Source organism: Chlorocebus sabaeus, chromosome 6 (genome assembly GCF_047675955.1).
Source record: "Chlorocebus sabaeus isolate Y175 chromosome 6, mChlSab1.0.hap1, whole genome shotgun sequence".
NCBI lineage: Eukaryota > Metazoa > Chordata > Mammalia > Primates > Cercopithecidae > Chlorocebus > Chlorocebus sabaeus.
In genome coordinates, this window is record NC_132909.1 from 6,650,577 (window position 1) to 6,930,880 (window position 280,304).

Here is a 280,304-nt window from a genome sequence, read left to right on the forward strand (position 1 = left end):
CAGCTTCAAGAGGACCCTCTGCTATTCATGCTATGGAGAGTAACCAGCCAGAAACTGTGGTGAGAACATGACCCTCAATTTCTCTTGAATGACACCTATCCTCTCCACCTGGGGGCCTGAGGTGCCCTGTACTTTGATGCTCACCTTCACTTTGGTTCTCCAGGAGACCAGAAACAGCCTAACTGTTCAGGTGCCATTTCCTGGAGCTGAGGCAACCGCAGAGAGAACCACACTGTTGAGCATGGCCTGTGAGTCACTGTCGTCGCAGGACCTCCAAGCCCTGGGAGAGGCAAAACCTGTTGGCTGCGGAATGGACATGTCACTAAGCAGCAGAGTCCTCGGTTTTCAGCTTAGGTCAGGGCAGCAGGAAAAGGCCGGAAGGATCTGGTTAAGTTCATTTAGACCAGAACATCCTGGAGCTGCCCCATGCTGGAAGCACATCCCCCGCTCTCAGGGCGGGGTAGATGTTAGGAGCTGGTTGCAGATCACCTGGGTCCTGGGTGGGCTTTGAGTAATGTGGGTGGAGATTTGATCTTGGCACCAGTTCCTCCCTGTCCCTCCCCTACTTCCACATCTTTACTCTGTCTCTGAGGGGGCAGCAGCAGGGCTCCTGACCTTGGGTACTAACTTTGCTGGGGTGAGAAATCTCTTTGGGAGTCAACTTTCTTCTAATCTATAGCCTTCCCTTGTTCTACACCAGCTGGCATAGCTCTTTCATTCCTAGGGAGTCCAGACCCTCCCCTACAACCACAGCTCTGTGTTCACTGCAGATGCTGAGACTCTCCAAGATGGGAAGAGCTTTGGAGGCCAGGATAAACTCCTGTCTTCCTCAGGACACAGGGAGTCAACTGGGGATGTTACCAAGAGGATTTCCCAGCCTCACTGACTCACTGCCCCAAATGCCCTCAGGCTCAGATTTCTTTACCATCCCGATCCACTGCTTGTCCTGCCACTTCTCACATCCTAGGCCTCCAATCCCCTCTCCCAGGACTCAGACAATAAATATCTTCTTTGCTCTGAGATTCTGTCTATGAATCTGGCTCCAGAAGGAAGAGAAGCTAGGGACCTCTAGAGTTGCACAGGAATTACCCTTAACCCAGAACCAGTTCCTTCCTCTCCCACAGGCAGCCTACTTGCCAAGAGGATCAGACATCAGGTCTGATGAGCAGCATCCTCATTGCACATGAATATCTTCAATTTCTTAGATGGTGATGGGAACAATTTTTGTCTTTCAGTGTTCCACTCTTTACCAGCACCTGACATCTTCAGACATCTAAAAGTTTTCCAATTTGGAGGGTGTGTAATAGTATTTTACTAGTGTTTTGAACTTAAGTTTACCCACTTACTAATGAGACTGAGTACTTCTTCATCCATTTTGTCGGGGCTGGATATTACTTTTATGAGGGATTGCTTTAAATCTTTGGTTTCTTTCATGTCTCTACCAAATTTAGGATGTTTTGGACATTTTATTCAAATATTTTTGTCTGTTCCATTCTGTCTTTCCTCTTCATTCAGGACTCCAATTACAAATAGTTAGACGTATTTGTATTGTCTCACATGTCCCTGAGTCTCTGTTTCCTATTAGTTTTAATATTTTTTCTCTTTTTTTTCAGGTTGAATAATTTTCATTGATCTATCTTCACATTCACTAGATCTTTCTTCAGTTATCCATTTCCTTTAAAATTTGAGATACTGTATTGCAGTTTTCAGTTTCAAAATTTTCATTTGCTCTTTTAAAACAAATATGTTCTATATCACCGCTTAGATTTCCTATGTCTTTATTCGTCATGACTGTTTTCCTTTATCTCCTTGAGCATAGTTATAGTAGCTGCTTTAAAGTCCTGGTCTGTTGTTTCTATCACTTGGTCATCTCAGCATTGGCCTCTGTGTATTGCCTTTCACTTTTCCCCTTTTCTGTGTGTTGTTACATTCAGGTAGGTCCTATGTTCCCGTGTTTTCATATGTAGAGTAGCTTTGGATTGGATCCTAAATGTTTTTAAGGTTACATTGTGGAGACTCTGCAACAAGTTACATTACTTTAAAGAGTATTTTTTAAAGCAGGCAAATAATTTGGTTCAAGTCAAATTGCAGACTATTCCTTGCCTGTGATGGGTGACAGCTCAAGTCTCATAGCAATTCTGTCATCTTTACCTGCAGTGCTTGTGGTATGCCCTACACATACATGGTTCTTAGGTCAGTCAGAGACATGGGAGCATTTATACTCAGAAGCGGGAGTTCCTTTCCCCTAGCTCTCTCCTTTCCAGAATTCTCACCTCATGTTTCAGTGTTCCTAATTGCCCTGGCTTCATCCCTTGTTTCTCAGTCCAGAAAGATGGAAGTTCTATTAGAATTTTAGCAGCCCATTTCTACATTGTAGCTCTGGCCTAACATTGGAATAGAGCTATTTATTCCTTGTTGGTCCCCTTCCCCAAATTTTGACTCCCATCCAGCATCTATTTTCTTTTATCCCATTTTCCAAGTAGATTTTTTTTTTCCCATTCAAAGCTTATAACTTGTAAGGATTGTTTTTTGTTTGTTTTGTTTTGTTGTGGTGGGTTTACTCTGCTAGGAGCTTACTCCTTCATAATAAAAGCACTACTCCTTCTCTTTCATTTTGAAGGATAATTTTCCAAAATGTAGAATTCTAGCTTTGCATTTTTCTTTTAACCTTTTGGAGATGTCATTCCACTTTGGAGGGCGGTGAGTTTCTCATGACAGTTCAGTCATCAGTTTCTTATTGTGGTTCCATCTAAGAGAATATCTGCTTATGTGTTGCTGCTTTTATAATTTCTTCATTCTTTTTCATGAATATAAATTTTATACACCTCAGGTATTTTTCTTTTAAGTTCTCTAAGTGCACGTAGCAGAGAGTGCAATATTTACTTCTTTTCTTTATGCTTTCACTCTTGATATACTCTATTTATGCCACAATAGAAATGTGTGTCTTCCCAAAATTTGTATGTTGAAATCTTAAACCTCAAGATGGTGGTATTAAGGGAGGTTGGGGCCTTTTGGGAAGTGATTGACCCATAAAGGTGCCATCCTCATGAATGGGACTAGTGTCCTCATAAAAGAAATAGAAGGAAGTGTGTTTTCCTCTTCTGCCATGGGAGGATACCACAAAAAGATACTATATGGGAAGCAGAGAATTCTCTCCAGACACTGAATCCACTGGCACCTTGATCTTGGACTTCCCAGCCTCCGGAACTATGAAAAATAAATTTCTGTTGTTTATAAATCACCCAGCCTAAGGTATTTTGTTATAGCAGCCCAAATGGACCAAAACAATTTATCTTTTCCATCCTATGTCTTCCCCCTCTTTATTGTTTGGGTAACTTTGTTGGAAGAGACAGCTTGGACCACCACAGTACATAATAGAAAGTGTGGCAAAGTAAAAGAGGCAGTTCCTGTTCATCTCCAGTTAATCACTGTCATAAGGAGAGTGCCAGATCTCCCAATTTTGAAAGGTAAGTTGAGTAAGTTCATATTATTTTAATACTTCTCAATATTGAAATATTGAAAATAAATTTATAATTTCCAACGCATAAAGACTTATACAATTCTATAAACAGTAATAATTACAGGAATGCAAATCAAAACCATTAGGAGATACCACTTCATACACGTTAGAATGACCACTATTAAAAAACAAAACAAAACCAGATAATAACAAATATTGGTGAAGATTTGGAGAAATTGAAACCCTTGTGCATTGCTGGTGGGATGTAAAATGGTGCAGTCACTATGGAAGATGTTATGAAAATTCCTCAAAAAACAAAGCATATAATTGCTATGTAATTCAGCAATTCCACAACTCCACTTCTGAGTAGACACCCCCAAGAATTGAAAGCAGGGGGTCTGATATTTGTACACCCAGGTTCACAGCAGCATTATTGATAATAGCCAAAACATGGAAGCAACATAAATGTTTATCAGTGGATACATGGATAAATGAAACGTAGCATGCATCAGATAAAATCTTACTCAGCTTTAGAACAGAATGCAGTTCTAACAAACGTTTTAACATGGATGACTTTGAAGACATTATGCTAGGTGAAATACACCAGACAGAAAAGGACAAATGTCATATGAGTCTACTTATATGAGATACCTAGAGTAGTCAAATGCGTAGATACAGAAAGTAGAATGACACTTGCCAAGGGCTGGGGTGAGAAGGAAACGGAGAGTCAGTGTTTAGTGAGTACACAGATTCAGTTTGGAAAGACGAAAAAGTTCCGGAGATGGAGGGTTGTGATAGTTGTACAACAAGATGGATATATTCAATGCCACTGAGCCATACACTTAAAAATGGTTACAATATTAAAATTTGTGTGATGCATTATTTTACCAAAATAAAACATTTTCTGGTCAACACTTTCAGTCAAACATAATAGAAATGCAAGCTAAATATATCTATCCAGTGGATGCCCAATCAAAAGTAAAGACTTCATAGCTACCAGAGTGTTCTCTCAGTCCACACCTCTCCTAATTGGAGTCCTTCATAATTGCCTCCACATAATTCCTGCCTCACTTTATCATACCATCAACTCAGTCTCAGGTTGTAACTTTATCCTCAGCTCCTCCTCTCCTGCTTTGAATTTGTTAAAATTGTACTGTACCAGGCTGATATCTTCCAAGAGTTTAACAGCAGATTTAAGTTTTGATGGTATGAACCAGTAGTTCCCAAATCTTGCATCCTGTTCAGATTTTAAGATCCCCAGAAAGTAACTGGATCTCTCATGCTTAATAATCACAGAGAATCCAAAGCTGCCAACTTAACCACAATATGTGGGAGAGTTCCTGAGGGTGATGGGTGATTGACATATGCAAGCTGGTATCCCTTCCCCAAACATGAGAACAAAGACTTCTTTCCTGGCTTTCCCAGCACTTTGTACACATATATTTTGGGTAGCACTTTTCATTCAAGGTTTGGGAGCAGCAGAAAGGAATGGCCCTTCAGGATAAGAAGTAGGTTAAATTGGATGCTAGACATCGTGTTGCAGAAATTCACCATTCATCCCCACCACAGAAAGTCTTTCACTGGATTTTGTGTCCTATCACCACGTTGTTGAGTCCAAGAGGTCATCCCCCAAATCCTCGTCTCATTGCCACTGAATCCAGAACTTTAAAAAATGCTTTCTCTATCCTCCATAAGGGGGAGCCTTAATGTTCATGTTCCTTTTTTTATCCAGCACCATTTTAACTTCCTCTTCACCTCATCCTTCAGAAATGTATACATCCAAAATTACCACTAGTAATTTTGTCGTCTGAATTTCACCTCAGTAAAGATACTATCACCAGTTTGATTTGAAAACAAAGTAGTGATAAACTATATACACACTCCTATCTCAAGGCAAATTCTGTAGCCCTTCTTGAATGGGAAAATGGTTATTTCTTTACCCCAATTCTTTTTTTCCTTCTTTCACCCAATTCTGTATTTTGTGTTACTTTACTTTTATTAGGATGGGCATTGTGCCCCTGAGGTGGGCCAGCCTGGCCTCTTCCTTGCCCTTGGGGCCCAGCTTTGCTGGTAGAGTTTGTGAGGAAATTTCCTTTTCTGCCCTTCTGTCTATATCTTGTGGCTTCTGGTTGCAATTTCCTCTTCCCTCACCCCAACTGTTTCTTGCTCTTAATAGACAGCACAGAGGATGGGGGTTGGGGGAATGAAGCTGTCCCTGGGCAAGATCTGGAATCTCCAGCTTGAGAGATGCCTCTAGTGTTAGTGGGACAAATGCCAGAGAGGATCAGGTGGGGTTTGGGGCTGGCACTGCAGGTATCTCTGTCTCTCACCCAAGGAAACAAGTGACCTAATGTTCTGTACATTCTCCTACACCTGGGATCCTGGACTCCTAAAACTCACTGTAGCCAGGCACGTGGAAACTGTGCTCTAGTGATCACAAAGGAGAGAGTGAAAATAAAAAATATAATTCCCAAGATCAATGTCACCTCCTCAGTTGCTCCCAGGACAATAACTCTTCTCTGAGTACTGGGGGATTCCAGATGGGAGTTAGTGGGAGATATATCTTAAGAGGATGTGGTATAACAGATACCTTTTACCTAAGGAGTCACCGTGAGAGTGACAGGGGCACAAATTCTCCAAGAGTGAGCAACAAGAGGTGGACACCAGGGTGAGGCCACACCCTGGAGTTAGGATGAAATCTCTTGTTTCTCATCACTCAGAAGGGACCCTGGAGCCCAGTGGAGAGGAACCACCCATTACCTTCTCTCAAAAAGGTGCTGCCTTCCCCTCTCAGGGACCTGAGACCCATCACTGCTACCTCACTCCTTGTCTCAGTGGTCACCTTTACTTCTGGCCTTCAGGTGCTCTGCAGGTGCCCTTCAGTTTTCCCTTTTGGAAGCTAGAGAAGCATGGAGAGAAACAGCCTCCTTAGCATGGCTTGTGGGAGCTGGGGTAGGATGTCAGGGTCCTGGGGAGACAAGACCTTTGGATGTGCAGGTCTTGTGGAGGCAAGACCTCAGAGAGGTAGAGCTCAGGGTCTGGGCCAGGGGTCAAGTTTTCAATCTTTCTTTTTATAAATAGTGTTATTGGCCGGGCATGGTGGCTCACATCTGTAATCCCAGCAATTTGGGAGGCTGAGGTGGGCAGATCACAAGGTCAGGAGATCAAGACCATCCTGACCAACATGGTGAAACCCCATCTCTACTAAAAATTCAAAAATTAGCTGAGCGTGGTGGCGCGTACTTGTAGTCCCAGCTACTCGGGAGGCTGAGGCAGGAGAATCGCTTGAACCCAGGAGGCGGAGGTTGCAGTGAGCCGAAATCGCGCCACTGCACTCCAGCCTGGGTGACAGAGCAAGACTCCATCTCAAAAATAATAAATAAATAAATAAATGATAAAAATAAATAAATAGTGTTATTTATGTTTTGCTCAGAAATCCTTTCCTACCTCAAGTTCATAGTGATTTCCTGCTATATTATTTTCTAACAGCCCTATTGTTTTCTCTGTCATATTTAGGTCTTCAAGCTACCTGTACTTGACTTTTATGCATGAGCTGGGGGTCAAATTTCATTGCAAACTTATTGCAAACTTGATTGCATTAAGTTTTGCCCACGCATTTTTTGAAAAGTTGGCCAGGCACAGTGGCTCGTGCCTGTAATCCCAACACTTTGGGAGGTCAAGGTGGGAGGACTGCTTGAGCCCAGAGGTTCGAGACCAGCCTGGGCAACATAGTGAGACCTTGTCTCTACAAAAAATTAAAAAATTAGCCAAGAGTAGTGGTGCATTCCTGTAGTCCCAGCTACTCGGGAGGCTGAGATGGGAGGATTGCCTGAACCCAGAGAAATTCAGACTGTGGTGAGCTCTGATCACACCATTGTACTCCTTCCTGCGTGACAGAGACACTGTCTCAAAAAAAAAAAATCAAATAAATAAAACCCAAAATAAATAAAAAGAAAAATTCATCATTTGCCACTTCCTCTATCACACATGATGTTTCTTGTGGTTAAGGTCTATTTCCAGGTACTCAGTTTTGTTCTACTTGGTCAATACATAATGGTCTTCTTTTTTTTTTTTTTTTTTTCAGACAAGGTCTCACTCTGTCAGTCTGTCACCTTCGATGGAGTGCAGTGGTGCAATCTTGGCTTACTGCAACCTCCACCTCCTGGGCTCAAGTGATCCTCCTGCCTCAGCCTCCCAAGTAGCTGAGACTACAGGCATGAGCCACCATGCCCAGCTAATTTTTATGTGTTTTGTACAGATGAGGTGTCACCATGTTGCCCAGGCTGGTCTTGAATTCCTGGACTCAAGTAATCCTCCTGCCTCGGTCTCCCATAGTGCTGGTATTACAAGTGTGAACTATTGAAATGGGCCTATTTTCTCAGCTTTTTAAAATTTGAGACAGTCTCACTCTGTCACCCTGGGTGGAATGCAGTAGCACAATCTCAGCTCACTGCAACCTCCACCTCCTGGGTTCAAGCAATTCTTGTGCCTCAGCCTCCCAAGCAGCTGAAATTACAGGCACATGCCACAATGCCCAGCTAATGTTTGTTATTTTTTAGAAAAGGAAACAGGGTTTCACCATGTTGGTCAGGCTGCTCTCAAACTCCTGACCTTAAGTGATCCATCTGCCTCACCTTCTAAAGTGCTGGGATTACAGACGTGAGCCACTGTGCCCAGCCTGAAATGGTCATATTTTCTATAATGTTATAATACATCTTTTTATCTTGCAAAACCATTCATTGTTCTTCATGGTTGTCTTGATCATACTCGAACAATTCTACTTCAGTGTAAATTTTACAATAGAGTTATCAAGTTGCACAAAAATCACTGGGGAGATTGTATGACATATTCCTTTGACGCTGTAGATTGTTGGGTAAAATTGACATTTGTACAGTATTTGAGAAGAATATTGTTCTCAAACTCATCAACACGGCCTCTTTTTCAATTTATTTACCTTTTTTTTTTTTTTTTTTTTTTTGAGATGGGGTCTCACTCTGTCGCCCAGGCTGGAGTGCAATAGTGCAATCTTGACTCACTGCAACCTCCATCTCCCAGGTTCAAGTGATTCTCCTACCTTGGCCTCTCGAGTAGCTAGGACTGCAGGCACTTGCCACCACGCCCAGCTAATTTTTGTATTTTTAGTAGAGACGGGGTTTCACCAGGTTGGCCAGGCTGGTCTTGAACTCCTGACCTCAGGTGATCCACATGCCTCGGCCTCCCAAAGTGTTGGCATTACAGGCGTGAGCCACTGTGCCCAGCCTATTTACATCTTTAATGTCCTTCAATACAGATTTATAATTTCCTCCATAGAGGGAACATATATATATTTTTGTTAGATACATCTCTAATAGTTAGATATATTCTATATATTCAAAAATTATATCATTCTTTTTGATATTGATAAATTATATCATAATTTTTGAAGCTTTTGTCAAAGGCATCTTTTATAAAATTCAATTTTTGTTTATTACTGTGATGTGGAAAGACAACTGATTTTGTAATTTGATTAATCTCTGGCAGTCTTGTAAATATTTTATTAAGGCTTCAAATGTATCTGTATATATTTTTGGATTTTTCTATATATGCAATCATGTCATTGATAAAGACCTCTGTTAAAATTTCATTGTAATTGCTGTACCTTTTACTTATTTTTATTGCCTTCTTATGCTAGGACCTGAAGCTACTTCATTAGGTGTATGACGTTTGCTGAAGACGCCTTTTATCTTGTTTGGGAAATTCTTTAAAGAGAATTTCTAGTTGGCTATGAATTATATCATAAAGGGATTTGAAATCACCCAATGCTCATTCATTCATCTCTTGAGATTTAATTAGTTAAGGGCTGATGTGAAAACAGAAACCATACTATGTATTTTAGCAGAGGGAATTTAATATAAAGATTTTAATATAAAGATAAAAATGCCATGTTCCTACATAATCGAGTCTTTATCTTTAGATCCTACTAGCCGGTATGATGAATTACTTTCACAGTTCAAATGAGAAATAAGGTTCAGAATTTGCAATAAGAAAAAGAAAAAAGAAAAAAATTATTCTGACACCTGTTAACATTGGCTATTCAGGATGACTGAGACAGGTATCAAAACTAGTGCAGGCCAGGCATGGTGGCTTATGCCTGTAATCCCAGCACTCTGGGAGGCAAACTGGGCAGATTACCTGAGATCAGGCATTCGAGACCAGCCTGACCAACATCGTGAAACCCCCATCTTTACTAAAAATACAAAATAAGCAGGGCATGGTGGCATGCACCTGTACTCCCAGCTACTCAGGAAGCTGAGATAGGAGAATCGCTTGTACCTGGGAAGGGGAGGTTGCAGTGAGCCAAGGTTGCACCACTGTACTCCAGCCTGGACAACACAGTGAGACCCTGTCAAAAAAAAAAAAAACCAAACAGAAATCAATTTAAAAAAAAAAAGACTAGTGCAATAATGTAGAGAGATCAGGTTCAACTCGGAATACAGCAAAGGCAAGGGGGTTTTATAGCCAAGAAACATAGTGCAGCAGGTGAGGGAGGCTGGGTGTGTATGTCAGTGGATGGAAAACTACTAAGAGGAGACGCTGAAGATACCGGGATTCTTTCTAAACTGACTTAACAGGATTCTTGCTGAAAGCAGGCCAGCATGATCAGATAGCAAGGGTGAGGGCTAGGGAATTTGATCAGATAGTGAAGGTGATCAGATATCAAGAGTCTTGCAAAACCGACTTAGCAGGATTCTTGCTACAGCTAGACAAGGCAGTCCCAAGGACAAGGCCTAGTTGAAAAAAGGGCTCAGAAGAGCTTTCATAAGTATAGTTAAGAAGAGAGTCTTTGTGACTCTTTAGGAAAAAAATACAAAAATACAAAATTTGGCACACATGGGATGATTTTTGGACTGAGAAAACACATCAAATCACAAAATCTAAAATGCCAAAATATGAGACAACTCAGAAAAATGGCATACTACTTTTATTAATAGTATAGTCTACCTGTCTGCTATACCTGCATGCTTTTTTCCTATATTTTTGGCTGATATTCTTTGATTGCCTTCATAATGGAGATTTTTTTTTTTTTTTTTTTTTTTTGAGACAGAGTCTTGCTCAGTCACCCAGGCTGGAGTGCTGTGCCGTGATCTTGGCTCACTTCAATCTCTGCCTCCTGGGTTCAAGTGATTCTCCTGCCTCAGCCTCTGGAGTAGCTGGGACTAGAGGTGTGCACCACCACGCCTGGCTAATTTTTGTACTTTTAGTAGAGATGAGGTTTCACCATGTTGACCAGGCTGGTCTTGAACTCCTGATCTCAGGTGATCCACCGCTTCAACCTCCCAAAGTGCTTGAGATTACAGATGTGAACCACCATACCCGGCCAATATTGGAGAATAATTTTATAATATAATTTTTATAGATAGACTAGAAAGAGAAGTCGGTATTTCTTTGGGCATGGGAGGTTGACATTTGTTTTGATCATTGATAGCTTAAGAAACTGTCTTTATTCTCACAACACATTATGTCTCACAACACAGAATGTGACCATTTGTTAAGGTCATTGTTAAATTTTGGGGAACGATTACGAAATTTCTTTCATAAAAGAGCAGTAACAATGCAGGTTATTTCCACACATTGCTTGGACCCCTTCTGGGCATCTGAAAAGTGGACCGTGGAAGGGAGGGCATTGAAGACTGAGCTTCATTAGCCTGATGGTGGCAAATTTGCTTCTGTAGCTCCTTAATAAGATGAGGCTTTAGCAGGGGCTTGTGTTTCACCGCCATCCTACAAGACCCTCAGGTCCATCAAGACCCAAACTGGACTGTGCTGTGTGCCAAGAATCTTCTTAACATAAGAGTGCTTCAGCTCTCTCATGTTCTGACCCTCCACTCAATTTGGGTCAAAGAAAAATTTTTTTCCAGGACTTTTGAACTTTTTTTTTTTTTTTTTTGCAAGGTTTCACTCTGTTGCCCAGGTTGGAATGCTGTGGTGCAATCATGGCTCACAGCAACCTCAAACTCCTGGGCTCAAGGAATCCTCCTATTTCAGTGCTCCAGAGGAGCTGAGACTATAGGTGTGTCACCACACCAGCTAATAGCTCTTATTTTTTTCTAGGTATGGGGTCTTGCTATGTTGCCCAGGCTGGTCTCAGACTCCTGGGCTCAAACAATCCTTCCACCTCAGCATCCCAAAGTGTTGGGATTAGAGGCATGAGTTACCGTGCCTGGTCACTTTGAACATTTAAAATCGAATTTAAAATTATGTATTTCCAGAATGTTTCATGGTTTTTGGGTGGAGGGTGGTTCTGACATCTCACCTCATCACCAGGACAAGCCCTCGTTTCTCTTTTCTTTCTGCATTCACTCCCCTGAGGATCTCAGTCATGACTGAAACATCATTTGAGGGTGATCACCTCCAGATCCCCAGCTGGACAAGCCTCGCACCGTCTGGGGGCCTCAGTATCTTCACCTGCGGCGTCCAGTGCGGGTGGGAGCAGGATGGCTTCCCAGCCCGGGCCTCACCCCGACAGCACGTGATGCCCAAGTTCTCCTTCTCTCTATAGCCGCAGCTCTCACTCACCCACTGGCTTCCTGTTGGGGCTTCTTCAGCCCCACCCCACATTTGGGGCGTTTCCTTCCCTGACAGAGGGACCTGGGACCGGGCTGGGGCCCTGGCGGATGGAGACATGCTGCCCCTGCTGCTGCTGCCCCTGCTGTGGGGGGGTGAGTGAGCTGAGGGAGGAGGGACAGGTACGGGGGTGAGAAGGTGGGGCTGGAACTGCAGCTGAGCCTCTGTGCCCGCCCCAGGGTCCCTGCAGGAGAAGCCAGGGTACGAGCTGCAAGTGCAGAAGTCGGTGACGGTGCAGGAGGGTCTGTGCGTCCTCGTGCCCTGCTCCTTCTCTTACCCCTGGAATTCCCGGTACTCCTCTCCCCCACTCTACGGCTACTGGTTCCGGGACGGGGAGAGCCCATACTATGCTAAGCCTGTGGCCACAAACGACCCAGACAGAAGAGTGAAGCCAGAGACCAAGGGCCGTTTCCGCCTCCTTGGGGATGTCAGGAACAAGAACTGCTCCTTGAGCATCGGAGATGCCAGAATGGGGGACACGGGAAGCTACGTCTTCCGCGTGGAGGGAGGAACGGTTATAAAACATACCTACCTTCAGAATAAGCTGAACTTGGAGGTGACAGGTATGGCGGGGGCCCTTGGAGAGGACCCTGGGACGTGGAGACCCCCGTGTGAGAACAGGGACAGGACCTGGGCAGGGGAGGTTGGAGGAGGTGTAGGACTTGGGGCAGGTCGGGGCCTGAGGCCTGGCCACTCTCGGGGTCACACCGTACGTCTTCAAGCCCCTGGGGCCCAGGTATCTCCCTGTCTCCTCCTCAGCCCTGACAGAGAAACCCGACGTCCACTTTCTGGAGCCTCTGGAGTCCGGCCGCCTCACAAGGCTGAGCTGCAGCCTTCCAGGATCCTGTGAAGTGGGACCACCTCTCACATTCTCCTGGACGGGGGATGCCCTCAGTCCCCTGGACCCCAAAACCACCGGCTCCTCGGAGCTCACCCTCACCCCGAGGCCCGAGGACCATGGCACCAACCTCACCTGTCATGTGAAACACCAAGGAGCTCAGGTGACCACGGAGAGAACTGTCCAGCTCAATGTCTCCTGTGAGTGGTGCTGGGGACACAGCTGGGTCCCCAAGGGCAGTGGGAGTGTGTGTGTGTGTGTGTGTGTGCGCGCGTGCGCGTGCGCGTGTGTGTAAGAGAGAAAGAAAACAATAACTTGAGAAGCCTTGTGCGTGGATCTGAGCCTTGGGATCTGGGAGGGAGTGAGCCAGGACAGCCTTCCCCACTTGGTGGGTTTCTGTGGCTCCTCTTTGGGTACCTCCTGGGCCCATGCCCATCTCACTCCTCACTGCTGAAGCCAAGGTTATATCTTTTTATCCCAGATGCTCCACAGAACATCACCATCTTCTGGAATGGCACAGGTAGGAAAGACCTTCTCCTCTCTGAAGCTGGGACCTGCCTCTGGGTCTGTCTCTGAGCAGATGTAGAGAATCAGAGCTTGAATGGAATCAGATTTGGGAAGAGCAAGAATGAGAATTACTGTCTTCTGGCTTCCACCTTCTGTGAGCCCCATGTGCAGGCACACATCCACACACGCACACGCACACACTCACATGCACACACGCACATACACATGCACACGCTCACATGCACACACACCACCCACGCACACACACACACACACGCACATACACCACACACGCACACATGCACATACACCCTCACATGCACACACGCACATACACATGCACATGCACACATGCACATACACCATACATGCACACATGCACATACACACTCACATGCACATGCACACGCACACATGCACATACACTCGCACATGCACACATGCACATACACCATGCACACACACGCACATACACACTCACATACACATGCACACGCACACATGCACATATATATGCACACGCACACATGCACATACACATGCACACGCACACATGCTCATACACCATGCACGCACACATGCACATACACTCGCACATGCACACATGCACATACACACGCACATACACAAGCACACACACACATGCACATACACCATGCACGCACACATGCACATACACCCGCACTCGCACACATGCACATACACATGCACACGCACACAGGTGCACACTCATGCACTCTGCTCAAAGCGGTGAACAGACTTTAGACCCCTCCCATCTCCCATCCCTCCTGTGGTCTGGTTCTTCCCACAGTCACCATGGACCAATCCATGTCCCTCTCATCTCAGTCAGCCTAGCTCTATGGTTCTTCTCCTCTCACCCTTCCACTCCTGCGTTCTCAGTCTTATGTCCTGCCACACTATGGGACTGTATTTCCCAATGCCACAGGGGGCTCTCTGTCCTCTTTCCACCACAGTCCAGGCATGTACCAGTGAGATATTGAGCCTCCTCTGGAGACATGAGACTCAGACAGTTTTGGTCAGTTTCCTGAGTGTGCAAAGGCCCAGCGTTTGAACCGGGATGGAACCAAGCCAGCATGGCCAGGGGAGGAGAGGGAGATGTCATCTGGATCCTGGGAAGGAGGGAAGAATAGGGACTGTCAGCCTCCCTGACCCCATCTCTCTCTCCCCAAAGCCCTAGAGATCCTGCAAAACACCTCGACGCTTCTGGTTCTGGAGGGCCAGGCTCTGCGGCTGCTCTGTGAAGCTCCCAGCAACCCCCCTGCACACCTGAGCTGGTTCCAGGCATCCTCTGCCCCGAACGCCACCCCCATCGCCAATACTGGGATCTTGGAGCTTCCTCGAGTAGAGTTTGCAAAAGAAGGAGTCTTTACCTGCCACGCTGAGCACCCGCTGGGCTCCCTGCACATTTTTCTGAATCTCTCAGTTTACTGTGAGTGTGGGGGCAGCTGGAGCAGGAACTGTATGGTATTAAAGAGGGAAGAGGCTCCCTGCTGAGTCCTGTCCTCCCTCCCCACAGCCCTCCCACAGCTGCTGGGCCCCTCCTGCTCCTGGGAGGCTGAGAGTCTGCACTGCAGCTGCTCCTTTCGAGCCTGGCCGGCTCCCTCCCTGTGCTGGTGGCTTGGGGAGAAGCCACTGGAGGGGAACAGCAGCCAGGGCTCATTCAAGGTCAACTTCAGCTCAGCCAGGCCCTGGGCCAACAGCTCCCTGATCCTCCACGGTGGGCTCACCTCTGGCCTCAAAGTCAGCTGCAAGGGCTGGAACACCTATGGGTCCCAGAGCAGCTCTGTCGTGCTGCTGCAAGGTCAGGGGGCGTATTGCAGAGGGCAAGGGACTGAGGGGAGGGGCATGGATCCCAGAGTGATGGATGGTAGGAGAGAGAGGCTGGACTGGCGGTGGGGAGGACAGGGTTTTACATCTCCTGTCTGAGCAGGGCCCTGGAGCAAGTTGCCCAGTAGGTGGGAGGAGAAGAGTCTGAGTGCTGAGAGTGAGTTATTGCATGCCGCTCTTTTCTGCAGGGAGACTGAACCTCAGGACAGGAGTGGTTCCTGCAGCCCTTGGTGGTGCTGGTGTCATGGCCCTGCTCTGTATCTGTCTGTGCCTCATCTTCTTTTTAATGTAAGTCTTGGTCCCAGGGAAGGTACAGGTTGGTGTTTGTAGGGAGTAGGAGAGACTGAATGTCAGAAATGCAGAGCTAAGGCCAGAGGTGGTAATGTGTGCTTATAGTTTCATATGCTCAGGAGTCCGAGGCAGGAGGATAGCTTGATCATAGAGGTCGAGGCTGCAGTGAGCCGGGATTGTGCCACTGCACTCCATCCTGGGCCACAGAGCGAAAGACTCTGTCTTAAAAGAAAAACCAAACCAAACTAAAAGCAGAACTGAGTAGATCCAGAGAGGTGTTCTTTCTTTCTTTTCCTTTCTTTCTTTCTTTCTTTCTTTCTTTCTTTCTTTCTTTCTTTCTTTCTTTCTTTCTTTCTTTCTTCTTCTTCCTTCCTTCCTTCCTTCCTTCCTTCCTTCCTTCCTTCCTTCCTTCCTCCCTCCCTCCCTCCCTCCCTCCCTCCTTTCTTCCTTCCTTCCTCCCTCCCTCCCTCCCTCCTTTCTTCCTTCCTTCCTCCCTCCCTCCCTCCTTCCTTCCTCCCTCCCTCCCTCCCTCCCTCCTTCTTCCTTCCTTCCTTCCTTCCTTTCTTTCTTTCTTTCTTTCTTTCTTTCTTTCTTTCTTTCTTTCTTCCTTCCTTCCTTCCTTCCTTCCTTCCTTCCTTCCTTCCAATAGCTTTATTGAGATACACACTTTGTACAATTCATCCACCGAAAGTGTACGAGTCAATGGCTTTAAGTATATTGACAGAGTTGTGCATCTGTCACCAAAATCAATTATAGAACTGTTTCATTAGCCTAAAGTGAAAAACGAAGACCTAAAGAAACCTTGCACCCCTTAGCTATCACTCCAGCTTCTTTCCCCCAGCCCTAACCTATTCTCTGTCTCTGTGGATTTGTCTGCCCTGAAGCTGCAGCTGTACTTCGTGTGAATGGAATCATGCGATATGTGGTCCTTTGTGGCTGACTTCTTTCACTCAGCATAATGTTTTCAAGGTTCATCCATGTTGTAGCATGCATCGATACTTTATTCCATTTTGTTTCCAAATAATATTCCATTGTATAAATGAAACACATTTGATTTGTCTGTTCAGCCATTGATGGGCATTTGGGTTGCCTCTGCTTCTTGGCTATGATGCATAACACTGCTATGACCATTCCTGCCATGGTTTTGTGTGTAAGAGGGGGTCTATATGATGGAAATTCAGTCCATGGCACCCTGACCAAATCCCTGGTTATCCAGGAGGATGGAGCCCTCATTCCCATGTCAGGAAGGTCTCCGAGTGCAGTTCCAGGGCCTGGATGACTTCACTGTCATTTTCACCATCTTAACACGGGATGGGGCAGCCTGCGAACCTGTACCTGGGTGGTCCCAGCTGCACTGTTCTGGTTTCTTTCCTTAGAGTGAAAGTCTGCAGGAAGCAAGCAGCTGGGAGACCAGGAAAAATGGATGATGAAGACCCCATTATGGGTACCGTCTCCTGGGTGAGTGGCTTGGGAATCTCCTTTTGTGCATGTCCACTCAGAAAGTGCAGGCTGAGCTCCTCGGCATTCCACCAAACCCACTCCTTCCTCGTCTCCTGGGAGTTCTCTTCTCTCCTGTTCTCCCCCTTCATATCCCAGATCCAGGAAATCATTATGTCCCATTCAACCTTCTTTGTTTGTCTGTTTTGTTTGTTTTTGAGATGGAGTTTCACTTTTGTTACCCAGGCTGGAGTGCAATGGTGCAGTCTTGGCTCACTGCAACCTCCTCCTCCCAGGTTGAAGCGATTCTCCTGCCTCAGCCTCCCAAGTAGCTGGGATTACAGGTGCACACCACGACCTGCAGCTAATTTTTGTATTTTTAGTAGAGACTGGATTGTGCCATGTTAGTCAGGCAGGTCTTGAACTCCTGACCTCAGGTGATCTGCCTGCCTCGGCCTCCCAAAGTGCTGGGATTATAGGCGTGAGCCACCGCGCTCGGCCACCAACCTTCTTTCTAAAAGTAAAACTAACTTGTCCTCTGCTCATCTTCCCTCCCCACCTCTACTGGCCACAGAGCCTGCCTCACCTCCTCCCTGCCTCCATTGCTCATCCCAAACTTCAGGCTGCCAGAACCATCGCCCCAAAACTATTACTTCCCAGGCAGCCTAGAGTTGTTGTTGTTTGTTCCTGTCTCTTAGAGAATCAGGCCCGTGTTCCTTGCCCCACACCAGGTGGCCACTGCAGCCTGTTTCCTGACCTCTGATCCTGCCCCATGGCCTGGCCACGCTGGCCTTCTGTCTCCATACAGACCTGCTGTCCTACAACTTAGAGCCCTTGCAAGTACAGTTTCTTCCACCCTTCCTTCCCCATTTCCACCAGACTACCTCATCCAATCCTTCCAGCTCTAATCTCAGTATCTGTTACTCTAATCATTTCCCCTCCCGTTGACATCCACCCCTTCTCTTCTGTGTTTACAGCCCTATACGCATCGCTGTCCCCATCACACATCACCACTGCCTTTACCTGTCTCCACCCCCTCATCATATCTGTGGAATTCTTTTTTATTTTTATTTTTTGGAGACGGAGTCTTGCTCTGTCACCCAGGCTGGAGTGCAGTGGTGCGATCTCGGCTCACTGCAACCTCCGCCTCCCAGGCTCAAGCAATTCTCCTGCTTCAGCCTCCCAAGTAGCTGGGATTACAGGCATGTGCCACCACACCCGGCTAATTTTTGTATTTTTAGTAGAAACGGGGTTTCACCGTGTTGGCCAGGCTGGTCTTGAACTCCTGACTTCAGGTGATCTGCCTGCCTCAGCCTCCCAAAGTGCTGGGATTACAGGTGTGAACTACCACGCCCGGCCAATATCTGTGGAATTCTTGAAGGACAGGGGCTGGGGCTTCTTTAGCCCCTGCAGTTTTTTCTCACACTATTTCTGTCCAGCATGTCTCCTCTCCTCCTTTATAAAATTCATCTAGTGTTGCCCCAAATGGAATTATCCAGAATGCTTAGTTCGTGACCAAGCTATAATCACTGAAACAAGCATCAATTACTTTTACTTTTTCATTTTTGTTCATAATATGATAAATAACTGCGAACCCACCATCCAACCTAAGACCTAACACCCTGGTGATAACTTATATCCGCCCGTGTTGCTCCCTGATCCATTCCCAGTAACCACTGTTGTGAATCTTGTCTTCCTACTGTTGTCACATATATGTAGACTTTGTAGACTTAACATATGCCACTATTTCGTTTTAATTGTTTATGAATCTACAGAGGGTATCATGTTCCATGCACACTTCTCGGACTTGCTTTGTAGACTCAACATTGTATTGTGATTCATCCATGCCGTATGAAGTTGCAGTTGTATTCATTTTTCCTGCTTATAATATCTATATTTTTTGAGACAGGGTCTGACTCCATTGCCCAGGCTGGAGTGCAGTGGTGCGATCTCGGTTCATTGCAACCTTTGCCTCCCGGGTTCAAGCAACTCTCCTGCCTCAGCCTCCTGAGTAGCTGGGATTACAGGCGCGTACCACCACACAAGGCTCATTTTTGTATTTTTAGTAGCGATGGGGTTTCACCATGTTGGCCAGGCTGGTCTTGATCCACCTGCCTTGACCTCCCAAAGTGCTGGGATTATAGGTGTGACCACTTATAATATTATATTTTATGATTCTATCTATCACCTAAGCTCATATTGATGCACACTTGGGTTTTTCCATTTGAGCCGTTCTGAACATTCTTATCCCTGTCTCATTGTATTAACACGCGAGAGCTTTTCTTTAGCATTACCTAAAGATTGAGTTGCCACATCGCTGGACGTGTGAATGGGCATCTTTACAAGGTCATGAAAAACGGCTTTCCAAAGCAATTACATCCATTTATACTCTCATCTATGCCTAGGGAAGTCTTGTTGTTCTGTAATCTCTTCAGCACTTGCTTTTCTCAGTTTTCTCAATTTTGGAGGCTATTTTACTATCTGACTATGGTACTGATTTGCATTTCCTTGGTTACCAATGAAGATGAAAAATCTCTCTCTGTTTTCGTCCTCTATAAAACGCCTGGTCACATCTGGATCCCATTTTCCTATTGGGTGTTTGACTTTTTCTTATTGAATTTGCTTTATACATCTTTACACTATTTTTCTCATTATATGTGTCATAAATATAAATATATTCTCCCAATGTGTAGCTTGTCTTCACTTCTTAAAGTGATCTTCAATGAACATAAGTTCCTAGTTGTAATATAATCATATTCACAAATCCTCTCTTTTCTATTGAGTAACTTTTGGATCTCATTAAAAAAAATTTCACCCATCCTAAGATTAGAAAGATATTCAAATATAGTTTCTACTAAAAGTTTTATGCTTTTCTTTTTAGTTTTTTTATTTTTAATTTTGTGGATACATATTAGGTGTATGTATTTATGGGGTACATGAAGTGTTTGAATACAAGCATGCAGTGTGAAATAAACACATCATGAAGAATGGGGTACCCATCCCCTCAAGCATTGATCCACTGAGTTGCAAACAATCCAGAAGTCACCTAAGTGTCCATCAATAGATGAGCGGATAAAGAAAATGTGGTGCATATACACAATGGAGTACTATTCAGCCAAAAAAGGAATGAGATCCAGTCATTTGCAATGACATGGATGGAACTGGAGATCATTATGTTAAGTGACGTAAGCCAGGCACACAAAGACAAACATTGCATGTTCTCACATATTTGTGGGATCTAAGAATAAAAAAAAAATTGAAGTGATGGACATAGAGAGTATGCTTTTCTTTTGACATTTAAATGCTCACCCTATCTGGGGTTGACTTTTGTGTGTGGTGTATAGTGTTGATCCAGATATGTTTCTCTTTCATTTCTGAATAGTCCTTCTCCCTTCTCCATTGAGCTACATGCCAATTCTGCCACGTATTAAAATTCTGTATTTTGTGGGTCTCTTTCTGTGGCCTCTGTTCTATTCCAATAGTCAATTTTACTGTCCCTGAGTCATCACTGTCTATAAATTCAAAAATAAGTCCTGATATCGAGTACATCAAAACCCCTTCCTTAATCTCCTTCAATAGTATCTTGACCATTCTTGATCCTTTTTTTTCCACTTAAATATTAGAATCAGGTTGTCAAGGCTGGGCACGGTGGCTCACGCCTGTAATCCCAGTACTTTGGGAGGCCAGGGCAGGTGGATCACGAGGTCAGGAGATCAAGACCATCCTGGTTAACATGGTGAAACCCGGTCTCTACTAAAGATACAAAAAATAATTAGCCGGGCATGGTGGCGGCGCCTGTAGTCCCAGCTACTCAGGAGGCTGAGGCAGGAGAATGGTGTGAACCCGGGAGGCGGAACTTGCAGTGAGCCAAGATTGCGCCGCTGCACTCCAGCCTGGGTGACAGAGTGAGATTCCGCCTCAAAAAAAAAAAAAAAAAAAAAAAAAAAAAAAAAAAAAAAAATCAGGTTGTCAAATTCCAAAAAATGCATTGAATCTATAGCTCAATCTGGAAAAATTTTACTTTTTTAGAAATTCATGCCTTCTTATCCTTGAGAGTAGGTCTTTCTCTCTCTATTCCTTTAAATCTTTTTCAGTGTTTTTAAGAGATAATGTAGAGTTTCTTCACACAGGTCTTACACATCTTTTGTTATTTTTCTTCCTAAATACCAGTTTTTGTTGTTATTGTAAATGCTATCTTTCTAAAAGTGCATTTTCTGATTCCTTATCACAATGCAGAATGAAAGTATTTTAAAAATATAAGAGGGGTTGATTTTTTTGTAATTAAAAAAAATCACAAGTTGGTCTTGCATGTGTCCTTTAGAATCTTTTTGCTTTGGTAGCTGGAGAATTCTTAGATCTTATTTATAAGCCTGCTGATCTCTTCTTTTTCAGAAATATAGATACCATCTGAAAAATTAGTGATATTCCTGTTTTTAGCTGTCATGGCTTGCTGAATCAAAGCAGCTGGGTTTGATGCAAGTGTAATGCTATTTTCTTCAGGAATCAACTCATCCTTTTGGGCTTCAGGTACTGAGCAAGAAATGCCTGTCCTCATGTATACTCTGCAGATGTGTTTTTCTTCTAAGGGATGTCAGATTTCAACAACTGACCCACTGCCCTGAACAATCACTTTGATGAGGAAGTGAGGACACGCAAACCTCCTCTGGCCACGGAAGTCCACGTAACACCTCAGACTGTGGGCAGTTCATGACTATGGATGGTTTGAATAGTAGCCAGTTACTTTTCATTTCCTCACCATTTGGCAACACCGAACTTCTCCTTTTTCTTTCCCGCATTGATGGGGTTGAATTTCTCGGCTGGGTTCCTCGAGGGGCTTCACTATAACTGTGCATCTCTTCATAGTGACACCCACCGCTTCTGGGGTGTCAGCTCTCTGGATTTAGAGAATTGTCTTAATTCTCTCGGTAAATGCAGCAAGTAAAACTCAATTACATTTTTAATTGATTTCATTTCCTTCCAACTTGCTAAGCTCCCTTATTAGTTCAAATAACTTGTTATAGAAATTGAAGTATTTAAAATAAATTTTTTTCAATAAAAAAAAAATCACAAATTAGGCCAGGTTTAGTAGCTCATGCCTGTAATCCCAGAACTTCGGGAGGCTGAGGCAGGAGGATCTCTTGAGACCAGGAGTTCAAGGCCGGGGAATAACATAGTGAGACCTCCATCTCTACAAAAAGAAAAAAATCACACATTGGTCTTGGGTATTATTTAGAATCTTTTGGGATTTCAAATTAGATGATTATATCATCTGCAAAGTAATAACATCTTATTTCTTCCTTTTGTCCTAAGCACTTCTCTCCCTTTTCTTGCTTCAATATGCTGGGTGAGATTACAGTCGAAGTTGAGTAGACATAGTGACCATGGGCATTTTTGCTACTGCTGATTTTGAAGGAAATGCACCCAGTATCCAGCCACTTGGTTTTGTGAACTTTCGTCAGGTTAAGGAAGCTCCTTTCTATCATCTGTTGTATTTTTTGAATGCATCTACTAATAGGATTTTTTCCTACTTAATTTCTTACCATGGGGAATGACAAAGATTTTTCTAATATGAAACTACTCCTGCATTCCCGGGAGAAAAGCATATTGTACATAGCATTTTATTTTTTTTAATACTCCAGTAGGTTCAATTTGATCATCTTTTGCTCAGCACTTTTGCATCTATATGCATGGGTCAAATACACTTGTCATTTTCCTTTTTCCTCCTGTTTCTTTTGTTTGGGCATCAAGATAAGATTGAGAAACTGGGGACTAGTCTCTCTTTTTCTATTGTCTGGAACAGTGTGTGTAAAACTGAAATGACTTGTTTCCTCGATGATTGATAGATGTCACCTATCAAACTACGTGGGCCTGGTGGTGTCACTATGTGCAATTTTCCTAATTTAATCATTTTATGTATTCTTCAGCGAGTTTTATTCTAGAGACATGTTCATTTCATCTAAGTTTTACATATTTTTTTTTGACAAAAGGATATAGGTGGCATTCTCTTGTCTTTATGTTATTTGTTTTTGTCGAGATTACTTCCCCTTTTGGAAATATTCCTGACATTGGTTATTTGTGACTTCTTTCTTTTTTTTCCAGCTAAATCTTGTTCATTGCTTTCCCTATTTTATTATCAGTTTCATGGAACCAACTTTTGGGATTGTGGAATTTTCTCACTGTATCTTTGTTTTCTATTTTATTGATTTTTACTCTCATTTTCTCAGCACCTTCCTCCTACTTGTTTTGGTTTATTCTGATGATCTTTGATAAATTTTTAAGCTGGATACTTACCTTCTTAGTGTATATATTTTCATTCTCTATAAAACATAGTTAGGGATAAATTTCTCTCAGAATTTCATTTTTATTCCCTTCTACAAATTTTGATATATATTATTTGAATATCATTCAGTTGTGGATACTGTTAAAACAACATTGTGATTTTTTCTTTGAATCTTAAATTATTTGGGATTAAAAATTCCAAAGGTACGAAGATTTTAAACATCTTTCATAATTAAATTCTAAGTAGATGCTTTTTGGTCAGAATACATGGTTTTATGATATTTATTTTTAAAATTTGTTGAGACTTGATCGGTGGCCTGTATACAATGAATTTTTGTAAATGTTTTCTGTGTGCTTAAGAATAATGTATATTTTTAGCACAGTGGCTCATGCCTGTAATCCCAGCACTTTGGGAGGCCGAGGTGGGTGGATCACAAGGTCAAGAGTTCAAGACCAGCCTGGCCAATATGGTGAAACCCCGTCTCTACTAAAAATATAAAAATTACCTGGGCATGGGGGCGGTGGCAGGTACCTGTAGTCCCAGTTACTCAGGAGACTGAGGCAGGAGGATCACTTGAACCCAGGAGGCAGAGGTTGCAGTGAGCCGAGATCGCACGTGCCACTGCACTCCAACCTGGGCGACAATGTATATTTTTTATTTCTTAAACAGGCCAGTATGTTAATTGTAATGTTCAAACCCAAATCTTTAGACATAGATAGATCTTCCCAACCTGTCAATACTTGAGAGAGGTGTGTTGAAATCTGACATTATGATAATGTATTTGTCAATTTCTTACTGTACTTATATCAATTGTGTTTCTTATATTTGATGTACTTTTAAATTAAAAGCATATATTTTAGAAAAGCATTATATCTTCTCAGTGAACTGAACATTTTATCAAACATAGTAATTCTTTCTCTTCTTTCTCTTCATAGTGGTGCTTTTTGTTTTCTTTTTTTTCTTTCTTCTTCTTTTTTTTTAGACAGAGTCTCACTCTGTTACCCAGGCTGCAGTGCAGTGGCATGATCTTGGCTCACTGCAACTTCCACCTCCTGGGTTCAAGCAATTCTCCTGCTTCAGCCTCCCGAGTAGCTGGGATTACAGGTGCCCACCATCACGCCCAGGTAATTTTTGTATTTTTAGTGGAGACAGGGTTTCATTATGTTGACCAGGCTGGTCTTGAACTCCTGGGCTCAAGTGATCTACCCACCTCATCGTCCCAAAGTGCTGGGATTACAGACATGAGCCACCGTGTCCGGCTCATAATGATGCTTTTTGCTTTTGACTGGATTTTTTTTTTTTTTTTTTTTTGAGCCAGGGTCTCATTCTTTCATGAAGACTGGAATGAACTGGCATATGGATCTTAATATAGCTACTCTAGTTTCTTATTGATTTGTTAGATGCCTGATACTTTTTCATTTTCTCCCATCCTCCCAACATTTTATGTATTTATGCTCTAGCAGTGATTTTTGTAAACAGTATATAACCAGGTTTTTAAAAATCCAATTTGACATCCCTTGTTGAGTTTACTGGCATTTATTGTGGTTACTGACATATGTGAATTTCTTTCTACTATTTTACCTTTTACTTTCACTTAGTTCCACTTTTTCAATATTTAATTTTTCTCCTTTCTTACTTAGAAGCTTAATATCTTGCCGGGCACGGTGATGCACATCTGTAATTCCAGCTACTTGGGAGGGTGAGGTAGGAGGATCGCTTGAGCCCAGGAGTTTGAATCTAGCCTGAGCAACATAGCAAGACTCTCGTCTCAAAAAAAAAAAAAAATTAATATCTCTGTCTTACATCTAACAAAAAGAACTTTGGTGTGCTTTTATATCTCTTGGCCTCTCTTCCTTCAACTTCTTACAATGTTGGTATTTTTTATAGATGTGCAGTTTTTGTTCTGTGTTACTATGAACATACTTAGCATTTTTCTATTATTTGATTTGTAAAAAAAAATACACAACTACACATTTTGCTGAGGAACTTTGTTACCTTTCTATCTCATACTTACCATAGATTTTCTGTTTTTCTTTCTCTTTATCTCTTTGTATTTGAATTCTTCCTCCCAATGGGTTTTCAATTTCAGTTCCTCAAGGCCTCTGAAGACTTATATGCCTGGAAATATATTTTATCCCCTTACATTTTAATTTTATTTGGCAGGATATACATTCTAAAATTAGCGTGATTTTCCTTCTGTGCTTTAAACTTCACCCCACTGTTTCTTGCATTTAGTATTGCTGTCAAGAAATCTTACGTTGGCCAGGTCCGGTGGTTCACGCCTGTAATCCCAGCACTTTGGGAGGCCAAGGTGGGTGGACCTCTTGAGGTCAGGAGTTCCAGACCAGCCTGGCCAACATGGTGAAACCCCATCTCTACTAAAAATAAAAAATAGCCGGGTGTGGTGGTGGGCACCTTTAAGTCCAGCTACTCAGGAGGCTGAGGCAGGAGAATCACTTGAACCCAGGAGGCAGAGGCTGTAGTGAGCCAAGATCACGCCACTGCACTCCAGCCTGGGCGACAGAGCTAGACTCTGTCTCAGAAAAAAAAAAAAAAAAAAAAAAATGACATCTTACATCATTCTTAATCTCACATATTTGTAGGTAATCCACTCATTTTCCCTGCAAACTTTTATAATTTTCTCTTTGGTTCTGATATTCTTAAGATTCACTATCCTGTATCTAGGCATGGGATGCCCTGCATCTTTTTTTCTTGCACTTCTGGGGCTCTTTCAGCTGAGATGTTTCATCTTTCTTCAACTCTGGAAATTTTATTTCCACTATTGTTTTTCAAATATTTCTTCCTTTTCTATTTCTTTTCTTTCTTATTTGAAAACTATTATTATCTAAATGTTAAAGTGTTCTTTTTTTTTTTTTTTTTTTTTTTTTGACAGTCTCACTCTGTTGCCCAGGCTGGAGTGCAGTGGCACAATCTCGGCTCACTGCAATCTCTGCCTCCTGGGTTCAAGTGAATCTCGTGCCTCCGCCTCGAGAAATGGTGCATGAAATCACACCACTGCACTCCAGCCTGGATGACAGAGTGAAACGCTGTCTCAAAAAGAAAATTTCTGAGCTACTGTTTGAAGACTCATATTGCTTTCAACATACTTTTCCACAGTGTGATGGGTAGGGATATGGGTGAAGGTGGGAGAGGAAAGAAATTGCTTCTTGTGTCTGGGTACCATCTTTGCTGGGGACTTAGGATCGGCTCCATTTTGTTTCTGTTTCTTGGAACCTGGGTCCAGGATCAGAATTGCCGTCTCTTTTCTGGTTTGCACATAAGATACCTTGTAACATATGCTGAAGGTATACATTTGCTTCATCTATAATCTACTCCTCCTGCCTAGGTCAGGGTCTATGTCTGATTTCTCACACGGTACGTGCCCAGAACCTGAAAGAGAGGAGACAGGGCTGGGTTCGAATCCTGGCCTCACCATGTATTAGATGAATAACCTTGGGCAAGTTACTTAACCTCTCTCTACCTCAGTTTCCCTGTGTGTAAGGTGGGGATAATTAGGATATCTTTTATACTGTTGTGGGTTTTTTGTGATGATTCAGTGTGATTAGTAAGTCCTCAATATGGTCTAATCAATCATAGTATTACAAAATTTTGAAAGAATGAGTGAATAGTTGAGTTCACAGGAAATGTATATGGACAGGTGGGGCCGGGATTTGAACCCAGCCCTGTCTGCCCTGTGCCAGGTCCTGGGTACGTACAGTGTGAGAAATCAGACATAGACCCTGACCTAAGCAGCCTATGGCCTGCTAGGAGGAGTGGATTATAAAAGGATGCATTGATAAATGTTACATCAGCCCAACTTCCCCGTGGGAACCATTTATTGTATTTTGCTCTTATTTTGGTGTTGAGGCCTCTTTCTGGGGATTGGCCATAAACTCTAGCCCTGCCTTGAATGGGAACCCCAGGGATTTGGCCATATGTTCACAGTGTAACTTTCACAGAATACTCTTTTATCCCAGCACACCACCTACTGCCTAAGTGCCCGGCCTGTGACCAGCAGTCCCTCTCATAGCAAACTTGTTTATCCTGGCAGATGTCCTTGCAGCTCTCATATGACCTGTGTCCAGTTTATTCCTACCAAGACAGCTATTCTCTAGGAGAGCCCTGACCAGAAAAGAAGTCAGGTTCAGGTCTGTCGGGTGGGTGGGGCACAGAGGAGACAGCACAACAAAACACATGAAATAACAGAGGCAGTTTATTACTCACAGGTCCCAGAGAGAAGTCAGCACAACAAGCCTTGAAGGGCGAATGGAAAGAAGGGAACTGACCAGGACACAAGTACTCATCCAGTGGGTAGGGAGCAAGAGAGAGACAGAGAGAGAGAGAGAGAGAGAGAGAGAGAGAGAAGGATCCATGAGCCAAAGCCTTAATTAGAATCCAGGGCATAACCCAAGCAGGCTTCCCACAGGGAGTTCTAACTAGGGGTTTAGAGCTAGCAGGCGGGAGTTCTGTGGAGCCACACTGTGACTGAGATGTGGCTGCCGCAGTATATCTGTGCAGCCTATGAGGGACACAGGAGTCAGGAGGTAAGTCAAGAAGGTTGTAGCTGTAAGTCCCATAGGGAGCTGGTCACAAGGAGGTGGTTGTATCGGGCAGACATCTGGATTAACCACCTTGGGGAACTGGGAGGAGGTGGAGAATTGGTAATTGTGTCCAGGTGACTAAGCCCTGCTTCTGGCATGAGACGGTCCAACTTAGGTTCAAAATACATCCCAAGGCAACATATAAATACAAGAACTCATTATTCGATGCTGCCTCTTTATTCCTACTGTGACACCTTTCCTTCCCCTTTACTCAGGATTCCAGGAAGAAGCCCTGGCCAGACAGCCCCGGAGACCAAGCATCTCCTGCTGGGGATACCCCTCCCTTGGGAGAACAACAGGAGCTCCATTATGCCTCCCTCAGCTTTTCTGAGATGAAGTCGAGGGAGCCTAAGGACCAGGAGGCCCCAAGCACCACGGAGTACTCAGAGGTCAAGACAAGCAAGTGAGGACTCACCCAGAGCTCAGTGCTGGCCAGAGGAACCACAGCCTGTCTGGAGGGAAGGACGAGTCAGGGACCACTTGCTGAAGCATGAAGAGCCCTTGTGACAATGTTAACATTAACTGATGTGTAAGTGCTCCAAGCAGAGCAGAAAGAAGATAGATGATGGAATTGGAGAAGTGGGCTCAAACCTAGGCCCTGGCACTGTCATCAAGCAATTCACTGCATCCCTCTGTGCCTCAGTTTCCCATTCTGTAAATCAGAGATCATGCATGTTACCTCAAAGGTTGTTGTGACCATTAAAGAAAGCAACACATGGAAATCAACCAACACAGGTCCTGGCACAGGGCATGTGCTCAGTGCTTGCTGGTCTCTCTTCCTTGAATAGGAAGGTCCTGTTGGCAAATTCTCTCAAGGCTGGGGATGACTGGGTACAAAAAACAGGGCAGCAATATGTTGGTGTCACTCCCCTTCCCAGAACTCTTCAAAGACTCCCTAGGAGAGACCAGCCCCTCAGCCTGGCACTTGGTTCATGATGTGGGATCTTACATTCTTGCCAGGGTCATATCTTTGCCCACTTTTACCTGCAATCTTTGCATCATATTCCATCAGCTCCAGTCCTTCATTTATGAGACCCACAGGAATCCTTCCAACAGCCAAAGAGTTGAGTCTAACTCTTTCCTGCCCAAACCCGTTCATGGCCCCCTGGCCTTAGACAATACATCACAAGCACCTCTCCCGTCACTTAAGGTCCTTCATGACCTCCCTGCTATCTATTTATTTATACTTTCCTCTTGGCCAACCCTTTCTTAAGCCTTTCATGCTTGTTCATACAACATTTTCTTTGCAATTTGAAATTTCTCCTCCTGGAAGTCATGCCTCTTTGCTTTAATCTGGCTTACACTATCTTTTCCTCCAAAAGTGAGTTCATGGGTGGTCTTGGGTTGGAAGAGTGGACTGGAGAAAGAAATTATACTCTCCCTTCTCTAAAACTGAACTAATTAATTTTTTTAAATGCTAAACCAAAAGCAGCTAAAAATTCGCCGGTTACTTATCTAGGTTTCTCCAAACCCAGATAAATGATGATGTTAGAAACTTTAGCAAGTGGCCATGAGGAAATGAATGGATAATTCCAGTGGAATACTGGGAGGACACTGATTCTCAATATCTACCACCCAAACCTCGTTTTCATCACTGTAAAGAAGTTGAATTGTGACTACTGTTTTGGTTATGACAGGTTAGATAATTTTGATCAAGTCTTGTGTTGAAAATAATAAAATCTTTTGGGGAAAAAATGAGAGTAGAAAAAGAATACTTCCCTTAAATAGTATAGAATGCCTGAAAATAAAATGGGAACTTAGTAAGCCAAAATTCTGGGGAAAGCCTGAACCCAGAGAAGTAAGCAGAATCACTAAGCCAAAATTCCCAAGGGCATTTGCTCATATTGAAAAAGGGAGCTTTGGTTCCCATGGTCTTGCATGTGGCTCTGGAAATGAAGGTCAAATCTATGGCCCAGTGAAAGGTTGGGAATGTCAAAAGAGACCATCTCCACATTGGGTTTGTGTCAAGGTAAGGCCGAATCAAAGAAAACTGAAGACAAGGAAAAAAATCTGAACAGCTACCAGAGAAAAAGGATCGCCTTCAAAAGAAAAGTCATTTAATTGACAGCTGAATTATCAGTAGCAACCTGGAGAGTAGAAGAAGGCAAATACTATTTCTAACATCAATTTGTAATCTATACTCAGTAAAGTCAACTCAAAAATGAGAGCAATAATGATCTTTCAGAGCAAGTAAATGGGGGAACTTTAATAAAAACAAAAGATAATTTAGAATTCCTGACAAACACGATGGCTAAGTACCAAGGTAAGTGTATTTTACATGTCCTAATATCCATATATTATCCAGGAGGAGAGAGAGGTTTTCATTTACTAAAGACTTTGATAGGTTAATTACGCATGCTGTAAATTTGTATCATGATGGCTAAAAGAACAGAATCATAATATATAACTTTCAACCTAGTGATGATTAAAGGTATACTATTAAAACCTTAGTAAACCAGCCAGGTGCAGTGGCTCACATCTGTTAATCCCAGCACTTTGAGAGGGCGAGGTGGGGAGAATCACTTGAGCCCAGGAGTTCGAGATGGGCAGCATGGCAAAACACACCTCTACAAAAAAAATACAAAAAAATTAGCCAGGCATGGTAGCATATGCCTGTAGTCCCACCTACTTGGGAGGCTGAGACAGGAGGATCACCTGAGCCCGGAAGGTGGAGACTGCAGTAAGCCGAGTGATAGAGTGAGACCTGTCTCAAGAAAACAAACAAAAAACCAAACAAAAACAAAAAACTTAGTAAACAAACAAAAAAATGGAGAAATAAAGTAATGTAGAATTGATAACACATACAGAAAACAAAATATAACATGGGACATTTATGTTAAATATGATTGGATAAATGCTTCAGTTAAAAACAGAGTCCACTTGGATGGATTCCAAGTATATGATCTTTACAACATATACATGTAAAGTACAAGGATAGAGAAGGCTAAAAGGGAAAGTATACTATGCCGACATTAATACAAGGAAAGCTGGTGCAGTCCTATTGGGCTATACAAAATACACATTACCACATTATTCCATTTGTGTGAATGTTTAAAGCAATTATTCTTGCTTAAGAATGTATACACAGGTATTATGCTTATGGGCAAAGGCAGGGAAAAGATAATTCCAAATATCAGCAAGGTGGTAACTCACAGAGAAGGTCAGGGAGGGTGGGAAACAAAGAGAGTTTCTAAGATTCCCGGGGTGCCCACATGTTCTATTTCTCAGCATAACAGATGATTACACAATGTGAATGGTAAGTATATTTTTGATAACACAAACATGGAAAAATATTGCAAGCTAGAAAATGTCTGATCTTCTGCTAGTCATCTTTTCTTAAAATTTTTGAAGAAAAAAATAATTTTCCTTATGGAGATTATGATAAAAAGTTAAGAAAAACTCATCCTTCTTATCAAAAATCTTGATAGATTTGACAACATCACAATGGAAAGTATCACTAGGCTCAGTGGCTCATGCCTGTAATCCCAGCACTTTGGGAGAGTGAGGTGGGAGGATCACTTGAGCCCAGGTGTTTGGAACGAGCCTGGCAACATAGTGAGACCCTGTCTCTATAAAAAGAAAAGAAAAAGTTAGTGGGCATGGAGGCACACGCTTGTGGACCTAACTACTTGGAAGGCTGAGATGGGAGGATCGCTTGAGTCCAGCAGTTCAAGAACAGCCTGGGCAACATAGTAAGATCCCATCTCCATGAAAAATAAACAAAAATGAGTTGGGCATGGTGGCAGGTGCCTGTGGTCTCAGCTACTCGGGAGGCTGAGATGGGAAGATCACTTGTGCCCTGGAGGTTGAGATTGCAGTAAACTGAGATCATGACACTGCAGTCCAGCATGGGTGACAGAGTGAGACTTTGTCTCTCTCTATATATATATTTATATATATAAACACACACACATATATACATGCACCAACAATGTGAGACCCCATGAAGTCGCTTTTATGTCCAGTCTCTATTTCCCACTCTGTCAAATGAGAATTATTAACCAAACCTCTCTTAGGTTGGTTATGAAGATTAAATGAGGTATATATAGAAAAGCACAGCCCTGAGTCTGGAACTTGGGGAGCTTCAGTGAAAGTCCGTCTCTTTCCTAAACCCTTATCCGAGAGGAGATCCAGGCAGGGACTTGCTACTTAAAGCGTAGTCCAAGAGCCAGCAACATTAGCATAATCTGGAACGTCAGAAAAATACCTTGTTCTTCCCTGTCCTTTAGCCAGGCCGGCACTACAATTCAAAAGAATGATCCTTAGGTCAACAAGAGGAGCGAGAGGAAAAGCACAGCGATAAGTCCCTTTCCCTGGCCTCTCCTTCCCAAAAGGGACCCAGCCTTTTCGAAGCCTTTCTGACTTAGGTGCCCCGCTGGCCTACAGCTCAGAACCGTGAGCTTGTGAATTTGTGTCCACGGCGGGGTTGGGAGTTTCCTGAACTCAGAACACAGTTATGGTGCAGAACCGTGGACAGCGCCAACCCTGGCTAGTAGTTCCCCAAATCCGGCATGGCGGATGGAGCGCCCCCTGGGGGCAGAACTCTGGCCTGTCTCAAATGCAGAGGTAAGAAGGTTGGAAAGGTAATGCAGAGGTAAGAAGGTTGGTTACATTCTAGGCTGCAGGACAGAGGTGCTGGTCAGAGGACATCCAAACTCCTCTTCAGGTTTCTTCTGAAGTCCCCCTCATTTTAGAGAAGAGAAGACTTAACTTTAGAGAGACGGTGCATTTCTCACAGGCCACTGGGATACTTGCCCCTCTAGGCTGACTCTGTCCTCACTCCTTCCAGGAAACCTTCTCTGTGGCAGGCTCCATCTCTTCCTCCCTTCCTTTTCCAGTGGGTCGATAATTTGGTCTTGCCTTGAATCCCTTATTTGTCCTGTCGTGGTGTTCTGAACAACAGAACATGATATGTGATCCTTTTCCATACCTGACTCTGTGCCAAAACCCGAATCAGCTCAAATGAAGGAATGAAGTATCTATCAGAAGTCTGGTTGTGAAGTTATATTTGGAGCTGAGGGGTCACAGAAACAAATTCTAAGTTTTCCTTCATTCTACATGAATGGTAAGTATTTATACCGGGAAAAGGGTCCTGGGACCTCAGTGGACCACAGGATGCAGAGAGTTGTCATGAAGGGCAGAACAGGCAAGGCAATGTCAGGCTAAAATGGATGTTGGTAAAGGAGGGAGAGATCTGATAATTACTGTGAAGATGGGAGGCCCATAGGGCTGGAGGAACTGTTAAGAAGTCAAAACTCAACACTGAAGGTGTGAGTGAAGGGCTTATCAGAAACCTGAGAATAAGCAAGGAGACATACAAAAATTCAGTGACTTTTTGAACTCAAATTGACACCAGAAAAACCACAAATGTCACAGCCAAGTGTGAGGCTGGAGCCAGGCCCTCAGTTCTGAGTCACAGTCTCTGACAATAAAGGGCCCCCTTGCAGGTGAGTTTCAGTTCCACCTTCTTGTGACTTCTTGTGTGACTACGACTGGGTGGAGGGGCAGAAGATTCAGTTTCAGGGCTCCTAGACTCTTCTGCTCTGAGAGAGATCTCCAAGAGTTCCAAGTGAACAGAGAAGAGGTGGGGCATGCCCCACTAATTTTCTGAGGAGAGGTAGGAATGGATGCCTGGAGGAGGCCACATCTGAGTGAGGAATGAGATGGCAGGGGCCACTGAACAGGTTATCAGTAGGCCTGGGGTGAAAGGAGGTCAACTTTCACTTCCCTGGTAGTTGTTTGAGGGAAGAGGACTCCTAATAGAGAGAGGAACTTGAAGCAGCCCAATCCAGGAAAAGTCTCTAGCTGTCCTCTTTCTGTAGCTGCCTTGATCTGCAGATAGAAGAAACTCATCAGGTGATGTCAGGAGTCCCAGACTCCCCCCGCTCCAAACCCAAGATGCGGCTGTTACCCCTGCTGTGCGTGTGCAGGGGCAAGAGTACTGCAGGAAATATGACTTCAGAGAAGGTTCTTAGTCTTCATTTTGGGGTACAGCTTGGAGAAATATGCAGGATAGAAGCTGCAGGTCTGAGATTTGAAGATGTAGTACAGGACAAAGTACCTCTGTATCCTCATGCTTTGACCTTCTCTCATCTTGAAATTTTTGTGCTTACTCCAGAAGAGCCTATGCCTTTTGGTTTGTGGAAGAGGTCAACATTTCTATTTCCATGATCCTCCTATTTCCACAAATAGAACAGGTCAAAAGCTGCAGAGGAGGCACCAAGAACCGTAGGCTGATTCCACCTCCTTGGGGACCTTCACTGAGCAACATAGATGCCAAGAAGGAGAGGAGCATGACATGTTTCCCTCGTGAAGAGAAGACTTTTGTGAGATAATGTCACAAATAGAAAACATAACCTCTAGGCCGGGCGCGGTGGCTCAAGCCTGTAATCCTAGCACTTTGGGAGGCCGAGACAGGCGGATCACGAGGTCAGGAGATCGAGACCATCCTGGCTAACATGGTGAAACCCCGTCTCTACTAAAAAATACAAAAAACTAGCCGGGCGCGGTGGCGGGCGCCTGTAGTCCCAGCTACTCGGGAGGCTGAGGCAGGAGAATGGCGTGAACCCGGGAGGCGGAGCTTGCAGTGAGCTGAGATCGGCCACTGCACTCCAGCCTGGGCGACAGAGCGAGACTCCGTCTCAAAAAAAAAAAAAAAAAAAAAAAAAAAAAAGAAAACATAACCTCTAAATGTGAAAGGTAGAGTACTGCTCTACTCACAGAGAGCTTACGTGTTCCTGTGTCCCACATCTGGGCACCTCTCATGCTTGGGGGCCAGTTGCAAGTTTGGAGGCCTTAGAGAAGGTAGATTTGCCATTGCCTTCTTCTTTCACATTTTAGACTCTGTTATGTTTGGTACTGGAACATCCAGGTGAGGATGGCCCCTTTCCAGAACCAACAGCCACGAACTGGATCTGAGACCATCTGGGGATCCTGGAGTGAGGAAAGTGTAAAGTGCAAGCTCTTCTGATCATCACAACCACAATAAGTGTGGGTGGGTGAGTGGGTGGAGTGAGGTGTGTCTCAGGGTGACCCATTGCCAGTAACAGTTCTTGGGTGTCCTATATCCTCAGCAGGCTCTGACATGGTGAAGTCAGAGCCCCCTTGCACCCAGATTCCAGGATACCTAGGATGTGAATGTCAGGTGTCTGCATCAGCACTTTTGGGGAGAGGGAGGACCTGGGGCACAGACTGGGAGGGTATGGTATCACGAGTGGCCTCTGCATCAGCCCCTGAGCTGGGTCCTCTGCTCTCAGCTCAGGGTCCTTCATGCCTTCCACAACCAAACCCTTCAGATGAAGTAGGTTGCTGATTCCAAACAGAGTCTGAAAAGCGAAGTAGAACGTTTGAGTCTCACGGAGATAGAATGATAAAAGTTATGGCTGAGGGCTTGCCAAGGAAAAAGGGCTGTGGCAAACACTGCAGTGCTCTGGTTGGGACCTTGTAGAGTAAGGATGAGCTGGAACTAGATGATACCTCACAAGGATTAAAGCCAGACCAAATTTCCTCAATATCTGATCAAATCGAAGTGGTCTGCTTGCCACAAGCAAGAGTAAATATGCCCTGAAGAATGATAAAGTGACTCAGAGTTTAAAATTATCTCTATAGATTTTCATCACTGCACCAGACAAGAGTGTGGCCAGGGAAACAGCCACCAAGAGTTTTATGAGAATAAAGGGCTTGCTAGAGGACCTAGAACTTAACGCAAATGTGGTAGAGCTGGAAAGTGATGCTTTGGAGAAGGCAGGATGATCATGAGAGCATCATTAAGCAGCTCAATTGAAGAACATGTATGGGTGGGCAAGATAGGGCTTGCAGGGATGTATGAAAAGCCAAGTATGTCCACTGTTACCATGGGACCCCTAAGGGGGATCTCAGAAAGTTCTATGGAAAACTGTTGCCTATGTAGCTACTGCCTCTGTAAGCACACAGGCAAGCAGGTGGTGGTATACTTGAGGCAGGTGTGGGTCATCTCCAGGGCTGGCAATTGGGAAGCCGGCCTGCATGTGGAGCAAAGCAGGGAAAATTGTCTAATACATTATGCTATTTTATAGTTGTTTACAGCAGGAGGGTAAGTCTGCTACTAGCTACTCCATTCTGCCTGGTTCTTTATTATTATTCATCACATTCACAGTTTTAATGGTTCTTTTTAAAATGTAATCCAATACAATGCTGAAACTCTCCATTTTAGCATCTATTTTCACGTGATGACAATTAAAGTCCATACCTAAAACTCATATCATACCTCTGTGCTTGATGTCCAGCCTCTCGGTATTCAACTATTTTGTCATATCTCCTGGTATTCTTGTAAACTTTTTCATTTTTAGTTGAATTTCCAGTATTTTGTTTGAAAAACTGCAGAGATTTTTTGGAACTCTGACTGAAATTTTCCTCCTCTGGATTCTAGGACAGTCTAGAACAGCACTGTGCAAAGGAACTTTCGTGACGATGGAAGTATTGTGTCTGCATTGTTCAATATGGTGGTCCTGAGCACTTGACAGGTATTTAGAGTGACTGAGGATTTAATCCCTAATTTTATTTTAATTAATTTAAAGGTAAATCGGCTCATGTGGCTAGGGCTACCCTACTTTTGCTTTCTAGCAAGTAAAATAGAGACAGATCCCTTAAGCCAGCCCCAGGTTGAGTGAGTTTGAAGATGGGTTTTGGTCTTTTTGTGGGCAGGTCTACTCCCAGTTGACCCTTCCTTTTTTTTTTTTTTTTTTTTTTTTTTTTTTTTGAGACGGAGTCTCACTCTATTGCCCAGGCTGGAATGCAGTGGTGAGATCTCTGTTCACTGCAAGCTCCGCCCCCTGGGTTCACGCCATTCTCTGGCCTGAGCCTCCTGAGTAGCTGGAACTACAGGTGCCTGCCACCATGCCCGGATACTTTTTTGTATTTTTAGTAGAGACGGGGTTTCACCATGTCAACCAGGATGGTCTCAATCTCCTGACCTCGTGATCCACCCACCTTGGCCTCCCAAAGTGCTGGGATTACAGGTGTGAGCCACTGCGCCTGGCCAACCCTTACTTTTAATCTGTAACCCTTCTTGAGTCCTAACAGAAGGTTTGGGGTGTTTACTGGGCCTCTCCTTATCAGACCTGGAACATCAAATTTGGTTTCCCAGTTCCATCAGACTCCTAAGAGGAGAGTTTAGGTATGTTGGGCTCACCTCAATGATCTTCCCTTCCTTCCAGGGTTTTGGTCCCTCAAGTCTGGTAGCACCAGGCTCCATGATCTATTTGTATTTATTTAATTTTATTAATCTTTTTTTTTTTGTAGAGACAGGGTCTCTGTATGTTGCCCCGGCTGGCCTCAAATTCCTGGGCTCAAGTGATCCTCTCATATTGACCCCCCTAAAGTGCTGGGATTATAGGCATAAAGCACTGCACCTGGCCACCATGATTTCTTTCTCCACCCCCAGCCATAACACTACTGAAAGCTCAATTCAGATTCCCATCCTCTTAAGCCTCTGCTTTCTGCTTGCTTCCTTAGCCTTTTGGCCACTCCAGGAGAATAAGCTTCCCTTTTCTCTTGGATCCTGGCCAACTTGGTAGCTCTCCAATGTCTTCAGATTGTTTTGTGTGTGTGTGTGTGTGTGTGTGTCCTGTTTTTCCAGTTGGTCTCAGTCTCAGTGTGGGTGTTTTTCTGACATTAGCTACTCTATCATGGCCAGAAACCTCACTTGCTTTATTTGATCTCTGCCCCCAAAGTCACCTTCTCAAAGAGGTCTTGGCCTTTCAAACTAAAATAACAACTAAAATAACACCTCTTTACACCTTTTCCCTTTATGTGATTTCGTATCCACAGCACTAATTATCTGACATTATATAGGTGTCTTTCCCACAAGGCTGTAAGCTCCATGAAAGATTCGGTCTTTTTTCTCTCACCAGTGCCTAGAACAGCCCCTGCACACATTATGTGCTCAATAAATGTTTCTTGGATGAATAATGCTGTATTGTCCAGTGGGGAGACAGGTCTGGTCTTTGCCCTTAATGATCAGTCTAGTTAGGGAGAGCATAACCCAAAACGGTTGGAAGGCCACAGAATCAGGATAGGACCTATGGGTGGAGGACCTACGTGGTAGGGTTTCGGAGAGCCGTATGCCCTGGACTGGGTGGGAGGGGAGAATCAGGAAGGTCCTCTTTCTACAAGGACCCTGGAGGGTTTGAGCAGGCAGATGGGAAAGGGAAGGCATTCCTGACTAGGGAGGCAAGTCAGCAAAGCTCGGAGGTGGGACTGAGAACACCAAATCTCCCACAGGTCAGGCAGGAAGTTTCTGGGCCTCACTCCTTCCAGGACCAGTTGAGCAGCAATCCTGAAAGCAAAAGCCCCCTGGTGGCCAAACCTTAATATGAACGACCAAGTTACTGAATCCTCCCAAGAGTACCCTGATGTCGGGGGAGTGTAGAGGGAGGGTTGCTTCTATTTTCAGAGGAGGAAATGGAAGGTCAGAAAAGTTAAGACGCGACTCAGGCTCACGCAGCTCTGCCTTCAGAACTTGAGAGGTCTGCAAAGCCCACCAGCCCCTCCTTACCTATGACAAGAGAGGGCAAGAGAGATTCGGGTGGTGATGGATGAGGATAGGATAGCATGGGGGAAAGGCAATCCCAAAATCTCTGAGAGCTCTGGAGCCAGGCCAACCTGGTGGGAGCCCCCAGGTCAGTTACTGAGGCTCAGGCTACAGCCAGTGAGGCCGTGGTGGAGACGAAATGAGAGGGTGCAGCGCGTCCTGTACACGAAGCGCTGGAAGGGAGGCATCGTGACGGGGGCTGTGAATGGCGTGTGTCCATCAGGTAATGTCACTCCGCTTACCCCACTGCGGGCAAACAGGAAACATCAGGAATCTGGTGCTCAAGGAGGGTCAGGACCATGCTGAGCGCACCCAGAACCAGCAGAGGCACTGGGCAGGAGGTCCCCAACCAACCCCCACTCGCTCAGGAATCACAAGGTGTTCAGCCCCCTCCTCCCTGACACCCAGGAGTCCACGACCCCAGGCCCTCCTTCTTCAGCCACAGATGCCTGGGGTCTCCAGTCCCACTTCCTCTAGCCCTAGTCCTGGCCCTTTCCTCTCTCAGACCCAGGATGGTCCCCCAGCCCCCTCCTCCCTCAGAGTCAGAAGCCCAGCTCAAGACCCTTCCTCCCTGAAACCCCGAAGTCTGGGGTCCTAGCTTCTTCAGGGTTTCAGGTTACTAGGCCCCCATCCCCCTCCCACCTCACATGGAAGGCCCGGTAAGGTAACAGGTTTATTCACAGTGTCATTTACAGGTAGCCCCCACCCGGGGGCGTCGGATTCCGGCGGGAGGCCCGGAGTCGCTAGAAGGTGGGGACAGTCTCGGAGGTGGGGGCCCGGGCCGGATCCCCGGGTGTCCCCGGCGTCGCCTCCTTGTCCAGCCCCCGGCGGCCCTTGCCGATGGCCGGGAGCGCGCAGGCCTGGCAGAGCGCGCAACTGGCCAGGGCCCCACAGCGGGAGCAGGCGCCAGGGCGCGGGGGCCGCGCGGCCGGGGCCAGCGCCAGGCGCTCGGCCGAGTGCACGAGGTCCAGCACCGCCGACGGCCGCGCAGCCTCCAGGCGCTTGAGCGGGTCCCGGGAGTGGCCGCGGAAGGCCTCAGGCGCGTAAACGCACTCCTCGGAGAAGTAGTCAAGGCGGCGAAGTGCGCGTACAGCACCACCTCCTTCTGCGAGGCGAACTGCAGCTGGCGGCAGCGCGGCAGGGCGCCCCCCTAGTCCGGAGAGCCCAGGCCCCCGCCCGGGGCCAGCCGCCCCGCGTCGCCTCTCAGGAAATTCATGAGCAAGGTCTCCGCCATGTCGTCGGCGTTGTGACCTGCTGGGGAGAGACGGGAGCCGGTGAGGTGGGGCGCGGAGGGCGCTGCTGGCCAGGGAGCCCCCCGAGGAACCAAGGGTCCACCAGGACCCAGAAAGAGACTGGGAGGAGAGACCCACGGAGACCCAGAGCATAGTGGGGCCTCCAGGTCCCAGAGAGAGACGGCGACGGGGAGAGCGAGCCATGGAGACCCCCGAACAACGTGCAACAGCCAGGATCCAGAGACAGGGAGGGGGAGACAGAGCCATGGAGACCCCTGGGGCACTGTGGGCAACCAGGACCCAGAGAGAGACGGGGAGGGGAGACCCAGGGCACAGTGGGGCCGCCAGGACCCGGAGAGAGACGGAGAGAGGAGCGCGGACCATAGAAACCCAGGGCACAGCGGGGCCGCCAGGACTCAAGACAGAGAGGGGCAGGGGGAGGGGGAAGAGACACTGATGGGGAAACCGGACCATGGAGACTCCCGGGCACCATGGAGCAGCCAGATGGAGACTAGAGTTGGACAGAAAACCTGAAGGGAACACAAACAAGTTCCTTGGGGGAGCCCTCATTTGCCATCCACCTACTGTACACCAGGCCCTTCACTAGCTCTCCTTCCACATAGCGGGTAAAAATGCTTTAAGCTGCAAACCATTTCAGCCTCACTTAAAACTGTATTTCAGACTACACAGGAGAAAAAAGGACCATCTAATGGGGATTCTCAAGAGAGCTGTAGACACAAGTGCCTCTGGGAATACAGATCACGAGGTTTAGAAAGACCGGAAAGAAAGTGCATACAAACACACCAGTCGCCATACAATGTAAATGGAAACCATGTTTATTCTGCATCTCGTCATCTTATACTTGACTCTGTATATTAAAATGCTGTTCTTCTTAGGGCTTCTCAAGTTGGTCATACTTCCCCTCCTCAAGGCCTTTGCCTCTCTGTGTCCTCAGCTCAGAACACCGCTCCCCCAAACTCCAACTCATCCTTCACCTGGTTATTCACTGAGCCTTCTGGTCTTGGTTCACGCAGGAAAGATTTCTTTAATCCCCACCTTTTCCCCGTCACTAGGATCCCCTGACATAAATTCACATGTTCTGTGTAATTTTCCGTCGTAGCACTTGTCAGGTGATAATTACATACGTGAAAATGAGGCAGGAGTACAGACTGTATTGTGCTCTTGTGCATCGTCGTAACAGTAAACATTTACATCATGTTTACTGTTTTTCAGCCTCTAGTCTAAGTGCCTTATATGTAACTCAAGTACTTTCCAACTCAAGGACCCAGATATTATTAACATCCCCATTTTAAAAAAGATGAAATGGAGGTTAGGTAATCTGCTCTAGGCTACACAGCTTGTATCTGGTATTTAGTCAATGGACGATAATTACTTATTAAAGTAATCATTAGGAAAAAATAAGAGTTGTCGGAGAGAAACCTATAAAGAAAAGGAGTGAAGAGACACCGTAGCGTTTCAGACTGTATGGCTTACGATGGGAGACGCCTCTTCACATCTCTCTCTTTGTAAAGGGAGATACAAAGAAAGTCATTTCCCTCTACTAAAAATACAAAAATTACCCAGGCGTAGTGGCAGGCACCTGTAATCCCAGCTACTTAGGAGACTGAGGCAGGAGAATCGCTTGAATCCGGGGGGGCCTAGGTTGCAGTGAGCCTAGATTGCACCACTGCACTCCAGCCTGGGCAACAGAGCGAGACTCTATCTCAAAATAATAACAATAATAATAATAGCAGAGTACTCTAGCCTTAGCTCCTACAGGGTAGCCTCTCTACCCCTCTATTTGCCCATGTGTGTACTAAGATGATGGCAGAGACCCAGAGGCTTGAAAAACCTGCCTTACTCCATCCTAGGGAGGCACACGTACTACCCACATGAGCCTTCAGCAGGCTCCGGCCCCAAATAGGCACATGTGTATTTCCCCAGCGCCTCACTGAGATCCTCCCGCTAAGCCATTCCCAGGGTCTCCTCGCCCACTTCTGGAGCATGCGCACCAGTCCCCTTTCAGGAACCGCCCATTGCCTGCGCATGCTCCCCACTCCCTCTATCACGCAGAACTGCGGCCGCCCTTGTTCTCAACGGTCAGTGTGTGAGTGGCTCCCACGTGGCGCCCCCCTTCCTCCAGCGCCCGGCGCTGCAGTACCCCACAGAAGGTGCAGCAGGAGCGGCTGCGGCTGGAGTTGGTTGTGCTGCGGCCTACGGGGTCCACCGTCCAGCTCCGAAGAGGTCTTCGTAGGCCACAACGGTGAGCGACAGCTCCCAGCGCGCCGCCTGGCGCCGCACGGCCGTCAGCGCCGCTTCCCGGTAGCCGCCGATGCCCTCGTCGAAGGCCACGAGCTGCAGTGAGATGCCCAGGCGCGGCGCCAGCGCGCAGCACGTGCGCCACCACTGTGGAGTCCTTGCCATACGAGGCGCCCACGGCCACCACCGCGCCGGGCGGCAGCAGGCGGCCCGCGAGCACCGTGTGCAGCACCTCGACCTAGAAGGCGGCGCAGAAGGAGGCACTGCACCGCGCTCGTCCCGAGGAGGGCTGCGCGTGCCGCGTGGCAGGAGGTACATGAAGGGGCGGGCGTTGCAGGAAGGGCCAGCTTCTCCGGGACCGGGAGAGGAGGCGGGTTACACGTGTGTCATTGCCTTTGAGGAGTTCCCTAGATAGCACCCCTGCCTGAATAGACTAGGGGCAGCTGTGCGCAGGCTGCTCCTATATACATGGGTTATAAACGGGTTCTGGCGTAAGGCCACTGCCTCCAGGAAGCCTTCCTGGAGTGCACCCATTATGCACCAAGAAGAATAGGAACTTAAGCTCATTTCAGGGGGAAGAGAGGGAGTAGCAAACAGGTTATACCCAGAATTAGATTGTGTGCTATCCAAAGGGGTGAGGGTGTCTATTAAGGACCAGTTGTAACAACTTCCAGGGAGGCCACCCATGTTACAGCCCTGATCAGAAGGTAAATATTATTGACTATTCAGAGAGGTTGTGAGGGGAGGGGTCAGAGACTCTTAAGGACAGAGGGAGGCCATGCTCTGTTCAAGGGAAGGGGGCTACACAGAAAAGACCAACTGGGGCCGGGCACGGTGGCTCACGCCTGTAATCCTAGCACTTTGGGAGGCGGAGGCGGGTGGATCACGAGTTCAGGAGATCGAGACCATCCTGGCTAACACGTTGAAACCCCGTCTCTACTAAAAATAAAAAAAATTAGCCGGGCGTGGTGGCGGGCGCCTGTAGTCCCAGCTACTCGGGAGGTTGAGGCAGGAAAATGGTGTGAACCCGGGAGGCGGAGCTTGCAGTGAGCCGAGACCGCGCCAGTGCACTCCAGTCTGGGCGACAGAGCGAGACTCCGTCTCAAAAGAAGAAAAGAACAACTGGATTTCACTTTCGGGGGTAGGGGGTGGGCACACTGTCTCCAGGAATGGGTCCTGATTGTGTCTTACAAGGACACACACAGGCAGGCTGGGTCACACCTCTAGGGAGACTAGCAGGGGTTGCACCTATTTTGGAGGTGAGGGTGTGTGGGCCTCCAGTTCTGAACTTAACCCTGCTCTGGTATCAGAATCCACCTAAGCTTCTGTGGCCCCATAAAGACACAGGTTGGGAGGGGAGGGGTCAGCGATGGGGTTGACTCATCCTTGGCCCCCATCTGTTCTCTTTCCTACTTCATCCCTCCCCAGCCAGCCAAGACTTTAACTGTCCAGTCAAACCTCCTTGGTCCCACTTGTCTGGTGAAACCATATAAACTTCCCAGGCTCAGTCTCCATCCTCAAGCCATCACCACCTCCAGCCTGGACTACTGCTGTCACCTCCTGCCATTCAGAGCAGGTCACGCTGCTTCTAGGATTTACCACAATGTGTGGAATTATTTCATGTGACTGTGTATTTACCATCTCTAACTTCCATGAAAGTAGAGACCAGTGCCGCTCAGATGTCTAATAGGCATGTCAAAACCCAACTTCCTCATTCCTCTAACCTAACGGGCTTCTCCTGGAGTACAGGGCAGCTCCATCCCTTCCAGCTGCTCAGGCCAGAAGCTTTGGGGTCCAGGACTGCTCTTTCTCTCACTACAGTTGTCACTCACCCAGTGGGTGGAGCCAAATTGCAATGATAAGTCCGGACCTTTTCACATTCCCAGTCCCCTTCTCCGCCCCCTCAAACTCTTGCCATACTCCCACAACAGCAGAAAATCTGAAGAAGAAAAAAAGCCCATCCTATCTTTGCACTGACAGCAGTGCACGGCAGCAGGCAGAGAACTTGGGCACAGCCCTTGTGATTGCGCAGGCGCAGGCGCAGGCGCAGATGGGGAGTGGGCTGGACCCGCCTAATGCATTCTGGGAGCCGTACGCCGCAGAGAAAGTATAAAGAACGAACAGTGGGCGCAGGGGACCGGCACTCAGCATATGGAGGACCCGCGCGGGCACTGGTCTCTGAGTTCCCTCAGTATTGATCACTATCTCAGAGAGGAGGATGTGGCAGGACTACAGGGTAATGGTGGGGAGAGGGTCAGCAGGAAAACATATGAGCAAAGGACTCTGCGTCATAAATAAGTTTAAGGAAGGGTGCTGGATGTGCACGTAGGCCAGATTTATGTTTGACTTGACACAAACATCTCAGTGCGGTAAAGAGCAGTATTGCCGCCAGCACCTGGCCACAAGCAGAGGCCCTGGAGGTCAGTGTGGGAAGTGGGGTGGCTGGTTCTGGGTCCTCCCTGAGGCCTGGGCTCACACGGCTGCCCCTCCCCATCCTCCAGACCTCGCCTTCTGTCCCGGATCCACCTAAGGTGGTGACATGATGGCATCAACTCTGGGCTACAGGCTGCTCTCCAAGGAGCGGCAGCCCCTCTACACCAACCTCACTGTGGATATCAACTTCCAAGGCCCAGGAGACCCAGTGCCAAGCTAAGGGGTATCTTATCTGGAAGCCAAAACAGAGCCCCTGAGACCAAGGTCACAGGGAGGCCTTCCCACTCACCCCACCTGGTTTCTTATTAGAGTTTATTTTATCTTCTTTCTGCCATCCCTAATTCCATCCATTCCTCCATCCATCCATTTTCTTTCCCCTCCCTCCTTTCCTTCTCCTCATCCTCCTCCCCATCCCTGCTTTTTTCTTTCAACTATGTCCAGAAGGTCCTTCTTAACAGACATTAATTAGTACAGGGAAAGGTCTCTTTAAGTGAATGCACTTAAAATAGGGACTACAATTTTATGGTAAATAGTGTGCACGAGGTGAGTCTGGATCAGGACTTCACACTGAATAACAGAATTCAATTCCTCAACATACCTTTATATCAGATTTAATGAAATTCCATGTTTGTTGAATCGTTAAGAACAAGCATTTGTGTTGTACTCACGGTGGACAGCCCACTTTACATAATTAATGCATGTCATCTGCAAAGGATCCACAAGGTGAGATCTATTATTATTCCCACTGTCCCGCTGAAGAAATTAAGGCAGAGAGGTTAAGTCGCTTGCCACCAAACTAGCGAGAGGCAGAGCTGAGATGTGCAGCATCCAGGCAGGCTGGCTCCAGAGCCAGTGAGCCTAACTGCTACTGTGCCCAACCTTTGTGCTAATCCCCACAACAGTCAAAGGATGGACCAAGTACTGGTTTGGGGGGTGCGAGGAGGGGACTCCGGGCGGCATGTTTTCTGATCACATCACGTGACAGTATGACATTCTTCATTTCACCACGGCTTTCACTGCCCAACAATAAAAAGGTCGTGGGTACTTTGGGAGGCTGAGGCGGGTGGATCACGAGGTCAGGAGATCGAGACCATCCTGGCTAATAAAAATACAAAATATTAGCCAGGCGTGGTGGCGGGCGCCTGTATTCCCAGCTACACAGGAGGCTGAGGCAGGAGACTGGCATGAACCCGGGAGGCAGAGCTTGCTGTGAGCCCGAGATCTTGCCACTGCAGCTTGGATAACAGAGCCAGACTCCGTCTCGGGGGAAAAAAAAAAAAAAAAAAAAAAAAAAAAAGGTCATGGGGAGGTAAGGTAGTACAATGGTTAAGAGTTAAGATGCCAGCATCAGATAGCTTGGTTCAAATCCTGGCTTTTCTCATTACTAGATTTTCGGTCTTGAGTTTACATCAGAAGCCTCAGTTTCTCTAGGCCTCAGTTTCCTCGTCTCAAAAATGCGGCTTTTGAGGGTAGATTATATCCAACAATGGCTGTGAGGAAAAACGAGTTCATATAAGCTGCCTAGAATAGTAGCTTCTCCCTCTGGAAATTCAAAACTCTCGACCCCTCATCTCACGATGAGGCCGTTGGACTAACATTCATCTCTTAGTTCTCTGAGCCAACGGATCTTTTCACAGATCTGTGAGCATGCCCTCATGTGACTGAAAACTTTAGACGGCTCCCTGGGACCCATCAGTTTCAAAGCTGATCACCCAACCAAACTCCAGATTCCTCCGTCTGTTACCCAACAGGCATTGAGTACTGACTGACTAGCTTGTCCCAGTGCTTGGTACTGAGAGGAAAGGAAAAATGATATGAGACAGAGGCTGGGAGGGAGGTGAGCACTCTAGACAGAGGGGGTTGGGGATAGGGAGGAAACAAAGGTGTTAAAGACAGTGGGCCCTGGAAGAGGCACGAGGTCAGAGGTGCAGGATGGCCAGGAAAGGAACAGCTTTCTGGAAGTGGGGAGGAAGGGCTTGCCCTGAGGGGAATAGGGAGTGCCATGTGAGGAGTGAATATGTACCTGGAGATTAGGCTCCCAGAGTGGTCCCCCCAGGTGATGCTTAGGAACAGGGAAAGCCCAGATCTGAGAAGGGAGGCACATCCTGAGGGTCTTTGGAACCAGTGTATCTACACTGTGGGCTCAAGTTTTTAGCACACCTGTCCTAGGGCCCTGCCACCTTCCTCCCTGAAACTGAATAGGGTGCCACTCCCAGGACCCAGGTGTACACTATATCCCCTCTCACCACCATGGAGAGCCCTCTGAGGCCTTTCCACCCCACACCAGTCATATCTACGGCTGGCCAGCCCTTGTGCCTGGACTCCCCAGGTGAGACTCTTCCACCTTTCTCAGGAGGTGGGACATGGTCACTGATAGTACGCCCCTGGACAGGGAGAGGCCAGTGAGACACAGAACAGATTTGCTCTCCAGGGCCCAGCACAGGCTCCTGCATGTGAAATCACCTTGTTCTAGACACAGCCTCAGGCCTGTGCCGGCTCCTGACCAGCTGTGTGGGCCCCTATCAACCTTGAAGGAGTATGGAGACTAAAGCCATGGGTGCCCATCTCTAACACCCTTCTGGAAAAGACTTCCAGCTGACTGCAATCTCCCACCACAGTCCCACACCCAGCACAAGGGAGCCAGGCAGGCTCAGTGATACTTGGTCTGTCCATGCAGTTCCAAGGGTTTAACACACACCCACTTCTCACACCAAATGCATGGGTGTAGGGTACTAGCATAATCTCCCTTTTGTAGATGAGAAAACGAGAATAGATGATACCAAATAACTTGCTCAGCAGATGCAGAGGGTAGAGAGTGGAGCCAGGAATCAAATGCAGGAACCTGGCTCCTGGGCCTGTGCACTTAAAAGATTATGCTGGTCTGCGTCTCAGAAGTATTTATAACAGTCCCCTCTCCCTTTTTTAGCAAAAAACGTGTGTGTGGGGGAAATAAGTAATCAAAACTGTGGGAATGGCTCAATAAATTATGACAGGTCAACCTCATAGAATACATGTGTGTGCAACCCATCATGGATTGTAGAATGAAAAAAATACCATCCACACACGTAAGAGATCTGAGTTTTATAAATCAAGGAAAGGGTCCTTACACGGGTATATGATTATGAGCATAGTAATGTGTGTGTGTGTGTGTGTGTGTGTGTGATGTGTTGGCAAACATTTTCTGTAAAGAGCCAGAGAGTAAATATTTTCAGTTTCCAGCTTGGGGGCCATTTGATCTCCACCAAAACTACTCAACTCTGCCAGTGGAGCATGAAAGAAGCCCAGACAATACATGTCTAAATGAACATGGCTGTGTTCCAATAAAACTTTATTTTAAAAAAACAGCTGGGAGGCCATATTTGGCCATTGGCCACAGTTTGTTGACTCCTGGTGTGTATGTTTAGGGGCCTGTGTAAAAATATGAACGAGACTAATGGTTGGCACTGATTATCTATGCAGAAACTTGAACCAGACTAATGGTTGGCACTGATTATGGAGAGGCTCACTATAGATGGTGGAGATGGAAAGGGAGGGGCAAGCTGAGCTAATCCTGAAAGAAGAGAAAAGCTATAATATAAAGATCAGTAAACATTATAGAATCTCATTTATGCATTTACTAAAAATGTACATTCATGTGTATGTATAATAAAGGAGTTAATCATTGTTGATACAACCTCATGACATATTCAACAGGGAATAATTTTTATAAAAACAATTAAATTAGATTCTCTTAAAAAATAACTGTAATCTACCTACACCTAATGCTGTGCAGTGAATTCTGCTGCAAACCCATTGCACTGAGGGCATACATACCTACGTACGCATACATACACATATGCTGACCAGACCATATACATATGTCTGCATATGCATACATATACATACATAGATACCTAAATATATGTACATACAGGTTGGGTATCCCTAGTCTGAAAACCCAAAATCTGAAACTTTCTGAACTCTAACATGACGCTCAAAGGAAATGCTAACTGGAGCATTTCACCTTGGATTTTCAGATTAGGGATGCTCAACCAATAAATATAATGCAAATATTCCAAAATCTGTTAAGTATCTGAAATCCAAAATGCTTCTGATCCCAGGCACTTTGGGGAAGGGATATTAAACCTGCATATAATACATATGCTTATATACATAAGGCACACACACATACACATAATATTGTCCTATCATTACTGTATTGGCACTTTAGAAATATATCCCAAAACAAACAGGGTTATCATTGATATAATTTCCCACAAACTTTACTATAAATAATTGGGTAACAACCTGTCTTGTACCATTCTTTACAGAAAGGCTTTTCTCAATGCATTAGTCAGGGTTTCTTCCCAGGGTGAAAATTTATAATCCTTAATGAGGCCAGTACTAAGGGAAGGATATTTCTGCTTACTCTTTTCTCAGTAATTGCCCTCACATAAAATAAAGCATGACTTTGCCATGTGTTCACACATGCAGTGTGGGGAAAAGAAAGAGAGATCAGACTGTTACTGTGTCTATGTAGAAAGAAGTAGACATAAGAAACTCCATTTTGTTCTATACTAAGAGAAATTCTTCTGCCTTGAGATGCTGTTAATCTGTAATCCTAGCCCCAACCCTGTGCTTGCACAGACATGTGCTGTGTTGACTCAAGGTTTAATGGATTTAGGGCTGTGCAGGATGAGCTTTGTTAAAAGTGTGTTTGAAGGCAGTATGCTTGGTAAAACTCATCGCCATTCTCTATCCTTGAGTACCCAGGGACACAATGCACTGTGGAAAGCGGCAGGGACCTCTGCCCAGGAAAGTCGGGTATTGTCCAAGGTTTCTCCCCATGTGATAGCCTGAGATATGGCCTCTTGGGAAGGGAAAGACCTGCCCGTCCCCCAGCACGACACCCGTAAAGGGTCTGTGCTCAGGAGAATTAGTAAAAGAGGAAGGCATCTGTCTCCTGCTTGTACCTGGGAATAGAATGTCTCGGTGTAAATCCCGATCATACGTTCTATTTACTGAGATAGGAGAAAACTGCCTTATGGCTGGAGGTGAGACATCCTGGCGGCAATACTGCTCTTCAGTGCACTGAGATGTTTGTGTCAAGTCAAATATAAATCTGGCCTACGTGCACATCAAGGCACAGCACCTTTCCTTAAATGTATTTATAACAGAGATCTTTGCTCACATGTTTTCCTGCTGACCCTCTCCCCACCATTACCCTATAGTCCTGCCACATCCCCATCTCCGAGATGGTAAAGATAGTGATCAGTAAATACTGAGGGAACTCAGAGACCAGCGCCGGCGCGGGTCCTCCGTATGCTGAGCGCCGGTCCCCTGGGCCCATCTTTCTTTCTCTATACTTTGTCTCTGTGTCTTATTTCTTTTCTCAGTCTCTCGTCCCATCTGATGAGAAATACCCACAGGTGTGGAGGGGCCGGCCCCCTTCATGCAGTGCATCCCTAGAGTATTGAAGCATGAATTCAATAACATACAATTAGACCTGATTCTGAGATTTTCTCTTCTTCAAGAAACTCAGGGAGTGTATTTCATTTATGAATATGCTGATGCACTAGGATTTCATTGCTTGGTAAAGCCTTTCACAGAATAACTGCATTTGTAAGATTTGTCTCTGGTATGAGTTGTTTGGTGTTTATTGAAGTTTGACCTGTTGTTGAAGGCCTTTCCACATTCAGAACACACATAAGGTCTTTCTCCCGTGTGAATTCGCTGATGCACCTTGAGTTGTGGTTTCTTACTGAACGATTTCCCACAGTCGAGGCATTCATAAGGTTTCTCTCCCATGTGAGTTCTTTGATGGGTAATCAACTCTGATTTCTGGACAAAAGCCTTCCCACATTTGGAACAGACAAAAGGCCTCTCTCTAGTGTGTGTCACCTGATGTTTATGGAAATTTGACCTGCCGTTGAAGGCCTTCCCACATTCAGTGCACACATAGGGTTTCTCACCCGTGTGAATTCGCTGATGCTCTTTGAATTGAGACTTCGAAGTGAAGGCTTTCCCACATTCACTGCATTTGTAAGGCTTCTCTCCGGTGTGGATTCTCTGATGCATGCTGAGTATTGACTTCTGGTTGAAGGCTTTCCCACATTCACCGCATACATGGTGTCTTTCTCCAGTATGAATTTTCTGGTGTATATTCAGGTGTGACTTTTGGGTGAAGGTTTTTCCACAGTCACTGCATTCATAAGGTTTCTCCCCTGTATGAATTCGATGATGTATATCAAGCTGTGACTTGGAAATGAAGGATTTCCCACAGTTGTGGCACTGATAAGGTTTTTCTCCTGTGTGGCTTCTTTGATGGACAATCAGGTGTGCCTTCTGGATGAAGGCCTGCCCGCATTCGATACACACATAGGACTTCTGCCCTGAGTGGATTCTCTGGTGCAAGCTGAGTGTTGACTTCTGGGTAAAGGCTTTCCCACATTCGCTGCATGCATACTGTCTCTCACCAGTATGAATTTTCTGATGTATAATGAGGGTTGAGTTTTGGGAGAAGCCTTTGCCACATTCACTGCATTCATAGAGTTTTTCTCTACTGTGAGTTCTCTGATGTCTGAAGAGAGATAACATCTGGAAAAAGGCTTTTCCACAGTCATGGCATTCATAGGGCTTCTTTCTAGTGTGTGTTTTCTGGTGCGTAACCAATTCTGATCTCTGAATAAAGACCTTCCCACATTCCTTGCATATATAGGGTATATCACCTGTATGATCTGTCAGATATACACTGAGTTTTAGTTGTGGCGTGAAGGCTTTTCCACGTCTGCCACATTCATGGAGGTTTCCTACACTATGAATTCTCTGTTGGGCAAAGAGGTGTGATTTTGGGGTGAAGTCCCTCCCACATTCAGAACATCCATCTGGTTTCTTCTGAGTATGAATTTGATGTTGCGTGAGTGACTGTTTATGGCCACAGACTTTTCTACACTGATTACCTTTGCAAAATGTCTCTCCTGTATGGATATTCTTGCTGCAAGCATGGGAGGAGCTATGGTTGAACAGCTGACCAGACCCAACAACGTCATCAAGCTGTTTTGTGTCATTGTTTTCATTCTGACCACTCACTTCTAGGTTCAGCTTCAAACTTTTTGTAAATAAGCAACATTTCTGAGGTTGTTCCTGTGAAGAAGCAAGGTGGGGCCTCGTGTGAATCATTTTCCCAGGGTCCTTATATTCACAATTGCTTTCTGTGTTCAATGTTTTCTTGTTGAAGAAAGCACTGTGACTCATGGGCTGAATTTGATTTTGCTTATCTTTCTTTGTACGGTCTGTATCCAGCCTCACTTCTTCTAAAATGGAACACCATGAACCATCTCTTGTGAACTCACCTACCATATCCTTTTGAAATGAAGCTTTCTTAGAAATCTCCTTTTGTGGGATTTCAAGCCCAAACTCCTCTTCTAAAAGGAGAAAGAGAAGATGAAATAGACACAATGAACAGGAAAGAGGAGAAACTGTATGAAGCTGATTGACAATGAACACAAGGAAATTGCTGAGTCATGTAATAATGATGCTAATGATGCGGACAATGAGCAGAAACACAGAGCCCTTATTATATGATGAGCACTTATCTACATAGCACTTAGCATGTGCCAGGCAATGGCCTACATACTCATTTAATCTGCATAATAACCTCGGGAGGTAGCCATGATGCCTGTTTCTGTTTTACAAAGAAAAGGAAGCACATAATGGTTATGTAATTGGCTAAGATCACTTTGCTAATCTGTGGGGATTAGATTTCAACCACCTGAGGCCACTTATGCAAGTGGTCTGGACACCCAGATCTAGTAGGATGAGTAGGGGATAAAACAGACAAGAGCGCTGTAGGGCAACATCTGTGGACAGCCAAGGCTTGAAGGAGGGGGCTCAGTGTGTAGGTCTTCGTTAACTTTCAGAGATGAATCCTCACCAATCTGCCTGCTTTATCTTACTTGTTAGAAACAATGCCAAGTACATTGGCCCTGTATGTCCTTCTGAAAACTATTAAAGCTTCACCTATCTTGACATGGCCAACCAGTGAAAAAATGACTATGCCCCAACTCTCCATGAAGCTACAATTATTTTTTCTTCTTGAACTTAGGAATATACCCATATCCCCAGAAAGATATTCTAAAAGACTGGGTAAGCAAGCTGTTCCCCAGAATTTGTTTCACCCTTGTTCCATTGAAATTAATTCTTCTCTGTTAGAACTTTTGGCTTTATGCTATCAAATATGCCTTTTTTTAGTTTAGTTTTTTGTTTTGTTTTTTGCCAAGAATAAGAGTCCCTTGATCATCTTGTGCACTTTACTAGTATAGTGAACAGAACACAGCAGGTTCTCAATAAAAATAATAGTTACTAAATTTTACTATTACTTTTTCTACCAGATTGTAATACTGAGTATGACCATCACATGTAGTTTCTTTTCGCTTTCAGTCACTTAAACTGTATCCCAGACTCTTGTCCTATCAAAAAAAAATCATCTTTCATTCTTTCTTTTTAAGAAAAGGACACTTAATCTTTATTGTTAACTTTTTCTTATTGTAGCAGAAGTGCATAATATTAAATTTACCATCTTACCCATTTTGTATTGTACAGTTCAGTAGTGCTACCTGTATTCACCCTGTTGTGCAATGGATCTCCAAAACTTTTACATCTTGCAAAACTGAAATGCTGTACCCATTAGACAATTTCCCTTTTCCCCTGTCCCTCATGCTCTGGCAGCCACAGTCTTACTCTGTCTCTATGAATTGAGAACTCAAGGTACCTCATATAGGTAGAATGATACATTTGGATTTTTTGTGTCTGGCTTATTTCACTTAGCATCATGATAAGATTCATCCACACTGCAACATGTTTCATAATTCCTCTTCCTTTTTAAGGTTGAATAATATTTCATCGTATGTATGGACCACATTTTGTTTACCAATTCATTGGCCAATGGACAATTCCACTTTTTGGATATTGTGAATAGTGCTGCGATGAACAAGAGTGTACAAACAGCTGTTTGGGTTCTTGCTTTCAATTCTTCTGGGTGTCTACCCAGAAGTGGAGTTGCTGGATCATATAGTAATTTTATGTTTAATTTTTGAGAAATCACCATCCTGTTTTCCATAGGACTACACCGTGTTACATTCCCACTAGCAATACACAAGATTCCAGTTTCTCTATATCCTTGCCAACACTTGTTATTCTGTTTTTTTATTAGTAGCCATTCTAATGGATGTAAAGGGATATCACACAGTGGTTTTGATTTGCATTTCCCACATAATGAGTGAGGTTGAGCATTTTTTCCTGTTACTGGCCACTTGTATATCATCTTTGAAGAAATGTCTATTCACATCCTTTTCACACTTATTAAAACAGGTTGTTTTTTATTTCATTTTTCACTCTTAAATAGCAATTTTACCCATATAGAGGTGGTCATTTATTCTGGCAATCTTCCTCTGTGTCCCCAGGCAGGGATTTGAAACATTTTTAACTTCTCACTTTATTCAGATCATAAAAATCTTGCTGAACCTGGTAACACTTAAATTATTGCCCAAAATGTTCAATGTAAACTATCAGAACTGTACTGAAAAGCTCTTCCACAACTCTCCAATGCAGCCTAACAATGCTGATTGCAAAAAAGAAGTCCAATTTATTCTCAAATCCAAGCACACTCTCATGTCCTCTATTCCCATTAAGCTTGCTTCATCTGCTTCTTTGTTTCAATTCAAAATGGCTTTGTGGACCAGTTACAGGTACTGTGTCCTTAAAATTAATTCCCAATGTCACTCCACCTCTAGGCTGACAACACTTTTTCTGAACTTCACAAGCATTTACTATCTATGCTTCCCATGTTGATATACTTACTTTTTGAGTAACCTTTCATGAAATAGACATGATTGATGCACAAAGGCTAATGCTTTTAACATTTAATGCCATTGTCTTCTCCATCCAAACACAATCTGTTCTTTTGAATTTATCTCAGCAAATATTTAAAGCATCCTTTTAAAATAGTGTGAAATATTCTTTCCTGACCATTTTCAGAAAATCAATAATTTCTGTATCCTAAATACAAAAATCCTAATCCTGTATCTTAAATACAATGGTTTCCTCATGCTGAACATTGACATAATGAAGATTAAGTAAAGAAAGTACAAAGTAATCAGCAGACTGTATGCAAAGTGATACAGTCTATGGAGAAAACATTAAACAACATATAAAAACAATGGAGCAAAGCATGAGTGATGAAAACTATTCAGGTGTATTTTTACATTGGAAATATGTGGCCATGAGGACAATGTCACTGAAAAGAGTTTATTAATTCTACACAGTAGGAAATAACTGCATGTTTTTATCATATCTACTGAGGAAAAAAGAAAATAGCCATGTTTGGGGTAATAAAATCTGTCAGTATCTTGACTGAACTCAAAAAACTGAAATCAACATACCTCATTAGGAACATTGTCTAAATATGAGAAAATGGGGATCTAGTTTGTTTTAATACCACTGGGCTTAAGAAAAAGGGTCACCTTCTTCTTAATTTAAAAAAAAAAAAAAAAAAACTGGTAAGAATTCCAAAATAATAAATTAGAGGACTGTGTTTCTGAGCCCAGAAACACAGAAAAATCTGACAAAATTTGTCAGGTAAGAATTTCTTATTTGGATGATGATGATTCCAATTTCTGATCTCCCAAAATTAAGAAAGTGAGTCATCTCACGGGAACTGTCCTCCATGGAGCTAAGCAGGTAGCAGAACACAGTTTAAGCACAGAGACTAGAAGTACTGACATAGAAATCATTAGAATAAAAATATGAGGACTGAGAATTCAGAATGGATAGGTCCTTTAAGTCAATTCCTGTATGAAAAGATGCCCATAGCCAGGCGCGGTGGCTCATGCCTGGAATCCCAGCACTTTGGGAGGCCGAGGCAGGTGGAACACCTGAGGTCGGGAGTTCGAGACCAGCCTAACCAATAAGGAGAAACCTCGTCTCTACTAGAAATACAAAATTAGTCAGGCATGGTGGTGCATGCCTGTAATCCCAGCTACTCAGCAGGCTGAGGCAGGAGAATCACTCAAACCCGGGAGGCGGAGGTTGCAGTGAGCCAAGATTGTGCCATTGCACTCCAGCCTGGGCAACAAGAGTGAAACTCTGTCGAGAAGAGGGGAGGGAAGGGGAGGGGAGGGGAGGGGAGGGGAGAAAGAGGCCCATATGGAAGAACAGGGCCCCAAGCTAGAGGTATCACAATTGGGAGGAAAAGAAGACCAATATTGATTTTCTGATAGAAAATCAATAAAATTAGGGGCAAAAAAATAGAAAAAAAAAAGGCAGAAAACTCCATGGACACAAATAGATAAATGATAAGAAAATGTAACGAACAAATGAAAAAGCCAATCAGATAACAGATGAGAGGCTCTCATTCAGTTATTAGAAAAATAACACTTCAACAACGAAACAGGCTGGGCGTGGTGGCTCACGCCTGTAATTCCAGCACTTTGGGAGGCGGATCATGAGGTCAGGAGATCGAGACCATCCTGGCTAACATGGTGAAACCCTGTCTCTACTAAAAATACAAAAAATTAGCTGAGTGTGAGCCTGTAGTCCCAGCTACTCAGGAGTCTGAGGCAGGAGAATTGCTTGAACCCAGGAGGCAGAGGTTGCAGTGAGCCAAGATCACACCACTGCACTCCAGCCTAGGTGACAGAGCGAGACTCTGTCTCAAAAAACCCAAAACCAAAAACAAAAACCAATAAAACAGCCCTTTCACCCATCAGTAGGGCTATAAATTCACCAATTTTGTTAATGCCAAGTGTTAGCAAGCAAGATGTGCAAATGCAAATCCTTGTGCACTGCACATGGGAGCGTGAACTGGTGCAGCCCATCAGCCCATCAGAAGAGCAATATGGTTGACTTAGTCAAGTATACTTATCTCCAGAACCAGGCAATCCCATTCCTATTTACCACTGGGAAATTCTTAAGGCAGCCCCTATAGGACATTCAGAATTTATAGAATATTTACAGTGTTTGATGTAGAAACTGGGAGTAGGAGGCAACCTATGGGCCATCACTGGGGGAATGGAGGGAATGGAGTAGTATGGTAGACTGGTAGTGGTTCCCTGCAAAGATATCTACATTTGCCGGGGTACAACTTACTCACCTTGATACCTCTGATGTGAGAGTTCAGCCTCCTCCACACATGGCTCCTTTTCTTTTAGCATTCTGAAGATGACGTCTGGGTTGGGAATGTGATACCCTGTTAATTAGAAAGGATACTGGATTTGGGTGTAGCTTCTTCAGTTTTAGAGGCCATTCAGTGAAGCTTTACACTGGCTCATTAGAAAAGTCAACATGGACACAAAGTAATACTGAAAGATGCCCAAAAGAAACAAACAATCCAGGACAAACCAAGGAAAGAGTCATGACATACTTTGATATCCCACTGTGTCCTGCAAAGAGGAGGAAGGAAATCTCCTCAACAGGATCCAGCCAAGATTCCCAGGTCAGTTGTGCTCACCCACTGAGAAGAGGTGGCTATAGAGCTCCAACGTCACATCCTGGTACAGGCGTCTCTGGGCAGGGTCCAGTTGCTGCCACTCCTCCCTGCTGAAGTCCACGGTCACGTCCTCAAACGACAGTGATGCCTGTAACAGTGTACCCCAGCTCACTGTGAATTAGGTCATCATTGGTGAGTGGGGATGGCACATATAGGAGGAACATGCTTTTAATGATTTTCACCATGATCCATCACAGAGGCTTCCCACCAAACACCTATTTCACATTTTTAGGGATTTTAAAAAATTAGAGAAATATCCTCCATCCACTGTATACCTACATTGATTAATTCATATTTTTTTTTTCAAAAATGAGGCCAGAAATGGGTTCCCTCTAAGTCCTCTAGCTAATTTAGGAATAACCAGCATGATGTTGATGAAGCAACTACACGTGAGGCTGTACTTAAGCTGGGTCCTGGTGCTCAACATAGAATTACATAAGCTTCTACTCTTGCAGCAACTCAGAGACTTGGAAGACATGTAAATACAAAAGCTCAACTATGGGGTTAAAAAGGGAACATGGTAGAAATATATGAGAGGACACCGTTGGGGAGGGGCAAATTAGGGAAAGGCAAATTCTACCCAGCAGTAGAAGGTAATGCTACTTAGAGTTGGCGCAGCTTACACTGGAAGTAAGAACTTTGATGCAGGATGTGCGAAGGAAATCATTTTCCAGAAAAGAGCATGAATAAAAGTAGAGAGGTAGGAAAATACTGTGACTTCAGGGAGAAGCAGACACCTCTGTGTAAGATAAGAGGCAACTATGTCATGTTTGGAAAGTGGTTACCATCCAAACTCCAAGGAAGTGGGCTGGTGTCTGAATATATAATGGGTACGGATTATTTATTTTAATGAATGGATTGCCATTTCAGGATTTTAAGTGCAGGGAAGAGATGTGATCATATAATATTTCAACAAGATGATCTTTCCTATAAGAACCAATATTAGGTTCATGAAAGGACTGATGATGGAAAGGTCTTCATTACAGAAGTATCACAGATGATAAATGCAGCCTGAAGGACAAAACAAAAATATCACTTTTACTGATCACCAATGACTGCTAAAACCATATGAAAGACTGATGGGATCTTTATAATGGAGGAGTGGGCTGACAATATCTGAACCCAATCGTCAATTTTATCACAAGGAGAGAGATAACCAGATACTAAAGTGCACCTAATATGATGTAACAGCTACTCAGGAGAGTGAGGCAGGAGAATCGCTTGAACCCGGGAGGTGGAGGTTGCAGTGAGCTGAGATCATGCCATTGCACTCCAACCTGGGAGACAAGAGCGAAACTCTGTCTCAAAACACACACACACACACACACACACACACACACACAAAACTGTCCCTGAAATAGCGAGTGTCTGCTGCCATTACCTAGTAACAAATTCAATTTATGAAGAGAGTGTGTACACACTTGGAGAAAATTGTATAATACATTAACATGTATATAGGCAAGTAAATAATCCATAAAATTGTGTGCTCCAGGGAAAACCCTTAAGTTATGCAGGCAACAAGTTAGCACAGTCTATATAGGCAGTTCTGAATATAGATTGACACAGTCATAATAATAAACAAGGAATATTGACCTGATCAGAATCTGAACCAGTTCTTAGAGGAGGATGGGCAAGGAAAGCAGGTGTTGGGGGTGAAAGTATGAGGAAGTAAAAGCAAACCTTTTAATGACATGTTTCTTAATTAATTAACATGTTAATTAACAATCCAAGAGGCAGCAATATAGGCATGTCACTAAAAGATTAGGAGGTAAATGCCGAAATAATTAGCTAAAAATGTAAAATGTGATTGCCTGGGAGGAGCTGGAACTTGGGTAAAAATACAGCAAGTAACAGCTCTTTTAAAAGATTACAGGCTTCACAAAACCATCTGATCCTCTTTTCTATGTTCAAATAAAACTAAAACCTACTTTCAAAGGAAAAAGTAACAAAAAGTATTACAAACATATGCAAAAAGGACCCTAGGTTATTACTATGTAAGAACTCTCTTGGGATGCTGAGGCGGGCAGATTACAAGGTCAGGAGATCAAGACCATCTTGGCTAACATGAGGAAACCTCGTCTCTATTAAAAATACCAAAAAATTAGCCGGGGGTAGTGGTGGGCTCCTGTAGTCCCAGCTACTCGGGAGGCTGAGGCAGGAGAATGGTGTTAACCCGGGAGGTGGAGCCTGCAGTGAGCAGAGATTGCACCACTGTACTCCATTGTGGGCTTCAGAGCAAGATTCCGTCTCAAAAAAGAAAAAAGAACTCTCTTAAAAATCCAAACCAAAATATAAATCAAAAAGTGAGAAAAAGTAACTCACTAAAGACAACTGACCAATAAAATTATGAAAAAAATGCTGTTTGTAAACAAAGTAATGCAAATTAAAACACTATAATATCTTTATTTCCATCGAATTAGAAAAGATAAAAACAACAACATAAAAGTAGTACTGTCCAGAGCAGAAGGAAATACGCACCACAAAGAGAAGACAACATGAATGGTACTGGGATATATTCTGACATGAATTCAGACACTGGTGGAAAATCTGAATTAGCGACAGCAGTATTGATTTAAATGACAAACTGGAAATCAGGTCAAGCAGGAAAAAAAATTTCATTGTTAAAGAAAAAAGCTTATATTGAACATGTGTCCTAAAACACTAAACTTGAAGAGGTTCTGAACATACAGGTTGACCAACATCAATGCAAATGAGAGAAACGTTTGTGCATTTGCACTGCTGTCACAAAGACTTAGACAATTTCATGTTTTAAACGTGTTTTGTTTTGTTTTGAGACAGGGTCTCACTCTGCTGTCTGGGCTGGAGTGTAGTATCACGATTGCAGCTCACTGCAAACTCGACCTCCCCAAGCTCAGGTGATCCTCCCACGTCAGCCTTCTGAGTAGCTGGGACTACAGGTGCATGCCACCACACCTGGCTAATTTTTATATTTTTGTAGAGTCTCACCGTGTTGCCCAGGCTGGTCTCCAACTCCTGGGCTCAAGTGATCTGCCCGCCTTGGCCTCCCAAAGTGCTGGGATTACAGGCATGAGCCACCATACCCCACCTAAACTTGCATGTTTCAATTTTTCTTTTAAGAATGACTTGTAAATATCTAGGGTATTTACAATTTTGAAAATGATTTATATGTGCAATTTATTTTGTGTTAATGTTCCCTTTTTTTTAATACTTTCTATTATCAAATGTTTCTAGCAGGTTGAGATGATTTTAAAAGGTTACTGAAATATATAATCGTCTCACGATACTGGTTCAGGATAATAACACGCATTTATTATACTTTTTTAAAAAACAACATCTCTGTAAATTTGGGTATAAATCTATCACAGAACAATGGTGCACTGTTTACTACTATAGTAATATGCTATTTAAAGACTTGTAAATAAAGCATCAAGAGATACACAGAATAATTTAGGATTTCAGGAAATCTTGACTACACCAATAATGCTGATTTCTTGTTACTAAATCCTGACTATTTCTTGTTACTAAATCCTGACTATCTGTGGGCAATCTCGAGACACTATTTTCCAGCATTTTTTATTCACCTTTTTAAACAGGAAAAACAACATGGTCCTTAAAGGCCTGTTCTCGCTCTACCTCCCTGTGACTATTTAAACTACAAAGGAAGCTTTTTCTGCACCTTATGAGAAGAGAGGTAAAATGGGCCAATCTCCATGGACCAAGCAAGGAATTTGGGTGGGGACCACTTGAAATTCTTCAAAGACCCAACGGTGGATGAAGGAGCGGACCAAGTGCTTAGAGGGAAAGCGTCAGCTTTTCCGTCCTATGACTGGGGCTGTTGATCAGACCAAGGACTACAGTTTCTTCTTTCTTGACCCAAGGCCAACCCTCTACTATCCTCTTTTATTAGCCAATTCATGGTTTCCTCTAGAATACAGATAGCCTATGAATGTGGAAACATCAGCCTTTGTGGTCCTCACTTGACAGGAGGCTCAAGACTGACTCAGGAGCAGGGAGCCCAGAGCCTGCTGCATCCTGTGTCTGCCCTCACGTTCTGGAGAACTGTCCCCAGGGCTGCCCCTGCTTACCTCGCAAGATCCATCCTGCTCCTCTGGACCCAGGACCTGAGGCTTCTGGGATAAATTCACATCAGCAGGCATCTCCGCTCTGGACTTCTACTCTTGGTCTCTCTTGCTGACAACTCCACTTTTCCCAGGAGCCAGAAGCTGGATAGCTGTTTGGATTCTCCAACCAGGGACACTTCGGAGAGGCGTGCTGGGCTATGAAGAGAGATCCTGCAGCCTCAATGAGGTGGCCTGACCCGGGGATTCTGCAGAAGCCTCGGAAAAGCAATGAGTACATGGTCACTCATTCAACATTCACTCCACAAATATTTCCTGAGGGCACTGAGGTGAAGTCACTGTGTCAGACCCTGGAGTAGGCAAAGTTCAGAAAGCCCAACTCTAGTTATTAGGGTTAAAAATAAAGACTGAGTCTGGACTAAATGATGAATTCATTGCAGCTTTGCCAACTTTTCACTGAGAGAATGTGAAAATATTACTTTAGTTATAGTTTCCAAAATGAAAATGCAGGTATTTAATCACAAGTGTTGGGAAACTCAAGCAAGATGAAGCTTGTCAAGTCCTCAGTGCCTGCCTGGCAAGTGGTAAATATGAATAAAAAAGAGAAATTTGTCAATTTAATTGTCAGCTAAATATCATGGGCATTATTACACCCATTTTGGGGATGAAGATAATGAGGCTGTTACATAATTTGCCTGAAGATTACTCAGTCTGTAAACGGAAAAACAGGGAATCAGCCCACATCTGCCTTGTTCTAAACTGTACACTGTCCCCACTATCTCATGCACCCTTACATAGCCAGCTTCCGGAAACACCATTTCCTCTTCCTGTTGCCTTCATAGAGCTCAGGCTGGGAGGTGGCTTTGTCTGGTGTACCTATTCTGAGCTTCTGGACTTTTCAGTCCCCATCCATAACACACCACACAGACCAGCCTCTTCTGACTAGAGCTAAAACTTAAAATCACTGTCCCAATCCCCACCTTGACGCAGAAAATTTGCAGACATGCATCAGGGCCACCAATTACCATTTCTTGCCTGTCCACAATAAGTTGCCCCCACGGCACCTGAATGCAATCACTGACAGCAGTGACTTTCAGAAATCCCCAATGAGTGGACTACAGGGCTGCCAGAAAGTTTCATAATGCCTCCCAGTCACTGACATGGCCCAGGCTTCTGAAATCATTACTGCCCTGATAGCCAAGAAATGTTTCCCAGCGAGTACAATTTTCTGGTTTCCATAAAACGACAAATAATCTCCAACATAGGGGTCCAAATGAAATGCTCCAATAGGAGACCATCGTCGATCTGCTCAACTGTCAATTACCGATCCTTACCATATCGAAGGACCCAAGAAGAGGCCAACACTACCCCACTCACCAATCCCTGAAGGACCCCAACACTCACTGCCTAGAAAGCAATGCAGTCACCCTCACAAATCCCCATCATTAACCCCCTATGCCTCCAGTCAACTGGCTGCCATAGGCTACTCCTGGGAATCCCACTCTACTGATTACTATAGGTCGCCCATCACTGGTCCCCTGAGTGTTACAATGTGATCCTCAAAGGCCTCCAACCTCTGAAGCTCTTGGGTGCCAATCAATCACTGATTTCTTGAGTCCCACGGAGAGTGAATCCCTTCCCTGAACGTCCTCCAGCACCATCTGCAAAGGCGCTCTTAAGACGCACGTTCGCTGTCCTCAAGTTAGCAAGTTTCGTGGACCAATATAATATCCGGTATTAAAGTACACTTGTAATTTAAGTCACAAAAATACTTATTACAAGCAGAAAATAAGCAAGAAAAGAGAGAAAATTAACCAGCTAATTATCCAACTAAAATTAGCAAAAGCCACTTACCCCACAGCACCCCTCACCCACTCCAGAAACCCCCCATCGCTCAGCCAAAACAGGCCTGTCACCTCACAGCCCCCTCTTCAGCCAAGAAATCCCTTTATCACGCACCTCCCCGCCGCAACAAGCCCCTCATCACTCACTCAAAGCTGGCTTCCCCTCCCTGACCCTACAGAACCCCCACTGCTAATATTCCCAACCACTTCAGCATCCCGTAAGCCGCACAGGCTTAGATCCGTTTAACAACGGAAGCGAAATGGCCGCTCTAGGCCACTTCCGGTTTGTGTTACATTCCCTTTAGGGTTTCTGCGCCCGCTACCGAACCGCGCGCATGCCCACTAACACTTTTGAAGCTACGCTCCGCCAACAGTCATCATGGCGTAAAACGGCGTACCTTTATTCCGTGGTTCATTCAACTTCAGAAACTTCGTCGGGAGGACTGCATGGCCGTACCCATACGGATTATGATATTGGAGGTCGCCATCGTCAAAAGAGTTTTTATTCCGTACAGCCAAGAAGGGCAAACGGAATGTCACAGAGTAAAAGTCTTGGGTCCCACATTGGCAGGGGACCTATTCAATACTGTGTATATATATTTCTAGAAGAAACTGACATTCTGTATTCTGAAAAATACTTTTTCTCTGTATTTTCGCCTCTGATTTTTTTTTTCCTGAATTGCTAAACAACTCACTGTCTTTAATAGCACTTTTGAAAATGTTATCTTTCTGAGAAATTGTTATCTTTGTTATCCTTACACCACTGCTCTCTATATCTGGATGAACCTATTGATGAAGTTACCTACCAAGAGACCACCTGAAGAGAGAATTTAGGGCTCTCGGGACACTTCATTCAAGAGAGGAGAATGAAAAAAAATACAATCAAGTTAAAGGAAAAAAACACAATTACTGAGAACAATGTCAGCCAGTCCAACTGCACAGAATTTTCAGGAAGAGGCTGTTCAATCAAATAAACAAAAATATATTCTAGAAGGTGGGAGATAGCAATCGTAAAATTTTAAAAAATGACTGATTAGTGGGAAATAGGAGGCAGGGCTGAGTGAGGATCTGAAGGTGAAGATCTGAAATGATCCTTCCTTTTTTTTTTTTTTTTTTTTTTTTTTGAGACAGAGTCTCGCTCTGTCGCCCAGGCTGGAGTGCGGTGGCACGATCTCACTGCAAGCTCCGCCTCCCGGGTTCACGCCGTTCTCCTGCCTCAGCCTCCCGTGAGAGGCGCCCGCCACCGCGCCCGGCTAATTTTTGTATTTTTAGTAGAGACGGGGTTTCACCGTGTTAGTCAGGATGGTCTCGATCTCCTGACCTCGTGATCCGCCCATCTCGGCCTCCCAAAGTGCTGGGATTACAGGCGTGAGCCACCGCGCCCGGCCTTCTTTTTTAAAAGAAAATTTAAATATATTGCTTTAGCTGTTTCTGCCATTTTGTAGTTACCGATTTTACATTCTGTATTCACAGCTTCTGCCACTGCTTCTCTACACTTAAAGTCACCATATTACTTTTAATTACTTTATACCTCATTTTTAGTCCATTGGAATCATAAAATAAGACTGTTTAGCCAATGAAGCATGTTTTTGAACATCGTTCCCCAGGAATAGTTCAGTCTTCACAATTAGTACCTGAACCTGACTTTGTTACATGAAGCATGAAACCTGCTTTTATTTGAAAAAATCAATTATATATTTACTGTAAGCAAATAGTGTAAAAGCAATAAAAATCCTTCTCTTTACTGTGTGAGAAAGTGTAACATTATACTTGAGTTACTAAAAAATTCCCCGGATTTAGAACTTTTGAATTTTCTCCACTTATAAATCTGAGACTATTCTTTACTGTGTGATAGGTTTTACCCTACAGTCTTGGTACATTTTATTTTTAAAAAAGGAAAATGCAAAGAGTGAAAATTGAGATAGAAGTAGGAAACTTTAAATACAATAGCCCAGCATGTGTATATTCAAGGCAAGTGAAGGAGTCCCTCTACTGGGACATCTGTATGTCTGCAGGAAGAAGGGTAACTGCTCATAATACTCTTAGTGGGGCAGGCATACCCTAAGGTGACCCCTACTGAGTCACACCTTGTGTAAATCCATCCCTTTGAGTGCAAACAGAACCTAAGATTTTGCTTCTTACCAACAGAATATGGCAAAAGTTATGGGTCTCATTTCTATTATTAGATTATGATGTTAAAATCTATGGGAACCTGAACATCATCTACAAATACTGGAAATATTTCTCAGTTTCTAATTTTTACATTTCTTGCTTATTTTTCTGGTTTTACCTTGTTGGCTATAACCTCTTTAATAATGTCAAGTAATAATGGTGACAGTGGGCATCCTTGTCTTGTTGCTGATTCAAATGAGAATGCTCCTCAATTTTCCTTATTTATAGTGTGAGTTGGTATAGGTTTTAATAGATATCTTTTATCATATGCATGATAATTCTAGTTGCTCCACTGCCTTATCAATACTTAGTATTATTAGTCTTTTTAATTTCATATGTTTTAGTGAGTATCTCATAGTGGTATCTTTTAGTAGTTTTAATTTGCATTTCCCAGATCAAGCATTTTTTCAAGTGCTGAATGTCCACTCATTTGTCCTCTTTGCTGAAGCACCTCCTCAAATCTTCCACCCATTTTTCATTGTGTTTTAAAATTATTGTGTTGTGAGAATTTTTTATATATTCTAAAAATAAGTCTTTGAGAGATATACATATCACAAACATTTTTCTTCCAGTCTGTGGTTGCTTTTTTTTATTTCATCTAATCTTTAGAAGTTAAAAAATTTGATTAGGACATTCTAGAAGAGTTTTTTAAGATTGGAGTTGGCTATTCCTCAAGAAGACAGACAAAACTTTCTGACTATGAATCTTCATATATCTTCTGTAGATAAAAGTCAAAAAAGAAAAAGAAAGAGAATTCTGTCTCTTGAAACTTAAATAAAGTGCTCCAAAATTAAAATGCTTCAAAAAATAAAGACAAAAAATCTTGTGTAGATGAAAGTCAAAAAAGAAAAAGAAAAACAATTCTGGTTCTTGAAACTTAAAGTGCTTCAAAATTAAAGTGCTTCAAAAAATAAAGACAACTGATTGCAACTTATGAGGACTTCAGAATTTCAAATGCTTCGCTTTAAACTATGCCAAGAACTCTCATCCTGACCAACTTCAAACCAATCTACTGCCTGCATGACTCAACGCCTTGTTAAATAATGATCTCAACAAGATGCCTGCACTCAAAATCTCTGATACCAATTGTGCCCGTTTTTTTTCTTTTCCTGGAAATCAAAGAAAGTAAACAACCAAGAACATTAAAAGAAACTTCACCCCAAAAATACAGTATTGAACAGAACATTCTATATACAGAAATGAAACTGTTTATCACCTTCATTTATAGCTAAGGATAAATGCTCACCCACTGACTAAAATGACCCTTTTCTTTCATATATCTCATTTTAAGCAAACCTATTCTAAGATATCTGGTAAAAAGAGGCTTCATCATTCTGAGATACACGATTAGAAAACAAAATGCAAATTAATAGTTATGATTTGCATCACAAGAAATTGGATGCTAAGGAAATGTGCTGAAGTTTTCCCAAAGTTCAATTATTGATCTGTTCAAATGGATCCAATATTAAGTTTCTAAGAATATCATTCTCATTCATTCATATTCTGATATTACATCTTCCTCAGAAGCAGAGGAAGAGGAGCCCTTGGAAATTGCATGTGGCCTGAAGACAAACTTTGGGCAAGTCTATGAAAGTGAGATTCTTAGTCTGCTTAGGGTTTATGTGGGAAAATGGTTGAGGGCTTTGCCTGGAGGAATGAAGGTCACTGACAGGTTTTAATCAGGGATGTGATCTCCTTTATTCTGGTGTCTGGAATGACTATCCAAACTGCCGATTAACAAAACTGAAAAAATTAATAATTCCTGAAGCTAGAGAGGCAATGGTTACTCTCATTCAAGACTGGGGAAAGGGACTGTTTCAGCCATTTTCTCAAACTCCTGGCCTCAAGCAATCCTTCCATCTCGGCCTCCCAAAGTGCTAGGATTACAGGTGTGAGCCACTGTGCATGGCCTGTTACAGCCATTTTTGAAAGCAGTTTGTAAATACTCATCATTGTCTTGCAAACATATTACTTTCCCTTGAAAAGGTGATCCAGTTTCTGCTAAAAATATCTTCTAAGGAAATAATCAGAAATTATATTTTTACACAACTCACATTTGTAGCTTGAAGTCAGTCATGATAGAAGTGTTTACACTGCAGAAATTGGCAAATACCATCCATCAAGTCTTCATTTATCATTTTATTGATTGTCTACACTTGATATAGTGATGGATAAAATGTTAATAATGCAACTTAGAGAATGTTAATATCTGCAGTCATTACATTATAAATAGCATAAAAATTCAGGAAATATTCTTCTAATGTAGATATTCCAAACCTCTTATCTGATTCAGCAAAGAGTTTACTCCTGTCATTGACAGAACAATAAAATCCCACCATACATCTCATTATTTCTGTTTCATCTTACTCCTTAAAGTAAATGAAAATATCAACCAACATTCATAACTACACAGTGTACTGTTCATCAATTGCCATTATAAGTTAGCTAAAGTTGCAAAAGTTCAGAAAAATCACTGAAAGCATTCTGTAAGAATCAGTTGACTATGTGGAATTTACAATAAAAAGTATAGTACATTTTATTATCCTTTAAAAGTTATGTGCTGCAGGGAGACGAAGCCCCGTGGGATGTGACCAACTCAGCATTCCACTGGAGGCTATATGATCAAACAGCAAACTGTTTATCATGAATGCAGGATGTGGGCAAACTCACGAATACTCCCGCTGCCAGAAGGTTTGCTGAGGGCAATCACTTCCTGGCGCCGAGCTCCTTGAAGTTATCTACTGGGACATCTAAAGAACGCAGTCTTGCAAGCCTACTCTGGACCAAGCAGCTGACCTCTTCTTCCACCCCACTTCTCGCTATCTCTTTTGCCTAATAAATACGGAGGGCTGTGTAAAGCTCAGGGCCCTTGTCCACTAGAGGCAAGGTGCCCCCAACGCCTTCTTCCAAATATACTCTTCTGTCTCTTGTCTTTTATTCCCACGTTGGCCCCACTTTGTTCAGTCCCCCTAGGTCCATGAGGGTTACGTAGTGGCACCCCAAATAGCGACAGAATTGGGTGCTCAACAGTGTGCTACACATACTTTATATCAGTAAAATTTATCATGAATATGTATTTTTTGGAAATCCAGTTGTTAAATATTTCTTAGCACACTTCTGCCCCAATTTCATGTCTCTCTTGAATAAAGAATAGCCTTCATGGGTGGAGGAAGAAGGAGTGGGGAGGAGAAAGGCTATTCTACTGGGATCTTTCTCACTCACTCCCACACCAGGTGTTATCCACCAACATAGGCTGAGGGGTGCTCTTGGGAACATCAGCTCCGTGGGACTGCTAGTCTGCCCTTAAGCCAGTTGAGTGTGGAATGCCAAGTTGCCTATGTTCACAGTGAAGAGTTAATTTGCACATATGGGAATAGTACATGCGAATTACATTATGAGTGGGGAATTAATATTTTCTATAGTTTTTAACATCCTGAGCCCCAAATATCAGAAGTGCCAGTCAGACTCCTCAGGGGTTGAGGGAGGAATTTGTACATTCACCCCTTAGGGCCAGCCCCTTTACTGGATCCTGTTATAGCAGCCAGCAAACCTCTTCATCTACTCTCGTCCTAGAAACCATAGCTCCACTGTCACTAGCAGGATTGGTTCTCTGTTATCCCATGTCTTCTTGGGTAGGAGGGGTCTTGATGTGGTCATTTTTACCCTTGATGCCTTGATCATCTTTACCCTTGATGCCATTTCTGAAACAGGTCAATGTGAGGCCATTTCTGGGACAGGTCAAAGGTGCTCATACGTGTCAAATGGATGGGTAGCTGACATTCAGACTCAGGTAGGAGAGGGCAGATGACGGTGTTAGGTTGAAACTCATTTAGGATCAAGCTAAACACACATTATCTGGCCCAGAAAGATCATGTGCTCATAACCAGAAGTGGACTCTGGCTTCATGTAACCACAAGCCAGATAGTTTTCTGGAAGGCAGCCCATAGGCCAGATGTCTACTGGGAGGAGGCAGGATGAGGAAGGGAGATGTTGCGGTCTTAGTGGAGTGGGAACTGGGTAAAGCACGAAGGAGGGGTGTCAGGAGCTGCTGAAACAGCCTGCAAAGAGAAAGAAGAAATCCAAGGGATAGGAGAGCAGGGGTTCAGGGCAGTGAGAGCAGTAAATGGCAATGCTTCCTGGGTTCTTTCTGGAAGAAAAAACGCCCCACAGCAAAGGCAGAGCTCACACAGAAACCCAAGAAAGGTCTGTGAGGCAAGCCCAGGCTCCTCCCTGAACCCAAACAAGCATCAGAAAGCAGCAAATATCCCACCTAAGTCAGGGACTCCATTCATGGCCCCCAAGCTTCAACCCCAGCACCACGGGTTTTCCTGCTCAGAGAACTTCGAGAGCTCAGCCAGGGCTTCTCAGGGCTCCCAGCATGCCCAGATCTGAGGATGAGCATGGAATAGGAGGAATCAGTCCCAGGTGGGACCCAGCTTCCAACATCTCCTTTCCTGCACGGTGGGAGAATGTCCCCAAATCCACAGCTCTCCTGAGGGAAGGTGAAGAATTGGCTTCAGGGGACATAATCTGAGGTCTGAGTGGGGAAGCAAAAGGAAGAAAGTTCCCTGCTAGGGTGTGCTTGGCCCTGCGGTGAATAGGCCTCAGCCTTCACTTCCCCAAACGTGGTTTGGGTGTTTCTGTTGGAGGGAAGGGTTTGAGGCGAAAACTCAAAATAGATACCAGGTGTGTGCTGGGAAGGGCTCCTCAGGTGGTCTGAAAGGGGCTGTAAACAGCCCCTCCAGTCTCAGAGATGCCATCCCTGCTGCTACTGCTGTCACTGCTGTGGGGAAGTGAGGGGGCTGGGCAGAGTCGAGAGGGTTGGCTGGAGCTCAATGTTACAAACCTAAATGCTGTGCTCTCCACAGGGTCCCTGGAGGACCACATGGGGTATGAGCTGCAGATTCCAGAGCTGGTGACAGTGCAGGAGGGCCTGTGTGTCCTGGTGCCCTGCTCCTTCTCCTACCCCAGTGACGGATGGAGTCACTCAGACCCACTCTACATCTTCTGGTTCCAGAAAGGGGACAATGAACACTGGGATCCTCCCGTGGCCACAAACAAACCCGGCCAGAAGCTGCAAGAGAGAAGCCAGGACCATTTCCATTTCCTTGGGGACCCCCAGACCAACAACTGTTCCCTGAGCGTCAGAGACACCAGGAGGAAAGATGACAGAGTGTATTTCTTTCGGTTGGAGAGGGGTCCAGCTTCAAGCAAAAGACACTGTCTTTGAACGTGACAGGTAGGGGTGCCTGTGTCCAGGAGCCTAGGGCTCAGATGGGGGAGCCATCCCTGGGGCCAGGACAGAGGCCACTTCTGAGGTCGCACCCTGGAAGTCCCCTCTCTGTGTCCAGGTCTCTGCCTCTCTCCCTCCCAGCCCTCACCCAGACACCTGACATCCAAGTCCCAGCAACTCTGGAATCTGGCCATCCTGTGAACCTGACCTGCTACGTGTCAGCAGCCTGTAAAAGCAGGAAGCCTCTCACCTTTTCCTGGACATGGGGAACCGTCATTTCCTTGGGCCCTGGGACACCTCACTTCTCAGAGATCACCATCATCCCACATCCCTGGAGCCACGGCTCCAATACCACCTGCCAAGTGACTTTCCCAAGGTTTAATGTGACCGCAGAGATGACCGTCCAACTCAAAGTCTCCTGTGAGTCTGAGTTATTTTGGGCAGTGGCCGTGGGAAGAGAGTCAGGGCATGGGATACTTGGAGTGGAGTCCTGGATTCTGGGCAGGGGAAGGGACCAAAAGGACGCTCCCCTAACCCTCAAAACTGAAGAGGGACGTGTCATCTTTTGAATTCAGATGCTCCACAGAACCTCACCATGTGTCTTCCATGGAAATAACACAGGTAGGAGACAAACTGTCCTTTCCAAGACTGTGATTAGGGTGGGAGGGCACCTCCAACACCTCAGAATAGAGTCTAAGTCTCAGAGCTTGCACGACAGGAGGGCTGAGACCAGGAATTCCAGCACAGGTCAGGTGGCAGAAGACTTCCTAAATCTAAATCCTCTGTCCCCTGTTTCAGTGCCAGGGAACACTCCCTCATCTCACCACGACGACAAAGACTTTCTTATCGTCAAATCTTTTTTTTTTTTTTTTCTTTGAGATGGAGTCCTGCTCCGTCACCAGGCTGGAGTGCAGTGGTGCGAACTTGGCTCGCTGCAACCTTCGCCTCCTGGGTTCAAGCAATTCTCCTGCCTAAGCCTTCCAAGTAGCTGGCACTACTGGTGCAAGCCACCAACACCTGGCTAATTTTTGTATTTTTTTGTAGAGACGAGGAATCACCATGTTGCCCAGGTTGGTCTCAAACTCCTGAGCTCAAAGCGATCTGCTGGCCTCAGCCTCCCAAAGTGATGGGATTACAAGCATGAGCCACTGTGTCCGGCCTGGCAGCTTTCTGGAACTTCTCAGCTCTTTCACCAACACTAACAGAACCAAATCTGAGAATCAGATGTTGCCTTCCTGCCTCTTCATTCAGCCTCTCCTCTCTACTTTTCAACAATTTTAATTTAATAATTTTTCCCAGGCAATATATTCACATGATCTCACAAAGAAAAGACGTAAGTGGGCATGTATAGAATGCACCTGTCTCACCTCCGCCCTCCAGATTCCTAGTTTGCTTCCTCTGAGGCCTCCATTGTAAACTGTTTTGGATACATTCATCCAGAGATGCCTTATGCATGTGTATCTTCATCTAGAAGTAAATATAAAAATTTCATGTGAGCATGCTTTTTTACACACAAAACATCCTTGATACACTGTGCTGCACCCTTTTTTAAAATTTATTTTATTTAATTTATTTATTTATTTATTTTTTTGAGATGGAGTCTCACTGTGACACCCAGGCTGGAGGGCAATGGCACTATCTCGGCTCACTGCAACCTCCACCTCCCAGGTTCAAGTGATTCTCCTGCCTCAGCCTCCCGAGCAGCTGGAATTACAGGCACCCGTGACTACACCTGGATAATTTCTGTATTTTTAGTAGAGATCCCAGATCGGGATCCTATCTAGTCAGACTCCTCTGCACAGCCCAGTCATTCCTAAACCAGGGACACAGCCCTGCTTCAGCACCAGGGACAGCGCCACCTCCGATGCCTGGGGCTCGCCAGGATCAAAATGTATCTGGATGTGCAGCGAGAGCTGCCTGCCTCTTTAGGCAGGCCCTGATGGGAGACTTGGGAGAAGACGCGGCAGGATAGGAAAACCTCCCAGTCTGGGTCTGCCCTTCTCGGGCTCTCGGTGATGCCCAGGAGATGGGGCTTTAGATCACTCAGAAAGGGACTCTGTACATATCCTGGGTTTCTTGCCTCTCAGGACAGACTCCAGCCCCAGGAGATGGGGCTTTAGATCACTCAGAAAGGGACTCTGCGCATATCCTTGGTTTCTTGCCTCTCAGGACAGACTCCACCCCCAGGGCCTTCAGGAATCCCTGTCTAATTGTGATAAACTCCCATCGCCTCCCCTCCTTCCTTCTCCTCCTTTTCTTCCTCCTCCTCCTCTTCCTCCTCCTTATCCTTCTCTCTCTCTCTCTCTCCTGCCCCTTTCTCTCCCTCTTCCCTGCTTCTTCCTCTCTATCTCAATCTATGTCTCTTTTCGCCTTCTTCCCCTTTCCCCTCTTCTGTCTCTCTCTCCCCGCCTCCCTCTTTCCTGCCTCTCCCTCTCTTTATGTCTCAACCTGTTTCTATTCCCTTTCTTTCCCCCTTTGCTTTGTCTGAGGGCAAAGGGAGTGTTCCTGTTGAAGGAAAACTTTCTCTCTCTCTCTCTTCCCCTCTCCCTCTCTTCCTCTTCTCTCTTTTACTCTCTCCCTCCTTCTCTCTCTGTCTCAATCTGTTTCTCTTCCCCTCCCCCTCTCCTCCCCTACTCCTCTCACCTCCCTCTTCGACTGGTACTGGTACCCAAATGGAGCTCTGAAGGACAAAGAACAAGACTCATGGTCCTTTACAGTCTTTAGCTCTGTACCCAATCCTGAAAGATTTTACATATACACACACACACATATAATATATGTCATACATCATATATTATATATGATATAAGTCATATATCATATATAATATATACATATATTATATATGTCATATATCACATATAAAATACATATTGTGTATATATACTTCAGGATCTGTAGGCTAAATGGATGAACAGAATATTAGGAGGCTGATGGAAGCATGGTCTTTGGAAGCGATGGAAGACATTCAAAGTGTTTAGGCACACAAGGGATCTTAGATTGAAAAAAGAATCCTATGAGCTTAGAGATGGGGAGCTGTCCATGGGAGACCTAGCAGGCTATTCAATTCAAGAGCGAGAGAGGCCAGGAAAGGCAAATTTGGTGGTCACCCCAAAGAAGGGAGGAGTTGTAGAGGTTGGAGAACTGTGGAAAAGTCAAAGGGAAGAGACTGTGTATGTACATGTGGAGGCAGGGCCCACAGGAAGTGGGAGGAGGAACAGAGACCCAGGGCAAGTTCGGTCTGCCTCACCCTGAACCCAAAGAGCTCACCTAAGTCTGGAACTGGAGCTGGAGCCAGGGCTGAAACTGAGGACAGAGAGGGTTCCATTTTAGGAGAGTCTCAGTCTCGCCCTCCTACGACCCTATGCAAGGGGCTCCAAGAAAAGCACCTGGGGAAAATAGACCCACAAACTTCACATCTCTCTTGAGGGAAGTGGGGGTTGGTCTTCAGGTGGTGAGGAAGAGGCAGAAGGAAGGTCCCACCCTGCTGTGGTCAGGGGAGAGGAGAGCTCAGCTTTCATTTCCCCTGCAGTGCTCTGAGGGCAAAGGTAGTGTTCCTGCTGAAGGCAGAAATTTGGGAGAGGAACTATGGCATTCAATCCAGGAAGAGAATCTGTCACTCTATGGTTGTGCCCACTTCCAAGTAGGAGAGGCTAATCAGTGTAGAGAGCCCGGTTCTCTCACTGTTTGGGGCGCCACTTGTGGAGCGCCCAATCCTGTTGCTGTTCAGGGCGCCACTTGTAACCCGCACGGACCTTGGTGGACTGAACAAAGGGGGACGAAAGCGGGAATAAAGACAAGAGAACAAAAAAATATGTTTGGAAGAAGGAGTCGGGGGCACCTTGCCTCTAGTGGACAAGGGCCCTGAGCTTTACACAGCCTTCCGTATTTATTAGGCAAAAGAGATAGCGAGAAGGTGGGGTGGGGAGGTGGTGGAAGAAGAGGTCAGTTGCTTGGTCCAGAGTAGGCTTGCAAGACTGCACTCCTTGAACAGCAGGCTCTAGATGTCCCAGAAGATAACCTCAAGGAGCCAGGGCCAGGGAGTGATGGTCCTCAGCAACCTTCTGGTGGCAGGTGCAGTCGTGAGTTTGCTCACATCCTTCATTCATGATAAACAGTTTGCTGTTTGATCATATAGCCTCCAGTGGAATGCTGAGTTGGTCACGATCCCTTTGGCCTTTTCGGCTCCCCAAAAAATCAGATGGTGTCAGCGGAATGTAGAACATCCCTTTTCTGCTGCTGCCATTGCCCCCGCTGTGGGGGCAGCAGAGGCCTGAGGAAGAGGTTGCTCAGTCAGGCTGCAGCCACAGCTTGCTTCCATGAGAATCACCTGGCTGCACTCTCACCTTTCAGTCAGTGATGGTGAAGGGGGAACCTTTGCATCCTGTGCCCAACCTCATTCTCTAGTGCAATCTGTGGGTTTTCTGGACTGACTTTAACCCAGTTCACACCCACCTTTGGATCCCAGAGGGGGCCCACAGACACCATAATCCCCCTGTGGCCACAAACAAGAAGGCCAGGCGCAGTGGCTCATGCCTGTAATCCTAGCACTTTGGGAGGTTGAGGGGGGTGGATCACCTGAGGTCAGAAGTTCGAGACCAGCCTCACCAAGATGGTGAAACTCTGTCTCTACTGAAAATACCAAAAGTAGGCAGGTGTGGTGGCAGGTGCCTGTAATCCCAGCTACTCAGGAGGCCGAGGCAGGAGAATAGCTTGAACCTGGGAGGCAGATGTTGCAGTGAGCTGAGATTGTGCCACTCCACTCCAGCCTGGGCAACAGAGCAAGACTCCATCTCAAAAAAAAAAAAAAAAAAAAAAAAGAAAGAAAGAAAGAAAAAAGAAAAGAAAAGAAAAATCTGGAACAGAAGACTTGGGGCAAAGCCAACCTCCTTAGAGACCCAAAGGCCCACAGTTGCTCTCTAAGCATCAGATGTTCAAGATGCAGGAAAGTAGGAACACATCTCTAGGTCAGAGATATCACATGAAATATAGCTCCCAATGAATGACACTGCCTCTGACTGTGACCAGCAGAGAAGGGTCCCCAGGGGAGAGCCCCAGAGGCAGGAACATACCTGTTTCTTATCTGGAGGGTAAGGGAGAGGTGCAGGATCCCAGGGCTGAGGGCAGGAGAGGCCACCCCTAGGTTGACACTCTGGGGTCTCCTCTCTGAGTTTTCTTCTCCTCTCTATCTTGTATCAGATACCCCTAATTTATATCCCTTTAAGCTTAAGTCCGGCCATCTTGGAGTCTAAACAGCATCATGCTAGGGGCTTGTGAAGGAGGATGCACCTCTCTTCCTGGGGTTCTGAAACCCCCCCCCCAAGTCCTCAGTGTACCTCTGTATCCTAGGGTCCAAGAACGTGGCATCAGGCCTCCATGCCAGGTGACCTTCCTAGGAAGCGGTAGATCCATGGATAGAACTATCTGAGGAGTCCAGCATCTGGTTAAAAACATAGCTGTGACTTTTCAGGTTTGACTACAGGCAGTTACAAAGCCTTTTCCTGGAAGGCCTCACTGGGGGACTCCACCCTCTTCACACTGGGTTGTGGTCAAGGACTGCACCTCTCCGGCCAGTCATGCACCGTGCATATTTGCATTTCTATCGCAGTTACATTTATTTCTAGGCCTCTTTGTCTGAGGCCTTGGACAGAGGTCTTCCACAGATGCCTCTGCTGAGCCCACGTTGCTGGGGGCAGGAGGAACCTTGAAGACACGTTTCCCCACTCTGACTCAGTACTCAGTTATTTTCCACTCATAGCCCTTCTCATGCCCCCACCCCTCCCAGGGTCTGTGGAACTGCCTGAGCCTTTTGTTCAGGGCTCCCTCCTCAGTGAGAGGACCCTGACCCCTATGTCTGTGTTGATCCATGAGCCACCTGACCCTCCAGCAGTGTGCACTGTTCAGAGAGGAGGCAGGAAATGAAACAAGAAGAGTTGGTGCATTCTCTGGTTTAGACTCTTGCCTCTATCACTGCCATCTGTGATTAAATGCTTGATTTGTCCTATCAGTTTGGTATATCATTGCTTTAATCGGTGACCCTGCCACCTTGCAGCTCAGCTCTCTCTCACAGCCCAGCTGAGCTCCTTGTACCACCAGGCTCAGCATCCCCCTTGGATGTGGGCCAGGACACCTGGGTGGCTGAGGGCTGCCAGGATGGACAGGGAGGGTTCAGGACCTGAGAGATTCGACACCTGGTCAGGAGCTCTGCTGGAGAAGGGAGAAGAAATCACCCAGTCCCCACCTCAGCAGCTTTTCGTGGATTCAGCCAAAGAGGCAGAGCAGCCATACTCCTCCCCATGGTAGTAGAAAATGGTGCCTTTCTCCATTCCAGAAGCCAGATGCTCCACAGAACCTGGCTATTGGCCCCACCCGAAGAAATGGTACAGGTAGGAAAAAACCCCTCCTCTGGGGTGGTGATGAAGGTGGGCTTCCTGCTTGCTCAAGACAGAAGTGGAGGGCCAGAGCTCTGATGGGAGAGGGCTGAAGACATCCCAATGAGTCCCACTCCCCCTCACCCCACTGCTCCCTGCAGTCTGCCCCTCCCACCCATCCCTGATAAAATTCTCACCACTGATGTCACCAATGCACAGCTCCTTCTCCTCCTACCTCCCTGGCCAGGCCATCTCAGTCATTCCCCAACCCACAGTTAAGCTTAAGACTGTGAGTTCCCCACCCCTCCCCCCAGGGCCTTCCGTTTCCCCCTTGGTGAACACATCCACCTCCCCTGAGTCCAACTCCCATAGGATTTGTGAAGCTCCCTACTCCTCCCTCTCCAGACCAGACCTGCCCCCAAGCCCTGACTGCTCATCTCACCAGCTCTCTGCCATGACACCCCTAGGCCCCTGCTGCTTGAGTCTGGGCTCTGGGAGCCATTGCAGATGCTCCCCTCCCTCAGGCACTATAAAAATTAAAGAAAAAGGAAAGAAACACAAAAAGTGGCTTAACGGTTAAAGACAGGCTTATTTTGGAGATGAAACCTGAGAGGGGCTTCTGGCTGAGTTAGGTCAGAGGCACTCTCTTTTACAGACTAAGAGTTTTTAAGGGTTCAGGGTGGGAGAGCTTATCACAGGCTCAGAATGTTTCTGTCTCTCTGTCTTGCTTTTCTGGAAGGGAGAGTTGTGTGTCTGTTCCCACACATCTTCCTGAAGCTGCAGGCATACCCCCTGAGTCTGCTTTTAGCTTCCCTATCTTACTATACCTAAAGGGAAAGGAATGTATTTATTAAGGCTCACTGTTTTACTGGGGACCTTGTATGAGTGTGAAGTTTGGTGGTTACCCAAGAGACTTTGCCCCCTGACATCCCTCTGTGCCTGAGCTGTCTTATCTGTGTTTCACTTTCTGCTCTTTCTGGCTGCTTGCTGTTAGAAGAGAAGGGATTTCTTTGAAATGCATGAGGCTAGAAAGGGAGCCAGAACTTAAAGTGGCAGTGTTTGTCTGAGATGGCTGTGCTCCTGCTCTGTCGTGCACCACTGCCAACTCTGCAAAGTCCACTTTCTGAAAATGTCTCAAATTGCTTCTTTCTTCAATTACCAAGGTGACTTGTTTTGAGAGTCCTCAGCTAAACTGGGGCTCCAGTGCCAGAGTGGCTGATGACCCTGCCCTAATGGGAAATGAAGGAGAGTTGGATGTGGTGTCTACAGCCTACCTTTCACAGGATCTTTCTCTTACGTGGAAGATGATCTAATGCCTGGTTGTCTGGCCCATGACCATGGGTGCCTCACATGGGCAACTTGTCTAAGCTACAGATGCCCTTGTTGTTCTTTTCTGACCCATGTTCACTTTATGTCTGCCTGACCATTGCCCTGGCACTGGAAGTCCACACTTGTAACCTCCCAGGTGTCCTAGGGGGAAACCCAGCCTAGGGTAGCCCCAGTTCTTCAGCTGGAGGGTGCAAGTTCAATGCACCACCAAGCTAGGAAATATGTTTAAAGATTTTTACTTATAAACTCCAGGCAATGAGAGTGTAATGAGAGAAGGAGGGGCAGTAATGAGTGGGGGGACCCAGTCCATCCCTGGGTCACCCAAGGCAGGAATGAAGAGTCAGGCAGAGAGAGAAAGAAAAGCAATGGCATCTGGCAGTACCTCTCAGGGAATCAGGTGTGGTTACTTTAAGTTAATGGGCAAATATCTGAATGGTTCCCTTAAAGGTAGCACCAGAAAAAGCAGGAAGGCCAATCTGCTTTTACAGGAGAGATGAAGCTGGTTCTTTTGTTTATCTATTGTTTTTTTGTAGAGATGAGTTCCCTCTATATTGCCCAGGGTGTCTTGAACTCTGCTCAAGAGATCCACCCCACTCAGCCTCCCAAAGTGCTGGGGTTGGTTGAAGGCATGAGTCACTGTGCCCATCTAAGTTCTTATCTCTGGCCACTGGTTTGAGCCGTTTGAATGTGGTTTAGAACTGGAAATTGTTAAGGGTGACTGAGCCCTGCTTCTGGTATTTAAAAAGGACACTAGGTCACATGCAATTCTAAGAATTCACTACATGACTCTCTCCTTGAAAGCATGGTTCTTCCTTACCGAACAATCACAACAGCTTTCTCTCTCAGACTGGGCCCTTAGCCTCCAGTCTGGCATTGGAGGGATCTCTCTGACATGTATATATTACGCTGACAGTTTCCTGCACGAGAACCTTCCATGATTCCCTATTGTCCTTGGAGAAAACTCAAGCCCATGATTGCGTCTGTCTTCCAGGACTACTTGAGCTAGTTGAGGGTCAGGAATGATGCAAATCTGTCTCTTTTACTTTTGTTTGAGAATGAATGCACAGGTGGAATGAATGAAGTGTTGCTGCTTTTACCTCACCTGGACCCTTTCACGCCTCTGGCACTCATCCCTAGGAGACTGACCTCCATGGGGGTCCCACGCCTGTGATTCACGGGGAACTGGCCAGGTGGCACCTGTTTCTCCAGTCACTTGTGCACAAGTCCAGGAGGCAGGACTTGGGGACCCTGGTCCTTCATTGCTGCCTTACTTAGGACAAGCCTCTTGCCTTGTCTGAGCAACATGCAAAAATGGAACTCAGTTTTCTTAAAGAGTTACTTACAAGGGACTCTGTGTGTCTGAAGTTCCCTTTTCTGGGCTGGTCACCTGTTGTTCTCACCACAAACTTCCTCTGCTTTCCCACATCTGTAGCTTTCCCTTCCCTTTCAGAGGTCTGCCCCTGGGTATGAGGCAGAGATGCCACTGCTGCTGACCCTGCACAGGCTGCGGACACAGCAGTCCCCACTTAGGAGGCTCTAGAGCCCACGGCTTAGTCTCTTCCTCTCTCCAGAGCCCGTGGCTTAGGTTCTGGGATTCCAGCTGCAGCTCCAGGAACCCGTGATGGTGCAGGAGGGCCTGTCTGTCCTTGGGCTGTGCAAATTTCCTTACCCCTGGACTTGCTATGGAACCCTTCACCTATGCTGGTTCCAGAAAGGGGTGGATGTAGACCACAATCCTCCAGTGACCAGGACAAACGCTTCATGGCAGGACCCAGGGCCAATTCCTCCTGCCCAGGGACCTCGAGACCAACAACTTCTCCCTGAGCATCAGAGGCGCACACGGGGACTCTTTTTTTTTCTTCCTTTGTTTTTGAGATGGATTCTCACTTTGTCACCAGGCTGGAGTGTAGTGGCACAATCTCGGATCACTGCAACCTCAGTCTCCCGGGTTCAAGAGATTCTCCTGCCTCAGCCTCCTGAGTAGCTGGAATTACAGGTGCCTGCCACCATGCCCAGCTAATTTTTGTATTTTTAGTACAGACAGGGTTTCACCATGTTGGCCAGGATAGTCTCGATCTCTTGACCTCATGATCTGCCCGCCTCGGCCTCCCAAAGTGCTGAGATTGCAGGCGTAAGACATGGCGCCCAGCCCATGGGGACTCTTCAGAAAGGAGAAACCCTTCAGGAAACATTCATATCTTGTAGGATGCTCTCTTGGAATATGACAAGTATGTTAAGAGCCCAGACATCAGAAATAATACAACGAAGGTTCTGCTCCTTCTACAGGTGGTGGCATGAGGACAGCCGTGAAAGGACACTGGGGTGGGCTGACAACATTCAGATGGTCCCCAAGCTCCTCTCTCTCCTCACCAGCCCTGACACACAAGCCCAGCATTTTCATCCCGGAGATCCTGGGGTACCAGTCACACCAGGAATCTCACCTGCTATGTGTTTTGAGCCTGTGAATGGGAGGAGCTCCCTCCACATTCTTCCGAATGGGGGTCTCCCTGTTGCATCTGGGCTCCAGGAACTTCGGCTCCTCAGTGCTTACGATCACCCCACAGCCCCAGGACCACAGCACCAAGCTCACCTGGCTGGTGAAGTTCCCTGGAGCTGGTGTGACCACAGAGAGAACCATCCAGCTCCGTGTCTCCTGTGAGTGCTGGGGCCAAGATGCCTGGGTTCCTGAGGGTGTAGGGGGCAGAGGAGGATCAGGGTAGGGGACATTTTGTGGCTATGTCCTGGAGGCCTGGCTGAGCAGGGGAACTAGAAGGATAGAAGCTCTGTCTTTTGACATTCCTGTGGCTTCTGGGGTAGGGAAGGAGTGCCTACTTTTACCTCATCTCAACCCCAATGAAAAGGAAATTCTCTCTTCCTGTTCTAGATGCTCCAAGGAACCCAAGGATCAGTGTCTCTCTAGGAGATGGCACAGGTAGGACAGAGCCCCCTCCCTGGGGCTGAGGGAATAGGGCCTGCAGCTCTGGGCAGGGCTGGGCTACTGTTTCTTCCTGGACTCACCTTGGTAAACTGAGACCCCCTTGTAAGTGAAACAGGGGTCTTCCCCATCCTTAGTCTCCGAAGCCACCTGAGCACCTGTCCCCATCCTCCCCTCACTACCCTTGGCCTCTTCCACATACAACTCCCACAGGCCCCATAACAAGGGCAGGGCGCCATTCACATAGCAGATCCAGGCTTTGAGTCCCCACCTCCTGAATACTCCTCCTCCCTCATCTTCTTATTCTCCCCAGTAGTCCTGATCCAAGTTCTTCTGGACAGACGATACAGTCACATGGGTGAAAATTCAGAATGCACAGTAGAATCTGCCCTCAGTCACCCATGCCCTTCCCCAGAATCCACCAGTGTCTGTCCTGTCTGCACTGCACCTTGATTTGCTTGCCCGAAGGAGCTCAGTGATGGTTTAACATCAGTAGTGACATCAGAGTGATATTACTCTCCTTCAGTACTGTGTGTGATTCCACTGTGTGGATGCACTCCAATTTTGTGGCATCAAAAATGTGGACTCTGATTTTGTGCCTAATGGAATATCATGGCACAAATTTTATCCTGCCAACAGTAACACTGCAATAAATAATCTTGTATCTACTGCCACAAGTGTACATCTATGCCTGTGAAATCAGTTCTTAAATGCCAAACAGTTGGATCATATGTTCTTTCCAATTTTGAAAAATATGGCCAAGTGGTTCTCCATGAAGGTGAACAAGGTTACATGCCCAACAGGGAGGGGTAAAAGTGTGTGTATTCACCTACCCAGTGTGGGGCAAAACTTTTTTTTTTTTAATTTTTTGAGACAGAGTCTCGCTCTGTTGCCCAGGCTGGAGTACAGTGGTGTGATCTTGGCTCACTGCAACCTTTGCCTCCCAGGTTCAAGCAATTCTCATGCCTCAGTCTCCCTACCAGCTGGGATGACAGGCATGTGCCACCACACCCAGGTAATTTCTTTTGTATTTTTAGTACAGACAGGATTTTGCTATGTTGGCCAAGCTGGTCTTGAACTCCTGGCCTCAAGTGATCCGCCCACCTCAGCCTCCCAAAGTGCTGGGATTATAGGCCACTGCTCCCATCTGGGGAAAAACTTTTCAAAATCAGGACCTGTGGTGGAGGTGGTCCTGGTGGCTGCTGGGGAGGCAGCTGTGAAGATCCTGGCTATCTGCCTCTGCCTCCTCTTCCTCAGGTAAGCGCTGCCCCAGGGACCAAGGAGAGATGTGGGGAGTACAGGGGACACAACGCTGAATCCCAGGTCCTAGTGCTGGAGGGACCTGAAGGCTCAAGAGGGCCAGGCAGTAGGCTGAGTTGTGGATTTTTCAACGCAATATTTCCAGCCTTATTGAGGTGGAATTGAAAGATAAATATTGTATTTATTTACAGCATATAATGTGATGTTTTGTGGACATTTCCTTTGAATTTTCATTGTTCTATTTTAATAGACAAATAAAATTGTGTATATTTATGATATGCAACCTAATGTTTTAAAATAAGTGTGCATTGTATAATGAAGAAATAAGCTAACTAATATATGCATTACATCTCACACTTATCAACCCCTTTGCACTTTAAAGTAACACCTTATACTCATCAAAAGGATTGCTTTTTATCCAGCAATATTTGTTTTGTTTTGTGATAAGAACATTGGAAATGTACTGTCTTAGCAGTATTGAAATATATGATACAGTATTATTAGCTATAGTCACCATGCAGTACAGGAGATTTCCAGATTCCTCTTGTCTACCTGAAACTTTGTACCCTCTGACTAATATCTCTTTATTGTCTCCAACCCCCACTCCTGATCACCAGGGTTCTAGCCTCTGCTTTTATGAAATTGACTTCTACAGATTCCTCATATAAGCAGAATCATGAAGTATTTGCCTTTCTGTGCCTAGCTTATTTCACTTGGCATATTTTCCTCCGGGTTCATCCATGTTGTTGCAAGTGACAAAATTTTCTTTCTTTTTAAAGCTGAATAATATTCTCTTGCATATACATACCACATTTTCTTTATTCATCCATTGCTGGGCACTTAGGTTGATTCCATATCTTGACTGTTGCGGATAGTACTTCGGTAAATATGGGAGTACAGATGTCTCTTCAATATACTAATTTTGTTTTCTTTCAATAGATACTCATAAATGGGATTTCTGGATCATATGGTAGTTCTATTTTTAATTTCGGGAGGACCAGCATTCTGCTTTCCCTAATGGGTGTACTAATGTACATTCCCATTAATAGCATACAAAGTTATCCACAGCGTTTTTAATGAAATTATGAGATTTACTAGCTGGCTGGCACAAGAACCTGTTTTTCTGTTAACAATGTGAACCTTTCCTTAAATAAGGGAGTAAACAGAAAGTATGAGCATATGAAATGACTTTTGTATATTGTTGAAATCTCAATAATTTAGTTTCTGAGTATATGCAGCCTATCTTTGTATGTTGGACAAACACTGGTTGGCAAACTAGCGTAGGTCAGGAAAAGTGCCCAGATGCAACATTAAATATTCATGTAGGATCTGTCTTCTGCTCTAAATCAAAACCTAATTGAAGGCAGTGTCTTAACCCATTAAATTATTTTTATTAAACTGAACAATTTAAATAAAGATATTAATTAGAAATTAAAATTAGGCTGATAGATCTAATAATAGTAGTATATATACCTGCCTTTCCTTTTATTGATAATTATTGGAAGGAAGGAAATATCTTCAGGTATATTAAAAATATGTGTTGCTAATTTTAAAAATTCACATCTCTAGTATAAAAATAATGCATGCAAAACTTTGTTGAGGAGGTTGAACACGGATCAAAGTTATGACTAAGAGTTTTGTTTGTTTTCCTCATGAAAAGGACCTCATTTATTCTTGATGAGAAATCTCTAGTAGAAATGACGCTTCTTATAGACCAGATATGCTTATGATACAAATATCCAAAAATTTTAATTGTAAGGTATGAGGATTTTGTTTTCACTGTTATGTCAAAATTTTTCTCTCATTGGAACTCTTTTAGGCAAAATAAATTCCAAATTTGACTATAAAAATTATACCTAATAAAGTTCATTAAAGAAACATAATGAGAAATCACAACTTCATATTTAACCTCCCAGTCTATGAACATGATATAACTTTATTTACTGTTAAAACAAATTTCATCGAATTTTCTATTATGTGCCACATTTTTACTTAAAAAATAATCTAGAACAAGTATTATACTTATTGGTGGCTCAATTACTTATATATCAAATAAAGGTAAAACTAGCTCTCTTATTTTAGTAAGGATGAATGAACATTTATCTAGATACTATTGTGTTTAAAAATTGTTTAAATAAGGGTAGCGCGAGACGACTAACTAGAAGCATTTCATGCCTGCCTCCTCCACTTAGAAGAACCAGAGTAGTGTATATACAGTCACACTTGAATTACATTATCCAAGGGAAAATCCTGGAATCCACCAGAGAAGTGACAGGGGGCACCAAAAACAGGGAAGGAGAAAGAAAAGAGGTAGCCTCCCTGACTGGGATTGACCTGAAGCAGGGAGTGACTTCCCAATGCACAAAGGACTGAGTTAGAGACTTCCAGTCACCCACATCTCCGTGGCAGAATTCAGCAATCCTGGTCAAGAGAGAAGCCCTCAACCCTTCCAACACCTGAAACTTAACATGGAGAGTCAGGACACCATTGGACAGAACTACTCCAGGAAGGGAGCTCCTGCTGGGTTCCACACCTTTCTGACACTTAAGCATTTTCAAGTTTATCCTCTGGAAACCATATGCTGTTCAGGACCCAGAGACACTGAAACTGGGGCATTACAGAAACTCAAGCTGTTGCTGCTGGGACAGGGGATTGAAGCCAGGAGTGCTCCTGCAGCTGGGGCTAGAAAGTGAGCAAGGTTTGGGCAGCAGTGGCTGTGAAGCGAGCACTGCCAGGATCTGAGACAAGGATGCAAGAGGGGCATAAGTTGCCACTGGAACTTGTTTGCAAGCCAGATGGGGGCTCCAGCAACCAGGGTGGGGGTTGAGCCCCACCAGGACTTGAGTGTGAAAGGGACATATGTTCTTCTGCTACCTTCAACTGACCCAGGCTGTGACCACACAAGATGGCCCTACCTTCTTCAGTAGCAGGGCCTCAGTGAGGCTGCCACTGCCCCTCACCCAAATACTCTGCCTGGGACCCAGTGATTGCCCTGACCCTGCCCACAATAGCTAGTGCCTGCTCTCACCATTGAGGACCTGAGCATAAGCCCATCTAGCTCAGCTTCACCTCAACTCTCCTGCTCTGAGACAGAGCATATAGCTCAGGGTCCTGTGGACTGCTTGACCCAATTCATTTGGGCACCTGAGCACTTCTCCTGAGGGTTTGAGTTTGGACCTAAACTTCTGGCTGCTACCACCTTGCCTGGCACCTACCTGCAAGTGCCACCTGTGGGTCCAAAGACTATCTTGTCCAGCCCATTGCAGCCACCACCAACATTAATACACATCACTTGGGACTCATAGAATCATCTCGCCCATGCTATTGCTATTGCCAATGCCATGTTAGCTGCCCAGGGGCCTAAGAACCCACACAATTGTTTGATCCATTGATGCTACTATAGGCATCCAACTGAGCAACCTGAAGGCCCAAGAATCAACCCACTGGTAACTGCCAACAGAGAAGCCAGTATATACCACCCTGGGGCACAAAGATAGATGCTCAGCCCACTGATGCCAATGCTGGGGACCTGAAGACTCTCCCACTGAGCAACCCTGTCCCTAGCACAACTTTACCATATGCTCCACTAATAACCATGTCTAACTGGCCAAAGAAATCACACATATCACTAATACTATTTACAGTCAAATAAAAACACAGAAAGTATACTACTACTGCACGTAACCAGAATCAAAGCCAAAGCACCCCACCAAACAAGCAACATAGATACATTTTCAAGAAAATGTCTTCTTTGAGAGTAAATTAAAAAATAGGAGGAAGCCGCCGTTATACCAGATGCACAGATTTTAACATAAGGACACAGGAAACATGAAAGAGCAAGGAAAGGAACACAAGAATTCTGCAGAAATAGATCTTAATCAAAAAGAAATTTTTGAAATTCCAGGCAAAGAATTCAAAATATTGATGTTAAAGAAGCTCAGTGAGATGCAACAGAATTCTGAGAATCAATACTATGGAAACCAGAAAAACAATTCAGGGCATAAATGAGAAATTTATCAAAGAGATGTATATTTTTTAAAATAATCAAATATAAATTCTGGAACTGAATAATTAATTGAAGGAAATACAAAACACATTTGAAAAGTTCAACAATAGACTAAATCTGGCAGAAGAATCTCAGAACTTCAAGACAGGTTTTTTGAAATAATCTAGTCAGACAAAAATAAAGGGAAAAGTACAAAAAAGAATGAGCACAGCCTTCATAACATTTAGGACAACATAAAGCAATGGAATTTATAAATTATTGGTATCTATAAGGGTGAAAAAAACAAAGAAATATTGGAAAATCTACTCAACAAAATAATACATGAAAATATCCCAAGTCTAACAAAAGATTTAGACACAGAGATACAGAAGATCCAATGATCCCCAGGCAGATCCCCAGTGCAAAAGGTCTTCTCCTTGGCACATTAGAGTCAGATTGTGTGAAGTCAAAGTTAAAGAGCAAATTCTACAAACAGCAAGAGAAAAGCATCTAGCTACCTCTAAAGGAAATACCATTTGACTAAGAGCAGATTTCTCAGCAGAAACCTTACAGGCAAGAAAAGAAGGAACTGATATATTCTAAGTACTAAAAGAAAAAATAACTGCCACCACAGAATATGCAAAGAAACTATTCTTCATAAATAAAAGAGAAATAAAGTAATCCCAAGACAAACAAATGCTGATGGAATTTATTACCACTAGACCAGCCCTGCAAAAAATACTCAAAGGAGTCCTAAACCTGGAAGCAAAAGGATGATTTTATCATCATGAAAACACATGAAAGTAAAAAATTCACTGGTAAAGCAATCATACAAATGAGAACTAGAAAGGACTCAAATGGTACCACTACAGAAATCCACCAAATCACAAGGACAAACAATAAGATAAAAGGAAAGAAACAAGGAGTGTTTAAAACAAGAAAATGGTTAATAACCTGACAGAAAGGAAGCCTCACAAATCAATAATAACCATCTATGTAAATAGATTAAAGTATCCTCTTAAGAGATATAGAAGGGCTGAATGGATTTTAAAAATGACTCAAATATATGCAGCTTAAAGAAACACACCTTAAGAAAAGACACATATAGACCAAAAGTCAAAGGATGGAGGAAGATACTCCACACAAATGGAAACCAGTAGTAAGCAGCAGTAACTATACTTAGATAAAACAGACCTCAGGTCAAGAGCAGTAGAAAAAGACAAAGAAGGTCATTATATAATGATGAAGGGATCAACCCAGCAAGAGGATCTAACAATTCTAAACATATATGCACCCAGCACTGGAGCAGCCATATCTATAAAGAAAATATTGCTAGATCTAAAGAGAGAGATAGAATGCAATACAATAAGGTAAGAAGCTTCACCACCCTATTCTCAGTATTAGACAGAACATCTAGACAGAAAATCAACAAACAAACATCACATTTAAACTACACTATAGACCAAATGGAACTAACAGACTCTTACAGAACTTCTACCCAACAACTGTAGAATACATATTCTTTTCATCAGTACGTGAAACATTCTCCAGGATACACCATATATTCGACCACAAAATAAGTCTCTATAAATTTAAAAAAATCAATATTATACTAAAAATATACTCAGACCACAATGGAACAAAACAACAAGTCAGCACCAAGAGGAACTCTGGAAACAAGACAAATGCATGGAAATTAAACAATATCCTCTTAATGACCTACCAGGTGAAAATCTGTACAAGAAAAACTAAAAAACACTGATGAAAGAAATTGAAGATGACACAAACAAATGGAAAAACATCCCATGCTCATGCACTGGAATAATTAAGATCATTAAGAAGACCACATTGGTCTATAGCAATATAAAGATGCAATGCAATCCATGTCAAAATACCAATGTCAGTCTTCACAGAATTGTAAAAAACAATTCTAAAAGTCATATGGATCCAAAAAGAGCCTGAATACCCAAAGCTATCCTAAGGAAAAAGAACAAAACTAGTGGCATCACATTACCTGACTTCAAACTATATTACAAGGCTATAATAACCAAAACAGCATGATATGGCATAAAAATACATGCATAGACCAATGGAATATAACCCAGAAATAAGGCCACATGTATACAGCCAATTGATTGTCAACAAAACTGACAAGAACTTATATTGAGGAAAGGACACCTTCTTCAACAAATGGTGCTGGGAAAATCATATACCCCCACACAAAAGAATGAAACTGGATTCTTCTCTCTCATCATATAAAAAAAATCTCAAAATGAACCATACACTTAAATATAAGACCCAAAACTATATTTTAAAAAAGCTAGAAGAAAACCTAGGGAAAACTCTTCTGAACATTGACCAGAAGAGTCAGAAATTATGACTAAGTTCTGAAAAGCACAGGCAACAAAAACAAAAACAAACACATGGGACTTAATAAACAAAAAGCTTCTGTCAGCAAAAGAAATATCAGAGTGAAGAAACAACCTGTTGAATTGCAGAAAATATTCGCAAACTATTCTTCTGACAGGCAACTAATATCCAGACTATATAAGGAACTCAAACAACTCAACAGGAAAAAGCAAATAATCCAAGTAAAAAGTGGGCAAAGGACAGGAACAGACAGTTCTCAAAGAAGACATAAGAACAGCCAATACGAAAAAATGGTCAGCGTCACTAATTATCAGAGAAGTGCACATCGAAACCACAATGAGATACCATCTTACCCAGTCAGAATGACTATCACTAAAATAAATAAATAAATAACAGATGTTGGCAAGGATGAGGAGAAAGATAACTCTTCTGTACTGTTGGTGGGAATTTAAACTAGTACAGCCACTTTGGAAAACACTACGGACATTTCTCAGGAACTAAAAATAGAATTACTATTCAATCACACAAGCAATCCCACTACTGGGTATCTACCCGAAGAGAAAGAAATAAATACATCAAAGAGACCCCTGCATTCACATGTTTTTTGCTGCACTATTCGCAATATCAGAGATATGGAATCAACCTAAGTGTCAATTAACAGATGAATGGATACAGAAAATATGGTATATATACTATTTGGCCATAAAAAAGAACGAAATCGTGTCATTTGCGGCAGCATGGATGGAACTGGAATTCATTATCTAAATTGAAATAAGCCATACACAAAAAGACAAATATTGCATGTTCTCACTTACATGTGGGAGCTAGAAAAATATTATTACATGGAGGTAGACAGTAGAAAGACAGACAACGAGACTGGAAAGGGTCAGATAAGGGGAGGAGGGAAGATGAAGAGAAGTGAGTGAAGTGGTACAAACATAGAGTTAGAAGGAACAAATTCAGTGTTAGGGAGCAGAGTAGTGTGATTTTAGTTAACAAGAATGTATTGCACTCAGGTGACGGACACTCTAAATATCCTGACATAATCACTATGCATTATATACATGCAACAAAAATTTACATTTACTCCTTAAGTTTGTAGAAATAAAAAACATTACAAATATATGGTGGCAAATTCTAATACCTCATAGGTATTAAAGATTTGCCAGATGCATACTGCACAGAGGAAAATGGAAAACCCTGTGACCTAGACCTAAAATTTTAATTTTCTCTGGATATTCCACTCCTGTTGCCCAGAAATATGTCTTTTGTGCCACCTTTAACCGTGAGAAGCAGATTTTTTACAGGAAAGAAATTGCTAATCTCTATGATGAGGACCTAAAAAAAAAACTTCTCCAGTCCACACTGCACTGAGTGGCGACATTAATTCCAAAGAAGTTTCTTCTGCACTGCAATTCACAAAATATGTGTCCTCCCTTTTGGTTTACATGAAGTGCTGCATGGTTCTTATTTTGGAGATGTCATTGAAATTTTGTAAGCATACTAGCTGTCAAGGAAAAACCTCCATACTCACGTTTTTAAAAATATCCAGCATTCTACTGTGACACATGGCAAACTCACCAGTCCACAGCTCCAAAGCCAGACGATGTGTGTGTGCTGAGGATGGGAGGCTATGCATGGGGATCATCTCAAGGGTAGAGACCAGGTCCCTGGCATCTCTTCTCCAGCCCCGTCTACATACAGATGTTCACTATGTGAATGAATGAATGAGTGAATGAATGAGTGGCTACCACCCACACTGCACCTGGGACCCTTCTTCCTTTCACTGCCCCAAACACTCCCACAGACCCTACAGAATCCTATATCCTGCAGGACTGACTTTCTCATGGCTTGTGATGAGGCTGTGACTCTCTGAGGCCAGCAGTGACCAGCTCCCAGGTGTAAACAGTGGGGCACAGAAAAGCACCTCAGAGTAGGAGGGCCTTAGACACGGGTGTCCCATTCCTCAGATGCCCCCGGAGGCCCTGGTCCAGGCTCTGGTGCTCGCAGGAAGCCCTGAGGTGGGAGGCGGGACACAGTCTCTGCTCCTCTGCTCTCATTTGAGCAGGTCTCTGAGGTCTCTGGGTTGCAAGGTTTCCGTCTGCTCTGTGCAGAGGGAGTGGAGCTCCGACGGCCTGTGGCTTTGCAGTTCCTCTTCTGTGAATCGCCAACATCACGCGCTCCTCCCTAGCCACCCATTCCTCCCCGCAGTCCTTCCCCTCCACTCCCTTCCCATTCTCTGCTCACGCAGGGAGCCCAGGAAGCCTCCGCCTCAGAGATGCTACCGCTGCTGCTGCTCCTGCTGTGGGCAGGTGAGTGGGCCAGGGGAGAGGGGCCGTGGGGCTGGGCCGAGCTGACCCTCATGTCTCCACAGGGGCCCTGGCTCGGGAGTGGACATTCCAGCTGGAGGGACCAGAGTCGTTGACGGTGCAGGAGGGTCTGTGCGTCCTCCTACCCTGCAGATTGCCCACTATCTATTCACCCTGGTACGATTATTATGGCTACTGGTACTTGGAAGGGGCTGATGTTCCAGTGGCCACAAATGACCCACATAAAGAAGTGCAGGAGGAGACCCGGGACCGATTCCACCTCCTCTGGGATCTCAGCAGTAAGAACTGCTCCCTGAGCATCAGAGATGCCCGGAGGAGGGACAATGCTGCATACGTCCTTCGGTTGAAGCCGAAATGGCCAAATTTTGGTTATCCATCTTATAAATCTTCCAAGCTCTCTGTGTGTGTGATGGGTAAGGAACCAGCTCCAGGACTGGCCATCAGGGGAAGATCATGGGGGCTGTAGGGCAGGGCTGGGACAGGACTCCTGTCCTGGGAGGTGGGTAGAATTAAGCCTGTTGGGCTCAGGGGAGGAGCTGAAGCAGAGACTGGGCTTCCCTCTGGGTGAAACCTCATACCCCAGTCCTGATCCTGTGTCCCCATCTCCTCACCAGCCCTGAGCCACAGGCCCAGCATCTCCATCCCAGGGACCCTGGAGTCCGGCTGTTCCAGGACCCTGAACTGCTCTGTGCCCTGGGCCTGTGAGCAGGGGACGCCCCCCATCTTCTCCTGGATGTCAGCTGCCCCCACCTCCCTGGGCCTCAGGACCACCCAGTCCTCGGTGCTCACGATCACCCCACGGCCCCAGGACCACAGCACCAACCTCACCTGTCAGGTGACGTTCCCTGGAGTCGGTGTAACCATGGAGAGAACCATCCAGCTCAATGTCTCCTGTGAGTGCTGGGCCAGGACCCCCGGGTCCCTGAGGGTAGGAGGGGGACAGGGCAGGGCTGAGCCAGAGCTTAAAGTTGGGGACCTGGTCGCCAAAGAGGATAGCTCCCTTCCCTGTTTTCATGGCTCCTGAGGGGAAGGCCCCATGCCTACCGTTCCTCTTCAGGGATGTTGAGGCTGCCACCTCTTTCCACCCCAGATGCTCCACAGAAAGTGACCATCAGCATCTTCCAAGGAAACAGCACAGGTAGGAACCAGCCTGTCCTGTTCTCTCCAGGGCTGGATGGAAGCAGAGTGGGGACTAACGGGGATCAATATGAGAAGCCAGGACTAAGGCCTCCATAGACTTCAAAGCCCTGAACGGAATCTTTCCTCACCCCCAGCCTTTGTCACCTCACCCACAGGAGCTGCCGCACCCCTCACACTCCCGCTTCTCTCTGACGCTGCTTGTCTTCCTACTGCTGCAGGCATCTCCATGGTCCAGGAATGGCACTTGTTTGCCACGACGCTGTCCCCAGCCCCTGCTCCACTCTCTGCAGGGCAACCTGGGCTGCTCCAGGGAAATGGTCTGGGCTCTTCTGAAGACCTGAGGCCCCCACTTTACTAGTCTCCTCCTCAGAGCTAGTGTGGACCCCACAGGAGGAGAGGGACACCAGTGCCTTGCCCCTATACCCCATCTCTCACTCTCTGCACCTCTCTCCCCAAAGCCCTCAAAATCCTGCAAAACACCTCGTCCCTCCCCGTCCTGGAGGGCCAGGCTCTGCGGCTGCTCTGTGATGCTGACGGCAACCCCCCTGCGCACCTGAGCTGGTTCCAGGGCTTCCCTGCCCTGAACGCCACACCCATCTCCAATACCGGGGTCCTGGAGCTGTCGCAAGTAGGGTCTGCAGAAGAAGGAGGTTTCACCTGCCGCGCTCAGCACCCTCTGGGCTCCCTGCAAATCTCTCTGAGTCTCTTTGTGCAATGTGAGTGTGGGGAGGTGCGCGAGAGTGTGGGCAGCTGGGCGAGAACTCCATAGTATTCAGAGAAGAGGCCCCTGCTAAGTCCTGTCCTCCCTCCCCAGACCCCTCACAACTGCTGGGACCCTCCTGCCTCTGGGAGGCTTAGAGTCCACACTGCAGCAGCTCCTCCCTGCACCGGCAGCTTGGGGAGGGGATGCTGGAGGAATGGGAACAGCAGCCATGGCTCCTTCACAGTCACCCCCAGCCAGCCGGTCCCTTGGCCAACAGCTCCCTTAGCCTCTGCCAGGGATTCAGCTCAAGTCTCAGGCTCAGCTTCGAGGCCCAGAACATCCCAGAGCAGCTCTGTCCCAGTTGCTACCAGGTCAGGAGTCTGCTAAGAGGTGACAGCTGGGGGAAGAGAAGCCTGGGTTCTTGTATGAGTTTGCTAGGGCTGCCATAACAAAGTATTTCAAAGTGCATGACTTAAACAATAGGGATGTATTGTCTCACAGTTCTCAAGGTCAGAAGTCCAAGATCATGCGTGGTGTTAGAGTTGGTTCCTTCTGAGGCTGTGAGGGAGAATCTCTTCCATGCTCCTTCCCTGGCTTCTGGTGGTTTCCTGGGAGTCTTTGGCGTTCCTTGGTTTGAAGGAGCATTGCCTTGACCTCTGACTTAATCTTCACATGGTGGTGTCTGTGTCCTCATGTGCGTCTGTGTCCACATTTTCCTTTTTTTTTTTTTTTTGAGAGGAAGTCTCACTCTGTTGCTAGGCTGGAATGCAATGGTGTGATCTTGGCTCACTGCAATGTGATAATCTGACATATGCAACCTCCACCTCCCGGGTTCAAGCGATTCTCCTGCCTCAGCCGCTTGAGTAGCTGGGACTACAGGCGCTCACCACCATGCCCAGCTAATTTTTATATTTTGAGTAGAGACGGGTTTCACCATGTTGGCCAGGATGGTCTCAATCTCCTGACCTCGTGATCTGCCCGCCTCGGCCTCCCAAAGTGATGGAATTACAGGTGTGAACCACCGCAACCAACCCACATTTTCCCCTTTTTATAAGGACAGTAGTCATATTGGATTAGGGCTCACCCTGATCCAGGATGACCTCATTATAACTAATTACATCAGCTATGACCCTTCTCCAAATCAGGTCACGCTTTCAGGTGCTGGGGGTTAGGACTTCAAAATAGGAATTGTGGGGAGACATAATTTAACCCTAACTGCTCCAGAGAAATGAAGCTTGGAGAAGACGTTTCCAAGGCCCAGACCAGAGTGGCTGGGGACGCAACGTCCTCAGTCTTGCAGTTGGGGGAAGGGGGAGTCATGGAGAGAGAAGAGGCTGGTTCCGGGTTCACAGGGCAGTGAAATGGTGAGTGACTGAGTCCTGGATTGGGGGTGGTCACATTAGTGGAAGGTGGAGAGGAATGGCTGTTGGGAGGATGTACTGGAAGTGGAACTGGAGTTCACTCAAAATTCCAATTATAGGGAAACCAGAAGGCGGGGTTGGTGGTGTCCTGGGAGCAGTCTGGGGAGCTGGCACCACAGCCCTGGTTTTCCTCTGTGTTGGCTTCATCTTCAGGTGAGAGTGGGCTCCAGGGAGGCACAGAAAGACGTGATGTGGGAAGGGCACACAGGTGGCAGAATCTCAGAAACCCAAGTGGAGGAAAATGGGGTGCTTGGGAAAGTCGAGAGTGAGGAAAGGGAGGGTAGTGGTGGTGTGAATTACCCCGTTGACCAGCTGAGCCAAGCATGAGGTCTCTTTGAAACCATGGTTCAACTCTTGGGCTTGTGGGATCACCTGGACCTCTTCATTACTTCTGTACTCTCCACAGGGAGTGGGGAGATGGTTCTTTTTTGGGGAAAGAGGCTCCAAATAACCTGGCTGAAAGGTTTGGTGCTGTTCCCTCAGAGTGAAGACCAGAAGGAAGAAAGCAGCCGAGCCAGTGCAAAACATGGACGATGTGAACCCCATCATGGTCTCAGGCTCCAGGGTGAGTGATAGAGGCCTTAATTTCCACTCAGCATTGCCCCTTTTGAATGCTGCCCTACGTAAGGACCCTAAGGCATTTCTTCATTAACACCTGACATTCCCTGCAGTTCCACATGTGACTATTTTAAAGTTTTGATTCAGTAATAATTTTAAAAGTATTGATGTCAATAATTTAAAATAGTCACATGTGGAACTGAATCTAATAGTTCTGATGAAATATGTACTCCAGTTAATTTGTTGGAGGTATTTATGCTCCTCATATATCAGATTATCATATTTCCTGGAATATTGGCCTTTTCTTATGGCATTGATTATTGAGAAAAAGAAATGAACAAAACTTAGTCTGTGTCAGGTGCATTAAGTACAAGGAATGTGGTAGATATAAGCCCTATAGTAGACAGTCCAAATCAACCCGAAGTCATTACTGCTCATCACCATTATATTGCATTTTTCACATCAACTACAGTGTTTACTTAATGTCAACTTTATGACATTATGGAGGAGGCATACTTTATAATAGAAAGCACGCATTTTAAGTGTCCAGTTAAATTAGTTTGGGCAAATGTACACACACTGTAACCATGTCCCCACTTAAGATAGGGAATCTTTTCATCATCCTTCCAAGTTGTCTCATTTTCTTTCCCAGTCAATGTCTCATTTCCAGCAATCACTTTTATGACCCCTATCACTATCTATTAGTTTCGTCCATTCTGGAACTTCATGAAAATGGAATCACACAATACTTACTCCATGTAACTGGCTTCTATCACTTCATTAAATATATAAATATATTAAATGTATATGCACTCAATAACAGAGCATTATTTATCAAAATAAATGAACAAAAACCAACAGAGCTGCAAGGGGAAATAGATACATCCACGGTTATAGTTGATTTGTATGTTATGGGAGTTTGCTGTACAGATAATTTTGTCACCCAGGTAATCAGCATAACACCCAATAGGTTGTTTTTCAATTCTCACCCTCCTCCCACTCTCCACCCTCAAGTAGGTCCTAGTGTCTATTGTTCCTTTCTTTGTGTCTATGTGTGCTCAATGTTTAACTCCCACATTTAAATGAGAACATACAGTATTTGGTTTTCTGTTCCTGTGTTAATTTGCTTAGGATAATGGTCTCCAGCTCCATCCATGTTGCTGCAAAGGACATGATCTCATTCTTTTTTATGGCTGCATAGTATTCCATGGTGTCTATGTACCACATTCTCTTTATCCAGCCCACCATCGATGGGTATCTAGGTTGATTCTATGTCTTTGCTATTGTGAATAGTGCTGCAATGAACAAATGCATGCATATATTTTTAAGATAGAATAATTAATATTCCTTTGGGTATATACCCAGTAATGGGATTGCTGGGTTGAAGGGTAATTCTACTTTAAGGTCTTTGAGAAATCTCCAGACTGTTTTCCACAGTAGCTCAACTAACATACATTCCCACTAGCAGCGTATAAGTGTTCCTTTTTCTCTACAACCTTGCCAACATCTGTTATTTTTTCACTTTTTTTAGTAATAGCCATTCTGACTTGCGTGAGGTGGTATTTCACTGTGGTTTTGATTTGCATTTCCCTAATGATTAGTGATATTGAACATTTCTTTTTTTACTTGTTGGCCATATAAAAGTCTTCTTTTGAGAAGTGTCTATTCATATCCTTTGCCACTTTTTAAAGGAGTTGTTTGGTTTTTGCTCGTTAATTTGTTTAAACTCCTTATAGACTCCGGATATTAGAAGTTTGTTAGATGTTTGTAGTTTGTAAATATTTTCTCCCATTCTGTAGGTTGTCTGTTTACTCTGCTGATAATTTCTTTTGCTGCGCAGAAGAAGCTTTCCTCTTAACCCTGATCTTTAGTTTAATTAGGTCCCACTTGTCAATTTTTGTTTTTGTGGAAACTGCTTTTGGAGTCTTGGCCATGAAATCTTTCCCAGGGCCAATGTTCAGAATGGTGTTTCCTTGGTTTTCTTCTAGAGTTTTTAATATTTTACATGTTACATCTAAGGTTTTAATTCATCTTGAGTTTTTTTTTTTTTTTTACATGGTGAAAGCTGGAAGTACAGTTTTGATCTTCTGCATATGACCAGCTAATTATCCCAGCACCATTTATTGAATAGGAAGTCCTTTCTTCACTGCTTGTTATTGTCAGCTTTGTCAAAGATCAGATAGTTGTAAGTTTGCAGCATTATTTCTGGGTTCTCTAAACTGTTCCATTGTTCTACGTGTCTTTCTGTACAAGTATCTTGCTGTTTGATATACTATAGCCTTGTAGCATTGTAGCCTTGTAGCATTGTTTGATGCTATATAGCCTTGTAGCATTGTTTGAAATCAGGTAATATGATGCTTCCTGGTTTGTTCTTTTTGTTTGGGGTTGCTTTGGCTATTCATGTTCTTTTTTTATTCCAAATGAATTTTAGAGTGGTTTTTATTAGTTCTGTGAAAAATGTCATTGATAGTTTAATAGGAATAGCATTGAATCTGTAAATTGCTTTGGACAGTATGGTCATTTTAATAATATCAATTCTTCCTATCCATGAGCATGGAATATTTTTCCATTTGTGTTGTCTCTGACTTCTTTCAGCAGTGTTTTGTACTTCTCTTTTTAGAGATCTTTCACCTCTGTGGTTGGTTAGCTCTATTTCTAGGCATTTTATTCTTTTGTAGCTATTGTGATGGGATTGCATTCTTGATGTGGTTCTCATCTTTGATGTTACTGGTGTATAGAAATGCTGCTGGGTTTTGTACATTGATTTTGTATCCTGAAACTTTCTGAAGTTGTTTATCAGATCTAGGAACCTTTGAGCAAAGACTATGGAATTTTCTAGATATAGAATCACATCTTCTGCAGAGATAATTTGACTTCCTCTCTTCCCATTTGGATGTCTTTTCTTTCTCTCACATTATTGCTCTGGCTAGGACTTCCAGTACTGTGTTCAAGAGGAATGGTGAGAGAGGGCATCTTGTATTGTTCTAGTTCTTCCAGCTTTTGCCCATTTAGTATGATGTTGGCTGTGGTTTTGTCATAGATGGCTCTTACCATTTTGAGGTATGTACCTTTGATGCTTAGCTTGTTCAAGGTTTTTAACATGGAGGGATATTGAATTCTATCAAAAGCCTTCTCTGCATCTATTGAGATGATCATGCGGTTTTTATTTTAGTTCTGTTTATGTGATACATCATATTTATTGATTTGCAAATGTTGAACCAATCTTTAATCCCAGGAATAAAACCTACTTGATTGTAGTGGATTAGCTTTTTGATGTGCTGCTGGAATTGGTTTGCTAGTATTTTATTGAGGATTTTTGCATGTATGTTCATTAGGGCTATTGTCCTGAAGTTTTCTTTTTTCATTGTGTCTCTGCCAGATTTTTAGTATCAGAATGATGCTGGCCTCATAAAATTAGTTAGGGAGGAGTCTTTCCTTCTTGATTTTTTGAAATAGTTTTAGTAGGACTGGTACCAGCTCTTCTTTATACATCTGGTAGCATTCAGCTGTGAATCCATATGGTTCAGGACTTCTTCTGATTGGTGGGTTTTCCTACCACTGATTCAATTTCAGTACTCATTACTTAACTGTTTGGGGTTTCAATTTCTTCCTGGTTTAATCTTGGGAGGTTTTATAAAATGTTTCCAGGAATTTGTTCATTTCTTCTAGGTTTTCTAGTTTGTGGGCATAGAGGTGTTCATAATAGTCTCTGAGGGTTTTTTCTTCTTTTGTATTTTTGTGAGGTTGGTGGTAATGTCCCCTTCGTCATTTCTGATTCCAGATAGTGGTCTATCAGTCTTATTTATTCTTTCAGAAAACCAACTTTTGGTTTTGAAAAAGTCTTTTGTATGTTTTTTCTCACCTCCATTTTGTTCAGTTCAGCTCTAATTTTGGTTACTTCTTTACTTCTGCTAGCGTTGGGGTTGGTTTGCGCTTGTTTTTCAAGTTCCTCTAGATGTGGTGTTAGGTTGCTAATTGGTTAGATATATGTAACCATTTCACTTGGGCATTTAGTGCTGAAAACTTTCCTCTTGACACTGCTTTAGTTGTGTTCCAAAGATTCTGATATGCTGTATCTTTGTTTTCATTTATTTCAAACAATTTCTTGATTTCTGCCTTAATTTCATTGTTTACTCAAAAGTCATTCAGTGGCAGATTATTTCATTTCCATTTAGTCGTATGGTTTTGAGAGGTCTTCTTGGTATTGATTTCCATTTTTATTGTGCTGTGGGCTGAGAGTGTAGTTGGTATGATTTGTTTTCTTCTTTTTTTAAAATGTGTTGAGACTTGCTTTACGGTCAAGCATGTGGTCAATTTTATAGTATGTGCCATGTGCTGATGAGGAGAATGTGTATTCTGACTTTGTTTAGTGGAAGGTTGTACAGATGTCTGTTAGATCCATTTGCTCAAGTGTCAAGTTTAGGTCCTGAATATCTTTGTTAGTATTATGCCTGGATGATCTGTTCAATACATCAGGGGTGTCTTGAAGTTTCCCACTGTTATTGTGTGGTTATCTGAATTTCTTTGTAAGTCTCTAAGAACTTGCTTTATGAATCTGGGTGCTCCAGTGTTGATCCATATATACTTATGAGAGAGTTGAGTCTTCTTCTTGAATTGAACCCTCTATCATTATGTAATTCCCTTCTTTGTCCTTTTTGATCATTGTTGTTTTAAAATATGTTTTGTATGAAATAAGAATAGCAACCCCTGCTTTCCATTTGCTTGATAGATCTATCTCCATCTCTCTGCTTTGAAACTATAGGTGTAATTGCATGTGAGATGGGTCTGTTGAAGATAAAATACAGTTGGGTCTTGTTTCTTTATCCAACTTGCCACTCTATGCCTTTTAATTTGGGTATTTAGCTCACTTATGTTCAAGGTTAATATTGATATGTGAGGATTAGGTCCTGACATCATGTTGTTAGCTTGTTGTTATGCAGACTTGATTTCTGTATTTGCTCTATAGTGTCAATGATCTGTGTACTTAAGTGTGTTTTTGTGGTGGTAGGTAAATGTTTTTGTGTTCATGTTTGGCACTATCTTAAGGACCTCTTGTAAAGCACATATGGTGGTAATTAATTCCCTTCGCATTTGCTTGGGACGAAAAGGATTTTATTTCCCTTCTCTTATGAAACTTAGTTTGGTTGGGTATGAAATTCTTGATAGGAATTTCTTTTATTTAAGGATCCTGAATATAGGCCCCCCAATCTCTTCTGGCTTGCAATCTTTCTGCTAAAAGGTCCTTTATTAGCCTGATGGGATAATCTTTGTACGTGACTCGTCTCTCCTCTCTAGCTGCCTGTAATATTTTTTCTTTGGCATTGATCTTGGAGAACCTGATGACTGTGTGTCTTGGGGATGATTGTCTTATATATTATCTTAACGAGGTTCTCTGAATTTCCTGAATGTGCATGCTGACCTCTCTAGAGAGGCTGGGGAAATTTTTGTGGACAATATCCTCCAATATGTTGTTCAAGTTGCTTGCTCTCTCTCCTCTTTCAGGGATGCCAATGAGTTGTAGATTTGGTCTCTTTACATAATCCCACATTTTTTAGAGGTTTTGTCATTTTTAAAATTCTTTGTTCTTTATTTTTGTCTGCCTGAGTTAATTTGAAGAATCAGTCTTTGGGCTCTGATATTCTTTCCTCAGCTTGGTTTATTCTGCTGTTAATACTTCTGATTGTGTATGAAATTTTTATAGTGTGTTATTCAGCTCTATCAGCTCAGTTTGGTTCTTTCTTAAGATGGCTATTTCATCTTTTATCTCTTCAGTTGTTTAACTGGATTCCTTTGATTCCCTGGAATGGGTTTCTACTTTCTCCTGAATCTCAATAATCTTGATTGTCATCCAGATTCTGAATTTTTTGTCTATTATTTTAGCCATTTCATCCTGGTTAAGAACTTTTGCTGGGGAACTAGTGTGGTCATTATGAGGTAAGAAGACACTCTGGGTTTTAGATTTGCCACAGTTCTTGCACTGGTTCTTTCTCATTTATGTGAGCTCATGTTTCCTTAATTGTGCTGTAATTTGAATACAGTCAGTTGTCTTTGTTTCTGGATGTTTTCAGAAGGCCAAAGCTTTGCGCAGGGTCTTTATTTGTTGCTAAATTCTTGTCCTTAGTTTCACAGTGGGGTATATTAGCAAAGTATTTCTGATGTTGAAGTTTGGATGTGATCCAACACATGGTGCTTAAGCATAATGGCTGGCAGGTAGGCTCTTGTTCAGCCACGTGAATCCTCTGTATTTCCTCACATTTGCAGCCATGCTCCCTCCCAGTGCTCTGAGAGTGTGGGCTCCTCTCTCACTCAAGTGCTGGCTACAGATCTTGACTTGGCACTCTTGGGCTGCACACTACAGCCCTTTGGTGAGCCCAGGCATTTTGTTTCCTCCCAGCTTGGAGCAGCAGGCCCAGGGACCTTGGAAGTGCCAATGATAGAGGGCTTTTTCCTTGTTTCTTGGGGCTTCATCCTAGAGGAATGCAGAGCTGCTGCCAATTGGAATAATCACCCCTGGTTGAAGAAACTGTGCTGTGAGCCCAAGCAGGTGGACTTACCCGGCGAAGAGTAATGGTTGGAGGCTCACAGGGAGGAGAGACTGGGCTCCTCTCTGTAGTGCTGTGGCATGCTGGAGGTTCCACCAAATAAATCAGGCTCTTTGTTCCTTCCCCAGCCTGAGAGCAGCGAGAGCAGTATGGCTGCAGCAGCAATGGCAGAGGGGCTGCCAGCTGCTCTGAGACCTCCACCCCAGAAAGACACAGAGCCACTGCCAATGGGAACGTTCATCTAGAGGTGGGGCCACTGTGCTGCAGGCCCCAGCCAGAGGCCCTGCCTGGTGAAGAGCGGAGAGTAGGAGGCCCACAGGGAAGCGAGTCTGGGCTCCTTTCTGTATGGTGGTTGCAGTGTGTTGGAGGTGCCAGCAAAGTGATCAAGGTCTTTATTATTTTCCCAGCCTGAAGGCATCAAGGGCAGTACCACTGCAGTGGCAATGGCAAAGAGGCTGTGGGTTGAACCTGGGATATCCTCCCCAGAGAAACACATAACTGCCACCAACTCAGGTGGGGGCAGGGCAGCTGTGCTGGGGGCCCGGGTCAGGAGGTCCTTCTCAGTGAGGAATAATGGGGCAGGGACCCACACTGAAATAGTCTGGCTGCTTTTCCATAAAGCAGTTCCAGTGTGTTCCATAAAGCAGGGCCAGTGATAGCTCTTATGCTCTTTTCTCCTTCTCCAGCCTCAGGGGAGTAGGAGTGGGACCTGTGGAGGCAGAAAAAAACAGCAGGCTTGTCTGTTACCTCTGGGAGCCCTGTCCCAGAGAAATGGAGAGCTGCTACTGGCCCAAGTGCTCAGGCAGGGGTGGGGTGGCTGTGCTGGGGTCCCAGGCCAGTGAACTTTGTCTGGCAAGTTGTAGCAGAGGTGAGGTCTGCAAACCATCTACTCCTCAGCCCCATAAATGTGGTCTCTACCCTGAGGGCGTGTGAGACAGCCTGGCCTCTCTTGGTGGTGGAGCTATGATACTGGTGCCCAGGTGCTCATAGGTCCAAGGCCCTTGGGACTCCACATAGGCCTGAGCAGTGGCTCTGCCCAGTCTCCACACAGCTCTCCATGTCAGTCTGGAGGCCTCAGGGGGATCTCTCATGCCCAGGATTACAAAGGTCCATGGCAGAAGTGTGGGTCCTTGCGGGCTGTCACTCATTCACTGTTTCCCTGCGGTGGGGAGCCTCCCTTGGCTCCATGCCAATCCTAGGTCCAGAGCAGCCTTGTCTCATTCTTCTCTGCACTCTGGGTCATGTTGCTTCCTTGATGAATCTCAACGTGTCCTTCTGGACAGTCTAGTTGGAGAGCTAATGTCTACTTGCTATTCTATCTCCTCTCCATTAGAGTGGTGCACACTCTATAGTCAATTTTTAAAAAACTCTTATCTCAGTCACTGGTAGTACAAGTACATGAAATATCAGTCTACCATGGTGAATGTTACATGTGCGATTGCAAAGAATGTGTTTTCTGAAGATACTGGATGTAGTAATCTACAAATGTCAATTAGGTCAAGTTATTTTACACTAGTGTTCAAGCCTTCTATATCCTTAGTGATTTTCTGTCTGCTTACTTTTACAATTTATTTGTTAAATCATGTTCTGTGATTGGTTGCATATGCACTTAGGATTTTTATGTCTTTTAATGAATTGGCTTGTTTATCATTATGAAATGTCTTTATTTCTGGTAATATTTCTTTTCCTAAAATACACTGTCTGATTTAATATTGCCACTCTAGTGTTCTTAATATTAGTGCTTATTTGTTATGTGTTTTCTCTCCTCTTATTTTTAACACATTTGTGCCTTCATATGTATTGTGTCTGTGTTACAGATATCACAACATTTATTCTACCTATTTTATCAAGTCTGCCAATATCTTCCTTTTAACTGGAGTGTTTAGACCATTTATATTTAATGTGATTATTTATTTGGCTCAGTTTAATTCTACCAGATTGCTCTTTGCTTTACATTTATATTTGTCCTTTTATATTTATCACCCTTTTTTGCCTTTTTGGTAGTTTTAAAATATTACAACCTTTTTTTTTTTTTTTTTTTTTTTTTTTGAGACAGAGTCTCGCTCTGTCGCCCAGGCTGGAGTGCAGTGGCCGGATCTCAGCTTACTGCAAGCTCCGCCTCCCGGGTTTACGCCATTCTCCTGCCTCAGACTCTGGAGTAGCTGGGACTACAGGCGCCCGCCACCTCGCCCGGCTAGTTTTTTGTATTTTTTAGTAGAGACGGGGTTTCACCGTGTTAGCCAGGACGGTCCTGATCTCCTGACCTCATGATCCGCCCGTCTCAGCCTCCCAAAGTGCTGGGATTACAGGCTTGAGCCACCGTGCCCGGCCGATATGTTTCTATTTACCGATATACTTTTCATTGCTTACATTCCACAGCTTCTTTGCATGGGTAGCGATTTTGGTGGCATACTAGACATTGTGTTATATTGTTGATTATCTGGATATTTTAATCTTCCTTTAAAAATTGTGGAGCTTTGTTCTCGAATGCAGTTAATTTATTAGTAGATCGTCTTGGCCCATTCAAAGATTTTTATAAAAGCTTTGGTCGGGTGACTTTCTATTTGCCTTCATTCCAGCTTTCTCATAGCTGTTCCTTCTCCAGCAGCATGTACCCAGGCTTTCAGCCTTTCACTGTGTGCACACAGCTTAGTATTCAGCCAAAGATTCAAGGGGACCTCTATGCATACTTTCTGGAGTTCTTTCCCTGTGTAGTTGTTTCTCTCTGTACTCTGCTCTATAAATTCCACCCACACTATTCCCACTTGAACTGCAGTTGCTGCCTCCAGTTTCATAAGATTCTTGGGTTCCTCTTGGATTTATCCTCCACATACTGCAGTTTGGAAATTGTCATTTGATCATGGGACTCACCTCATTGGTTTCCTTTCTTTCAGATGTTACAGTCCTGGGCTGCCTGTTTTCCTTGTAAAACACTTATTTCACATACTATGTATAGTTTTCTAATTATGCTGGGCAGGTACCAGTTACTCTACCATAGCCTGAATGAGAACTGACCAAGAATAATTCAAGTCATAATTCCTGTTGTTCAGACCCTCAGGAAAAACTGGTGCTAGGGGAGGTAATACCTAGACTGTCTTCCAAAAATCTGGGATGTGTGGACGGGGGAAGGTGGCAAGGGGAAGCCCAGGGAGAGGCAATTTCCACCTATTCTTTTCTTCATTCAGTAGGGTTTTGTGCTGATCTGTCATTTCTCCTATAGAAATTCACACTTTTAGTCTCGGACTTTGCCACTGATTTGTGTAGCAAGAATGCAGGCAGGAAAATATTATCCCAATGATAGAGGAAAGACATGAGCAGAAGATAAATCTCATTTCTGTAACCATTCACCCACTGTCACCAATGCCTCCCTGAACACACACACACACACACACACACACACCCCACTATAAAATATTTTGTTTCCCCAGAGATTTCCCACTTTTTCTTATTTGCTCATTCTATAATTTCTTGTATTGCCTCTTGGTTTATTTGGAGGAACAACACACTTAGTGTGTGTTAAATCCCCACCTTGTTGGGAATCATTACATAATTTCTTTACCATGCTTTACTTTCAAGTTTTCAGGGGTGTTAGAAAGAGAAGATATAGGAGACGGTGTCCGGTGGCCTGTTCTGCAGGACCCAGTCTCTGCCCTGTCCTCCAGTACCTGTCTAGGAACCAGATATGTCACTCCTGCCCCTGTTTTATATTTCAAAATATCTGCTATCATGAATTAAAAATGTGATTTTGTTTCCTGTTTTTAACTAACTTCATCTCATAGGAAACCACACTGCCTACTATCTGGGACCGTGTCTGCTTTCTTCATGGCTTAACGTATAGCACATGTCACATGACCCACACAATCAGCTGGTTCTGAGTCCTGCTCAGTGGTGCATGTGTGTAGATGTGTGTCTTTAGGCAATATGTGGAGCCTCTCTTAGCCTCAGTGTTCCTGTTTGTAAGATGAATGTCATCATGGAATCCACTCCAAAGCATTTTTTTGAGAATAGAATATGACCGATTAATGTAAACACTCACTAAGGGCTGGCCAATCTTAATTATTAAATATTTAAAAATAAATGAATGTGGTGGACATGGTGGCTCATGCTTGTAATCCCAGCACTTTGGGAAGCCAACGTGGGTGAATTCCTTGAGCCCAGGGGTTCAAGACCAGCCTGGGCAACATGGTGAAACCCCATCTCTACAAAGATTAGCCAGGTGTGGTGCATGCCTGTAGTCCCAGCTACACGGGAGGCTGAAGCAGGAGGATCCTTCGAACCCAGGTGTTCGAGGCTGCCTGAGCCGTGATCATGCCACTGCCCTCCAGCCTGGACAACAGAGCGAGACCCCATCTCAAAAATAAAATAAAATAATACATGAATGGATAAATAATCAAGTTCCATCAATTCTACTCTTTTCTGATCCTTGGCTGCTGTCTTTGAGAACCTATTGTCCAGCCCTGAATCTTTTCTTTTCTTCCATTCAGGGTCATCAGCACCAGTTCCAGAGAAGCATAGTTTCAGACCACCCTGCTGAGGCTGACCCCATCTCAGGAGATGAGCAGGAGCTCCACTATGCTTTCCTACGCTTCCATAAGGTGCAGCTTCAGGAACCAGAGGTCACCAACACTGAATACGCAGAAATCAAGATACGCAAGTGAGGAATTGTCCAAAGCCATAACCTTGATTGGAGACCACATGGTACCTTTCAGTGTATTGGTTACTAGGGCTGCCGCAGCAACATACCACAGACTGAGTGACGTAAACACAGAACTTTATTTTCTTATAGCTTTAGATGTTAGAGGTCTGAGAACAAGGTGTTATCAGGGTTGGTTCCTTTTAAGGCCTCTCTTGTGTCTTCACATGGTCTTACCTCTGAGTGTGTTTATGTCCTAATCTTCTCTTCTTATAAAGACACTAGTCATATGGGATTAGGGCTTCTCTATGACCTAATTTAAATAAATTAACTATTTAAAGACCCTCCAAATACAGTAACCTTCTGAGATATTGAGATTTAAGACTTCCAACATATGAATTTTAGCCCATAGCACTGTGTCCAATTTTTTTAAAAATTAATATTTTTGTTGTCAATGGACTATATAAATTCCTTAGTATATATGGCAGATCACAGGACTTCTGTCCAAGAGAACTGAGTTCAACTCTATCTATGCCAGTTACTGAGCAAGTCACTTTATCTCCCTGCTCTGTAAGGCAGGGAAATAATTTCTGTCTAACCAGATTATTGTGAAAGGTCAAAGAAAGCATACAGCTAACATACAGCTTTGTCAGCTGTAAAACAGCTAACAAAGGCCCTGACACAAAGTTTTTCATAAAGTCTGTATACTATTGTAAATAAATGCCTTGTATCTGGCTTTGGTTAGCTGTTTTTTGTTGTTGTTGTTTGTTTGTTTGTTTGTTTTGAGACAGAGTCTTGCTGTGTCACCCAGGCTGGAGTGCAGTGGTGCAATCTCAGCTCACTACAAGCTTCGCCCCCTGGGTTCACGCCATTCTCCTGCCTCAGCCTCCCAAGTAGCTGGGACTACAGGTGCCCACCACCATGCCCGGCTAATTTTTTGAGTTTTTAGTAGAGACAGGGTTTCACCATGTTAGCCAGGATGGTCTCGATCTCCTGACCTCGTGATCTGCCCACCTCGGCCTCCCAAAGTGCTGGGATTACAGGCGTGAGCCACCATGCCTGGCCTGGTTAGCGGTTTTAATAAACAGTTTCTGCTGGCAATTTCTCCTAAGGCTAAAAAGGAGCAGGCCCAGCGGCCACAGCACCAGGTATCTGTGTCACTCCCTGTTCAGAAGTCTTCATGACTCCCCAAAATAAAGTTTCCATCCATCATCTTTCTGCTCAAGGCTGTCTACATGACCTTCCCCATCCAGATTTCCCCAACTCAATTCCTCACCAGTCACCAATACCCCATGTCCATTTCAGCAACTTCCTCTTACAAATCCCAGTCTCCACTCTTTCAGTGAAATTGAAGAAAACTAATGAAGACCAACTATTAAGGAAAATTCTTAAGAGTAGCCACAAAAAATAAAAAGACAGATTACACTTAGAAGACCACAGTTAGCGGTGGCTCACACCTGTAATCCCAGCACTTTGGGAGGCTGAGGGGGGTGGATCACTGGAGGTCAGGAGTTCGAGACCAGTCTGGCCAACATGGTGAAACCTCATCTCTACTAAAAATACAAAAATTAGCTGGGTGTGGTGGTGCTTGCTTGTAATCCCAGGTACTTCAGCAGGCTGAAGCAGGAGAATTGCTTGAATCTGGAAGCCACTGCACTCCAGCCTGGGTAACAGAGTGAGACTCCATCCTAAAAAAAAAAATCATCATCATTATCATCATAACACAAATAAGAAATTATTTAAAACTGGATACTGAAAATACTATGAAACTTTTAGAGTAAAAATAAAGCATTTATTAGAGGAAATATATATAACCTTATATGCTAGAGATGGGAAAAGCTAAAATTTAATAAACTAAGCTTTAATTTCAAGAATTTAGAAAAAGAACAACAAAACCAAAAGGAATTGGAGGGAAGGAAATATCAAATGATAAGAGCACATACCATAGAAAACATATTCAGTAGAAAGGGACAATGTCACGAACTGCTAGTTCTTTGATACAAATAATAAAATGGGCAAACCTCAGTTGCAATTAATCCAGAAATATAGAAGGCAAAAATAAGTATGCAGGAATATAAGGAAGAAAACATTAATCTAATACAAATTAAGCAGAAAGTAGTAAGCTGTATGAAAAGCTTTGAATATTTATATAAAATGGACAAATTTCTAGGAACAAATGTGTTACCCAATCCTACAGGCATGGTTCAGTTTCTTTTCTTTCATTTTTTTAAAATTTGTCAAAGCACATATTAGACAGACATTTTTACAATCATAGAATGAAGAAAGACAGAAGAATGACATGGAACTCAGCAACCAGACGGGTTTAAAATGCTCTGCATGGTGAAAAACATTATAAAAGTTAGTGACAAATAACTGACTGGAAGAACAGATTTGCAAAATGTAAATAGCTCCAATCCGCCCCAAGATGAAAAGGCATGGTTCAGTTTCTATCTGTCCTTCCACCTCTCAGTCTCAAATAAATGAAAAGCCAAATGTATTTATGAAATTCTGCCACTAGGGGGAGTTCCTTCAGCCCAGCTTTCAGGTTCACTGTAGCTGAGTTTGTCACGCATGATGCGAAGTCCACTCCTTGCTGTGTCCGCTGATTGAGCAGAACCACTTGAAAACCAAGATGAAATGTTTTCCTCCTCAAGCAAGGGACATAAAGAACTGCCCATGAGGCCATAGGTGTGATTTCATGAAAAAATAAGACACTATACACAGGAGGAGTTGTAGGAATCTGGACCACCTGCTCATATCACTTGGTTGTGATTTCTTGACCTCTTGAAGCCCATCTTGAAGTCTGTTAAATCCAAATTCACTTTTTAATGAATTACTTCTTCACATGGCCAACTTTTTAGCTTGGTGGGTCACAGAGCACCTACTTCATGATGAGCAGTTTGTATCGTGTATTCATTTCATATCCCATAGTCAGGGTATCAGCATCTACCAAGGCCTGGTAACAAGTCGGAAGCTCTTTCTCAAGAGATCCGCCATGTTCTGAAAAACAGAGCATGGCTTTGCAACAAAAGTCGTAGGAGTCTTCACTCTGGGGTGCACCGACATTCTTAATTGTTCCACACACTTCAAGTACAATTTCATCTTGAGTTATAAACCCCAAGTTGTAAAGCTTCTTACACTACAGCCTGGACCTGCTGCAGATCCTTTCCTTGAACAGAGAACAACTCCAAACTGGGAGGATTAGGAGTGTCCTCAGCTCAGCAGTGAGCCAGAAATGTCCTGGGGCCAAGAGCCCCTGCTTATGGTTGGACAGTCTTAGAAGGTGGTGTGATGAGCCCTGGGCTCATGTGGCCCCACATCCAGTGATACAGGAAGGACCTGGAGAACCCATGTCCAATTCCTTCTGCCATGGGAAGACAAGGGAGCTTGGTTTAGCAGGTGAATCCGTCTCATCCCACTTTTCTGCCGGGAAATCAGGGCCCGTGGCGGTGGTGGTTCTGGTGGCCGTCGGTGAGGCAGCTGCAAAGATCCTGATTCTCTGCCTCTGCCTCATCCTCCTCAGGTGAGAGCTGCCCCAGGGACCAAGGGGAGGTGTGGGAAGAGCAGAGGCCACGACACTGAATTCTGGATCCCTGTGCTGGGGGGGCCTGAATGAGTCAAGAGGGCCTGGGGTCAGCAGAGGCTGAGCTGTGGTGAAAATTCCATAGGGGCCAATGGTTATCCACGCCAAAGGCTACATGGCTTTGGGACCTTGTTACTCTGTCTCGCTACACCGGCTCCCATCCATCAGGCAATAACTCACAGCTGGATAACGATGTTCATGGTTTATTGTCTGCTCCCTGTAGCGGAGAGTAACCTGGATCAGGGCCAGGCGGGCCTCTTCCTGGGACTCCTTCTGCAGCCACACCTGCCCTGCCCTGGCCTCAGGGACCCTCCCTCGGAACCTGTAATTTTTTGACTCCTCATTTGAATACTTGATCCATCACCACCACCACGTGCGCCAACTCAGGCGGCTTATCTGTGGTCCCTCTGCCTCAATTTCCTTTTATGTGGAATGGAAAAGATAGCCCTGAGCTTATCGCAGGAATTTAGGAGGAAGCAATGTGATTAGTCCTTGCCTGTGCTATTTTCCTGCCGCTGCTGTAACAAATCACCCCAGTGTCTGTGGTTTAAAACAGCAACACTTCCCTTCTACAGTTCTGGAGTTCGGAAGGATGGAATGGGACTCCCTGGGCTATAAAATCAACACTGGTTCCTGCCGGAGGCTCCAGGGGAGAACCTATTCCCTCACCTTTTCCAGAGTTCAGCAGCCACCTGCATTTCTTGGTTCCCCATCCCTTCCTCAATGTCAAGGCCAGTTTTGTGGCATCTTCTCTCCTCTCTGACCTCTGTTCATTTTCACATCTCTCTCTGACTCTCATCCTTCCCCTTCCCCTTTTACAAGGGATGACACTGGGCCCATCTGAATAGCCCGTCTCAAGATCTTAAACTTCATCACACCTGCAAAGCCTCTTTGTCTTGTATAGCAACATATTCACAGCTTCCAGGGATTAGCAGGTGGACATCTTTGGGAGCCATTATTCTGCTGACCACATCATCCAATCAGAGCTAGGCATCATTATTAATAAATATTTACAGAAGTGATGAACAAAGAAATAAGTGGAGCCCAGGAAACATGGAATTAATGAATGGATCAGTTGACAATGATCCTATTCCTGGCCCCCTCATGCAGCTCTTACCTGGTGGGATCCTTCCCTCTCCTCCATCAGGGCTCATCAGCAGGGTCCTGTCCACGAGCCGGGGTCTCCCCACAGGTGCTGAATGCAGCTTCAAGGCTGAGACAGACCAGCCCCAGGTGGAACCCAGGCTGAGGGATGGGCTGGGTGCTCCTGGGCTGGCTGGGAGGCTCCTAGACGAGGCAGTCAATTGAACGTGATCTGGACTCTCAGGGTGACGTGGGAAGAGTCCCAGCCACGGGATGCTGTTAGGAGCAGGAAGCCATCCCTCTGTTCCCGGGTCACTGTGGCAGCAGTGGGCTGTGGGCAGCCATCCCTCCGTTCCTGGATCACTGCAGCAGCAGTGGGCTGTGGGTGATTGTCCCTTTTTTCCCAAGTCCCTGCGGCAGCTATGGGCTATGGGTGGTTGTCCCTCCATTCCTGGGTCACTGCAGTAGCAGTGGGCTGTGGGCGGCTGTTCCTCCGTTCCTGGGTCACTGCGGCAGCTGTGGGCTGTAGGCGGCTGTTCCCCTGTTCCTGGGTCACTGCGGCAGCTGCAGGCTGTGGGCGGCTTTCCCTCTGCTCCGGGGTCACTGCAGTAGCAGTGGGCTGTGGGTGGTTGTCCCTCCGTTCCTGGGTCAGTGCAGCAGCAGCGGGCTGTGGGCGGTTGTCCCTCCGTTCCTGGGTCAGTGCAGCAGCAGCGGGCTGTGGGCGGTTGTCCCTCCGTTCCTGGGTCAGTGCAGCAGCAGTGGGCTGTGGGCGGTTGTCCCTCCATTCCTGGGTCAGTGCAGTAGCAGCGGGCTGCGGAGAGCAGGTGCAGGAGGACTCTTCTCAGGTCCATCTCTGTGCTCTCTCCCAGAGGGGCTCCCTAAGCCCCTGCCCAGGGGACTTTCTGCGGCCCCCAGAGAGCCCCTTTCTGGCACCCTGGCTGCAATTGATCCACAATAGGGGATCAGTTAATGGGTAACTCATCTTTTTGGGAACAAGGTTCTTAAGATTCTATAAATAAAAGTTTAGAAAGTGAAAAGAAAAGTTAGACTGGGAGAAAATATCTGAAATGCACCTATTTAACTAAAGGCTTATATATGGAAAATGTTATATAGAGGACTCTCGCAAGAAAACAATAAGCCAACAAAATCCAATTGAAATATAATAAGCTAAAGAATTGATTATACTCTTCACAAAGAGGAGAAACAATGGTCATTAGCACATGAAATTATGCCCAGCCTCACTTCTCACTGGGGAACCAAAAATGAAACCAGAAGGAGACACCACCCCACCCATATCAGAATGGCACAAACTGAGGGCATCTCTCCTGACCACCTTGGACTGAACGGCAGTATTTAGGGAAGAGAAACTCCTTCTCCACCAGCTCATAGAACGTCTGTGTTCTCCTTTTGCTTTCCGTAAGTAACATGCTGCATGGCAACTATTTCGAAGACGTTATTGAAATTTCTTATATCCAGAAACTAGATGTTAAAAAACCCTTCGTATTCATCTATTTAAATGCCCATTGTGCTGCTTGACATTAAGAAATCTACACTGCATGGTAGAGCAAGGAAGACTTTCTCTGTACCCTCTGAGGGTTTGGTAATTAAGCCTAGGTAATAAATGGACAAGAGGCAGATGAGCAGGAGAAAAGGAATCAAGGTCCCTGCGGTCTGCAGGCCTGGGTGTTGCCGTTACTCTCTGTGGAACGATGAGCCCTGACTGTGTGTGGGTCTGAGGTTCCTCTTCTGTGCAGGGCTGAGGTCCCCAGCTTCTCCCCAGCTCCCCATGGGTCCTGCAGCCCTTCCTGTACATTCCGTGCCCCTTCTCTGCTCACATAGGGAGCTCAGGGAGCCTCTGCCTCAGAGATGTTTCGGCAGCTGCTGCTGCTTCTGCCCCTGCTGTGGGCAGGTGAGTGGCCCTGGGCAGAGGAGCTGTGGGGCTGGACCAAACTGACCCTTGTGTCTACCCAGGGGCCCTGGCTCAGGATGCCAGATTCCGGCTGGAAGTGCCCAACTTGGTGCCAGAGAACCTGTGCATTTTCGTGCACTGCTCCATCTTCTACCCAAAAAACTGCTGCAATGATGCTACCCCAACTATGGCTACTGGTTCCAGGGTGGGGCCCATATACACCACGACACTCCAGTGTCCACAAGCAACCCAGATCATTACGTGTTGAGGGAGACCCAGAGCTGATTTAACCTCATCGAAGACCCCTGGGCCAACATCTGTTCCCTGAACATCAGATAAGCACAGAGAGGAGATATGGGCACACACGTTTTTTGTTTGTTTGTTTGTTTTTGGTGAGGTGAAGTCTTACTCTGTTGCCCAAGCTGGAGTGCAGTGGCATGATCTCAGCTCACTGAAACCTCCACCTCCTGGGTTCAAGTGATTCTCCTAACTCAGCCTCCCCAGTAGCTGGGACTACAGGCATGCGCCACCGTGCGCAGCTGATTTTTGTATTTTTAGCAGAGATGGGGTTTCACCACATAGGCCAGCCTGGTCTTGAACTCCTGACTTCATGATCCGCCCCCCTTGGCCTCCCAAAGTGTTGGGAGTACTTGTGAGCCACCGTGCCTGGCTGGGCACACACTTCCTTAGGGTGGAAAACAGGTCTTACGTGAACTGTATTTACAGAAATCAGCGCTCTGTGCATATGATGGGTGAGAAATGGCATCACATAATGACACACAGAGGGATCCTGAGGGCCCCCAGAGCATGGCCAGGCTGGGCCCCCTGCATCTCATCCTGGGAGGGACCTGAGGGGACAGAGCGCTGGGTCTGGCTGGGGGAAGACAGCTGCCTTAGGCAGAGGATGGTCTTAGGGCCACACTTGGGGTCCCCACCTGCAGAGCCTGGGTCTCTGTCTCTCTCCTCCCCAGCTCTGACTCAGACACTACGTGCACATTCAGGAAACCCTAGAATCTGGACACTCCAGGAGCATAACCCCATAGTCGCATAGGCCTGTAAGAGGGAGTACCCCCACCTTCTCCTGGATCTGGGGTGACCTCCACCTCTCTGAGCCCCAGGACTCCCCACACCTTGGTGCTCACACTCAACCCAGGGCTACAAGACCACAGCACCAACCTCACCTGCAGAAAGCCCTAACCCAGAGCTGGTGTGACTGTGGAGAACCACCCAACACAATGTGCCCTGACAGTGCTGGGTCAATATGCCGGTATCCCTGAGGGCAGGGGATGTCAGGGAAGTGGAGCAGGGCCTGTGATTCTGGGGAATTCTTCTTAGGGGACTGTTCTTAGGGGCCTGGCTGGGGTCAAGGTGGAGGGAACACTCAGACCCCATCCCCTTGCTCAGGACCGCCCATTACTTGGCAGGTGGTCAGTTGGTGATTTCTACACCAGATGCTCCACAGAACCTGGGCATCCATGTCTTGGGGACAGCAGCACAGGTGGGAGAGGCCCTCAGATTTCTGAATGGGGTGGGTCTCTGCCAGCCCTGGGGAGAATTGAGGTCTTAGGGGTCCAGTAGGGGAAGATCATTGAGTGTGACCAACACAACCCCTCACTCTCAACCCTCCAGTCTCACTTCTGCCCCCTCTCCAGGCAGGGGCTCTCTAGGGTCACTGTGACTTCCCAGCTGACATCTCACTGTCACTGCCGGTTGTTGGGAGCCAAAAAGGTCAAAGGGATTGTGACCAACTCAACATTCCACTGGAGGCTATATGATCAAACAGCAGACTGTTTATCATGAATGCAGGATGTGGGCAAACTCACACTGCGCCTGCTGCCAGAAGGTTTGCTGAGGGCAATCACTTCCTGGTGCCGGGCTCCTTGAGGTTATCTACTGGGACATCTAGAGCCTTTTGTTTGAGGAATGCAGTCTTGCAAGCCTACTCTGGATCAAGCAACAGACCGGCAATCACCCTCACTTTCTTGCTATCTCCTTTACCAAAAGATACAAAGGGCTGTGGAAGATCAGGGCCCTTGTCCACTAGAGGCAAGGTGCCCCCGACCCCTTCTTCCAAACATATTCTTTTGTCTTTTGTCTTTATTCCCACATTTGTCCTCCTTTGTTCAGTCCAATACAGGGTTGTGGGGCCCGTAACAGCCAGTGCTTCCTCTCCCCCATCCTTCCCTCTCCCCTCGATCTCCCATGACAGCCTCCTCCCTGTTCCCTGCCGCTTCTCTGGCCGTGCCATCCCCGCCTCCCACAGGAACCTTAAATCCAGCAGTTCCCACAGTGGGGCCCCGGCCTCCAGCCACTCTCTGCATGACTCTTCCAGGAAGCTCCTCCACCCTGGTGGTCCCAGTCCTACCTCTGCCCTGAAGACTCCCATAAATCTCTGCTGGGTCAGCTGGTGCCGAACACGTCCCACTCCCCCTTGGGAGGCCCCTCCTGTCTGAGTAGCCGGAGTCAATGTCCTCGAAGTCTCTTTGTACATCCCTGTATTTCCCCAGTACTTTCCAGTAGTTGGTGAGTTTTGCAAACTTGACTTCTGGAAAATGTCTCAACTCACTCCTTTCCTCCATCCCCACCTCTGGCCTCGCTCACCTGGACTCGGGTGATGCCTGGACCTGCAGCAACCTCCCTCCTGGCCTAGCAGCCTCTGGTCTTGCTCCCTCCAGCCCACCGCAATTCAGACCCCAAAGAGGGGTCTCTCTCTGACCAGATCTTTCCCTGTCCCTTCCCTACTCAGTTTCTCCCTTGGCTTCTGTGGGAGCCAAGGAATCTTGGGGTCTATACCAACTATGTACCCACAAAAATTAAAAAGAAAAAGAAATTGTTTTTAATCAGGATATGAAATGTTTCCTCTTCATAGGGCTGTTCAGAAAAACTTCAGAAGAAAGTGTAGAATGAAGAATGTAGAATCCTTCTTAGCTGGGCTCTCGTGTCTGAGGTCCTTATCGCTAAAGAAAAAGAACGGGTGGATATTGAGAGGAGACCAGCAACCACAGCCATAGAGAGCATCTGATCAGCTCGATTTGGCTGCACCAACATGGAGCATTCCTTTTAGACACAGCATTGTGCCAAGTCCCTGGAGAAACATGTCCCTCCCTCCATCTAGACTGTGCATGGTCAGTGATGCCTAGTCTGAACAATCGGGATGAAGAGAGCAGAACTGGTTTCATTCAGAGCCCATGACATGACCCTGACGGTCTCGTGCAACGAGACCCTCATGAGGACCCTGCTCTCAGGAGAGGACTGCAAGTTTGGAGGGTGCCTTGAGCTTCAAAGACTCACTCTCGTTTCCTTAAGCAGACCCCAGAGCTAGACCTGGTCCATCCCATCCGGGATCCCCCAGAACTTGGAGAATTTCTTCTGAAACCTTGTCTCTGCAGTCAGGAGTGGCAGCATCCACTACTCACCTATGGGCAGGAGGCAGCCTGGGGAGCAGACCCAAGGAGCCCCTTAATGTGTTTGTGGAGCCCAGCTTTGTACCTTTTTATTAAGAGAGCAGAACGTCATAGTCCCTCCCAGGGCAAAATTCTGCCTGGCACAGCCAGCGTGAATGCTAACGAACAGCCACTCCTTCCTGTCTATCGATCTTGGAGACCGCAAAAAATGTTAATCTGGGATCTCTGAGGCGCTGTACATAAGGTGGGTTTCCGACAGCCCCCTACTCTGGTTTTTGCTACAGGAAGTAGCTGTTATGATTTAAGGTTATTAGTAATGTTATTGTTATTTTCCATTTCACTCCCATCTTTGGAAGCTGCTGACTGGAGGCTCCTGCCTCTCACCCTGCCTATCCACTTCTTACCCCTACCCCCAGGAGGTTGTACAAAGATTGGAGTGGATGCATCGCATAACTGTATGGCTCCCCATGGTGGTGTGATGCATTTGAGGTGATGGGTTTGCCCAGACACTGCCGCCTTCTGTGTGTATCAAATCTCCATCTGTTACTCTCCCAGCAAGACACTTCTGATTGGATTTAAGGATCAACTCGATAACTCAGGATGATCTACACTGGTCAAAAGCCTCTATATTATATACATACAATGAAATACTATTAAACCTTAAAAAGAAGGAGATTCTAACACGTGTTGCAACTTAGATGAGCCTTGGAGACACTATGCCACATGAAATGAGCCAGTCACGAAAGTTACCAATACTGTATGATTCCACTTATATCATGTATCTAGAATAGGCAAATTCATAGACAGAAAGTAGAAAGTTGGTTGCCATGGGCTGGGAGCAGGGTGGATAGGGAGTTATCATTCAGAGGGTACAGAGTTTAAATTTGGCAAGATGAAGAAATCTCTGGAGATCAATGATTGATAATTGCATAAGAGTGTGAATGTACTTAGTGCCACTTACCTGTGCACTGAAAAATGGTTAAAATGGTAAGTTTTTGTTATGTGTATTTTACGACAAATTTCAAAAAGCACTAAAGATTTGATCAGCCTCCTCATCAAAGAAGAAAAACTCATGGCAAATAATCACATGAACGGAAACACTCCCAATGCCATTTGCTGTTATGAAATAGTAGATTAGAACCAGAATGAGGTCACAGTATATACCTATTAGAATGGTTACAAAACAAAACCAAAAGAAAAATAAATTTTACTCATTCCTGATAATACCAAATATTAGTGAGAATGTAAAGCAACCAGAACTCATGTGTTTTGCTGGTGGGGATATAAAGTGGCACTCACACTTTGGAGAGCAGTTTGCCAATTTCTTTTTTTTTTTTTTTTTTTTGACACAGTCTCACTCTGTCACCCAGGCTGAAGTGCAGTGGCACAATCTCGGCTCACTGCAGTCCCCGTCTCCCAGTTTCAAGCAATTCTCCTGCCCTCAGTCTCCTGAGTAGCTGGGATAACAGGCACCCACCACACCCGGTTAATGTTTGTATTTTTAGTAGAGATGGGGTCTCGCCATGTTGGCCAGCCTGGTCTTGAACTCCTGACTTCAAATGATCCACCTGCCTCATCCTCCCAAAGTTCTGAGATTACAAGCGTGAGCCACCGCGCCCAGCTGCAATTTCTTATAGTAACACATGTGACTAAGCACCTGACTCCTAAGTATTTATGCAAGAGAAATAAAAACTAGTGTTCACACACAGAAATCTGCATGGGAATATTTATACTGGCTTTATTTTATATTCACCAAAACCTGGAAACATTCTGAATATCTGTCAAACAGTGAATAAATACAAAATGGGGGATCTGTGGGAAACAATGAAGTATGAGTCAGCAATTTAAAAACAAAAACAAATTATTCATATATATACCCAATCACATAGCTGAGCCTCAAATGCATTACACCGAGGGAATGAATCCAGACTTTAAGGCTACATTTTAGGCCGGGCGCAGTGGCTCACGCCTGTAATCCCAGCGCTTTGGGAGGCCAAGGTGGGTGGATTGCCTGAGGTCAGGAGTTCAAAACCAGTCTGGCCAACATGGCGAAATCCCGTTCCTACTAAAAATAAAAAAAAAAATTAGCCAGGCGTGGTGGCGTGCAACTGTAATCTCAGCTAGTTGGGAGGCTGAGGCAGGGAATTGCTTGAACCGGGGAGGTGGAGGTTGCAGTGAGCTGAGATTGTGCCACTGCACTCCAGCCTGAATGACAGAGCAAGACTTTGTCTCAAAATAAATAAATAAAGGCTACATTTTGTATAATTCCATTTACATGACATTATTTAAAAGGCACACCAATAGGGATGAAGAAGAAATTAGCCTGTTTATAGAAATTAAACACAGAGGGCAAGTTGCCCACCAAGGAACAGCAGGAGGGAGTGTTTTAAGTAACGGCATTTTGCAGTATCTTTACTTTGGTTGCAGGTATATAGCTGTATACACCTGTCAAACCTCATGGAATTGCTTATTAAAAATAGTGAAATTGATGGTACCTAAATTCAAAACACAAGATGCTACTACACTCTCACGAGACTTGTTAGAATATAAAGACTGAAAATACCACGTGTCAGTGAGGGTGTGGAGCTGCTGGAATTCTGGCACATGGCTGGGAGGAGTGGGAAAAGTCAAAACCATTTGGATAACAGTTTGGCAATTCCTACGAAAATTAAATATTCAGGTATTTTTTGAACAACTAATTCCACATCTTGTGCATACTCGTTAGTATAAAAACATGTCTATAAAAAGAATTCTACTTGAATACCTATAGTAAAAACCAGGAAAATCTCAAATGTCTATTAATAGGTGAGTAAATAAAAGATTATAGTATACCCAACCAGGTGCAGTGGCTGACGCCTGTAATCCCAACACTTTGGGAGGCCAAGGTGGGCGGATCACCTGAGGTCAGGAGTTCAAGACCAGCCTGACCAATATGGAGAAACCGCATCTCTACAAAAAATACAAAATTAGCCGGGCACAGTGGCACATGCCTGTAATCCCAGCTACTCAGGAGGCTGAGGCAGGAAAATCTCTTGAACCCAGGAGGCAGAGGTTGCAGTGAGTGGAGATCCGTCATTACACTCCAGCCTGGGCAAAAGAGAGAGACTCCGTCTCAAAAAAAAAAAAAAAAAAAGAGAGAGAGAGAAGGAGAAGAAAGAAAGAAAGAAAAAGAAACACGGGAGAGTCCTGGGTAGAGAGAGGGGAAGGGGCCCAACTTCTCATCAAGTCCAAGCCTAATCCCTCCCCACGTGGGACCCTAGGAGTTGGAGGGGATGGTCTGGGGGCTTCACCTCTGCACAAAGAGTCCTCAACATCAACACACTTTTAAAGATTTCCGAGGGCGCTGGAGGCAGATGCCATTGTGTGGGGGGAAAGAGGCCGGGTGAAGCTGAGAAAGGACTTGGCACTGCTGCCCTCATTACCAGTGACAATAATAATGGGGAAAATAGCAATCATTTATTTCACACCTATTACATGGCAGGCCCTATGCTAGATAGTAATATCTTTAACTGTCCTAACAGCCAAGCAAGACAGATATTTTAACCCCAATTGCAGACGAAGAAATTAGGGTTCAGAGAAGTGAAGTTACTTGTCCCACATCACTCAGCAAGAACACAACCCACCCAGCAAGAGGTGAGTGCAGAGGTGAGGGTGGGGGTCCAAGTTCCTGGCTCCTGCACATGGATAGAAATGCATGTTCTCTCTTGCTGTGTGTGTGTGTGTGTGTCTGAGTGAGTGTAACACATCTCTGGGTCTGTGCAGAGCTGTGTCTGTGGGTGAGGTGTGCCAGTGTGTGAGCTCATAAAGTCCTGCTGAAGGTCCTGACCCCTGCCCTCTCCTCCACCCCTGCTCTGGGAGTTTCCGACTGAGCCTCTGAATGGGGATGGTCCCAGCCTCCTCCCCTCCTTTGGTCCCAGCTGCCCTTCCCTCAGTCCTGGGAAGCTCATCCAGCATCCAGCATCTCTTACCCATGAGCCTCCTCCACAGGCTCCGTCTAGGTCTGAAAGGTCTATGAGCTGCCTGGGGTCCTCCAGGAGGAGGGGTCCCTCCAGAGACACAGTTGCCTCCTCTGCTCCCTCCTAGACCTCTGTCTCCTGGCACAGAGGCTGCTGGTCTCGTCTCCAAGCCCTCAGGGTGGCCTTTCCTGCCCAGGGTGGACTCTGACCAGCAGGGGTGGGCTCTGGGGAGGGCAGCTCTTGGGAGCCCAACCTTATCTTTATAACTTTATGTTGCCTTTAGTTTATTATTTATTTATTTTTATATTTGCTTACATTATGTTGACCTTGTTATAAAGCAAGCCAGAAAACAAAAACACAAAAATCAAAGCTCACTGTTGGGAAAATTGCGAAATACGGAAAAGCACAGCAAAGCCTCAGATTTCCAGGCGCCCTGTTTCTGCTTTTTCATTTGGTTTTCCTGCTCAGGACCCCGCCTAATTTTTATTTTATTTTTTTGAGAATTGTCATACTGGTTACTTTTATTTCCTATAAAAGTGACATTAAAAGAAGAGGTTGAAGAGTCAAGTGTACTGGATTCTCACACGCTTGCCAAGTCACAGGATTCAACCACTTTGATAATTTTTTTTTTAACGGATAAACAGGACACGCATATTACGAGCCTCACATTGAAGCCTGATTTCATATGAAAATGATATTGAAAGAAGGGGTTGAAGAGTCAAGTGCACTGGATTAGCACACATTTATCATCTTACAGGATTCATCCACTTCGATAATTTTTTTATTGATAAACAGGAAACGCATATCACAAGCCTCACATTGAAGCTCAGTACACATTCCAACCCCGACAACAGTGTGCAAATGAATGTGCCAAACAAGCTCTGGGAGCTCACGTCTCCTGGATCACCTACAATATGAGCTTCGTGCCTCTGGCTGTGACACGGTTCATCCCCTAATAGTGCACACGCTTCTGCAGGGACCAAGTCCATTTCCAAACCTCCTGCAGGTTTGCTCTCTTGGCCAGGATGGCGCCTCAAGCAGGTCCCTTTGTGGTTTTCACCGGCAGTGCTAGAAGCTTTGATTCAGAGGGAGCACAGAGCAACTAAAAACAAAACCAAAACAGTTCCTAGATAAAGAGAAATTCACAACAATTGCCAGGAGGGAAACACCGACTTTTCTTAGTGTGGGAGGCAGGCTGAAAGGAAGACCCTCAGATTTGTCGCAGATTGTTTCTTCATGCGTCCCGCCGGAAACGTACAAACCAGGCAATTTAAAGACAAGTCCCCAAGGCGGGCTTTCTGGGATAATTTTAAGTTCCGCAACAAGGATCCTATTTTATCACTTGGGTGGTGAGTAGAGAAACAAACACAAATGCCAACAAAAAAATCCAATAAGCTGGTGCCATCCTGACCATTCCCGGCATGAGTGTTGCCTGCATCGCGGCACACACGGTCTCCCCTGCTCTGGCTGGTGGGCGAGTTCAGGTTCTTGACTTTGCCTCAAAAAAAGAACTTGAGAGTGAGTCCAAGGTAAAAGTAAGCAAGAGAGTTAATGGCAAAGTGAAAGTGCACCCTGACAACTGCTCAAACATGAGACGGCACTGACTGACGCTGGGGAAACTCCCTTTAGGGGAATCTTCCGTGATTACTCATGCGGGGGTGGGACGGTGTTGCTCTTAAGCATTTTCCGGGTGGTCTCTTAGGCCCGCATGCGCAGTGGCTGTACACGCTAGTGCATACCTCGCTGTCTCATTAGCACCTTAAGTCTCCACGTGGGGGTGTGTTTTCACTATTGTAACGAGCCTAGGTCAGCCCGAGGACACTAACTCAGCATGGGTTTCCGCATTTGCACGAATTTGGGGAATTTCCCTTCTTCGCTTCTACCTCCTTGCTGCAGGGTGTTTTGACCACGAGCCCAGAATGCGGTTTGGGCGATGTCGGGCGGTTTGTTCTCTCCGTCTATTTAGCAAGTTTGTTTCCTTTTAAGGGAGACAGCGAACCGCCTGTCTAATCTACTTCCGCTGCAGCTGCACCAGGGAGCAACACAGGAATTTAGCAGGAACACTGGAAGAAACCACAGACCTTTCTAAAGAAGCAGTGGGCAGCGGCCTACCCCATGAGCCAGGCAGAAAACGGTGACTCCCCGCAGTGTGGGAAGGGGAGAGACTGACTCAGGGATGTGTATTCTTTTGTTGCCTTTCCTTCGGGTTGAAGAGCACTTAGGTTGACTCTGTATCTTTCCAATCATGAATTTGCTCAACTTTTTGCTTTATCTTCTCCCTCAGGAGCACCTATGAGTCTTAGATTTTGGACAATGCTCCTTTCCCCACTCAAGATGATATTGCAAATCTCCGTCCGGAGCTTCTCTCAACCCGTGACCGTCTCCTGAGTCAGCTGGCTGGCTTCTGCAAGGTCCCCTGTGAGGTAGCATCGGGAATGGCTTCCCTCTGTCCCTGCGGGAGCCTGGGAGTGCATGCCGAGCACATCCCAGTGTGGCTCCTTCTTACTGTAGCAGGACGAGCCGCAGACAAAACCCCTCAGACACCGAGTTGTAGAAGGAAGGGCTTTATTCAACTGGGAGCATCGGCAAGCTACCGCCTTAAAATCCGAGCTCCCCGAGTGCACAATTTCTGTCCCTTTTAAGGGCTCACGACACTAAAGATTTTACATGAAAGGGTCGTGATTGATTTGAGCAAGCAGCGGGTACATGACAGGGGCTGCGTGCACCGGCGGTCAGAGAGAAACAGAACAGGGCAGGGAGTTTTACAATGTTCTTCTATACAATGTCTGGAATCTATGAATCACATCGGTTTCTAAGTTATGAGTTGATTTGTAACTACTGGATTTAGGCCAGGCAGACCCAGGCCTGGTTTGGGGCCTGGCACCGGGCTGCCTGTCTTTGGTTTTACTTCCTTGTTTTTAACTTAAAACAGGTGCTGAGTATAAAACAATATAAAACAATATGAGAGGGTCTCTCTCTTTCCTCATTATCTACTCCCCAGTGCTCCCTAAATCAGCTCCAGTGCTGGGCAGGGTGAAGGCTCCCCCGTCCTGTGGCCTGGACCGTGCAGCACCCCAGTGGGAGTGCACATCCCTGAGTCTGTCTCTCCCCTGCCCACACTGCGGGGACTCACAGTTCTCTGCTTGGCTCATGGTGTAGGCTGCTGCCCACTGCTTCTTTAGAAAGGTCTGTGGTTTCTTACAGTTTTCCTGTTAAGTTCCTGTGTTGCTCTCTGGTAAAAAGCTCACAACATAAATCTTTATACACTGTTTCATCTTTCCAAGGTGGGAGAGCCCCGCTAACAATGCCTGCAATCTGCCATCCGCTCTTTTCAGTTTTGAAGTGTTATATACATTCATGCACATATACATAATGTTTACCAAAGTGGGATCATTTTCTTAAATGTCCTTCTTTATTAGGAATTCTGAAACGTTAAGGGCAGATTTAATCAGAGGAAGGTGAATATACAGCTATGGGTGTCTAGCATATATTTACAAAATATCTCTAAAGTCTTCTGTATCTAGATATATTTACGAAATGTCTCTGAAGTCTTCTTTGTACTCTGAAAATCCATATGAATGTTTGTGGCCTATGGAAAAACACGTTTCTGTTAGTTTCAATAGGAAAATAAAGCATTCATTGTCACTGAAGCTATTTGATTGACCTGACTCAGTATTTGAGTATCAATGGAAGCCCCAGAAAATGTGCAAAGTGGACCTTCTGCTTTAGGTCCTCTGAAACACGTTTTGCCCCCTGCCCTTGGGTCCTGGATTCTCACTGGAGAAGCACAGCTGTGCACCATTACTGTTAATTATTCATGGCTGCATAGTATTCCACTGAATTTGATGTGTGTTAACTTATTCAACCAATACCCTATTTGGGAGCATTAAGCTTTTTTCAATTTGTTTTGAAACAGGGTCTTGCTCTGTTGCCCAGGCTGGAGTGCAGTGGTATGATCATGGTTCACTGCTGCCTCAACCCTCTAGGCTCAGGCAGTCCTCCGACCTCAGCCTCCCGAGTAGCTGGGACCACAAGCATGTACTACCATGCCTAGCTAATTTTTTTTTTTTTTTTTTTTTTTTTTTGGTGGAGACAGAGTCTGCCTATGTTGCCCAGGATGATCTCAAACTCATGGACTCAAGCAATCCTTCCACTTCATCCTCCTTAAGTGCTGAGATATAGGCTTGAGCCACTATGCCCAGCCAGTTCTCTCCATTTTAAAAAAATATATAGACAATTTTTCCCAGAAGCATATGACGGAATAGACCTAATTTTTAGAGCAGTTTAGGTTCACAGATTGGGCAGAAGGTACGGAGATTCTCCATGTGCCACCTGCCCCCACACATGCACAGCCTCCTCTATTATCAGCATCTCCCACCAGAGTGGTACATCTGTCATATTTGATGAACCTCCACTGACATGTTATTAGCACCCGAAGTCCATCGTTTATATCAGGGTTCACTATTTTGTATACACAGCAGCATGAACAGCTGTTGCTTAGTCCCATTTGTAGATCCGTGATGAATCCCAGCAGTCGATTTGTGTGGGAAACACATGAACCTTGCCCAGAGAGAAATCTGGCCTCCTGGAACACCTTGTGCAAAACCCTGTCTCTTCAGTCAGGAATAGCAGTATCCAGGGCTCACCTGGGGGCAGGAGGCAGCCTGGGGAGCAGACCCAAGGCGCTCTCAATCCATTTCTGGAGCCCAGCTTTGTACCTTCTTATCAAGAGAGCAGAACGTCACAGTCCCTCCCAGGGCAAAGTCCTGCCTGGTGCAACCAGAATGGACACTAATGAACAGCCATTCCTCCCCATTTATCAGGCCTGGAGACCAAATGGAATGTTAACCTGGGATTTTTGAAGAGTTTTACACAAGGTGGGGTTCCCTACCCGCTCCCTACCCGCATCGTTGGGGCCCTGTCTGGGCAAACACCACCACCCCAAATGCATCGCACCACTAGGGGGAGCCATAGAGTTGCACAATGCATCAACCCTAATCTTTGTCTACAACTTCCTGGTAGGGGTAAGAAGTGGATAGAGAAGGTGAGAGGCAGGACGCCCCAAACGGCTTCCAGAGAAAATGGAAGTGGGTAAAAAAAAAGTGTCATTAACTATAAATAACATTACGAATAACCTCAGATAATAACTACTTCCTATAGTTATCATTCCTGTTTGGTAAGATTGTAAATCTTTATTTTTGGGGGTTTGTTTTTTGTTTGTTTGTTTAGTTGTTGTTATTTTCTTCTTTTTTAGGACGGAGTTTCACTCTCGTTGCCCAGGCTGAAGTGCAATGGCGTGATCTTGGCTCACTGCAACCTCTGACTCTCCGGTTCAAGGGATTCTGTCGCCTCAGCCTCCCAAGTAGCTGGGATTACAGGTGCCCGCCACGATGCCCAGCTAATTTCTGTATTTTTAGCAGAGATGGGGATTTACCTATGTTGGCCAGGCTGGTCTCGAACTCCTGACCTCAGGTGATCTACCCGCCTTGGGCTCCCAAAGTGCTGGGATTACAGGCGTGAGCCACCGCTCCCGGCGAGATTGTAAATCCTGACACAGGTTAGTCTCTGAGTGACAGGGTGGGAGTCAGGTGTCAGGAAGCATTTGGGGGTCAAAAAGGGTGGAGGAGATTGGTGCGGGGATCCCGGTAACTCTCTGGGTGAGCAACAGGGGGCGCCCTGACCAAGGAATGTTGAGTTGGATACACAGACATAAGGGGGCGTCTCAAGGCTGTGGGAAGTCCACATACTCTGCCTCAGAAGGGAAATTACTTGATCTCTATGTGCCTCAGCGTCCTCTTCTGCAAAGTGGACATCAGAACTCCTACGTTTATGAGCCCGAGAACAAAAACCAGGCAGAATAAACAAACAACCGCAGGAACAACAACAAACAAGAACAATGAACCAAAAGCAAACAGAGAGATGAGCCGTTCTGTCATCGGACCCTGAAATCCAGCCACAGTTAAAGCTAGGTCTACCCCTCAGATTTCCCAGACAACAGAAATCAATGCTTCTTTTCGTTAAAAGCCAAAAAAAGAAAAAAAGAAAAAAAAAAAAAAAAGAAAGAAAGAAAGTGGGAACTTGAATAGATATTTATACTCCCGTGTTCATGGCAGCATCATTGGCCAGAGCCAAGGCATGGAAACAACCCAGTCTTTTCTGGAGAGGCAAACGGGTAAGCAAAACGTGGTGAAATCATACATTCGAATCTGTCAGCCTTAAAAAGAAAAGAAACTCTGGCACCTGCTACCACAGGGCTGGGCCTTGAGGACGTTATCCTAAGGGAAATACAGCAGTCATGAAAAGTCAAATACTGTGCAGTTTCACCTACTGAGATTCCTAGAGGAGTCATATTCACACAAGCAGTGAGTGCAGTGGTGCTTGCCAGGCACCGAGGAGAGGGAAAATGGAAAGTCACTGTTTAGTGGGTACAGAGTGAATTTTGCAATATGGAAGAGTTCTGGAAATTGGTTGTACAACAAAGTGAATATGCTTCACAGAACTGAACCGTGCACCTAAACATAATGACAATGGTGATGTTTATGTTCTGCATTTTCTTTTTACCAAAAGTAAAAGGTATTTGAAAGGGGAAGAGCTCATTGCAGGTAGAGAGGAGAAGTTCACAGGACAGAGCCCTAGGAGAATCCAATGAGGAGGACCCAGCTGAGAACTAGGCTGCATCAGCCTCCCTGCTTATTCCTGTGGACGTCCCTTTACCGTGGTATCCAGACCCCGTTTGCCCACAACATTGGGCCTCCTGCACTCGAGAGGCTGCCTCATGTTGGGACCCTATTTCTCTCACTGCACTGGCTCCTGTCCATCAAGCAATAACTCACAACTGCATAATTACGTTCATGGTTTATTGTCTGCTCCCTGCACCGGAGAGTAACCTGGATCAGGGCCAGGCGGGCCTCTTCCTGGGACTCCTTCTTCAGCCGCACCTGCCCTGCCCAGGCCTCAGGGGCCCTCCATCGAATTCCATAATTTTTTGACTCCTTATTTGGATCCTCAATCCATCACCACCAAGTGCGCCAACGTGGAGAGATTATCTGTAATTCCTCAGCCCTAATGTCCTTTTACATAAAATGGAAAGACTAGCTCTGAGTTTGTTGTGGGATTTGGGGAGGAAGCAGTGCGATTAATCCTCACCTGTGCTATTTTCCTGTTGCTGCTCTAACAAATTACCCCAATGTTCGTGGTTTGAAACAAGACAATTTCTTTTCTTACAGTTCTGGAGGCCAGAAGGGTGGAACATGACTCACTGGGCTATAAAATCAAGGCTGGTTCCTTCTGGAGGCTCCAGAGGAGACTCTGTTCTTTCACCTTTTCTACCATTCAGCGGCCACCTGCATTTCTGGGCTCATGGCCCATTTCTCGGTTGTCAGAGTCAACTTTGTGGCATCTTTTCTCCTCTTTGACCTTTGTTCCATCCTCACATCTTCTCTCTCGGACTCTGATTCTCCCTCTTTCCCTCTTATAAGGACCCTGTGGTGACACTGGGCCCATCTGGATAACCCAGGATCTTCTGCCCATCTCAAGATCTTGAACTTGAACTTGAACTTAATCACATATGCAAAGTCCCTTTGTCTTTTTTTTTTTTTTTCCAACTCTCGTCTCTTGACTCTGCAGGGTAAAAGCTCCTTTATCTTGTATGGCAACATATTCACAGCTTCCAGGTGATGCAGGATTGTTGGCTCCTTAGCTCAGCTAGGTCCAGGTTCTTGTCTCATGACCAGGAAAATGAGTCATGTGGGAGAGTGGAGTAGAATTTGTTAAGTGAAAGGAAAGCTCTCAGCAAAGAGAGGGTTCCTGAAAGCAGGTTCTCGCTTACCCCCTCACAGCTGAATAAAAGGTGTTGTTGTTGTTGTTGTTTTGTTTTTTTGTGTTTTTTTGTGGGCGGGTGGGGTAGGAGTCTTGCTCTTGCTGCCCAGGCTGGAGTGCAGTGGTGCGATCTCAGCTCCCTGCAACCTCTGCCTCCTGGGTTCAAGCGATCCTCCTGTCTCAGCCTCCTGAGTAGCTGGGACTACAGATGTGAGCCGCCATGCCCAGCTACTTTCGTATTTTTAGTAGAGATGGGGTTTCACCATGTTGGCCAGGCTGGTCTTGAACTCCTGACCTCAAGTGATCCACCCACCTCGGCCTCCCAAAATACTGGCATTACAGGCATGAGCCACCGCAACTGGCCACAAGGGCTTTTATATAAGCTGATGGGGGCTGGGTTTCCTGTTTGTATAAGGTGCAAATTCCTGATGGCTCCACCCCATTCCCCAAGTGCATATATGGGCCCTTAGTCCCTTGCTGGGGTGTTCAGGCAAACCCTCTGTGCAAGTTCCCTTATCTGCATAAGACATCTGCTGTAACTGCTTATAAGGTGGGTCAGAGGTTCTCTAGGGACCCTTCCCTTACTGTATGCCTAAAGCAAGCTGGCTAACTCCTTTCACAGGGATTAGCAAGTGGACATCTTTGGGGGCCATTACCCTGTCGACCACTTCATCTAATCAGGTCTAGGCATTGTCATTAGTCAATATTTATGTAAATGGTGAACAAAGAAGAAATAAATGGGGTCCCGGAAATGTGGAATTAATGAATGGAATAGGCAACAATGATCCTTGTTGGAATGATTTTACCCCAGCTATGGCTACTACCTCAGAGTGGGGCCCAGGGCCTCCAGCCTCTCTCTGCATGAGCCTTTCAGGAAGCTCGTATCCTAGCCCTGCCTCTGCCTGGAAGATGCCCACAAACTTCTGTCTGGTCCAGCTTGTTCTGAGCACAATTCACTTCCCCTTGAAAGGCGCCCCCACCCATGTGAGTCAGCTCAGTCAATGTCCTGGAAAGCTCTTTACGCATCTCTGAACTTCATCGATGCCTTCCCATTAGTCGAGAGCATCGCAAACTTGGCTTCCGGAAAATGTCTCAAATCCCTCCCTTCCTCCATTCTCACGGCCACAGTCCCATCTCAGGCCTCTGATTTTGTTCACCTGTACCCGGGTGATGCCTGGCCCTGCAGCCGCCTCCCTCCTGGCCTAGAAGCCTCCAGTCTTGCTCCCTCCAGCGACCACAATTCGGGTCCCAAACTTCTAACCAAATATTTCCCTGTCTCATCCCTACTTAGCTCCTCCCTTGGCTCCTGTGGCCCCAGGAGAAAGCCCAAGTGTGTCACTTGTCTTGGTTCCTCCAAGAGGCCAGAACCACGAGGGTTAGCGCCCTCCACAGTTTTATACATCAAGGCTGGTCATCTTGAGACGTTCTCTCCAGGTCCTGATACAGCCAAGTCCTCCCCATGTTTCCATGCCCCTGTCCCGGGATCATTAAGGTGCCTCCCCACCCCTGTATGCTGGGGGTCTTTGTTCCTACTTGCCCTTGCTTGTGATGCTTGTTTCAGAAACGCTGTTTCCTCTCCTGATCTGGGGGAGGACATGGGGAGAGAAGGGCCTCTCAGCCCTGCCCCTCCAGCTCTCTCGGTCTCCCTAGTCCCACAGATTTTGGGCAACGCCACCTCTCTGCAGGTGGGGGAGGGCAGTCCCTGCACCTGGTCTGTGATGCTGACAGCAGCCCTTCTGCCAAGCTGAGCTGGTCCCAGGGCAGCTTGATCCCGGGCCCCTGCCAACCCTTGCATCCCCAGGTCGTGGAGCTGTCCCAGGTGGTTTTAGGGGACAGAGGAGAATTCACCCGCTGGGCTCCCACCCCATCTCCTTGAGCCTGGCTGTGTGGGGTTAGCAGAACACCTGCTTTTGGTGGGGGCGCCTTAGGCAAGTGAAGAGTGGGCTGAGGACACCGCCACCTCTGTTTTCCTTCTCCTAGCCCCCTCCCGTACTGCCTGTTCCTGCTCCCAAATTTCTGGAGAGCAGAGGAGCTCCTGGCTTCTGCCCCTCAGCCTGTTCAGGGGAGCTGTAATGGGGATGGCTTTCTTTTAACCTGTGATGTCACCTGGATCTACTGCACAGGGGAGAAGCCCTTCTCAAGTTGTTCTATAACTTGAGCCCTCAGATCCCTGAGTGGCTTCACCCATCCTCTCCTCCCCAGAGCACACCTTCCACAGCACTGGTCTCTCCTCTCAGAACTGTGTTTCCCACACAGGCTCAGGGGCGCTCAAGGGGATAGGGCTGCTTGCAGTGACTGAGCTCCCTCCTCACAGCAGAGCTGAGGTCTGAGCTCCAGGGCCCCAGTGGAGGCGAGGGTCCTTCAGACCACATGTCCTAAGACTCTCACCCTGCACGTGGCTGGAGCAAGGGCTCCTGGGTGCCTCAGTCCCACCTCCTGGGCAGAACAACCTCTCTCCACCCCTCACCTCTGTTTTCCACACCACTTCCTGATGGCTCTACTGGAATGGTTGGGAGGGCAAGAGAGGAAATAGACTGATATATGTTATCACTGATTTGAGTCATAATCCATGTAATATTCTGCTCTCCATGCTTACTTTAATGTGATTTTGATAGGCCACTAATTCATCCCCATAAGGTGTTGGTATAAACTCCATATCACGTTTATTAAGAACAGATCTTTTTTCTTTCTTTCTTTCTTTCTTTCTTTCTTTTTTTTTTTTTTTTGAGATGGAGTCTTGCTCTGTTGCCCAGGCTGGAGTGCAATGGTGCAGTCTCAGCTCACTGCAACCTCTGCCTCCCAGGTTCAAGTGATTCTTCCACCTCAGCCTCCCATGTAGCTGGGATTACAGGCATGCGCCACCACACCTGACTAATTTTTGTATTTTTTCTTAGTAGAGACAGGGTTTCACCATGTTGGCCAGGGTGGTCTCTAACTCCTGACCTCATGATCCATCCACCTCAGCCTCCCAAAGTGCTAGGACTACAGGCATGAGCCACCGTGCCTGACGTTAAATTTTTTTGGTAGATATGGGGTCTTGTTTTGTTGCCTATGCTGATCTCGAATTCCTGGCCTCAAGCAAGGACACCCACCTCGGCCTCCCAAGGTGCTGGGATTACAGGTGTGAGCTACTGGGCCAAGCCTCATATTAATTTTTACTTCTGGGTTGGAAGTTTGCATTTTTCACTGACTAATTTTAATATTTTCTGTCACTGAATTTTAATTATTTGATTATTATGTCCTTTTCTGTGTGGAGAGCAGGAGTGTGTGTGATAGAAAAAGATAGAGAAGATTAAGAGAGTGATATCCTGTTTCAAGTAGATTGAGTATCTTGGATCTGTAAATTTATAGTTCTGGTCAAATGTGGGCAATCAAAAGTGATATTTACATAATTTTTTTCTGATTTTCTTCTCTCTAAATACTGCACATTGTGATTTTTATGTGGCTGACTCCTTGATTTTGTTATATTCCATTAAATGACATTGGTGTTTTTGCTTGAAAGTCACTTGCATTTAGGTTGACTTTTTTTTTTTTTTTTTTTTTTTTTGAGATGGAGTCTTGCTCTGTCACCCAGCCTGAAGTATACTGGTGCTGTCTCAGCTCACTGCAACCTCCGCCTCCCAGGTTCAAGTGATTCTCCTCCCTCAGCCTCCCAAGTAGCTGGGATTACAGGTGCGCAACACCACACCCAGCTAAATTTTTTTTTTGTATTTTCAGTAGAGATGGGGTTTCACCACCAACCTTCAAAAAGGCTGGTCTCGAACTGCTAACTTTAGGTAATCTGTCCTTCTTGGCCTCCCAAAGTGCTGGGATTACAGGCATGAGCCACTACCCCTGGCCTAGGTTGGCCTTTTTAAAGCTCCTTACCTTTCACTCTCTCCTATGATAGTCCTAGCGTTCTCTTTACTCTAGGGCTGCTTTTATTTTTTTGGCTCTTTTCCATCCACAGTAGGGGATCATTTCATGGGTAACTCATGTTTTGGGGAGCAAGTGTCCTGCTGTTCTGTAAATAACAAGAGAGTAAAAGAAAAGTTAACAGATGGGGGGAAATATCTGAAATGCACATATGTAACGGGTTTCAGATCACAGACAGCTTTAGGGTTTGACATAAGGAGTTGAATCTTTGGAAAACTAATACTTCAAGTGAGTGTCATATCACACTCACACACCAGTAAGTAACCATTATATCTGACAATAAAGCGTTGCGCTTGCAAAATTTTTCCTTCACTAGAAATTAGGATGAATCCAACTTTCTCCTCTAGTGATATTTCACTCTTCTTGCCTTGCAACGTGTTATTCTGACTTGAAAAGGAAAGGACGGAGGCCCAACTAAGAGCCCCTGAAATATACACGACCCCAACCCAAACAAAACAAAGATGCATGACCTGAAAAGCCCCTAGGAGCGCATTTTCTTATGTGGACATCACATGCTTGATGTGCCTGGGTGGAAATCATTTGAGAATAATGCTGTAAAGAGTGTGAATATTTTGAAGGGATTTATATTTTGGGGAGGGTGGGTTTGGGATGAGAGAAGTGGAGTGACCATGGTGACTTCGTTTTTGCTCTAATGTGATTCTCTTGGAGGAGATCTGGTTCTAAGGTGCGGCGAAAAAGTAGCCTTTTTAGAGAGTACTGTCTGGTAATATGTCCAGAGCCTGGGACTCGTTTCCCTGGGCGCCTCCCTTCTGCAGGACCATGGACAGCACAGGCTCTGGGGCCTGCGGTGCCGCCTTTTCTGGAGGTGGCGCGCCCCCTGGGGGCGGCGTCCTGAACTGCAGTACAACCCGAGGTGGGAGGAACCCAGGACCAGGTCCGGAGTTCAAAGGACACAAAGACGCTGGTAAGGGAAGGTCCAGATCCCCCTTCTTCCGACAAAACCTCCTGGGCTCCCTGGGGGTCTCAGCTGCAGCCACTCTTGGGCTCTCCATCCTCGCCAGGACCCTGGCCCTCGCCCCTCCCTCCTCAGGACGCGGTTCTCAGGCCGCACCTGCGCCCCCACGGCGGGATCCTGCCCCGACCCCTATCAGACCCTCCCGCCTCTGCCTCCCCCACCTGCCACCGTCCCCGCCCTTCCTCCCAGCGCCCACCTGTGTCCTCGTGCAGCTCCGGGGTCTGGAGCCCGGGTGGGGCTTCCTAAGCCCTTCCGTGTGGCATTATGGACGAAGAGCAGGCGCGTAGCCCCTGCTGAATGAAGGAGAGGCAGGTGCGGGGGTTCGGGGGTGGTATTGAGGGAGCTGGTTTTGGAGGGAAGAAGTTCAGGGAAAACCTTGAATTCATTTCAGCATCTTTGTGTCCTTCTCAGGCCAGAAGACAGACTTGAGGCTGACCAGAAACCAGTCCTGGGGCCCCAGGCAGCCTCTCCAGTCCTGTCTGACCAAGGCAGGGAGGGAGGCTTGGGCAGGAATTGCTGGGAGCAAGTGGGGGCGTCCGAGGGTCTGGCCTCGCTGGAGAAGGGGACGTGGTGAGGAGGCCACAGAAACCATAGGAACTCCGAAAAGTGAAGAGGGGGGAATGGGAGGGAGCAGCGATGTGGAGAAACCCGCGGGAGGAGGGAGACCCTGCGGCTCTCCTGGCTCCTGTCAGCTGATCCCATGGGTGTGAAATGCTCAAAGGCAGAGGTGGGGCTTGGGCCCAGGCTGGGGGTCCTAGAGATCAGCTCGTTAGGGACCCACCTCCACCAGGACCCAGGCACCCTTCCTCCCCTCACTCCTCCCTGGGAGAGGCCCTTTTCTGAGCTCTGTGGAGAGGAAGGTGTGATGTCCCCCAACACAAGAGCTCCCCTGGGGGAAGGAGGCTGGTGTCCTCAGAGAAGGCCCAGGTTAGGTCACAGGGAAGCAGGGATCAAAGGGAAGGTGGAGCCAGGCGTGGTGGCTCACCCTGTAATCCCAGCACTTTGGGAGGCCGAGGCGAGAGGGTCACCTGAGATCACGAGTTCGAAACCAGTCGGTCAAACACGGTGAAACCCCGTCTCTACTGAAAATACAAAACTTAGCTGGGCATGGTGGCAGGTGCCTGTAATCCCAGCTACTCGGGAGGCTGACGCAGGAGAATCCTTTGAACCTGAGAGGTAGAGGTTGCAGTGAGCTGAGATCATGCCAGTGCACTCCAGCCTGGGCGACAGAGCACAACTCTGTCTCAAAAAAATAATAATAAAAATAAAATTTAAAAACATGAAAATTAGCCAGGCATGGCGGCGGGTGCCTGCAGTCCCAGCTACTTGTTGGCCTGTGCCAAGAGAATCGCTTGAACCAGAGAGGCAGAGGTTGCAGTTAGCCTAGATCATGCCACTGCACTCCAGCCTGGGCAACAGAGCAACACTCTCTCAAAAAAAAAAAAAAAAAGGTGGGGAGAGGTGGATATTAGGGTCTGAATTGTGTTCCCCCTCTCCCCACCTATTTTCTGTGTTGAGGTCCCAACCTCCAGTACCTAAGAATGTGGTTGTACATGCAGACAGAGTCTTTAAAGAGATACCATTGTTCCGCTGTGTTAGTGGGGGATTGGTTCCAGGATCCCCATCCCTTGGATACCAAAATCTATGATGCTTAGCTGTCTTATACAGTAGTGTTTGCATAGGACCTCTGCACATCCTCCCATCTCCAGGTTACTTATCACACCTAATACAGTGTAATGCGGTGTAAATAGTTGTTATGCTGTATTTTTAATTCATGCTGTTTTTTATGGGTATGTTGGCTTTTGTTGGTTTTGTATTTAAATGCAGTGATGGGCAGGTTGTTGAATTCCGGGATGTGGGACCCGTGCATACTGAGGGCCGATTGAAATGAGGTCACTCATTTGGACTAGAGGGGGCCTAGTCCAATATGACTTGAGTTTTTGTAAGTTCTTATAAGAGCAGGAGTTGAGGAAACAGACACCCACAGGGGAACAGCTGTGTGAGGACACAGGGAGAAGTGGCATCTGCAAGCCAAGCAGAGGCCTCGGAAGGAACCACACCTTGGTTTTGGACGTCTAGCCCCAGAACTGTGAGGAAGTCAGTGTTGTTGTTTCAGCCCCTCTGGGGCACGCTGTTACAACAGCTCAAGCGACTGATACAGTGGATGAGGCTGTGACGCACACCTGTAATCCCAGCACTTTGGGAGGCCAAGGCGGGAGGATCACTGGAGCCCAGGAGTTCGAGACCAGCCTGACCAACATGGTAAAACTGTCTCGGCCGGGTGCAGTGGCTCACGCCTGTAATCCCAGCACTTTGGGAGGCTGAGGCAGGCGGATCACCTGAGGTCGGGAGTTCGAGACCAGCCTGACCAACATGAAGAAACCCCATCTTTTCTAAAAATACAAAATCAGCCAGGCATGGTGGTGCATGTCTGTAGTCCCAGCTACTTGGGAGGCTGAAGCAGGGGAATCACTTGAACCCAGGAGGTGGAGGTTGCAGTGAGCCAAGATCACGCCATTGCACTCCAGCCTGGGCCACAAGAGGGAAACTCTGTCTCAAAAAACCTGTCTCTACAAAAACTACAAAAATCAAAAATTAGCTGAGTATGGTGGTGTGTGCCTATAATCCCAGCTATAGTTGCAAGGCTGAGGTGGGAGGATTGCTTGAGCCCAGAAGATTGAGGCTGCAGTGAGCCACGATCACACCACTGCACTCCAGCCTGGGCAACAGAGCAAGACCTTGTCTCAAAAACAAAATACAAAAATACCATGGATGAAAGAACCAGGACAGGGCAGGAGGTGGGTCATCTCCTCCAGGAGGCCTCTCCTGACCCCTCTGCCAGGAAGAGCTGACCACTTCCTCCCCAGGTCCCATCCTGAATGTCTGTCCAGCATCTGCGTCATTTAGGGGACTCTGTGCTTTCCTGTTTCTAAGAATCTTCATTTACTAACCTGGGGCCCTAGAGCTGACCCACCATGGAGGATTCACCTCCAAGTCCCCTTGAAGCTCCATGCTCGATACCCAAGGTGTGTGGAGGTTGAAGGATGAGTTCCGTGTCTCTGTGTGACCCAAACAGAGTCATTTCAGGAAGATCTCAGTGAGGGGAAAACATCTTGTAGAGTTTACTCCACTCATTGCAAATTCCTCCTTCCTTAGTCTGTTTCCCTCACTCTGCCCCCAACTCCCACCTTTCCTCAAACTCCTCCCATCAGCACTACTTTTGGGCATATGTGTTCTAATCCCAATGGGTGTCCCAATTGAATGACAGAGGAGGAAGGGAGACTGGGAAGTGGACTAGGGCCCAGTGGGGGCAGGAGGGTGCTCCTGGGGACCAAGGGTCAGTGAGCTCACCAGGAAGCATGAAGGGATGGGGCTGACACCACCCTAGGGTGGCCAGATTTAGAAAAAAAGAAATTCAACATGCTCAGTTAAATTTGAATTTCAGGCCAGGTGCGGTGGCTCACACCTGTAATCCCAGCACTTTGGGAGGCCAAGGCAGGTGGATCATTTGAGGTCAGGAGTTCAAAACTAGCCTGGCCAACATGGTGAAACCCCATCTCTACTAAAAATACAAAAATTAGCTCGGTGTGGTGGCACACACCTGTAATCCCAGACTCAGGAGGCTGAGGCAGGAGAATCGCTTGAGCCTGGGAGGCAGAGGTTGCAGTGAGCAGAGATCGTGCCACTGCACTGCAGCCTGGGTGACAGAGCGAGATTCTGTCTCAAAATAAATAAATAAATAAATAATTTGAATTTCAAATAAACAAATTTGCTTTTTGGTATAAGTATATCCCATGCAGCATTTGGGACATACTTATATATATATATTTTTTAAATTATCTTTTCTGTGAAAGCTTTAACCAGGCATCCTGCATTTTATCTGACAAGACTAGCCCCCTCCAGTAACTGTCCCTTCCCCTGTACCCACCACCTACACCACCAGTGGCCCAGACAAGGGTATAGCTCACTGTGGATTTTTCACTTCTGCTTTTTCAATGACCCAGGGCCCAGAGGGAGAGCCCCTACCCCACTACCCCACCCCCAGTCAGGCCCCCAGGATAGACACAAGCCTGCTCTCTCCTCCTACACAGGGAGCTCTGGAAGGACCAGCTCAACAAGCCCAAGGCCAGGCTGGGCCCCCAGGAGACCCAGAGGACAACTGGGCAAGGTGGGCTGGAGAGTGCAGAGGAAGGGAAAGGAGTTGTGACCTCAGCATCTGAAGCTCATTTCACGCATCAGGCCCCAGGGCTCAGCTTCCGCCCTCGGCTTCCCCTTCTGCCAAGAGCCCTGAGCCACTCACAGCACGACCAGAGAATAGGTCTGACTCAGGCAGGTCCCGTGCCTCCTATGCCGAGATGCTACTGCCGCTGCTGCTGTCCTCACTGCTGGGCGGTGAGTGGGCCAAGGACCAGAAAGGACCTGGGGCGGAGCTAGGGCTGGGGTTTCAGGTTGAGCCTCTGTCTCCCCACAGGGTCCCAGGCTACGGATGGGAGCTTCTGGATACAAGTGCAGGAGTCGGTGACGGTGCTGGAGGGCCTGTGTGTCTCTGTGCCCTGCTCTTTCAACTACCCCTCAAGGGGCTGGACAGAGTCTACCCCAGCTTATGGCTACTGGTTCAAAGCAGGGACTGAGACAAGCAAGGATGCTCCAGTGGCGACAAACGACCAGAATCGAGAGGTGGAAATGAGCACCCAGGGCCGATTCCAGCTCACTGGGGATCCCGGCAAGAGGAGCTGCTCCTTGGTGATCAGAGATGCACAGATGTGGGATGAGGCACGGTACTTCTTTCGGGTGGAGAGAGGAACATATGTGAGATACAATTTCATGAACAATGGGTTCCTTCTAAAAGTAACAGGTATGGAATAGTATGGGAACCGCTGCCTCTCACACTGGAGAGGGACCCTGGGGACAGGCTATGGGCTGAGCAGAGAGGGCTCTCAGGGACCCCTGCAGCATTAGAACCCCCCCACCCCCGTTTCTGTCCCAGCCCTGACTCAGAAGCCTGATGTCTACATCCCCGAGACCCTGGAGCCCGGGCAGCCGGTGACGGTCATCTGTGTGTTTAACTGGGCCTTTGAGGAATGTCCAGCGCCTTCTTTCTCCTGGACGGGGACTGCCCTCTCCTCCCAAGGAACCAAACCAACGACCTCCCACTTCTCAGTGCTCAGCTTCACGCCCAGCCCCCAGGATCACGACACCGACCTCACCTGCCATGTGGACTTCTCCAGAAAGGGTGTGAGCGCACAGAGGACCGTCCGACTCCGTGTGGCCTGTGAGTGTGGCCTGGGATGGTGGGGTGTGCAGACAGACCCGGTGGGTGCGGGGAAGGGTGGGGAGACAGGGGAGGGGGAGGAGCCCAGCGGGGCAGTGAGCGGCTCCCAGCTCAGAAGCGTCCAGGGAGAGGATGCCGTGGGGTCCCAGGACACTGATGTAGCCCTGGGAGAGGGATGGGAATGACATCTGGTCCACACGAGTGAGCCATGGCACTGGTTGGCCACTTGTCTTCCCGGGATAGTCTGACTTTGTTTTCCCTGGGGGAATTTTTCCGGTTGTGGGAACAAACCATCCCTCCCTGAAGCCAGCTCACAATCTTGTTGCAGATGCCCCCAGAGATCTTGTTATCAGCATTTTCCGTGACAACACGTCAGGTACTGAGGGCCGTCGGGCTGGGGCTGGGCCAGTCATCTTTAGATGAAAAGGCTTCAGGGGATGAGGGGATGTGCTCCCCGCTGTACCCCTTCTCTCTTTCTCCCTCCCTCTCTCTCTTGTTTTTTTCCTCCCACTCCAGCCCTGGAGCTCCAGCCCCAGGGAAATGTCCCATACCTGGAAGCCCAGAAAGGCCAGTTCCTGCGGCTCCTCTGTGCTGCTGACAGCCAGCCCCCCGCCACGCTGAGCTGGGTCCTGCAGGGCAGAGTCCTCGCCTTGTCCCACCCCTGGGGCCCCAGACCCCTGGGGCTGGAGCTGCCCGGGGTGAAGGCCGGGGATTCAGGGCGCTACATCTGCCGAGCTGAGAACAGGCTTGGCTCCCAGCAGCGAGCCCTGGACCTCTCTGTGCAGTGTGAGTGTGCCCAGCAGGGGCCTGGGGTCCATCTAGGAGGGCAGAACAGGTGGGGATGCAGGGGCTGGGCTCAGGGTCCCAGAGCTGAGGGGATCTGGAGCCCCAGGCCTCGGGGACTGACCTTACCTGTGTAGACCTTCATGCAGTTTGTGTCTGGGACTCAGTGGGTGATTCTGCACTGCCCTTCTATCCCACCCACTTCCCCCACCTCAGTCTCCAGGACGCTTCCCTTTACCCAGAGGGAAGCCCCTGGCCCGTCTAGAGCAGGTCCCCTCTCTCCATTTCAGATCCTCCAGAGAACCTGAGAGTGATGGTTTCCCAAGCAAACAGGACAGGTAGGAAAGGGGACAGAGGAGCCAGGGCCTCTCGGTGCCGAATTGGGGGCCCAGGAATCTGGAGGGCCCCCACGCAGGAGGGTCCCTGAGCCCTGAGCCCTGAGCTGCACGTCGATTCTGCCCCTTCCTTCCCTAGTCCTGGAAAACCTCGGGAACGGCACGTCCCTCCCGGTCCTGGAGGGCCAAAGCCTACGCCTGGTCTGTGTCACCCACAGCAGCCCCCCAGCCAGGCTGAGCTGGACCCAGGGGGGACAGATTCTGAGCCCCTCCCAGCCCTCAGACCCCGGGGTCCTGGAATTGCCTCGGGTTCAAGTGGAGCAAGAAGGAGAGTTCACCTGCCACGCTCAGCACCCGCAGGGCTCCCAGCACGTCTCTGTTAGCCTCTCTGTGCACTGTGAGTGGGGAAAGGGGGGCACCTGGGTCCCAGGAAGGGGACCTTAAGGGTCCCTGCTGAGTCCTGTCCTCCGTCCCACAGACCCCCCACAGCTGCTGGGCCCCTCCTGCTCCTGGGAGGCTGAGGGTCTGCACTGCAGCTGCTCCTCCCAAGCCAGCCCGGCCCCCTCTCTGCGTTGGTGGCTTGGGGAGGAGCTGCTGGAGGGGAACAGCAGCCAGGACTCCTTTGAGGTCACCTCCAGCTCAGTCGGGCCCTGGGCCAACAGCTCCCTGAGCCTCCATGGAGGACTCAGCTCTGGCCTCGGGCTCAGCTGTGAGGCCTGGAACGTCCATGGGGCCCAGAGTGGATCCATCCTGCAGCTTCCAGGTTAGGGGGGCCTCCTGAATGCCGAGGTTCTTGGAAGAGAAGCTGAGTGGGGCAAAGAGTAGGTCCTGTGGTTGAAGCAGGAGCTCGGAGGGACACAGGAGACCCGTGGCATCTGTATGTCGACAGGAAAACACAATGGGAAGTCCTAACACCTGGGCCGGGGTGTGGCAAGGCCTCCTTAAAGTAAACAGAGGGGTTGCAGATACAATGTCTGTAGTGGGAACTGGAAGCCTGAATGCTGAGTGACGAGTGGGCTTCGTGAGCCCTGCGTGGGTGGGAAATGCCCACCTGACCCTCTCCGTGTGCAGATAAGAAGGGACTCATCTCAACGACATTCTCCAACGGCGCGTTTCTGGGAATCGGCATCACGGCTCTTCTTTTCCTCTGCCTCACCCTGATCATGTAGGTTAAGAGGAGGAGTAGCGGGGTCTGGGGCCTGGACCCGGGAAGAGGGGAGGTGTTGCAGGCCGAAAGAGTGAGGGTCGTGATCATCTCAGTATACCACTGGAGGCTATACAAGTAAACAGCAAACTGTTCTCATAAATGCAGAATGTTGGCAAACCGACAAACTGCATCTGCTTCCCAGAAGGAATACTGAGGGTCGTCACACCCCAAGCAAAGTGTTTCTTGTAATTAGGCACATCTGAAGCTTGTTAGTAATAATATGAACCTGTGATCAATTAAACAGCTGACCAATCATTACCTCCCTGCTCCCTGCTCTTTCTACCCAATAAATCCGAAGGGCTGTAGAGGCTCAGATGGCTGTCCTTGCTCACTAGAAGCGGGGAGCCCTCTTCTTCCCCTGACCCCTTCCTTTAAAATAGTTTCTTTTGTCTTGAGTTTTCATTTCTACGTTTGTCCTCCTCCTTTCAGTCTCATAACGATGGTCTCAAGTAGTAGTAGTAGTAACTGTCATAGTGACGGTCTCAAGTAGTGAACGTGGCAGTCTGCCACAGGGAGGTGCAACGGTGCACAAACAGATGTGTTCGTTTCCTCAGCATGAAGATTCTACCAAAGAGACAGACTCAGGCAGAGACCCCAAGGCCCAGGTTCTCCCGGCACAGCACGATCCTGGATTACATCAATGTGGTCCCGAAGGCCGGCCCCCTGGTGAGTGTCTGGGCCATGCTTCCGCTCTTTCTCTTCTCTAAAGCTGACACCCCACTTTCAGACTTCTGCACCCCTTATCTTATGGACATCAAGGTGTGAAAAGTGCCAACGATAGTACTGAATTCAAATCCTGGCTGGCACTTACTAGCTATGAGACCTCAGCCATGTCACTCAGCCCCTCTGAGCCTTCATTTCTTCCCCTGTCTCCTTTGAGAGTTGGTTTGAGGATTAGAATACATGCGCTTTCTCAATAGGTAGCCATTATTCCATTATTACTGCCACCATTGATGTTACTAATCACACTTAACTGCTTAACAATTATGCGTATCATCAGGAGGCTGTACCTCATAGGGATTCAGCACAGGAGGTCTGAAATCAGCCTGCATGGGTTCAAATCCTGCTGTCATCACTGTGTGATGAAACAAGTATCTTCACTTCTCTGTACCTCAATTTCTTTAGCTGTAACATGGAGATAATACTAGCGGCCACCTCCTAGGATGATGCTGGGTGTTAAATATATTGTACTTGTATAATAAAACATTCAAAATATCACCTGGCCCCTGGGTAATACTCTGTAAATTCTGGAAATTATTAAGAGATAACATCTTATGCTGATGACTGCAAAATTTTTATCTCCTGGCTCCTTCCGTGAACTGCAGACTGTCTATGCAACATCTCCATGTGGGTGTCTAATCAGCACTTCAAACTTAGCCTGTCCAAAACCAATGTGAGATAATTCTCCATTCTGAGCAACATAGTGAGACCTCTCCTCTACAAAACAAATTAAAAATTAGCTGGGTGTGGTAGTGCATGCCTATTGTCCCAGCTACTTGGGAGGCTGAGGTGGGAGGATCTCTTGAACCTGGAAGTTGGAGGCTACAGTAAGTTGTGATTATGCCATGCACTCTAGTCTGGTTGACAGAGTGAGACCCTGTCTCAAGAAGAAAAAGGACGGGCATGCTGGCTCACACCTGTAATCCCAGCACTTTGGGAGGCTGAGGTGGGTGGATTGCTTGAGCCCAGGAATTTGAGACCAGCCTGGGCAACATGGTGAAACCCCATCTCTACTAAAAATACAAAAAATTAGCTGGGCATGGTGGTGGGCACCTGTAATCCCAGCTACTCAGGAGGCTGAGGCAGGAGAATCGCTTGAACCCAGGAGGTGGAGGTTGCAATGAGATCACGCTACTGCACTCCAGCCTGGGCAACAAGAGTGAAACTTCATCTAAAAAAAAAAAAAAAAATACTAATTCCACCATTTATGCTCCATCTCTATCCCCATCTTAGCAAATAACACCACATTTTCCCAGCCAAGTCCAAAGCTTTAGAATCATGTTTCACTCCTCTCTTCTTATCACCCCACAACCAATCCATCAGCAAATTCCTTTCAAAATACAACCAAGCCAGTTCTCCCTACTCTTCCCTCACTCCCACAGGCCATGCACCAACACCTCTCTCCCAGGCACCACAGGCCCCTTCTGCATGCCTTCTCTGCTTCCGTTCTCACCCCCTCCAGTCTGTCTCTCTGCTTCCGTTCTCACCCCCTCCAGTCTGTCTCTCTGCTTCCGTTCTCACCCCCTCCAGTCTGTCTCTCTCTGCATGCATGCTATCCTTTATTTTATTTTTTTATTTTTATTTTATTTTATTTTTTGAGATGGGACTTCACTGTTGTTGTCCAGGCTGGAGTGCAGTGGCACGATCTTGACTCACTGCAACCTCCACCTCCTGGTTCAAGCGATTCACCTGCCTCAGCCTCCCGAGTAGCTGGGATTACAGGCAAGCACCACCACGCCCCCCTAATTTTTGTATTTTTAGTAGAGATGGGGTTTCACCATGTTGGTCAGGCTGATCTCCAACTCCTGACTTCAGATGATCCACCCACCTCAGCCTCCCAAAGTGCTGGGATTATAGATGTGAGACACAGCGACCGGCTATCAATTTTTTTTTTTTGAAAGAGAGTTTCTCTCTGTTGTCCAGGCTGGAGTGCAGTGGCGCAATCTCAGCTCACTACAACCTCCACCTCTGAGGTTCAAGTGATTTTCCTGCCTCAGCCTCCTGAGTAGCTGGGCCCACAGGCATGTGCCACCATGCCCGGCTAATTTTTGTATTTGTGGTAGAGACAGGGTTTTGCTATGTTGGCCAGACTGGTCTTGAACTTCCCTGGATGCCGTATTAAACAGTCATCTCACCCTTCCTCTCGCTGACTTCTAGAAGGTGCTCAAATGTCTTGATGGCATTTGTCACTTACCAGTCATTGTACTTTTGCTAATTATCATCTGTTCCTCCTTCCAAGATGGAATGCAAGCTCAGCAAGGCAAGGGCAGGGACTTAGTTTCACTCTGTGCTGTAAATCAGTGCCCAACGCGTGGTAAGTGCTCAAATATGTGCTGAATGAATGAATGAAGGATGGTCGTTCTTCCCTCAGGCTCAGAATCGGAATCAGAAAGCCACACCAAGCAGTCCTTCTCAGACCCCTCTTCCACCAGGTGCTCCCTCCCCAGAATCAAAGAAGAAACAGAAAAAGCAGCATCAGTTGCCCAGTTTCCCAGAACCCAAATCATCCACTCAAGCCCCAGAATCCCAGGAGAGCCAAGAGGAGCTCCATTATGCCACGCTCAACTTCCCAGGCGTCAGACCCAGGCCCGAGGCCTGGATGCCCAAGGGCACCCAGGCGGATTATGCAGAAGTCAAGTTCCAATGAAGGTCTCTTAGGTTTTAGGACTGGGACCTCAGCTAGGTAGGAAGGTAGAGTAAGAAAGAGGTTGAAGATAACAGAGTGCAAAGTTTAAGTTTCTCTCTCTCTCTCTCTCTCTCTCTCTCTCTCTCTCTCTGTCTGTCTCTCAAAAAACATCTGGCCAGGCACGGTGGCTCACACCTGTAATCCCAGCACTTTGGGAGTCCAAGACAGGCTGCTCGCCTGAGGTCGGGAGTTTGAGACCAGCTTGGCCAACTTGGTAAAACCCTGTCTCTACTAAAAATAACAAAAATTAGCTGGGCATGGTGGCAGGTGCGTGTAGTCCTACTTACTTGGGAAGTTGAGACAGGAGAATCGCTTGAATCTTGGAGGCGGAGGTTGCGGTGAGCCAAGATCACGCCATTGCACTCCAGCCTGGGCAACACAGCGAGACTCCATCTCAACAACAACAACAAAGAAATCCTCCAAATGGGCTGGGTGCAGTGGCTCATGCCTGTAATCCCAGCACTTTGGGAGGCTGAGGTGGGTGGATTGCTTGAGCCCAGGAGTTCGAGACCAGCCTGGGCAACACGGTGAAACCCCGTCTCTACAAAAATGAAACACAGCTGGGCTTGGTGATGTGTGACTGTAGTTCCAGCTGTCAGAGGCATTTGAACCAGAGTAACTCCATCTGGAATAGGAGCTGAATAAAATGAGGCTGAGACTCACTGGGCTGCATTCCCAGACAGTGAAGGCATTCTAAGTCACAGGATGAGACAGGAGGTCGGTACAAGATACAGGTCATGAAGACCTTGCTGATAAAACAGATTGCAGTAAAGAAGCCAACTAAGTCCCACCAAAACCAAGTTGGCCACGAGAGTGACCTCTGGTTGTCCTCACTGCTACACTTCTGACAGTGCCATGACAGTTTACAAATGCCATGGCAACATCAGGAAGTTACCCGATATGTCCTAAAACAGGGAGGAATGAATAATCCACCCCTTGCTTAGCAAATAATCAAGAAATAACCATAAAAGTGGGCAACCAGCAGCTCTAGGAGCTACTCTTGTCTGTGGAGTAGCCATTCTTTTGTTCCTTTACTTTCTTAATAAACTTGCTTTCACTTTACCACCTTGCCCTGAATTATTTCTTGTGTCAGATCCAAGAACCTTCTCTTGGGGGTCTGGATCAGGACCCCTTTCTTGTAACACAGCTACTCGGGAGGCAGATGCAGGAGGATCACTTGAACCCAGGAAGCCGAGGCTGCAGTGAGCCAAGATCACGCCACTGCACTCCATCCTGAGCAACAGAGTGAGACCCTGTCTCAAAAAAAAAAAAAAAAATCCTCCATGGATAGGCCATCTCATCCCAGACCTGGGCATTCGGAACAGCCTGACAAATCTGCCCTGAGTGGCCTTCTCTGAGTATGGTGTTCTGAGAAGGTAGGCAAAGATTTGCCTCTGACACACTCCAGCTCCAGCTCAGTCTCACGGGTTCTTAGAGGTGGGAGGGCTTTTAAAAATGACTAGATACAGCCGGGCGCAGTGGCTAACGCCTGTAATCCCAGCACTTTGGGAGGCTGAGGTGGATGGATCGCTTGAGGCCAGGAGTTTGAGACCAGCCTGGCCAACATGGTGAAACCCCGTCTCTGCTAAAAACACAAAAATTAGTCGGGCGTGGTGGTGCGCAACTGTAGTCCCAGCTACTCCGGAGCCTGAGGCAGGAGACTTGCTTGAACCCAGGAGGCAGAGGTTGCAGTGAGCGGAGATTGTACCTCTGCACTCCAGCCTGGGCAACAGAGCGAGACTCTGTTTTTTTTAAAAAAAAAGATGACTAGATAGGCTCCTAAGTCACCTCCAGCCTGCTGCCTATTTTCATACCACCTGCAAGCTAGAAATGTTTTTACATTTTAAATGGTTCGGGGGGAAGTCCGAAGAAGAAGACTCTTCCATGACCCCTGGGAAGGAGATGAAAATTCAAATTTCAGTGTGGCACCCAGCCATGCTCATTCCTTTACACATTGCACTTATTTTCATGCAGAGTTGAGTCGCTGGCCTGCAAAGCCTAAAGTATTTACCATCTGATCCTTTACTTAAGTCGGCTAGATCTTAATCTACATAAACTCATTTGTTTTCACAGAAGAGGAAGCGGGCGCAGAGGTTCATAGAGAGCTCAAGGGTAGCCGTGGCAAAAATGACTAGGTCTGTGACTAGAGGAAGGTTTTCAGGGTGAGGATTGGGAGGGCAGGAGACTGCATGTGGATGGGGTGCTAATGCGCTGTCAGACCCACCAATCTAAATAAGTACAAACACATGCGGGGATGGAGGCGGGAATGCTTTGGAAACGGAATGAAGAACCACAAACTTACAACATGCTAAAAATCACGTGGTGGCTCACAGCAGTAATCCCACTACTTTGGGAGGCCGAGGTGGGCGGATCACCTGAGGTCAAGAGTTCAAGACCAGCCTGGCCAACATGGTGAAACCCCGTCTCACCTAAAAAAAATACAAAAAATAGCCAGATGTGGTGACGGGTACCTGTAATCCCAGCTCCTCGGGAGGCTGAAGCAGGAGAATTACTTGAACCTGGGAGGTGGAGGTTGCAGTAGCCGAGGTCGCCCCATGCACTCCAGCCTGGGTGATAGAGTGACACTCCATCTCAAATAATAATAATAATAAAAAATTTTAAAAAAGAAGAAGAAATAGAGCAAAGGTGAGCACTTTGCTGGCCATCTCCTCTGCCGACCTCTGCTCCTCCATAGCCACCCAACGGGCCTTTCTTCGGTAGTTATTGCATAGTTGGTGACATGGCAAGGTGGCCCTCTCTGATGTGGTTTCCTGGCTGTGCTAAACCCTCCAGATGTGGAAAAAAATAAAAAAAAAACTGAGGTGGACATGGTGGCTCATGCCTGTAATCCAGCACACTGCGAGGCCAAGGCAGGCGGATCACTTGAGCTCCAGAGTTCGAGACCAGTCTGGGCAACAGAGCGAGAGCCCATCTCTACTAAAAATACAAAAATTAGCCGGGTGTGGTGGTGGGTGCCTGTAATCCTCAGCTATTCAGGATTCTGAGGCATGAGAATCGCGTGAACCCGGAAGGCGGAGGCTGCAGTGAGCTGAGATCACATCACTGCACTCTAGCCTGGGCGACAGAGCAAGACTATGTCTCAAAAACAAAACAAACAAACAAACGAAAAACCTGAATTCACTGCAAGGACCAAAGTTGGCCACCAGACATCAGTATGCCCAGGATAATAGGACTGCAGACTCATGGTGTAGGATGGGATCACCCCATGCAGCCACCTCATTTTACAGAAGGACTTCAAAGAGGAACAAGGTCTTGCATGTCACACAGCTGAACTGCAGAGTTGGGATTCAAACTCAGGCCCAGGATGGATGAGCACTGCTGGTTACACAGTCTCCTTTAAGCTTAGAGTGGGACGGATGCTGCTGAGGAAGGAGACCACTACTACTCCTGCTGCCCTCCTCCCCCCACCTTGCCTAGTTCACAAGACAGGAGGAGACAGAAAGCAAAAAGCTAGAAAGAAACAAAAGTAAGATAAATAGCCAGACAACCTTGGCACCACCACCTGGCCCTAGGAGTTAAAAAAAAGTAATAATAATAACATCAACCCCTGACCTAAACTACTTGTGTTATCTGTAAATTCCAGACACTGTCAGAAAAAAGCATTGTAAAACTTTTTGTTCTGTTAGCTGATGCATGTAGCCCCCAGTCACGTTTCCCACGCTTGCTCAATTTATCACAACCCTTTCATGTGGACCCCTTAAAGTTGTAAGCCTTTAAAAAGGCCAAGAATTTCTTTTTCAGGGAGCTCGGCTCTTAAGATGTGAGTCTGCCGATGCTCCCAGCCAAATACAAAACCTCTTCCTTCTTTATCCAGTGTCTGAGGAGTTTTGTCTGCGGCTCGACCTGCTACACTGCAAGGGCTTGAGAAAAAGGGAACTCCCTACAAGCCGCCCAAAGATTAAGCCTCTACTTCCTTCCTTCTACCACCAAATTCTGCCATGAGAGCAACCCTTAAAGATCTGTTTGACCTGGGAAATTACAAGATTGCATTGCTAAGGCACCAGGTTTGACCAGGAGTCAGTAACTTTGAAATGTGTGTGTTAAGGTCCTGACTTCTGCAATAGTGACTTGGGACTAGGAGGGAGGGCACTGTTATCCAGTACTCTTAGGGAAAGGCAATGTTGTACAAAGAAAAAAAACAACAGAAAGAAAGAGAGAAAGAGAGAAAGAAAAGAAAGAAAGAACGAAAGAACGAAATAACAAATGAACGAAAGAACGAATGAACGAATGAAAGAAAGAAAGAAACCCACGAGGCTTGGAGTCAGAAAACCCAAGGGGAACTTTCTGTGTTGCCAAAAATTCTTTTTAACCAGTCAATAGGGACATTAACTCCAGGAAGTATGAATATAAAATTGTTCTATATTTTCTGATCACTGATTCAATCATGCTCTGTTTTTGTTTGTTTGTTTGTTTTTTGAGACAAGAGTCTTGCTCTGTCACCCAGGCTGGAGTGCAGTGGTGCGATCTCGGCTCACTGCAAACTCTGCCTCCTGGGTTCAAGCGATTCCCATGCCTCAGCCTTCCAAGTAGCTGGGACTACAGGTATGCGCGCCACCACACCCAGCTAATTTTTGTACTTTTCCTATTAAAGACAGGGTTTCGCTATGTTCACGAGGCTGGTCTCCAGCTCCTAACTGCAACTGATTTGCTCACCTCAGCCTCCCAAAGTGCTGGGATTACAGGTGTGAGTCACCGTGCCCAGCCTCCTCTGTTTCTTGATATGAGAGTTGGGTCCCCTGCTTCTCCTATACCTTCTCCAATTTCACCATTGGCAGACACCCATGCAGCCTGTTACTGCTTTCTTGGGTGATGTATCACCTAGATTGCGGAAGCCCAGCTACCCTCCCTCATGTCCATCCACCCTCTGCTATAGACAAAAGGTATGTGTCCTTCCAAAATCTAGGTTGAAGTCCTAACCCCCAATGTAATGATATTTGAAGTCAAGACTTTTGGAAGGTGATTAGGTCATGAGGGTGGAGCCCCCATGAATGGGATTAGTGCCCTTAATAAAACACCTCAGAGAGCTGTCCCTCCTACCATGTGAGGACACAACCAGAAGGCACTATCTGTAAACCAGGAAGTGAGTCCCCATCAGACACTGAGTCTGCTGACACCTTGATCTTGGACTTCCCAGCCTCTAGAACTATGAGAAAAAAATTGTCATTGTTTACAACCCACCCAGCCTATGGTATTTTTGTTATAGTAGCTAGAAAGGACTCAGAAACACACACATCTTAACCATGCTGGACTGGGGAGTACAGGCTACCCTTCCCTAAGCCCCTCATTGCCTCCAGCTTTTCCTCTCTAATGCTCCTCTCCCCTGCACAGGAGATGCAGGGCACAGCAGGAAGTTGGCTGCCCACACAGACAACCAATGGAGAGATAGCATGTTGATTCCTCCCATTCTATCGGGAAACCCAAGTCTTTCCTAGACACTTTATTGGAGCACCTCCTCCTACCCAGAGCCCTGGTAGACGTGAAGAGTTCAGAGAAAGAGAGGATGATGAAGCATCTCACCAAAGACTTCTCACCTGTCCAACAGCCAGCTGGCAGCTTTGTTTTTTGGGGAAACTAGGCAGAGAGAAGCTTTCTGACCCCATTATTGGCTGCCCTCTTTAAACCATTTAAGAGGCAACAGAAAAAGGCCTATTGAGGGCAGGGCACAGTGGCTCACACCTGTAATCCCAGGACTTTGGGAGGCCAAGGTGGGTGGATCGCTTGAGGTCAGGAGTTTGAGACCAGCCTGGCTACATGGCAAAACCCCCTCTATACTAAAATTACAAAAATTAGCTGGATGTGGTGGTGGGTGCCTGTAATCCCAGCTACTTGGGAGGCTGAGGCAGGAGAATTGCTTAAACCTGGGAGGTGGGTGTTGCAGTGAGCCAAGATCACACCACTGCACTCCAGCCTGGGCAACAGAGTGAGACTCCATCTCAAAAAAAAAAAAGACAGAAAAGAAAGAAAGAAGGAAAGAAAGAAAGAAAGAAAGAAAGAAAGAAAGAAAGAAAGAAAGAAAGAAAGAAAGAAAGAAAGAAAGAAAGAGAGAAAGAGAGAAAGAGAGAGAGAGAGAGGGAGAGGGAGAGAGAGAGAAAGAAAAGAAGAAAGAAAGAAAGAAAGAAAAGAAAGAAAGAAAGAAAAAGAAAGAAAGAAAGAAAGAAAGAAAGAAAGAAAGAAAGAAAGAAAGAAAGAAAGAAAGAAAGAAAGAAAATGTCCTATTCAACACCTGCTAATGAGGAGGACTTTGGTGTCATTTATACAGAAAAGGTCATCTTTATTAAATAAGTCATACCCCCACCCTCAAGTTTTAGCAGCAAAATGGCTTGCAAAGAGTTTCTGCCATGGTTTGAATGCTTGTGTCCCTTCAAAATTCATGTTGCAACTTAATCCCCAGTGCAATAATATGAAGAGACAGGGCCTTTAGGAGGTGATTTTGTCATGAGGACTCCTCCCTCATGAATAGGATTAAAGACTATAAAAGAGGCTTCATGTAGTGTTGACCCTTTATTGCCCTCTCACCTTCCGTAAGAGAGGCACACCTTGGAAGCAGAAATCAGGCCCTCACCAGATACTGAACCTGCTGGTGCCTTGATCTTGGACTTCACAGCCTCCAGAACCATGAGAAATACTTTTTTTATTATTTAAATATTACCCAGTTTGTGGTATTCCGTTACAGCCACACAAATGAACTAAGACAGCCTGTAATATGAAGATGGCACCACTCCTGCCCCACTCTCATGAGACCCCTTCATGAAAGCACTGGCAATGCTCACAATGGATTTTGGAACAGGCAGAGATGAACTCTCCCAAGTGGTAATGCCCCCACCTTTATCAACAGCCTCCAGCTCTAGAGAGCACCACATTTATTTTGTCTTGATTTTTTTTTTTTTTTTTTTTTTGAGATGGAATCTCACTCTGTTTTCCAGGCTGGAGTGTACTGGCATAATCTCAGCGCACTGCAACCTCCACCTCCCAGGTTCAAGAGATTCTCCTTCAGCCTCCCGAGTAGCTGGGATTATAGGCATGCACCACCACACCTAATTTTTGTACTTTTTCTTAGTAGAGACAGGATTTCACCATGTTGGCCAGGGTGGCCTCTAACTCCTGACCTCGTGATCCATCCACCTCAGCCTCCCAAATTGCTGAGACTACAGGCATGAGCCACCATGCCTGACCTCAAATTTTTTTGGTAGATATGGGGTCTTGCTTTGTTGCCTATGCTGACCCCAAATTCCTGGCCTCAAGCAGGCCTCCTGCCTCAGCTATCCAGAAGACTAGGATGACAGGAGTGAGCCACCACACCCAGCCTACATCTATTGTTCCCAGACATCTGTATGTGGACACCCTGCAAGCACCTCAACATGTCCAAAACACATGCATTATCCTCCCATACTCTCCTAAATGCTCCCAGCCTGAAAGCCCTTCTTCCCCTTGTATCCTTGATCTTAGCTTACCATGCTACCATTGCCCAAACTCAAAATCTTAGAGACAACCCTGACTTGTCCCTCACTCCACGTATCGGCAACTCCCAGCCATTTCCCTCCTGAATATCAGGTGGTGCTGCCTCCTCCACCCTCCCAGCTGCCGCTGATCCTGATATTCCATCACTTGGACTGTGTACACATATGTATGTTAAAAGCATAGATGCCCGTTTTCTGCCTCAGGGGAGCTGGGAGCCTGACGTTTCTGGGAGCACTGCGTGGAGTTAATGTCAGCCGCTTTTGGCATGGCAGCTTTGTCTGGCCTGGCTGGGATCTCATTGCTTAACCTACAGGAAGATGTCCAGGTTCAAAAGGAGGTGGTGCAGGTTTGCAAGTGCATAACCCAGCAAAAAAAAAAAAAAAAAAAAAAACAAGAACAACTTACTCCTGGAGTAGTCTACATGTGCCACCTACCTAACCCACTTAACGAAACCCAGATCTTTTCATATTTCTCCCAGTTTGGCACTGTGACATGGTTCAGACGGTCCAGAAGTAAAACGACTGGAAATAGCAAAGGCTATGTGCATTTGTGGAGTTTGAGTCTGAGGATGTTGCCAAGATAGTTGCTGAAACAATGAACAACTACCTGTTTGGTGAAAGACTCGTGGAGTGTCATTTTATGTCACCTGAAAAAGTACATAAAGAACTCTTTAAAGACTGGAATATTCCATTTAAGGCAGCCATCAGATCCATCAGCGAAATGGTATCATCAGAATCGGACACTAACACAAAAGCTACAGATGGAGGAGTGATTTAAAAAGAAAGAAAAATTACTCAGGAAGAAATTAGCTGGCTGGGCACGGTGGCTCACGCCTGTAATCCCAGCATTTTGGGAGGCCGAGGTCAGGTGTTGGGGGAAAGCTGAGTGTTGGGAAAAAGGCTGAGGCAGGGCTTGTATGTCTGGTATAATGTAAAAGAGTCTTGGAACATGTCCGGGATCCAGGGTCTAAAACCCCTCATGACCTTTGGAACACCAAGCTCTGCGCTAAAGGGTGGAAGGCTACCCTGCTGCACCATAATCTAAGCCCAGGGCATAAAACCCCTCGTGGCTTGGATGGAATCCAGGGCTCAGGGCATAAAACCCCTCGTGGTCTCTGGAACGTGTCTAGACTTGCTGGCTCCTTGCTTCTAGCATTCCTAGGCTCATAGATCGATCGTATCTTAAACTAGAAGAACATGTTTCCCATTATCTTAAGTAGCAGAACATGTTCCATATGCTTCAAAGAAAATGCTAAACCATCACAGCTGTAAATCATGTGCTTGATGCACTGCTTTCTTTCAACCCCTACATCCTCACCACCCGCTTCTTTGTTTGATCATCAATAAACAGTGCTGCTTCCAGAGCTCGGGGCCTTCGCAGCCTCCATACTAGCACTGGCCCCCTGGACCCACCTTATGCACTCTTGTCTTTTCTCATTCCTTTGACTCCACCAGACTTTGTAGCCCCCATGGCCTGGTGCTGGGTCTGATCACCCCAACATTCCTGGCGCCCAACGTGGGGCAACAAAAACCCCAGTGAAGGAACGCTAGAGCATGTGAAAGTGGAGGAGGTATCATCAGAGGACACCCGAGGATGACTGAAAGAAGCTCGGTGGGAAAGCTGAGCACTCGGAAGAACCAGGGTAACAACTGGACAAAGTGAAAGCAAGTATTCTGCTTATTTAAATTTTGTGAGGCATTTATTATGAAGAAGGGCAGTGAAAGTTAGTACTCAAAATTTGTATCACTCTTTAGTACAGTAAAGCAGTTTTGCCCATGGGTTCCAGAACAAGGGACTATGGAGTTGGATGAATGGGAGAGAATTCGCAGAGATTTTAAGAAGGCGTATAAAGAGGGAGCAAAAATTCCATTTGGTCAATGTGGGCGCTAATAAAGTTTCCATTTGGTCAATGTGGGCGCTAATAAAGGCAGCTCTTGAGCCATTTCAAACAGATGATGAGGCAGATTCAGATGAGGAAGAGGAGAACGAGTGTAAAAAACTAACTTCAGATTCTGAATGCAAGGAGCAAAAACGAGAAGAGGTTAAAGAGGGCGAAACTGAAAAAGGTATATTTTACTAGCCTGTCAGCTCCACCTGCTGAATTAAGTGAATGGCCACCTCCTCCCTTTCCCCTTAAAGGGTGAGAAAGTGAATTAGCTGTAAAACTTACTGCTCCTGTACTTGCAACGTTAAAACCTGGAGCAATTGGTGGTGCTATACAAAATTCTATTCAAAAAGCTAGAGCAAGCAGGGTGCAGTGGCTCACGCCTGTAATCACAGCACTTTGGGAAGCCAAGGCAGGCAGATCACGAGCTCAGGAGATCGAGACCATCCTGGCTAACATGGTGAAACCCCGTCTCCACTAAAAATACAAAAAAATTAGCTGGGCATGGTGGTGTGCGCCTGTAATCCAGCTACTTGGGAGGCTGAGGCAGGAGAATTGCTTGAACCTGGGAGGTGGAGGTTGCAGTGAGCCAGGATTGTGCCACTGCACTCCAGCCTGGGTGATAGCGCGAGACTCTGTCAAAAAAAGAAAAAGAAAAAAAAAGAAAAAAAGCTAGAGCTGAGGGAGACCTTGAAGCATGGCAATTTCCAGTTATTATAATACAGCAAGGAGGACAGAATATAACTAATTGGGTCACTTTTCCTTTTAAGTTACTGAAGGAATTTAAGCAAGCCATTAGTCAATATGGGCCGAACTCTCCTTTTGTGCAAACTTTGTTGCAAAATGTGGCTCTTGATAATAGGTTAATACCATATAATTGGGATACTTCAACAAAATCTGTTCTCACTCCATCTCAGTATTTACAGTTTAAAACCTGGTGGGCTGATGAAGCTCAAACTCAGGCAAGGGAAAACACACAAATGCAGCCACCTGTGCCTGTTTCCTTTGAACAGTTAATGGGAGTTGGCCCTAATTGGGGTAGATTACAAAATCAAGCAGTAATGGAGGATGTTGCCATTGTTCAACTGCGATCTGTGCACTTACGGGCATGGGAAAGGATAAATTTTACAGGGGAAAAACATCCTTCTTTCAGATCTGTCCAACAAGGACCTAAAGAACCATATATTGTTTTTATTGCTCGGCTCCAAGAGGCTGTGTATAAAGCCATAACTGATAAAACACCTCAGGATGTTGTAACACAGCTTCCTGCATATGATAATGCTGATGCAGAATGTTGAACTGCTATCAGACCTATGAGATAGAAGTCTCATTTGGCTGACTATATTGGGGCTTGCGATGGTATTGGAGGTAACTTGCATAGGGCTACTCTTTCAGCTCAGACTATGGCTGGATTGAAAGTAGGAAGGAATGTGCCCCGTTTCTCAGGCTCTGGCTTTAATTGTGGGCAATCTGGACACACAAAAAAGGAATGTAGAAAAGGAAAATAAAAAGGCTGGGCAAGATAATATGGTGCAGGGATGCACATACAAAGAGCCGGGGAAAAGGAAAGATAATTATATGGGGAAGAGGATTTGCTTGTGTCTTTCCAGGTGACAATCAGGTACCTGTGTGGTGCCCATCAAACAGCCGAAGACCTATCATGAGCCACAGCCTCTAGTGGACCCACCTGTACAGTACAAATTGAAGGCTTGAGGATTGCCTTCTTGCTATACTGTTGCACAAGAAGGATAAGCCTCGATTTGATTTTTCTATGCCTTCAGTTAGAAGGGGCCTGTTTCTCATTATCAGTGGAAAGTTTTACACCATGATAATTAACCAAAGAGGCAGAAGCTGAGTTACAGCTTGTAGAACAAATGCTTCAGCAATGGCATGCCTCCCAGCTATAGCCACAAAAGTTTTTGCTTCTGTTTCGCTAGATTTACTAACGTGGGTTTGAGGGTATGCTTGTGTTTTTTGCAGGAGATAAACAAACGTGTGGATGCCCTCAAGATGTGTACGACCATGGAATGGGAGACTGGAGGGACCGATGGATCCCAACCAAGGACCTGGTTCCCCCAGTATGAGCCAGGAGCCAGTATAAATCTGAATGTGAAGATGGAACGAGGACCAACCGGAGTCAGGCTGACATCAACCCCCATAACATGCGGACAGATCAAGAAAACCACACAGGAAGCTGAGAAACTGCTGGAGTACCAGGGTTTTACCTTTTGCTGGGATTCAGAGGTACAACAGATGCTTAATGGACCAATGCTTTCTGACTGAGCTCCTCTCTACCTGAATACAAGACACCTTAATAGTTAGGCAGGAATATCATCGCCCCTATTCAGCATGAAGAAGTTGCGGAAGACAGACCTTCATCCTTCTGCAACCCTTAGGATTAAGGATCCTCCTGTAAATGGGAAAGGGGAAATATGTAAGAAGCATTCAAACCAGAGTGACTCCATTTTGAATAAAGGCCAATGCATCCTAATGAGGAAGGCATGAAAAAAACGAATATATCTATAAGATATAAATATCCCCCGTATGCCTGGGACCTGTTGTTGGATGCTTACAGATTGACACACAAGCCTGGTTGGCAGTAGTCCCCGGAAAAAATAAATCACAGGCTGCTTTGCATATGATTTGGGGGCATAGTTTAAAATACAATTATTCCAGTCCTAAAACTCTGAAGCTCCATCCGAATAAGCTCGAATGGGAGCAAAACAAAGTTACATTTGAAGGTGTGGATGCTCAAACTTGGGAAGATTGTACAGTAAGACTGAGGTGCTACAAAATAACTCCTGTGGAATCATCACTGATTAGTCCCCTAAGGGAATCTTTAAGGAAAATTGCACCAGAAAGCCTTCCTGTAGAACAAATGTAGTAAACCAGTGGAATTGCTGGCAAGAAATCATACAAAGTATGTTCACATGGAAGCTAATGCCCCTATCATGTGCAGTCCTGCTGGCATTGTTGCCCCTAGTCCAAAAATGGTATCTCCTACCATAGGACAGGAACATTCTGAATTATCGAAATTAGTTATGGCTCAAAGTTCAATCAAAAGTTGGGAGGGTAAATATAAAAGGTATAGAGGGGAGGGAGGTAAAAATAAATATGCTCTCTCTTTTCTTTCCAACAGGACCCTTTGGATTCAAAGTTGTGTTCAGCCATCTTTTATGCTAGCAATAGGAAATGTTACCAACTTTTAATAAAAATCAGACTATCCTGATAATTAAAGCCAGAGAAGGAGTTTGGATCCCTATATCTCTAAATAGAACATGGGAGGCATCATCCTCCATTCATATTGTAACTAAGATCCTTAAAAAACGCTTATCCCAAAGATTTACAGTTGATTGTATCTTAAGCTAGAAGAACATATTTCCCATTATCTTAAGTAGCAGAACATGTTCCATATGCTTCAGACAATGCTAAACCATCACGGCTGTAAATCACGTGCTTGATGCACTGCTTTCTTTCAACCCCCACATCCTCACCACCTGCTTCTTTGTTTGATCACCAATAAATAGTGCAGGCTTCCAGAGCTCGGGACCTTCGTAGCCTCCACACTAGCGTTGGCCCCCTGGACCCACCTTGTGCACTCTTAACTTGTCTTTTCTCATTCTGACTTCACTGGACTTCATAGCCCCCATGGCCTGGTGTTGGGTCTGATCACCCCAACAGTCAGGAGTTTGAGACCAGCGTGGCCAGCATGGTGAAACACTGTCTCTACTAAAAATACAAAAATTAGCCAGGCATGGTGGCAGGCACCTGTAATCCCAGCTACTTGGAAGACTGAGGTAGGATAATTGCTTGAACCTGGGAGGCAGAGGTTGCAGTGAGCCAAGATTGGGCCACTGCACTGCAGCCTGGGTGACAGAGCAAGATTCAATCTCAAAAAAAAAAAAGGAATTAGCTAAAAAAGGAATTATAATTTTCCTTCTTTGATTTTCCAGAAAACAGAAAGTATTTCAAAAACTAATTGTCAGACATCTACAAAAGGCCAAGGTTTACATAAGAAGAAGAAAAAGGTTTTAGGCACTCTTGACACTCCTGAGAAGACTGTGGATATCCAGGGCCTCACACCAGTTTGTACACCAATATTTTTGGAGAGACAAAAATCTGAAGTGGCTGAAATGAATGACGATGATGAAGATAATGAAATTGTTTTCAAACAGCCCATATCCTATGTAAAATAAGAAACATAAGAGACTCAAACATCTACACATTCACGGAAAAAAAAAGATGAAGGAAAAGCAATCCGTGATTTTCAATGTATTACATATAATATTTCTTCTGAAAAATATCATATTTTCATGAGAGTGGGCTTTGTGTTTTACCAGGTACAATGAAATGCAACCCTTGACAAGATTTTCAGAGGTAAAATACACTGTTTTGTCAAGTTAAGGAAAAATCTGTAATTCTAGATTGCCTGCCCTTGGCTGAAATACAGGGGTGCATACTGGCTTGCACTGCCTTGGCTGACATTGCCTCTTTGTCCTAGCTTCTAGTTTTCTTTTGATATTTCATAGCTCTCCTTAGTTACTCTACCTGGATAGAAAGTTGATGACTAACTGCAGGTTTAAGTACTAAACTGCAGCCTTTTTTTTTTTCTTTTTTTGAGACAGAGTCTTGCTCTGTCACTCAGGCTGGAGTGCAGTGGCGCGATCTCAGCTCACTGCAAGCTCCGCCTCCCGGGTTCACGCCATTTTCCTGTCGCAGTCTCCCAAGTAGCTGGGACTACAGGCGCCCACCACGATGCCTGGCTAATTTTTTTACATTTTTCGTAGAGACGGGGTTTCACCGTGTTAGCCAGGATGATCTTGATCTCCTGACCTCGTGATCCACCTGCCTCGGCCTCCCAAAGTGCTGGGATTACAGGTGTGAGCCACCGCGCCCGGCCTCTGCAGCCTTTTTCTATCACCAGCAGATAGAGACCACCAATCTGGTTTGTCCATCTACACGGTTTGTCGGGGACGTTTAACTCAAGAGGGTGCTTTAGATTTCAACATCAGATGGTTGAAGCTGGAAAGTAAATTATATGTAGTGTGAGAAGGCAGTTCCAGTTTTTCGTTTTGTTTTGTTCTGAGACAGAGTCTTGCTCTGTTGCCCAGGCTGGAGTGCAAAGGCACGATCTCAACTCACTGCAACCTCCGCCTCCTGGGTTCAAGTGATTATCCCGCCTCAGCCTCCCCAGTAGCTGGGATTACAGGCACGTGCACCACCACGCCTGGCTAGTTTTTGTATTTTTAGTAGAGACAGGGTTTCAACATGTTGGTGAGGCTGATCTCAAACCCCTGACCTCGTGATCCACCTGCCTCGGCTTCCCAAAGTGCTGGGATTACAGACGTGAGCCACCGCACCCAGCCCAGCAGTTCCAGTTTTAGCATAGATTTGCTTATGTGTTAGTTCAAATTTTAATAGAGATTCAAAAATGACTCATTTTTACCAATAATGTTAAATTAGTTTTCGTTGGGCTAGCATGGATTCATAACCACCATTTTATACTAGCATCATCAGTGAGGAATTGTATTTCAAGGTTCAAACAAAAACCAGCAAATAAACTTTTTTCTACAAAAAAAAAAAAAAAAAAAAGCACAGATGCCCACGTGCCATGGGGCTTAATGAGAACAAGCTGCATGCTGAGCCCTTTACATACACCACCATGTTTGAATGTCATCGCAACTCTGAGACAAGTGTTCTTGCTCAGCTCCCCAGTGAAACTGAAGCTCAGAGAGGCTAAGAAAATTACCCAAGGTGACTCAGCTTTTCAGGGGCAGAGCCAGTATGTGACACCAGTCAAGCATGTCAGTTGGACTCCACACCCATGATCTCAACACTTCCTGTACGTCCTCTAATTGTGGCAATGAAGAACTAGGGCTTAGGCCGGGCGTGGTGGTTCACGCTTGTAATCCCCACACTTTGGGAGGCTGAGGTGGGTGGACCACTTGCGGTCAGGAGTTTGAGACCAGCCTGGCCAACATGGTGAAACCTCGTCTCTACCAAAAATACAAACATTAGCTGGTCCTGGTGGCAGGCACCTGTAATCCCAGCTACTCAGGAGGCTGAGGTAGGAGTATCGCTTGAACTCGGGAGGTGGAGTGTCAGGCCTCTGAGCCCAAGCTAAGCCATCACGCCATCACAGCCCCTGTGACCTGCACGTATACATCCAGATGGCCTGAAGTAACTGATGATCCACAAAAGAAGTGAAAATAGCCTTAACTGATGACATTCCACTGTTGTGATTTGTTTCTGCCCCACCCTAACTGATCAATGTACTTTGTAATCTCCCCAACCCTTAAGAAGGTTCTTTGTAATCTCCCCCACCCTTGAGTATATACTTTGTGAGATCCACCCGCTGCCCGCAAAACATTGCTCCTAACTCCACCGCCTATCCCAAAACGTATAAGAACTAATGATAATCCCACCACCTTTTGCTGACTCCTTTTTCGGACTCAGCCCGCCTGCACCCAGGTGAAATAAACAGCCTTGTTGCTCACACAAAGCCTGTTGGTGGACCCTTCACACGGATGCTGATGACACAGAGGTTGCAGTGAGCCAAGATCCCGCCACTGCACTCCAGCCTGGGCGACAGAACGAGACTCAGTCTCAAAAAAACAACAACAAAGGTGACCCCCGAACCGCGATGCCCCGACAACAATAACAAAGGTGACCCCCCAACCTTGACACCTGGACAGGGTTGAGAGGGGAGAAGCTGGGCGAGGGCCTCTAAATGCGGGGAGATCTTAGGGAAGGGAGGCAAAGATGACCTCCTGGACCTAAAAGAGGAGAGAGGACATGAGGGTAGGAGAGGCATTGAGAGGCGCCCACCTTGCCCTTGCAGGGTCCCCAAGTACATGGGATGGAATGAATGGGAAAGAGCAGGGACCCCAGGATCTCCAGGGACGGAAGGGGGTTCGGGGAGGAGGGGGATTTAAGGAAATCTGTGAGCCCGTAGGGAATGGGGAGACCCCGAAGGTCGAATCTTGGAACTTTGAAGGTCTAATGCCAGTAGGAATGAGGAGTGGAGAGTGAAAGGAAGGGTCTGGTTCTAAGCGGTGGACGGGGCAATGGAGCTCCCCAGTGGACCAAGGGGATGCCGAGAGGGATTCTCCCCTCAACAACCCAGTTCCCTCTCTCCCTCCAAGCTCCGCTCCGCATCTCCAGGCCTGGGCCAGGTCTCCTGACCGCTGCCAGAACCTCCCCGAACAAGCGCAGACAAAAGCCTCAACAAAAAAGCCTGAAGAAGGCGCAGATGAGCGTTTGCCATCCAGAGGGAGAAGGCGAGGCGGGCGGAGTACACCGGGTGGGGATTCAAAAGCGACGCGAGCTCTCTGGCCAATCAGAGCCGAGAATAGTGAGTCGCGTCGCTCAACAAGTGGGTGGGACTCTAACCTATGGCCGCTGGGTTCCCCTACAAATCGGAAGTCTCGCTTCCCCTTACGCAGAAGTTGATTGGCCGGTTTTCAGAACTAGCCTGTCAATTTCGGAAGCTGAGTGAACGGCATTTCCTTAGCGACACAAGGTCCCGCCTCCAGTCTCCTAGCGCCACAGGGGCACTAGGAGAGGAACAGAAAAACCTTAAAGGGCGAGGTACGTGGTAAATGAAGAGGTCAGACCCTGGTTTCCAAATGGCGTCAGATCCTGATCTTAGTAATAGGAGAAGCAATAAAAGAACAAGCTAGAACAATCCCATGACGGTAGACTTGAGCAGTAAGCGCCATCTGCCTCTGGGATTTAAAGTAACCGAATGGATAGACCCTGACTTGAAATCTGAAGATCCGGGTTCTCATCAGTCTCCAGGAAAGAAAAGCAAGCCAGATCTCTTGGCAAAAATCCTATTCCGGCCAGTCACTGGACGACTAACATCGTCCAGCATAGGGCGATCCTGGTGCCTGGGACTTCTCCTCCTTAAAATGCAATGTTGTGGGCCAGGCACGGTGGCCTACCCCTGTAATCCCAGCACTCAAGGCAGGAGGATCACTTGAGGCCAGGAGTTCGAGACCAGCCTGGCCAACATGGGGAAACCCCATCTCTACTGAAAATACAAAAATTAGCTGGACATGGTGGCGCATGCCTGTAATCGCAGCTACTCGGGAAGCTGAGGCAGGAGAATCGCTTGAATCCGGGAGGCGGAGGTTGCAGTGAGCAGAGATCGCACCACTGCACTCCAGCCTGGGTGACAGAACAAGACTGTCTCAAATAAATAAATAAATAAATAAATAAATAAATAAATAAATAAAAATTTAAAAACACCCTGTAATCCTAGCACTTTGGAAGGCCCAGGTGGGAAGATTACTTGAGACTAGCAGTTTAAGACCAACCTGGCCAACACAGAGAGACCTCTTCTCTATTAAAATAAATAATTTTTTAAAATGTGGATTAAATGAGTTCATATTACTCATTAAAATAGACCTCCAGTCTGGCCAACACAGTGAAGCCCCATCTTTACTAAAAATACAAAAATTAGTGGGGCGTGGTGGCGGGCACCTGTAATCCCAGCTACTCAGGGGGCTGAGGCAGGAGAATCGCTTGAACCCAAGAGGTGGAGGTTGCAGTGCGTTGAGACAGCGCCACTGTACTCCAGCCTAGGTGACAGAGGGAGACCCTGTCTCAAAAAAAAAAAAAAAAGACCTTCATTTTACAAAATAACTTAGTACTCCCCCAACTCTCAAGGTTGTGAAAAACAAGGAAAGATTTAGAGAGGGCCGCAGATTAGAGGAGACTAAGGAGAGAGAGTGACTAAATCCAACATGGTAGTCCAGATTGGATCCAGGACCAGAAACAAAGGACATTAGTGTAAAAACTGGTAAAATCCAAATAAAGCCTGCAGTTTACCTAATAGTCCTGCCAGTTTCTTAGTTGTGACTAATGTACCATGTACATTACATGGCAATGTAAGATGGCAACATTAGAGGAACTTGAGTCAGGAGTAGATGAGAACTCCATTATCTTTGTAACTTTATCTTTGTAACTTTTCTGTAAGTATAAAAGTATTCCAGGTGAGCATGGTAGCTCATGACTGTAATCCCCTGGCATTTTGGGAGGTCAAAGCAGGAGGATCTCTTGAACCCAGTAGTTTGAGACCAGCCTGGACAACATTCTGAGATCCTGTCTCTATAAAATAAGGCACCCCGTGTGGTGGTGTGTGCCTGTGGTCCCAGCTACTTGGGAGGCTGAGGTAGGAGGATGGTTTGGGCCCAGGAGGTTGAGGCTGCAGTGAGCCATGACCCCACCACTGCACTCCAGCCTGGGTGACAGAGGGGGACCCTGTCTCAAAAAAAAAACATAAAAAGTATTGCAAAATAAAGCATATATTTAAAAATATAAAGACCTATGCCACTCCTCTTAGCTGATTCTTTTCCAGTTCCTGAATCACTATGTTTGTTTTACTTTCAGAAGCTGTTCCCCCCGAGGAATATTCAACTTCCAGTCTTCCAGTACCTTCCTATAACAGCCTTTCCTAACCATCTTATCTACTTGATTTTTTCTTCTTTTTTGAGATGAAGTTTCACTCTGTAGCCCAGACTAGAGTACAATGGTGCAATCTCAGCTCACTGCAACCTCCACCTCCCGGGCTCAAGTAATTCTCCTGCCTCAGCCTCCCAAGTAGCTGGGACTACAGGCATGCCTTACCATGCCCGGCTAATTTTTGTATTTTTATTTCATTTTATTTATTTATTTATTTATCTTTGAGACAGGGTCTCACTCTGTTGCCCAGGCTGGAGTGCAGTGGCATGATCTCAGCTCACTGCAACCTCTGCCTCCCAGGTTCAAGCCATTCTCCTGCTTCAGCCTCCCGAATAGCTGGGATTACAGGTGCCTGCCACCACGCCCAGCTAATTTTTGTATTTTAAGTACAGATGGGGCTTCATCATCTTGGACAGGCTGGTCTCAAACTCCTGACCTCAAGTGATTCCTCCACCTCGGCCTCCCAAAATGCTGGGATTAGAGGCGTGAGCCACCAGGCCAGGCCCCTAACCACATTATCTACTGTATCTCCCTACCTCGGTGCCTCTAATTTCCCCTTGCCCTGATTTGACATCTTCAGGTACTTATTCTTACAGAATATATGCTATGTATGTCTCATCTGTCTCCCTTACAAGCATGCAAGTTTCCTGAGAGTAGGGGCCATGGCTATTCTGTCCCCAGTGTGCAGCCTGGAGCCCAAAGCATAGCAGGCATTGAATATTTCTTAAATGAATGCATGTAAGAATGACGACTCCTTCTTAGCAAAACACTGTCACAACTACCAGCAATAACAATAAGTAAATATCATTTGTTCAGCCTAATTGTGGTCCAGATTCTGTGTTTACTAATACACGGGTAATATCACAAAGAACCTGGACGGCAGTATTAGCCCCATTTCTCAGATGGAGAAACTAGGGCATAGAGACTAGAAGGACCTAGAGTTACAAAGCAAGTTAGAGCTACGGCCCCTAGTAGAACCCAGCGCTTAGAATAGCTAAGACCCCCAAACCATCTACCACGCCCTGTGCCCTGGGGAGTGTCCACATGTCCAGATTTCCCTACCTAAAATGTCCCTTGAGTCCTAAATAATCTGTCTTGAGGATATGGCAGGAATAAACAGAGAATGAGAAACAGAGAGACAGAGAGAGAGACAGAAGGGGGCAGGGGTCCCGGGACTACTGGATCTGAGAGAGGAAAGGGTCTGGGGACCCAGAGTTCGGGGTCTGAAGAAGGAGGGGCTGGAGCATGGACTCCCGGGTCTGAGATAGGAGGGGCTGGGGCCCTAGACTTCCGGGTCTGAGGGAGGAGGGGGCTGGGGATCTGGACTCCTGGGTCTGAGGGAGGAGGGGGCTGGGGATCTGGACTTTTGGGTCTTAGGGAGGAGCTGGGGATCTGGACTCCTGGGTCTGAGGGAGGAGGGGCTGGGGATCTGCACTCCTGGGTCTTAGGGAAGGGCTGGGATCTGGACTCCTGGGTCTGAGGGAGGAGGGGGCTGGGGATCTGGACTCCTGGGTCTGAGGGAGGAGAGGCTGGGGGCCTGGACTCCCGGGTCTGAGGGAGTAGGGGCTGAGGGGGTGCTGGAGGACTGAAGTAAGCTGTCTCGAGGAACTACATCCAGGTCCCCTCCTGTGCTCTTTCTTTCAGGGGTCCGGATCACTCCGCGAGCCACGCCCCATTTCTGACCTGGCCAAGCCCCGCCTCTCTCCGCCTGGGTCCCTCCCCAACCTTCCCGGGCCCTCGAAGGATCTCGGAGGCGAACTTACTAGAAGATACTTAAGTGGGCCCCAGGGGAGATGGAACAACCAAAGGACGGGGCTGGGCCCGAAGGGTGAGACAAACAAAGACCTCCTGAGAGGGGGACAGAAACCCAGAGAGAGGAGGGGACAGTGAAAACGAGAGAGAAAGGGCGCAATGAACAGACCTGCCTAGAGAATCAGGAAAAACAAAAAAGGCTCAGGTATCATCACATAGAATCTTAGAAGAGTTTAGTGAGAGTTGAGCGAGGTATTTGGAAACAGGCGGAGACCGGGTGCAGTGGCTTATGCCTGTAATCCCAGCATTTTGGGAGGTCGAGGCCGGTGGATCACCTGAGGTCGGGAGTTCGAGACCAGCCTGAACAACATGGAGAACTCTGTCTCTCCTAAAAATACAAAATTAGCCGGGTGTGGTGGCGCATGCCTGTAATCCCAGGTATTCGGGAGGCTGAGGCAGGAGAATCGCTTGAACCCGAGAGGCGGAGGTTGCAATGAGCCAAGATCAGCCATTGCACTCCAGTCTGGGCAACAAGAGCGAAACTCCATCTTAAAAAGAAAAGAACAGAAAAAGAGCTAGAAACAGATACTCATCGAACAGAAATTTCCAAGAATAAACCAAGAAATGTGAAGACTCCAGGGATCCCCAGAAGGCTGGAGAAATCGTGGCTGTCCACTGTTTTAGCACTTACCAGACCCAGCCCTGTTATTCGTGCCTTTGATACCATCCAAAGCCATCTTTGACTATAAACAAGTTAAGGTTTGGAATAGGAAAATGGTTTGTCCAAAGATACACCACCAAAAGCGAGGCGGCCAGGAATTGGAACTGAGTTCTGTCTGATGCTGCAGTTCATGGTAGAGCTGTCTGTTTCTCTAGAGAGACCCAGGTTAGAAACAAAAAGAGAGAGAGAAGCGGGGGAGGAAGTCACAGGTGGGCACTGAGGATGGAGAGATGGCTGCCTTCCGCAGAGGTGCAGAGACAGCCTGGCAGCGAGAAACAAGGAAGTACGGAGACGCTGAGCCCCACTGATCTGTCTTTTTGTTCTAGGAACAACCTGTCCCTGCCGTCATCTGGGACTGAGCCATGGCCCCCTGCGCCTCTCCCAACCCCGCCACCCTGGCTCCTGAGCTCCACAGACCCCACCCACCTGGGGCTCCCAGAGAGCGTGGCCTCTGTCACCGTGCCCATACGCCTGGACACCCTCTCCTGCCTCCTGCACAGCGCCCTGCTGGGGGCCTACACCGTCCAACAGTCCTTGCCCTCTTGCTCCTGCTGCTTCCAGGCAGGCCACACTCAGCCTGGCCCAGTCAGGAGGCCTCCCAGGGGACGCGGGGGCTGGGAAGTCAGGCACAGGCCAGGCTGGGGCCGGGGCCCACATCGACGAGGAGGCCTCGGGAGAGCTGAGCAGCCAGAGAGGGGTCGGGTGGGGGGCCCTGGGGCTGGCCCCAGGACCCCACCAATGACGCTGCCATCAGCACCAACACTGCCTGCCCAGGATGGGAAGAAGGAAGCCCGAGGTCCAGAGCCACCCCTGGAAACACCACTGGCTGCTGAGGACTGGGAGACAGAGTACTAGGACCCTGGAGGGTCTAGCACCTGAGATTGCAGTCGCCCAGGAGGGTTTTCCTGGGGCTTGGAGTGACCTCAGCCCTGTCAGAAGAACCCCAAGAAACATCTTCCATCCTCCCCTCTCCCCAAAACCGTAGTCTCAGGAGTAGCTCCTGTGAGCCACTTGGTGAACCTGACCTAAGTCACCTGAATCCCAAGCCAGAAGAAAACCCTAAACCTCATACCCAGGCCTGTCTCCTTTATGGCCTCAACCCCATTCCCAATGCCATCCCCAACCACAACCACCATCCTTACCTCATTCTCAATCCCCAAGGTTCCCCGAGCCCCATCCCCTACACTCTCCCAAACCCCAAAGCCACTCCTACCAGCCTCTCTCTTCCCCACTGTCAATCCCTATTCCCAAACCCATTCATTCCCATCCCTGTCACCAGTCCCAACTCCACTTCTGCGCCTCAACTCAAACCCACCCTCGTTACCAACCCCTTTCTCCTCATTCCCTATGTACCTCCGCCCATCTTTAACGTCCTCTGAATCTACAGCTCCAAAGAGCCCCATCCTCAACCTCAGCCACAGCTCTGTGTCCATCCCCACGAAGAATAAGCAATAAATGTGTGACTGTCCCTGTATCTTGCGTGTGTGTGCTTACACAGCTCGGACAAAGCCAGGGTTGTTGCGAGCAAGGCTGGCGATAAGGTAGTGGGTCCAGAGGAGGGTCACAGAGGTCAGTGAGCAGGGGCTGGGGGTGGGGAGTCCCCTGGATGCCTGCTTCAGCAAATTCCATTTGAGGCCTCTGCCACCACTGCATTTCTGATTGCTAGAAGCTGCTGGATCGTGGGACCATTGTGTAGGGAGGCTTAAGGGATTTGGGGAACCTATGGGGGCCGAGAGGCCAGTGACCAGGCTCAGCTCAGTCTGCACAGAGGGGCCGTGGCAGAAGGAGGGCTCGGGCAGGCTCTGCCACTCAGGTAGGCACCAAGCATGGGACCCGTAGCCCCCTTTTCCCCAAGTCCCAGGAGTCTAGGGTCCCAGCTCCTCCTTCTCCCAGGACCTGGTGTCCACCCCCTGGCCCCTAGCCCCTTCCTTACCCAGCACCCAGGAATCCAGGCCCCTGGGCCCCTCCTCGCCTAGGACTCAGGAATCTAGGCCTCCAAGCTATTCTTTGCTCAGAACCTGGAAGTCCAGGTCCCCGGCCTTCTCTTCCCCAGGACACCAGGCTCCAAGAACCCAGCCCCTCCTCCCTGTCATCTTTCCAGGATCCCTACCATCCTCCTCCCTCAGACCCAGGAGTCCGGGCCCCCAGTCCCTTCCTTCCCCAGGACCCAGGCGTCTAGGTCTCCATCTCCTTCTCCCAAGCACCTGGCATCCCACTCCTGAGCCCTCTCTTCCCCCAGTTCCCTTCCTCCATCAAGTCCCAGGAATCCAGCTCCCAACCCCATCTCTCCCCTTCCCGGCAGATCACCATGTACAGCTTCATGGGTGGTGGCCTGTTCTGTGCCTGGGTGGGGACCATCCTGCTGGTGGTGGCCACGGCAACAGACCACTGGATGCAGTACCGGCTGTCAGGGTCCTTCGCCCACCAGGGCCTGTGGCGGTACTGCCTGGGCAGCAAGTGCTACCTGCAGACAGACAGCATCGGTGAGCCCCCCGGCCAGGGTCCGGGCCGCGCCTGGGGAAAGAGCAGGGCGGACCTCGGGGCCCAAGGACACCTGTATTCCAGATGGAGAACTCTGCGGCTCAAAGAGGGAAAGGGAGCAACCCAAGGTCACTCACATGGAGGGGGCAGAACTGGTACTGCAGGGTTGCTTTCTAGCTGCAGTGACACGGGGTGTTGGTTTGCAGGTTAAGTTGGGAGAGGTGGCATTTCCTGATGCCTCAAAGGTGTCATGCACAGCAACTGGGGCTGGTGTCACGAAACAGCATTTTCTAAATATCTACTGTGGACCAAGAACTATGTTAGGTACCAGGGGATACAGAAGAAATATGGGCCCTGAATTTGCTAAATACTGCATAATGTAGCAGAAAGTATTTTTGCGTACTTATAATGTACCAGGCCATAGATAGAGAGATACATAGAGATATATAGTATAGTGCATGCTGCATAACATCTATAATATATTAAGTTAGTATATACTACATTTTGTATAATATATGCAATTTATATTATTACATATAACTTATGTATAATATGTGTAACTACATATATACATTAATAAATTAATATACAATATAGTGTATTATACATGCACCTCTATTATATAATAAATTACTAATACATAATATATTGTATATAATATGCTACATATTATATAATAAATAATGCACATATAATATTTTGTATATATGACGTAAAATCCATTATATTACACATTCATTATCTAATAAATAGTATATATTATGCTACATATAATAAATTAGTGTATATATTATACAATATATTATAATAAATATATAAACTAGAGAATATTATATTGCACACTTATTATATAATATATTAATAAATTTGGCCAGGTGTGGTGGCTCACACCTGTAATCCCAGTACTTTGGGAGGCCAAGGTGGGTGGATCACCTGAGATCAGGGGTTCGAGATTAGCCTGGCAAAAGAGGTGAAATGCGGTCTCTACTAAAAATACAAAAATTAGCCAGGCATGGTGGTGCGTGCCTGTAATCCCAGCTACTCAGGAGGCTGAGGCAGGAGAATCGCTTGAACCCAAGAGGTGGAGATTGCAGTGGGCCCAGAAGGTGCCACTACACTCCAGCCTGGACGACAGACAAAGGCTCTGTCAGAAAAATAAATAAACAAATAAAAATTAATTAATACTATATAATATATTGTGTATTACTACTAGTAATAGTATTAATAATACCTGACATTAATTGAGAGCTTACTATGCCCTATGTGCTATTCTAAGCACTTTACATGTAAGGGCAGTTCAATTGTATGTAAGAGTGAGACATGAGATGTGACCTCAAAATTCAAACATCCTCTTGAGTAGTTGAGAGGAAGAGCTAAGCCCCACTGAGTGCCGGACATGACAGGCATGGGAGACTTCGCCCACCCGTTTCTCCCTGAGCCAGCCCTGAGGGAGAGGCAGGACGATGTCTGTTTGCTGGGGAGGTAGACTGAGGCGGGGAGAAGTGGAAAGACTTGCCTTGGGCCACCAGCTTCGGAGTCCCATCTGCCTGACTCCACACATCCTTCTCATTTCTGGCTGTCCTCATCTGTGACACTTCTACATTTCTCCTGCTTCAGGCTGGGAATTCCCCGAGGGACAACCCTGAGCCGCCTCTCTGTCTTATCTCTGCCAGGGATGCAGGAGACAGGGAGTCTTGGCGAAGGTCTTCGGTTTTTTTGTCTGTTTTTGTTTTGTTTTGTTTTGTTTTGTTTTGTTTTGTTTTGTTTGAGACAGACTCTCGCTCTGGCCATGGCGCTATCTCGGCTCACTGCAACCTCTGCCTCCTGGGTTCAAGCAATTCTCCTTACCTCAGCCTCCCAAGTAGCTGGGATTATAGGCCCCCACAACCACACCTGGCTAATTTTTATATTTTTGGTAAGAGACAGGGTTTCACCATGTTGGCCAGGCTGGTCTTGAACTCCTCCTGACCTCAGGTGATCCACTCGCCTTGGTCTTCCAAAGTGCTGGGATTACAGCTGTGAGCCACCACACTCAGCCTCATTATTTCATTTGATTCGATTTTTGTAGAGAGAGCATCTGGCTGTATTGCCCGGGCTTGTTTCAAACTCCCGGCTTCAGATGGACAGGGTGGCTCAGTCTGTAATCCCAGCACTTCGGGAGCTGAGGTAGGAGGATCACTTGAGCCCAGGAGTTTGAGACCAGCCTGTGCAACATAGGGAGACCCCATCTCAACAAAAAATAAAAAATTAGCTGGGCATGGTGGTGTGCTCCCTTGGCCCCAGCTACTCAGAAGGCTGAAATGGGAAGATCACTTGAGCCCAGAAGTTCGAGGCTGTAGTGAGCTAAGATGGAGCCACTGCACTCCAGCCTGGGTGACAAAGCAAGACCCTGTCTCAAAAAATAAGAAGAGGCCAGGCGCGGTGGCTCAAGCCTGTAATCCCAGCACTTTGGGAGGCCGAGACGGGTGGATCACGAGGTCAGGAGATCGAGACCATTCTGGCTAACACGGTGAAACCCCATCTCTACTGAAAAATACAAAAAACTAGCCGGGCGAGGTGGCGGGTGCCTGTAGTCCCAGCTACTCGGGAGGCTGAGGCAGGAGAATGGCGTGAACCCGGGAGGCGGAGCTTGCAGTGAGCTGAGATCCGGCCACTGCACTCCAGCCTGGGCAACAGAGCCAGACTCCGTCTCAAAAAAAAAATAATAATAATAATAATAAGAAGAAGAAGAAGAAGAAGATACAAGAAATACTTAAAAACAAACCCTCCTGGCTTCAAGCAATCCTCCTGCCTGAGCCTCCCAAAGTGCTAGGATTCCAGGTCTGAGACCCTGTGACCGGCCTGAATTAGTGTGCTAGGGGTGCCATAACAAAGTCCCACACACCAGGTGGCTTGAACAAGAGCAATGTGTTGTCTTACAGTACTGGAGGCCTAGATGAAGATGTGGGCGAAATCACTTCTTTCTGAGGGCTGTGAGGGAGAATGTGTTCCATGTCCCTCCTTCCCTGGCTTCTGGTGATTTTCTGGGAATCTTTGGTGTTCCTTGGTTTGGAGATGCATTACTCCAATTTTTGCCTTCCTCATACACGGCATTTTTCCTGAAAGTGTGTCTGTGTCCAGATTCCTATTTTTATAAGGACGGCAGTCTTTGTTTTATGTTTTGTTTTGTTTTTGAGATGGAGTTTTGCTCTGCCGCCCAGGCTGGAGGGCAGTGGCATGATCTTGGCTCACTGCAACCTCCACCTCCCAGGTTCAAGTGACTCTCCTACCTCAGCCTCCCAAGTAGCTGGGATTACAGGCGCCCACCATCACGCCTGGCTAATTTTTGTATTTTTAGTAGAGACAGGGTTTCACCGTGTTGACAAGGCTGGTCTCAAACTCCTGACCTTAGGTGATCCACCTGCTTTGGCCTCCCAAAGTGCTGGGATTACACTGGGCAGGAGCCACCAGGCCCAGCCCAGTCTTTGGATTAGAGTCCCACCCTACTCTAGCGTGATCTCTTCATAACTAATTATATTTGCAAAGACTCTATTGCCAAATAAGGTACCATTCTAAGGCACTAGTCACAATTTCAACATAAAAATTTGGAGGGGGGGAGAAAAAGATATAACTCAACCCATAAAAATATCCATGGAGAACCTGTCAGGAATTTCTCTCACTGAGGCTTCTACAAGACAAAAGACTGGGTTTTACAAAGCTCCTAGACTTTTTACTTTTCAATGGCAAGATGCAAGGTTTGAGGTATACCATTTTCCTGGGTGCTCCAGCAGACAGAATAGCCAAGCAGTTAGGAGCACGGGCCTTGGAGCTTGGATTCCAACTCCAGCCCTGTTTCTAATTATGAGACCTCGGCAAGTTACTTTACCTCTCTGGGTCTCCATTTCTTCACTTGAAAAATAAGAATAAAAATGGTACTTATAGAATAGGACTCTGGAGGAACAAATAACGTCACACCTGGGTAGTGAGCCTGGCATATAGTTAGCTATTGCCAAAGGAGGAAGAGATTATTATTATCTTTCCCACAGCATCTCCTGAGGGGCCAGCACTGGGCAAAGCACAAGAGAAGAATGGCCCCAGTGCTCAACACTCATTCATTTCACGCATTTATCGAGCACCTATTATGCACCAGGTGCTAGGTGCTGGGGACCCAGTGGTGAATGAGACAGCAAGGCCCTTGTCCTTGCAGAGCTAAGGATTTACTGAGGAGAGATAGACATTATAAATAAGTTAAAAACAAGTAAATAGGACATTTTCAGATATAAGCAAGTAGTATAAAAGAAATGAAAGAGTAGGCTGGGTGCAGTGCCTCACACCTGTAATCTCAGCACTTTGGGAGGCCAAGGCAGGTGGATCACTTGAGGCCAGGAGTTCGAGACCAGCCTGGCCAACATGGCAAAACCCCGGCTCTAATAAAAATACAAAACTTATCCAGGCGTGGTCGTGTGCACCTGTAGTCCCAGATGGTCAGGACTCTGAGGCAGGAGAATTGTTTGAACCCCAGAGGCGGAGGCTACAGGGAGCTGAGATTGTGCCACTGCACATCAGCCTGGGTGACAGAGGAAGACTCAGTCTCAAAAAAAAAAAAAGAAAAAGAAAAAAAAAGAAATGAAAGAAATGTGAGAGAGAATAGTAATCAGCAGGAGAATATAGGGAATCAGCATTCATTCATTGATTCATTCATTCATTCATTCAACAAACATTTACCGAGGCCAGAATGCAAACCAAATGTGTGGTGGGGGTGTTTATGACACAGAACCAACCCAGTGCCTGTCCTCAAGGAGCAATCAGGCTGGAGGGGGAGACAGACAAAGAGAGTCACAACCCTTAGCCGTGGGTAAAGATGATGACTGAGGGATGAGGAGATGCTTCCTAGAGGAGGGGTCATGGGAGATAGGCTTTGCAGGATGAGTAGGAGTTTGCCAGGTGAAGAAGAGGGCATTTGCAAAGAAGGGAAGGATGAGCTGGGTTAGGGATATGGAAAGGGGCAAGGCATTTTCATCTCAGAGATAGCAGCATCTCTCACTTAGAGCAGGGGAGGCGTGGGAGTGACCATGGGGTGCTCCCACAGCATACTGGAATGCCACCCGGGCCTTCATGATCCTGTCTGCCCTATGTGCCACCTCCGGCATCATCATGGGCATCATGGCCTTCACTCATCAGCCTACCTTCTCCCGCATCTCCCGGCCCTTCTCTGCTGGCATCATGTTTTTTGCCTCAAGTGAGTAAGCCCACCCTCTCCCTACCCCTCTCCTTGCTGTCATCTCAAACCCCAATCTGTCCCCACCCCTCAACACCATTCGCACCCCTTATTCCTCCTCACACTCAACCCTACCCCACCCTAATCCCATCTCCACACCCAAAACCAACCTCATGACTATTTCGAGTTCCGGTCTATTCTGACACTAGCTGGTGTACTACAATTCAGTTCTGGCACTAATCACCTAAAATTTGTGTTTGACTCCACAGGTTAAGACCACAGTCCTTAGCAAGACTGCCTCCACCTCAGCTACAAGCTGCAAGCAGGGTGCCTGGGCAACCCATGCTTTTGATCCACTGGCTACAAACTAGGAGGTTCTCAAGACGCACTCAGATTCAAAAATTTGCTGGAATAACTCACAGAATGCAGGAAAGTGCTATACTTACAGTTATAGTTTCATTCTAGAGGACACAACTCAGGCCCAAGCAAATGAAGAGACAGAGTCTAGGAGAGCCCAAAATGCAGAGCTTCCAAGACTTCTTCCCATGGAGCCAGGGGTCACCCTCCCAGCATACAGATGTTTTCACCAATAGGGAGCGCCACTGAGCTTCAGTGTCCAGAGGTTTCACTGGAGTCTCATTAAATAGGCATGACTGATTGAATCGTTGACCATTGATGGAACTCAGTTTCCAGCTTCCTTTCTTCCCCGATATGTTGTTCAGAGCCCCAACCCTCTAATATCATGGTTGGTCTTTCTTTTTTTTTTTTTTTTTTTCCTTTTTTGAGATGGAGTCTCGCTCTGTCCCCCAGTCTGGAGTGTAGTTGGTCAATCTCAGCTCACTGCAACCTCCACCTCCCGTCCTGGGTTCAAGTGATTCTCCTGCCTTAGCCTCCTGAGTAGCTGGGATTACATGCGCACACCACCACACCCAGCTAATTATTATTATTATTATTATTATTATTATTGTATTTTTAGTAGAGACGGGGTTTCACCATGTTGGCTGGGCTGGTCTTGAACTCCTGACCTCAAGTGATCCACCCAACTCAGCCTCCCAAAGTGCTGGGATGACAGGCGTGAGTCACTGTGCCTGGCCTGGTTGGTCTTTCTGATGACTACATCCAACCCTGTGTCATCTCATCTCATTACCATAAACTCAGGTTGGGCCCAAGAGGCTCAAGAATAACAAAGACCCTCCCATTACTCAGGAAGTTCCGAATATTGATTCTGCCTTCCAGGAACCAGAGACAACGGCCAGTTACATTATAAAGCACAACCACGTCCAACCCCATCCCAAACCTATCCCCCAATCATCTTTACCCCTAATTTCAACTCAACCCCCATCCTCACTCTTATCCCCACCCCCAACCCACTTCCACCCCTTTCCCCAATTTTAGTTCCCACCCCCATCGTCAGCTCTCTGCCCATCTCCAAAACCACACCCAGCCTTCGTCTCACCTGCATCCTCCTGCTCTCTCTCCCTAGCCCTTTTTGTCTTGTTGGCCTTGGCCATCTACACTGGAGTCACCATCAGCTTCCTAGGCCGCCGCTTTGGGGACTGGCGTTTTTCCTGGTCCTACATCTTGGGCTGGGTGGCAGTGCTCATGACGTTCTTCGCAGGTACTGGGGGCAAGGGGTGAGAAGGTCAGTGTCTGGGGCAGAGTGGGTAGCAGATCGGGTGGAAGATGATAGGGTATCCCACATGGGTCCCTCAGCACTGGGTCAGGAGGAAGACTCCAGGCCTATGGAGTCTGGGGTCATGGATACCCAGGGAGAAAGAGAGTAGGGTGTTGGACTCTCTTGGGGTGGAAATGGGGCTGGGGGGGGTTTAAGGGGGTCAATTTGAACTTCTCATGCAGGGATTTTCTACATATGTGCCTACCGGGTGCATGAATGTCGGCGCCTGTCTACACCGCGCTGAGCCCAAATGTGTAACCCAGCTTCATCTGGAAGTTAAAGCGAGGCCACTGAAGAGGAGGAGGAGAGTCTAGAGGCCTGGAATCCTGGTTCCTAGGGAAATGAGGGGGCTCAGTTCTGGACTCTGGGTTGGGGGGGGAGGTTGACTCCTGGTCCTAGGCCAGAAGGAGGAAGAATGGGGCCTGTGGGAGGGAGCTGAGAAGACTCAAGTCACCACCTGCCTGGCAGGTTGTTAGAAAAATGAAATATCCATTAGAGTAACTTTCTGAGGTCTAATAAAATTGACGTGAAACTACTAAAGTGTTCATCCTTGAGGGGCTGGGATGGGGAGAAACAGCTGTAAGGGTGGTGGGTGTGGGCAGAGGTGCTTTTTTGTGCGTTTTTCTTGTTGTTTTCGTCATTGTTTTGAGATGGAGTTTCGCTCTTGTCGCCCAGGCTGGAGTGCAATGGCGCCATCTCAGCTACCTGCAACCTCTGCCTCCTGGGTTCAAGTGATTGTCCTGCCTCAGCTTCCCAAGTAGCTGGGAATACAGGGGCCCACTACCACGCCCGGTGAATTTTTGTATTTTTAGTAGAGATGGGGTTTCACCATGTTAGCCAGGCTGGTCTAGAATTCCTGACTTCAGGTGATCCACCCACCTGTGCCTCCCGAAGCTCTGGGATTACAGGCTCGAGCCACCGCACCCGGGCCAGGGGTGCTGTATTATGGAGGCCCGACATTCTCAGTTTCTGCGGGGAGGGGAACAGAGATCCACCAACAGTACCTGTCCAGGAGCTCACCACAATTCAACTTCCAGGAAATGGATGTGTAGGATAATTGGACAAATGAAAAGATCTCTGAAAAAACTCCCTGCCCACGCCACCCCCAGTTGACTCTCTCCAGCCTCCTCTCTCCTCCCATGACGCATCCGTTCAAAGGAAACACCAGAACCCTGAGCCTTCACCTCTGGAACCTGCTCTTCACACACTATTCATGACCGTGATCTTCTCTTCATTCCCTCGTTAGCAATTCATTCTATTAATTGATGCTGGCTGGGTGCGGTGTCTCACACCTGCAATCCCAGCACTTTGGAAAACCAAGGCAGGTGGATTTCTGAAGCCCAGGAGTTCCCCAGGCAACATGAGAAAACCCCATCACTACAAAAAAAACAAAACAAAACAAAACAAAAACACATTAGCTGGCATATTGGTATGTGCCTGTCCCAGGAGGGTCACTGGAGTCCGAGGAAACAGAGGTTGCAGTGAGCTGTGATCGCACCACTGCACTCCAGCCTGAGCGAGAGTAAGACTCTGTCTCAAAATAAAAAAGAAAAAGAAAAAGAAAATAAATGGTTGCTAACTGCCGTGAGATTTACTAATGTCTATCATAAAATAATAAGACTATATCATAAGGCTGATTCTAATGAGACTATTTACTACAGCTATGCTAATAAATATTATGTTTATAGAGGTTTATTCCCTAAAATAATATTTATTGGGGCCTCCTCAAATAAAAATAATACTGTATGTATAGGGGCTTTCTCTAATCATAGTGACAATTGAAGCTTTCTCTAATAATTTTTTGAGGCCTATTTAAACGGAAATATTTGCCGAGCCTCATTCTAGTAATCCTATTTATAGGAGCTTATTCTAGCAATAATAATGATATAATTATGACTCCAGACTCAGGACTGCAACTTACCTACTCAACCTACTTACTCAACATTTCCACTTGAAGAGGCATCTCCAATCTCACATATCCAAAAATAAGTTCCTGATCTCACACACACACACCCTATGTGTTCCTCCCATGGTCTTCCCCATCTTAGGAAATGACAACCCTAGTTTTTATTTTATTTATTTATTTTTTTTGAAATGGAGTCTTGCCCTGTCGCCCAGGCTGGAGTGCAGTGGTGCGATCTTGGCTCACTGCAACCTCTGGCTCCCGGGTTCAAGCGATTCTCTTGCCTCAGCCTCCTAAGTAGCCGGAATTACAGGCGCATGCCACCACACCCAGCTAATTTTTGGGGGTCCTCCGTGGCAGATGGGGGCTACTGAGGAGCTTTCAAGCCTGGGAGAGGTTGGAAGGGGCTGGAGAAAGTTGGAAGAGACCTGGGGTGATTCAAAGAACCTGACAGTGCTTAGACAAGACTCACAGAGACCTAAGAAAACCATGTGGCCAAGCAGGTGACATGAGCTGTGGACCCCGAAAATCTGAGACAGGTATCAGTTAATTTAGAAAGTTTATTCTGCCAACGTTGAGGACGTGCACCTGTGACACAGCATCAGGAGGTCCTGACGACATGTGCCCAGGGTAGTCAAGGCACAGTTTGGTTCTATACATTTTAGGGAGACATGACATGTCAATCAATACATGTAAGAAGTACATTAGTCACGAGGTCAGGAGATCGAGACCATCCTGGCTAACACGGTGAAACCCCGTCTCTACTAAAAAAAATAAAAAAAACTAGCCAGGCGTGGTGGTGGGCGCCTGTAGTCCCAGCTACTCGGGAGGCTGAGGCAGGAGAATGGCGGGAACCCGGGAGGCGGAGCTTGCAGTGAGCTGAGGTCCAGCCACTGCACTCCAGTCTGGGCAACAGAGCGAGACTCTGTCTCAAAAAAAAAAAAAAGGACATTGGTTCTTCCAGAAAAGTGGGGACAACTCAAAGCAGGGAGGGGGCTTCCAGGTTACAGGTAGGTGAGAGACAAATCATTGCATTCTTTTGAGTTTCTCTTTTTTCTAGATGGAGTCTAACTCTGTTGCCCAGGCTAGAGTGCAGTGGCACAGTCTCAGTTTACTGCAACCTCCACCTCCTATGTTCAAGTGATTCTCCTACCTCAGTCCCCTGAGTAGCTGGGATTACAGGCATGCACTGCCACACCCAGCTAATTTTTGTATTTTTAGAAGAGATGGGGTTTCACTATGTTGCCCAGGCTGGTCTCAAACTCATGACCTCAGGTGGTCCACCTGCCTAGGCCTCCTAAAGTGCTGGGATTACAGGTGTGAGCCACTGTACTGGCCTCTTTTGAGTTTCTGATAAGTCTTTCCAAAGGAGGCAATCAGCTATGCATCTATCTCAGTGAGCAGACGGATGACTTTGAATAGAATGAGAGGCAGGTTTGCCCTGAGTTATTCCCAGCCTGACTTTCCCCTTTAGCTCAGTAATTTGGGGGCCCCCAAATTAAGATATTCCTTTCACAGAGCTCTCAGGAAAAGCTTCAGAAGGAGGCCTGAGGTTTTCCTCTGGCAACCACAGACCACATCTGGTTGAGAAAGCAGGTAGAGGTCCTGTGAGCAATTCCGTCTTCAAAGCCACAGCTGCCTTGCCTTTGTGCTCTTAAGAGATGGCCATGGCTGGCCAGGCGCAGTGGCTCATGCCTGTAATCCCAGCACTTTGGGAGGCTGAAGCGGATGGATCACCTGAGGTCGGGAGTTTGAGATCAGCTTGACCAACTTGGAGAAACCCTGTCTCTACTAAAAATGCAAAATTAGCTGGGCATGGTGGCGCATGCCTATAATCCTAGTTACTCAGCAGGCTGAGGCAGGAGAATCGCTTGAACCCGGGAGGCGGAGGTTGCCGTGAGCCCAGATCGTGCCATTGCACTCCAGCCTGAGCAACAAGAGTGAAACTTTGTCTCAAAAAAAAAAAAAGAAAAAAGAAAAAAAAAAAAAGATGACCTTCACCAGCTCTTACTGGCTTGTGGTAGCTATGTCAGAGGGCACCAAGAACCTGGGCCTGTGGTCAGCCTGTGACACCTACATGTGCAGAGACTCACTGGAGCCAGGTACAGGTCACCTGTGTGTGTGCACGCATGCATGGGTGTGATGGTGATGGTAGTGGGACCCACGTGGGGAGATGAGACACAAGGTTATAGGCTTGGACGTGGAGGTGAAATGAGGATGAAAATGGGCAGAGTTACGTATGAATTATAGAGGTTGCAGAGAAGAATGAAAGGACAGTGGCCGGGTGCAGTGGCTCACTCCTGTAATCCCAGCACTGTGGGAGGATGAGACAGGTGGATCACCTGAGGTCAGGAGTTCAAGACCAGCCTGGCCAATACGGCAAAACCCCATCTCTACTAAAAATAAAAAAAAATTTTTTAAATAAAATTAGCCTGATGTGGTGGTGCACAGTCCGTAACCCCAGTTACTCAGGAGGCTGAGGCACAGGAATTGCTTAAACTCAGGAAGCGGAGGTTGCAGTGAGCCAAGATCATGCTACTGTACTCCAGCCTGGGCGACAGAGTGAGACTCCGTCTCAAAAGACAAAAAAACGGTTGGGATGGGAATGAGAATAGGGTCAAGTTTCAGGAAGAGGATGGGGTTGGGTTTGGAGTAGGGTCTGGGGTTAATAATGGAGAGGGATTGGGGTAGGGTTTGGGAATGAGAATGAGAATGGAGTTAGATTTGAGGGTAGGAGGGGATTAAGGGTTGGAACTGGGAATAAGGATGGTGTTGAGTTTGAGAATTAGAAGGACGTTAGGTTTGGGGATGGGGTCGAATTGGGGGCTGGGGTTGAGGGTGTAGTTGGGACTGAGAATGGAGTTCTATTTGAGGATGGGGATGGGCTTAAATTAGGGGTTGGAGCTGGGGTGGAGATTACAAATAGGGATGGTTTGGGTTTGGAGTTGTGTTCAGGAATGGGAATAGGGTTAACTTTGGGGATAGGGATGGGTTGAATTTGTGGTTGGAACTGGGCTTGATATTGAGTTTGGGGATGGGGTTGGGTTTGGGGTTAATGATGGCTTTGGGTTTGGGAGGGGGTCAGGGCTACAGATAGGCTGTGTGCTCTGACCTGCCACTCACCGCACACCATGGCAGATTTCTGGAAGCTTTTCCGGAGACCTGGCCTGCTCATGGCCTCTGCCACCTCTGGGAGCCTGTGCTCATGAATTGGTTCTCAGAGTGGTGCGGATCTGAGTGAAGGATGGGGGCTGCCAATCGGAGTCTCTCCAATAAAGGAGAGGAACCAACCTCCCAGGTCATTTCCCATTCTCCACATTTGCCAGCTGTCCTGGGACTGCTGGCCCAGTTCATCTTCAAGACAGAGGTCCTCTTCCAGACTATTCCCTGTGTATTAGTCTATTTTCACACTGCTATAAATAACTGCCTGGCCGGACATGATGGCTCACGCCTGTAATCCCAGCACTTTGGGAGGCCAAGGCAGGCAGATCATCTGAAGTCAGGAGTTCAAGACCAGCCTGTCCAACATGGTAAAAACCCAAAAACCTACTAAACCTGAAATCTACTAAAAATACAAAAATTAGCTGGGTGTAGTGGTGGACACCTGTAATCCCAGATACTCGGGAGGCTGAGGCAGGAGAACTGCTTGAACCCAGGAAGCAGAGGTTGCAGTGAGCCGAGATTTTGCCACTGCCCTCCAGCCTGGGTGACAAGAGTGAGACTCTGTCTCAAACAACAACAACAACAGCAATAACAACAGCTGCCTGAGACTTGGTAATTTATAAAGGAAAGAGGTTTATTTGATTCACAGTTCAACATGGCTGGGGAGGCCTCAGGAAACTTACAATCAAGGCAGAAGGTGAAGGGAAAGCAAGGTACCATCTTTACAGGGTGGCAGGAAGAAGTGCCAAGCGAAGGCAGGAAGAGCCCCTTAAAAAACCACCATATCTTGTGAAACCTCACTATCACAAGAACAGCAGGGGGGAACCTGCCCAAGGATTCAATTACCTCCACCTGGTCTCTACCTAGACATGTGGGGATTATGGGGATACAATTCAAGATGAGATTTGGGTAGGGACACAAAGCCTAACCATATCACCCTGTTTCACAGAAGGCAAGATTTCCTGGGTCTTCTACCTGGGCTGTAGTACCATCACCTTACACCTGCTCACGAGTGAGGTTTTGCCAGGACCTGACGTTGGTGTGGATGGAAGACGCTAGCATCTGGGGGGCTGGAGAACCCTAGACTGAAATCCTTATGTCTCCCAACACCCTTTAGGCCCCCCGATCCTGGTGATAAAGGCTACCAGGCTGGAGCCCCCACCAAAGCAGAGATGCCACTGAACTCATTATATCAGATGAGGATGTGGGTATGTCTGCCTCTCTGCCAACCTTTCAGAATTGTGATTCTCTGCTGTTTACCTGCCCTCGGCATATGTTCCAAACTGCGGCCCAGGATTCTGAGCTCCCACCCGCCCCTTCCTCCCTCAGGACCTGGAGTTCAGGCCCCTAGCTCCTTCCTCCTTAAGCCCCAGGAGTTCTAACTCCCAAGCCCCCTTCTTTAGTAGAGACCCTAGACTTGGGGCCTTCCTCTTCCAAAATGGAAGACTGCAGAACCCACAGGAAAGCATGACACATCGCCAACTGTCCCCTCCAGCCACATCTCCCCTCCCACTTAACGCACACCCTAGCCTGATTGGCTTCCTCCCACCTCAGGGCCCCCAAGCCTCTCTCTCTCTCTCACCTCTTCCAGGAAGCCCCAACTTGGTGTTGAAGGTTCCAGGGGTGGGGGCTGTAGAACCTGTGACAGAGGCAAGTTCTAAACCACCACCCAAACCACTGATGATCTGACACCCTCAGTGGCCTCCCCCACCACACACTAAGCGGGGAACTGGACCCTGGGGAGGGGAGGGAGGACGTTGCCTGTGCAATCCAGGAAGGGAGGGTATGTGAAAAGTCAGCTACCGGGAACTGTGTGAAACCAAACCAGCCTCATCTGACAAAGCACACGAACCCTCACTGCCCCGACTGCTTGCTGGTCTCTCTTTGTTGAGCTCTGAAGACCCAGGAGTCTGGGTGCACAGCCTCCTTCCCTCTGAGATTCAACAGTCTGATCAGCAGCCTCTTCCTCCTCCAGGACCCAGAAGCCCCGCGCTTATCCCCATGGAGCCCTGCCGGTCCCTGGCCCTGCTTGTGGGCTTCCTGGGCCTGATGTTCTGCCTGATTGCTTTGAGCACCGATTTCTGGTTTGAGGCTGTGGGTCCCACCCACTCAGCTCACTCGGGCCTCTGGCCAACGGGGCATGGGGACATCATAGCAGGTAAGGGGAATGGGTGTCCTGCGGAGGGGTTGCCAGTGGGGATGGGTGTTCAGTGGTTTTCTCTCGATCAGGCTACATTCATGTGACGCAGAGCTTCAGCATTCTGGCTGTCCTGTGGGGCCTGGTGTGCGTGAGCTTCCTGGTGCTGTCCTGCATCCCCTCACTGTCTACCCCAGGCCACGGCCCCCTTGTCTCAACCATCACAGCGTTTGCTGCAGGTAAGGACTCTGGACTGGACTGGGGCATCGGGAGTCAGTGAATTCCTGCCGAAGGGTTGAGCTATCTCTCTTGTCCTTGCCCCCAGCCCTCTCCATGGCAGTGGCCATGGCGGTGTACACCAGCGAGCGGTGGGACCAGCCTCCACACCCCCAGATCCAGGCCTTCTTCTCCTGGTCCTTCTACCTGGGCTGGGTCTCAGCTATCCTCTTGCTCTGCACAGGTGACTATCCTGCCCACTGCCCTGGGGAGCTTGGGAGGGCCAATAGGGGGCCCTGAGGATGAAGGGCAGGGGCAAGTGCTTAAACTCTTTCTGGCCTCCCAGGTGCCCTGAGCCTGGGTGCTCACTGTGGCAGCCCCCGGCCTGGCTATGACACCTTGTGAGCAGAAGGCAAGAGCGGCAAGATGAGTTTTGAGCGTTGTGTTCCAAAGGCCTCATCTGGAGCCTCCGGAAAGTCTGGTCCTACATCCGCCCCACCCTTTCAGCCCTTCCCCAGCCCCTCCACTTGTTTCTTCATTCATTCAACAAAATTTGGCTGGAATCTGGCTATTCTGAGATTAATTCTGCCAAGACCTAAGCCAACCGTCTGCCAGCTCCATGGTAGGAGCTGAGCACCAAGGGAAGGTGACAGCCCACCACGAGGCCGACCAGCCTGCAGGGCGCTCCTGCCCAGCGCAACTGCCTGGCCCGTGTGGATACAGGCTCCAACCTGGGTCTATCTCTCCCCCTTTCCAGCACTTTTCTTTCTCCCTGTGTCTTTCTCCCTTTAGCTGGCTCTCTTTCCTTCTCTCTTCCTCTCTGATTTTGTACCCCTTGCCAGAACTCGGCCCTTCTTTGCACGCAGTCTCTCTCAGTTCTCTTTTGCACATTTCCCCATGCTGGGGACACTAGGACGGGTCAGACCCAGGCCCTGCCTACCAGGGGCTCAGTCTGTGGGGGTGGTGGGGAGGAGGCACTTACAGACCAGAAGCAGTTAATACAGGCCAGACAGCAGTCCCAGTGCATGGAAAACGCCGGAAAAAGACTAACCATATTGTGGAGGGATGGAGATGACTTTTCTAGACAGAGAATGTTTAGGGGCTTCTTAAGGACCAAGGAAAGGTAATATCCAGGCAGAGGGGCCCAAAGATGAACGTGCAGAAAAGTCAAGAGTCTTGTGGGAATGAAGAACGGTAATGTATGGCCAGGATATAGAATGTTGGGGGCGGGAGATGGAAAATGAAGAGGGAGAGGCAGGTGGGGGTTATGGCCTCTAATGTCATGCTCGATTTTCTCTTGAGCATGATGGGGAGTTGGGAAAAAATTGTGGGCAGGGGAGGGACAATGTCAGCTCTGGGTACCAGACAGATCCCCCTGTAGACGTGGAGGGGAGGCCAGAAGGTCAGGGAGGAACTTGGCAATGCAACAGGTGGGACATGATGAGGCCTGACCTGGAACCAGGAAAGGAAGGAATGAGCCAGACAGATCAGGGGCAGGAGGAGCAGGACTTGGGGACCCAAGGCTTTTCAGGGTGAGGGGCAAGAAGAAGATGAGGACAGTGCCCAGTGTCTGGCTCGATGAACTGGATGGGATGGCAAGGCCATCCCTAATAGGGTGGAAGACACTAAGCTCAGATGGAATATGGCTGACGATTAAGACCCCGAGGGGCAGCCAGGAGCAGGTGAGAATTTGAGTCGGTCTCAGGGGAGAGACCTTGGGTTGGAGATAGGAGTTTTGGATGGAGCATTAAGGAGCACTCAAACTTTGGCAGTGAGGAGGCTTGCCTGGCAAGGGAGTGTAGGGTGGAGCTTCAAGGGATACCCAGATTTACAAGTGAAGGGGAGAAGGCAGAGGAGCAGAAGTCTGCAGTTAGATAGCTGGGGACCTGGAGAGCTTCTGGGGTGCCTAGAATGTCAAGCAAAGAGAAGTTTCTTTTTTTTTTTTTTTTGAGACGGAGTCTGGTTCTATCACCCAGGCTGGAGTACAATGGTGTGATCTCAGCTCACTGCAACCTCCGCCCCCTGGGTTCAAGCAGTTCTCCTCCCTAAGCCTCCCGAGTAGCTGGGATTACAGGCGTGCACCACCACACCTGGCTAATTTTGTTGTCTTTTTTTTTGAGATGGAATCTTGCTCTGTCGCCCGGGCTACAATGCAATGGCGCAATCTCAGCTAACTGAAACCTCCATCTCCCAGGTTCAAGTGATTCTCCTGCCTTGCATCCCAAGTAGCTGGGATTATAGGCACCCACCATCACTCCCGGCTAGCCTGGCTAATTTTTGTATTTTTAGTAGAGACAGGGTTTTGCCACATTGGTCAGGCTTGTCTCAAACTCCTGACTTCAGGTGATCCGCCCGCCTCAGCCTCCTAAAGTGCTGGGATTACGGGCGTGAGGCCACTGTGCACCTGGCCAAGGGAAGAGAAGTTTCTAAGAAAGCGCTGGGAGTAGTGGTTCACACCCATAATGTCAGTGTTTTGGAGGCCGAGGTAGGAGGATTGCTTGAGCCCAGGAGTTTAAGACCAGCTTGGGCAACACAGCGAGACCCCATCTCTACAAAAAATCTTCAGAAAATTAGCCAGGTGTGGTGGCACATGCCTGTAGTTCTAGCTACTCAGGAGGCTGAGGCAGGAGGTTTCCTTGAGCCCAGGAGTTCAAGGCTGCAATGAGCTGTGATGGTGCCACTGCACTCCAGCCTGGAAGAGAGAGATGGCTCACACCTGTAATCCCAGCACTTTGGGAGGCTGAGGCAGGCAGATCACGGGGTCAGGAGGCTGAGACCAGCCTGGCCAATATGGTGAAACCCCGTCTCTATTAAACATACAAAAATTAGCCAGACGAGGTGGTGTGAGCCTGTAGTCCCAGCTACTTGGGAGGCTGAGGCAGAAGAATTGCTTGAACCCAGGAGGTGGAGGTTGCAGTGAGCTGAGATCGCACCACTGCACTCAGCCTGTGCAACAGAGCGAGACTCCATCTCAAGTAATAATAATAATAATGACAAAAGAAGGACTTGGCCTACCATGTAGTGGCCCCCAAAGATGCTGTCTGAATCTAAGCAGTCACTAAGTTGCCAGCTGCTGGGGTGTATGTGTGTGGTTGTGGGGGGAGTGAATATCCCTTTAAACAGCCACTGGGGAGGGGGTTCTGGAACCCCTGGCCTCACAGAGACCCAGCCTCCCTCCCCCCATCTCTCTGGGCTCTGTGTCTAAGGAGCCCTGGGGCGCTGGGTGTGAGTCACTTAGGTGGGCGTGTGTGGAGGGGTGTCTGGGGAGGGCACTGAACAGGCTGAACGGGCATTCCGTTGTGGGGAGACATCTCTGGGAAGACAGGTTCCTCACAGCAAAGCCTGTGGTGAAGGTCTCAGAGGCCTCTCAGGGGAAGTCTCAGGGTCCCCAGGAAGGGGAACGAGGTCTGGAGGGAGGAGGTTGTGGGTCCTCAGGCATGCTTGTTGAGGGAGGGGGTCTTCAGGTTCCCAGAAGCAGGGACCTCAGGCAGGAGTACTAGGGGAGGAGTGTGGAGGAAGCGGCCTCCTAAGCTGGGGGCCTCGGGGTAGGAAGGGCCTGGGCCCATCCTGCCCTTGTGGCCCCCGGCTGCAGCCTCAGTGGCATGGGGGTGAAGCGGAGCCTCCAGAGAGGGGGCATTCTGCTCAGCCTCGTGGCCAACGTCCTCATGGTGCTCTCCACGGCCACCAACTACTGGACCCGCCAACAAGAGGGCCACAGTGGCCTGTGGCAGGAATGCAACCACGGCATCTGCTCCAACATCCCCTGCCAGAGTGAGGCTCCGCCCGCCCAGATGGCAGAGGGCACTTCCGACTCCCAGGGCTCGGGACACTGCTGGGCCCATGGCGAGACGCCCACCCCTTCCATCCCCGGCTCAGTTGCAGCTGTCCCTCCTCGGCCGAAGCCGCCACGAACCCCGCCCCTCGACTTGTGGGCTTGTCCCTGACCCCCTCCCCGTCCCGGTCGCGGCAGTAACCGCAGGTCCTGACGTGACCTCCAAGTCTCCGTCCAAACGCCTGACTCCAGGTCGGGGGAACTCGGCTCCTGCTCACACACCGGGTTAGGGGGAGGAGACAGGAAAGCTTCCAGTTGCGGCCGAACCCGTAGTGGCTGGGGCGGCGCCCGCGGGGGCTGATGTGCCCGCTCTCCCCAGCCACGCTGGCCGTGACTGCGGCGTGCATGGTGCTGGCGGTGGGTGTCGGCGTGGTGGGCATGGTGATGGGACTGCGGATTCGGTGCCACGAGGGCGAGTCGCTGCGGGGCCAGACCACGAGCGCCTTTCTCTTCCTCGGCGGTGAGACTGCAGCCTGCCCCAGGCCGGCCGGCGGGGCGGGCCTGGGGTGATGGAGGGGCCTGGTCACCAGGGGCGGGGCTTGAGGTACTCGTGTGGGATCCGAGGGGCGGTGCTGGAAGAAGCCGAGAGAGGTGGGCGGGGCTCGAGTCAGAGTTCCCAGCCGGAGGCGCTGGAAGGGGCCGGGGCCAGAGGCGGGCCGAGAGCCGATAGGCGTGGTCTGATAGAAGGGGGCGGGTCTGTAGGGGCGTGGCCTGGGTGCAGCCCCACCAGGCCCAGCTAGCTCATCCTGCGGCTGGGCGGGGCCCAGGACTGCTGCTGCTGACCGCCTTGATAGGCTACACGGTGAAGAACGCGTGGAAGAACAACGTCTTCTTCTCTTGGTCCTATTTTTCTGGGTGGCTGGCCTTACCCTTCTCAATTCTCGCGGGTAACCTGCACAGCGGGAAGAGGGTGGAGACTGCCCAGAAGACCCTCACCCCAGAGGCTCCCCAGCTGCCCTTCCAGTAAACCCCGGGGACCTCTCAGGGACTCCCCAACACACTAACGACTCCTGCAGACCCGGCAGAGACCCCCTTGGAGCCCCAAACCCCAGTCCCCGGGGCCCGCCAGGCCATCCGCCCCAGGGCCCACCTTCCTTTTCCCGCCCCGCGTCCCCTTCCCCCCAGGCTTCTGCTTTCTGCTGGCAGATATGATCATGCAGAGCACCGACGCCATCAGTGGATTCCCCGTGTGTCTGTGACTGCAGCCTGCCTGGGGCAGAATAAAGGAACGGCTTTTTTTTAGCGCTGCGGCTCCGCGTGCTTTTCTGGGGGTCGTGGGGACGCAGGCACGGGGTTGCATAGAGACTCAGGGAGGACATAAGGACACGAACCTATAGGGAACGTGGAAACGGGGAGACACAGACATGGAGACACAAGTCTCCACGGATTGGGATGGGAACAGGGACATGTGGGAGGGGCGGGGCCAGGATGGGACGTGGGCTTTTGGAGAGGGTGTGGAGGGGCTGTGGGGACGACATGGAGGTGAAGTAGAGACATGGACAGGGGAGGATACGGATATGGAAAGGACAGGGAACACGGGGATGGAGAGACACCGACACGCGAGGATTCAGAGGCCTGGGAATACGAGTACCGCGACTTGGAAAGGCCGGAAAGAAGTGGGGGATCTGGAGTGGGAAAGGAGATCCGGGGATACCGGGAAGCGTTTATAGGACCGGGAGGATCTATAAACTCCGGGCGCGCTTCCCTCCAGTGCACGACCTTTCCCCTAGTTCTCTGCCCTGCCCCCTCGGCCAGGCCTTTCCTTCCCTCTCGGGGTCCGGCTGGCTCCCCGAGATCCGCTTCCCATTGGTTTGCGTTGCTTGCCACACCTCCCTTCCCTCCGGCCTCTCGATTGGTCCTCTGTCGGGGAGGCGGGCTCTGCAGTGGTTGACTGGCTGACCGTGCTGCGCGCAGGCGCAGAGAGGGGCGGAGTGGGGTCGGGTGTCTGGAAGAAGCGACTGAGGGTGCGGGCTGACCCTGTAGGTGGCTGCGGCGGGAAGATGGCGGAGCTGCGCGCGCTCGTAGCTGTCAAGAGGGTCATCGACTACGCCGTGAAGGTGACCGGGCCCCCCTCTCCCACATCCCTGAGTCCCGCAGCCATGTGCTTCCGGGGCCACGAGCGCACACTGGGTGGGGGTCTTCTTGTAACCCCCGACCTCTGCCGCTCTAACCCCTGTACGTCAAAGTCACACCTGACGGCAAAAATCAAAAGAGTGAAGTTCTAACATCCGATCCCTCCGGGGTCACGGCCATGTTCTCTTTTCCCTCGTTCTGGATTCACTCTCTTGATAACTGTTCAGAGTGAGTTGCTTTCTCCATTTCTTACCCACTGGAAGAAGTCATGGTCCCTGTTTAACGCATGGAGAAACTGAGGCACAGAGCGGTCACCCAGCTAGAGAAGGGCAGAGCCGAGAGTTCTATCCAGGTTCCTCTGACTGCTTTCACCCACTGGGCTGCATTGCTTACCTTTGTACTGTTACCCGAAATGTGCTATAGGGAGTCAGACAGGGCCCTGTGCAGCCCCAGAAGCTGCTTGCCACCCTCCGTGGCCTAAGGGTGAGCCAGGAGCCTCTAGCTAGGGAGAGAGAAGTGTGTTTGCTAGAGGTGAAAGTTCAAGGAGCCAACCTGACTGAGCTGGGGATAGCTCACATTCTCCATGAAAGAGGTGGGGGAGGGCACTCTCTGAGCGCCTGGCTTGTCCCCAGAGGGAGGCTGGTGTGGACAGAGGTGAATCAGACACGGTCTCTCAGGCCCGTTTCTTTCAGTGCTTGGCCTGAACTGGACTGAAGATGGTGACTGTCCATCCACATCTGTCCTTCCCATCAGCCTGGGGACTTACCTCTGTGTCCCCAGCATTACCTAGCATGGGGCCTGGCACCCTAGAGGCCTCAGGGTGGGCAAAACCAGGGTCACAAAGTTGACACTGATACTGCCCCTGCCTGCTTAGGGAGTGGGCTGGGGAAGAGGGTACAGGAGCCAGACTTGAGCATGAAAGCGTCAGTGATCATAGCAGCCAGCATTTAGTGGGTATTTACATGCCAGGCATCCTTCCAAGTCCTTTGTAGAGATTAACCCATTCAGTCCTTTCAGTACCCTTTGTATTATTTATTATTTATTTTTATTTTTTGAGACAGAGTTTTGCTCATTTTGTCCAGGCTGGAGTGCAATGGTGCAATCTTGTCTCACTGCAACCTCCGCCTCCTGGGTTGAAGTGATTCTCCTACCTCAGCCTCCCAAGTAGCTGGGATTACAGGCATGCACAACCACACCCGGCTAATTTTTTGTATTTTTAGTAGAGATGGAGTTTCACCATGTTGGTCAGGCTGGTCTCAAACTCCAGACCTCAGGTGATCCACCCGCCTCGGCCTTCCAAAGTGCTGGGATTATAGGCGTGAGCCACCGTGCCGGCCGGCCGTTTGTACTATTAATTCCATTGGATAGATGAGGAAACTGACGCCTGTCAGATCTCCCAGCCAGTAAGTGACAGAGTTACAATCAAAACCCTGGGCAAGTCTGGCTCTAGACTCTGCTCTCCCATCTCCCTCAGTGCCCCCTGTCCTAATGATGCTTCTGACAGCACATGACAGGGATGTCTCCTCCAGCCCTTTTGAGACACATTCCTCTTGGGGTCCTGGGTCCCAACACTTGGTTTCCTCCCTGCTCTGACTGTTCGTTACTGTCACATCTTTGGACTCCTACAGTCCCCTGGGCATCCTCTATCCCAGCCCTGGCCTTCCCTGCCTGGCATGTCTGGGATTGGATCTGTCTCCCCCATGGTACAGGCCCACGTTTGACTCAGCTCTGGCCCCAGCATCACTTAGCACAGAGCCTGGCACATGGATGTCTCTGGTGTGCTCAGGGAGAGAACAGAGGGGAAGCGTGAAGGCAGTGTTGGATCAGCTCCTGTCCTTTCCAGAGGGTGCTGCCTTCCCCTCCCACAGTGCCCCAGGGCTCCCTGCATTACATCCTGTCTCACTGGATGTGTCTGTTGATGTCCTTTTCAGAACAAATGAGTGATTCAGACCCTGCCAGCTTCCTAAGCACCAGATTAGACCTAGGCAGTGTCCCACCCCCTTTCCCTTCTCCTCCCAAAGCTGTCAGTTCTCCACCCCCGCCCCACCCTTCCTGCCCTATTGTCTCTTAGTCACATTGTCTCACCTGGACCCTCACTCCCTCACTCCCAGTCTCTCCCCGTCGGAGCCCACCTGTACCCATTCTTAGGGGCCTTTCTGCACCCAGAGCTGACCCTGTTCTCCCCTGCTCCCAGCCTGCCTGTGGCTCTCCAGTACCCTCAGGACAGAGTCACAGCCCCTCTGCCTGGCATTTGGGATGCTTTGTGGTCCAGCCTCCTCTTCATGGTCTGCTTCAGCTGTCCACTTCCCTCCTTGGACCCTCCCTTACCCTTTGTGCTTCCACCACTGCGACCTACTCCTCCTGTCCTGACAGGCCAAGCCGCGGCTCGCCTATTCCATGCCTTCTTCCAGCGCCACCCTCCTACCTCTGCTTTCTACCCTTGGTCCTGCCCAACTCCCACTCATGGATTATATCAAAATCTAATGATTCTCGGCCAGGTGCAATGGCTCACACCTCTAATCCCTGCACTTTTCGAGGCCGAGGCGGGTGGATCAGCTGAGGTCAGGAGTTTGAGACCAGCCAGGCCAACATGGTGAAACCCCATCTCTACTAAAAATAAAAAAATTAGCCAGGCGTGGTGGCACGTGTCTGTAATCTCAAACAAACAAACAAATAATAAAACCAATTTAGTGATTCTCTCTGGCATCGCCTCCTCCAGGAAGCCCCTGACCCTACACCCTCAGGCTGCCTTGATATATCCCTGGGGGCTTCTGCAGTCCCTAGGTTTGCTTCCATCAGCCCTCGCCAGACCGGATTGGGATCCTCTGTTGACCCCATGTTCCCCACTGCCCTACTGTATCATCCCCAGGTTGGTAGCTCCCTGCAGAGAGGGCCATGTCTGATCCACCTCTGTTCCCAGAATCATACACTCACTCCCTGACCTCTTTCAACGCCCTGTGCAAACATCACCTTCTCTGGGAGGACTTCCCTGTTTGCCTCCTTAAAATCACAGGCCCCGGAGTCCCTGTGTTTTGCTGTGTTTCCCCTATACTTTGCAACTAGGAAGGGAGAGGAAAGTGTGTTTGCTAGAGATGAAAGTTCAAGGAGCCAACCTAACTGAGTGGAGGGAGTGGCTCACATTCTCCATGAAAGAGGCAGGAGCAGGGGGCACCCTCTGAGAGCCCAGCTTGTCCCCAGAGGGAAGCTGGTGTGGACACTTTGTAATCCCCAGTGTCATTTACTTATTGATTGCTCTGGTGTCTGTCACTGCTTCTGGAATTTGCGCCCCAGGTGTGGGGAAGACAGTTGGATGTGGTCACTGCTTCCTGAGACTGGGTGCACTGCTAGAATAGTTCAGACCTCAGACTCCGAGCCCAGCGCCTGCATCCACTTCCTGCTGTGTGACCTTGAGGAAATTGCCTCACCACTCTGAGCCTCGTTTTTCTACTTTGTACAATGGGAATAATGGTAATATACTTTATTGAGTTGTAACGAAAATTAAATAAGCCCTTGGAGTTTCTTTCTCTGTTTGTTTGTTTGAGATGGAGTCTCGCTCTGTCACCCAGGCTGGAGTGCAGTGGCACAATCTCGGCTAACTGCAGCCTCTGCCTCCTGGGTTCAAGTAATTCCCCTGCCTCAGCCTCCTGAGTAGTAGGGATTACAGGTGCGCGCCACTACACCCGGCTAATTTTTGTATTTTAAGTAGAGACAGGGTTTCATGATGTTGGTCAGGCCGATCTTGAACTCCTGACATCAGGTGATCTGCCCATCCCGACCTCCCAAAGTGCGGGGATTACAGGCTGGAGCCACCGCGTCCGGTCTAAATAAGCCCTTGGAACAGTGCCTGGCACACAGTGTTTTGTTTTATTTTTTGAGATGGAGTCTATCTCTGTTGCCCAGGCGGAGTGCAGTGGCATGATCTCAGCTCACTGGAACCTCCATCTCCCAGGTTCAAGCAATTCTGCCTCAGCCTCTGAGTAGCTGGGATTACATGTGTGAGCCACCGCACCTGGCTAATTTTTGTAGTTTTAGTAGAGTCAAGGTTTTGCTATGTTGGCCAGGCTGGTCTAGACCTCCTGACCTCAGGTAATCTGCCTGCCTCAGCCTCCCAAAGTGCTGGGATTACAGGTGTGAGCCACTGTGACCAGCTGCAATAAGTGTTTTTATTGGCAGTAGTAGTAATGGAAGTTTAGTCATTCATTTATTCAAAACATAGCAAATGCTCTGTTCAAAGTGTATTCGTGTGTGTGTGTGAGTGTGTATGTGTGTCCGGCTGCGTGCATGTTTCCGGGTATGTGCATGTATCCAGCATCCTAATAAGTATTTGGCAACTCAGTAACACCCTGTCCTATCCAGGGGCACATTTTCCAGTAAACTGATGGATCTTAACCTTCAGGGCCTCTTTCAAGACCCCAGGAGAAAGGCTGGGCACGGTGCCTCATGCCTGTAAACTCACACTTTGGGAGGCTGAGGCGGGCGGATCACGAAGTCAGGAGTTTGAGACCATCCTGGCCAACATAGTGAAACCCCGTCTCTACTAAAAATACAAAAATTAGCTAGGTGTGGTGATGCGTGCCTATAGTCCCAGCTACTCAGGAGGCTGAGGCAGAAGAATTGCTTGAACCAGGGAGGCGGAGGTTGCAGTGAGCCGAGATTGTGCCACTGCACTCCAGCCTGGGCGATAGAGTGAGACTCTGTCTCAAAAAAAAAAAAAAAGAAAAAAAAAAAAAAGACCCCAGGAGAGGCTGGGGCAATTTTGTATTTATTATCTGGGATTCATTTTCTTTCTTTTTTTTTTTTTGAGACAGAGTCTTGCTCTCACTCTGTCTCCCAGGCTGGAGTGCAGTGGTGCAATCTCAGATCACTGCAACCTCTGCCTCCCAGGTTCAAGGGATTCTCCTGCCTCAGCCTCCCAAGTAGCTGGGACTACAGGCGTCCGCCACCACGCCTGGCTAATTTTTGTATTTTTAGTAGAGATGAGGTTTCACCATATTGGCCAGACTGGTCTCAAACTCCTGACCTTATGATCTGCCCGCCTCGGCCTCCCAAAATGCTGGGATTACAGGTGTGAGCCACCATGCCCAGCTTTCTTTTTTTTTTTTTTTTTTTTTTTGAGACAAGGTCTAGCTCTGTCACCCAGGCTGGAGTGGTGCAGTCACAGCTTACTGCAGCCTCGACCCTCCTGGGTTCAAGCCATCCTCCCACCTCAGCCTCCTGAGTAGCTGGGACTACAGGTACACGCCACCATGCCCTGCTAATTTTGTTTTTCAGTAGAGATAGAGTCTCTCTATGTTGCCCAGGCTGGTCTTGAAATCCTGGGCTCCAGTGATCCTCCTTCCTCAGTCTCCTAAGGTGCTAGGATTACAGGCATGAACCATCATTATTTTAAAAACAAACAAACAAGCTATCATTTTTCAGCCCTACCATTGTTTCCTGACTTATGTAATTTAATTAAACTGTTTTTCAAGCTTGAAATCAACTCAAGCTTAATTGAGAAGATGAGCTAGTTCATTTCCTCGGGGCTGTGTGTGTGTGTGTGTGTGTGTGTGTTTGTGTGTGTATCTGGAAAGTTCTTACCCTTTCTCCTCAGGAGTCAGGAGCCTGGGAATGAGGAGGTTGGGGCTGGGAGTTCTGCCAGAGCAAGAGCAAGATGGGGCTTGGGGCCCTTCTGAAGCCTCGCTGACACACAGCAAAAAGCTTGGGGCCTCTTACTGCTGGGCGGGTGAGGTTCTTTTCTGTCTTAAAAGGGCAATTCCTATGTTGTATTTTATTTATTTATTTATTTATTTATTTATTTATTTATTTATTTATTTAGAAAAAAGGGCCAGGCACTGCGGCTCACACCTGTAATCCCAGCACTTGGGAGGCCGAGGCAGGCGGATCACTTTAGGCCAGGAGTTCAAGACCAACCTGGGAAACATGGATAAACCCTTTCTTTACAAAAAGTAAAAAAAAAAAAAAAAAAATTAGCCCGGCATGGTGGTGCCCACCTGTGGTCCCAGCTACTGGGGAGGCCGAAGTGGGAGGATCGCCTGAGCCTGGGAGGTGGAGGTTGCAGTGAGCCAAGGTGGTACCACTGTACTCCAGCCTGGGCAACAAGAGAGACGAAAATAACAGTTCTTTATCTTTCCTCTCCTCCTCTAGCTCCTCCTCCTTTTTCTCCTTTTTCTTTTTTTTTTGAGAAGAGGTCTTGCTCTGTCACCCAGGCTAGAGTGTAGTGGCATGATCACGGCTCACTGCACCCTTGATCTCCTGGGCTCAGGTGATCCTCCCGCCTCAGCCTCCTGAGTAGCTGGGACTACAGGTGTGTGCCACCACACCTGGCTGCTTTTTGTTATTGTTGTTGTTGTTTGTTTGTTTTGAGATGGAGTCTTGCTCTGTTGCCCAGGCTGGAGTGCTGTGGCGTAATCTTGGCTCATTACGACCTCCACCTCCTGGGCTGCAATTCTCCCTGCCCCAGCCTCCTGAGTAGCTGCATGCACTACCATGCCTGGCTAATTTTTTATTTTATATTTATTTTTAGTAGAGATGGGGTTTTGCCATGTTGGCCAGGCTGATCTCGAACTCCTGACCTCTGGTGATCCACCCACCTTGGCCTCCCAAACTGCTGGGATTACAGGCGTGAGCCACCACGTCCAGCTGTTTTGTTTTTTTTGTTGTTGTTGTTGTTTGTAGAACCTGTTGCTCAGGCTAGTATCCAACTCCTGGGCACAAAGGATCCTCCCACCTTGGCCTCCCAAAGTTCTGGGATTACAGACATCAGCCACTGTGCCAGGTCTCCATCCTCCATCTTTTAATGTTACCCTCTCCATGAGGCACAGCCAGAGTGGGAAACCCCATATGGGTCCCACCTTCTCATCTCGGATTCTGTCCTGCCTGTGGGAGGAACAGTTACACCCACAGCCTCAGAGAAAAAGGGACAGGGAAATAGCAAGAGCGTCCCAGTGTCCTCACCGGGCCCAGCTGCCACCCGAGATCTGCTCTGGCCAAGCCCTGGGTGGCGGCCACATGGGAGAAGAGAAAGAGGGCAGGCCCCAGGCCGAATGGGCAGCTCCTTAGCCAGGCTTCTCTGGATGTCCCTGGAGGCTTTTTAAACATTTGTGCCCCAAACCAAACTCACCATCTTTCCGGCTCAGGCTGGTGTACAGACTGGAAGCCCCTCTTCGGTGTCATCTTCCCATCGTGCACCATGGCCTGTCAGTTGCACCTCCAGAGACCTCTTGCATCTGTCTCTGTTGTCATGGCTGTCTGACCCAGTGTCACCTCTCACTTTGGTGACAAATAGCCACCTAGCTGTCTCCTCACTGCCTCTCATCTTTTTCCAATTTTCTCCACCAAGAATCCAGAATGACTTTATAAAAACTCAGGTTGGGCCGGGTGCAGTGACTCACGCCTGTAATCCCCTGCCTTTGGGAGGCCGAGGTGGGTGGATCACTGGAGGTCGGGAGTTTGAGACCAGCCTGACCAACATGGTGAAACCCTGTCTCTATTAAAAATACAAAAAATTAGCCGGGCGTGGTGGTGGGCGCCTGTAATCCCAGCTATTCCGGAGGCTGAGGCAGGAGAATGGCTTGAACTGGGGAGGTGGAGGTTGCAGTGAGCCGAGATCACGCCACTGCACTCAGCCTGGACGACAGAGCAAGACTCCATCTCAAAAAAAAAAAAAAAAAGAAAGAAAGAGGATTGTGGTAGGCCAAGAAGTAGCCCTCTAAAACAGCCAGGTTTCAATCCCTGGTACCTGAGAAGGGAAAATCACTTAGAAACAGGGTCTTTGCAGGCTGGCCGCGGGGGCTCACGTCTGTAATCCCAGCACTTCGGGAGGCCGAGGAGGGCAGATCACCTGAGGTCAGGAGTTTGAGACCTGGCCAACATGGTAAAACCCCATCTCTACTAAAAATACAAAAATTAGCTGGGTGTGGTGACGCATGCCTGTAATCCCAGCTACTTGGGAGGCTGAGGCATGCGAATTGCTTGAACCCGGGAGGCAGAGGTTGCAGTGAGCCGAGATTTCACCATTGTACTCCAGCCTGGGTGACAGAGCGAGAGCCCATCTGGAAAAAAAAAAAAATAGAAACAGGGTCTTTGCAGATGTGATTAAATTAAGCATCTTGAGATAGGGGTATTATCCTGGATTATTTAGGTGGGCCCTAAATGCCATCTCAAGAGTCCTCATAAGAGAGAGACAGAGGGAGACTAGACACACAGAGAGAGGAGAAGGCCGCATGAAGACAGAGCTGAGGATGCTGGCACTGAAGATAAAGCGATGCAGCCACAAGCCAGAGGGTGTCAGAGCAGAAGCTGGAGGAGGCAAGAAACGTGCTCCCCCCAGGGCCTGCAGACTCCTTGGTCTCACCCTGGTGAAACTGACTTTGGACTTCTGGCCTCCAGAGCTGTAAGATTCTAAGCCACCAAGTATGTGGTGATTTGTTATGGCAGCCGAGAGAAACTAATAGGAAGGTGGTTAGTGGTTCACGCTACGCCCTGGTCCACACCGGACGCCTCTCTCCCTGGCACATGATGGTGCCCCCAGGATCCAACTTAGAGCCAGGCACACGGTAGGGCCCAGGAGAGACAAAAACGATGTGCAGAAGCAAATGGGTGGGGTTTGCCACCCACCTCCCTTACCTCCTTTGTCTGTTTAGCAAAGAGGTCTTTGGTATTGGTGTTTTCCAAATCAGGTTGTGACCATGTGTGATCATGACATCCAGGCAAAGGGCTGGCATTTTTCTGAAAAAGGGTAGAAAATGTCAGGGTATGGTGTGTGTGTAGCCAGGGTAAGTATTGGTCACTGACCCTTACACTGCAGTGGCATCTGTGAAACAGGTCAGGGTCACCGGTCACATTGTCTAAGGTGTTATCCGAGCTCGTTTCACAACCAAGAGAATTAAAGAGCATAGACCACCCAAAGGGTGAGCTTGGAGCGAAAGTTTAATAGGCAAAAGAAGAAAGCTCTCCGCAGGGGAGAGGGGAGCCCAAGCGTGTTGCCATTTTTACAGTTGATTCCAAAAGCTTTTATAAGAAACTCCTCTCATCTCTGTAGCTGTTTGAGTATCTTATCTGTAAAGCTATCTGCATAATTCTCCGTTATCTGTGTAGTTGTGGGTATGTCCTTTTGCAAGCACAAAGCTCTGCTTCTCTTGTTTGTGTAACCCTGGGTTTGTTTTAGGTAAGCTCCGCCCCTCCCTGTGCAAGTTCCCACAGAGACCACAAGGTACAAGCCTGAAAAGGGGAGGGAACTTTTCCTGGGAGCCTGTCAATCACACAGAGAACAAAAGGCTTCTGTGCTGGACCTGCCTGCTTGTCTGTGCAGGTGCAGCCTGAGTTTTCCTCAGGCTGCTCTATTGTTGCCTGTAGCTGTGATTTTTCAGGCAGGCTGCTTCTCTGAGGACCAGCCTTAACTGTCTACCTAACTGATTTTTCCTTTTCTTCTCTTTTGTATTTCTGTGTCAGTGTGTTACGTATGTATATACACTTGGAAATATGGTAAAATGCACCTCTCGCTGTGGGTTCCCATAAATACTGTAAATGTGAGAAACAGTCTTTCAGGCCTGAGAGGAGCAGTGACACAGTAGGGATGATCAAGTCAGATGTCCCTGGTACCCAGGAATGGCTGGATGAGAGAAGGAGACAGGGTGACCTGCCCCTGCCTACAAGCTCTAACCCAGCTCTGTCCCTGAAGCTGTGTGACCCCGGACAAGGCCCTGCCCCTTTCCAGGCTGTTGTTGTCCTCATCCAGCCTGGGACAGGGTTGGCGCTGAGGCCCCCACCTTCTTGCCTATTTCCTCCTGACCCCGCCCCCTCCCCTCCTGCTGAGCAGATCCGAGTGAAACCTGACAGGACCGGTGTGGTCACAGATGGCGTGAAGCACTCCATGAACCCCTTCTGTGAGATCGCAGTGGAGGAGGCTGTGCGGCTCAAGGAGAAGAAGCTGGTGAAGGAGGTCATCGCCGTCAGCTGTGGGCCTGCACAGTGCCAGGTGCTCAGGGTCTTGGGGAGGGGGCTGGACTTCTGGGTCTGAGGGAGGAGGGGCTGGGACCTGGACTCTGGGTCTGAGGGAGGAGGAGGCTGGAAGCCTGGACCCCTGGGTCTGAGGGAGGATGGGCTGATAGCCTGGTTTCCTGGGTCTGAGGGAGGAGGGGCTGGGGGCCAGACTCCTGGGTTGCCCTGAGGATAGCCAAGTCAAGCCCCTCTGTCCACGGCAGGAGACCATTCGTACCGCCCTGGCTATGGGTGCAGACCGAGGTATCCACGTGGAGGTGCCCCCAGCAGAAGCAGAACGCTTGGGTCCCCTGCAGGTGGCTCGGGTCCTAGCCAAGCTGGCAGAGAAGGAGAAGGTGGACCTGGTGCTGCTGGGCAAGCAGGTAACTGTGGTCAGCCCTCCCTGTGCCCCCTTGCTCATCCCTGCTTGGGAGGAGGGTGGTGATGTGAGGTGAGACAGCAGGTGGCCAGACCCAGGGCATTCAGCCACTCCAGGCTGAGCAGCTTGGGACTTTGCTGACCCTCCTGACAGAGAGTTTGAGCAGGGAGGACAGAGTCCCTCTGGGTGTTCGAAAGATCCTCTTGGGCCAGGCACAGTGGCTCATGCCTGTAATCGCAGCACTTTGGGAGGCTGAGGCGGGCGGATCACTTGAGGTCGGGAGTTTGAGATTAGCATGGCCAACACGGTGAAACCCCATCTCTTCTAAAAGTAAAAAAATTAGCCGGGTGTGGGGGCGTGCACCTGTAACCCCAGCTACTTGGGAGGCTGAGGCATGAGAATCACTTGAACTTGGGAGGTGGAGGTTGCAGTGAGCCAAGATCGCACCACTGCACTCCTGCCTGGGAGCAGTGCGAGACTCTGTCTCAAAAAAAAAAAAAAAAAGAAAGAAAGAAAAACAAGAAGAAAGACAGATCCTTTTGGTTGAGTTTAGAGGCTGGGAGGCTGAGGTGATGGTCACGGGGGGAGAAGGAGACCTCAGCCAAAGGTGTCGGGACAGCAGAGACACGATGTGGCAGGAGAGACTGGGCTTAGCATGGGGAGGGAGGGCAGGGAGGAGGCAAGGACAGTGCCTGGGTCTGCCTTGGTAACACAGGTGGGAAACCCAGGAAGAACAGGAGGTTAGAGGAGGATCCTACACGGGGAGTGTGAAGAGCCCAGGAGACATTGATGCAGATTCAGGAGACAGTCCTGGGCTTGAAACAGAGACTTGAGAATTTTGGAGGGCACTGCAGGTGGCTCGGGTCCTGGCTAAGCTGGCAGAGCAGGAGAAGGTGGACCTGGTGCTGCTGGGCAAGCAGGTAGCTGTGGTCCGCTCTCCCTGTGCCCCCTTGCTCATCCCTGCTCGGGAGGAGGGTGGTGGAGATGTGGGGTGAGACAGCAGGTGGCCAGGGAGCTATGGGAGGTCTATGAGCAGAAGAGGGGTGGGATCAGCACTAGGTGCGGAAAAAACTTCCCTGGGCTTCGAGAATGGACTGGAAGGGGAGATTGGAGGCCAGGAGTTAGGGAAGGAGGTTAGGGCTGGGTGAGGACCCGACCAGAACCTTCCCTGCCACACTGGTACTCCCCACTGAGACAGGTACGTGGGGCTCATCTGTTTCCCCAGGAGACCCTGGGGCACCACCTCTCCTCAGGGGTAGCTCATCTCATTTGAGGACAAACCTCATGGCCTCAACCAGGGGAAGGACAGAAGAGGGACATCAGAAGAACCACAGGCAGATGGGAGTGAGAAGAGGCAGGGAATTAGGGATGGAGGCTGAGAAAGAAGACCAAAGATAGCAAGGTATGTCAAGCAGGGCACGGAGACAGCAGAGCACAGCAGGCTCAGGTAGAGCTGGGGCCCCCGGAGAGAGATGGAGATCCCAGGGCCAGGTCAGTTCTGGGACAAAGAGGAGGCTGGTGGGTCCAGATAGGTCATCGGGTGTCCTGCCCAGCCCTGAGAAAGTCCGAAGAAAACAAAGAGAGATTACCAACAGCAGGGGCATCAGAGTACAGATCAGCCAACTGTGGCAGAAGGGCCTACCTGGAGAACGGGCCAAAAAGGCAGGGCCTGGGTGGGGCTGCAGAGGCTGAGGTGTTGGAAGCGTGGCTTTAGCAGTCCCCTGCATTTGCTGGTGGTTCTCAGACTCCGATGTCCTACCTGTCCTGGGCCAGGGACAGTTCCTGGGGCCAGGACCTCCAGCTGGTGAAATGCCGGATGAACTGGTCAGGATGCTGTTTGTTCTAGGAAACAGATTCACAACTCAAACTGGCTTAAGCCAGAAAGTGAATTTATTAGCTCATGTAAATCAGGGGCTTCAGGCACAGCTTGATCCAGGGTCACACATGAGCTGTAGGCTCCCCTCTACCTTGGCTTCACTGTCTGCATCTCCAAGCTCAGATCCCACCGGCCCAGTGACCCCAGCAGAAAGAAAGGAGCCTCTTTCCCAAGGGCTCCAGCAAACTCCCAGGGCTTACTCTGCTTTGGTGCAGCTTGAGTCATGTGCCCCTCCCTGAACCAATCACTGGGGTTGGGGCTAGAATGTCCTCGCTGGCCCAGATCCTCTTCATGCAGCTGCCCAGGGTCCACATAGGACAGGATTCCTGAGAGGCTTTATTCAGAGGGCAGAGACTTGGCGACAGGAATGACAGGTGGCCCCACATGTCCCTGGACAAGTGACTGCTTATCTCTGGGCCCAAGTGAGGGGATCGTTCTAGACCAAAAATCAGTGAACTATGGTCCATAGCGACCTCCGATTTGTAAATAAAGCTATATTGGAACATCACCACATACGTTCATGTACATATTATTTGTGGCCGCCTGTGCACTACAACAGCAGAGCTGAGTCACTGTGACAGAGACTGTATGACCTGCAAAGCCTAAAATATTTACTACATTTTGCCAACCCGGCTGGGTACGGTGGCTCGTGCCTGTAATCCCAACACTTTGGGGGATCATCTGAGGTCAGGAGTTCAAGACCAGCCTGGCCAACATGTTGAAATCTCGTTTCTACTAAAAATACAAAAATTAGCTGGGCGTGGTGGCAGGCGCCTATAATCCCAGCTACTCAGAAGGCTGAGGCAGGAGAATTGCTTGAACCCGAGAGGCGGAGCTTGCAGTGAGCCAAGATTGCACCATTGCACTCCAGCCTGGGTGATAGAGCAAGACTCCATCTCAAAAAGAAAAAAAAGAAAGAAAAAGTTTGCCAAGCCCTGTTCTAGACAGAGGCCCGAATGGTCCATGAGCTCCACTGATCGTCATACAGTCTCCTCTCTCTCCCCATTCAGGCCATCGATGATGACTGTAACCAGACAGGGCAGATGACAGCTGGATTTCTGGACTGGCCACAGGTGAGGCTGGAGCAAGGAGCATCTGCTGAGGGCCAGGCCCTCATCCCTCAGGCTTCATTTCTGCCTCAGGGCCTTTGCATTCGCTGTTCTCTCCTCCTGGAACACTGCTCCCTCAGATGGCCTCATGGCTTTCTTGTTCCCCTCCTTGAGATCTCTGCTGAGGTATCACCACTTCAAAGGGGACTTTCTTGCCATCCTACGTGAAATACTCATGCCCACCCCCTCAACTCCAGGTTCCCCAATCCCCATCTATGCCAATCCAATATAAATGCAGGCTGGGGCCAGGCGTGGTGACTCAACGCCTGTAATCCCAGCACTTTGAGAGGCCGAGGCAGGCGGATCACTTGAGGTCAGGAGGAGTTTGAGACCAGCGTGGTCAACATGTTGAAACCCCATCTCTACTAAAAATTTAAAAATTAGCTGGGTGTGGTGGCGTGTGCCTGTAGTCCCAGCCACTCAGGAGGCCGAGGTGGGAGGATCCCCTGAGCCCAGGAGGTCAAGACTGCAGTAAGTTGGGATCATGCCACTGCACTCCAGCCTGGGTGAAAGAGGGAAACCCTGTATCAAAAAAAAAAAAAAGGAAGAAAGGCACATAGACAAATTTAAAATTTTTCACAGCTACATAAAAAAGTAAAAAGAAACAGATAAAATTATATTTTATTTCACCCCATTATATCTAAAATGTTATCATTTTAACATGTAATCAACTTAGAAAATATTGAGATTCATATGCTTTACCAGCAGTGGGGTTATGTCCTGATAAACCCATCATAAATGAAAATATTATAACTCAAATAATGCATTTAATAAACTTAATCTACCAAACATCATAGCCTACCTTAAACATGTCACAACACTTACGTTAGCCTACAGTGGGGTAAAATAATCTAACATAAAGCCTATTTTATAATAAAGTGCTAAATATCCCATGTAATTTATCAAATACTGTACTGGAACTGAAAAAACAGAATGGTTGTATGGGGTACTGGCAGTGTGGTTTCCACTGAATGCTTACCACTGTCACACCTTTGGAAAACTGAAAACTCTTAATTCAAACCACCATAAGCCAGGGACCATCTGTATTTTATGTTTTTTGGATTTTCTTTGTACTAAATCTTCAAAATTCAGCATGTATTTTATATTTACAGCACATCTCAATTCAGATGCTAAATTTCTATGAGAAACACGTTCCTAAAGATGACAGTTGAAGTAGATTTACACACCCAAGTTATTCAAAACAAAAAGTTTTCCAGTAACTGCATTTCCAGTAGCTGCATTGGGTATCTGTGTTTTTGTTTTGTTTTGTTTTGTTTTTTTAAAAAACAGCCTTATTGAGTTATTGACCTACAGTAAACTGCACATATCTAAGTTGCACAATTTGTGAAGTTTGCTTTTCTTAAACGCTTTTATTTAGATAGAGATGGGGGTCTCACTATGTTGCCCAAGCTGGTCTTGAACTCCTGGGCTCAAGCAATCTGCTCACCTCAGCCCTCCAAAATTTGATAAGTTTTGATACGTGTTACATCCATGAAATCATCACCACAATCATGATAATGTATCTTGAATTCTCAGTATTTATTTATTTTTATTTTTTTGAGGTGGAGTCTTGTTCTGTCCCCAGGCTGGAGTGCAGTGGCGCGATCTCAGCTCACTGTGGCCTCTGCCTCCTGAATTTAAGTGATTTTCCTGCCTCAGCCTCCCAAGTAGATTGAATTACAAGCATGCATCACCATGCTGGATAATTTTTTATTTTCAGTAATGACAGGGTTTCGCCATGATGGCCAGGCTGGTCTCGAACTCTTCAAGCGATCCACTCGCCTTGGCCCCTCAAAGCTATGGAATTACGGGCATAAGCCACTGCGCCTGGCCAAATTATCAGTGTTTAAATTTAAATAAAATTTAAAAATTCATTCCTCAGCTGCACTGGCCACATTTCAAGTGCTGGGCAGCCACACACGGCCAGTGGCTACTGGATGGGACAGCACATTCAAAACCATGATCCTGTTTTATCTTCAAAGCATTTATCACTATCTGACCAGCTTCTCTAACATTGCTCCCTTCTTGCTCTCATATCATGTGTCTTATTTTCTTCTTATTCCTTCTATCTGAAATGATCTCATTTGTGTGTGTGTGTGTTTCCCTGGTGACTGGTTGTCTTCCCTGGCAGAATATGAGCCCACCCCAGCTGGTGCTTCACTGGTCGTGTTCACAGTGTATCTCCAGGGACAGGTTCATAAGGGCACTAGGAGGAAGTTCCGAACGAAGGGATGTGATGTTCACACTAAGACCTGAAAGATGTTAGTAAGTGGACAGGGAGAAAGGTCGTTAGACAAAGAGGAGTGTAGGTGGCATCAGTTACCAGGGGAGGAAGTGTTGATTCAGGACTGAGAGGCAAAGGGACCTGGCCAGAGGATGGGGTCCCAGAAGGTGGTTTAAGGACTGGTGTGGACACACACAGTTCTGTTGTCGGCCCAGTGGAGGGGCCTCATGGGGGGCTGTTGGGAGTCTGATTGTCAGCTTTTGGATTTACCAGCTGTGGGTGGCAGTAGGCATGTAACTCAGCATCTCGCTGCCTCAGTTTTCCTCATCTGTAAAGTGGGGATAATAACATTTACCTCATAAAGTTCCTACGAGGATTCGATGATTGACCCATCAGTTGCTTAGCACAGGGCCCAGCACTCAGTACGTGTTCACTGTCAGGAAGGCAGGGAGGCCTCACTGGCAGCATCAGGACGTAGGACATCAGGACATACACCGTGGCTCTCAGGAAAAGGAAAGACACGCTCTCCCAGGTGTACAGGATCGATTGTAAACCTCATGGGACCCTGCATTGTTCGCTCCCTCATTCATTCACTTATCCGTGCATGTACTCAGTAGTGTCGTAAGTGGACTGCTCGGATCGGACCTGAATTAGCCTCACCCACTCTCCTCCTACACTGTCCCTCCCCAGGGCACATTCGCCTCCCAGGTGACGCTGGAGGGGGACAAGTTGAAAGTGGAGCGGGAGATCGACGGGGGCCTGGAGACCCTGCGCCTGAAGCTGCCAGCTGTGGTGACAGCTGACCTGAGGCTCAACGAGCCCCGTTATGCCACGCTGCCCAACATCATGGTGAGCCCCTGGCCAGCGGGCACTGAGGGCCTGGGATTGGCAAGCACATTGCCAGCCCAGTGCCCCCTGGTGGTCGCATGAGGGGAGGGAAGGATCCAAGGGAGGTCTCGTACGCAGGAAGCCGTCACCTGGAGTTTGGCTGATAGAGAGGGTTTGCTGGGTCATCTCTGCCAATATTGAGAGTTCACGGGGGCTGCTTTGGCTAGCAGGGAGGGCTTGCTGGTATCTAGGCCGGTCGGAAGGCTTCGCTGGGTAGCAGACATTGTTCCCTTTGTCATTCCAGCCAGTGGAACAAGTTCACTGGGTCATCTTGGTTCATTAGGGAGGGTCCCCTTCGTAATTTTTGCCAGTGTGAAGTTATCGTGTAGATCATCTTGGCTAACTAGGAAGGGTGCATGGGGTCTCTTGGCTAACAGGTAGAGTTCACTAATCATCATGGCCAGTAGGAGGGGTTCGCTGGGTCATCTTGGCCAATATTAACAGTTTAGTGAGTCATCTCAGACAAAGGAGAATATTCAGTGGGTCATTTCAACCAACAGGGAGAGTTCATTGGATCATCTCAGCCAATGGGGAAGGTTCAATGAGTCATTTCAGCCATTACAGAGTGTTCACTACATCATCTCAGCCTATAGGGAGGGTTCATTGCATCATCTCAGCCTATAGGGAGGATTCAGCGCATCATCTCAACCTATAGGGAGGGTTCACTGCATCGTCTCAGCCTATAGGGAGAGTTCAGTGCATCATCTCAGCCTATAGGGAGGGTTCAGCCCATCATCTTAGCCTATAGGGAGGGTTCATTGCATCATCTCAGCCTATAGGGAGGATTCAGCGCATCGTCTCAGCCTATAGGGAGGGCTCAGCGCATCGTCTCAGCCTATAGGGAGGGCTCAGCGCATCGTCTCAGCCTATAGGGAGGGTTCAGTGCATCGTCTCAGCCTGTAGGGAGGGTTCAGGGCATTGTCTCAGCCTATAGGGAGGGCTCAGCGCATCGTCTCAGCCTATAGGGAGGGTTCAGCACATCATCTCAGCCTATAGGGAGGGTTCAGTGCATCATCTCAGCCTATTGGGAGCCTTCAGCATGTCATCTCAACCAAAAGTCCAGAGTCATTACTACCAAAAGGATGGGTTTGCCAGTCTGTTGCAGCCCGTGAAGGGCTTCCTGAATTGGTTACCTAAAGGAGGACTGCTGCAATAGTTGGGCCTCCCAGGGCCTCCAAGCCAGCAGGAGTTTTCCACACCAGGTGTGCCCTGTGAGAAGTTTTGTGTGTCCTGGCCAGTCGGTGGGTGCAGAGGGTTCAGCCCATGGGACTGGTCTGCAGGCATGGCACCCACGGGAAGGAGGTGACAGGAGGGTGGCAGGGGTTCCACAGCCCTGTGAACAATGGCTTCCCATGTGCAGAAAGCCAAGAAGAAGAAGATCGAGGTGATCAAGCCTGGGGACCTGGGCGTGGACCTGACCTCCAAGCTCTCTGTGATCAGCGTGGAGGACCCGCCCCAGCGCACGGCCGGCGTCAAGGTGGAAACCACTGAGGACCTAGTGGCCAAGCTGAAGGAGATCGGGCGGATTTGAGCCCCTCCCAGAGATGGCAATAAAACTGACTCTCAACGTCTATCTCTGTTAACTCATTTCCTAGAGACCCATTATTTGGTTCATTCAACATTTACTTGAGTCTTTTGTGTGCCAGGCCCTGTGGATCCAGTCCCTGCCCACGAGGAGCCTCTGTGTTGATGCAGGGGACAATGAGGACAAAGGCAGCTGTAATTCGGGGTGAAGTATGCTAGACGTGGAGGCACACTGGGCCCCTGGGAACCCAACTGGGGGACCTGACCTGGCCCAGCCCGTGGTCAGAGATTTCCCAGGGAGATGACTTCCACGTTGAGTGTTGGAACACAAATATCAGTGAGGTGGGTGAGAAGGGCTTTTATCCACAATGTTTGCAGAACACTCAGGACACTCATTCTCTCTTGTGTCCCCAGTCTCAGCAGGGACACAGGAGAGAATGAGGCCAGAAGCTGTGGTTCTGGTGTGAGACAGAGACAAGCCACAGAGAATCGAAACTTAGTGTGGCGATGAACAGCCTGGGTCTAGAGTCAGATTAATTTTTTTTCAATTATATTTTTTTGAGACAGAGTCTTGCTCTGTTGCCCAGGCTTGCACCATCACACCTGGCTAATTTTTGTATTTTTAGTAGAGACGGGGTTTCACCATGTTGTTTAGACTGGTCTTGAACTCCTGACCTCAAGTGATCCGCCCATCTCAGCCTCCCAAAGTGCTGTGATTACAAGCGTGAGCCACAGCGCCTGGCCTAATTTTTTGTTAAAAATATTGTGTTCCATTCCTCTGGCCTTCTGACAGCATGTGATTTCATATGCTCACTCTCACCTTTGCCAGCTAGATCTTGGGTGAGTTCCTTCCTGTTTTTGAGTTTCAGTTGCCTCATCTGCAGATCAAAATAGTAACGGCATCATGTAGGGGTTAAGGGCATGGGTTCTGGGTCCCAGGGCCCTGGGTCAAATCCCTCTGGACCCATTCCTGGCTCTAGGAGGACTTCAGATAGGCAACTACTCCCTGAGCCTCAGTTTCTTTCTCTATCAGGTGGAATTAGTGATACCTATATTCTGGTTGTCTGTTCTGGCATAACAAACCACCCCAAAACTTGGTGGCTTAAAACAACACTTGTTTATTATGCTCTTAAGTCTGGAATCTGGGCAGGGCTCAGCAGGGACAGCTTGTCTCTCCTTGGTGCAGGATCAGTTCAGGTGCCTCAAATGGGGCCAGGGGGTTGACTTCCAAGAAGGCTCACCCACATGGCCAGCAAGCTGGCTGGGGCTGCTGACCAGGGGCCATGATTCCCCTCCATGGAACTGCTGAGTTTCCTCCCAGTGTGGCGGCTGGGTTCCGTGAGGGCGTGTCCTATGATACAGAAAGTGGCATATGCCGGCCTAGATGCAGACCCTGGCACAGGGTCACTTCCACGTCTTGGTCCAGCAGTCACAAAGCCTACTGAGATCCAAGGAGTGGGGACATAGACCCCACATCTTAACAGGAGGATCCTCAAATTTGCAGCCCTCTTTAAGCTACATAATCGACTCCATGGAGTTTTGAAAGGTTAATTTATGTAGCACCCCCATAACCACACCTGCTATGCAAAAAATGCTAGATATATATTATTACCAGTGTTAGTCCGGGCACGGTGGCTCACGCCTGTAATCTCAGTACTTTGGGAAGCCAAGGTGGGTGGATCACTTGAGGTCAGGAACTCATGATAAGCCTGGCCAACATGGTGAAACCCCATCTCTACTAAAAATAACAAAAATTAGCCGGGTGTGGTGGTGCGTGCCTGTACTCCCAGCTGCTCCAGAGGCTGAGACGGGAGAATCACTCGAACCCGGGAGATGGAGCCTGCAGTGAGCTGGGTGACAGAACAAGACTCCGTCTCAAAAAATACATATATTACCAGTATTATTACTGGTGAGAACTGGGCCAAGGTAAGCTTAGAGGACTGGGAGCTGAGCAGAGGCCCTAAGCTCAGCATGGGATGGTGGGAAAAGCTATCAGAAGGAGTCAACGGTCTGACCATCCTGGTCCCAAGTCCAGCTTCTCCCTCTGGCTGTGCAATCTCCTGCAGGTCCCTTGACCTCTCTGAGCCTAAGTCCCCTGGCCTGCAAAGTGAGTATAATGACACTCAGCTCATAGCGTGTTTAGAAGGGTTCAGCCTGACAACGCATAGGAAACATTTAGCATAGTTCCTGGCTCAAACTAAGTGGTAATTACTATGGTTCTTAATAAGGTGAGACCTGAAGGACAAGTTGTGGTTTAGCCAGGCTGGAGGGAGGTGGAGAGTGTGAGAGCATTCCAGGTAGAGGACTGGGAGGTGAGATGGGCGGGCAGGATGTTCAAGTGCTGGAGTAGGGGGGTGTGCATGGGTTTGCTGTGAAGCTTGGATGTCTCCAGAGGGCGCTGGGGAGCCAGGGGAGGGCTGTGAGCAGGGGAAGGCAGGTTCAGCTCTGGGTGTAGAAGGACCCTGGCAGGGACTGGAGGAGACTGGGCAGAGGAGGGAGACGGGCCAGGAAGAGAAGACAGGGCCTGGCCAGTGAGAACTAGGGTGAGGAGGGTTGGACTCAGATTGACAGTGGTGACGGGGAGGGAGGAGGTTGGGAATGTTTCCCAGCATTTGCGAAGATGGTGAAGCCATCCCGGAGGTGTGAGGAAGTTTGGGTTAGAGGAAAGATTCTGAGTTTAGCGGGACACAGGCCATGTGAGGGCCTCGGGGATGCGGAAATGCAGCTCTGGTCTCAGGATAGAGGCCCTGGCAGGGGATAGCACCTGGAGACTTGGTTCTGAGAGAGCCGTGGGAGGGTTTGGAGCAGAGGAGGAGCAGGGTCAGGTGTATCTGAGGCTGCAGGCAAGACAGAGTGGAAGGTGCCAGGAGGCTGGGGAGGAGGAAGCCTGTTCTGAAGCTGTGGCCATCAGAGGTGGGGCTCTCAGAAAGGTCACCTCACCCTCCTCCAGGAAGTCTTCCTGGCTTTGTCCCACAAACTTGCTACCACATTTTTAGCTGGGAATGTTTTTTCCATCTGCCCCCTGGGGATGGGGAGTGCAGGGATCAGGCTGGGCCTCCCTGCAGATGAGACCAGCTGATGAAGAGAGTGGGGTGGGGTGGGCAGCTCAGCCACCACATCTGGGTTGGGGATCCTGGCCCCTCCCTCTGGGTCTGGCTCCCTTCCCCTCCCAGGAAGCTAAGCTACCAGTCCTGTTGGACTCGTCTGACCCAGGAGGGATGAGTGCAGTCCTGGGTCTCTCTCCAGTGTCCTTTCAGTGAGGCCAGCACCATGGACACCCCACAGGCTCTGCCACTCTTCCTACTCCTGGGTAAGTTCCCTGCTCAGTCCCCACCCCTCCAGTCCCCCTGAGCAGCCTCCCCCAACGCTTTCCCCTCTTCTCTGCAGCCTCCTTGGTAGGGGTCCTCACCCTCAGAGCCTCTTCTGGACTTCAGCAAACCAACTTCTCCTCTGCCTTCTCTTCGGACTCAAAGAGCTCTTCCCAGGGGCTGGGTGCAGAAGTTCCCTCCATCAAACCTCCCAGCTGGAAATTTCCAGATCAGTCCCTGGATTCAAAAAGCTCTGCTGGAATCTCTGATTCCAGCTGGTTTCCTGAGGCCCTGAGTTCCAACAACATGTCTGGGTCCTTCTGGTCAAATGTTTCTGCTGAGGGCCAACATTTGAGCCCGGTTTCCTCCTCTGAAACCCCTGGTTCTGAAGTATTTCCTGATATTTCGGATCCTCAAGTTCCTGCCAAAGACCCCAAGCCTTCCTTCTCTGTTAAGACCCCAGCTTCAAACATTTCTACTCAAGTCTCCAACACCAAACTCTCTGTTGAGGCCCCAGATTCGAAATTCTCCCCTGATGACATGGATCTTCAACTTTCTGCCCAGAGCCCTGAATCCAAATTTTCTGCAGAGACCCACTCAGCTGCAAGCTTCCCCCAGCAGCTGGGGGGCCCACTGGCTGTGCTGGTGGGAACTACCATCCGGCTCCCCCTGGTCCCAGTCCCCAGCCCTGGGCCCCCCACCCCTCTGGTGGTCTGGCGCCGGGGCTCTAAGGTGCTGGCAACTGGAGGCCTGGGGCCAGGGGCACCTCTGATCAGCCTGGACCCTGCTCACCGAGACCGCCTGCGATTTGACCAGGCCCGGGGGATTCTGGAGCTCGCCTCTGCCCAGCTGGACGATGCAGGGGTCTACACGGCTGAGGTCATCCGGGCAGGGGTCTCCCGGCAGACTCGCGAGTTCACGGTGGGTGTGTATGGTAAGTGGGCCCTGGCATCCGGAGTGCAGGCGGCAGGGGCTGGTCTGCTCTGCCAGGCTTTGGGCAAGTCACGGTGCTGTGGGGTCCCTGGATGGCAGAAGAGGGCTTCTGGGTTGAGGAAGGGAGGAAAAGAGCTAGAGGTCAAGGCACGGGTGTTTGAGCAACGTTGGACCTGGGATGGAGACTCCTAGGGGCCTGGACTCCCAGGTCTGAGGGAGGAGGAGGAGGCTGGGAGCCTCTTCTGTCGAACTCCTGGGTCCCGGAGAGGAGGGGTCTGGGGGCCCAAACTCATGGGTTTACGAAAGGAGAGGGATGGGGGCCGGGACTCCAGGGGCTTAGAGGGAGCAGCGGCTGGGGCTCCCTCTAAGGGGACCAAAGATGGGCTCCAGGACTGGGTCCTGAGCCCGTTCTCCCTCTCCCAGAGCCCCTACCCCAGCTGTCGGTTCAGCCCAAGGCTCCAGAGACAGAGGAGGGGGCGGCCGAGCTCCGGCTGCGCTGCCTGGGGTGGGGACCCGGTCGCGGGGAGCTGAGCTGGAGCAGGGACGGACGCGCCCTGGAGGCGTCGGAATCCGAGGGAGCCGAGCTGCCCCGGATCCGCTCAGAGGGCGACCAGTTGCTCATCGTACGCCCTGTGCGCAGCGACCATGCCCGGTACACTTGCCGCGTCCGCAGCCCCTTCGGCCGCAGGGAGGCTGCCGCCGACGTCACCGTCTTCTGTGAGTGTGGGGGTACCTTGGGACGGGGACAGGGGGTCCTTGGGGAGAAGGGGGCTGGGGGCCCAGTCTCCGGGAGTCCGGGCGGAGTCCCAGGTGACCCTGACACTCTCAGTTCCGACCCCTCCTCCCTCCAGACGGCCCGGACCCGCCGATCATCACGGTCTCCTCGGACCGCGACGCCGCGCCTGCCCGCTTTGTCACCGCGGGCAGCAACGTGACCTTGCGCTGCGCTGCCGCCTCGCGGCCGCCCGCCGACATCGCGTGGAGCCTGGCGGACCCGGCCGAGGCCGCGGTGCCCGCGGGGCCGCGCCTCCTGCTGCCTGCGGTCGGGCCGGGCCATGCAGGCACCTACGCCTGCCTGGCGGCGAACCCGCGCACCAGCCGTCGCCGCCGCTCGCTGCTCAACCTCACTGTGGCGGGTGAGAGGCCGGGGCGGGAGTGGGGGAATGCCTGGGAGAGGGGCGGGGCCAGAATAGGGGCGGGACTAGATGAAAGGGGCGGGGCCAGCAAGGAGGCGCAGCGTACCTGTGGGTGGGGCAGGGCCAGCGGGAGGGCGGGGTCACCAAGAAGGAGCCGGGATACCTGTGGTGGGCGGGGCCAGCGAGGAGGGGCGGAGATACCTAGGATAAGGGGCGGGGCCAGGGAGGAGGATCAGGATACCGGAGGGTGGGGCGGGGCCAGCGGAAAGCTGAATCACCAAGAAGGAGCTGGTATACCCGTGGTGGGGCGGGACCAGCGCGGAGGGGCGGAGATACCTAGGCTAAGGGGCGGGGCCAGCGAGGAGGAGCCCGATACCGGAGGGTGGGGCAGGGCCAGCGGGAAAGCTGGATCACCAAGGAGCTGGTATACCCGTGGTGGGGCGGGGCCAGCGCGGAGGGGCCGAGACACCTAGGTTAAGAGGCGGGGCCAGAAAGAGGACAAGGGAAGGAGCCAAATGGAGTGGCAGGGATGACCAGGACTGACGGGCCGGCCCAGCACTGAGAAGGCGGACATTCCGGGGCATGGAACACTCTCAACAAAGTCGACAGCGGAGTTAAATGGCAAAGAGTGGGAGTTAGAAAGGGAAAGAACTAAGTTGCTTGGGCGGGTAAGTGGGATCAGCAAACGGAGAAGGTACCTGGGAAGGGGGCGGAGTCACCAGGGAGGAAAGAGGCGAGGTCATTTGGAAAGCGGGCAGAATTATCTTAGAAAGGGGATGGAGTCCGCAAGGAAGGGTAGAGATATCTGGGAAAAGGGGAGGCTTCTCGGAGGGCAATCCAGGAGGGGGCGAAGTAACCTGGCAGATGTGGTGGAGCTGGAAAGGAAGGGGATGAGTTACGTTTGGGAAGAGAAATATCATTGTGTGAAGATGCAGTTTTCTTAAGAAAGTTGGGCAGTCATCAGGGCTGCCGGCTACCCACTTAGCGGGGAAGTTGGGAACGGGATCTCAGGAAAAGTGGGGAGTGTGAGCGCCTATGGGGCGGGGCTAGGGAAGAAGAGAGTTACTGTGCAGAGTGGCGGGGCTGGAGAAGAAATGAGAGAGGGACTATATCTTCATTCTCTGCCTTCTCTCCGCAGACCTGCCCCCCGGGGCCCCACAGTGCTCAGTTGAAGGGGGTCCGGGGGACCGCAGCCTCCGCTTCCGCTGCTCGTGGCCCGGCGGGGTCCCTGCCGCCTCCCTGCAGTTCCAGGGTCTCCCCGAAGGCATCCGCGCGGGGCCAGTGTCCTCTGTGCTGCTGGCGGCCGTCCCCGCCCACCCCCGGCTCAGCGGCGTCCCCATCACCTGCCTTGCTCGCCACCTGGTGGCCACGCGCACCTGCACAGTCACTCCAGGTGAGACGGCGCGGGGCTTTTTTGCTGTTTCTCGAGGAGGAGGGAGACTTTTTCTTTGGTCCTTCGAAAATTCTGAAGGGGTTTGGGGTACGTCCTTGGTCCAAGAAAGAGGCAGGACTTCACTGTCTTCAAACTAGAAAAGGGACAAAGATTTCCCTATACCTCATGGTGAGGGCGTACAGGGATGGGGGTATTTTCTGGACACAGGAAGAAGGCCATCACTTTCCCACGTGTTCAGCGAGATAAAGCAGTGATGTTTTAAAGAGTAACGAGGTCGGGCGCAGTAATCGCAGCACTTTGGTAGTTGGGGGCGGAAGGATTGCTTGGGCCTAGGAGTTCAAGACCAGCCTGGGCAGTGTGGCAAGACCCAGTCTTATAATTATTATTGCTACATAATAATAATTATTATTATTCTAATAAAGAAAAATGAATAGCTGAGAATAATATGAGTTTCCCAGTACAGGGCCTGCTCCTATGGTATGTGTTCAATAAGTGTTTGATGAGGAAATCAGATAATAAATGAATGAATGAATGAATGAATGAGCGAATGAGTGAGTAAACTGGCAGTTCTTTCTCAGGTGGCCAAAGCGCCGGGGCTTACCACCATCTGATTTAAAGTAGGGCATAGGACCTGTTCTTTGAATCCTAGGTAAGGTCTTGACTTTCTTAACTGGGCTTCTCCCACCTGCAGAGGCCCCCCGAGAGGTGCTGCTGCATCCGCTGGTGGCAGAGACACGGTTGGGGGAGGCAGAGGTGGCACTGGAAGCCTCTGGTTGTCCCCCACCCTCACGGACATCCTGGGCCCGGGAAGGGCGGCCCCTGGCTCCAGGAGGCGGGAGTCGCCTGCGGCTCAGTCAAGATGGGCGGAAACTCCTCATCGGCAACTTCAGCCTGGATTGGGACCTGGGAAATTACTCCTTGCTGTGCAGTGGGGCGTTGGGAGCTGGCGGTGACCAGATCACTCTCATTGGTGACCCACATTATTTCAGAAAGCCCGGAAGTCCAGGCCCCCAGCCCCTCCAGCCCTCAGATCCGGAAGTTCAGGCCTCAGACCTCTCCTTCCTCAGACCTAGGATCCAGGCCCCCAGCCCCTCCTCCCTGGAGTCCAGACCCCAGCCCCTCCTCCCTCAGACCCAGGAGTCCAGGCCCAGCCCCTCCCGCTTCAGACCCTGGAGTCCAGGCCCCAGCCTCTCCTCCCTCAGACCCAAGGGTCCAGCCCCAGCCCCTCTTCCCTCAGACCCAGGAGTCCAGGTCACCAGCCACTTCCACCCTCAGATCCAGGAGTCCAGGCCCCCAGCCCCTCCTCCCTGGAGTCCAGGCCCAGCCCCTCCCGCTTCAGACCCTGGAGTCCAGGCCCCAGCCTCTCCTCCCTCAGACCCAAGGGTCCAGCCCCAGCCCCTCTTCCCTCAGACCCAGGAGTCCAGGTCACCAGCCACTTCCACCCTCAGATCCAGGAGTCCAGGCCCCCAGCCCCTCCTCCCTCAGACCCAGGAGCCCAGCCCCCTAGCCCCCTTCCCTCTCCCCTCTGGCACCCAAGAATCCAGCCTCCCCTACATCCCTCTAGGACCCTCCATATCCTCGTGGAGGCTTCAGAGAGCCAGAGATGCAGCCGTGCTGACTTGGGATGTGGAGCGCGGGGCCCTAATCAGCAGTTTTGAGATCCAGGCATGGCCAGATGGGCCTGATCTCGGCAGGACTTCCACCTACAAAGACTGGGTCTCCCTGCTCACCCTGGGGCCTCAGGAGCGGTCAGCTGTGGTGCCCCTTCCACCTCGGAACCCAGGGATCTGGACCTTTCGGATCCTGCCCATCCTGGGGGGCCAGCCAGGGACTCCATCACAAAGCCGGGTCTACCAGGCCGGTGAGTTGGGGCTGTCTGAGTAGACCACCTCAGTCTGTGGTGCCAGATCCTCCCTGTCTCCCTGTTTTAGTGTCCTGGGGCCTGCCCTAACAAAGTACCACGAACTGCATGGCTTGAAACAACAGGAATTTCTTCTCTCACAGATCTGGAGGTCAGAAGTCTAAAATCAAGATGTTGAGAGGGTCCTACTCCCTCTGAGACCCTGTGTAGAATCCTCCTTCGTCTCTTCCTAGCTCCTGGTGGTGGCTGTTTCATCCTTGGCATTCCTTGGCTTGCAGCTGTGTCACTCCAACCTCTGTCTCCAGCTTCCCACAGCCTTCTCCCTGTGTGTGTGTCTCTGTCCTCTTCTTCTTCTTTTTTTTTTCTTTTTTGGGATAGAGTTTCGCTCTTGTTGTCCAGGCTGGAGTGCAATGGTATGATCTCAGCTCGCTACAACCTCCACCTCCCGGATTCAAGTGATTCTCCTGCCTCAGCCTCCTGGGTAGCTAGGATTACAGGCATGTGCCACGACGCCCAGCTAATTTTTGTATTATTAGTAGAGATGGGTTTCACCACGTTGGTCAGGCTGGCCTCAAACTCCTGACATCAGGTGACCCACACACCTTGGCCTCCCAAAGTGCTGGGATTAGAGGCGTGAGCCACGGCACCTGGCTTCTGTCTTCTTTTAAGGACACCAGTTATATTGGATTAGGGTTTACCCTAATGACCTCATATTGACTTGGCTACATCTTCAGAGAACTTATTCCAAAATAAAGTCACACTCACAGGAACAGGGGTTAGGACTTCAAGATATGTTTTTCTTTTGGGGTGGGCACAATTCAGTTGATAACATTCTTCCATTGGAGTGTCTCAGGATTTAGTCCTCACTCCCCAAAGTGATCATGTTCACGCTCATGGCCTTCAATAACATTAATACTCAGATGACTCCCAAATGTCCTATGCTGGACCCTGACTTCTCTCTTGAAAAAGATGCTCCCTACTTAAGATCTTCACTTTTTTTTGGCGGGGTGGGGTGGTGGGACAGAGTAGAGTACAGTGGCATGATCTCAGCTCACTGGAATCTCCACCTCCTGGGTTCAAGTGATTCTCCTACCTCAGCCTCCCGAGTAGCTGGGATTACAGGTGTGAGCCACCATGCCCAGCTAATTTTATTTTTTGAATTTTTAGTAGAGACAGGGTTTTGCCATGTTGGCCAGGCTGGTCTTGAGCTCCTGACCTCAAGTGATCTGCCTGCCTCAGTCTCCCATAGTGCTGGGATTACAGGTGTGAGCCACTGAGCCCAGCCAAGATCTTCACTTTGGATGTCCAATTAGCATCCCAAATGTCATATGCCCAAAACAGATCTTTTGATGTTTTCCCTCAAAACTGCATCCCCCAACCCTCCAGTCTTCCCCATACTCATAAATGTCACTACTTACAGGCCGCATCACCCCTGACATCCTAATTGCCAGCAAGTTCGGTCCATTTTCCGTCTAAAATATTTTCCATCTTCACCCCAAGGTTCTGGTCACACACAGCATCCTTTCTTGCCTGGACTGCAAGAGCTGTTTATTTGGTATCTTTATACTCCTTCTTGCTCTCAGATAATGCATTCTCCATGTAGAAGTCAGAGTTATGCACATCAGATCATGAGACTGCCCTACATAAAAGCCTTCCATTAATTTCTGCGGGACCCCTTTAGGATCTGGTTCCTGGAAACCTTTTCTACTTCACCCTCCACCTCCAGCTCTCTCCTTCTATATCCTCCACCTACGCTGGCCTTCGTTGAACAAAGAAAGCTATTTCCTAGTTCTGGACCTTTGCATTTTCTATTCCCTCCTCTTGGAACACCCTTCCCTGGGTTTAGTATGACTGCCTCTGGTCTTTATTCTTCAAGTCTCTGTTCAAATGTTACTTCCTCAGGGACCTTAGCTCACCACTGTTTCTAAATGTCACATCCCTTCCCATTATTCCTTTTTTGTTTTTTCTTTGTTTGTTTTCTTTTTTTGAGACAAGGCCTCACTTTGTTGCCCAGGCTGGAGTACAGTGGCACTATCTGGGCTCACTGCAGCCTCAACCTCCCCAGACTCAGGTGATCTTCTTACCTCAGCCTCCTGAGTAGCTGGGGCTACAGGCCCAGCCACCGCACCTGACTAGTTTTTCTATGTTTTGTAGAGACAGGGTCTCGCTATGTTGTCCAGGCTGGTCTCCAACTCCTGGACTCAAGTGATTGCCCACCTTGACCTCCCAAGGTGTTGGGAATCACAGGTGTGAGCCACCACACCTGACCCCCATTATCTCTATCGCATAACTTTTTCTTTCTCAGGACAATCTGTGATTATGTTATGTACTGCTCATTTATTTCTGACTTCTCTCCTAGAATTAAGCCCACAAGGGTAGGTATCTCTCCTGTTTGGCCCACCAGTGAATCCTCACTACCTGTCCGAGAGCCAGGCACATCGTAGTAACTGTTAAATGAGTTGAGAGTGCTAGGGTCCCACATTCCTGGGTTCTGGGAGGGAAGGGACAGTGGGGGCTGGACTCCTGGGTCCCAGCACAAAGTTAGGCGGCTTAGGAAACTTGGGTCCAACCTTAGTTCCTGTTCCCCTTCTCTTTCTTCTCTTTGTCTCTTCCAGGCCCCACGTTGAGCCACGGGGCCATCGCCGGCATCGTCCTGGGCTCCCTACTGGGCCTGGCGCTGCTAGCCGTCCTTCTCCTCCTTTGCATCTGCTGCCTGTGCCGCTTTCGTGGTGAGCAAGGGGACTGGGGAAGGGGCAAACATGGCCAAGTGGGAGGGACCCTAGAAAGAAGCCGGTGGAAGACCTGACTGAGCCAATCAGCACCATCATAGGTCATCCATCCTGCCAATCAGCATAAGGCTCCGCTTCTCAGACCAGCTTCCCTTGCTATTGGCTGGGTTGGCACGTTGGGGCAACTAATCAGGGGTTCCTGCTTCTCTTCCGCCTCTCAATCAGGAAAGACTCCTGAGAAAAAGAAGCATCCTTCTACCTTGGTCCCCGTGGCCACCCCCTCAGAAAAGAAGATGCACAGTGTGACCCCAGTGGAGATTTCATGGCCTCTGGACCTCAAAGTCCCGCTGGAGGACCACAGCTCAACTAGGGCCTACCAAGTGAGTGTGAGTGCCCTCATTTCCTCCTGGAATAGGGGCGGAACTTCTTGTATTATAGTCAGGGAGATGAGAGGGTCTCCATTATCTAACTCCAGTTTTACTTGTTAGTTTACAGTCTGTATAACTTTATCCTTTTTAAAAATTCATCAAAGTTGGACAAAGCTTCCCACCTAACTTTGATGTATATTAAAATAAGAGTAAATTCCAGTTTCTCTTACAAAGGAGGATGACATAGGATCTCTCTCTCTCTCTCTTTTTTTTTTTTTTTGAGACAGAGTCTCACTCTGTTGTCCAGGCTGGAGTGCAGTGGCGCCATCTCGACTCACTGCAGCCTCTGCCTCCTGGGTTCAAGAGATTTTCCTGCCTCAGCCAACTGAGTAGCTGGGATTACAGGCATGAGCCACCATGCCTGACTAATTTTTGTATTTTTAGTAGAGACAGGGTTTCACCATGTTAAGCAGGCTGGTTCCGAGCTCCTAACCTCAAGTGATCCGCCCACCTCAGCCTCCCAAAGTGCTGGGGTTACAGGCATGAGCCACTATGCCTGGCCCCTCCTTTTTTCTTTTCCATAAAAATTGGGCAAGACCCATTTTTCTCTATGAAGTGGGGTGGAGTTTCCTCGTTTCCCCATAAAAGAGGGGTTGTTGTGACCGGGCGTGGTAGCTCATGCCTGTAATCCCAGCACTTCGGGATGTTGAGGAGAAAAAATCGCCTGAGCCCAGGAGTTCGATACCAGCTTGGGCAACATAGGGATACCCCATCTCTACAAAAAATTTTAAAATTAGTCTGGCATAGTGGCATGTGCCTGTAGTCCCAGCTACTAGGTAGGCTGAAGTGGGAGGATTGCTTGGGCTTGGGAGGTCGAGGCTTCAGTGAGCTCTAACGGTACCACTACACTCCAGCCTGGATGACAGAGCGAGACCTGGTTTAAAAAAAAAAAAAAAACTGGGTTGGGTTGTTGGCTGGCTTCACTCCACCCATAGCCAGACATTTTTTTTTTTTCCCCTCTCCAAATGGAGGGTTCCCAGATAATCTCTAAAAAGTTCAAGCAAGAGCTGGAAAAAGTTCGGTGGGTGAGTCATGTCACATCCAGGGTACTACTGAGTTCTCCCTGCACCCCACCTCTCTCTTCCAGGCCACAGACCCCAGTCCAGTTGTCTCTGTAGATGAAAGCTCAAAGACTGTTCGGGCAGCCACACAGGTGTGATCAGAGCCAGTGGCCTGCCCTGCACAGGGCATTTTGGGCCAGAACTTCCAATTTCACTCCAGCAGCAGGCAGGGCCTGCTGTGACTGAGGGTTGGATGCTGAAAGTGGGACTTTCTGTCTCCCTCTGTTGCTGCAGAAGAAGAGTCTTCCTGTATTTGTGCAAGTAAGGAGATGTGACTGCTTGGCTGGGAAACTCCTGCTGATAGAACTGTGTGGTTTGCGCAGCCTCCAAGCCTCTGCAGCAGACACGCAGGGCTTGCGGTGTTGCTCTGAGCTAGAGAGGGAGCCTGGCCATGCTCTCTGAAACGGTCCCCCTACATTCACTTTGCCACCTGTAGGCCACACCCCATCCAGCTCCCAGCATCTTCATCTTCAAACAGATCAGATCACGTCCCTCTTCTCTTTAAACCCTTCTATGGCCTGTGCATTTCCCTTCAGATATTATCCAAACTCCTCGTCATGACCTTCAAAGACCTTGTGGTCTGGCCTCTGTTGGCCTCCCTGACCTCCCCTCCCAATTCTTTTTCTGCCCCCTGACTCCAGTATCACAGGCTGTCTCTCAGCCACAATTTATTTTGCCCCTAGAGTTTGCTCTGCTGGTAACACTTCTTTTTCCCGTATGTCATTCATTTCTCAAGTCTAAGAGTAACAATTGCCATCTTAGACGACCATTCCCTTACCCCTCCCTTAGTCTTGGGTTAAGTCCCAGAATCCTTGAATTTGCCGTTTCTGATACATAAATATGTAATTACTTGTGTGGCCTGAGACTGTCTGTCTAAACTAAGGGCTTTACGAAAGCAGAGACCACATCATTATCTCAGCACTTAACCCAGAGCCTGGCACACAGCAGGCAATCAATAAATACTTGTTGACTGATCCAATGTTTTGGTGCCGGTGAAGAGCTGGGCTTGCCGCTGCTGTCTTCAGCATAAGTCTTGCTTTTTCAGCTGGGTTTCTAATTGAGAATTTAGAGAGTGCATTGTGAGGATTCTTTTGACTACAAGTAACAAAATAAAATGGTGGCAGGAAATATGAAGGTGGCTGGTTTCAGGCCGGCTCAGCAGCTCACTGATGCCTTTGAAACATGGGCCCTTTGCATCCATCTGCTCTGCCACCCTCAGTGGGTTGGCACATTGACACTAAGCATGTTGCCTCATGTAGCAAGATGGTTGCTGCAGCTCCAGTCATCGCATCTTCATACAACTGTATCCAAAGATAAAAGGAAGGGGACAGAACTTCCTCCCTATACATCTTCCCCACCCCCTTCCTCCCTCTATCACTGCCTTCTTCCCTCTCATGGGGTGGGAGGGAAGCTTTCCTGGAAACCTACAAGCAAATTTCCATTTATGTCTCTTTGGCCCAAACTGGCCACTTAATTGCAAAGGAAGCTGAGAAACCAAGTATCTAGCCTGTATCATAACAGGTGGATCTTCCAGCAAAGAAGAAAGGGGAACCAAACAAATGTGGGTAACCAGCATCTGTCTCAGGGAAGGAAAGCATGTGTGAGAACTTCTGGTTCATGATTGGGGGTAGAAAGGGCCATTGGAAAATAGAACCCCTGGATCCTTTTGGAAAGGTGAGGGTTGGGGTTCTGGGCCCTCTACATCTTTTCTGTATCTATTAGGGTTTGCGTTCTTTTTTATTACTAGAGATAGAAAATCCAATGCAAATTGGTTTAAATATACAGGGGCCTTTATTGCTTATACAAGTGAAGATGGGCATCAGTTAAGTTTTGATCCAGCTACTCAAATGATATCATCATGGACTCAGTTTCTCTAAGGTTTCCACTCTGCACTTCACAGTGTTCCTATCATTCTCAGGCTCCATATGCAGCCCTCCCCACCACTGCTATCCCCACAGATCCAAGATCTCTCCATGTGATGGAGAAAAGCAACCCTACAGATGTAGACCTCACATCACAGAGCCACAATATCCAGCAGAAATGCATCTCTTCTTGGGAATCCATTCACTTTCTCATTAGCCTTACTAGGTCACGTGCCCATCTCCAAGCCAATCACGAAATGGGCTATGCTGAGTGGCTTAGACCAATCACAGGGCACCTCTGTAATGAGTCCATTCCAAGTCTACCAATGAGAAAGCAGCTGGTAGGAATGATGCTGGAGAGGCACCACCAGTTGACTGCCACCCTTTGCCCTTCATTAACTCGAATCCTTAATGACATTGACACCTGCAGGCAGACTTTGGAAAAAGGCGTTTATTGGTGTGGTGGTCTCAACACTCCCCATGAATTGGAACACACGGCCCCCAGGGCCCCCCACCCCCTCCCTGGTATCCCTCCCCCGTCCCACCCCATCCCCTGGACCCTGGGAATGGAAGACAATGTGGGATGGGGCCCATGCCCCCGTCTGAGGTACAGTCACTGCGCCTTGCCCTCTCCTCTTCTCCACCAGACTCTGGGTGGTGTGGTTTGGGGTGGGTGTTTATAGAGAGGGTCTCCTGGGAGTCGGAATTGGTGACATGGCATCTTTGTCTGGGCTCAGGATGTCTGTGTGGTGCCTCTCTGTCCCCCACTGTGTGTGGTGTGGTGTACCAGGGTGGAGTATTCCTGCAATCAGAGCTGAGGCTGCAGCCTCTCAGCGTCCCTTCCTGACAACAGATGCCTACCCAGGGGGAAATACAGCTAGTCACCAGCTACAGGACAGCTGCAGCCAGGGGGCTACTGCTGGTCACCGTCGCTGGTGTGTGTGTGTGTGTGTGGTGTGTCTGAGTGTGTGAGGGCGGTCAGGTAGCCTTTGGGAGGTACAGTTGGTGGAGGGGCCAGGAAGTGATAGACCAGCAAGCCTACACCTGTGGGCCAGCTGCAAAGGCCCCAAGGGCAGCTGGCTGGTGCCACAGGTGGGGAAATCAAGGCCAAGGGGAGTGGTGGCGGGGGTAGGGCAAAGCACTGAAACAGACAAGTGACTCCTGCCACCAGTCTGACAGTTGGATGGAAGCACCGATTGGCCCAGGAGGGGGCCAGAAAATCCAAGGTAGGAAGGGACAGGAAAAGTGGGAAGGTCTCAGGCCACTGAGCCAGCGATGGGGCCTCTGGCTACAGGAAGCTGGTGGTTGACGGCAGGGAAGCCCAGAGCCCAGATGGAGGTCCCCACTTACTCACAAAGGCTGAATGACAGCTTGACAGGTGAGTGCGACACCCCTCCCTACTCCCAACCTGCCAGGAGTTGCCCTTTCGACAGGGGGAGGGGTCAGTGTGCGTGCATATATTGGGAAAGCAGGGAGCCTGGTAAGCCTCTCTTCAGAGCTTCCACTGCAGAGCCTCATACCTACCTCCAGTCAGAGGTGAGAGGCAGTAGGGTTGGGGACAGTGGACATGGGGGTTTCGGGGCTGGGAGGACGGCTGAGTCCCCTCCCCCAGCCCACCCACCCACACACACAGAGACACAGACACCTACACACGCATGCAGGCTCACACTCACACACCCACACCCACACGAGCCAGTTGACAGCCTGAGCTAAGAGAGAGGGGTATGGGGTGGCGGGAGTGGGTCACAATCGGAAACGTGAACGGGTGGCGAGAATGGCTGTAGAAAGATGCATAATTTTGCTTTATCCCTCACAGTGATGGGTTCTCTAAAGATCTTTCTTCCTCTGCCTCCTCCTCTTTCTCCTCTTCTCTTCTTCCTTGGTGGCCGAGAGCTCTTCTGCCCCCACAAGACCCACGGCTCTTGCTCCCCCTTTTCTCTCACTCTTGGCCTGAGGCCCCCTGCAGGGGGAGGCGAGCTCCACTGGGTTGCGCCTATATTCTCCACCACAGCCAGCCCAGGGCGGAGAGGAGGGCCAGGGGCCCTGGGGGCCTCGGGGCTGAGTTCTCCAGGGATCCTGGGCCTGGGGGGAGAGAAGGGGTCATGGAGGGAGGGCTGAGAGTGGGGGACCCCATGTGTGTCTCTCCAGGAGCCCTGTCTCTTCTGAGCCCACCTCTTTAGGGGCCTTTCTGGATCTCTCATTGGGTGTGCCTGCTTTTCTGACTCTGGTTTTTTTTTTTTTGTTTTTTTTTTGAACGGAGTCTCGCTGTCACCCAGGCGCAATCTCGGCTCACTGTAACCTCTGCCCCCCAGGTTCAAGCAATCCTCTTGCCTCAGCATCCTGAATAGCTAGGACTACAGGTGCCCGTCACTACGCCTGGCTAATTTTTGTATTATTATTTTTCTTTTTTTTAGTAGAGACAGGGTTTCACCACGTTGGCCAGGCTGGTCTCGAATTCCTGACTTCAGGTGATCCGCCCGCCTCAGCCTCCCAAAGTGCTGGGATTTACAGGCGTGAGCCACCACGCCCGGCCTCCAAAATTGTTTTTTGTTTGTATGTGTTTGCTTGTTTATCTACATGTCCACTTTATTACTTTTCTACTCCTACTAGACTATAAGCTCTGCGAATCCCCAAACCTTGTTTCTTTTGTGCACAGCTATGTCCCCCACGCCCAACCCTTAGCTGGCGCTCAATGAATATTGATTGCGTGGATCGGTTTCTTACGCGCATTGCTCTTCAGTCTTAGCGTCGGTCTCCTAAGTTCAGGACCAGCCTGAGGGGCGGCCCGGGCGTGTCCACCTCCCTAGCCCCGCCCATTCCCCGCCCACGTGCCCCGCCCCTCCCCGCCCAGCCCGAAGACGCACGCAGGAGCCGCATGGAGGCGCTGGACGCTCCTAGCCGGTTGGCGGCGCGACACGTGTAGTTGCCGTAATGCCGGGCGCTCACGTTGGCAAAGAGAAGCATCGAGCGGGTGCGCTCCGTCTGCACCTTCAGACCCTCGGCCGTGCCGCTGCTCAGCCTGCCAGGGATCTGGGTAAGGGGCCGGGCCGCAGCGCCCAGCCAGGCCCACCCGCCGACTCTCAGTTGCCTCCGTTCCCCAGAGACCCAGCGTTCTGCCCCCTACCCCACTGACCCATCGCCTCAGGTTCTAGCACCTCATGGACCCCGGGTCACTCCCACCGCCGCCCTTCTCCAGCCACCCTGGCCTCTCAGGGACCCGGGACTCCCCCGTGGTGCACCCCTAGTCGTTAGGGACTCCCTCTGCTGGTCCCCTAAACCTTGCCCGAGAGATCCTCAGCACTGACCCCTGACCCCTGGCCAGCTCCCTGAAAAGTCCAGGGAGACGGGGCTCCAGCATTCATCATCCTGGGGCCCAAGCTTGTTTCCGGAGGCTGGACAGATCCCATCACCCAGAAGCTGGACGCCCCAGTTCCGGGACCCAGAGCTCTGCTGCCTTCCCCCGCCCAGCTCTGTCCCCCTGCCTCACAATCCAAGGGACCAAGGACCTCCCCGTCCCGCTCCCACGGCCCCCCTCAGTGCTGTCCTCACAGTCTGTCATCCTTGTACCACTGGAAATCCGCGGGGGGCACCGCCATGGCTTCGCAGCGCAGCAGGGCGGCTCGGCCCAGCGCGGTACGGGCGCTGGTCACGTCCGTGATGGTCGGAGGATCTGGCGAGGAGCGAGGGTCAGCGAATTCTCCAAGCCGCGTGGGGACGAAGGGGTCCCGCCCCCAGCCCCCGCCTCCCTCAGGCCCGGAAGTCTCACCCCTGCTTCCTCCTCCCTCAGACCCTTCCTCCCCAGGGACTCGGGGTCCGCCACCCTTTCGTGCCCAGTGCCAGGGGGGCTCACAGTTGACTGTGACCAGCACGCGGCGGCTGTCGGGCGCCGAGTTAACCCCGTTGTGAGTCACACACTCATACTCCCCGGCCTGGCCCCGCTGGATGTCAGAGATCTCCAGGATCTCTCCCTCCGAGGTGAAGCCATCTGTGGGGGGAAGGAGGAGGAGGGGGCGGGGCCGGACACAAACACTTAACACGGGACAACACGGGCACAACACGGACACACATCAGCGGGGCGGGCACGGCAAGGCCTGGAGTGCCCGGGTCAATGGGGGTGGGGTGGGGAGGGGCTGCCGGGCCGGGGGTGCCTGGGATCTCTCCAGCTCAGGGTTGGGGAAGGAGTGAGGGTCTAGGACTCAGTTCCTGGAACCCAATGGGGTGGGTTAGAGAATCTAAGGGTTCGGGAGATCCCTCCAGGAATGTGACTCAGATGGTGGGGATCCGTGCGGAGGACCCCAGTGGGGAGGGGGATCCCAGGATGTTAGGTCTCAGAAGGATCTCGCAAATTCAGAGCCAGTGGGGCAGGGTCCCTCGTTCTGGGATCTGGTTCATGGAGTCTGGGGAATCAGGATCTGGTGATTGGGATCAGGAATCCACGTATATGGGGGTCTTGTAACACAGCAGCAGTCTTAGAAGACCCTTTGGGACTTAGGGCACCCAGAGATTTCAGATCTCAAGACCAGGATCATGGGGCTCAGATGACCCAGTCGGGTAAGATCCAGGGATTCAGAATGGTCATGGGATCTAGTGATTGGCACCATGGGTCTTCAAAGACCCTGAGAATGAGGATCCAGGGATCTGGGATCTGGTGGTGGAGATCCACATAAAAGGGCTGGTGGGTGATGTCTAGGACCTGGACTGTCATATACGGGCACCCTGCGCTGTTCGTGGGTAGCCTTGAGCACTGGTTCTTGGGGCTTGTGGAGGGGGGAGGGAGTTTTGGATTCAGCAGGTCTTGGATGGAGCCTGGGAAAGTTCATTCCTGGCAAGTTCCCAAGGGATGCTGATGCTTCCTGTCTGGGGTCCACACCATGAGGCCCACTGGGCTAGAGTGTCCAGCAGAAGAAAGGCAGAGATGTACACAGGACTGCTGGTGCAGCCTGGCTTAGGGCATCTAGCAGCAGGGGATCTTAGCCCAGGAGAATGCTGTGAACCCGTGGGGAGACATCCGGGATATTGGGGTTGGGGAAGTGGAGCAGGCTGTGGTTTGGCAACTGACGCAGAGGCAGTGACCCAGGCCTAGGATGGCAGGTGGAAAGCCAGTGGTGAAGCTCTTCAGTCTGGGGTCTGCAGATGAAATAACTGGAAGCAGGGTGGGAGGGGAAGCCAAGGGGCCAGAGAGAAGGGGGCTTGGGAAACTAGCTAGGGATATGGGGAAAGGAGGGGCCCAGACTGTGCAGTGGGGGATGGGGCTTTTGACCTGGGATGGGATCCTCACCTCGGAGCTGTCTCCAGGTGACCGTGGGCTCTGGCCGCCCCACAGCCAGGCAAAGCAGGTTCACATTGCCCCCCTCATTCACCGTCACAGGCGACGAGATGTTCACAATGCGGGCAGGGACTGTGGGCAGGGGGAGAGGCTGAATATGGATGCCCAGGAATCCAGGCCCCCAGGCCCTCCTCCCTCAGACCTAGGATTCCAGACCCCCAGCTCTTCCCCACTTAGACCCAGGAGTCCAAGACCTCAGCCCCTCCTCCCTCAGGTCCAGGAGTTCAGACCCCCAGTTCCTCTTCCCTCAGACCCAAGAGTCCAGTCCCCCAGCCCCTCCTCCGTCAGACCCAGGAGTCTCTGCCCTTTTCTCCGGACCCTCTGTCTGGGCCTGGCATCTTCTTGTCTAATTGCTGGTCTTGTTTCTATTCTCTCTCCACCTTCATCCTAACTTGGTTTCCCCATCTTGGGGTCTGAATTCCTCTCCCTTTCTCTATTTGTATTTATTATTATTTTAAATTAATTTATTTAACAAATACCCACATGGGACTTTCTGTGTAACAGATTCTATTCTAAGTGCCTTACCAAAATCCACTGATTAGATGCTCACTCCCAGCCTCTGGGGTGGATGTTACTGTATTTCATCAATTCTAAGACATAGCTGTGCTTTCTGCCCCTCTCTCCCATTTGAACATTTCTCCAAGCAATATGGCCCTTGAGATAGGATGCCAGGGTATCACTGGCAGTGGTTTTTTTTTTTTTTTTCTTTTCTAGCAGGGCATAAAATAAAAGTAGCTCTTCCGATTGACGACGTCTGGGATTTATGACAGCACCATCCCCATTTTGCAAAGGAGGAGTCCCAGGCCTCTCCTCCTGCTCAGGGTCCCTGGGCTGGTGGATGGTGGCACTGAGGTTGGAACCCAGGCAGTCTGGCTCCAGAGTTGGAGCTTGCCAGGCTCCCCCTGGGTTCTCTCTGTCTCCAGTTCCTGTCTCTCCAGGTGTTCCCTGCCCTCCACCATTTCGGATGGCTCAGGAGGCAGGCTCCTGACTGCTCTCCACGTCTCTCCCTCTGCCTCCTGCCTTACTGTGGAGCTCTCCAGCCCCATCTTTCCTGCTGTGGATCTGGCACATCCAGCCTCTTGGGACTTCCCTCTGCACACTTGGTTCATTTTCTCGCCTGGCCCTGAACACACTGTTTCTTTTCTGGTCTTAGCCCTGTGCCCAGCCAAAGGCGTCAGCTCAGACGTCATGTCTGGGAAGTCCTCTCTGAGCCTCTCCTTAGAAAATCAGCTCCCAAGGTGTGGGGACAGCCTGCCTTATTCTGTAGCCCCAGTGCCTAGATCAATGCTTGCAGAGTAGGCACTCCAGGAATGGGGCTGAGCAAATGAACGTGGTCTTCCCCCAAGCACCCCCTCATCCCTGTAGCTCTCCTGCCCTAGAAGCGATCCTGCTGATGTGTCACTGTCTGTGTGACTGGCCCCCTCCTGCTGGGCTGAAATCCCCAAGGGCAAGGCTGTGTCCGTCGTTCTCGCTATGTATCCCTGGGGTTGGGGAACATGTATGTGTCATCATGCCTCGTCTCCCCCACGCTCTCTACCCGTCCACCCAGCCAGGCCCCGGCTGAGGGCTCACCGTGGACAATGAGGTAGACCTGAGTGGTGTACGGCTGGTGGCGAGTCTGGAAGGAGCAGGTGTAGAGGCCCTCGTCGCCGAGCCCCACTTCGGTGATGAGGATGGAGAACTCCTCGGGGGTGTTTATGAGCAGCCGCACCCGCGGGTCGCTGGTCCAGCGGTCGTTGCCAGCGTACAGGATGTTGGAGCGGTTCAGCCAGGCCACGCGGGTCACATGCTCATCAATGAAGCAGCTGCAGGGAGCAAGAGAGTGGGAAGGTTTTTCTCCACCCACCCAGCCTGAGCCTTCCCCCGCCAAGGGTGTGGGTGGGAGAGGGAGGCCACCGCATCTCCAGGTCCCACCACAGCCCTGTGAAGTGGATGCTGCTGTGCCCACCATACAGCTGGGGATAAGCTGAGCCTCAGGGAGGGAAAGCTGTGAGCTCAAGTGCAGAACGGAACAATAGCTCATGGTCATTGAATGATCGTGTGTGTCAGAGACACAAAAAGGGGAGAACAGAGAATCTGGGAGAGAGGAATAGAGACGCAGAAGGAAGAAGAAAGAGACCGAGAGAGAGGGACAGAGACCCAGAGAGAGGGACGGAGACCCAGAGACAGAGGGGGACAGAGATCTAGCGAGAGGGACAGAGACCCAGAGAGAGGGGGACAGAGACCCAGAGAGAGAAGGACAGAGACACACACACAGAGAGGGACAGAGACCCAGAGAGAGAGACAGCCCCAGAGACAGAGGGAGAGAAAGAGAGAGAGAAAGAGAGAGAGAGAAAAACCCAGAGAGAGACCTACGGAGACCCAGAGAGAGAGAGAGAGAGAGCTACAGAGACCCAGAGAGAGGGGGACAGAGACCAGAGAGGGGGACAGAGACCCAGAGAGAGGGGACAGAGACACAGAGAGAAAGAGACAGAGACCCAGAGACAGAGGGGGATAGAAACCCAGAGACAGAGAGGGACAGAGACCCAGAGAGAGAGGGGGACAGAGAGCCAGAGACAGAGGGGGACAGAGACCCAGAGAGAGAGAGAGAAAGAGACGTGGAGAGAGGGGGAACAGAGACCAGAGGTGAGGAGAGGTGACGGCCTGGGGAAACAGCAACCCTGGCTGTCGTGTTTTAAGCAGTCGCAGTATGCCACGCTCTCTAAGCATGGTGTGTGCATCCTGAATCCCCACAATAACCCAGTGGTAGTTCACCGTCTCTCCGCCCTGTTGACAGATGGGGACACTGAAGCCAAGGGGGAGCCAGCTCATAGTTGTGTCGCTCCTGAGGGGGAACGTGGGGCCCAAGTCTTCCCATCCCAGGCTGTTCCTGTAACCAGGATCCCCACCCAGGAAGATGAAGCTCCGAAGGTGAACGGGCAGGACTGCATGGCTCCATGAGATCTGAGTCCCCGCCCACCGAGGGAGGTACCTGAGGGTGGCGTTGTCACCTTCACACACCGTGTAGTTGTCGGCAGGAGAGTTGAACTCCAGGCTCTGGGAGAGCAGCCCTGTGGAAGGTGGGGGTGGCTCAGCCTTGGCAGCTCAGGCAGGGCCCGGGCATTGGTAGCACCTGCACACATGTGCACACGCACGTCCTTGCGGACAAAGACATCTCCTGCACGTGCTGCCACACACATGCACTGATGTTTTCAGAGATACACAGCAGACACAATCAGAGCAGACACATGCAACATGTATCTTCCCATGAGGCCACACGGACTCACAGACTCAGATGGGTAGGCGCCCATGGACACACAAACCTACACACCTCCAGAGATTCAGAGACAATCGCAGCACACACACACACAGATACACATAGATGCATGTGTACACAGACACACACATATATATATACAGAAACACGTGTACAAACACATACATGCAGACACTTGTACACATAAGACATACACACAGACACATATACACAGACACAGATACCTGTGTCCACAGAACACATACATTCACAGATACAGAGTACAGTGACACACATACCAATATGAGCAGATTAACAATTACATAGATGCGGCTGGGCGAGGTGGCTCACACCTGTAATCTAAGCATTTTGGGAGGCTGAGGCGGGAGGATCACCTGAGACCAGGAGTTCAAGACCAGCCTGGCCAACATGGTGAAGCCCCATCTCTACTAAAAATACAAAAAATTAGCCAGGCATGGTGGTGGTCGCCTGTAATCCCAGCTACTCGGGAGGCTGAGGCAGGAGAATCACTTGAACCTGGGAGGCAGAGGTTGCAGTGAGCCAACATCACGCCATTGCACTCCAGCCTCAGCAACAAGAGTGAAACTCGGTCTCAAAAAAAAACCCCAACGATTACATGGATGCATATACATATGCAGAGATGTGTACACACATCTACACATGGTCTATACCCACAGACACATGTACACAGGCACATCAACTCACAGATACTTGAGTACACAGAATACATATGCACAGATACATGTATACACACAAATACACATGTACAGGGGCACACAAGCATTCACAGGTACAGCGTACAGACACACATGTACCTATGCACAGATGAGCATATAGTATATATGCATACACCCAGAAACACACATATATACATGAATACACACAAATATCTACACACAGGCCCACAAGCACACAGATGCACACATACCTTAACTCAGAAACGCACCGAAGACATATGCATAAAACCAGATGCACGTAGATAACTCAACACACATGTGTACACGGACATGCAGACACACAAATATGAACACGTACACACAGAGATCCACATGTGTACATGCTCAGACACACATCCGTCACAGATGCACAAATACACCCTCACACACACGAACCTTCGCAGACACACACATCTACACAGGCACACTGTGTGCCCAAGCTTGTCAGGGCATGCTTGCAGGTGTGAGCCCATGCCAGCTCGCACACTTCAGCACAGCAGGCAGGCCCCATCACCCCCACACAGTCATCTCTGTAGACCGTGGCCTGCGGGCTGGACCAGGGCCAGGGAGTGGGGGCTGGGCATGCGGAGGCGGTGGAGCTGGCACCAGGCAGAGAGGGAGGAAGGCCGGCTGGATGACCTTGGACTCCTGGAGCGGGAGGGGCCTGCGCGGGGCTGCCCTGCCCCCAGCCCAGGCCAAGAGCTAATTAATCTAATGAATTAATGGCCCGTGCTGCCCCAAGGACTCCCGGGGGACTTCTCCATCAGCAGCCCCACAGGATGGGGCCAGGACGGAGTCAGGTGCAGTGGGTTGGCCAGGCTCTGGGGCTTGGGGCTGGGCCCTGCAGCCCGTCACCCTGGGCTCCCTCATGCCAGAGTCACTGCTGGGATTTGAAGAGAATGGTGAGGGGGGCTCACCCTCCCTGGGCTAAACACAGTGAACACTGCTACATACAGCCCTGGGAACAACAGGAGACAGCTCGGGGATGGATGATGGACGCACGCGCACGTGCACACACACACACGTACACACAGAGGCTTCGACAAAGCACAGAGACCTCTCCAGGCCTAGAAAGAGTCCCCACACTTGCTATGTCCTTACCCAGACAGGCACACACACAGTCATACAGACACAAAACAGCTTCAGCTACACCCATACACACACACACACAAACACATACAGTCACACGCATACAAACACAGGAGACAGTCCCACTCTCTCAGTCACATGCATGGCTGTGGACCCACTCAGAGGGACAGGTGCATATATACAGTGACACTGACATGCCCAGCTCCGCACAGGCACCCAGCAACAGGTCAGCTGGAAAGGAGGATCTGTCCCAGAAGCGCTCGTATTGTCACATTCAGTCAAAAGGGTCAGTCCCAGGCCAAGCAACTGCTGCACCCTGAGTCACCCCATCATATACAATAGTTCCCACATGGTTCTATCGACATCAACAGCCCCACGCATGGCTGCAAAGTCCACACACAATTCCATCCCTACATACCACACACACACACACACACACACACACACACACACACACACGCGCGCGCTTACTAACCTAACTGGTTACACAGACACCACTGGCGTGAGCACCACGATTCCCCTCCCACTTTGCACTTTGGAAGGCCCTGAGTCAGATGCACACAAAGCTACAACCCATGTAACAAGACGGCGACACTGTGACATCCCCTCAAGCACAAAGGGGCCACACTGGGCCAAGAATCAGGTCATGTTGTCACCTGTGATCAGATCACACACGGCTGGACGCACACACACACACACGCACACGCAGGGAAAATTGCAAAGTCACCAACAAAAACCTGGACCGAACAACGGGTAGTGCCACATTCAGTGCGGCCAAAGAGGCACATGTATGCACCAAGACCGCTTCCCAGGCTGGTGAAGACAGACAGACCCGTACCCTGCCCTATCCCCCAGACACAAACAGGATTTGCCATGCTGCTGCTGACCCACCTTCTGGGCCAGGGTTCCTAAGCCTCAGCACGGCTGACATTTGGGGCCAGACTGTCCTGTGCAACATAGGAGGTCGGCAGCGTCTCGCTTCTGATCTGGATCCACTTGATGCCAATAGCTCCCCCTACCCCACCAAAAAATGCCTCCAGACATTGCCAGATGCCCCATAAGAGACAAAATCACACCCCAACTTCCCCGTTGAGAGCCCTTGTCCTACAGGAACCAAGAAGGGGGAAGAGGGAGCTGTCCAAGGTGCCTACCCTAAGGTTCAGGGGCTCCAGGGCTCCTGAACTCAGCCACTGATTGAAGCAGGTGCTGCCCCCAGGAGTTGAGCCCACACACCAGTCCAGGCTTCTTGGGGCTTTATTTTTTATTTCTATTTTTATTTTGAGACAGAGTCTCACTCTGTTGCCCAGACTGGAGTGCAGTGGTATGATCATGGCTCACCGCAGCCTCAACCTCCCCAGCACAAGCAATCCTCCCACCTCAGCTTCCCGAGGAGCTGGGACTATAGGCGTGTACCACAACACCTGGCTACTTTTTTTTTTTTTAAAGAGATAAGGTCTTGCCATGTTGCCCAGGCTGGTTTTGAACTCCTGGGCTCAAGCCATCCTCCCACCTCAGCCTCTCAAAATGTTGGTATTACAGGTATGAGCCAGAGTGCCTGGCCAGGGCTTTATTATCTGGTCACTGGGGTGATAAGTGGACCCTGCAGGGAAGGCAGGACTCCGGGTGCCTCAGGACTTTACTATTTGGTCTCTGGGGATTGTCCCTTGCACTCTGATGATCGTCTGTGTCTGGCCTCCCTATCAGACTAGAAGTTTCTTGGGGGTAAAACTTGGTTCTGACTCAAGTCTGTGTCCCCAGCATCTCCCAGCACTGGGCCTGGCCCACCAGAGGCCTTGGGAAACATTTGCTGAATGGATGAATATAAATGGATGCCTGCAACACGCTTCAACTCTTGAACTCCTACTCATTCTTCAGGACCCCAATGCAAATGTCCCTTGCCCCAGGAGGACCTTTCTGACTGTTCAAGGCAGAGCCCCCACACCTTCTTCTGGGCACTGTTTGACTTAGCTGAGACAGAGATGAGGAGCTTTGTGAGGGGCTTGAATCTTAGCTGTGTTCCCCCAGGGTCGGGTCAACCTCAGAACTGGGAAGTGTTTGTGGAAAGGGCATGGATGGTCCTCAAGAGACCAGATAATAAATCCCTGAGGAGCTTGAGTTGGAAGGTCAAATGTCTATCCCAGCACTTCCTAGCTGGAGGATCCAAACTCCTGGCCAGTGTGAGCTTCAGTTTCTCCAACTGTACAAGGTGAAAAATAGTAGTTCTTCCCTGCGAGTGTTTCTGTGAGGGATTCCGTGAGAATATGCAAGCAGAAGTGTTTAGCTCAGCTGTTGGCATTCGGAAAGAACCCAATACATGCTAGCGGTTCCTAACAGCACCTTCTTTTTTAGGAATCATCTATTGCTATCCCTGGCTTGGCAAAGGTCTCCCTAGCTGCTCCGCTCAGGGGAGCCTGGAAGGCAGGGCTGTATCTGGGCTGTCAATTGCTCTGAGTCATTGACTCCCAGGCAGACACCCGGGTAAGCATCTACTGATAAAACCAACCCTGCATAACCAGGGGGCCCAGGGTACGCAGTGTGGCTGCCAGGCAGCTGGGTTCAAGTCCCAGCTCTGTCACTGAGCCACACAAGTTACTTCACCTCTCTGGGACTCAGTTTCCCCATCTGAAATGGAAATGATAATCATGCCTTCCTCGTTGGGTTGTGGGGAGGATTACAAGAGGTAATCCAAGTAAAGGTTCCAGTACAGTGCCTGCCAGTTAAGTGCTTGCAAACAGCCGCCTGTGAGCTGGCTGTTAGGGTGACCATGTGGCAGGCACCGGCCTGTGGCAAGGGAAGTGTCTGGCGGTGATCAGAGGGCTCACTTGGTCCCTGCCCTCGTGAGATTTACAGTCCAGACTCACAGGCCTCATACCTGTTTGATAAACCTTGGAATGAAGGTGGTAGGCAGGTGGCTTTTCTTAAGAGAGAAAGAGATCCCTAACAAGCTGAGTGACTTGGGTTGGGGGTGAGAATCTTCTGCCGCCCTGCCAAGGAACTTAGGCAAAGCTAAGACCCTGCAATGGTTGGCAGGGGTTGGGAGGGTGACACACTGATTCCACAGTCTCAGAAGACACAGGTGGGAAACCTGGGACATAGGGAGTGGCGGGGGGAGGGCATGAGACTGGGGCAGGGAGGGGGGGTGCGGCTCTGGCTAGGAAAGACTGTGAGAGGGGGCTGGGCCTGGTATGTCTGGTACCCAGGAGCCCCCAGGAGACTCTTCCTCCCTTTGCTGACCTCAGAGGTCTGAGGGTTGGCTGGGCATGGTGGCTCATGCCTGTAATGCAAGCACTTTGGGAGGCCAAGGAGGATGGATTGCCTGAGGTCAGGAGTTCGAGACTAGCCTGACCAATATGGTGAAAATAAAAATACCAAAAATACAAAAATTAGCCGGGCGTGGTGGCGAGTGCCTGTAGTCCCAGCTACTCGAGAGGCTGAGGCAGGAGAATTGCTTGAATCCAGGATGCAGAGGTTGCAGTGAGCCGAGATCATGCCACTGCACTCCAGACTGGGTGACAGAGCGAGACTCCATATCAAAAAAAACAAAAACAAAAACAAAAAAACAAGAAATCTGAAGGCATTAGCGTCACTGATGCCAGGAGAGTCCAGGAGTCCAGACACTGTGCCAAGAATCCTGCAACTAGACGCACCTTTCCTTTCTCTTTTTTTTTTTTTTTTTGAGACAGGGTACCGCTCTCTTACCCAGGCTGGAGTGCAGTGGCACCATCTCGGCGCAACCTTCACCTCCCAGCCTCAAGTGATTCTCATGCCTCAGCCTCCTGAGTAGCTGGGACTACAGGCACGTGCCACCACGTCTGGCTTTTTTTTTTTTTTTTTTTTTTTTTTAGAGATGGGGTTTCCCCATGTTGCTCAGGCTAGTCTTGAACTCCGGAGCTCAGGTGATTCGCCCGCCTTGGCCTCCTGAAGTGCTGGGATTACAGGTGTGAGCCACTGCGCCCAGCGTGGGCCCTCCTTTCTGTTGTTCCCACCTCAAGGTCTTTGCCTCTGCTGTCAACTTTGAAAGGTTGACTTCCCCTCTTCCTTCAGGTCTTAACTCTACTCTCCCCTGCTCAGAGATGGTTTCCTCAACCACCTGAGCTTCAAAGGCCAAGTCACTTTTATCTTCTTTACATGACTCATCACTCTCTGAAATTACCTTTTATTTGTTTGTTTTTAGGTTTTGGGTTTGGCCTTTGATCTCTCTCCATCCCACTGATCTCTCTCCATCCCACTACGATCTAAGCTCTGTGAGGCCAGTGACTGCCTGGTTCACTCACCGCCATATGTATATATCCAGTGTCTAGAATAGCGGCTCTGCTATATAAACCAACCAAGCACAGCCCGTAAGATGAACCCGGAGCTCGGAGGTCCTGGGGAGAGCTAGCTAGCTGGTCAGGGGCAGGGCTGGGACTCACATCTGGGGCTCCTACCCCCTCCTGGCCATCATCACTCTGCCAGCTGCCCCAGAAGCAAAGGAACCGCCCACCTGATTTGCTGCTGCAGAAGCTGCCATTTGATTTTGTTGAACTGTTTTAAAATACCACAATGTAGCTGCTTTTGTAAATAACTTGTGTATACGTAAGGGGATGTGTGTGTGTTGGCATAAAAGAGTTAGAAAAAAATTGAAGATAGATGAATATTTATGGATGCAAGGGAGGTATGGTTAAGTGGGAGAAGGCCGATTGCAGAGAAATGGGCGTATTTTGTTTCTATTTTGGGGGAAAAAAATCAACAAATCAACCAATCCATCACTTACGTTGACCTCTGTGTGTCGGGTCTGAGTCTCAGAAGTGAGAGAAAGCTATGGAAGGAGGCGTTCCAGCCACACACCAGTTCTCTCAAGACAGAGGTTGTGAAAGGGGTGGCGGGGCGGGAGCACAGTGGGGCTTGCCCTTATCAGAGGTGGACCGTTTTGTAGCGCATTACTCTTGCGACTTGGACAAGATCATGAATAAAAGAAGAGAGAAGATGCTAGTTTGCATATCTTACCATGAGCTTTTTCCCCAGACAGCTCAAACTGTCCATGGGTGGGTGGGGGTGTCTTTCTGGCATCTTGTTCTGTCTCAACCCCACTCCATCCCCTCTCGTCCCCAGTTCTCAAATGGGGAACCTAAGACCAGAGGTGGGAAAAGACTTGACCAGGGTCACAGGCCACTTCCTGGCTCTGCCACAGCTTCTTGTCCCAGTCTAGCCCCATAATGATTTATGAGGACTTTCAGAATGAATGTAGGGGCCAGACAGTGGCTCATGCCTGTAATCCCAGCACTTTGGGAGGCAGAGGCAGGCGGATCACCTGAGGTCAGGAGTTTGAAACCAGCCTGGACAACATGGTGAAACCCTGTATCTACTAAAAGTACAAAAATTAGCCCAGCGTGGTGGCACACACCTGTAGTCCCAGCTACTTGAGAGGCTGAGGCAGGAGAATCACTTGAACCGGGAGGCAGAGGTTGCAGTGAGCTGAGATTATGCCGCTATCCTCCAGCCTGGGCAACAGGAGCGAAACTCCGTCTCAAAAAAAAAAAAAAGAAAAAAAAAATAGTGAATGTGAAAAGTGGGAAGTTAGAGGGAGAGAGAGAAGGGGAGGGAGAGAGAGAAGAAACAGGAAAGTAGGGGAAAGGTCACAAAGGGTACAAGGAGCGGGGAAAGAAAAGGAGGAGGAAGGAGAAAAGACATAACAACAAGGAGAGAAAGAAAGAAGAGGTGGCTGGGGCAGTGGCTCACGCCTGGAATCCTAGCACTTTGAGAGGCCCAGGTGGGAGGATCACTTGAGGTCAGGAATTTGAGACTAGTCTGGGCAACATAGTGAGAAACCCATCTCTACAATAATAATAATAATAAAAATAATAATAAAAAATTAGCCAGGTGTGGTGGCATGCATCTGTGGTCCCAGCTACTCCAGAGGCTGAGGTAACAGGATCGCTTGAGGCTGGGAAATTGAGGTTGCAGTGAGCTATGTATGCTTGCACCACTCCACTCCAGCCTAGGTGAGAAAGTGAGACCCTGTCTCAAAAAAAAAGAAAAAGAAAGAGAGAGAGAAGGAAGGAAGGAAGGAAGGAAGGAAGGAAGGAAGGAAGGAAGGAAGGGAGGGAGGGAGGGAGGGAGGGAGGGAGGGAGGGAGGGAAGGAAGGAAGGAAGGAAGGAAGGAAAAAAGAAAGAGAAAAAGAAAGAAAGAAAGAAAGAAAGAAAGAAAGAAAGAAAGAAAGAAAGAAAGAAAGAAAGAAAGAAAGAAAGAAAGAAAGAAAGAGAGAGAAAGAAAGTAAAGAAAGAAAGAAGGGACGAAGGAAAGGGAAAAGTCAGAACAGGAAGGAAATGAATGACAGAAGGAAATGAGAGACGTGAATGAGGATTAAGGCACAAGTGAGGGAGCAGGCAAGAATCGAGAAACTGAATTACGCAACGGGCAACAATCTGAAAAGCAGAGAGAGACAGATGTGGAACTGTGCTGTCAGCAGCAGGGATGGAGAGACAATGACCCAGAGACAGAGGCAGGTGGAAAGTCAGCAGCGGATAACAGAGATGGGAGCCTCCAGAAATGGCAGAGACACAAAGACCTAAAGAGATGCATGAGAGAGACAGAGACAGGCAGTCAGAAAGTCAGAGGGCAGTTCAGACTGGTCAGGTGGCGGGGGGAGGACCAGCAAGGGACTGAGGCTCTGGCCCACCGGGTCCCGGTGTCCTGCGTAGATGGGGCTGTGTTTGTGTGACTGGTGTCTGCAGGTGCTGCTTCGTGTGGGACGCTGTGACGGGGTTTCTGTGCCAGACTCGGTCTACGTGGGCGGCCTCCCTGAGACTCTTGGGGACTCTGTCAGGGCTCCTGGTTGTCCCTGGAACTCTGTTCAGGGGAGGGCCTGGGGGAATCCTCCAGAAAGTCTGAATTAACGCAGCTCCCTGCCCCACTGAGTGCCCACCCTCCAGCCTCCTGCCTCCTTACACTCTCCTCCCTTTTCTTAGGGGGGATCTAGGAATCTCCTTGACCACTCCCTGCCTGCCAGGCCCTACTGGGGAGACTCAAAGTCCAGGTACCTAACCTCAGTGCAGAAACCTGACCCAGGCCCTCTCCCCAACTGGGAGGGCCAGGGTTCGACCCTGCATTAACCCTTCCCTTCCCTCTGTCCTTCATCCGCCCATCGCTCTTCCACTGTTTAGCCCCAGGAACCTAGACATTCAATCAGAGCTTTGGAATCCAAGACCCCAGCCCAGCACCCCAACTTCCTGTATCTCCAGCTCCCTTCTCCCCCACATAACTGCAACCCCTCAAGTACCAACACTCTCTCAACCTAGATGACCCTGCTGGGGGATTTCAGACCCTTCCCCTCTTTTCCTGACCCTGGGACGTAGGTCTCTGGACACCCTTGTCCCCTCCTCTTACTGACCCTGGGAAGATATCCATCCCCTGACCTCTGTCCCGAGATGCCGACCCCAGCCCCCGGCAAGGACCTCTTCAGGGACCCTCTCCACGGACAGATGAAGACCCCCGACAGGGCATTATCCCCTGCCCCCCACCCCAACTCAGTTCACAGATCCGCCCCGGGCACCCCGACTCCAGTGTCTGCCCCCTCCTCATCAGGAGCCGCAGACTCCGGCCCCCAGGCCGGGCTAGGTGTCTGCGACCCTCTCGCCTGCTGCGGGAAGCAGACCTCTACCCCTAGGCCCGGCTCCGGCCCCGGGACGCCGACCCCTGCCCCGGGGCGCGGACCCCCACGTCCGAGGTCCCCCTGCCCAGCCAGGGGATGCACACCCCGCCCCCGGGCCCAGACCTCGGCGTCCCGGGGCCTTCCCCCGCCGGCCCAGGGATGCAGCCCTCGACCCCCACCCCTGGTCCCCCGATAACCCACCCAAGACCCTGGCGTCCCGGCCGAGCCCCCCGCTCCCGGCGCTGCGGTACCTCGGCTGATGACGGCCAAGCCGGCCAGGGCGGCGGCGGCGAGAAGCCGGAGCCGGGCCCCGGGCGCAGGGGGGGGCATCGCGGCAGACGCGGCGCGGAGGGGGAGGGGAAAGGGGGGGCCGGTCCGGGGCGCGCGAGGCCTGGGGGGAGAGGGGGGGAGGGGGAGGGGGACCCCGCCTGCGGCTGCACCGGCCCGGGGGGCGGCGGGGGCGGGGGGGAGGGGGCTGGGGGGGCGCGACGAGGCGGCCGGAGCTGCTGCAGACCCGGGGAGGGGGGCGGCGCTGACGGGCAGGGAGACCGGCCAATCAGGAGAGGCGGGGGGCCGGGGAGGCGGGGTCGAGGGGGGGTTGCTTGTTGGAGGGAGAGGCCTTTGTTACTGCGGCCCGGCCCCCACCCCCTCCCGCCCCAGGCGTCTCCACGTCTTTCCACCCCGTCCGCAGAACACGGAGTCTGGGATACTTCCTAAAATCCAGCTCCCTCCTCCTTCAGGTCCCAATCTCATCCTCCCTTAAACCTAGGCGACTAGCCCCAGCCCCTCCTCTCTCAGACCCAGGAGTCCAGGTCCCCAGCCCCGCCTCCTCAGATCCAGGAGTCCAGGCCCCCAGCCCCCTCCTCCCTCAGACTCAGGCGTCCAGACCACCAGCCCCTCCTCCCTCAGACCCGGGAGTCCAGGCCCCCGGCACCTCCTCCCTCAGACCCGGGAGTCCAGGTCCCCAGCCCCCTCCTCCCTCAGACCCGGGAGTCCAGGACTCCAGCCCCTCCTCCCTCAGACCCGGGAGTTCAGGCCCCCAGACCCCTCCTCCTGTGGGCCACAGTTCAGCTTTTCCATCTATTTTCATGGATAATGAAAACACTGACGTTTGGAGTGAAATTTGCTTTTTCCCTCCACCCCAACCCTCACCCCCAGTGTAACAGGGCAATGGGAAGGGACTGGGGGACTTATCCTGGGGGAGCAGGTGGGAAAGAAACCATCATCTAGGGTTTAAGTGCAAAGCATCCTGGCTCCCTGTTCCTTCACTGACTTGGCTGTGTGACCTTGGGCAAGCCATTTCTCTTCCCAGAACTTCAGCGTCTTCCCCTGCAAGGTGGAAAATTCCCTCTTGCTCAAGGTTATTGAGAAGAATGAGAGATCTTGGAGCAGCTCCTGGCTCCACCCAGCACCTCAACAACTTGTAGTGAGTTTCTCCCTCCCCTTTCCACTTTGCACCTGTTTACCATGTGTATGCCACCCTCCTGTTCCTGTCCCCTTGGCATAGGCAGGAGCAAAATAATCTCTGAGCCTATGTTATTTCTGTAGCAGTTCAAGGCAGGAGCTTTTGAAGTTACCCAGTAGGGGCTGTGCTGCCTCAAAAACATATCCATTCTCGGAATAGTTCCTTCCCTCTCCGCTCACGTCCAATTTGTCTGCAAGAGCCGCTGGCTCTGCCTCCAAAACAAATCTCTGCTTTGTCCTTTTCTTATTCTCCCATCCTGGTCAGAGCTTTCACCACCTCTCCCTGTAGGACTCTGGCTGTAGCAGCCTATGCTGTGCTCTCTTGGCCTCTACCTTAGCCTCCACCTTCAGAACCACCACCACTAAAAACCTGTACCAGCTGAGGCCACTCCCTGCCTCAATCACTCAGCCGGCTGTGACTTTCTTTCAATTCCTTAAACAAACCAAACAATTCCAGCCCCAGGGTCTTTGCACTTGCCGTTCTTTCTGCTGGAATGCTCTTCCTACCACACTGGCAGATGACTCTTCTTATTTAAGGCTCACCTTCTCCCGTTTACGAAGCTTTCATTGATCATAGTTTCCAAATTAGCTGCTACTCCCAACACAATAACTCTATGTCATACCTCTTCATAGCACTAACAATTTTCTTTTTCCTTTTACTTTTCTTTTCTCATTCTTTTCTTTTTTTTCCTTTTGAGGCAGAGTTTTGCTCTTGTTACCCAGGCTGGAGTGCAATGGCATGATCTCGGCTCACCACAACCTCTGCCACCTGGCTTCAAGTGATTCTCCTCTCTCAACCTTCTAAGTAGCTGGGATTACAGGCATGCACCACCACGGTCGGCTAATTTTGTATTTTTAGTAGAGATAGGGTTTCTCCATGTTGGTCAGGCTGGTCTTGAACTCCTAACCTCAGGTGATCCGACCACCTCGGCCTCCCAAAGTGTTGGGATTACAGGCGTGAGCCACTGCGCCCGGCTGATTTTGTTCTTTCACTGTTATTTTTAGTTGCTCTCCCCCTAATCCCACTTCCAGAATGTAAGCTTCACAGGGTTTTTGTTTTGGTTTTGGTCTGCTTTTGTTCAAGGCTGCATTTCCAGAGCCCAACCTAGTGACTGCTATGTAGTATGTACTCAAATAAATACGTACTGCATGAATGAGTTGGATGGTTTAGCTCCATTTGGAGAGATGGAGGGAAGTAAGATGCAGAGGCAGGAAGAGACCTGCCCACGTTCACAAAACTGGGTGACACAAAAGCTAATGGTGTTCCGGAGGTGGCTTGCACTGGCTCAAAAGAGCTGATTATTAAATTTTCAGAAATTGTGCAAGCCAGGTGTTAAACCATTATTAGCTTGAAACTGGTCATGTTGGGAGAATTTACACCATAGCAATGGTGAACACCAAATCAGCTTACCAGCCCACCACGCTACAAAATCCACTGTGATCCTGGTGAAAGGCCATTTATTGATCCTCTTTGAATTCTGGACCGTTCAGACTTAGGATGAGAATAGGAGCTCTCTCTTCCTGAAATGGCCCATCCCATGCCTGATAACAATATAAGTGCATACTCGGTGCAGGGATCTTTCTAAGCACTTTGTACATATTATCTCCCTAAGGCATCATGACACCCTTCTGAGGCAGAACTTTATCCCTATTTCACAGGTGAGGAAAAAGAGACATGGTGAATTTTTTAAATCCCAAGAGCTATAAACGTGTGATACTGTGAAATATACATTTGGTCTTCCTAACAGCCCCTCCCCCTACTTCCACTGGCAGGCCCCAGGTAGCTTCAGTATGGGGACTGGTCACAGGAAAGAACAAGGCATGATTAAAGGGTTGGGACTTTCAGCTCGTCTCTCAACCTCTGTGGAGGGGAGAGGGAATGAAAGTTAAGTGGAACACCAATGGGCAATGATTTAATCAATCATGCCTATGTAATGAATGTTCCATTAAAAAACCCCAAAAGACTGGGTTTAGGGGACTTTTGGACAGTTGAACACATGGAGGTTCCTGGAAGGTGGCATGCCTGGAGAGGGCATGGCAACTCCATTCTCCTTCCCTTGCACCTCACTCTGTGCATCTCTTCATCTGTATCCTTTGTAATATCCTTTATAATAAACTGGTAAACATAAGTGTTTTTCTGAGTTCTTTGAGCTGCTCTAAAAAATTAATTGAAGAGAAAGGGGTTATGGGAACCCCAATTTATAGCTGGTCAGTCAGAAGCACAAGTAAAGAACCTGGAGCCTACAATTGTCATTGGAAGTCGGGGACAGTCTTGTGGGACCAAGCTCTCAACTTGTGGGATCTGCTGTGAAGTCCGGGTAGATAGTATGAGAATTGAATTGGAGTACACCCAATTGGTGTCCACTGCAGAATTGATTAATTAGTTGCTGGTGAGGAGAAATCCCTACACAATCCTTGGTGACACCAATCAACAGAGAAGTGTTGGCTGTTGAGTGAGAGAATAGAAAAAACACTTTAGTTGTGTTCCCTATAGTCTCAGATTTGGTGTCAGAAGTGGGATAAGTAAAATAGAAGTTGATAGAGTTAGAAGAAAGGTTTTAATATAATCCTATTTAAGGTTGGGTGGGCCAAAGGGAGTACTTGTTGGTTCCCTAACATTAAAGGGTTCCAAAAAAGTTTGCTATATTTACCTTAGTTTGGAGAAATTTTAGAAGTCAGAAAGCAGAGATTATAATAAGACATCTGATCTGAAATTTCCTGGGGCAGTAGTCTGGCCGTTTAATTGAGATAAAGATTAACCCAACAAGCAAGAGTTCCTTTGCTCAGTGCCCTGATGGGGACCTAAAGCCCTGTGTACACAAGTGAATAAAATGATCAGGGATGGTGGAGAGAAATTCTTGGGACTCCTTGATATGGGAGGTCCACTGACTATGGTACCAACATCCATTGGTAAAGTCCTGACTTGGGGTATAATTAGATTGAGAGAACATAAAAATTTAAGGGTTGATAGACTTATGAAAGTTGGAATGCTTGAACAAGTTACATGTAAAGAAGTTGTGTCTCCTTTACCTAAATGTTTAATGAGACTGCATAGCATATCTGGCTGGGGAGCACTTCTCCTACCTAGTATTGTAAAACCAAAACCCATTAATAAAGTTCTAATAGAGGCTACAGTTAGAAAAGTGAGGGTTGGTTAAGATAATTAAGATAAACCTTTATAGGAGAGTTGGTATATTTGAACACACTTTCTCTGAAGTGATTTTCCCTGATTGCATTATAGGGATAGACATTGTATCAGCCTGGGAAATGTTTCCCATACCTAGCATTATAAAACAAAAGCCATGTACATCTGCCTTTAATGAATATTAATTGGACATGCTGAATAGGAACCAGTCAGATCTCTGGAGCCCACACAACATAGAATAGAAGATGGAGTGATGCTATGGACAAATTCTCTGGGGCAGAGCCCCGTATGGAACCTAGACTGGGACCTATGGGAACAGCCTATAAGCACCTTCCAATGACAACTACTGGGACTCTGGACTAGAGAATTTCAATATGAAGAGTATAATACTACTTTCTATGGGATATTAATTCAAGCTACCCGTATGACTGAGACATGAAATGATCTTGAAGCCTGAAATACCAATAATATCTTGGATTATGTTTTAAAACACTCTAATGGAGATTAAAATGCCCAGAAGAGTCCCCTAATAAATTAGAAATGATTTATACAGGATCATGCTACCTGGAGAATGCAAGGAGGAGATACTAATGAAAAGGGAGCCTCTTTCTCCCTCAGACTGACTCTGGAACAGTATGGGAGCAGCTGGATCCTACTGCCACTTGAACAGTGCCCTATAAACAGCTCTCAACCAACCAACAAAGAGCTGCTTGGTGTGCAGATGACAGTGCCAAGATGAAAAGACCACGTCCTATTTAGAAGGATGCCATTCTGATCAAAGAAGATAAAAACAAATCCATTCAGTGAGCTGAACTGCATGCTGTAGAATTAAACAGTGCTAAAAGCCCCTCTGTTTGAGTTTTTACTGACTCACAGGCTGTGGCCAATGATTTGGCCATATAGTCAAGCAGGTGGATAATGGAAACCTAGTCTATTAAAGGGATGCCCATGTGGGACACACACGGCCCTTTGGAAATTTGAGGGGTCCTTAAAGTAGGACATGTCAATGCCCATCAGAAGAGCTCCCTTCCAGGTTTGGAAGGTGATTGAAATCGACAAGCAGATATCCCTGTGTGCTCACTTAAGGTGGCCACCTGTGTCCATGAAATGAGAGGATATGAGGGCACTGCAGCAGTGCAGAGATGGGCTGAATCTAAACATGTCTCTGTTGCACCCTCTCAGGCACATAATGCCTGTAAGAACTGTTCTGTCTGCCAGCAAGAGAGACAGAAACTGCAGATGGCTATGGGGCAGATTCTCTGGTGGGAAGGTTCCGAGCACAGCTGGCAAGTAAGGCTGATGCTGGTAGCCCTGGGGGGCTACAAATGGGTCTTGACAGGAATAGACGCTGACTCTGGGCTGGCCTTTGCTTACCCAGTGGAAGATGCAAATGCTCAGAGTGCTATAAAAGAATCAGAACAGAATATATTACACACATTTGCACAGGCTGTCGTCATTTCTTCCAACCAAGGAACACACTGTCCAGCCCATAATGTCCAGCAATGGGCAGAGAGCTGTCCTCCTTTGGGTAATAATTTGATCAAGAAGTGGAATGAGCAATTAAAACATTGGTTGTCTAAAACAGAGAAGATAAAAGCATGAAGAATGTACCCATAATTTTTTTAAAAATGTACCCATAAAAATTAAAAAAAAAAAAACAAAAACAGGAAGATCTGGCTTGCACGCCTTCCTGAGTGTGTGCTCACACTCAACCTGATGGGACTAGAGGAGGGCACCACTAGACTTTCCTGTTTTCTGGTTGACCTGGGAAAGTGGGGGTGGGGAGAATGCTGGTGTGGCTATGCAATTCTTGCCAAGTTGCTACAATGACTATGTATTTTTTTCTTTCTTCCAGATATAACCTCATTTTTTTCCCCTACCTGAGGCAGTGGTACTAGTAAAACCAACCCAATTGTCCCATAGAAGTGGTATTAACTGTTTTGTATTTTTGAGGCAGGGTCTGGCTCTGTCACCCAGGCTGGAGTGCAGTGGTGCAAACCTGGCTTATTTCAGCCTCCATCTCCTGGGCTCAAGTGATCCTCCTACTTTAGCTTCCTGCATATCCTACAGATGTGTGCCAGCACGCCTGGCAAGTTTTAAACTTTTTTTTGTAGAGACAGGGTCACGCTATGTTGGCCAGGCTGATCTCAAACTCCTGGCCTCAGGCAATCCTCCTGCCTTGGCCTCCGGAGGTGCTGGGACTACAGGTGTGAGTGAGCCACCTCACCCGCTGAGTTTTCAAATAAACCTAGAAAGTGACCCTTTTGGTATTAAAATTTGAAATTTACATTGATCTCACTTGAGTTCTTTCCTTTGGAAGCTGACCTTCAGGCAAAGGACTGAAACTCACCAGATTATACTACCCAGACAAAGAGAGACTAAATCCCTCATTTCTCATGATTGCTTTCTTACTCCTCCCTAATTCCTGTTTTACATTCCTTCACCACTATATAAACCCCCCAGTTTTAGTCAGTCAAGGTGGATTTGAGGCTGATTTCCCATTCTCCTTGGCTTCAGCACCCGATTAAAATCTTCTTCCCCAGCAATCCTTATTGTCTCAGGGGTCGGTTTTCTGTGCATCTAGCAATGGGAACTAGACTAAACCCTTGGCATGTTGGTAACACTAGGACGAGAACCAGGTCTTGAACCTACAAGTGCTGGAAGCAGGGATGATTCCTAAGTAAAAAAAAAAATGCAGCTATGTTCTTTGTTTGTTGTTACTATTTTTTACTTGACATACAATAATCATATATATTTACAGGGTATATAGTGATGTTTCGATACACACAATATATAGTGATCAAATCAGGGTAATTCGCATATCCATCATCTCAAAAATGTTTCATTTCTTTGTGTTGGGAACATTCACTATCCCCCTTCCAGCTATTTGAAGCTATATATTATTGTTAACTGGAGTCATCCTACAGTGCTACAGAACACTAGAACTCATTCCTCCTATCTAGCTGTAATTGTGTAACCTTTAACAAATCTTTCCATATCCCTTTTTTGTCAGAATTCCCTAAAGGCCTGATAGAGGCAGATTGTACCTCCATCCTATCTGGCAAAACTGGGGCTAACAGTGGATGCAGCTACATTGTCCAGTAGTGAAACCAGTCCACTAGTTCTGCACCTGTATAACCTTACCCAGTCTGAATGGAAGTGGATTAGGGGGCGGGTACTTGCTAGACTAGTATTGCTGCCTGCAGTCTAGACAAGCACCGTGTTCCTTGCAAAGGTGGAAAAGTTTGGGTATAAATGAAGAGAAGGAATAATGGTAGCTGAAGGTAAAGGAATGAATAAACAGGTTATGTAATGAAGGAAATCTAATACTACGTTAACAGGTTGAAAGATGCTCAGGACGTGGGATGACGTCTCTTAGCTCAATTATACCAGATGCCTGAGAGGGTGAAACTATATATGTGCAGAGACTACTCCTGCTTTTAGAACCTGACAAGATAGAATGGAAGGCTGTAAACCTGAGTGGTCTCACTCCGGGAGACATTCTTACAATATGATGGACTGAACTAATTAGTCATGATTGAATGGGATTCTAGTAATGTGGCAGTATCTTTTGAGTTGTATATTCTTTTGGTATAAGGGAACCATGTCCAAAGACCAGGGGTGAATGGTGTGTAATAGTGTGAAATATATATTTGGTCTTCATTCCTCCAGCCCCTTTCCTGACATACAACTCCTAAATGTTTGGAACCTCCAAAGTGATGTCTTCTGTACGCCAATGAATTGACTAATGGCCGGTAACCTCAGGATAGGGTCTGGTCACAAGAAAGGTCAAGGCAGGATTATAGAGTTGGGACTTTCAGTCACCTCCCAATTTCTCGGAAGGAGGGAGGGGCTGAAGATTAAGTTCATCACCAGTGGCCAATGGTTTAATTAGCCATGCCTCTAATTAAAATTAGCCATGTCTCTAATTAATGAAGCCTCCTTAAAAACCCAAAGGGACTGGGTCCAGAGAATTTTTGGATAGCTGAACACATGGAGGTTCCTGGAGGGTGATGCACCTGCTGAGGGCCTGGCAGCTCTACTCAGCTCTTTGGGAGGCCAAGGCAGGTGGATCACTTGAAGCCAGGATTTTGAGACCAGCCCGGCCAACATGGTGAAATTCCAACTCTACTAAAGATACAAACATTAGCCAGGTGTAGTGGCGCACACCTCTAATCCCAGCCACTCAGGAGTCTGAGGTGGGAGAACTGTTTGAACCCAGGAGGCAGAGGCTGCAGTGCGCTGAAAATTTTAGTTTTCTCCCTATATCCTCAGAATATGACAGAAGATATCTGCCATATGTGCACCTTATAACAAACTTATATCCAGAATATATAAAGAACTCTCACAAAGCAACAAAAAGGAGACATCTCAATTTTTAAAATGGGCAAAATACATGAACAAGCACTTTATGAAAAAAAGGATATTCAGGCCGGGTGCAGTGGCTCACACCTGTCATTCCAGCATTTTGCAAGGCCAAGGAGGTGGATCACCTGAGGTCAGGAGTTTGAGACCAGCCAGGCCAACATGGTGAAACTCTGTCTCTACTAAAAATACAAAAACTAGCCAGTTGTAGTGGCACGTGCCTGTAGTCCCAGAAACTCAGGAGGCTGAGGCAGGAGAATTGCTTGAACCCAGGAGGCAGAGGCTGCAGTGAGTCAAGATTGCACCACTGCACTCCAGCCTGGGTGACAGAGCAAGACTCTGGACCAGAAAACAATAGTAATAATAATCACATGAAAAAGAATTCACATCAGTTATCAGGGAGATCAAATCAAAAGTATAAGGAGATACTCTAGAATGACTAAAATGAAAAGGACTGACAATAGCAAGTGTTGGTGAGGATGTGGAGCACCTGGAACTCTCTTGTATCATTGGTGGGAGTGTAAATGGGCACAATTACTTTGGGGAATGTTTTGTCAGTGTCTACTAAAGCTGAGTATTCCTATAATCCAGGAATTTCACCCCAGGTATTTATCCGTGAGAAATGAAAACAACATGTCCACAAAGACTGACAAATGAATGTTCACTGCAGCTTCATTTATGAAAGCCTCACACTGAAGATAACTGAATATCTAGCAACAGGTGAATGTGTAAATTAATTAATATAGACTCATACCATGGAATATGATTCATTAATAAAATAGGATGACCTTTTGATACGTGCTAAAACATGGTGGAAACTCACAGGAGTAATGTGAAAAATGCCAGATACAAGAGATTACATACTGTATGACTCCATTTATATGAAGCCTAATACCCAGCAAAAATTATCCATGGCAATAGATGTGAGAATTGTAATTACTCTGGTTGGGGAGAGTCTGGGAGGAGACATGTCATGGTAATCCAGTAGGAGGTGCACGGAAGGGAGCCTTCTGCAGTGGGCACGTTCTACTTCTTGGTCTGGATGATAGTTGAATGGACAGAAATATAGTCTATCTGCCTTATTCCCAGATTCTGTGTTTACAAATTCGCTTATTCGCTAATATTTATTTCTAACCCTAAAATCAATACTCTCGGGGCTTTCAGGACTATTCATAGTCATCCGCAGAGGGGCTAAAATTTCAAGTCGCTGCACACAGGTTCCGAGCAGAGGTACAGACAGGCGATGCTCTGCCTCTTGTCTCAGCTCTCATACAGAGATGTGGAGAGGATGGGGATTGCAAGGGGCAGTTCAGTGCTACAAGCTCCAGCTCTGGTGCCAGCTGGAGAAGTTTGAATCCCACCCCTGGCACCTGTTTAGGGGGGTAGCCTCAGACAAGCTACTTAATTAACATTTCTAGGAAACTTGTTTGCAAAGTAAATAAAATAGAGTTGCCCAAAGTGGCTCACACCTGTAATCTCAACAATTTGAGAGGCCAATGCAGGAGGATCACTAGAAGCCAGGAGTTTGAGACCAGCCTGGGCAACATAGTGAGACTCTGTCTCTACAAATAATTTAAAAAGTAGCAGGTGGGTGCGGTGGTTCATGCATGTAATGCCAGCACTTCGAAAGGCAGAAGCTGGCGGATCACTTGAGGTCAGGAGTTCGAGACCAGCCTGGCCAACATGGCAAAACCTCATCTCTACTTAAAAAACAAAAACTAGCCAGGTGAGGGGTAGTGGTGGCACGTGTCTGTAATCCCAGTTACTCAGGGGGCTGAGGCATGAGAATCACTTGAACCCAAGAGGTGGAGGTTGCAGTGAGCCAAGATTGCACCACTGTACTCCAGCCTGGGTGATAGAGTGAGACCCTGTCTGAAAAAAAAAATAAAAAAAACAAAAAAACTTGGCACGCTGGATGCAGGGGCTCATGCCTGTAATCTCAGCAATTTGGGAGGCTGAGGTGGCCATCCCCTGTGCCTACAAGGCTGACCTCTACTGACCCCATCAGCAAGCTCCCTTGCCTTTCAACTTCAAGGTGGGTTTGGCCAAAGGGAGGCACAGGCAGAATACTGGAGGGGGCTGGAGGATCCTCTCCTCCCTGCCTGCTGCCCACCTTGGGAGCCTCAATGCCATTAGCAGCCGCTCCTCCGTAATCTCAGTTCTCACTAAGGCCTTGGTCACACCATTCCTCCCCTTGTTCTTCCAGGACTCAGCAGAATCTGGCAGGAACCCTTTCTGCCTGTTGCTGGCACCTGAGATCCTTACCCTCCCTACATCCCTAACCCTGCTTGCACCTCTGCAAATGGTACCTTTATTAGACCGTCTGTTTAAGAAATCCCACTGGAGGGGGCTGTCTCTTTCAGGCTAGGACCTCGCTGACCTAGCACCATCATTGGCTTTTATCTTTATTCATTAAGAGCACTCCATTCTGCTAGGGGGCTTTGCAGGGCATGAGTCGAATAAGTCAAGGCCTGAAGCCCACTGAACACAATGCTTAGAAAGCTCAGGGGTGTACAAAAATTCATGCCTTATTCACCTTATTCATGCAAAGCCTCTCCAAAATAGTTAATGCTGTTTTAAATTTAAAATTAAAAAAAATATATATAAATATATATATACACACACATATATATATTTTGAGATGGAGTCTCGCTCTGTTGCCCAGGCTGGAGTGCAGTGGCGGGATCTCGGCTCAATGCAAGCTCCGCCTCCTGGGTTCACGCCATTCTCCTGCCTCAGCCTCCTGAGTAGCTGGGACTACAGGCGCTGGCCACAATGCCCAGCTAATTTTTTGTATTTTTAGTGGAGTCGGGGTTTCACCGTGTTAGCCAGGATGGTCTCGATCTCCTGACCTTGTGATCTGCCCATCTTGGCCTCCCAAAGTGCTGGGATTACAGGCATCCCTGTATATATGTGTGTGTGTGTGTGTGTGTGTGTGTGTGTGTGTGTGTATTTTTTTTTTTGAGATAAAGTTTCACTCTTGTCGCCCAGGTTGGAATGCAGTGGTGTAATCTCAGCTCACTACAACCTCTGCCTCCCAGGTTCAAGCGATCCTCCTGCCTCAGCATCCTGAGTAACTGGGATTACAGGCATCTGCCACCACGCCAGGCTGATTTTTATATTTTTAGTAGAGATGGGGTTTCGCCATGTTGACCAGGCTGGTCTCAAACTCCTGACCTCAGGTGATCCGCCCGTCTTGGACTCCCAAAGTGCTGCTGGGATTACAGGGATGAGCCACCGTGCCTGGCTGTATGCTAATTTAAAAAACTTTTATACAGGTGGGGTGTCACTATATTCCCCAGGCTGGTTTCAAACTCCTGGGCTCAATTGATCTTCCTGCCTCAGCTTCCCAAAGTGCTGGGATTACAGGTGTGAGCCACTGTGCTTGGCCTCAAGCTATCCTCTTGTCTCAGTCTCCCAAGTAGCTGGGGCTATAGGTGTATGCCACCATGCCCAGCTATTATTATTATTTTTTTTGTAGAGATGGGGTCTTGCTATGTTGTCCAGGTTAGTCTCAAATTCCTGGCCTCAAATAATCCTCCCACTTTGACCTCCTGAGTAGCTGGGACTACAGGCACATACCACCATAGCCAGCCTCAGTATATATTTATTTTTATTTATTTGTTTTGAGACAGAGTCTCACTCTGTTGCCCAGGCTGGAGTGCAGTGAGCCATCTCAGCTCACTGCAAGCTCTCCCGGGTTCACGCCATTCTCCTGCCTCAGCCTCCCGAATAGCTGGGACTACAGGCGCCTGCCACCAGGCCCAGCTAATTTTTTGTATTTTTAGTAGAGATGGGGTTTCACCACGTTAGCCAAGATGGTCTCCATCTCCTGACCTCGTGATCCGCCCGCCTTGGCTTTCCAAAGTGTTGGGATTACAGGCATGAGCCACCACACCTGGCCCTCAGTATGTATTTAAATGGAGTCTTGCTCTGTCACCCAGGCTGGAGTGCAGTGGCACGATCTCGGCTCACTGCAACCTCCGCATCCCAGGCTCAAGCAAGTCTCTGGCCTCAGCCTCCGGAGTGGCTGAGACTACAGGTGCACTCCACCATACCCAGCTAGCTAACTTTTTGTATTTTTAGTAGAGACAAGGTTTCACCATGTTGACTTCAAGTGATCTGCCTACCTCGGCCTCCCAAAGTGCTGCGATTACAGGCATGAGCCACTGTGCCTGGCCCTCAGTATATTTTTGAAAGAATAAATTAGTTTGTATCCCTTTCATTGACTGAACTCTTCTCATCTTCAAAGACTTCCCTCCCTGACTCTCTGTTTCCTAGACAAGGTCAGGTATGGTTACCCACTTTGAGATGTACTTTCCTTTTTTGTGCCATGTCCCTGGAGCTGTGCTTGGTGCTAATAATAGCAGCTGAAGACATTCCCTGAGCAAGGTTGGATGGGACGTGGCGCGGGAGGTGAGGAAGGGGCGTTCCGAGTCCTGGCTCAGGTGTCTCCGCCGTTTGTTCAGTCAGGCGGGCTCCTTACCCTCTCTGAGTCTCCTCAACCTCTTCTACAGGATGGGGATAATCTCAAAACCCACTCCACAGGGCCGTGGTGGGGACACAGCAGTGCGATGGTCTGTTTATGTGCCAACCTGGCTGGGCTACAGACCCCAGCTGCTCAATCAAACACCGAGACATGTCACTGTGGAAGGATTTTGTAGCTGTGACTGACGTCTCTAATCAGGTGACTGTGTTGTATATATTTAAGGTATACAACGTGATCTTTTGATATATATATACATAGTGAGATGATTACTACCGTCAAGCATATTAACATATCCGTCACATCTCGTAGTTACCTGTTTGTTGTTGTTGTTGTTCTAATCAGTTGACTTTAACTGAAGGAGATTAGTCTCAATAATGTAGGTGGGTCTGATGCAATCAGTTGAAAGGCCTTAAAAGCAGAATGGGGGTTTCCCGGGAAAAGAAAGAGTTTCGCTTCAGCTGCTGCTGGAGTTTCCAGCCTGCCTCTCCCGCCTGCCTGCCCTACAGACTTCAGACCTGCTGTCTTACTCGGTGTGGACTGCTGCGACAAAATGCCACAGACTGGGTGGTTTATAAATACAAGAAATTCATTTCTCACAGTCTGGGGAGCTGGGAAGTCCAAGATCCAGGCACTGGCATGTTCTGTGTCTGGTGAGGGCCGGCATCCTGGTTCACAGACGGTGCTTTATGCTGTGTCCTCACACGGTAGAAGAGGAAATGTCTGACCTCTTAGGCCTTGTTGTTGTTGTTGTTTTGTTTTTGAGGCAGGGTTTGGCTGTGTTGCCCAGGCTGGAGTGCAGTGGTGCAGCCTCCACCGCCCAGGCTCAAGTGATCCTCCCGCCTCGTCCTCGGAGTAGCTGGGACCACAGGCGTGTGCCACCATGTCTGGCTAATTTTTGTAGTTTTAATAGAGATGGGGTTTCACCATATTGCCCACATTGGTCTCAAACTCCTGAGCTAAAGTGATCCTCCTGCCTCAATCTCCCAAAGTGCTGGGATGACAGGCATGAGCCACCGTGCCCAGCCGTCTTAGGCCTCTTATAAGGGCATGAATCCCATTCATGAAGGTTCCACCTACATAACCTAATCACATCCCAAAAAGGCCTTAAGAGCAGAATGGAGGTTTCCCAGAAGAAATAAGAAGTCTTGGACTTCCCAGCTCCCCAAATTGTGAGAATTGAATTTCTTGTGTTTATAAGCTACGGTATGTTGTTGTGGTAGTCCACACTGAGGCCTCCAGATCCCATCACAGTGGGGGTGAAGTTTCAACATAAAAATGTTGGGAAGACACAGACATCCAGTCCCTAGCACCTGCCTAACCAGCTCTCAGAATCACATAACCCGCTTCCATGCAATAAGCCTTTGTATAAGGATCAGCTACTCATTCTGTTTCCCTGATGGATACAAACAAGAGGACCCATGTAATGTGCTTAGAACATGGCCTGGCACAGACACAGGCTGCCATCACCGTGCCCTTAACCCCGAGCTGGTTACCGAATAAACATTAACTCATCTATGCCTCACAGTGATCCACGGTCTGTTATACCCCCATTTTGCAGATGAAAGCTGGGGTTAGGGAACATGGGAGTGGCCCACACTCAGGGCCAGAGCTAGGATCTAAACACAGGTGGCTCAGCTCCATTGTCCAGGGGGCCACCACAGAAGTCCATGATCCCATGGCCCCCATCCTCTGCAATGTCCGCGGTTGGGGTAATCCCCACCTGGGAGAGGAAGGGAGCCCTATCCACAGCCATTCTCCAAACCTAGCAGGGTACAGGGCACACAGAGAGTTAACCATCTGTACATGGAATTGAGAGAGAGGGAGAAACAGAGACAGAGAGACTAGACTTTGAGGGTCAATGGGAGGGAGAGCCTAGACCTGCTCCTTGAGCCAGCAAAGCCTGGAGTGGCTGCATGGCCCCAGACAGTTCCCTTCCACAGTCTGCACTCTGGAATGGGGAGAAGAGAGCCTGATGTGATCCCGATGGGCCTTGCTCCTAGGAGCAGGCAGGAGAGGGCAGGAGCACCTCAGATCTGGCTTTGTCCCCAGGTTGTGAGATTCTGGAAGGACCCTCCCCTTTCTGAACTTCAACTTCTTTGTGGGTAAGGGCAGGGGGATAGCGTCTGCCTCAGAAGGTAGGAATGTAACCTTAGGCAGGCTTCTCAGCCTCTCTGGGCCTCAGTTTCCTCCTCTGTAAAATGAGCATGGTAATGGGACCGATTCCACAGGGTCTTTGGCTTAGGTGAATGAAGGCCTGTGAGGGCTTGGGCCACCCTCAGTCCTCAGTCCACCCTCAGGGGAAAGAGTTCAGCCCAATATCCACTTCTTGGGAGATGATTCCACTTTCCAATCTACTTTTATCTGTGGAGCGGCTGGGTCCCTGCTGCGCTCACCCCTCAGCCCACCCAGAGGGATGCCACAATTTTCCTGGTCAGCCTCCTGGTCCCCACGACCCTTCAAAGGTGGGGCATCAGGACTGAAGTCAAACTCAGGGACATTGTCACCACTGTGCGTGTCCTTCAGAGAGGGGAGGAAGCGGACCCCCATCAGTATCAGCTCCTCCCTCACTTCTGAGGGTGAGCAAGGCCTGTTTGCAAGGAGCTTCACCCAGGCCCAGCCTGTGGTCCCTTGCCTGGCACCGTTCTCACCGTCATCCGCCTCCTGCCCTACAAATGCTGCTTGCTCTGCCCTTGCTGGAGTGGTCTGACCCCCAGTGCCATGCCTCCTGCCTTCAATCTTGCAGCTTTCTGTGCCTGGCGGTGCCATCACCTCTCCCTGCATGCCTGCTGGGCTCAGGTAGCAACACTCAGCTCCCCAAGCGGGGTCAAGCCCTCCCTCCCTCAATGCCAGCTCCTCCTCCCCCCCTCCCCTCTCCCCATGCTTCTTGGGTCACAGCCCTGGCCCTGCTCGAAGGGGTGTAGCAACCTGGAGGTCCTTATGGGTAGGACCTGGGTCTGACTCCTCTTTGTCCCCAGCCCAGCGCCTGGCACATGGGAGGCCTCCGGGGATTTGTGGTCACGTGAGTGAACACCTGGAATGTTTTTCTCTACCTAGAAACCCCTCCTTACTCTTCCACACCCAAGCTTCCTCCCAGAACCTGGGGATTCTGGTTGCCCTGGGCAAAGCGTCTGCGTTCTGAATAGCCTCGCCTGCTGTGGGCAGGAAGTGTGTTCAGGGAGCGAAGTCCCCTCCACATCTCTGCCTCTGATCCGAGTTTGCAAATGGGAGGCCTCATAGGGGCTTTTCTTTGACCCACGGCGGCGCTGCCTTTTAAAAACATGTTCTCAATTGCTGATGTGCTGGAATCAAGACATTTCACACTGAAATCGAGATCTCTGGATTCTCCTCAAAAAACAAACAAAAATATGAAGAGCTAGCTGTAGTCACCCCGTGTTCCTGACCTGTGGGGAGCGGGTAGGGAGGAGTTGGAGAGGGTTCCGCCATGGCGAGCCGCCGCCTTCAGGACGCGCAGTTGCTTTCAAGGCCGACGAGGCCCCCATTAGGCCAACTGTGCCCCTCTTGTTCCCTGCCTGGTGGCTGTGAGCATTTGAGTTTGCATCCTCTGCACTAGAGTCTCATAAAGTCAGGAGAAAATGTCCAGGACAGGGTCAGCTGCTGCAGTGGGGGGCAAGGGTCCCGGGTTCAGGAGTCCTGAGCAGCGCGCAGCCTTGCAGTGTGGCCCGAGGCACGGTGAGCCTCAGTTTCTCTGTCTGCATCCAGATGTGCAGGGGCTGGGGCCTCATGGTTCCCAGTGCCCCTGTGGATGTGTTTTTGGGGGTTCCTCAGGGTTTCAAGCCACCTTCCCATCGTGCTGAGCATGCTTCAGTTTCTCTCTCTGAAGAAGGCTGAGGCTGGGTTGGATCCACTCTGGGCTCACAGCGGCCCCTGTGGGTGGCAGCAGCCTGTTTCCTGGTGCTGATGCCTGGCGTGTCCCTGTGTGTTTTGTTTCTGCTCCTGTCAGCCTGGCTGCTGGGGTGGCGTGTCCCTCGGGCAGGTGTCAGGTGTTAGGCGCGTTCCCTACATTGGTTAACATGAGGGCTGGCGCTGGGGAGGCCCCGGGGCATGTTCCCCGAGGAAATGGGAGGAAAGGGGTGAGAGCCGGGCGTCGGCTTCCGGGTCTGGAGTGTGGGATGGAGTCGCTGTCTGCGTCGGCAGGTCTGCGCAGCTCTGCCTGGGCCAGGTTTCCACGTCCCGGGCCGAGTGCCGTGATCCGTCTCGGAGTCTACACTCTTCCGTCTCTCCAGATCCCTAGACTTCGGGAGAACCAGACTCGGCTGCTCCGCTGCATCCGGCAAGCCCAGTCCCCTCTCTGAGTACCCAACACCGGGGATTCCAAGCAGCCTCTTTAAGCCTCTGTTATGGGCGGAAACGTGAATCCACCCCACCCCCCATCATTCATATGTTGCCATCCTAACCCCCAGGGACTCAGAATGTGACTGTATGGGAGACAGGGTCTTCACATAGGTGATTAAGGTTAAATGACGTCACATGGTGGGCCTGAGTTCAATGCCTGGTGTCCTTACAAGGGAAGGAAATTAGGACCTAGGCACACGCAGAGGGACGACCCTGTGGGGACACGGGGAGAAGACAGCATCTGTGGGCCAAGGAGAGAGGCCTCAGAAGGAAGCTTGGCTGTTGGCACCTTGACCTGGGAGTTCCAGTCTCCAGAGGGGGAGAAAATCAATATCTGCCGTTCAAGCCAGCCAGTCTGTGGCACTTTGTTTTGGCAAATGTAGCATCTGGTGTGTGGGGGCGAGGGGGCCTGGGACTCTCCATCCAGAACAAGTGCCTCCCGGTGGTTCTGCCAGGGGATGGGCTTGGAGACCCTGGCCTGCGGCCCCGTTATCTGATGACCTGCCTGTGACTGTCCCAGGGACTTACCTCCAGCCCGGTCTGGTGAGATGTCAGCTTCAGGCATTCTGGGTACTTCTGGTTCCTCCAGCAGCTCTGGTTTCTTAAGGGTCAGGCCTTCTTTGGTCTTGGGACTCTGATGTTCCTCCCACCAGTTAAGCATCTTCATTCTAAGGCAGGAAGCCCCGTGGTGAATGCTGTGCTCAGTCCCTGCCCAGTCCAGTTCCGAGAAGGAGCCCTGGGCTGGGCCCAGAACACCAGCTTCCTCCGATTGCCGGTTCTGTGACCAGCGCAGCCCCACCCCACCCCATCAAGTGGGGATAAGAACCTCTATTCTCTTGGTGTGCACCCTATCCCAAGCCTCTTTCTGGGCCTCCTGGAATTCACTCTGTCCCCCAGAGCTGCCCAGCTCCTCTCCTGCTCACAGACCTCCCATGGCTCCCCAGTTCCTCCAGGACACAGCCCAGCCCTTCAGCCTGGTGGCCCTTCATATCTGGTCCATTCCTGCTTCTCTTGCTGCCCTGTGATGTCTCCATATACACTTTTTAGTTTTGGACAGGTCTTTTTTTTGCACCTTTCTTCCTCCTTCTAATATTTCTGGCTCACGTCTGCATGTCCATGCCCGGCACACCGCCTTGGTCTTTCTGACAGCTGTGTTGTTCTGTTGTGTGGATGTCCCATGGATTATATAACTGGTCCCCTTCCTTTCTTGCTCTGGCAGCTTCAGGGGACGCCTGCTGGTCCCTGGCTGGCGGCTCTGTCTTTCTGCCCCACGTCCCCTGCAGAGCAGCCTGAGCCAACTTTAAAGACCAGATCTGTTCCTCCCCAGATGGAGATCCTTCCATTGTTTCTTTCTGCATTCAGACAATAAGATTCAAACGTCCATTTCCTGTCTGAAAACACTCGCTCTACAAAAACATCCGAAAATACCGATGGGGCTGAGGTTGTAAGGACGTCGGGGACTGAAGATCAGAGGCCGCGCATCAACTGAGGGCCGGCTGCACACCGCTGGGTCGCAGGGGAAGGGGGGCTCGCTGTTATAATAACCAAGGGACTTGGTTTAAATGGTCCGGTGACAGCAGACAACAAGGCCTTGGGTCCATACTAAGTAGGGACCTGGATATGACACCCCCACATCAAGGGAGCACTAGAAAAAAAATCTAGTCATTGGTCAAGGGAATGACAAGGAAGCATGTCTATTTCAGCCTGGGCTTTGGGTTGCAAAAAACCTTTTTTTATTTCTCTTAGAAGCTGAGGCCACCATTTACAGAGATTTGCATCAGAGAGCAACAAAGTGAGCAATGAGCACAAATAGTGCCCAGCTTATTATGCTGTTGGGCAACTCACACAAAACTCATTTTGGAGGGACTCGCCCACCACATTGTCCACATACGATTTTCGCAGGTAAAGAACCCACTGAAGAGCAGTTCACCTTCCAGGATGACCAAGCATGAGAGGAAACAGCCCTCCACAAGGAAGATGAAGCCCAAACTTCTCACCAGAGCCCTTGAGGCTCTGCCCACAGGTTGGCCTCTCTCAAGCTCTCCCTAAGCTCTCAGCTCACCCGGCCCTGCTGGACTCTTGGACTCCTAAACCTCTGCAATCTCGGCCTAGAACTGCGGCTCCCTGGGTCTGCGCATACTCCTTTAGGTCTCAGAGCAAGTACCTAACAGCTGCTTCCCATCCCCTCCCCTTGCCAAACTCTCTCCCAGCTCCCCGTTTTCCTCCAGGCACTTCCCAACATTTATCCCTACACATCTGTATATGTCCTCCTTCGGTATCCACCTCCCTGAGGCCTGGTTTGCTCTAGGATATTGTCAGAGGTATGTGAACCAGAGCAACTCCATCTTGAATAGCAGCTGGGTAAAATACGGCTGAGACCTACTCGGCTGCATTCCCAGACAGTGAAGGCATTCTACGTCACAGGAAGAGATAGGAGGTCATAAAGACCTTGCTGATAAAACAGGTTGCGGTAAAGAAGCCAACCAAATCCCACCAAAACCAAGATGGCGACGAGAGTGACCTCTGGTCATCCTCACTGCTACACCCCCACCAGCGCCATGGCAGGTTACAGATGTCATGGCTACAACGGGAAGTTACCGTATATGGTCTAAAAAGGGGAGGCATGAATAATCCACCCCTTGTTTAGCATGTCATCAAGAAATAACCATAAAAACGGGCAACCGGCAGGCCTCGGGGTTGCTCTGTCTATGGAGTAGTCATTCTTTTATTCCTTTACTTTCCTAATAAACTTGCTTTCACTTTACAGACTCGCCCTGAATTCCTTCTTGTGCGAGATCCAAGAACTCTCTCTTGGGGTCTGGATCCGGACCCCTTTCCTATAACAGTATGACCTGGCATGTAGAATATGCTCAGTAAATTTCTGTTGAGTGAATGTGTGGAGAAAGGCTTTTGCTCACACATCTCCGTTGCATTCGTGTGCAGCATGTGCACTGTTATAAAGGCCATTTGCATGTTTTGCATACTCTGAAAAATTATGAATGAGGCCAAAGTATACCAATCCAGACATGCAGGAAAATAGCAAAATATTGAAACAGCCTTGTGAGATGGTTTGAATTCAAGATTATTATTGCAACTTATTGTTTCTTTTCTTTTTTTGAGAGACAAGGTCCAACTGTGCCATCCAGGCTGAAGTGCAGTGGTGTGATCACAGCTCTTTGCAGCCTCTACCTCCTGGGCTCAAGCCATCTTCCCGCTTCAGCCTCCTGAGCAGCTGGGACTAGATGCATGCGCCACCGTGCTCAGCTAATTTTTGTATTTTTTTGGTAGAGATGGGGTCTCATTATGTTTCCCAGGCTGGTCTCAAACTCCTGGGCTCAAGCGATCCTCCTGCCTTGGGCTCCCAAAGTGCTAGGAATACAGGCTTGAGTCAATGCATTCGGCCTCATTTTTTTTTTTTTTTTTTTTTTTTTAAGATAGAGTCTTGCTCTGTTGCCCAGGCTGGAGTGCAGTGGCACAAACTTGGCTTACTTCAACCTCCACCTCCCGGGTTCAAGCGATTCTCCTGTCCCAGGCTACTAAGTAGCTGGGATTACAGGCACATGCCACCACGCCTGGCTAATTTTTGTATTTTTAGTAGAGACGGGGTTTCACCATGTTGGCCAAGATGGTCTCGAACTCTTGACCTCATGATTTGCCCGCCTCGGCCTCCCAAAGTGTTGGGATTACAAGCATGAGCCACCGTGTCCGGCTGCCATTTTGTTTTATTGTAGGTTTTCCTCCCATTTACAACCCGCTGCTATGCTTGTACTAGATTTGCTTGGACACACTGTGAGTCTCCTTCTGCCCTCCCAAGGCCCCCAATGTCTGCCTCCTGAGGGAACTTGGCACAGCTCAGCTCCAGAGCCACCAGCCCACCTGCAGGGGACACCTCCACACCTGTGGCTCAATCTACTGCCCCCATGCCTTCTGCTTCGCCCTCTGGCTGGGGCGCCACCACCACACTCTCCTGTCCTGGACTCTCCACCCATCTTCTGCTGTGTTTGGCCCTTCCTACCTCCTGCACCCCACTCTTCCCAGATCCCTTCCTTCTCCTTCCCCAGGACACCACCTCGGAAGCCTTCTCCCCACTGAGAGCGACCCTGCCTCTGGCCTGATTCTCCAGGAGGCCTGGAGCCCACATCTGTGTTCTTCTGTTTTAGAACCCTCATCCTCTGAAGAAAGAGTCTCCTTCTGCTACTTTGAGCCTCTGGCTATTGGGCCAGAACATTCCCTTCCTCTCCTCATTTCTGTCACTGGCAACCCCCTAGGCCAGGCCTCTGTATTCCCAGAGGATTTTTATGCTTGACTCTCGTCTTTTTGGTCGTCACCAAATGCCTGGTTTGTGAATGAAAGCATTTTGGACTCTCCATACTAGCCCAATTCAAGTGACCTCAAGTGACACCACAGGGGGCATCCAGCTGGGCCCTGCCCAAATTCCTAATCTAGGAAATCATGAAAAATACTAAAATGATTATTGTTTGAAGCCACTGTATTTTGGGGGATTGCTATGGTCTGAATGTTTATATCCTCTGCTCAAATTCACATGTTGAAATTCTAACCCTCAAGGTGACTGTATTTGGATGTGGGGCCTTTGGAGGTGATTAGTTCATAAGGATGGAACCCTCCTGAATGAGACAAGAGCCTTTATAAAAGAGACCTCAGCGAGACCCCCTAGTCCCTTCCACCAAGTGGGGACACCGTGAGAAGATGTCATGTATAAGGAAGAGAGCCCTCACCAGACATTGAACCTGCTGGCGCCCAGGCCTTGGACTTCCTAGCTTCCAGAACTGTGATAAATAAATCTCTGTTGTGCACAAAACGCCCAATCTATGGCATTTTGTGGTAGCCGCCCAGATAGACTAAGACAGGGGTAGAGACATAGCAACAGATGATCAGAACTGTTACCTTTCTCTTTGAGCTGGTTGAGTTCAGCCCTTATAACTCACAACTGGAAGAGACCCGATGAATGCAACTGTTTCCTTTAACTACCAAGGGTTCATTATCTCCCAAAAACTTTTCCACTTATGAAAATGCAAATTCCAATACTTCATGATCTGCCTAGTTCTTCTATCCATCCAGTATTTTTGTGCTCCCCTTCCAACTGTTCCCATTATATGATATCACAAGTGGAAGCTTCAATCCCAAGACACTATATTTTCTAGAGTCTATGGAGACTCTCTCAGTTTCTCTTCCTTTCCTTCCCTCCCCACCCCACTAGGTACAATGGCTCCTCAGTTAAAATGCTCTTTCCTTCCAGCCTCCTCGCTTCCCCATCTCCCACCTCCCCACTCCATCACCCTTCCTAGCATCTTGTCCATGAATACTCAAACCTAGCCCAATGCCATCATCTACTCCTTTTTTTCTGCTATAGTCTGAATGTTTGTGTTCCTCCAAAATTCTTCTGTTAAAACAACATCTCCAGTGCTTTGGTATTTGGAGCTGGGGCCTTTGGGGAGTGATTAGGTCAGGAGTGTGTAGCCCTCATGAATGGGATTACAGTGCCCTTATAAAAAGACCCCAGATAATTCCCGTTCCCTGTACACCATGTGAGGACACAACCAGAAGGTGCCGTCTGTGAACCAGGAAGCAGGCCCTCCCCAGACACCGAATCTTCTGGTGCCTTGATCCTGCACTTCCCAGCTTTCAGAACTGTGAGAAGTAAATTTCTTGTTTATAAGCCACCCAGTCTATGTATTCTGTTATAGCAGCCTGAATGGACTAAGACGTCTTCCAATGACCACTGCTGGGAGGAGATGTCACATAGCAATGATGCTTGGCACCATTAATGATTACTAATCTCCAGCAACCACTGGGCCTTTGCTACTGCTCAGTGCTTGCTCTCCTTGTCCTTATACAGATCCTGCTCATTCTCGCTAGTGGCTATTCCAACCACCCTAGCACATCATGCCTCTTCTCAATCCCCCACGGATCTCCCATGCTCCCAGCCATGTCATTTTCAGCAGATGGCCTTGCCATGCTTCCCTTGTTATGAAAATAAGCCACTGGGTGTGAGGACCTCACCCCACCAACCCCAATCCTAAATGCTGCCTAAAGGTGAACAAGAGAAAGAACACCTGCCACTGGATTTTGAGAATAACGTTGAGAATAAGGATCACTGGTTGCTTTAGACAATGTTGTTTCAGTGGCCTGGTGCCGGGGAGCAAGTGGAAGAGTGTGATGAGAATCAGGAAGTGGTGTAAGGTATTTTTCCAAAAGAATATTGGATAGTACATAGAGGAAGCCTGTGGGGCTAAGGCGGGAGAGATTTGTGCCAGCAAAGAAAGAATGATTGAAAATTTAGGAGCCAGATGGGATGATTGATGGAGTCCAGCTCCTAAGGCAGTGGAGGAGAAGGATTCCCAAGCAGAGGAGGTGAGGTTTACCTTGGACAGGAGGAAGGAAGCCTCTTTACCTGAAAAAGGCAGGGAGTACATCACTCAATGTCAGTGGTAATAATGTCGTATGTGTTGGGGAGTTGGTTTTTTCCCTCGGAAGTAGGTAAACCCTATTGCTGAACGTGATGGGATGAGATAAGACATTGGGGGAAAGAGGGAAACACCTGGCATATTGACAGAGTGTGAAGTCGGAGGGGGTTGATTAGAGGCAAGCTAAAGGATTTCTGGGCAGTACTGATCCCGTACCTCTGCTCCAAGGATGGAGACAGTGAAAGAGTAGGGTTCTCTTAGCATCTCCCTCATACAGACCTCTAACCTAGTACTTGTTTACTTGACTCCCTCTCTCTGGAAAATACAGGACACAGGGTAAGAGGGGAAACAGATAAAAAAGTTTGACAAACATTAGATGAAAGCCCTATAATGAAAACAAAGAGCAGAGACAATATAAACAATGGTTAAGAATCTTCCCAGAACTGATGAAAGACGCCAAAGCATAGATTGAAGAGGCCAAGTAAGTATCAATAACGACAAACCTAAAAAGATGATATCCACACTCAGTCACATCAAAGTAGAAGTGTTAGTGCTAATACCCAAAAGCCCAGGAGACCTACAGGAGTCCTGAAAAGACACCTGGCCCTGGAGAGAGGCCCGGGGAAGTTTTCCAGAGCGTGTGATGGAAGGGCTGTAGGCTGAGTTGTAAATGATGAATAAATGTCAGCCAGGTGCGAGAGGGGAGCAGGGGTAGAAGACGAAATGCAGAGGAGAGGGAGTATTGGGCAGAAGCCAAACTGTCAGCAAAGCTGCAGGACAAGAAACGTATGTGTCAGAGACAAATAGGCAAGTTGCTGTTAGGAAAGTGTAAAGTGTGAGGCCAAACCAGAAATGTCAGCGACAAAGAGGTCTTAAAGGCCGAGACAGAGAAGGAGAGATCATTTTCAAAGGGGCAGCAGATGAGAGACACAGCTGACTTTTCTCCTGTGATAATAGAAGCAAGATATAGTGGAATGCGGAATAGTTCAAGATATCGAAAGAAAATGCCTGCCAATACAGCATTCCAAACTTGGCAAATTTTTTTTTTTTTTTTTTTTTTTTTTTTTTTTTTTTTTTTTTTTTTTTTTTTTGAGACAGAGTCTCACTCTGTGGCCCAGGCTGGAGTGCAGTGGCACAATCTCAGCTCACTGCAGCCTCCGCCTCCTGGGTTCAGGTGACTCTCCTGCCTCAGCCTCTTGAGTAGCTGGGATTACAGGTGGACACTACCAAAACTGGCTATTTTTGTTTTTTTGTATTTTCAGTAGACAGGGTTTCACCGTGTTGGCCTGGCTGGTCTAAAACTTCTTCCCTCAAGTGATCTGCCCACCTTGGCCTCCCAAAGTGCTGGGATTACAGACATGAGCCACCATGTCTGGCCAAAATATTTTTCGACTATGAAGGGAGAGAGAACGCGAGAGAAAGAGAGAGAAAGTGAGAGAGGAAACCAAGGATGTTTGCTACCAGAAAACCAATTCTAAAGAGGTTTCTAGAATATATTTCAGGAAAAAAGATTCTAGATGGAAGAATACTAACAGAGTGTAAGGAATAAAGAATAGAGACGATGGTAAATATGTATGTAAATCAAAACGAGCAGTGAATGTACAAAATAAAACCAAACATCACGATGATATCTTTGGGGGCTCAAAAATATAGAATTGGTATTTCATTAATAATAAAATGCCACTAATACTAAGATGCATAATTTATATATCACCTAAGGGAAAAAAAATGTTGCCAGTTAAACTATTAAGAACTAATATCGTCCTGAACAGCACATGAATCATTCCATGTCATGTTAATTTAAATTTTAAAAATGTCTTCTAAAGGATTAAGCAATTTCTTCTGATTTCATTTGCACTGACAGTTTATGGTAAATTACCCTTTTGCTTTTTATCTTACAACAAAAAGTAACATGGCTTCATCCACATGTGGGTATCTTTCTTTCCTAGGTTCTATAAAGCACCAGATTGTTGCTCTACAAAAAAATACGGAATATGGTCATTTCCCAAACAAATGTTACAGGTGTCCCAAGAATGAAAGGTATGCTTCCTCTTTTACTTCTGTGCCCTTCTGTATACACAATAACTTTGTTTCCGTACCAGCTAATAATGTAATACATTTGCAAATGTTTGAAAAGGCAATAAATTAAACATGTATCAATGAACAAATAATTCAATTAAAGCGATAATATGAACAGCAATGACAGAGTTCATGCACCTGCAGGCAATGACAACTTTATCAGGACTGCCACCTGGGACTAACAGCAACTATAAATCACCATCAAATGAAGACATACCTCTACTTTGGAGATGTTCGAATGTGAAATAACACGTATATTGGGATTGATAAAATGCCACAAAGAATGTTATGAAAATAGCATGTAAGTTGTGAGGAGGAGAGCTAGAGTTCAACTGTTCTAAGGTCTTTATATTATCTGGAGGAGGGTAAAGGTTTTATACTTTGAAATTCTCAAATATATACTTTGATAACTGAAGTACAGATGTTGTGATTTCTGGGTAACCAGTAAAAGAATATTTAAAAAACGTATAATCACATAATTTTCAACTAGCAGAAAGAAAAGAATGGATTGATAAAAATACCCAGCCAATCCAAATGAAGACAAGTAAAGGGAAAAAAGAAACATATGGAACAAGCTGGGATGGTATATTGAAATGCCATCAGTGTTTAAATGCACCAGTAATTACATCAAGTAAAGTAATTTAAATCCGATTTTAAAATTACCAGACTAAAAAAAGTCAAAATCATTTGCTGATTACGAAACATATATCTAAACTTTAAGATCACAGATTGAGAGTAGATGTAAAAGAAGGAGCTGGTGGAGCTATACTAATATCTGACAGAATAGGCTTTAATACAAAGGTGAAGAAGAAAAATGGTTTCTGATATAAGGGAGATACTTGTATGAACTTTTTTTTTTTTTTTTTTTTTAAGACAGAGCCTGTCAGTCTGTTGCCCAGGCTGGAGTGCAGGAGCATGATCTCGGCTCACTGCAGCCTCCGCTTCTTGGGTTCAAGCCATTCTCCTGCCTCAGTCTCCCAAATAGCTGGGATTACAGGCACACGCCACCAAGCCCGGCTAATTTTTTATTTTTAGTACAGATGGGATTTCACCAGGTTGGCCAGGCTGGTCTCACACTCCTGACCTCAAGTGATCCACCTGCCTTGGCCTCCCAAAGGGCTGGTGTGAGCCACCACGCTCGGCCTTGTATGCACATTTTAAAATAGACTTGAAGCTAATGACATGGCCTCAAGATTTATAAAGCAAAAACTGACAGAATTTCAAGAAGAAACAAACAAATCCACAATCATGGTGGGAGATTTAAAAACACCTATCTCTTATCATTAGAGCAGGCAGGCAATTAAGTCGGTACAAGTAGAGAAGATTTAAACAACACGATTAATGAATTTGATTTAAAGGGTATATATGTATATGTATGTGTTTGTGTACACACACACACACACACAGACATATATACTGCATTCAACAGGCACAGAATATACATTCTTTTCAAGTTCACATGGAATATTTATAAAAACTAAACAAAAAATGTGTTACAAAGAAAATAAAGAATTGAAATCATGCATTGTATATTTTCTGACCTTATTGGGTTTAAGCTAAAAATTTAAAAACAGAGTAATGTGCCTAAGAAACTCAAAGGTCAGGATGGGGGCGGCGGCTCACGCCTGTAATCCCAGCACTTTGGGAGGCCAAGGCAGGCGGATCACCTGAGGTCGGGAGTTCGAGACCAGCCTGACCAACATGGAGAAACCCCGTCTCTACTAAAAATACAAAAAAATTAGCCGGGCGTGCTGGCACATGCCTGTCATCCCAGCTACTAGGTTGACTGAGGCAGGAGAATCGCTTGAACCTGGGAGGCGGAGGTGGTAGTGAGCCAAGATCGCGCCATTGCACTCCAGCCTGGGCAACAAGAGCAAAACTCTGGTCTCAAAACCAAACCAAACCGAACAAAACAACAACAACAAAAAATACTCATGCATCAAAAAAACATAATGGAAATTAGAAATATTGTAACCAAATGATAATGAAATCTCTATATTAAAATTTGTGAGATGCAGCTAAAGTCATGCTCAGAGGGAAATTTATGGCCCTAAATACGAATACTGAAAAAGAAGAATAACTGAAAGTTAACAACGTAAGAATCCATTTTTAAAAGGTAGACAAGGCCGGGGGCGGTGGGCCACACCTGTAATCCCAACAGCACTTTGGGAGGCTGAGGTGGGTTGATCACTTGAGCCCAGGAGTTGGAAACTTGCCTGGACAACATGGTGAAATCCTGTTTCTGCAAAAAATACAAGAATTAGCCAGGCGTGGTGGCACACACCTGTAGTCCCAGCTACTGAGGAGGCTGAGGTGGGAGGGTCATGAGCCCAGGAAAGTGGAGGCTACAGTGAGCTGTGATTGCTCCACTGTACTCCAGCCTGGGTGAGAGAGGGAGACCCTGTCTCAAAAAACAAACAGACAAACAAACAAACAAACAAACAAAATAGACAAAGCAAAATAAACTGGAAGAAAGTATGAGGAAGGAAATGGAGAACATAAATAAAGGGAGTAGGCTTTGGGAAAGGCTGCTGATGAATTTGAACTTTGATACTCACAACAAGAGGACGAGGCAGAAGAAGAGCAATGAGAATGCAATGGCTCCATACACAATGCCCTGGATTAATCCTTTCACGAACATACTGGAAACTGATTTCTTATCTGGAATTGGAGGGAAGCGAGATTGACTTTTCTCCAAAGGCTTTGAAGTCGGAGCTAAAACTCTCTACCCTTTCCACTGGCCCTGTGCCCATCCACATCTGGTCCTTAGGTGTTCTTTCCAGCTCAGTCACTAGGTCCCTGGATACTCACTTGGTATCAGGAAGAAGCTGGAAGTGTGAATTCCATATTGGTTCTTCCCCTCACAGCGAAGTCTCATGACTATTTCTGGCTCCCCGATGAGGTTGATGGTGCTGTTGGCCCAGGGGACACGTGTGGAAGAAGTCACCTGGAGGATGTTATCCATGCTGTTCACATCCACAGGGACACCTCCCATCCACCACTGCACGGAGGGCGTGGGGATCCCATGGAAGGAACAGCTGCACAGAACTGTCTTCTCCAAAGAACAAGAGGAATTGAACAACCTGGCAGGTGCTGTGTGGAGGAAGAATCGGGGATCATCAAGATGTCCTGATTTTGCTTCTCTACTTCCCCTAAGACCCAGCCTTCTCTTTACTCACTATTCACAGGGAGCTTCAGAAAGACTTTCTGGCAACCCAGAGTGGGGCTGGGACTCAAAACAGTCCCCTTTCATCCTCTCTCCACATCTGCCTCCGACTTGGGTTCAGCTGCTACCTCTGACCTTTCAGCCCCAAAGGCCAGGGGGAACATGTGACAGCTCCTAAGATTTCTTTCCCTCTGGGGCTCAGGTCTTTTCTTGAGCCCACTATTTCTCAGGATCCTGCCTGTGCCCCCAGCACTTACAGACCACTTGGAGCTTGACCAAGCTACTTCTGGTCACGTTGGCTAGGGAGAAGTTCAAGTGACATCCAAGGGTGTTGCCATGGTCCTCAGGCCTCAGGATGAAGTGCAGCACCGAGGAGGAGCTGCTGGAGGCGGCTGGGTTCTTCCGGGAGTGAAAGAGAGCTTTGATTTCTTTGCAGGTGCCTTTCAGGGTACAGTTCAAGGTCACAGGTTTCTCAGCCAAAAGAATCTCTGGGATGTGGAGCTCTGGCTTTTGGGTTAGGTCTGGAGAAGAGAGAAGTAGACCCAAACTTTGGGGAAAAAGGGACCCTCATGGACACTTCACTGATGCACAGCATTTCCAGGTTACAAAGTGCTCCCCGCCCATTAGCTCATTTGCAACCCCCTCACCTCCCCAACAGCCTTGTGAAACCTGGGATTGTTGGGGTTGAATGGTTTTTCACAAATAGATTTCCTTTCTCTGTGTGGAAGGGGAACAGCCCAGCGTCCAGGTGATCAAACTGAAGAGAACTACTCAATGTGGTAGAGCTTGAACCTGAACTCTGGTCTTCAAAGACTGAGGGTGAGTAGTTTTCTGACGATCTACATTGTAGAATGAGGATTCTACATTCTGGCCCCTTACCTGAGCCCCAGACTAGATGTGCTAGTGGTAACTCCTCCTCTGCCTCCCTTTTCCAGCCCAATTCTCCCCCTAGACTCTGCCCCTTCCCAGCCCAGTCTGTGATCATTTCCTCTCTATTTTGTATTGGTTGGATGATACAGGGTGAGTCGCTTCTCTTTTTGCCATTTCTATTTGGAAAAGTAAAGTTACCTATTATACTGATCTCATTGCATCATTGGAAAACTCAAATACCTGAGGTTTTGTAAAGCCCAGTGCCCATCAAGTAAAAACCACATAATCACCAGAACCACGGTTGGATTTCCTTCTTTCCAAACCACTTATTGGATGATATTGAACATCACCTGACACAAAGAGTTTGATATTCTCCCCCAGGAAAGCACTTTTTTGTTCTCCTAGATCTGCATAGAATAAATACGTCGCACTGTTCCCTTTGAGAATATCATGGATGAGTAGGGTACAGTCTTCTTCATCAAGATTCCCAGTCATGGAAAATCTGTCCTTGGTGTTATCACCAACGGTAGCATTGGGTTTATTTGTAGCTACAAGGGAGCTGACGTTTTTGTTGAGCCAGTAGCCCATGATCATGGAATTGCTTGGGAGTTCTTTGGGAAATTCAAATGCACAAGGGATTGTCGTGCACAGCCCCTCTTCCACTGGTATCTTCTTGATTTCCATCAAAACCTGAGAAAGTAACCCTGTAAGGAGAGATCCAAGTTGAAAAACAGACCCACCTACCATACTCTTGTATTATATCTGTGCATTAAAAGAGTCACCTTACCTAAGAAAGGCTTGACACTTGTCCAGCTCCTACGAGGTGATCTCTAAACCCTTGCGATATCCTGCCTGATAGGAGTGTCTTTGTTTACCTGAGACCTTGGACTTCATCAGTTGATGCTAACACTCTGGTTTATGGTGGGACCCCTGGATCCTGGGGCATCAGCTTGACCTCTGGAGGGGCTGAAGACTAAGCTAAGTCAGTGACCAGACCCACAATAAAAACCCTGGACACCAAGGCTTGGGTGCACTTCTCTTCTTGGCATGTCTGTGCATGTCACCACACATTGTTGCTGAAAGAAGTAAGCTCTGTTGGTGCAACACTACTGGGAGAGGCCAGCTGAAAGCTCATGCCTGCTCTCTCCTGAATCCTGCCCTAGGCACCTCTTCCCTGTACTGATTTTCATCTGTATTCTTTTGCTATAATCAACTGCAATCATGAGTAAAACAGTTCTGCTGAATTTTGGGTCCTTCTTGTCGATCACTGAATCAGAAGCGTCTTGGGGACTCCTAAATTGCATCACCCCAATCTAGTCTGCTGGATTTTTTATTGCTCTTCTTGTTGGTATTAATTGTATCTCGTGATCTTGGCCATGTTGCATCATTTCTGAATCTCAGTTTCTCAGTCAGAGAAATGGGTACAATAATACCAATGTTACAATATTGTGATAATTAAGGACAATACCTACAGAGGCACGTGGCCCCCTGCAATGACTGCAGATTGTGACTTCAGTCACATTCCACTACAGGGGACCATGTCACAGTGAACAGTTAGTGAATAATTGTGCTCGCCACCCATTAGCTCATTTGGAACCCCCTCCCTCCCCGACAGCCCTGTGAAACCTAGGACTGTTGTGGTTGAATGGTTTCCACAAATAAACTTCCTTTCACTGTATAGACGGGGAACACCCCATTGTCCAGGTGAGCAAACTGAAGAGAATTACTCAAGGTGGTAGAGCTTGAACCTGAACTCTGGTCTTCAAAGACTCAGGGTTTCTTGAGGATCTATATTGTAGAATAAAGATTCTACATTTTTTTTTTTTTTTTTTTTTTTTTAGACAGAGTCTTGCTGTCACGCAGGGTGAAGTGCAGTGGCACGATCTTGGCTCACTTCAACACCCACTCCTGGGTTCAAGCAATTCTCCCAACTCAGCCTCCCCAGTAGCTGGGATTACAGGTGCCCACTACCACACCTGGCTAATTGTTCTACTTTTAGTAGAGACAGGGTTTCACCATGTTGGCCAGGCTGGTCTCTGACTCCTGACCTCAGGTGATCTGCCCAACTTGGCCTCCCGAATTGCTGGGATTAGAGGCATGAGCCACTGTGCTTGGCCAAGTACCTAATTTTTTATGTTCTCACCTCTTCATCTGACTTCAGCCCTGTCTGCCTTCCACCCCTACCCACCCTCACCTCCCCAAGATACCTCCACACTGCCTCTCCTTCTACTTACCCAACCATAGCAGCGGCAGTGCCATCAGCCCCAGCGAGACCTCACGGGCAAGAGAGGACCAGGATGTATCCTGCTGCTAACTCTGACCTCAGATTGGTCTGTCCTGGAGGGTAGGATTTGGAATGGATGAGGAGAGGGGCAGCAGCAAGAGGCATGGGGTGCGGCTAGAAAGAAGTCCACTGCTTGCTAGGGGCTCTAGTCTTTTCAATCCACCCCTAAGGTCTGTTAATCTTGTGAATTAGGGGCCTGATGGGACCTGATGCTGGGGAGCTTCAAGAACAGAGGTTGGGCTGGGCACAGTGGCTCACGCCTGTAATCCCAGCATTTTGAGAGGCTGAGGTGGGAGGACTACTTGAGCCCAGGAGTTTGAGACCAGCCCGGGCAATGTAGGGAGACCATCTCCCTATAAAAAAAAATTAAAAAAAAAATTAGTCGGGCGTAATGGTACATGCCTGTAGTTCCAGCTACTCAGGAAGCTGAGGTGGGAGGATCTCTTGTGCCTGGGAGGTTGACACTGTTAGTGAGCTGTGGTCACAACACTGTACTCCAGCCTGGGCAACACAGTGAGACCCTGCCTCAAAAACAAAAGAACAGGGGTTGTCCCCAAACTCTTTGTGAAGCCTCAACACCATGTCTGCTTTCCTCTCTCCAGTCTGTATTCCCACTCCACTTCCTCTTCCAAGAGTCTCAAATGCCAGGCTGAGGAGCTCGGACTCCCTCCCACGTCAATGGGGGAGCTCAGGGAAATTATGGAATGGTTTTGAACTATGGGAGAATGGGTTTGGGTGTTCTAAAGATCCCTCTGGGTCTGCACTGAGGAGGAAACAACAGTCCAGGAGAAAGATGATGAAATCTGAGCTGGAACGGTAGCTATGGGGGACAAAGAGAAGGTGATATATTTAAGAGAGATTCAAGAAATAAACAACATTTCAGGGGCAGACAGAGTACATTCCAAACTCCCTTGCCTTTCATTCGGGCCCTCCCTGATTTTGCCCCGCTTTTCCCTTATCTTGATATTCCCCATGCCTGCATCCTGTCATTCTTTCCATACAAAAAAAAAAAAAAAAAAGATTTTTTTTTTTCCTATTTTGAGACAGTCTTGCTCTGTCACCCAGGCTGGAGTGCAATGGCGCAATCTCAGCTCACTGCAATCTCTGCCTCCCAGGTTCAAGCGATTCTCCCGCCTTAGCCTCCCAAGTAGCTGGGACTAAAGGTGCCTGCCAGTATGCACAGCTAATTTTTGTATTTTTGGTAGAGACGGGGTTTCGCCATGGTGGCCAGGCTGGTCTCGAACTCCTGACCTCGGGTGATCTGCCCGCCTTGGCCTCCCAAAGTGCCAGGATTACAGGCAGGAGCCACTGCACTGACCAAAATAGGGATCCTTTCCACAGATGCTCCACACATCCTTCCTCTGCCTGTTTCCTCAGGCCACTCCCCGTGTCATGGCGTCCTTCTGCAGCTCTGTCCTCTGCCCACATTCAAACCCTCTCTCTCTCCAAGTCCAGGTCAAACGTAACCTCCTCCTGGAAGTTCTCTCCTGGATCTCACAACCAGAAAGAAGCCTCCTCTCTCAGACTCTCTTCAGCAGCCCTAGCTATCCATCTGCTCTAGGGCAATGTCTCAGGTAAACCCTGAGAGTTGCCTACCAGATATCCAACCTCTATTTCCTCTTTACTATTTCAAATTTGTTCAGGTGACCAAGCCACCGATTTGAAAAATAATATCTCTGTTTTCTTGCCTCATCTGGGGTGGCCATATGGCAGAATTCTGGCCAGTGAGCTAAGGAGAAGAAAAATGTTATCAAATTATTACCAGTGAATAAAAGCCTACTCAGCTTTTCTCCTCCCCCCCTCACCACTTTTTTTTTGAGTTCTGGCCAGTGAGTCAAGGAGAAGAAAAATGTTATCAAATTATTATCAGTGAACAAAAGCTTACTCAGCTTTTCTCCCCCCACCCTTTCTCTTTCTCTCTTTTTTTTTAATGTAATACTAGCTAATAAAATTCCAGGGCTTGGTTTTAAAAACATAAGTTTTCATAATAAAGTACATGACTCTCAGAAAGAGTTGAAGGACATGTTTCCTGCCCCTGCAGCGCTAAATCAAAAGATACTGTTCTGTGTTATAAAATGGTTCAAGGAATTTCATTTGATGTTGTGCAAAACTGAGACTGTTTATAAGAATGTCATTTATGTTCTCCTCTGCAATATACAGTTTTGTATGAATATTCATGACGGTTGCTGACTCGTTCTAGTCTTTGCTAATATGAATCTGCCCTTGGAAGAACAATGTAAACAAAATGGTCTTATGAGACTCCAAAGATGTTAGAAATTATTCCATGTCTCATGAAAATGATCCCCACATAAAATGGAATTCTGACGGGTTGTCTTACCTGCTGATTTCTTGCTCTGGTAATAATAACATTGTAATTGACATCTCTGTTTTCCTAAACTGTATACCAATCTGTAGGACTGTACTCTTCTCTCTCATGAACAATGCAGGGAAAAAAAAAAAAACCTGGCCAGGCACAGTGGCTCATGCCTGTAATCCCGGCACTTTGGGAGGCCAAGGCAGGTGGATCATGTGAGGTCAGGAGTTTGAGATCAGCCTGGCCAACATGGTAAAACCCTGTCTCTACTAAAAACACACACACACACACACAAATACATATATACACATATATATACACACACACACATATACATATACACACACACACACACACACACACACATATATATATATAGCTGGGCATGGTGGCAGGTGCCTGTAACCCCAGCTACTGGGGAGGCTGAGGCAGGAGAATCACTTGAACCCAGGAGGTGGAGGTTGCAGTGAGCCGAGATTGCACCATTGCACTCCAGCCTGGGCAACAAGAGCGAAACTCCGTCTCAAAAATAAATAAATAAATAAATAAATAAATAATAAAAACCTTGAACTCTGCTAGATTTATTACTGAGCACGCATTTTGAGAGACTTGTCTACTTAAAATACTAAACTTAAGAGGCTATCTGCTGGGGAGTTTTGGGAGTTCTTCTTTTCTGATACCGGCAACACCATTTCCTCCTCCTCACCTTCCCCTTCTTCCTTCCTGGAAGATGAATGTGATGCTGGAGATGGTGCAGCCACCTGGCAACTATGAGACAACTGTGAGGATGAAAGCTGGAGATCTGGGGATGTCGCTGATAACAACATGGGGAGCCTGGTTTTCAGATGACCCTGTGGAGCTGCTGCAACAACCCCACACAGCCCGCCGCCGTATCTCTTCTCCATTTGATTGTCGTGCTAGTTGGAAAACTGACAAAATGCCTTACCAGGGAATCTAGCCAAAAGTAAACTTCTAGGCCAGGGGCGGTGGCCTATGCCTAGAATCCCAGCATTTTGGGAGGCTGAGGAGGGCATATTGCTGGAGCCTAGGAGTTTAAGGCCAGCCTGGGCAGCATGGAGAAACCCCATCTCTACTAAAAATACAAAACTTAGCCAGGTGTGATGGCACGTGCCTGTAGTCCCAGCTACTGGGGAGGCTAAGGTGGAAGAACTGCTTGAACCGGGGAGGCAGAGGTGGCAGTGAGCCGAGATCGTGCCACTGCACTCCAGCCTGGGTGACAGAGCAAGACTCCGCCCCCGCCACAAACAAAGTAAAGTTCCCATGCTTGCAGGAACCAGATGAAGGGGGCCTGTCTGTGAAGACATAGGAGACTCCTTGGGGACTTTTAGAAAACTTTTAGAGGAAGATGACGAGGAGACTATGCAGGGGGCTCTGCAGCTGAGGAAGGACAGTAGAATTTCCATGACTCCATTGTTCCAGTGATATTTCCACCATTGCCCCTTCACATTTCCATATCCACATGACATCCTTTTAAATTATAAATCAATCACGTCAGTTCCCTGTTCGTTACCATCTGTTGGCTTCACTTTACTGTCAAAATAAACTCTAAAATTTGACAGATTATTAGCAGACTGCTAGAAATACTACCTAACCCTACCTCCCCTCTGTTTCTCTCTCTCTCCTTGGTCAGCTTCTGCCACTTCACAGTACGCAGGGAAGTAACTCTGTATCTATTCTGACCAGGATGTGAGTTCCTTGAGAAAATTAGCCATATCCAAATATCTTTTGCGTGTCATGTTGGAATCACCTTTGTGTACCACTCCTGGATGGCCTTTGTGTGTCATGCCCAAGGTACCTTTGTGTGACATAATGGAGTCTACCTTTCAAAGTCAAGTCTGAGTCACTTTTGTGTCTCTAGTACCCAACACACAATCTGGAACACAGCTGGTGCATAATAAATCTTTATCAAATGAAAGATTGGGAACCAAGAAATTTGGGGTTTTGGCCAGGCGTGGAGGCTCATACCTGTAATCCCAGCACTTTGGGAGACCAAGGCGGGCAGATCACTTGAGGCCAGGAGTTCGAGACCAGCCTAGCCAACATGGCAAAACCCCTTCTCTACTTAAAATGCAAAAACTAGCCAGGTGTGGTGGCATGTGCCTGTAGTCCCAACTACTCGGGAGGCTGAGGTATGAGAATCACTTGAACCCTGGAGGCAGTGGCTGCAGTGAGCAGAGATCGTGCCACTGCACTCCAGCCTGGGGGGAGGGGGAAGGGGAGGGAGAGAGAGAGAGACAGAAAGAGAAAGAGAGAGAGATATAAATAAATAAATCTGAGTTCTAACTGTGGCTCTGCTGATACCTTAATATAAATAAATAAATAAATACTGAACAGTCATGGTGGCCCATGTACTGTGCACTGGAGATTCACATCCTTCACATATTTTATTATTCTGAATCTCACAACAGCACTGTGATGTAGTTCTCAATGCATCACTTCACAGATAAAGAAACCGAGGCCCAGAACAGCATAGGAACTGGTCAGGTTCACAGGGCCAAGAAATTGACATCCTGAAGTCATCACGTAGGTCCCTGGACTCCAAACCCAGTGTCCTTTCTGGTACGCCAGGCTGCCTTCAGAACTGCTGTGTCATCATGGTTCAAGCCTCTTCTCCTGAGTCCCATGCCTCATGTATAAAATATGATAAATCAACCTGTCCTGTCTACCTCACAAGGTTCGAGAAAGACAGTGGGAAAAGCATGTAGTTATGCACAATGTGAGTTGCAAATGTCCTCCCCCTGGACTTGTGTGGTAGGCAAAATTCTAAAGATGTCTCCCATTCCAAGATTCCTGTGCGCTGGTTATTCAATTAAACATTAATCTACGTGCTTCAGTGAAGGGACTTTGCCGATGGAGTGAAGGGACTTTGCTGATGGAGTGAAGGTGACTAATCTGCTGATCTTAAATTGAGGAGATCATCCTGGACTATCTGAGTGAATGTAATGTAATCACATGAAACCTTCAAAGCAGAAAAGTCAGAGAGATTCAGGAGGAAGAAAGGGAACAGATGAGCCAAAAGTGGAGGTCAGAGAGATGTGAAGCCAAAGAAGGATTTGACTCACCATTGTTTGCTTTGAAGATGAAGGAACGAACCCATGAGCCCATGAGGGCAGCTCCTAGAAGCTGACAATGACCCCAGCAGACAGCGAGCAAGGGAATGCAGACCTCACTACTACAAAGCGTGGAACTGATTCTGAATGTGATTGGAAATGGTTCATCCAAAGGGACTGGAGAAAGCAACATACTCCCTGCTGACACTGTGATTCAGGCCTTGTAAAAGCTGGAGCAGAAAACCAGGGGAACCACACTATGCTGGAACTTTTGACCTTCTGTGAGATCACACGAGTGTTACTTCAAAAGCTGCTAAAGTTGGGCTGGGCCCAGTGGCTCATGCCTGTAATCCCAGCACTTTGGGAGGCCAAGGCAGGTGGATCACACAAGGCAGGAGTTCCAGGCCAGTCTGGGCAACATGGCATAACCCTGTCTCTACTAAAAATATTTTTTAAAAATTAGCCAGGCGTACTCAGGAGGCTGAGGAATGAGAACAGCTTGAACCCAGGAGACAGAGGTTGCAGTGAGCTGAGATTGCACCACTGCACTCCAGTCTGAGTGACAGAGCGAGACTTGGTCTCAAAACAAACAACAGAAAAGCTGCTAAAGTTGTGGTAATTCTTACGAAAGCAACAGGAAACCCATACAACTTGAATGTGAAGCCAGTTCAAAGGAAGGGTTCTAGATTCTTCAGTGAGTGGACGGCCAGCAGTCCAAAGGCTTGGTCTTTGCCTCCCGTTTTCTAGGTATTTCTGGGCCAGGCCCTTCCCTCACTAGGGAATTGCTTCCTCGTTTCAAAGATCGTCTAGAGTTTGCAAATTAGTGGCTTTGTGAGGCAGTTAAAATGCAAGGGGTTTTATTTAGCCTGCATTAAGAAACCTGCATACAGACTTTAATTAGTTGCAATGTTTAAAAATCAGGAGCCTCATATAAAAGTCTGAACTCCCAGCTACTTTTTAATAAATTAGATCTGACAACACATGGCAGATATTAACTTTCCCCTTTAACACTGGACAATTGTTCTCCAGTCCATTCCTGCCCGTGCTCTCCCTGCTACACTCACTTGGGAGGTGCATATAACACAGTGGTTAAGACTGTGTGCTGAGTCGGCCTTCCTGAATTTAAGTCGGCCTCCACCACTTGCCGGCTGTGTGACTGTGGGCAAATTACTTCCCCTCTCCCGGTTTCCCTAGTTTCCTCACTTAGAACGTGTAGATTTTAACAGGATTCATCTGGCAGAATTGTTGGATTAAATGATTAAATGAATTAATGTATGTAAAACCCTCAGAACACAGCCCAGCACAAAATAAGTGCTAAGCAAGTGTTTATCATTCACATCACCTGCCTGGTTCCCTTAGCATTTAAATTGTGACCGCTCTTGACTCATCTCTCTGCTCAGTGATGTTTTGATTCAAGAATCAGCCCTCTGCTTTTCCATTCTGATTTCTGCCTCTCTTAAAAAAAGACTCCCTCCTTACATCAAGATGCTACTCAGGCTTCCAGATAACAAATCCTATCTCTCCATCATAAGCCACTTTTCCTTTTTTTCCCCACTGTCAAAATCCTTCCTCTTCCTGCTTTAATTTACAACCTCAAATCAAAGGTTGGGAAGAGCTCTGGACTGGTTCCAGTTGGGGCTTTGCCAGTAACTCGTTGGATAGCTCTGGGCAAGTTCTGTTCCCTTTCGGCTTCACCTTTTTTTCCTCCTCGGTAAAACGGGAGGGTTACTGCAAACTAGGTAAGGGTCCTTCAGACTCAAAAACTCTGATCTCTTACATCTGTAATCCCAGCACTTTGGGAGGCTGAGGTGGGAAGATCGCTTGAGCTCAGAAGTTTGAGACCAGTCTGGGCAACATAGCGACACCCTGTCTCTACAAAACAATTTAAAAATATCAGCCCGGCATTGTGGGTGCAGCTACTCCAGAGGCTGAGGTGGGAGGATTGCTTGAGCCTGGGAGGTCGAGGCTGCAGTGAGCTGAGATTGTGCCACTGCACTCTAGCCTGAGTGACAGAGCAAGACACTGTCTCAAAATAAATAGATGAATAAAATAATGAAATAAAAACAAAATTCTGATCTCTTTCCTGTCTCATTTCCTTCTCCAGGCCCTGGTGTATGCATGAGTTGTCTTCACAGGCGATCTCTTTTCCCTCCCCCTAAATTATTGTTTCTTTTTCCATATTTACCTCCTAGTCTCAGGTTCCAAAGAGCTCCAGCCTGGTCTTACCTCAGCACTGTTTCCTTAAAAACCGAATGTCCTCCTGAATTTTTGCATCAAGCGGGTTTGTCTGACTTCCTATTACTGTTTTCAATGACTCCAGATGCGCCCGATGAACTGACTGACACGTGGAATAACCGTGTACACAAACACGGAGTGCCTCACGGGGAAGTAACTAAGATGGAGGAAAGCTAACCGATTCGCTGAACTGGAAGTTCCCCGAGGCCTCGCCAACCTCCTTGTACGGGGATACCAATCCCGTGAAGTCCCGCCCCGCAAGCACACGCGAGTTTGTCCAGAGCCAATCAGGGCCTGATGCTTCTCGCGGGAGCTGCTGGGACGCGCAGCCGCATAGGAGAGCGCGCGGGTCTCCAGAGCCTGAGCTAGTCAGAAGCAACCGTCGCTACTGGGTAAGCCAGCCATTGGGAGAATCGGTTTCCTTGGGCAGGTGGTTCCAGACCCCCACCAGTCCTCTAGACTCCAGGCCAATCAGTTGCTAAGGAACATTCCTCTCTCAACCTAGTACGTGCGGGAAGTCAAGGCACTGGCTAAGGAACAAAATGCCCAGTGCTGGACCCCCGGGGCTGGTCAGAAGTCACCCTGTGTACTCCTTGTTTCCTGTCCTGCACCCGAGGCCCCTATCACCAAGAAAACAAGACACACGATGAAGCGTAGCCTCTCTATTCCCATTCCCAAACCCATCTCTGACCTATCTCCAACCCGATCCCCATCCTCTCTCCCATTCCTCTTCTACATTTTGTTCTCTTTTTACCCAGCACTGGCAGTCTCCCTCTCCCCAGCCTTATCTGCCTCTCCCTCCCAAGGAGAGGATGTATCTTTAGTAGAAGCAAACACCAAACCTGTTATATAGAGGCGTCTATCCTCAACTCAAAAGCTCTGCTGCACAGGATTCTCATACACCTCCACTGAATGTGATTCTCATACAATCTGCACTTTCCAGAATTACAAAGCATAAGAGGAAATAACCCTCCACAAGTGAGGACAAAACCTAGACTTCTTACTAGAGCCCTTGAGGCCCTGAAAGTTCTGGCCCTTCAGGAGCTCATCCCTCAGTCAATTCCAGTCACAGCAGCCTGCTCTGGGCTCCTGAACTCACCAAACTGCTCTCATGTCAGGGCCTAGGCTCTACTGCTCCCTCTGTCTAGCCAGCTCTTGAGAATCCTATAGGTCTCAAGACAAGTGTCACTTTCTCTTAGAGGCCTTCTCTGACTCTGTAATCCAACCTAGCTTCCTTTCCTGTGCTTTCTCATAGTATTCTATCCTTTTTTCTTTCTAGCACTTACACACATTTTAAGCTATACAGTTGTCTGCTTTTCTTCATTGTCTCTGTGTAGACCATGACTCCATGGAGGCAGGGTCAGTGTCTTACTTCTTCCCCTCATTATCTGGCACATCTGATACTTATGTGAAATGTGAACTGTCTGTGAGAGGTGCTTATACACGTGGGGGCCAACAGAAATGTCCACCCTGAATATAAGATGACCATCTAGTTGGTGCTACAGGGTCACTGTATTTACTCACAAATATTGCCCCAGGGAAGAGGTGACCCTCTTTCGACCCACTGAACACTACTAGCATCTGGCCAGGCACGGTGGCTCACACCTGTAATCCCAGCACTTTGGGCAGCCAGGGTGGGTGGATCACCTGAGGTCAGGAGTTCAAGACCAGCCTGGCCTACATGGTGAAACCCCGTCTCTACTAAAACTATACAAAATTAGCTGGGCATGGTGGTGCACGCCTGTAATCCCAGCTACTCGGGAGGCTGAGGCAAGAGAATCACTTGAATCCTGGAGGCGGAGGTTGCAGTGAGCCAAGATTGTACCTTTGCACTCCAGCTTGGGAAACAAGAGTGAAACTCTGTCTGAAAAAAAGAAAAAAAAAAAAATCTACTAGAAGGGAGGTTATCATCCATTCTGAGAGGAACAACACACAGCTG

The 280,304-nt window shown here is 48.1% G+C and overlaps 13 protein-coding genes, 2 long non-coding RNA genes and 2 pseudogenes across 32 annotated transcripts in view; 12 read left to right on the forward strand and 5 right to left on the reverse strand.

Annotated features, from left to right (window-relative positions):
- SIGLEC14 (sialic acid binding Ig like lectin 14) overlaps window positions 1-3,241 on the forward strand; it is a 10,422-nt gene extending 7,181 nt beyond the window's left edge. For 5 of the 6 annotated variants that reach the window (XM_073016115.1, XM_073016116.1, XM_073016112.1 and 2 more), the window contains 2 exons: window positions 1-59; window positions 164-3,241. The exon at window positions 1-59 is cut by the window's left edge. The gene's annotated coding sequence lies outside the window, so the exon portion shown is untranslated. The remainder of the gene's footprint in view (window positions 60-163) is intronic. The other variant, XM_073016114.1, reaches the window with a different exon arrangement.
- An 8,789-nt stretch (window positions 3,242-12,030) lies between these two features.
- SIGLEC5 (sialic acid binding Ig like lectin 5) lies at window positions 12,031-28,592 on the forward strand. 2 transcript variants are annotated; one of them, XM_073016117.1, is made up of 9 exons: window positions 12,032-12,159; window positions 12,244-12,627; window positions 12,824-13,102; window positions 13,384-13,422; window positions 14,602-14,859; window positions 14,947-15,231; window positions 15,446-15,545; window positions 16,925-17,006; window positions 28,082-28,592. In XM_073016117.1, the coding sequence occupies exons 1-9, from the start codon at window positions 12,123-12,125 to the stop codon at window positions 28,271-28,273; spliced, it is 1,656 nt and encodes a 551-aa protein (XP_072872218.1). In that variant the 5' UTR covers window positions 12,032-12,122; the 3' UTR covers window positions 28,274-28,592. The 2 variants fall into 2 exon arrangements, with proteins under 2 accessions (XP_072872219.1, XP_072872218.1); XM_073016118.1 differs by lacking the exon at window positions 16,925-17,006 and having other exon boundaries at window positions 12,031-12,159.
- Window positions 28,593-39,005: 10,413 nt separating this feature from the next.
- On the reverse strand, window positions 39,006-45,320 carry LOC103235135 (cytoplasmic tRNA 2-thiolation protein 1-like; annotated as a pseudogene).
- A 3,274-nt stretch (window positions 45,321-48,594) lies between these two features.
- On the reverse strand, window positions 48,595-63,096 carry ZNF175 (zinc finger protein 175). Of its 6 annotated transcripts, none has more exons than XM_037992018.2 (5): window positions 62,936-63,096; window positions 60,951-61,202; window positions 56,845-56,971; window positions 56,488-56,583; window positions 48,595-51,763 (listed from the first exon to the last, which is right to left on the reverse strand). In XM_037992018.2, exons 2-5 carry the CDS (start codon window positions 61,020-61,022, stop codon window positions 49,923-49,925), a joined length of 2,136 nt encoding a protein of 711 aa, XP_037847946.2. In that variant the 5' UTR covers window positions 61,023-61,202; window positions 62,936-63,096; the 3' UTR covers window positions 48,595-49,922. The 6 variants fall into 6 exon arrangements, with proteins under 6 accessions (XP_037847946.2, XP_007995983.3, XP_007995980.3 ...); XM_007997792.3 differs by having other exon boundaries at window positions 60,951-61,192; window positions 62,861-63,096; XM_007997789.3 differs by having other exon boundaries at window positions 62,861-63,096.
- Window positions 63,097-90,673: 27,577 nt separating this feature from the next.
- Window positions 90,674-107,377, forward strand: SIGLEC6 (sialic acid binding Ig like lectin 6). The gene is made up of 8 exons (XM_007997799.3): window positions 90,674-90,755; window positions 90,818-91,186; window positions 91,388-91,666; window positions 91,864-91,911; window positions 92,372-92,629; window positions 94,097-94,190; window positions 94,521-94,602; window positions 105,622-107,377. Exons 1-8 carry the CDS (start codon window positions 90,722-90,724, stop codon window positions 105,793-105,795), a joined length of 1,338 nt encoding a protein of 445 aa, XP_007995990.3. The 5' UTR covers window positions 90,674-90,721; the 3' UTR covers window positions 105,796-107,377.
- Window positions 107,378-121,393: 14,016 nt separating this feature from the next.
- On the forward strand, window positions 121,394-127,293 carry LOC119621778 (uncharacterized). 2 transcript variants are annotated; one of them, XR_005238377.2, is made up of 3 exons: window positions 121,394-121,839; window positions 121,990-122,128; window positions 124,960-127,293. It is a non-coding gene; the product is annotated as an uncharacterized lncRNA (long non-coding RNA). The 2 variants fall into 2 exon arrangements; XR_012093107.1 differs by lacking the exon at window positions 124,960-127,293 and having other exon boundaries at window positions 121,990-123,353.
- Window positions 123,190-133,098, reverse strand: LOC140711821 (uncharacterized). The gene is made up of 3 exons (XR_012093108.1): window positions 132,611-133,098; window positions 131,391-131,526; window positions 123,190-123,294 (listed from the first exon to the last, which is right to left on the reverse strand). It is a non-coding gene; the product is annotated as an uncharacterized lncRNA (long non-coding RNA).
- Window positions 132,301-144,480, forward strand: SIGLEC10 (sialic acid binding Ig like lectin 10). The gene is made up of 12 exons (XM_073016120.1): window positions 132,301-132,363; window positions 136,506-136,806; window positions 136,886-137,269; window positions 137,402-137,686; window positions 138,015-138,062; window positions 138,203-138,472; window positions 138,760-138,807; window positions 138,944-139,201; window positions 139,283-139,567; window positions 139,876-139,969; window positions 140,566-140,677; window positions 143,103-144,480. Exons 2-12 carry the CDS (start codon window positions 136,770-136,772, stop codon window positions 143,376-143,378), a joined length of 2,097 nt encoding a protein of 698 aa, XP_072872221.1. The 5' UTR covers window positions 132,301-132,363; window positions 136,506-136,769; the 3' UTR covers window positions 143,379-144,480.
- A 6,681-nt stretch (window positions 144,481-151,161) lies between these two features.
- Window positions 151,162-152,024, forward strand: LOC103235131 (MKI67 FHA domain-interacting nucleolar phosphoprotein pseudogene; annotated as a pseudogene).
- Window positions 152,025-163,345: 11,321 nt separating this feature from the next.
- C6H19orf84 (chromosome 6 C19orf84 homolog) lies at window positions 163,346-166,186 on the forward strand. The gene is made up of 2 exons (XM_007997778.3): window positions 163,346-164,077; window positions 165,049-166,186. The coding sequence occupies exons 1-2, from the start codon at window positions 164,043-164,045 to the stop codon at window positions 165,575-165,577; spliced, it is 564 nt and encodes a 187-aa protein (XP_007995969.3). The 5' UTR covers window positions 163,346-164,042; the 3' UTR covers window positions 165,578-166,186.
- Window positions 166,187-166,479: 293 nt separating this feature from the next.
- Window positions 166,480-174,706, forward strand: LIM2 (lens intrinsic membrane protein 2). Of its 2 annotated transcripts, none has more exons than XM_007997776.3 (5): window positions 166,480-166,535; window positions 167,025-167,331; window positions 172,272-172,421; window positions 173,884-174,018; window positions 174,258-174,706. In XM_007997776.3, exons 2-5 carry the CDS (start codon window positions 167,031-167,033, stop codon window positions 174,317-174,319), a joined length of 648 nt encoding a protein of 215 aa, XP_007995967.1. In that variant the 5' UTR covers window positions 166,480-166,535; window positions 167,025-167,030; the 3' UTR covers window positions 174,320-174,706. The 2 variants fall into 2 exon arrangements, with proteins under 2 accessions (XP_007995967.1, XP_037847427.1); XM_037991499.2 differs by having other exon boundaries at window positions 167,025-167,205.
- A 6,239-nt stretch (window positions 174,707-180,945) lies between these two features.
- On the forward strand, window positions 180,946-182,057 carry NKG7 (natural killer cell granule protein 7). Its single transcript, XM_007997775.3, has 4 exons — window positions 180,946-181,298; window positions 181,370-181,516; window positions 181,603-181,737; window positions 181,840-182,057. The coding sequence occupies exons 1-4, from the start codon at window positions 181,142-181,144 to the stop codon at window positions 181,896-181,898; spliced, it is 498 nt and encodes a 165-aa protein (XP_007995966.1). The 5' UTR covers window positions 180,946-181,141; the 3' UTR covers window positions 181,899-182,057.
- A 2,336-nt stretch (window positions 182,058-184,393) lies between these two features.
- On the forward strand, window positions 184,394-186,567 carry CLDND2 (claudin domain containing 2). Its single transcript, XM_007997774.3, has 4 exons — window positions 184,394-185,264; window positions 185,645-185,785; window positions 186,093-186,212; window positions 186,451-186,567. The coding sequence occupies exons 1-4, from the start codon at window positions 185,096-185,098 to the stop codon at window positions 186,522-186,524; spliced, it is 504 nt and encodes a 167-aa protein (XP_007995965.1). The 5' UTR covers window positions 184,394-185,095; the 3' UTR covers window positions 186,525-186,567.
- A 670-nt stretch (window positions 186,568-187,237) lies between these two features.
- ETFB (electron transfer flavoprotein subunit beta) lies at window positions 187,238-205,423 on the forward strand. Its single transcript, XM_007997770.3, has 6 exons — window positions 187,238-187,382; window positions 197,216-197,374; window positions 197,601-197,759; window positions 200,642-200,704; window positions 203,655-203,813; window positions 205,213-205,423. Exons 1-6 carry the CDS (start codon window positions 187,326-187,328, stop codon window positions 205,381-205,383), a joined length of 768 nt encoding a protein of 255 aa, XP_007995961.1. The 5' UTR covers window positions 187,238-187,325; the 3' UTR covers window positions 205,384-205,423.
- Window positions 205,424-205,537: 114 nt separating this feature from the next.
- VSIG10L (V-set and immunoglobulin domain containing 10 like) lies at window positions 205,538-219,199 on the forward strand. Of its 5 annotated transcripts, none has more exons than XM_007997768.3 (10): window positions 205,538-208,686; window positions 208,764-209,618; window positions 210,041-210,334; window positions 210,469-210,753; window positions 211,892-212,146; window positions 212,838-213,116; window positions 213,711-214,007; window positions 216,623-216,736; window positions 216,962-217,122; window positions 218,252-219,199. In XM_007997768.3, the coding sequence occupies exons 1-10, from the start codon at window positions 208,647-208,649 to the stop codon at window positions 218,321-218,323; spliced, it is 2,652 nt and encodes an 883-aa protein (XP_007995959.3). In that variant the 5' UTR covers window positions 205,538-208,646; the 3' UTR covers window positions 218,324-219,199. The 5 variants fall into 5 exon arrangements, 4 of the variants coding, with proteins under 4 accessions (XP_007995959.3, XP_007995960.3, XP_072872222.1 ...); XM_007997769.3 differs by having other exon boundaries at window positions 216,962-217,116; XM_073016121.1 differs by having other exon boundaries at window positions 212,838-214,007.
- Window positions 219,200-220,523: 1,324 nt separating this feature from the next.
- On the reverse strand, window positions 220,524-238,463 carry IGLON5 (IgLON family member 5). The gene is made up of 8 exons (XM_007997767.3): window positions 238,357-238,463; window positions 228,385-228,463; window positions 226,986-227,218; window positions 225,366-225,485; window positions 223,938-224,072; window positions 223,637-223,757; window positions 222,952-223,106; window positions 220,524-222,169 (listed from the first exon to the last, which is right to left on the reverse strand). Exons 1-8 carry the CDS (start codon window positions 238,433-238,435, stop codon window positions 222,081-222,083), a joined length of 1,011 nt encoding a protein of 336 aa, XP_007995958.1. The 5' UTR covers window positions 238,436-238,463; the 3' UTR covers window positions 220,524-222,080.
- Window positions 238,464-256,087: 17,624 nt separating this feature from the next.
- On the reverse strand, window positions 256,088-268,956 carry LOC103235547 (sialic acid-binding Ig-like lectin 5). Its single transcript, XM_037991483.2, has 5 exons — window positions 268,812-268,956; window positions 267,849-268,112; window positions 267,237-267,518; window positions 266,984-267,086; window positions 256,088-256,589 (listed from the first exon to the last, which is right to left on the reverse strand). The coding sequence occupies exons 1-5, from the start codon at window positions 268,954-268,956 to the stop codon at window positions 256,088-256,090; spliced, it is 1,296 nt and encodes a 431-aa protein (XP_037847411.2).
- Window positions 268,957-280,304: the final 11,348 nt, after the last annotated feature.

What these genes read in the sequence shown, in the direction of transcription:
- SIGLEC10 (XM_073016120.1), top strand. Translation starts at nt 136,770, where the DNA reads ATGCTACTGCCGCTGCTGCTGTCCTCACTGCTGGGCG. An exon ending in CGTCCGACTCCGTGTGGCCT is followed by an intron (nt 137,687 to 138,014) that starts GTGAGTGTGGCC and finishes ATCTTGTTGCAG; the next exon opens with ATGCCCCCAGAGATCTTGTT. An exon ending in ATCCATCCTGCAGCTTCCAG is followed by an intron (nt 139,568 to 139,875) that starts GTTAGGGGGGCC and finishes CTCCGTGTGCAG; the next exon opens with ATAAGAAGGGACTCATCTCA.
- VSIG10L (XM_073016121.1), top strand. Translation starts at nt 208,647, where the DNA reads ATGGACACCCCACAGGCTCTGCCACTCTTCCTACTCCTGG. An exon ending in CACCTGCACAGTCACTCCAG is followed by an intron (nt 212,147 to 212,837) that starts GTGAGACGGCGC and finishes TCCCACCTGCAG; the next exon opens with AGGCCCCCCGAGAGGTGCTG. An exon ending in CTAGGGCCTACCAAGTGAGT is followed by an intron (nt 217,123 to 218,251) that starts GTGAGTGCCCTC and finishes TCTCTCTTCCAG; the next exon opens with GCCACAGACCCCAGTCCAGT.
- LOC103235547 (XM_037991483.2), bottom strand. Translation starts at nt 268,956, where the DNA reads ATGACTGGGAATCTTGATGAAGAAGACTGTACCCTACTCATCCATGAT. An exon ending in CAGCTTCTTCCTGATACCAA is followed by an intron (nt 267,087 to 267,236) that starts GTGAGTATCCAG and finishes CTCCAATTCCAG; the next exon opens with ATAAGAAATCAGTTTCCAGT. An exon ending in TTCTGCCTCGTCCTCTTGTT is followed by an intron (nt 256,590 to 266,983) that starts GTGAGTATCAAA and finishes TTCCTGCCTTAG; the next exon opens with AATGAAGATGCTTAACTGGT.
- NKG7 (XM_007997775.3), top strand. Translation starts at nt 181,142, where the DNA reads ATGGAGCCCTGCCGGTCCCTGGCCCTGCTTGTGGGCTTCCTGGGCCTG. An exon ending in GCATGGGGACATCATAGCAG is followed by an intron (nt 181,299 to 181,369) that starts GTAAGGGGAATG and finishes TCTCTCGATCAG; the next exon opens with GCTACATTCATGTGACGCAG. An exon ending in TATCCTCTTGCTCTGCACAG is followed by an intron (nt 181,738 to 181,839) that starts GTGACTATCCTG and finishes CTGGCCTCCCAG; the next exon opens with GTGCCCTGAGCCTGGGTGCT.
- IGLON5 (XM_007997767.3), bottom strand. Translation starts at nt 238,435, where the DNA reads ATGCCCCCCCCTGCGCCCGGGGCCCGGCTCCGGCTTCTCGCCGCCGCC. An exon ending in CTTGGCCGTCATCAGCCGAG is followed by an intron (nt 228,464 to 238,356) that starts GTACCGCAGCGC and finishes CACCTTCCACAG; the next exon opens with GGCTGCTCTCCCAGAGCCTG. An exon ending in CGCCTCCATGCGGCTCCTGC is followed by an intron (nt 222,170 to 222,951) that starts GTGCGTCTTCGG and finishes CTCTCCCCCCAG; the next exon opens with GCCCAGGATCCCTGGAGAAC.
- SIGLEC6 (XM_007997799.3), top strand. Translation starts at nt 90,722, where the DNA reads ATGCTACCGCTGCTGCTGCTCCTGCTGTGGGCAG. An exon ending in TCTGAGTCTCTTTGTGCAAT is followed by an intron (nt 92,630 to 94,096) that starts GTGAGTGTGGGG and finishes TTCCAATTATAG; the next exon opens with GGAAACCAGAAGGCGGGGTT. An exon ending in TCATGGTCTCAGGCTCCAGG is followed by an intron (nt 94,603 to 105,621) that starts GTGAGTGATAGA and finishes TCTTCCATTCAG; the next exon opens with GGTCATCAGCACCAGTTCCA.
- ZNF175 (XM_037992018.2), bottom strand. Translation starts at nt 61,022, where the DNA reads ATGCCTGCTGATGTGAATTTATCCCAGAAGCCTCAGGTCCTGGGTCCA. An exon ending in TAGCCACCTCTTCTCAGTGG is followed by an intron (nt 56,584 to 56,844) that starts GTGAGCACAACT and finishes TCTAATTAACAG; the next exon opens with GGTATCACATTCCCAACCCA. An exon ending in CTCACATCAGAGGTATCAAG is followed by an intron (nt 51,764 to 56,487) that starts GTGAGTAAGTTG and finishes TTCTCCTTTTAG; the next exon opens with AAGAGGAGTTTGGGCTTGAA.
- SIGLEC5 (XM_073016117.1), top strand. Translation starts at nt 12,123, where the DNA reads ATGCTGCCCCTGCTGCTGCTGCCCCTGCTGTGGGGGG. An exon ending in GCTGAACTTGGAGGTGACAG is followed by an intron (nt 12,628 to 12,823) that starts GTATGGCGGGGG and finishes TCTCCTCCTCAG; the next exon opens with CCCTGACAGAGAAACCCGAC. An exon ending in TTATGGGTACCGTCTCCTGG is followed by an intron (nt 17,007 to 28,081) that starts GTGAGTGGCTTG and finishes CCCTTTACTCAG; the next exon opens with GATTCCAGGAAGAAGCCCTG.
- CLDND2 (XM_007997774.3), top strand. Translation starts at nt 185,096, where the DNA reads ATGGGGGTGAAGCGGAGCCTCCAGAGAGGGGGCATTCTGCTCAGCCTC. An exon ending in CTCCAACATCCCCTGCCAGA is followed by an intron (nt 185,265 to 185,644) that starts GTGAGGCTCCGC and finishes CGCTCTCCCCAG; the next exon opens with CCACGCTGGCCGTGACTGCG. An exon ending in ACCCTTCTCAATTCTCGCGG is followed by an intron (nt 186,213 to 186,450) that starts GTAACCTGCACA and finishes CCTTCCCCCCAG; the next exon opens with GCTTCTGCTTTCTGCTGGCA.
- LIM2 (XM_007997776.3), top strand. Translation starts at nt 167,031, where the DNA reads ATGTACAGCTTCATGGGTGGTGGCCTGTTCTGTGCCTGGGTGGGGACC. An exon ending in CATCATGTTTTTTGCCTCAA is followed by an intron (nt 172,422 to 173,883) that starts GTGAGTAAGCCC and finishes CTCTCTCCCTAG; the next exon opens with CCCTTTTTGTCTTGTTGGCC. An exon ending in GCTCATGACGTTCTTCGCAG is followed by an intron (nt 174,019 to 174,257) that starts GTACTGGGGGCA and finishes CTTCTCATGCAG; the next exon opens with GGATTTTCTACATATGTGCC.
- ETFB (XM_007997770.3), top strand. Translation starts at nt 187,326, where the DNA reads ATGGCGGAGCTGCGCGCGCTCGTAGCTGTCAAGAGGGTCATCGACTAC. An exon ending in GTGGGCCTGCACAGTGCCAG is followed by an intron (nt 197,375 to 197,600) that starts GTGCTCAGGGTC and finishes TGTCCACGGCAG; the next exon opens with GAGACCATTCGTACCGCCCT. An exon ending in TGGTGCTGCTGGGCAAGCAG is followed by an intron (nt 197,760 to 200,641) that starts GTAACTGTGGTC and finishes CTCCCCATTCAG; the next exon opens with GCCATCGATGATGACTGTAA.
- C6H19orf84 (XM_007997778.3), top strand. Translation starts at nt 164,043, where the DNA reads ATGGAACAACCAAAGGACGGGGCTGGGCCCGAAGG. An exon ending in GACGGGGCTGGGCCCGAAGG is followed by an intron (nt 164,078 to 165,048) that starts GTGAGACAAACA and finishes TTTTTGTTCTAG; the next exon opens with GAACAACCTGTCCCTGCCGT.